The 288358-nt window shown below is 27.9% G+C and overlaps 12 protein-coding genes and 1 long non-coding RNA gene across 29 annotated transcripts in view; 5 read left to right on the plus strand and 8 right to left on the minus strand.

Annotated features, from left to right (window-relative positions):
* The window catches only part of LOC113559305, a 32496-nt gene extending 4505 nt beyond the window's left edge, over positions 1 to 27991 (minus strand). Inside the window, exons 1-6 of one of the 2 annotated variants that reach the window (XM_026964978.1) lie at positions 27569 to 27991; positions 24982 to 26288; positions 20227 to 20457; positions 12357 to 12445; positions 10203 to 10288; positions 6939 to 7213 (exon numbers count right to left, since the gene is read on the minus strand). In XM_026964978.1, coding sequence (XP_026820779.1) covers positions 6939 to 7213; positions 10203 to 10288; positions 12357 to 12445; positions 20227 to 20457; positions 24982 to 26288; positions 27569 to 27603 — 2023 coding nt within the window. In that variant the 5' untranslated portion in view covers positions 27604 to 27991. The remainder of the gene's footprint in view (positions 1 to 6938; positions 7214 to 10202; positions 10289 to 12356; positions 12446 to 20226; positions 20458 to 24981; positions 26289 to 27568) is intronic. The other variant, XM_026964979.1, reaches the window with a different exon arrangement.
* A 33060-nt stretch (positions 27992 to 61051) lies between these two features.
* LOC113555706 lies at positions 61052 to 66866 on the plus strand. Its single transcript, XM_026960219.1, has 7 exons — positions 61052 to 61135; positions 62066 to 62111; positions 62528 to 62601; positions 64094 to 64194; positions 64256 to 64345; positions 65481 to 66103; positions 66778 to 66866. Exons 1-7 carry the CDS (start codon positions 61052 to 61054, stop codon positions 66864 to 66866), a joined length of 1107 nt encoding a protein of 368 aa, XP_026816020.1.
* A 19122-nt stretch (positions 66867 to 85988) lies between these two features.
* LOC113557425 lies at positions 85989 to 94739 on the minus strand. 4 transcript variants are annotated; one of them, XM_026962935.1, is made up of 9 exons: positions 94109 to 94739; positions 93832 to 93913; positions 91488 to 91571; positions 89653 to 91399; positions 89419 to 89594; positions 88726 to 88936; positions 88345 to 88656; positions 86615 to 86677; positions 85989 to 86234 (listed from the first exon to the last, which is right to left on the minus strand). In XM_026962935.1, the coding sequence occupies exons 3-9, from the start codon at positions 91521 to 91523 to the stop codon at positions 86164 to 86166; spliced, it is 2616 nt and encodes an 871-aa protein (XP_026818736.1). In that variant the 5' UTR covers positions 91524 to 91571; positions 93832 to 93913; positions 94109 to 94739; the 3' UTR covers positions 85989 to 86163. The 4 variants fall into 4 exon arrangements, with proteins under 4 accessions (XP_026818736.1, XP_026818733.1, XP_026818734.1 ...); XM_026962932.1 differs by having other exon boundaries at positions 85990 to 86234; positions 93828 to 93913; positions 94109 to 94738; XM_026962936.1 differs by having other exon boundaries at positions 85992 to 86234; positions 89659 to 91399; positions 93828 to 93913; positions 94109 to 94728.
* A 6029-nt stretch (positions 94740 to 100768) lies between these two features.
* LOC113559264 (collagen alpha-1(IV) chain) lies at positions 100769 to 137699 on the minus strand. Of its 2 annotated transcripts, none has more exons than XM_026964927.1 (69): positions 137535 to 137699; positions 137059 to 137101; positions 132086 to 132253; positions 131888 to 131960; positions 131110 to 131171; positions 129385 to 129412; positions 129125 to 129204; positions 128306 to 128378; positions 127336 to 127413; positions 127086 to 127156; positions 126928 to 126964; positions 126322 to 126476; positions 126185 to 126248; positions 125905 to 125957; positions 125664 to 125709; positions 124547 to 124609; positions 124424 to 124479; positions 124190 to 124253; positions 123422 to 123493; positions 123153 to 123224; positions 122935 to 122961; positions 122308 to 122375; positions 122093 to 122183; positions 121895 to 121990; positions 121642 to 121748; positions 121440 to 121529; positions 120656 to 120777; positions 119171 to 119255; positions 118369 to 118405; positions 118213 to 118291; positions 118091 to 118143; positions 117604 to 117696; positions 117485 to 117519; positions 117333 to 117369; positions 116443 to 116505; positions 116268 to 116330; positions 114726 to 114803; positions 114568 to 114612; positions 114452 to 114487; positions 114282 to 114335; positions 114148 to 114210; positions 113529 to 113591; positions 113364 to 113426; positions 112742 to 112777; positions 112562 to 112651; positions 111674 to 111771; positions 111420 to 111519; positions 109611 to 109678; positions 109031 to 109129; positions 108764 to 108837; positions 108579 to 108676; positions 108259 to 108303; positions 108055 to 108156; positions 107867 to 107902; positions 107659 to 107727; positions 107446 to 107499; positions 106418 to 106473; positions 106194 to 106236; positions 105810 to 105881; positions 105643 to 105714; positions 105458 to 105511; positions 105166 to 105237; positions 104905 to 104994; positions 104692 to 104772; positions 104523 to 104611; positions 103738 to 103939; positions 103122 to 103293; positions 102921 to 103035; positions 100769 to 101595 (listed from the first exon to the last, which is right to left on the minus strand). In XM_026964927.1, exons 1-69 carry the CDS (start codon positions 137561 to 137563, stop codon positions 101338 to 101340), a joined length of 5280 nt encoding a protein of 1759 aa, XP_026820728.1. In that variant the 5' UTR covers positions 137564 to 137699; the 3' UTR covers positions 100769 to 101337. The 2 variants fall into 2 exon arrangements, with proteins under 2 accessions (XP_026820728.1, XP_026820727.1); XM_026964926.1 differs by having other exon boundaries at positions 107804 to 107902.
* Positions 137700 to 139982: 2283 nt separating this feature from the next.
* Positions 139983 to 182326, plus strand: LOC113555565 (collagen alpha-5(IV) chain-like). Its single transcript, XM_026959994.1, is given in 62 exon segments — positions 139983 to 140539; positions 156591 to 156705; positions 157766 to 157845; positions 158186 to 158230; positions 158368 to 158502; positions 160258 to 160344; positions 161007 to 161057; positions 161059 to 161070; positions 161837 to 161906; positions 162877 to 163061; positions 163435 to 163471; positions 163934 to 164005; positions 164071 to 164123; positions 164279 to 164405; positions 164763 to 164803; positions 164865 to 164913; positions 165027 to 165086; positions 165809 to 165931; positions 166069 to 166122; positions 166419 to 166526; positions 166644 to 166706; positions 166925 to 166987; positions 167169 to 167231; positions 167360 to 167395; positions 167480 to 167612; positions 168078 to 168129; positions 168231 to 168352; positions 168483 to 168613; positions 168700 to 168744; positions 168807 to 168875; positions 170101 to 170180; positions 170295 to 170404; positions 170776 to 170872; positions 171010 to 171115; positions 171190 to 171252; positions 171664 to 171735; positions 172632 to 172676; positions 172830 to 172886; positions 172994 to 173052; positions 173476 to 173566; positions 173665 to 173769; positions 173857 to 173909; positions 174356 to 174392; positions 174737 to 174799; positions 175417 to 175515; positions 175903 to 175965; positions 176346 to 176411; positions 176486 to 176556; positions 177702 to 177801; positions 177908 to 177974; positions 178044 to 178095; positions 178409 to 178475; positions 178730 to 178841; positions 178909 to 179006; positions 179890 to 179969; positions 180177 to 180267; positions 180409 to 180507; positions 180608 to 180679; positions 180811 to 180996; positions 181089 to 181266; positions 181367 to 181481; positions 181829 to 182326. Coding segments are annotated over 62 exon segments (5286 nt in total). The 5' UTR covers positions 139983 to 140446; the 3' UTR covers positions 182087 to 182326.
* A 670-nt stretch (positions 182327 to 182996) lies between these two features.
* LOC113555760 (proton channel OtopLc-like) lies at positions 182997 to 199984 on the minus strand. Its single transcript, XM_026960286.1, has 11 exons — positions 199822 to 199984; positions 199638 to 199724; positions 195955 to 196101; positions 194535 to 194651; positions 193530 to 193644; positions 193344 to 193449; positions 192919 to 193146; positions 191093 to 191253; positions 188633 to 188813; positions 186731 to 187254; positions 182997 to 185151 (listed from the first exon to the last, which is right to left on the minus strand). The coding sequence occupies exons 2-11, from the start codon at positions 199661 to 199663 to the stop codon at positions 184663 to 184665; spliced, it is 2094 nt and encodes a 697-aa protein (XP_026816087.1). The 5' UTR covers positions 199664 to 199724; positions 199822 to 199984; the 3' UTR covers positions 182997 to 184662.
* A 2706-nt stretch (positions 199985 to 202690) lies between these two features.
* Positions 202691 to 209792, minus strand: LOC113556029 (cytochrome P450 4g15). Of its 2 annotated transcripts, none has more exons than XM_026960729.1 (13): positions 209579 to 209792; positions 206763 to 206971; positions 206512 to 206645; positions 206313 to 206403; positions 205927 to 206109; positions 205729 to 205798; positions 205223 to 205349; positions 204952 to 205144; positions 204775 to 204884; positions 204364 to 204432; positions 204104 to 204272; positions 203640 to 203825; positions 202691 to 203137 (listed from the first exon to the last, which is right to left on the minus strand). In XM_026960729.1, exons 2-13 carry the CDS (start codon positions 206968 to 206970, stop codon positions 202956 to 202958), a joined length of 1722 nt encoding a protein of 573 aa, XP_026816530.1. In that variant the 5' UTR covers position 206971; positions 209579 to 209792; the 3' UTR covers positions 202691 to 202955. The 2 variants fall into 2 exon arrangements, with proteins under 2 accessions (XP_026816530.1, XP_026816531.1); XM_026960730.1 differs by having other exon boundaries at positions 202956 to 203137; positions 206512 to 206624; positions 209579 to 209791.
* A 6181-nt stretch (positions 209793 to 215973) lies between these two features.
* On the minus strand, positions 215974 to 233216 carry LOC113559442 (spondin-1-like). Its single transcript, XM_026965272.1, has 11 exons — positions 233039 to 233216; positions 227149 to 227413; positions 226771 to 226921; positions 226433 to 226639; positions 226216 to 226339; positions 226022 to 226152; positions 222036 to 222264; positions 221740 to 221911; positions 220877 to 221099; positions 220440 to 220650; positions 215974 to 217828 (listed from the first exon to the last, which is right to left on the minus strand). Exons 1-11 carry the CDS (start codon positions 233214 to 233216, stop codon positions 217656 to 217658), a joined length of 2064 nt encoding a protein of 687 aa, XP_026821073.1. The 3' UTR covers positions 215974 to 217655.
* Positions 227519 to 231298, plus strand: LOC113559443. The gene is made up of 7 exons (XM_026965273.1): positions 227519 to 227868; positions 227941 to 228153; positions 228238 to 228437; positions 229718 to 229988; positions 230069 to 230167; positions 230415 to 230834; positions 230915 to 231298. Exons 1-7 carry the CDS (start codon positions 227746 to 227748, stop codon positions 231296 to 231298), a joined length of 1710 nt encoding a protein of 569 aa, XP_026821074.1. The 5' UTR covers positions 227519 to 227745.
* A 9708-nt stretch (positions 233217 to 242924) lies between the features above and the next one.
* LOC113555709 (testis-specific serine/threonine-protein kinase 3-like) lies at positions 242925 to 244654 on the plus strand. The gene is made up of 5 exons (XM_026960224.1): positions 242925 to 243092; positions 243248 to 243417; positions 243535 to 243684; positions 243784 to 244057; positions 244460 to 244654. Exons 1-5 carry the CDS (start codon positions 242925 to 242927, stop codon positions 244652 to 244654), a joined length of 957 nt encoding a protein of 318 aa, XP_026816025.1.
* Positions 244655 to 248676: 4022 nt separating this feature from the next.
* Positions 248677 to 256018, minus strand: LOC113556716 (codanin-1). Of its 4 annotated transcripts, XM_026961832.1 has the most exons (16): positions 255834 to 256018; positions 255020 to 255178; positions 253750 to 253823; positions 253479 to 253666; positions 252786 to 253135; positions 252389 to 252697; positions 252056 to 252314; positions 251845 to 251993; positions 251489 to 251783; positions 251217 to 251410; positions 250966 to 251151; positions 250657 to 250891; positions 250430 to 250593; positions 249333 to 249498; positions 249005 to 249261; positions 248799 to 248942 (listed from the first exon to the last, which is right to left on the minus strand). In XM_026961832.1, exons 2-16 carry the CDS (start codon positions 255134 to 255136, stop codon positions 248799 to 248801), a joined length of 3087 nt encoding a protein of 1028 aa, XP_026817633.1. In that variant the 5' UTR covers positions 255137 to 255178; positions 255834 to 256018. The 4 variants fall into 4 exon arrangements, with proteins under 4 accessions (XP_026817634.1, XP_026817633.1, XP_026817635.1 ...); XM_026961833.1 differs by lacking the exon at positions 255834 to 256018 and having other exon boundaries at positions 248677 to 248942; positions 255020 to 255136; XM_026961834.1 differs by lacking the exon at positions 248799 to 248942 and having other exon boundaries at positions 249120 to 249261; positions 249333 to 249407.
* Positions 256019 to 256232: 214 nt separating this feature from the next.
* On the plus strand, positions 256233 to 260488 carry LOC113557447. 2 transcript variants are annotated; one of them, XM_026962973.1, is made up of 5 exons: positions 256233 to 256579; positions 256664 to 256836; positions 256933 to 257171; positions 259429 to 259615; positions 259720 to 260485. In XM_026962973.1, exons 2-5 carry the CDS (start codon positions 256758 to 256760, stop codon positions 259869 to 259871), a joined length of 657 nt encoding a protein of 218 aa, XP_026818774.1. In that variant the 5' UTR covers positions 256233 to 256579; positions 256664 to 256757; the 3' UTR covers positions 259872 to 260485. The 2 variants fall into 2 exon arrangements, with proteins under 2 accessions (XP_026818774.1, XP_026818775.1); XM_026962974.1 differs by lacking the exon at positions 256233 to 256579 and having other exon boundaries at positions 256741 to 256858; positions 259720 to 260488.
* Positions 260489 to 266052: 5564 nt separating this feature from the next.
* LOC113558896 overlaps positions 266053 to 288358 on the minus strand; it is a 26694-nt gene continuing 4388 nt past the window's right edge. For 2 of the 7 annotated variants that reach the window (XR_003405750.1, XR_003405751.1), the window contains 23 exons: positions 286544 to 286673; positions 285846 to 285971; positions 284994 to 285123; positions 284297 to 284422; positions 283445 to 283574; positions 282748 to 282873; positions 281895 to 282024; positions 281197 to 281322; positions 280348 to 280477; positions 279650 to 279775; positions 278801 to 278930; positions 278103 to 278228; positions 277254 to 277383; positions 276557 to 276682; positions 275706 to 275835; positions 275011 to 275133; positions 274159 to 274288; positions 273461 to 273586; positions 272612 to 272741; positions 271914 to 272039; positions 271065 to 271194; positions 270367 to 270492; positions 268920 to 269646 (listed from right to left, as the gene is read on the minus strand). This is a non-coding gene — a long non-coding RNA (uncharacterized LOC113558896). Of the gene's footprint in view, positions 266246 to 268918; positions 269647 to 270366; positions 270493 to 271064; positions 271195 to 271913; positions 272040 to 272611; positions 272742 to 273460; positions 273587 to 274158; positions 274289 to 275010; positions 275134 to 275705; positions 275836 to 276556; positions 276683 to 277253; positions 277384 to 278102; positions 278229 to 278800; positions 278931 to 279649; positions 279776 to 280347; positions 280478 to 281196; positions 281323 to 281894; positions 282025 to 282747; positions 282874 to 283444; positions 283575 to 284296; positions 284423 to 284993; positions 285124 to 285845; positions 285972 to 286543; positions 286674 to 286737; positions 286907 to 287394; positions 287521 to 288091; positions 288136 to 288358 lie in introns of those variants that run through there. The other 5 variants (XR_003405753.1, XR_003405749.1, XR_003405754.1 and 2 more) reach the window with 5 other exon arrangements.

The raw sequence follows: 288358 nt of genomic DNA on the forward strand, positions 1-288358 counted from the left end.
AGTCCTATGGTGTAGCGGAATAACTATTATATGACTAATAAGTAGTAATAAATAAGTTGCAATTTTTTTGTTTTGCATATCTAAAATTGTTCATGTGCATGATAATAAATGGTACACATGTTAGAGTGTACAAGTCGTTTCGTTCATTGAAACGCACTCGTGTGCTCCGTCATCCGAACAACGTACACCATTAATAACAATATATTATTGATATGTATTGTCGACTGCGCGCCGACTAAATATATAATATTATTATAAAGATTTCAATCCGTGATCCTCGAGCGACAACCACTATATTACGATGATAACGATAATAATAATATTGATATAACGACGTACGACTCTTGCGCGGACGATAAATATGTACTCACGGCTCTATAACGCGGAGTAAGCTGTCAACCGAAATGTTATCAATATGATTGTGAATTCGTATATCCGTCACTGTCTTCGGACGAGATTCGAAAGCGGGCGAGCGCGTGATTTTATTGTATTATTATTATTATTATAACTCCAGGTGGGTATCGATACGACTAAACCGTATTGTACCTATTTCTATAATACTGGCCGTCAATACGTTGTTGTCATTGCTCACTTTTTATCATTATTGAACGAGTTCCAGCATTGGCATGAAACGAGATAAAAACGGCCGAATGATGTTTTCGTTTTATTTCGCCGACAGACAGGTACATCGTTTATAGAGGTACCTACATCGTTATATTATTATACTTATAGTAAATCATATACAGTTTTGCAATATTTATTTCACTTGATGCATTATTTATTTAAGTTCTGTTATTTTTTTTTTAATTCAAATATATCAAATATAATACTTTAGGTCCATATTTTAAAATATCTAGATCTTTTTATACTATTTAAGAAATGATACAAATTTATTTTTTTCAAACGATTACCGACGTTTTTTACTGTAAATTGTTAAGCAAATGTTTTTTTTTAAAAATGATTATGATGCGTATCTAAATCAAAATCTAGCGAATAGTTATATTAATACCTATCTATTAGTCTTAGACTTTAGTCTTTACTTCTATCGTAATCCTTAAAAATTGTTTTGAAATAATATACAATTAATTTGATATTAATCTAGTTCATATTATGCTTAAGACAATTTTTTCCAATTATAAAATATCAATACATAAATATTAATTTCTAAAATTTTCATATTATCTTTGGTCTTCCAATATTTTCAAACTTATCATGGACCCATCATCTTTAAAGCCTTATTCTTAGTACATAAAATTAAGTAACTCAAAAACTACTAATAAATTTCTATTTAGATACATATAAATTTGTAAAAGTCTATTGTTTAACAGCTTTCTTGTGGTTGTCGTTTGAAAAAAAAGTTTGGATTACCATAAAATACTTTTTTGGTATAAAAATCTTAGAATTTTAAAATATGACTTTTAAGTATATGCAAAAATTCCATAAATCAGAATTCAATAAATTATTTATTTAAGAAAAAATGTTGTGGAGTATTCTTGGCAAATACAGCTTGAATATTGTATACATTCGATTTTAAGATTCTTCGTTAGAATTTATAATGGTCTCGGTCGTTCTCTCTCTCTATCTACCTATCTTCTTCTACCCCACAGTTTCATTACCTCCGTTTGTATTTTTTTTATTATTATATTATAATTGGTTGTCCGCACGATTACCATCGCTCGAGGTTCATAAATAAATCGCACGTTACTCTATTAATATTAAATCCAAGTCCTAGACATTTTGTGCACGTTCGACCGTATTTTAAACGATAATTAAGTATTGTACAGAACTTGATTTTCGAATCCCATACTAAATGCGCGTGTTGTTATTTATATATTATCACGGAATTTCTATTATATGTTGTTAAAAAAAACAAAAATGTAGGTAATTTTTTAAATAAAATGTATAACAATTTTAAATATTAGGTACTTTATAATATACTTTCTATACCAAATAGTTTAAGAATAAAATACCTTATTTAGATAATAACAAGAAAAATCCCTTATACGTAATACGTATATTGTGTATATTAATGTGATACGTATAGTTCCCAAAAATCAATAAATATTATTCAATTTCCACGTATCCAACATTGAAAAATATGTCTTTTAGTTCGATTGGATGAGTATCGGTCGTACACGAAGGATAAATAATTGGATATAATTCATATAATAGAAAATTATTTACAACGATTACCCGAATTTTTTATTTCTCACCGATTTTAATAGCTCTATTATAGTTCCGAAAATAGCTGCTATTGTAAAATTAGAAAGAAATATAATTTTCATTGGTTACTCCGGTGCTGGTTATTTTTTATTATAAGGTATTTATTATGCATTTTATTATCTAAATAATATTTTATATAATAATTGTTATATAAGTTTTCGAGGTATAATCAATTTTAATAATTTGATATTTTTGTACGTATATATTCTTCTGTAGATATTTATTATTTATTAATATTTTCGAATCACATCTACGGCTATCGTGTCATTATATATATAATATTTATAATTTTATTTTATTCAGCTGTCAGTTTTTGAAATTTGTAAAAGACAACGTTTAACAAATAATTTAATTTAATCTAATTTCCAAAAATTGCTCCGACTGAATGAAATGTCACAGTACGGTATTAGTACTTATTTGGTAGTTTTTTCCATCCCATTCTTCGTAATACGGGTGTTTTATATGCCTGTATCGTTTAGGTTGAATTCACAATTGTTTACTCTCTGTGTAATTTTAATTATTAGTGCGACATCCGTTATAGTACTTTCCGAACAGACGTCTGCTGAAGGTTCTCTTTTACTTTTTTGTGCACAATTTGTTTTTCAATTTTGACTGACCAATGATTCGTTTCGACATTATACCGTCGGTGACGAATGTGTTTTCCGGCGCCAATCGAACTGCGCACAAACAAACTTTTCTTGTACCTATACATTTTAATATACTCCACACAATATGGTCTCCACAATGGATTTATTATGATACAATCGATTATCGCGCACCTTTGGTCTATAAATATCTATTAAAACGGACATCGGTTGTTAACGGTATAACATTATAGTTAATATAATATTACTATTGTTGTGACGTTATGTTATGTAGCATATACCATATTGTGCTGTATAATTAGCTCAATGTTTTGTGATGGCATTGTACAAGTATCCCGGAACGTGCCCAATAATAATGCGAATATTATAGTAAACGCGTGTTGTCATCTCCTGTCCACCAATATAACATATACTGTAGAAACCCTAACAAAAGGACAACAAATTGTTGCATCGCTCGCAAAACCGTTATGGAGGTCGTCGCTTGAAATACATTTATACCTAGCAGTAGGTATATATGTTTTTTCCGCGACCGTCGAAACGCATAAACCTAATTATATGTGTAACACACAGCTAGGATTACCGTGGTTCCGCAATTTTATAGATCACTAGGCTCATAAAAAAGAACACGGTAATTCAAAAGCGGATGACACTACACTAACGGTATATCGGTGTGCGTAATATTTGCCGATTTCTCTCCCCTTTCGATCACACAAACATCATTCTTTCTCTCTCGTACTCTCATCTCTTTCTCTCTCTCTCTTATGTCTAATTCTCATAACGATACTTATATTCGTATCAAAAAGTCGGTAGATTTGAATCAGTTGTACTTTAATATTTAAATATGAACAAAAACTATTTATGGTCAACTATACACTCAACAGTTGTGAGAATAGAGTAGATTGAAATTTGGGCTTTAGAGCACAAATACAACCGATGTGAGTTTTATTGGTTTTTTTATATTAAACCTTTTAAAATTTTCTGATAGAGTTTTTCAAGAACTGGAGAGCGAAAATTTTTATTAGGAATTTTTTTTTTTTAACAAAATGCTCATCTAAAATATTTAATTTTGAAAAAAAAAAACATTAGAATTGATTAAGTGACAAGATATCACATTTCAAACCTGTGGGGCTCATGAAGGCAAATAACAGACTATGGTGCCTAAAATTATAAATTTATATTGACTAAATAGTAAAATAATTAAATTTAGTACACAAACTAGAAATTAAAACATAGATAATTATTTGTAAAAGTATTATAATAACAATAAGTATAGATTTGATTTAACCCTTTAAAGGGCATTTGTTGACATAAATAACAGTGAATTTTATCATAAAATAATAATAATAATATTGTATCATCACTGCGTTTAAGGATTATTTTTAAAAAAACGTAGGCGTAAAGATCATATTATGTACACTAAAAACTAGACTTAAAAAATAGAAATAAAAATCAATAAAAACATATAGTTTAAACATACCTAATATATTATATAATATAACTTTATACGTTCGTATATTCTAACATTTTTAAATTATAATCAATTATTTTTACCAAAATCGGAGCATAAATTTAAATTTATCCTTAAGCCTTGTTTAACGACTTGTATTTTTTATTTGTTAGATTTTTGATCTCAAATTGAAAAAAAAAAACAATTAGTAGGTACCAGTCAATAAAAACGGATCTTAGTTTGTCTCCGGGGTAAATGCGTATACGATGATGAATATACAAATATAATTCTTATGATAACCTCCTCTGAGGTGTAAACGATCGCATTATACAGACTCACATGACAGAGGTAATGAGGTACATATTATATATGAAATTTAATAATATATTAGGCGAAGATTCATTTTTACCACATGATAAACTGACTTGTTTCAATTACTAGTAATGTCGTCCTTGTCCGGAGATAACGAAGAAAATTAAGTGACGCGTTGGCAATGGACGGCGGACAATGGTGTATAATATTAATAATAATTATGGTAAAAAAAATGTAAAAAACCGGTCGTAAAGATCGGACTACGGTGGTCCGGGGGCTATTATATGTGTACACGTGTTATACGTACACGGATCAGTGGCAATATTTGTAGGCGAGCCTACGCCCCCAAGTGTTTTACACTAACTAATAAACATCGATCAACTAGGAAACGAAAAAATGATATTAAAACGAACAACTGAAATCGTCATCGAAACACCTCTGATTGTGAAATACAAAGCCAAAAGCTAATATCAATGCTCATACATTTTTGTTCTTGTGAAGTATTGCCTATTCAAGAGACTTCTAGTAAATTTGTATATTTGTAAATAAAAATGTTAAATTTTTATGAATATTTACATTTACATATTTTTTTTAATTAAAAATTTAAAAATTTATTTAAATATACATTTTTTTTGATTTGACTTAAAAAAAAAAAATTAATAAATGAAAAATAATCAAATTTTAAAAACAGTATTGCTGCAGTACATAGTCCTTAGTCAATATTTTTGTTCTTCGATGAAAATATTTAGCATAACATATTATCCAATACATACGAGTATTTAGGATGTTGTGAAAACGTTCAGGGGCTTAGTTCTCAAGCACCAATTTAGTTGAACTATGGTAAACTTGAGCTACACTATGTGTCTCATTTTACGCATATATAATTATCGGCAACTGCAGTATACGTGGGAGGCGTTACCCACGTTAAAATGGCAATATAAAAATCTCCGCTTTCCGTTCGACTTACGAGTTACGAATAATAATATCGCTACAGTCTCGCCGTATTCACTCTCTCTCCCATCGGAGCTAGTTTACCAGACGGCAGACCATCCGTCAGGCAAGCGGATGATAATATGGGCGATGTAATATTGTTATACGCGTAGGTATACTATATATTATATTGTACGTAGCAGGAATGTGATTTATTGGAAAAGTCGGTTCGGCGACTAAACGTTGTAATATTATTGAACCTCGATTTGAAACGCATATTTAAAATTTGTGTTTATATGCATATTGAAATACCGCGGTTCGTTGTAAATGATAAATCTACAGATGACGCAGCGTTATAAATAGGTATGTATAATGGAGTATAACTGACGAGTTGGAAAAAAATGATTTCTCGATTCCGACCTAATATAAAATACACATTTACTTGGTGGTGTACCATAGTATATAGTAAGTATATTAATATTGTCATTGTATGGTCTGCGGACAGACTCTTTAATGTGTTCGGGGCAAACGTCGTTAGTCTGTTTTCACGTCGAAGAACGCCAGCGATGTAGGTTTTGCAGGCGGTGATTGGTGGGTTATCACACTCAAAAATAAAGCTTATAGTTTTTGAACGATTTACTAATATTTTTAAATTATTAGTTTATATTTTATTGTCAATAGTTTTCATTTTTTGTCCGAACCGTCTATCCCGACAATAAACACATTGAAGGAATTTAATATATTTAATCAAGTTTTCAGTTTTTACCGTTATAGATATTATATAACGGATATTATTACTATTTAATGTCTTGAAAAGTAAATAATGTTCAATATTACGATAAAGTGAACGAAAAAATTTAAGAATTAAAAAGCTTTATTTTTAAAGGAAATATATTAAGCATCACTTTCAATAAAATGTATCTAAATCCCCCTCCCCCAATAAACTATGTCTACCGCGTGAACATACAAATATTGTCGGTTTAATATGCATAAACATAATACATAAAGTATTGTATGTAATACAATTCGAATTTGAACGTTTCGAAAAGTTAAAAATATACGAGTCCTGCCTATGACGGCAGATTCAATATTTTGTAAAGTGGTAACTCTGTTAAACTCTTTAAACTCAAAAGTTTGTTTTACTACTACTAAGCATATTTTAAAATCTGTTATGGTTAAATTCTTAAAAGTCATAGAAAGTCGGTAAAAGGTTCGAGCAGATATAAGTCGGAATTCGTGGAAACTCGAGTTCGGTTAATCACAATTCAATATGCAACTATTTATATAGGAATGTTTCCGCCGTTACCGGGGACTGCATTTCGCGCATACGGTGAGATGACAACGACTATGCAACTACAAAGTCACTGTCGATTTTCGCATTTCGTCGTTCAAACGTTATCATAATAATATTATTTATTTACCGGCTTGCAGAGCTCCCCATCCGGCGGCCCATCCGTAATGGCCCAAAAAGTCTTCGCCCTTGTCCGGTAAGCAGATGGGCGCTATATGCGGCATGTATTGCACCGGTCTGTCGAGCCTGAGCACGGCCACGTCGAACCGGTCGGCCTGCGGCGTGAACTTGAAGAACGGATGCACGCTAATCTTGCGGACGCCGAACGTGTACGCCGGCAACGGTTCCACCGCCGAGTTGATCACGTAATCGCCGAGTGTCACCTGCACCTGTCGCGCCGAAGCCCTGAGGACAGAGAAAACGCATGAGACGGCCGCACGTGTTTACTGCAGTTTAGTCGTTCTCAAACACTTCGATGCAAAATCATAAAAGTTTTGCTTTACTAGGCACGTACACGGTCGTCCGATAAAACGGTTTAAAATTTTTAAAATTATTTGTTAAACGTTAACAATAATCGGTTAACACCTATCAAATTTACCACCCCATAACTCGTTCGTCATATATAATATGTCTTATTTAAACGGGTAGGTATATACATAATATAGCATTATAAGATTAGTGCTAAGAATATCGATGCGATGTCATGATTTTTTTTTGGTGTTCTAAATTTATCTAGGATTCAGAAAATATTAGAATTGGTTCTCAGACGCTGTGAGACGTTTGGTCCCCGGTATATTTTAATTATAATAGAATATTTATTCTTCGGATTTTCAAATCGTTATTTTTATTAAATTATATTATTTATTTATATTACAAGAAAACAATATGAAGTTTAGAAATTAATCTTTCTATTATTTTTATTGTTTTTCGTCTCATTATTTCAATGATGAAAAAATAAATAAACGAAACATAAAATATGCAAATAGAAATTAATTTTTATGAAAATAAAATACATTCATTGGTATTGTATAGAATTTAATTATTATAATGATGGAGATATTTTAAATTATTTAAAAAAAAATAATACTATTGACCTATAATTTTAGTACAATTTGCGAGACAACTGAGACGAGAGTCATTAAAATTTTTTTTTATTTATTTAGGTCATATTTTCATAAAAAAATATAATGTATACATTCATTTTTAAAGTTTAAATTAATATTTTCAAGAAACTAATCCGGATATTAACTCCCGGGGACAAAATATCTATTATAATTTTATTTGGGGAATAAACTCAAATTTTTGACAGGCACGAAACAGCAGAGTCGAAACGTTCGTTTACTGTTTTTAAATGTAGTTCCGTTAGTGAAAATATGTTTAAGTGGATCCTCAACATCTTAACGAAATTTATGTTTTGAATTTTTTACTTATTATGTTTTTCAGAATTTTTTCTAAATTAGTTTTAAAGCAAACGTATATCGTAGTAAAAAATGTATTTTTTCATAATATTAGTAGAGACTACGTTATTGTGGTTCGATATAGTGTCTAACGTATTACATTTACAATATGTGCAGAGTGTAGAATATCGACCATTACTCGTTAGGCAGTTACATGTTTGCGTCAACTTTATTTATTTAAAATCATTATATTATAATTAAAATGTGATCATTACTTAGTCATTGCTGTACTTTAACCTGCCGTACCACGGCAAAAACGATTAGCAAATCAAAATTTAATTGTCTTACCTAAATCAGATATTTTACATTAAAACACCACAGTCATACATAATACAAGTATAATGGTCCACATAACGGCAACAGTCTGCGATTATTTCTGTTATAATAACCGATCGATTATAAATTACTAATATATCTATTCGTAAATTTGTGGGTTTTTTCGTCTCAAAATTATAATATTGAAGTTAATCACAGAGAAATTATCAGAAAAAAATTGTTTTTATTTATTATTAATGTTCATGGAATAAAACATGATGTTATGATATAAGAATTTAACAAAAAAATCGACATAAACACAAATATCTAAAAACTGATAGTTTCTTGGAGGACTTGTATTTATTTATAAATCAGATCTACACCACTGAACAATAGGTAACGTCATCAATGTCAATAATACCGTGACATTTTCGATCACTCATTTCTATTTCTATGATATTTCGAGTATACCTATCGAGAAGTTACTCCAAGCACGCGATGATATTGGCATGTATTCGTATATCAAAGCCCGTCGCCCCGTGAAAAGGTATTCAGTGCAAAAACTGCATTAGTATTTGAAATGTTCTACGAATTATCTTGTGATTTATTTTTGATATGTATAGATTTTTGATTTCAGTGGACGATTTCAAAACAAAATAACACTTTATTACGTATGGGCAGCAAAGGACTACTAAGGACACTAAGAACATAATATGAAGTCTAATATTGCCATATTGGTATAGTAAATATTAAACAACAATAGGAGCCTGTTAAACCCACATCGGGAATTATACTAAAAAAATCGATCCCGTTATATTGTTATCATTTGATGGTTTATTATTTTAAATTGTACTTATGTACATTCTGATTTTTCTTTGAAAATTAAAACTATACAATTTCCGTGTAAAAATGAAATTGAAACTACCTACCTATCATATTATGTGGCAGTTAAAATAGACCGTATCACGTTCGTAGACATTGTATTTTCATTTTAATCTACGAAATGTCTGTGATGTTGAATGACATATTTTGTACACGTATAAAAAGTTACTTAGATAAAATTCGTTCAAGTGAAATTAAATACGTACCGAATTAATCTTTCACGTAGTATTTGAAGTCCATAGCATGAGCATATTATGCTCATATACATAAACTTTTAGAACTATATTAGGTTCATGTACAACGATTAATTAATTTAAAACGTTTAGGTGTAAATATTGCCGAATTGATTTAAGAGATCAAACAAATTACAGAGTGAAGTTCCTACTCACGTTAATTTGCGATTATTTTCAGTAATAGAAAAAAAATTAATTTAGAATAAAAATCACTTTCATATTATATAAAATAAAAAATAAATATAATAATAATTTCACCTATAAATAAGTTTTAAATATAATATTATTAAATTGTGTCGAATATTTGAAAAACCACGAATATATGTATTATACCATCGCTGTATCTTTTTAAATGCGTGTGTAAGCAGGACTGCAAGTACAAGTGCACTAATATAATATTATAATTATTATATATTATAGTACAAGTCAATATAATATTATAATAATATACATAGCAAAACCACATATGTAAGTTTATATTATATTATTATAATATTATATCTGTTGATTTTTGATCAAAACCGAAATGACAATAGTCAATATCATTGGGACTAACAATCGACTTACCTGGCGACACAGTGACCGGCTGTTACTACGTGATACCTGTTCACCAACGAACCGCCGCACCGACTGGATCCAATGCGAATATAAGCCTAGAACGATAATAATAATACATTATACGTTAACTTTTGATTTATACGCACACTTGTATTAATTGTACACAAGCGTAATTGAGATAGGGGTAAAATTTCCACGAGGGGGGCAGTTATCCCAATGTATCCCAATACGCCACTGCAAGTGTAATTATCAAAAAAAAAAAAAAATTATTAAGTAACGAAAAAAAATAGTGTTAAAAGTAAATTAATATTTTTTGGTAATGTATAGTGTTTGCGTTACTAAAAATTGTTTACTAAAACTACAAAAATTTGCTTGGATAAAATAGGTGTGTTGCTTATAGTGAACATAGATCATTAATGGGTTCACGTCTGATGTATAATATATTATTATTTTAAAGCATCCAAAAGGTAGGTGTATACAAAATAAAAAACCACACATAATAAAACGTAAGTTATTATTTTGGCGCGTATATACATATGCACTATTTTTACAGCGACGTGTCCATTGGATTTGTACTCGATAATCGTTTTACAATTTTATTTATAGACATTAATTACACAGGTAACAATTATATTATTATGTATACAGATATATATGTGTATTGGGTGAAGTTTCGCGCGGTAGGTACGCATACTCGCCAGACACCGACGGACTCGCCCGTTACGAAACCTGGACCGGCGCCGCAGATTGCTCGGATCCGTTTCACCTTCCGTCGTCCGGATCGATGTTATTAATAATTTAATAATATAATACGACGCGACTGTATAATGAACGTCACAGTATTTCAAACGCGTAAAATGTTGTTGTATAAATTATATGGATAGATCGTCGTGTTTTAGAAATCAAACGGCGGCGGCGACAGTGGTCGCGTTCGAAAACGATTATTGCGGTAATGACACGCGTCGATGGTAATAATACATTTTACGATGTTTTCGTTGTGCAGACGAACGAAAATCATTCGACGACGCTACGCTATGTGCATTCGACGGTGTTCAGATCGAGAAAAGGTACGGGCCAGTCTAGATATATATACATATAAATTATATAGAGGACGAGGGACCTATAAATCGGTATCTTTGAAGTGAGCCTCCAAATCGTATGAAAAAAAAAAATAGTCTTGTTCAGCGTCAAGCTAGTATATGAAAAGGCTAAGATTTTTATGCATTGGTTTTGATATTTTTTCTTTTATTTTTTTTTTGCGAAGTTTTTTCACAAATTTGGTCAGAAATGTACACTAATGACTTCATATTCAAGCACATCTACTTTTTATTTTGCATAATATTTTAAATATAAACATGAAAATTTAAATTAAAGCATCTAGATAGTAAATGGCTAGAAGCCACGGCATATTACGCTCCTGTAATAGTAATTTTGTTTTAAAAAATTGGCGATTTCGTCTTTGTAGAAAAAATTGTAAACATGTATTAAAAATGTATTAGATTTATATAAAAGTAAGAGAAACGAAAATGACTTAGCTTACATAAAAAGTAAATTTATAAATTTGTTTTCAAATTAAAATTTTTTCACATAATCTGAATGGAAAATATTGGTAAATTCTTTGCATATCTAATTTATTATATCTATTTGCTTAGTGAATTCGAACAAAATGAAATGCCTGCTTAACTATTTTATATTGCATAATATAAATCCTAGCCCTAATTATAATTAATATCCGTTGTTTTCTGCGACGACGACGAGAGGTCGTAGATCAATACATATCATTACAATACAATATTGGCTGATGCATGTATTGTTATTATTCCGTTATTATATTACGCGACGGCGGTGACTTTTTTTATTCTATTCGGGAAAACTCACGGTGAATTATATCGTTAATTTAATTAAGGCCAACGACTAGACAGCGTTATATTATCATTATGGAATCGCGACTGCGGCAATATAATACTCGTGAAATAATTACCGTACACTTCGAGCGGTAGTACGGTGTTATTATTATTTATATTGTTGTTTTACAATGTGATAAATGCTATTTTATTATTAGGTTTTATATTTATACTAAACAGGTATTATTATCGTTGTTGTTATGATATTATATTAACATAATATATATTATGTTATATTGTCGTGATTGTTGTTTTTTACCTGCCATGGAAAGCTGCCGAACCCTGCTTCGTCGCCTCCAACAATTCTTCTTTGCGCTCCTTGTTGCTTGGCCACCGAAACACCACAACCTAGATAATATGCATACATTTTGATCAAATAAAATGCTCGTTTATTTTATATACCAGCCACCAAGTTTATATATAAATATATTTAAGTGTCTACATTCATTATTTCGAAAAGTTTTAACTTTTTTGAATTTTTTTTTTTTATTTGTACTTATGCAATTTGATGTTAAAACAACATAATTAAAAAAAAGGCAATTCATTTTTATATTTTTCTATAAGTTTTTCACTTTACTAAATGATAGCTTACATTTTTAATTTCGTATTCTTAAGTAGAATACTTTCAAAGTATTTAAATTCATATAAATAAAATTACGAATAGTAGTTAATAAGTTAATAATTATTTATTTAAAGCTCAAATGAACGATGTATAGTGGGCCAATATAGTATGGAATACCCTTGTGTCACTTTACTCTATTATCTGAACTTTAAATATCTAATTATTAATTAAATACTCGTACAAAATTCAGATTTTACGAATCGAAATACTCCAAAAATATTCCGCTTCAGAATATAAAATTAAAAATGTATGTTATAATTCAAAACAATAAATGAAGATAAAAAAATTTAAAAGTATATTTTTTTCGAAATAATGAGTCTAGAAGCTTAATTAAACACGTTTTATACACGATTAGTTTGATAAAGATGTGCTGTTTTTTCCATATTTTATAAATATGTATATATTATTTATTATATAAGCAAGACTGGGCAAGTAAAAATAAAATATGTCACTTTGAACTTTGCAATATAAATTACGAAATTCAATAAGAAATAAACTGATTAGCTTGATAGTTAAGTTGAACTGTTTTTCTCTGTTATTTCTTTGACTACAACGGAATGATTAATAGGGGTGATCTGTTAAAGTTACTGTAACGTATTAACTGGGATTCGTGAATAACCAATATGAAAAAAATATGAATAACTCCTTAAGTTAAAATTGATTCGACATTAACTTGTTAAATCGGAAATGCCCTTCCTTGAATAAATTGAGTAATATGAATAATAGATAAACATTATTATTATATATGAATATTATGTTTATACATTTTTGTATAATATAACGATAGAGTCAAACTGTAGTATTTACAATGATTTATTCGTCTACATAATATTATGACGATAGTGAAGTGCACCAAAACCACTTTCTAAATACTTATATTACCATACAAACATAAAATATTATATACTATGTATATTCAATATTGTATATACTATATAATATGCACAATATCGGTTTGGGGCTACAAAATTGACCCTGTATTTTGGTTTTTTATTTTATAGCCCAAAACATATATTTATTGTATAATATCATCGGACCCGGTCAAAAGGGAATGATTTTTATTATTTCATACAACATATTTATTACTTATTATGTTAACTAGGTATTTATATATATATATATATAAATATAATATTATTATCAAATAACAACTCGTTATTACAAGCACGATTAATATTCCGGTATTGTATGCAAGCACCAACAAATATTGTTAAAAGAATACATTATTCCAATATTCTGTGTGAGATACGCACAGTCGTTATCAATTATTGCAAACATTATAGTCAACCAATCAATACCCTTTATTATATTATACTTATTTTTTATATTAGACTCGTTGCAAATAATGTAATTTTTATTATTATTACAATATATACCTACCTACGCGTTTCAATAATCTACCGCGATGGAAACAAAATATTTTAATACGCCATGTTATAGTTATATTATTATAGCGGTGTTATTATCAGATGAATTGGAATAGACATTAGTTTTAATGGTAAGATGATGAAACTATAATATATTAATATGGTTAGACTAAAACTACAGTTTTTGTTTGGTAAAATTTTCATTTGATGTATAGTTGGTATGCTATATTTTATAAGTCATAACGTTATGTATGTAGTGTTTTAGTATTTTTACTTTCACTGTGGTGCGTATTTTCGAACAGGTAAAATGTTTATTATAAGTTCATGTTTAAATCATAGTATACGGTTACCTATCTAAATGATATTATAACATAATATATATTCGAATATATTATTAATGACATTATAGGCTCTAGTCGAAGATAACAATAATTTATACTGGCGTACTTCCAATCACTGATTGCACGATAAAAATATTAATGACTATTACGTGGATACATATTTAATTAAACATTCATGCGTAACACCAATAATAATCGCTCACAATATATTTGTCATTGTCGAAAGTTGTTTCGAGAAATTTTTACTTTTTTCTGAATCAAATAATATAAGACCCAGCGATTACAGCCAGAAAGGCGTTACGTATAACATCCACTGGTATATAATATATGACTGGAAATCAACAAACATCGTTTGCAGAAACATTATTTTTGATGTCTTCGATTTGAAAGTGTCGCGTGCGAGTATAGCAATACGTATAGGTAGCATCTATGACCGTGTCAGATTCTTACATATTACTATTATTATAATTATTATTCATTCCGTAAAATGAACAAGCCAAAATTAAAACGTGTAGTATTAACCAATATTTTAACGACGGAACGAATAACATTGATCGAACCTTTTTCTTATACGCATAATATTATACATATTATATACAATGTGATTCACCGAGATATTATCATTAATCACTTCATTTTTCCTTAAATAACGAAAATTTCATTTCATGACAAAGTATCCCCAATGGGAGGCATTCTTTTATTTTCATGTTATTTATTATTATTTTATTACATTAAGATTATATTGTTGTTCAGCTTTGTAATAAATTAACAAAAGATTTTGTTAAAATAATAATAATAATAAAATCAATTTATACTAATTATGGTCTTAGGAATTTAAGCATGCACGTAAAGATCATATTTTCTACACCTAAAAAATGTAAGAAATGTTCCGCGATACAAACATTTTTCAAAAAAGAACGACTATTTTCTATTGTTATTTGTCAAGCAGCACATTTTGATAAAAATTAAATAGGTATTATAAAGTATAAAAATCTAAAATAATTTAAAAGTAAATAACATTTTTAAAAATCAATTGATAAAATTTACTATTTATGTAAATATTTTGTTCTAAACATAAATCTGTTTCAGATAAAAAAAAATAATAATGATAATGTGTATACTGTATATAGAAATAGTAAAAATGAGATTTTTGTGTAAAGTTATAGTTAAAAAATAATGTAATTATTTCAAACTAAGTATAAATATTTTTATGAAAAATGCAAAAATGTACCAACATTATCATTTTAGGATATTGAGGTTTATTTGGGGATATTTAAGTATTTTAAAAAATAAAATTTTAATTAATTTATGATTGCCATGTTTTGAGATTTTATAACGATTAAATATTATTATGAAAAATTTGTCGTAAAATTAAATTTTTAATGCCGCGTATTTGTACCAAATACAATATAGTCGATTTGCGTGTCGGAGTAGAAATAATTTTAGTATAATAACTTGTGATAAAAACTCTCATGCCTCGTATCGACCATTTTATGGCGTATAATTTGTATCAGAGAGTAAGCCGTAGGGATTGAATATGTCATTATATCATGAAAAAGTGAACAACTCCAAAAATGCGAAAAAAATTATGTCACTTTCATGAGTGGTTTGGCCAGATAGGATATATTATAGTTGGAGATCGATTACGGTAATAATAATAACTATGAACTAATATGGATATTGTATATTATCACATTATTGCCATGATGCGAAAGGCCACGGCGCGGCGCCGCACGCGTCCTTCGTATAAAAACTATCGTTGCTCGAAACACGAACGAAAAAAATCGCTTTCTACACAATAATATTAATAATAATAGAGCGCAGAGTTCCGCTTAACGAGATCACGTTGTCGGTAGAGATAATTTTGATTATACTAACCGGTCGATTCCATAAAATATATATATTTTTTTAAATTATATTTTGTCAATATACTGACTTAAAATAAAAACAAAACACGGTTTATAAGAACGCATTCATCACCCATAATGGTTGGACTAAAATTTTCAACACCTAATGTAATATTTTAAAGCTAAATTTAAAGCTTTCTCTACTATAATAAGATAGAATTACAGTCAAGTAAATTTCTAGCTCGTTGAAAACATCATAAATTTGTAATAGTTATTTTTCTACATCAGTGTTTCGTCCATTCAGTTTCGGGAATAAATTAAGTTTTGTGTTCGATATTCATCAGTTTTTAGAAAATGTTTAAATTTTGTATAATATAATATAAAAGATAATAAAAAATAATATATAATACTTAGAGGCTTGGAATTTTTTTTAAATTAATCCTAAGCCTCATTTTCCCAACTTAACAAAACGAATAAGTAAATTTTTTTTTTCTATCGATAATGCTTTTGTTTTCTTGGCACATATAAAGAAAAATATTAGAACAATTATTATACTTCAGAACAAGACATACACCGATAAGTGTAAAAATATTATAATTTATACTGTTGAAAAAATAACATAATCAGATTTTGACTGTTGAGAGACTATAAAAGTTTTTACAAAAGTAATTCAATTATCTGATATTCAGTTATTCCAATAAATTATTTATTAGATTAAAAATATGAGATTTGATTAGATTTTTGAGTTTTTTTGTTTGATTTTAATAAATTGTTAATCAGTGACCACAACAAATAAACAACAATAAATTTAAAATCTCAAACAATTAGGTATTAAATTAAAATCTAAGAAAATGCTCAAAAAATTAAAATTGTACAAAGTATATTTATAAAAGTCTATCAATTTGAAAAGAAAAAAAACTGTGTTATCTATGATACCTATAAATTCGAAAAATGCAAAATAAAATTCTTTGGTACCTAATTAATATAATTGAAGCTTTGGGCAGCCTTAATAATATACGAATGGAGAAGAAGTCTTCGCGAGCACACGGTTCGCGATCAAGAAAACGTGCGCGCAGAGAATTTAATCGTGTACGCGAGCTATTCGTCGAGAATACAACTTATAGTCGCGCAGATTCTTAAAAGCGAAATATAGTCGATGACAACCATGCGACGGAATTATAATAGTTGTACGTATACCGCGGTACTAAACCGTCGTCGAGTCGATGATTACTGTTAATATCGTCTATAATACACGGCGCGAGTACGCGTATGATTTATAATAATTCCATACCCACAACTGGCCAACCACTGGGACGGTGCAACGAACAAATATTAATATTTATAGATTTATTATTGTCGTAATAATATAAATGCATTATGTTTTTATTTATTATTTTTATGATATTATATAGGCGCACCTACATTATAATAATATTATTACGCCGGTTGACATTGACGACACGGCGTGAATGCGATATTGTTGTTAAACGGCCGCACGCGTTTGTCGTAATAATTGATTATTATCATGTGTTATAATGAAAATGACTAAGACTTAGAAAGCCGTATTGTACGTTATAATATCATATTATTATGATATAATATGATCGATACGCGGAAAAAAAAATCACCCCCGTCACATACCCTTCTATAACGGCTTCCACCACCGCTGTCCGCCAGGTGCATAATGATATTATGTTACCAAGTTATTATCGCGTTGGCTAAAATTTTATTGTTAATATCGTGTTTTTTTTTTTTTAATTCGATCAAACCGTTTCGACTTGCCTGTCTTTCGTCAGTCGAGAAACTGCGTGTACGCGCGTCATAATAATAATATTAATAATATACATGTCGGTCGCGTCTATTTAATGTGATATTATGACAGAATACCCATACCGTCGTAATCCGGAAATTCTTCGTCCATTTAATAATAATATAATAGTATACTATACTACACTATAATAATATAACGTACAGGTTGTTGTGTATTTGATATCAATTACCCATGCGGTGACCGCGGTGACGATTTCCCCACAAAAATCGCAAGCCTCCGATATTGTACATTATTATTATTATATTACAGACGAAACATCGTGAAAACCGCATACGATTTCACCGGTTTTGCTTTTTGTTACAGTTTTAGACAGACTGTAGATGCAACGATGACGGTCAGCTGAACGGAAATTCGAACTATAATATAATAACAATAGATAATAATTTCGTAACGCTGCACAGATCGGGGATTTTAACGATTCCGCAAGACATTTAAACATTTTTTTTTTTTACTGCTGATCTTTTCGCTTCGACATCAAGGGTATTAGCGTTAAAATAGTGTGATGTGAGGAGTTTAAATTATTCTTTAAATGTATATTTTATTTAGAATTTTTATTTTTTGGACATATTTTTTTAAACAAATAAAGTACATTAATTCCGCTAATTTGAAATTGTAAGTTTAATAGAACCAGAAGAGCATGATCAAAATATAAGTTTCCGAATTAAAAATCGTAATTTCATCAGTTGCTTTAAAATTAATGAAGAAAGTAATATATATATATATATACGTAAATACAGCTGTATTAGATTAAATGTATTATTACTGATAATCATTCAAAATGATGAAAAACTAATTTATAAGGTGAACATATATTATTTTATTATTTGTTTTTATATTTTATAACATTATACTGATTATTACATTTTGATTTTAATATTTAGATGGCAAAAGCTTTACCTTTCAGGACTAATATTAAGTTGGTTTAAAATAAGCACCGTTAAGATATTTTGATTTCCATAAATATCATTATTATAGTAGTATAGTATTTGATATTATGTTTAAAAATTCTAATTTCTAATACAGACGACCCTTACCACGAATACTCGCCAAGATTGTATATCTTCGACTATAGGTATGTATATAATGTGTTATAATTATTGTCTAGTGTTACTGGTTTATCGATTATGGTATTACCAATACTTTATAGAGCAAGATGTAACGTATGTTTTGATAAAAGTACAAAGCGTATTTAAGGTACATATTTAACGTAGTGTATGGTAAAAGTTATGGATATTGTATGGTGTTAGTATAATATAAAATTAACAGGATGGTTTTTAGACATCAAGTCTAAATAAGACACCCATCATAATTTTAAAAAACTATTTAAATTTTTTAAAATATTTTCTTTTTAATAATTATGTAAAAGTTAAAAAATATGATTTGTCAAACATATTTTTTATATTTTACAGTTATTTGTCGTTATAATTTTTACTCTTTTGAATAACTATACATTTTTAATTTAAAATTTAAATTCAGAATATGTTTCTGAATATTTCGATGTATAAAACTAGAATTTTAAATGAGTAATTATATATATAATCTATTTGTATTTAAATGTTTAGATGAGCGAAGTAGAATTGCACAGGGGTGCCCTGAAAAATGATGGTCTACTGAGGTTAATTTTTGGTTTTCATCCAACTTTTAAATATACTTATGTATACAATAATAAAGTACTCGTTTGTAATTCGAATTTTATGCATCAAAATATATTCCGAAAAATATTCTACTTAGGTGTATGAAATAAAAATGTATTTTATCATTCATTAAAGTGAAAACTTAAGATTTTTTATTTGAAAAATGTTATTATGACTAGTAAAATCAAACACTTTTAAGCTGTTAATAGTTACAGTAACGTGTGTCATACGTTAAAAAAAAAACAAAAATCATTCTGTAGTATAATATTATGTCGTACGTGTTGTGTCTTCGAGCGACGGTTTGTGAAGTTTATACAGAAGCAGGTCGTAATCATATAATATAGTAATAATGTACGTATTATGGTTATTATACAGTTTGTAGCGTTATCGTTAGACAAGAAATGAAGAATGAAAAAATAAAACAGTATAAAGTAAAGTGATGTACAAGGTGTATAGGCAATAAAACCGCGGACCGGCGGTGACTTACTGGGGTCGTTAGTCACTGGGCCATAATCGACCGGCACCGACGCTCTGTTAGTATTGATAGCAATATTTTCGTTCGTTTTGGCGGAATTTCGGTCGCAACAGACGTACAGGAAGCCGCCACAGGTGCTCTCAATGTAACCGGATGCCATCCAGCAAGTTAACAAAAATTCGCAGCTTCCTGTATTGCATAAACTATTGCGCTTGCTGTCTACTTCCAAGTCGGTCCATTCATCTGTGAACATCATCCACCGTCTTCACCTGATCATTTTTTTACATTTGGAACGGGTCCCGAGGTCGAAAACGGGCTCGTGGCCAATACGGTCGGATGTAATCGTATAATATCGTAATATTATAGTCAAGTCGTTATTGTTTTACTTTTATATTTAAATTAATGTTACTAGTTTAATTTTAATATTTTATTGTGTTTATCGGGGTTGTCGTTTCGCGGGGTTGTCGGTGAATATAAGTCGTTTTATACTGAGTCCGTGTCCTACCAAACTATTATTATTATCAATTAGTCTTATTTCATTGCGTCCGTGTTAGAAATATAATTGTAAACATTATTGCGATGTCATCACGCTTTCGGTATAGGTAGGTACAATAATATGTTAATAATTTTATTTGTGTGTTTAGTATCAAGGAATCCTCCGTGTTTTAATATACCTACTCATACACATATTTGGAAGTTACAATTGTGTTAATCGTGCAATTATAATATATTATATTAAATATTATATCAATCATTAATAATGAATTAATAAAAATATTATTAATCTGCATATACCTATCTATAGACAAGAGAAAACTATAGAAAAGTGAGTTCTCGAAAAACGTTCATAATAATATTAGGTATAAGTAATAAAAGTTAAATATATTATATTTACAATTCATTATGGTCTAACATTTGAACAATTTAGACGGCCATTTGTGATCTTTGTCTTACAAACGTACAACATGAAAAATGCCTGTTCAACACAATATCAATTTTATGTTGTTTCATACTAGACTGAATTGTTGTAAAACTTAAATGGATGCTGCCCTACACGTGTCGTCTCCGTCTTACAAACATACAACATAACAAATATACGTTCAGTAAAACCAATTGTGTGTATCTTTAATATTAAAGTGAGTTGACCTATCATTAACGTTAAAGGTAAGGACATTACTTGTGCTTAAGCAATGGATTTTTTTTCGATATTTTTATTTTTAAGCGAGATATAAGTATAAATAAAAATACTCATATCTATTGCTTGAATATTAAAAAATTGAAAAAAAAACCAACGCTTTAGCATGGATAATATTTTTACCTTTGACTTTAATTGTAGGTCTATTAATTCTGATCATTCTAATATTAAAATGACAACACACAATTGGTGCTTTTAGAATGCAAATTTGCTATGGTGTATGTCTGTAAGACGGAGAGATTCACTCAAATATTAAAACCGACAACATAAAATTGGTTCTACCGAGCGCAGATTTACTATCTATGCCTGCGAGACGTAAATAATATGCGGGTTCGCTGTGCTCCTGACAAGAAACAAATACTCGTAATACAATATAATATTTTATAAACATTATAATGTCGGAGTCCCGGGAACGATCAGCTGCAGATGATCAACCTGACCCGATTCACTTTTTTCCCACAGCATGTTATTTGTCCCACGCGACACGATTTTATTAGTTGATTTCTAAATTAACCATGCACAAAAATACCGGATTTAAATGCTCCAAACTCATTACCTACAGCTGGTACTCACGCAGTTAATAATATTATGTTATGTGTAGGAAATTACAAGGAATAATACCGATTGCATGCCTAACCCACACGGGACGCACAAGTACAACTCTACACAGTTATTTGTATATTATTATGTAAGCCCCAAATGAGCAATATATTTTAATCTGACGGTTCTCGACGCTTTAGCATTGTATATTAATATTATTATGTTCCCATAACGTAAACATTCGAACGGCTTGTTATCGCTATCTGATTGTACACACACATACACCTGTAACACCTGTCCCGGCGGAGATTTGGACACGAGTGATGTGTGCCGTATCCCGTTATAATACACATGAAATAATATAATATTTGGAGAGGATGCACGCCACGATAACAATAATAATATTACGTAGTTTGTCCGGGGCTATAGTTTTTGTCGTCACGCCTTATTGTTATAGGTTATATTATGCCGTACATCAACATAACACGAACCCAGACGGTATAACAATAATCATATTGTCGTAACTAAAGTCCCACACACCCCATAATAATATTATACGTATACAGGATGATTCGCCGAACACACTCACCCCCGTTTTTAACTCAGATATTTAGATTTTTTAAGTGAGTATGCACATAAGGACCGTATTTTCAATCATTTAGATTTGAATACCATGGGGTGATATGATTTTTTTTTAAAATTATAATCGACCTTCTTCTCTGTAAATTGTTCAGCAGACGAATTTTTGAATATATTGATGTTTATCAATAGGAGTTATTGAAAAAACGTTAATGATAATAGTTCTACAATAGTTTTACAAAAATATAATAATGTAAATGTAAATTCAGGTCTAATATTTACTATTCAAACTTACACGCGTATTATAATGGATCAATTATTCTCGTGTATACAAAATTAAAGAACTCAAAAACTACTCGTTGAAATTCCGATTTAGATTGGTACATGAAAAAAGTCATCTGTACCTTTATAATTTACGAGATTATACCAACGGGCTATTTTCGCATTTGAAATAAAGAAATCAAAAGATATATCGCCACGGGATGACACGGATCCTTAAATAGCGTATAACAGACAGTGTGTAAAAGTATATCTACGTAAAAATACGGTCTTCGGTTGGATACACTTAAAAACAATTTTCCAAAAAAATCGGATTTTTAATAAATTAATTTTATTAAAGGGTGAAATAGCGGGTGCGAGCGTACTCGATGAATCGCTCTGTATATGCATACGCGCACCTGACTCTAACTGCACAACAATATGCATACGGCGTGGACTCGTCGTAATACAATCTGTACAAACCCTTATCCGTCTGCGTTCATCGGGTATCAGAAGCGACGGCGGTGAGGTCCCGAGAGGTTTTGAATATATTATATTATTATCGTATTGCCGTGTGGGGGTGAGATGGGATGACTATCGTTGACATCACAATAGATTAAGAGGATCGAGAATCTCGAGGTCAAGTCCCTACGCGCGGTCAAGGCACCGTGGCTGGTTTTGGGGTCGAAAATCTCGACCGTCGCAGCAGCAGCAGCAGCATCAGCTCTGTCTACAATCTCTGGTGTTCGTCTCGCAGACGACTTAACTACGTAGGTGGTGGGTAATACCTAATATTGTATGATGATTATTTTGTTTTATACTTAAATTTATGGCAAAAAAAAAAAAAAAAGTTAAATGGTATTAAAAGATGTGTTCTATTATATATACACGGACGACATCCCGGACCGCGGTCTAAGGGAGAACTGATTCAATATATCCGCGGTCGGGACGTCGACGATGGTCGCTAGTCGTCATGGACATCACAACGTCCAACGTAATAAAATATCGTAATATTATTATTATCGTGTACGTACGTACATCATCTGTCGTGTACAATAACTCACAATCCGCCGTCGGTGGAGCAGCACCGTAGGCGACGCGCGACGATCTCGGACGGAGGGAATCGTGTCCGGAAATCGATGATGATGGCACGTAAATAATAACGTGCGCGCGTGTGTCGGCGGGTCGGTTTACGGGCGAAAGCGAAAGCGTACACGATGACGGCTCGCCGGTGGGAAATCGAACGCCGCGTGTTTATTTGCCGTTAACTGTTTATTTATCGTTTTGCTATACACCACCGTCTACAGTATTGTTATACGCGTATTTTAACGGCCGTCACGACGTTAACTTTGACTTTAACAAGCCGTCATCGCGTCGTCGCACGTAAATCGGATACGCGCGTAACGCGTCCGGTAGGAAGGTTACGTGAACAACCCGGAGCACACACCGGCGGCACTATACCGCGGTATATAATGTATAAACCGCGTCCGCGACATGTACGCGTATATATATATATATATGTATTATATTATTATATAGACACTCAATGCTGCTGCTGTTGCTGCTGTGGCTCGGACATACACGCGACGGCCGCTGGTCATATCGGACGAGAGTATATTTATTATTATCATCATCGCCGAGCGAGTTGTGTAACGCAATCGGGACCGGAACGGGTGTGTGTGTGTGTGTGTGTGTGATACGCTGACGCAAAAAACCCGCCCGGTGCAGTGTAGTACGGGTACGCAGATACACTACAAGCGCGCGCCGCCGTTAACGGGACAAACCGGTAAGCAACGCGCGCGGAACAGCTCGCGACCGGCCGCGCTGCTTTCATATTATTATTGTTGCATTGTTGTATGACGCGTATATAACCTATACGGTTTCGTGCTTACCTACGTACAGGAATATTATTAATATAATCGTTTCTCTCCGTGTAATACTACTGCGTTACGATTTGCACGAGCAAACGCGTTCTTCCCCCTTTCGTAATAAAATATTATATGATATATTGTCATCACTTGTTGTAACACGTCATTACATTAATATTATTATTATACATACCCCGGTTGCACTTAACGGTGGGGTATAATTATTATAATAGCAGGACACGTATATCACCCACAACCACCCCTACCCACCCACCCACCCGTCAGGTGGTGACCCGCCCTTCGGATAAGCGCGCTGCTGACACTGACCTTTGACGTCATCGGGCTGCGAGACCAACAGGTCCTGGAGTCCGTTGGGACCACCGCCGAACGGCGCCTGCAACGTTCCCTGGTCCACGGGGTCCCGGAACACGAGCCTGGGACTCCTGGGCCCCATGGACGGCGGCGGCTGCTGCGGCTGGATCGGGTACTGCGGCAGATAGCTGAACGGCTGCTGTGGTTGCTGCGACAGGTGGCCGGGCAGCACGGCGGCCGGCGACCACGGGTTGCTGTTGACGATGTTGTTGTACGCGGGCGGCGGCGCGTCGTGCGTGGGCGGGAACCGGAGGTACCGGCGCCGGAACTCGGCGGAACGGTCCCAGGCGGTGGCCGCCGGGCCGTTCCGCTTGTGGTGGTACGGGTCGGCGGCGTACCGGTAACGACGGCGACGGTTTTGCTGCAGCTGCAGGTCGGCGGCCAGCGAGGGCGCGTGCTGCGGCTGCTGGTACCGGTGCAGGTGGTTGTTGTTGTTGTTGTTGTTGTTGTTGCTGTTATAGTGGTACGGCCGGATCATGCCGTTCGGGTACGCGGCGACCGCGGAACGCCGGAACCGCTTGCGCCGGTACAGCTGCTTGGACGCCGACAAGCGCGCCACCGAGAAGTCTGCTGCGGCCGCGTCCGCGCCGGTTTCTTCGGCGCCCGTGTTCGCGGCGTCCTCGGCGGGCGCGTCCACCGCCACCGCGGCGGCGTCGGCGACTGACCGTCTGTACCGCTTGTACCGGAACAATTGCTTGTACGTGGACGACTCGGACGACGACGGGGCCGGCGTGCGGCGGAACCGCTTGCGCCGGTACGACTGTTTGGCCGCCACGGAGGCCATCAGCTGGGCGTACAGGTCACGGTGTCGCGACGACTTGACGGCCATCTTGTACAACCGGACGTCGTGGTTGCGCTTGTTCCGCCGGGTCTTGGCCTTGTCCATCGAGCACATCTTGCACGCGGTCGAGTTGCCCGCGACCACCGCAGCTGGTACGACGACCGCGGCCGTCACGTTCTTCAGCGGGTCGTCCACGTACTGCCAGTCCTCCACGTTTTCGTCGAACTTGCTGGGCTTTCCGACCGCCGTCTGTCCGGCGGCCGTCTCGTTGCCGCCGTTCGTCATAGGCGATTGCGTCGAATAATCGGCAGCCACCGCGGCGGCCCACGACGACGACGACGACAGTTCGGAAGCAGCCACGGCGGTCGGCGTGGCCGTGCCGTTGACGTTGTTGTTGTTGTTGTTGTTGTTATCGGACCCGAGACATCGGTCGGCCAACAGCATCACCACTGCCATGGCGGGCAAAAACACTAATAGACACCTGTGAAAAATAACAGATTTAACGACCGGTCCATATCTGCACTATAGAAAAAAAGACGGAAATTCGGTAGAAATAATAATAATAATAATAATGATTATAACATAATCACATAATTTAAGTTTAAAAAAAAAATTTATTTTTTTGATATAAAATCCGTGTTATTTCTGATTTTTTAGAACTTGAATAAAAAACCAACTCAACACAGTCGTGTATACGTATAGTTTGGTTTTTCAACTACGATTACACAGCCAGGTTATTTTTTTTATTACGTGCGAAACGATTTACGTTCAGAAAAGGTGTACTCTTAATACTACTAATAAGACGGATAATAGTCTTTCTGTTCATCTCTATTTTTTGTTGCCGTTCTTCCGGCTTTGGCCATACGTATATTTATTATAAATGGGAGACTTCCGACCTAAACAGTATTTTTTTTTCATTGATAGATTTGTATGTAAATATTTTTTTTTTATGATCGAAAGAAGATAATTGTACAATCGTGTAATCCATAATATATTGTTTTTTGAAGTATCGCTCGGGAAAATGAATTGGCGTGTGGTTGTACAAGGTACAAAAAAAAGTTGCGTCGAAGACTCAAGACGGTACATATGCATTGTGCACATAATTTATACCAAGATTCAATAGATATTTATAGATGATAATGCTCGCGAAACGATGACAGCACGCACTGTTTCCGTAACGTATTATACGAGTAAAATATTACAAAAACTTACAAATACAGATGAGTAGGATTTGAATGTATATAATGTTATTACTATATTATAAAATTATCATAATTTTGATTTTTTTAATAAACCGCTGTACACTGTATAGGTGCACACGAGTTATTATATCGTCTATTTTATAGTCTATTCGGGCAACGGTGGGGGATTTCGTTTAATATTATTTTTTTCAATTTTTCTTATATATTATGAACTAAACGCTATAGTTTTAGAATTTCTTCTATTTATATAATATCGTATAGAATTCGACCAATTTTTTGCTCATTTACCCAGTCCTACCCGAATTTATGTCGTATATCATAATAGTACGATATACGTCGTAAATCGACGTTTTTGTTTAAATTTTAAATAGTGCATTTCAAAAATTTCCGTTGTCAGAATTTAATAATAATATTTTATACGGGCCGAGAGCTATCCTATAGTTCTTTGAGACCACTTATTTATTGTACAAGTTAGTGGTAAGGCCAGTCCTCGATGTGTCAGTACATATCAGACGTCGCACACGAGGTACAGGTCGTCCAATTAATTATAAATAGTTACCTCAGACGGTTGCATCTCGGTGACATGGCGAACATGGTGCGAATCTTACGAATGACCGGTGTCAACGTGAAAACTCTCCAGCCATTTATTTATGATGAGAAGATTAAATATAATACCTATACGATATTATTTTTTCGGGCGTGTAAAAATTAATTTAAAAAAAATTATAATTAATTTTTTTTTAAGTTCAATGGAGAGAAAAAAATGTAGCTTTTGTTTTGAATAGAAACACGTGATTCCTCGGACACTACTTATAATTATTATGATAATGATTTGGTCGGATAATGTGTGGGGTTCGAATAGAGCGTTATTCGCGAACTACTGCAGAAGACGGTTGCGGACCGGAAGACGACGTAGAACCAGTGCTGTGTTCTCGGGCCGGCATGACGGCGCGAGCGGACAGATCGGACTGATGCGTTCGGAATCGGACTTGGCGCTGCTGCTGTTGGCCGCGCGGACCGTCGTCGCGTCGTCGTCCGGACGGAACTCCCACCACCGCCGCCGCCGGAGCGCAGTGCCGGCGGCGGGGCGGCGACAAACGGAAAAAAAAATAAGAATAATAAAGGAAAAGGGGGATAAAAACCACCGCCGTGCCCACATCACACCTATGACAGTATATTATTTTATGGGACTGTCCGTGCGCCCAGAACACGAAAGGAACGACGACGAGGAGAGGACGAAGGAGAAGGAGAAAAACGACATGAGGAATATTATGAGAAAAGAAGAAGAAGAAGAAGAAGAAGAAGAGAACGCGCGCGCACTCGCACACACAAGTGAAAACCACTTTCATTTGTTATAAACTTTCTTTTGCAAGGTCAACCGAGGACCGGCATTGAAAAACCGAACCCCCTCCACCCCCACACTCGTCCGACAACCCTGCCCCCCCGACCGCACTTACCTATTACTTTACGCCGCTACGACTCTGCTCGCGTATATAATAATATTATTATTATTATTATTATACTCATCGCCGCCGTCTGTTACGACACACACCAGACCGGCTGTTATATTATTATTATTATTATTATAGCAGGAACGACGTGAGTGTAGTAGGTACCTATCTCTGCTGTCTAAGTCATGTGTGTGTGTATATGTGTGTGTGTGTGTGTGCGCACAACACGCGTATACGATTTTCGTAAACACTTTCACTGTATGAGTATTATAGTAGGTATATACAATATAATATTATAATATGTTATGATGTGATACGCGTGGTATATATTAATTATTATACATATTATAAGAGGTATACGTGTATTGTAACGATAATACTGTTATGCGCGCTGGCCACATGTTAGATAGACATATTATATAGTCAGGATTTAAAGGCTGCACATCGTTATCAGGATATTACATTTTTGTGAAACGCATATTATTATAATACAAAACACAAAAGTTGATTTTTTTTATTAAATTACAAGAGCTTGTGGTACTAATAGATTAAAATTGTATACCCCATACCTAAAATTGGAGTGTATAGTTACTAGCTGTCGTGTACTTATCGTTTATCTAAAATTGTCACTCATAATCATTTGGACTATGGAATGTACTAGCTGCAGTATCACGTGACTTTTTTCGGGCTAAAATTATTTTATCTCTATCATTTTCCGTTATTCTTCAATTAAAATATAATAGTATAATACAAACAGCACTGCAATTACAATGAATAATTTTATCATTTTTATCACTTGTTAATTTCTGGAATCTGGACGCTTGTATTTTATATTTTTATGAACCAATTCAAATCTTTTTAAATTTTTGCTTTGCGTTCATGGCACTGTTATGGCTTATACAATTTGAGTAAAAATTTAAATTTATACATTGAATTTCCTGCTTGGCTTTTGATCCATCTTATGGGTAGTCGCTTAGTAATGGTATAAAATGGTTCGAGTTTTCTTATGAACGAAGGAAAACATAAGACTATTAAAGAAATATCGTACACCCAGAACACATTTCTTAAATTGCTCTGGGAGGCTAGAATGAAAACTAACTAACTACGCATATTTATATGTACGATGTAAGTACTTATATGGTTTGTACATAGGAAGTACATGCAGATTCTAAATTTACTAGCGACAGATACAAAAGTTTTAAAAAACGGTGGAATGTTAGACAGCAAAGTCTTTTGTAACAATCGAGCTATATAATCGAATCGGATCAATAATAATGAATTTAATATGAGATTAAATTATATATTATTATTCGGTCTCAATAATTAGTGAAATAGAAATAGAAATAGCGCGAAACACACCCGCATAACGATGGATAGTGATGGATTTAAATTGATCGGGTTGAATATTGGGGGTTCCATCCATTTAAGTATATACGCAACACCAATGATGTTTATATCGTACATTATCATATTTTATATAAAAGTATCAAAAAAATCAATTACTTATTTACCTATCATTTGGGGAATGCAGTAAATTAATAAATACAAGTATCGCCATAATTCTAAATTGTTTTTATTCCAATATATTTTAGTTTATTCAATAAAAATACCAAGGATCCAAAATAAACAAATAATAAATATATAAATGCATAAATATAGATTTTATTATGTCGGCTTATATTTTTTCAAATTAATTTAATTACCTTAACTAAAAGTGAGATTTTGATGCAATGTAATTTTTGTTTCTGGTGTCTTAATACATATAGTCTTGTGGGTGAAAAATGTGTTTTAGCCACTTTTAGGTAATACTAATTATTTTTTAAGTACCTATATTTTTTGAGAAATGTTCACAGCATTTTAATTTTCTTCTACAAATATTGAAAATATTAATGAGCATATAGTTGTCGTCTTTTCGATGGCCGGACAGTGATGAACTGATGGACATGAATGATAATAAGTTATTAATTTTATAGGACAACACGTTTCATAAGATAAGCTGAACAGTCATCATACAAAGATTATGCCACTGAAAAATTAAACCAGATCAACAGAAACTACCAAATTCCTAACTAATTAAAATATTAATATTTAAAAAGCATTTTTTTAATTCACTTCTTAGCATAGAAAAATACATTTTTAGGGTAATTTTTTAAATTTTTAGGGCATTAAGTTCCCAGCCTTATATTATATAATTCAATTATCGGATTAAATATTTCTTTAAAAAAATTGTAATTATTTACGTGTATAATGTATACATTATATCTTTAGGTATTAGTTGTAGAGAAAACTAAGCACAAATAGTAAGTTAACAGTTTAAATTATCAAGAGACTTCGTCAGAATGAGCATAATTAATAAAAAAAACAGTAACTATCTCTTTCCCTCGTTTGGCATTCGGGCACGAGTATCTATCTAAATTTTGTTATTATATATTTTAGCCATGGACTATTTATTCTTTAATATCTACAGGAATACAATTATTTTATGACGGGTGTTTGCGCAATTTACAAGAAGGGACCTGCATCGATTGCAACATGAAGGGGGTTCAAGGACAGGTCCAAGAGTGAAGAGCCTGTTTGCCGATTTTTCGACATTATAATTATATATAATCAAAGTATAATATACATGGATATAGACTGTATTATCTATAATATATGCGATGGGGTGACTGGACGGGAAAAACGCGATCAACCGGGTCGACGCATCACGACTGTAAAATATTACAATGTTTTTATAATATTATATAACAATAAGACATTAACGTATATTAAAATGATGATAACCAGACGCTATACTATTAGCAAATAAAAAAAATCAATCGCATATTTTATAGTTACGATACAATATAATATGATATTATATATATAAGACTACTGTGGTGGTTGAAAAAAAATTTAAATCTATAGTCGCACATGTTTTTTTATTTTTACGTAAACCACACGTATGTTTATTATATGTATACAAAAAAAAAAAAAAACAAAAATTGGACTTGTACGTGGTTTTACGTTTTACGTCATTGAAAATAGCACGACGGTCGCTTTTCTGCAGACCACAAGTTACGCGTTATTGTTACATTATTGGTTTTTGCCGTCGTTCACCTGGCAGTACTACCTATGTTATTATAATATTAGGGTTAGGATATTTATCAGTTCTACATATTATATTTTCTTTTAGTCGTGCACACATGATAATTCTAAATTGATTTAGTATGACGTAGGTAGCAAGACTTCTGTTGCAACAAATGACCATTGTAATTTTTTTCATTTTTTAGTATTTTTATTAGTTGTAAATTAATTCTTTGTTTTTGTGCGAATAATAAAATTAGGTATAGGTAATTTGTAGTACATTTTAAACCCATATTGTAAGTTACATACTCACATATTTAAATTTTATTAAAAATTAAAATCATGAAAGTTTAATATTATTATAAAAAATTAATTGTGTTATTAAACGTTATTATCAGTTAACTAAAAGATTTTAATGAAATGTATATCTAATTTATCCGGAAAAAATAATGAATAGTGCAAGTACTTAAATGCATTTTATAATGTCTTATTATTTGATTGTCTTAAGGGCTTTTATGCTCATGTAATATCCTTACCCTAATTATCATACTAAATTTAATAAATAATAATAATAATAATATTACTGCCGATCATTATATCTAGTGGCAATATATATATATATAAGTGCATTTCTATTAGATTTATATTTGTCTCTTTCTTGTTCATATTACCGTTGTTTAAATTGTTTAAAATATTGCGTATCATCATATTTTTATAATTTGCTTGTTATCACCATCACACATGTAAATCTGCTGTTCATACATAATTAATATATTTGTCTTAAGAACATTGTATAGGTCTAGTATAATAGTATAAATGAATCCGTGTATTATTAAAACGGAAGGCGCTGCGGTTTAAGTATTGAAATTAACATTTTCTACGTGAGAACGAATAAACGAAGCGAAACTATGTATAAGTTGTAAGTATATTATGATAAATGATAATCGCAAGCAAGTAAAACCTACTCCTACTTTGTCGGTTTGTTTTTTTTCAATTATTTTGAAAAACTCTGGGAATGTTTATAATGTCAAACTTTCAAAATTACAAAACTCGACCGAATTAACCTTCCGAAACCAGTCCCCGGGTATCGGATCATTTTTTTGACTACTTATCGTATATATTGTGTTTGTATATTAAATAAAAAAAAAAAAACACTCATATCGTTGTAAAATCAATAATATATTCGTCGTTCGGTTCAGAATCTAATTATAAAATGGGACGTTCGTGTAGGCATGTGTTTTTTTAACACAAGCAATAAGAACGTACGCAGAATTAACCAGAAACACAGCCAAAACCACGTCACCGATTATAACACTAATGGCCACCTACCCAACATATTGTTAAACTCGTCACTCGTTCACACCACGTGAATTATACCTAAACAATGCCGACGTGTGTGTGTGTGTGTGTGTGTGTGTGTGTGTGCGCGCACATAAGTGTTTATCGCCACGAGGAACCACGGTTGACCGTCTCCCGTCGCCGGGGAATAATGAAAGTTTATAATAATATTATATATTATTATGGCGTGTGCCGCAGTGCAACAGACGTCGTTTTAGCGTTTTACGGCGGTAGAAAGTCACAATACGCTGCTCGTACCGTATGTATACATATACACTACTTCGGCAAATCGATGAGGCGCCCACGCGTGTTTCGCTAAAACATATTATTTCTGTATATTTATATTATTTTGTACACGACGCGCAGGACTTAAGAGGTAATAACATTCCGATCGTCCGTAAACTGCACGTAACACCACCACCATACTTATATTATACTATATAGTTATGATAAAAAAAAAAAACGATATCGTTCGGATAAAATAATATACGTTTATTATTAATAATTATTCAGGTATAGTACGTCTGTTGGACTGCTGCAGTGGTGGCGTCCGCAAACGGTTTTAGATGCGCGTGTTGCATTTTTACCGGTAAATAAAATGACTAGAAACAACGGTGAGGAACCGTGTAGCCTTTCAATAGCCGTTCAAACGTCATCCGATGCGTACACGATAACCGTAAAGGGTAGGGGTGGGTAAGCAAATGACTGTAAAATATATTGTTTTTCGTATACGAACAAGTGTCGGCCGATATAATATCATGTATCGTATCGTCAAAAATATATCAGTAGTCGGTATACGACGATGTTATATGTACACTTACAATATTATGGGGTGACGCGGCAGTGTGTTATTGACAACGGTAGAGGCGCGTACGTTCGATTTCGTCATTTATTTGCGATTTAGCAGTTTATTATTATAATATTGTACACGATATTATATAAGACTGTGCTAAAAAGTTGAAACGCGTGTGTGTATGGGAATTTTATATTGGCGACGACATAATAAAATATATTATTTTATAGGATCGCGATCGATAAATGCAAACGTATTACAATCGTTATTATTGTAGTCTTGCGAAATCTGGTGGTATAATAATATTATACATTATTATTGTTATCGCTTTCGTCGCAAAAATCAAAGTATTTAAAATACTGTCTAAATATCTGTATGTCTGCCCACGTGGTGTCGCATACTCGTATATCATAATACACCCGTGGGAAACTGTCGATGTGGTATTATTATTGCAAAAATAATGTTGTTGTTGTGTTTTTTTTTTTTTTTTAAATATTATACATATTATCGCAAATTACCCTGCGTCTGTTGTATTATACATAATGTGTTAGGTACCTCGTTATAAAGAGCACCGTTTGTCGTCTTACGGATGAATTGAATAATAATGAATTGCACTGAGTGCGCGCGATGAGAGCACAAAGGATCGTTTTTTTTTTATTATTATTATTATTATTTTCTTTAAATCTCGGCGCGCGCGCGTGAACTAAACTCTGTCCGTGTGAAAAAATGTGTGGACGGATTGAGAAAAAAAAATAAATAAGAAAGCGTGAACCGCTCGAAAATTAAGTAATGTGTCGACGATTGCAGAGAAGAACATTCGATCAAAATCGTCTGCATGCTTACTGAATTGAAAACAAAAACGGTTAAATTCGCCGAACGGCTATGCAAAATAGCGGTTTAAATTGTACGTACACGCGTAATATTATATTGTTGTATCCTATTCCCGTCGCGCATAATAAATTCGAAAAACCGAGACAATCATAAAAAAAAAAAATCTCATGCAGGTTTCGGCATATTTCATACACATGTACTCGACAACAGTATTTCGTTAACATATAGCAAATTTTGCGGGAAAGTCGCGGCGTATGTGTGAATCTCTCGAGACCACAATACCCGCGAGTTCCAAGCTCCGTGGTACCAAAATTTAAAATTATCCGATTCAAAACATGTGTTGATTATATTATCATATTCATGATATCGTCATCGATCAAATCTGTGCACTAGTAAATTTCCATTTTTATTTGCACATTAATAAGATCGAAAATAAACCACGAGTATATACAATTCGGTAGGTATTGTAAAAATTGTTATATTTTTTTTTTTGAGACACGCCAAATAATATTATACTTCCAATAAGGAGCGGAAATAATTTACACGCAAATTTATAAATTTATTATAAATCTCTGTACAGTTTATGGTAATTTAAAAATGTAATTTTCGAAATAATATTCCAATAATTGATAAAAATGGACTTTTGTCGTTCGATTTCTATTTATTTTTTCCCTATTTTACTTTTTAATCACACCATTATTATAAACTGGTTGTCGATGTAATAACAAACAAATAATTATTTATGTTTGACGCATGGGAACGAGGGCAAATTTGAATAAAAACTAATTTTTTATCCGGAAATAATATCATTTCCCTATAATGTCAATGATTAATTATAATTGTATAATACTATCACAATTTACTATTTTATTTTTTTGTTAACCATTTCGACTGTATTGGGTTTGTATCTAATTGTTTTTAATTGTTACACGAATATATTTCTATAATATCAACTTACAGTGTGTACTTAATTAATAACATTTATAATAATTGATAATTAAATTGAAATTCAAGCTTTAATATATTTCTATTTTTATGTATGTTGTTTACATTTAATTATTAATTTGTATTTATCACATCACATTTTGTTGGTGTGTGTATTTTTACAATATTATGAATTGCACATTATATTATGTTCACAATTTGTACGATTTAGCACTGATTGCTGTCGAATTAATGTAAACATAATACCAGGTTAAATGGTTAATCTTCGAACATGGTTACTACAGTTGAATTAATAATACGGTTTAGAAGAAAAGTAAAAAGTGAGTAGTGGACGTTCTAAACAGTTCTCTCCGATAACAATCAGACAAGAAAAAATCGTTTTCGTGTAGCATAATAATTTACTGTAACGTATATGTCTCATTATATATAATATGTACAGTTATTGACGTTAAACGGCTGTCTTCCTTTCTTCTTTCGTGATGAAATAATAACTACCTACTTAGGAACAACAAAAAAAAAAAAAATCATGTGTGCAATTATTTTATTTTGTAATTTAGGTACAACTTTGATAAATACCTACAGTGACGTACTAGCGTCAATAAAAAAAGTACATAACAACAATTATCATTAACACTCGATTAATTTGAATTTATATTATAGTAACAATATACCTATATTTTGTAAGACTTGTAATTATTATAATTGTACGTTTTGTTATTTAATAGCATAATTAAGTAATAATTATTTTCAATATTAAAACTAAGATTTTTTTCTAAAAATAAAATAATAAAATGTCATATATATATTAAAGACACTAAATTAAAATGTATTTATATGTATAAAAATATAACATAGTAATCCCAATAATAACATATTAATCCAATAATCTATAACACTTTACATCGGAGTTGATCATATTCCACACAATATTGTTAGCTGGTTTTAAATATTAAAATTCAAAATATTAACTATTATTAAGTGAACTTTAATAGGTAGGTGACATTAATAAGTGTTATTTATTTCTTTAATAAATTGATTAGTTATAAGCTATAATAACTTATATATCTATTTAATTTCAAAATATATCGCTTGGCTCTACTTCCAGATGTTTTCATATTATAATATTACTTTTAAAGGTATAGCTTATAAATTTATAATATATATATAAGTACAATTCCTATGGTCCTCGCTAGGATTTTGGAAAGAGCAAAATATTAACTTTGAAAATTTTAAATTACTTGTGGGCCAAATACATTTTTTCTAATCAAAACATTAATTGACATAAAGCTTAGAAACAATTATATACAATTTTACAAATTAAATACATTCAATTTATTAATAATATTAATACATTTAATATAAGAAAAATTATTTTTATTTATTATTTCATTTTTTTGATTTAATTTTATTTTGACTTCAAAGGATAGAACTTCTTTGTTTCTAAAGATATTTTATATTCATAGAATCAAAAAAAATTTAATTTTAGTCCAGGATTTATAAAATTTGTAAATGGGTGGCGAAGAATATAACTATAATAAATAATTTATATAATATCATTATATGTTTGATTAGTATTCCGAATATATTATCTTAACTGATATAATTTTTTTGTAAATTGTATTTATTATTTTTTAATATTTCTTCAAATTTATCCCTTTATAAAAAACAAATTCAACATGATTAAAAATAATAATATAGCCAAATCATATTTTTTTTTATATTTTCGAATGTTATCTTAATAATTTTTAAAAGTATTTTACCCAAGCTATTGTGCCTTATCAACGTTATAACCGCAACGCTAAAATGTAATGGATGGAAACGTGAAGTCCGCCATACAGGCATAAACCGGAGTATAAGGTACCACCATATCAGTATAATAAACATATTAGGCAACGGACGGATATATACCCATCCAATAGGATATACGCTTACATCCACATACGTACATATAATATTATTATTTATACAAAATATAATGTATATGTATCTTTTAAACAATTAATGTTTGTCTTGCGCGCACACTTTCTAGTCAACTTGACAGTGTAACTATCATACACACGCCCGATCCGTCCGGTTTCGTAAGCCGGCGTGGTGTGCACACATGTAGTACGCGTCATAATATTATTATCATTATTATAGTGGAACTGCCGTTGGTTTTCAAAATTCCACTTCAAAGCTTCGCTATATACCCGTCGTGTGTTACGTAATAAACGGTATCTATACCGATACGTCCCGCAACATATTATTATTGTGTGACTCGAGCGAGAAAATTCCCCCATCGGTGACGCGCTATCGACACCGACTGAGTCACTGCGGCAGCAGACCGCGGACTCCGCCGGCGCGCCGTTGCGCCAACATCGGTTCTCCGCAGCTTTCGTAATTTCAAAATAATCTTCTCTTACCTATATACGACAGGCACTCGTCTATTAAGCCGCACACGAAAATAGTCGACATCGAATTCATCCTATTGTAGTATTATATTGCACCTATGAACGCGTCGTAGGTAAAGTAGATTTACTGATAATAATAAATTAATATTATATTATATAACACGTGTTAAACTGCTGAAATTTGTAAAATTATTGTCTGAATATTATACACTGGTCTTATAATATAGGAATGTGGTTCCCGAGAGACACTCAAACGACGATACCCATTAGCATATTGTGGCGACCAGAACTGCTGTGAACACAAAGCACAAAAACACTGTTTAGCAATATGTGCACTTATGTGGACTAAAAATTTGGGAAATTTTGCTCGCCGTGTAATAAAAAATCAATATATATATTTTTATTGTTTTAATGTCGTTTTATGTCCGTGACCATACCCCCATATCCGTTCTCATATACATATGATGAACGGTAGTATTTATATTAAATCAAAGATCTTTTATATATATATTATATTGATTTTAAATACTGTAGTAAGGACAATGATAATACGTGTATTAGATGAGCAATTAATTTTTAAGTAATGTTATTTCTGTATAATACATTTTTTTGTCGTAATAATTAGTATAGTTCTTATTATAAGTACGAGTTACATCGTATATATTTAAGTGACATTCGAAAATTAGTGATTAATATTTGAGACTTTTGACATGCGTGGTGTTTTGACTTATTTTTGTACCTCGAATATTCACCGTGATTTTTTTCTAGAAAATACAGTTTTTGATATTTAAAAAACTATAATAATCACACCCAAATTTTGATCAATACGTCATGATAAATGTATTGTTCATGTCCACTATCACCTAAATCATAGTGGTATGGACTATATAATATATTGTCTTTGAAATTGTCACGCATGTGTAATATTATATTAATATCATAAGTGTTAAGTCCGAAAAAACAATAATAATATTATTATTTTCTATACTATATATTCTTATAATTTACAACACGTGAATATAAATAATTTATAATAACATTACAAATTCGGTTATATGACGAATAGTTTACGTGTTGTTTGTGCGGCCGATAACAAAATGAAAGTAATAATTGAAACTTCGATTATAGTTTTGCCATACGATTACGATAACAGCTTGTTTGATGAGCTATTATGTAAAACTATGATTGATGATAGGTACAGTTAATACTGTTTCATTTGTGAGTGTGTACAGTTTTGGGTTGATTTACTAAGGGTAAATTATGCTCATCGCTTTTTTTTCATCCATTAATAATATATTAAATTTAAATATTAATTCGTTTTTAAATTTTAGTTTTAGTTTTTAAGATTAAGTAAACGTTTTACGTTTATAAAAATATGTTAAGTTATTTGAATTGGGTATGTAGACCGCCAAACACAGGCACCGGAAGTCTTGCCGATAGAGTGGGTACATAGAAAACTATACATGCAGATAATATTATTGAACGGATGTGTGTTTGCGTGGTGTCTTTAATGGAACATTTTGGAAAGTGTAAAAAGTATGTATACTCAGAATATTATATGCATTCGAAAAAATACTAGATAATGTAAAATATTTAGAGTGTGTTTTTGACGGGACTAGAAACGTCTAAAATTAAAAAAAAAGTATTTAAATTTTGAACATAATAAAAAGACACCAAAACTTTATGTTTAGATACCACTATACAAATTAAAACTGTCGAGTGGAGCGGATTTAATTTTGAGAAAATGCTGCTAAAAAGGTTCTATATAATATAATATCGTTAAAAAGGCGAGTGACTTATAATTCATAACAGTAATCTGCCAAGTCATAATAAATAAGGTAACATTAATGGAAAAATGAAAAATTTCAAAAACGCAATTAATTGAGTATCTGCAATTGATCGAGTTGCATTAGAATAGTTATGTTTAAATATATTATAGCAAATTAAAGTTTCAAGAAACCCATTTTTTTTATAAATAAATAATATAAATACATATTAAATAAATAATTTATAAATTATAAGTATTTTTTTATTTTGAATTAAATGTTATACTTATTAAAATATTAATTATATAAAACATTAAAATATTATGAATCGTATAACATGCAATTTACGATAAACAAATAAAATAACAATTATTTAGATTTATTTACATGACTATCCAGTTGTCTTTATTGTTAAAAAAAAACATATTTCTCGTTACAGCAATCAGGTATCAGCAAATACAATTCATTACAAATTAATAAATTTCCGTCCGGTGACCTACCAAGTAGAAAAGAATTACGAAAAAATAATAAATTCAAACAAAACGCTTAGGTTACTCTTCAAATTGTTTACATGAAGTACTATAAAAAAATTAGACATTTTGTACTACGTAAAATATAAATAATATTATACTTTCTAGTACTTATAGTAGAAAGGCGGTAAAGTGGGGGTCGCAAATAAATTCACAATACTCGTCTGAATAATTATTTACACACGGTAAAATATATCGATCAACAAGCAGAGATAACCTTATGTTCTAAAATATATCCATTGTCTAAGCTGATAGAGGTTCTCCACAAATAGTGAAACTAAGCATAGTATTGTGTTTGGTATTTTTTTTCATAATATAGTAAGCGTAATTAATCTGTGAATGTAATTTTTATCAATGCAAATACGACTTATGTTCATTTGAATAATTTAATATGTCCATATGCGTATGCGATTCTAAGTTATATAGAAATCGCATATCGTAATTATTAATTAATATAAATAATATTTGTAAATGATATCCGTTAGTACTTAGCATAATATGTGGACGGTTGATGATAAAAAAATGTATTTACACAGTACACACATATTACCTAATACGAAAAAACCCGTATTGTAATACAATAATTTATATCACGGTAATAGGTTTTTGATGTCTCATTTTTTTTTTTGTTTTTAAATAAATCAACAAGACATTTATAAAACCCTGGAGTTCGTCGCTTGAGCATAAATTTTTTTTGTGTTGAATAACAGAGATGAAAAAAAAACGAAGAACGAAATTTTGGAAATAAACCGGTCTGTAGTCCACCACTGGGCCGTAACAGTAAAAACTACTCTACCTTATCAAATTACAGACATTGCTGTTGCTTGTTTTAATAGTCAAAGGGAGAAAATAAAAGTAAAACTATTTTGACAATTATTGTCGATAAATAATTACAAGTCATGTAAGAGAAGCTTAAGTAAGGCACGGGAAAAAGACGGGAAAATTAAGTAGGTATTACGTAATTATGCAGGGCCTAAAATCTAAATTACTATTTACAAAAAAATGTTTATGATTTAACTACTAAATAGGTATATAACTATATAAGAGTATCTACCATGTTATAATTACCTAGTAGTGGGGGTGGGCTATAGGGCCACACTACATTTACATAATTCAAGATAATTCGTTTTAACATTAACATAAATGTAAAAATTGTCTTCTCGTGCTAGCTCTACTATAAATAAACCACAACTTAAGTGATAAAAATATTTTTTTCGTTGGATATGACGTCTACAGATGTCGTTGTGTGCATTAATTTCATAACTTACCATAGCGGCGCACATAAATAAAATACAAATCATGTTTGGTCATTACACGAACACAAACTCACTTAAGTGCATAATACATTTCGTCTACACTCAACGCAACAATAGCATACGGTACACATATTATGATTGCTCTAAGTTATGATACAGAATGATATTAGCATGTTCAGAAATTGGTAAAAAAACATCAAGAAAAAAAGAAGATAAAAATCAAATGAAAAATATATTTAAAAAAGTCATTGATATTATGTACAACTATTAAAATAAGCAATATTTTTGATTTACATTTTTAGTAGGTAATACGCTTTTATTATGTCTTAATAAAATAAAATATCCATAGGTATAATATATCGTAATATAGTTAAATTTCTATTACTGGAAATTCCCTAGACCTTTTCGTACTTTCTTTCATTATGTAGGTATCTTCGTATATTTGTATATTGTGTTATTGTTTGAGTTAACAATGTACCTATAGTCTGTCACCAATGTGTATGTTTGTGTTAAAAATTATTTTTCTTAACCGGGTATTAATTTTTGCAGATATCTAAAAAAATGGCAACAAAAATATTAAATATAATTACACTTATATAAAAGTACAACTAGTACAAATATATTACAAAGTACGATAATAAAAATCATTTTACTAGAAAACGTTCCACAAAAAATATAACTTTTTGTCTAAACTTTAGTCTAAAGACTAATATTTTAAAAACTGCAGACTATTTTATGACGGTGTTTTAACATATTTTAATGATTTTTGAACTTTTTTTACGTTTTAATTTTTTCCAAAATTCAGCACGCCTATTTTTCCTTAAATAAACGTATCTATTTAAATTTTGATTTTTAGAATTTGTACATAAGTACAATATTATTTATTATTTGAATTCAAAATTTGGCAAATAGTGAATAATTAACTAAATATTATTGTTTGTCATGAACCATCTCACACAACCATCACATATATTACTATATTATACATGGTAACTAATAGACTTTTCGATCTCATCATAATTCATCGTGTGTGTTATAAATATAATACGTAAATTAAGTATAGCCGGTATTGGGATGTCCATATAAATATTACATAATAATACATGCTCGTTATAATATTACACCTTTATAATCAATTTATATTTTATAATATTATTTAGTATTTTTAAACACGGATTATTTCATTGTTTCGCCATTTAGGTATTTTAAAAAAGAGTCATCGAATTTAAAATGTTTTAGTGTCTAGAAGTACTTACAGATTAAATATACAGTTATACCTGTAATTATTGGATGTCGAATTCCTGTTAGATCGATTTGTATCTGAGCATTTCGTTTATAGTGCATCAGGTTTTTTTGGACGGTTTAAGTTGTGTCACTGTGTCAGTGAAGTATCCGATTACGCACCGATGACGCACAGTACGCAGCTAATGACTACATACGTATTAAACAGGTAAATACTAAGTACTTATTGAATCCCATAGGGTCGGTTGTCAGTTTCAACAAGAACATACTATTCCGTAATAACTGTAAACACCGATAATTTTGGGTGACGTGATTGATGTATACTTTATACATTACTGACTTACTACGTCATCGTAGTTGTTGCCTGTTGGTACCGTCTCGGTATACGGTTCTTGTACACCGCGTGGTAATACGAACAGCGCTGCAAGATTAGTGATTATTGTGTACATTAGAATATACTTTACGGTATTAAGTGTAGTTTTCATGTAATGTGTACCTGTTTAAAATGTTTTGTCGGCTACATATAGGTAAATACAACCAGGGACGGATTGGAATTTTAGACCGGCCTGGGAAAATAACTTTTTAGCGGCCCACTTGCAGTCATGTTTTTGTAGCGCGCAAGTGCACCTACTAAAGGTGGTAATTTTAGACTTTTAAAGGAGCAGCAAATATTTACTTACATTTTTTGGTGTATTCATTGTTTTTACAACAATTATTATATTATAAAGATATAGTGAGGTTTGAATAGACAGATATGTATGATAGATATCTAGTTGTTATTGGTTGTAATTTTTGGTTAAAACTTAAAAACTATTTGGCCTACTTTAAATATATATGTACTGTTTTAAAAATACTTTAATATTACTAATTACATTACTTACATACTAAAACACATATCTTACCAGTATAAATAAACAATATTAATTATACTTATACGTATTATTTAGAATTATTTAGTTGGTAAACTAATATATCAATTCGACAGTACTATTATTACAATATTATATAAATATATATTATAATATAGACAATTTAAAATAAAAATATTCCTATTATTCAAACTACAGAAAAATGCCGACTTGCGTTGTTAAAGTTCGTCGTCACCCACCGACTACTACCGAACGCCGATATGCGACAACCCAAATACGAAATACGAAATTATTTATAGGTTTTACTGTTTACGGGGGTTGATTTTTTGATTATAATTATTGTTATTACTTATAGTAATATTTATTATTCATGTTAATTATTGACCTATTGCTTCGTAGTTTGATATTTAAAAAATAGCAGTTCTTGCTATGAGAAAAAAATTATAAGTTAAAAAATAAGAAAAAAACAACAATATCTAATTGATGTTACTTATTAGTATGCGATAGGCTATCTGTAGAATTTGGCGTAGGTACGTAGCGGCCTCATCAACTAATTAGCAAGGCTGGGCATTAACGAATTAAAAGTTAAAATTAAGTTAAAACGTAAGTTATTTTTAGTTAAGTTAATTAACTCGTTACTTTTTTTTCAAATTAACTTTTAACTTAATAAGTTACTTTTTTTTAAGATTAATGTGTTAACTTCAAGTAAATTTTATTCAAAAGTATCATAATTCATAATTTGGACAAAAACAATTAAATTATTTTTTATTGTTCATATTATTTATTAAGGTATTTAGTATTTACAGAACATATTTTTTTAAAAAAAATTATGTATATTGACTTTTAACTTAGTTATTTAAAAAAAAAAATTGGTCATTTAGCTTTCTGAGTTAAGTGAATCTAACATATTGGTTACTTGTTTTATCTTATTATAGCACTGATATTTATCCATCATACGATAATCGTTCATAGACATAAAATAAATCTGCGAGGTTAGCCCCCTCTCTAATGCTATAGTGTCGATAAAATAACAAGCAATAATATAAACTTTGAAACAGGCACGTAAAACTAAAAATATTAACTGGACCAAATATATTGAATAGTTTACTATGCGTACCGTACCTACAAATGTATCAGTGTAATAAATTGTATAAAAACTTTTCCATCAAGTCACTCAAACTGTTTAAAATCGATGGGGGGTGGACCTAACCGTTGATATATTAAGGTATAATTGCCGCCAAAACTATAATGCTTTCTCGAGATTATATTGCGTCATATTACTCATTTGATTGTCCGATCGCAAATCGATAATATTGTGTTTTATTCCATTTCCGCTGAATTTATTGGTTTGGTCATAACTTATAAACTTTCAAGTAAATCTATATATATATATATATATATATAATATAGCCTAACGTAGTAAGTCGTTGGGCGACAGCGCACGCAGTTATCAATCATAGCCCATAGGTAATACTTAACGATTTCGAGAAACTGTTACGTTGTCGTATTACATACTTTTATATTTATATATACGCACGAGCTTGTGTGTAATTTATGCTGAAACGAAAACGCAACACGTTGCGTCTTCCGTAATAATTTCTCCTTTCCCCGCCGCACTCTCGAGACGCGCTCTGCGGCCGTGAATTCATATTGTTTTTATTTTTTTTCCTTTCCACACGCACTCACGAACACACTTACGCACGCACACTTACACACATACATAAATAACAACAATACCTAATTATCATTAATATTATTATTATTACTATTTACAGTAATTTAAACATTATTTTATCATCGTACTACGACGATTATAATATAGCCATAGCTTAATGAGTCTAAATAATAAATAATAATATAACGTTCAAACTCAAATCAGTTCCATCATATTTGCCTCCTTGACGCAAACAAAAAGAGAGCTCGAGGAAGTAATTTGGACTTCCTAAAATTGAACTGAGTCTTCATTAACGAAGTACTAAGTAAGTATACATTTTTCTAAAGTTTTGAAATTAAACGCAATTCACATTAGTTTTAAATATTAATCTCTAGTAGAACAGACGTAAAGATGTATCCATAATTAAAGGTCATATTCAAATACGGATAATGAAAATTGTTGTTATTTCAATAGAAAATATGGTATATGAGAATAAACTATTTATGATCCAACCATGTGATTTTTAACCTTTTACAACATGTACTTTTAAAAAATAACCTTTAAGTATTACATAATAATAATTCGTGGAAGTAGTTTGAGAATATTTTTTATTTTAAAGTTTACATTTTTTAGTTATCCATAATATTTCAAATTATCTTCAAGAGTCACTGTTTTGTCAAGACGCAATATTTTGTACGGTTTACGTTATAATTTATTACTTTTTTAAATTAACTGAAACCGTAAGACAAATTTATTATGAGTGGTGTTTTGGGATGAAATACACATACCTATATTTTAGTGGTGTGCCTGAAAAGAGATACGTTTATATTAACTGATTAAACAGTTATATTATAATATTTTGTTTCTAATCAACAAATGTTTTTATAAAAAAAAAACAAAATTCACATATTGTTAGCCGTTTTCAGGATTGATTGTTTATTATCACGGGTAGACTACAGTAGGTTCTCGTTGTGCGCCGTGTGTATAATGTACCTATATTAGGTTGTTGTAGTTTTTTTCAATTTAATTTATAGTTTTTAGTACACGAGCGACTTTTTTCAAATAAATAAAAAAGCAAACATGGAACCTATTAATTGTGTACATTTATGTTACCACGCCTCAAATAATAATCTGCAATATAAAATATATACACCACAACATAGTTTATTATTAGTAGTACCCTATGTAGTTACAATCAATTGCGGCGCCGTTTCGCGAAATTTTCACATGGGAACGGATAAATTAATAATATCATATATTTACCGGTGTCATTATTGTATTAAGTGGTTAACGCGGATAACAATAAATATCATATTATTATCGTCGCGATTGTAGCCCATAAGTTTCCCAGTAGTTGGTGACGAAACTGCACAACAATGGCTTTACCGTGTTTATTGTTTTCGAAATATTATTACCTACGACTGTCTCAAAAGCGACAATGGCACCAATAGGTATTTTCCGTTCGGCTGTTATATTGTGTCTTTTTGTCGTGATTTATTTTTTTTTTAATTGGCGAAAGCGAATTTTCGGAAGTGCGTTCCGGCGGTCACAAACCAAGGCCAAAGGTTTTTCAGCTGCCATTAGACTACCAAAGAAACAACCCCCGATAGAGTGATATTGGCGTTATTGCTTAAACTGCAGTTCAGCGGGTACGCGAAGAAATGCACGCGCACTCATTAAATAGAAAAAAAAAGTATCATACAATTCTGACTTATTATAATTGCGTTGATATATAGAAATGAAACGCGCGACGAAAGGTTTTATTGCTTGAAGTAATGTAATAATGTTTGCATATTAATTAACAACACGATGGTTTATATATTACCTACGTATTATGGTTTTGGCAATTCCAAGTATAATTATAGTGTTTGCCGGAGGACATGCCAATAATTACTGTTATGTATTATGTCATATGCGCAGCATGTGCGAACTGTTCGATTTTTAAGTCTTTCGATCTAAACAACAAAATACATTCGACAGTTTTGGTCAGTATTGCGGAAAAAAAGAATAAAATAATAGAAAAAAAATCTTTTGAATATACAAACCACATGCGAAAAAAAAATACGATTTAAACCGATGCCGACATTACTGCAGTAAAAAAGTTTAAAATCTACTCGTACACATAGCATGCAGTAAACCGCGACGAAATACTCATATGAACATCATATTATATACAATCAAAACTCATTTTCAGATGTTTTTAGGAGTTGAAATCCGAAAATCGCAAACTTGAACTCGGTTTGGGACGACATCAAAACAAGATCGAAGCCTATTACGGTACAGGACTTCCATCGAGTCTTCCGCGTGACCGGTTTTGACGTTGTTCATATACCTATTAAACGTAAAAAAAAAAAAGAAAAAAGTTCGCCTATACACATTGCCGCCGGGTCATTTGATTACACTTCGGTCGTTACCAAAATCATCGCGATCGAACGACTTTCAGATTTTCGAACGTCTGGAACCGGCCGTATGCGGTGGCAAATGGTCACTGTATATATTATGCAGTACATATACTGCAGTACATACACATAATCCCGCAGCGCGCGCCTATGGTACAGGCGCCGGCTACTGCAGCGTGCGCGTTATGGCTACAGTAGAAAACCGGTCGAATAGGAAGTCAACGGGCTAGCTGTTGTTGTCAGATTCAATAAAAAGGAAAATATTTATTTAATTCGGACGAGTATTATTATTATAGCCAATAGCCATAGGTGCGTACGCGCGTGGTGATAACACACCGCAAACGCCGTATTATTTGTATACGTATATACACCTATTTAGGGACGAGTGGAAAAAAAACTTTCGCATTTAACGCTTTTTATTATGCAGGTAGGAAACAACAGTGTAGGGACAATGCCATGCCTTGTCATATGATATACGGTATAATCTCGCGGAGAAGTTAATCGATCGAATTTTCAAATTATTCCTCTCGCCCCCCCTCCCCTCCCCAACAACGAATTCATCCGATACTTGAAAAATAACTAAATAATACAACACGGCAGAAACGAACGTGAGCGATCTCCGTCTTTACTATACATAGAAACATGCGACCACTATTATAATAATGAGTAATGACTAATGTAATACACTTAAGGTTAGTATAGTTGTCTAAATAATCGACAGTTTACTGGAATTACTTTCGTAAAATCCAATCACATTCACAAACTTTCAAATATTTCTCATTAAAGAACCAATCGCCTGTAATGAAATTAACTGTACCAAACTGTCATATCCTATAGATTATCTTTCGCAGCAAAAATTACGTGATTAAAGAAGAGAAAAAATATTATAATAACGATTTCATAAGTGTGAAAAATATCAAAACGTGTTCAAAGTCCTCCTATATATTATATCTGTGCGTTAGATCTCTTACACACACCAGCTGTGCCTTTAAACGAGAATTTCGTTTGAAGAAAATGCTTAACACTTGGTTTGTCCTTGTATACATCTACATTTTATTCGATCACATATAATTTTAATTACTGCAGGACACATATGCAGTAATCTCACTCACTGGATTTACAAAAATGCAACGATTGGTACATTTTAATAATAATAGGTAATAAAAAAAAATATCTGTTGTCAGTATGTATTATTATAAGTACCTATAAAACATAATACGTATAATAAAGGTTACACTTAAAATAGTTAATAATAATTATAATTTACGAGGATTTTTTTTTTTTTTTTTTGCAATAAACGAATTAGATAACCTAACCCGACCAGTGTAACCTATATGTCATTCGATAGCACATCAAAACCAATAAAACCACACGATATTTCTTCAGCCTTAGAACGGCTGCGGAATATGCTTGTAATTTATTTTTCTACGTCCACGCATGCCAATTATTTATCCGGAACTACTTTTCCCCACCGTAACAATAATATTATATTATGTCCAAACAAGATTCTTCGCGTGACGTGCATTTTCGTTATGTAAACGGCGTAAGCACGCGGAATACGGCTCGCGCGTGCAATATCTACACGGAATACTAGTTTGTCGGTTTATTTTATAGGCATATACCTACGACTTTCTTTCGAGCTATACATTTTTTTTTCTTCGACATATATTTGAACGGTTACACTTTGATTATGCAATACAAAACACCGGACCACGCGATAGTAATAGCTACGACGCATCAATTCAATCTCACCTATTAAAGCTGTTTACGAACGACGACGGGACAGTCATCGTTTTTATTTTATCATATTTTGATATTCACTAAATTACTATACAATATATGTATATGCTGTATATATTTCCACACAGAGTCTGTTCAATACAACATTACGGCGCCGGGAATTCAGACGAAAGTACAATATTTATATAACAACGCGAATAATAATTATTGGCGGGATTTCGGAGGACATTTTCATGAATCATGACGAGTACTTATCATATACGATTGAGATTGCGTGGATAAAAAAACATTCGAAATAGGTCACTAAACGTATTTATATTTTATAAATATACGAATACCGGGTATTATGGAGACTAGAAGACGTAATTTGGATGTACTTACGAGTATGTGTTAATGCGATAAAAAATCCACATGAGATACTCGAGGTGTCTAAATAAATAAATACCCACGCAAATTATATTTAACTTTATAATTTAATTAAAATCGTCTTTGAATACTATATCCATAAAATACGTATAAATAAGTATACGACGTATAGGTATTAGGACATTACTGAAGTGGGTATTTACTATTTTTAATGCTATTGAGAAATATTTTTTTTCGAGTCTCACATTATCGACAAAATTTAATATTGTTTCTAACCTACTTGGCAACTGTGCAAGTTTTGATGGTATGTAAAAACAAAAACAATTCTAAATGTTTATCAAACGTTGTACGACAAATTAAGATTATAAAATATATTATGATTCATCGCATCCATTCGGATTTTGAATTATAATGCATTTTTTAAATATTACCTAAATTATGTCATCCAGTAATAATGTGTGAATAAAAAAAAAATGGAACATATATTTGGTATGCATATTTCGTGTTCGGCACAGCTCGAATAATAAATAGAAAAATAACTTATTCTGTACGGCTGCAAGCAAATATAATATTATATGCTATTTGTATTATTGTTACTATAGCTTATTGGCTTATGATATGTATATTTTAGATTTTGAGCTGAGCGATGAATGTATAGTTTTAGAACGATGTGGGTTTTCCGTGTGTCTGGAGTCTTATTTTAGAGAAGTTAAAGAGTATGAGAATTATGACAGTGGTCGGCGGTTGCTGGTAAAAAATAGGATCAAGTAAGTTTTTTGGGGATAAATTAAAAAGTTCAGAGTAGCTATAAAAAAATAACTGAACGATGAGAATATTTATGTAACACTATTTTAAACTAAAATTTTATACAAAATCAATTTTGTATTGTTGATGTAATTTGATATCAAATAACCGTGGAGACATGAAATTGTCACCAAATATTAATGTTAGCGCTTTTAGTCATTACTTAGTTTTTATTTAATAAATATCAACCAAAATTTTCATGCTCCGTCAAAAAGCTTGAAATCTAAAATACTTAATACCCTTATAGTATACTGTATACTGGATTCCTCATAAGTTTCTCATTGTACTGCGCCCGGTTCTCCCGTGTCTTGGGTCGCCACTGCATAGGTATCTGATATTTAAGGGATGTAAAATTTTACGCGCTTATGAAAACATTAAAAACTTATTGAAATATATGTTTAGGCATAATGTATTCATAATAAATATATATTGTTACATTTTAGAAATTTGAAATTGAGTAAATATTTGTAATATTAATAAGGAAAAAAATATATATTGCCGTATAGGCGCAAAATAAAATCAAATCTAAGAAAGTCACTTTTATGTGTCAGCTACTCAGCACAGACTATTAACCTATATTATACCTATTAACTTGAAGTCTCATATAATTATATTAAAAGGTTCTAATATAAATAACTTAAAATTATTCTGAATATTTTTTAAATTAAATTGTGTATCTATATAAAACAGGAAAACACTAAATGCCGAAAATTTTCAAGTATTTAAATGTTTTTTTGCATTACACCAGAGTAAATAAAATTTTTAGAGAAAAAAAATATTTATAAATTGTGCCTATATTAGTTCTATATTTTTAAATTTCTTTAAGTATAACTTATCTGAGTAGTCTCTAGTTCCCTAATACCTATAACTAAGTCTTAAATTGTTGTAATAATAATGAAAAATATAAATACCCGCGAAGAAATGAGAAACTATTGAACATTACTATAAACACTTTTTACAATAAATTAGATTTTTCACAGTTTAAAATCTGTGTCAATATTATTTTTGAGCATTTAAATACGCATTTTAGTAGGTATCTGAAATTTCAACCGAAGACAATAATATTATTAACAAACACGATCGCTTACAAAGTCCGATGTTTAATACGGTGTCAATAACATAATATACACTATTTCGCTCAATAATTAATAATAGTTTAATGTTATAATATAATAACAAAATAGTCTGCGTGGCTATAATATTTCAAGTCATCATTGTTCATTATCGTAAAATAATTACTTAGGTTATGGGGCTTCATACTAGAGTGTATAGTCTGCGTTTTGATAAAGTAAAACATAAATATTTTTCGTTCAATAGAACTAATTTCGTATTGATAGATTTAATATTAGAGTAAATTAGCCTATAATTAAACTTATAGGTCAAAACATTATCTGTGTTAACATCCCGGGGTGTTTTACGATTATTTAATTTTTCAGCGAATTATATTCGTTTTTAAATTGCAATATTTTACATAGTTTTATATAGTTTTGATCGTAAGTAACTGACGTATTTAAAAAAAACCAAATAAAGTTTCTTTGTTTTTTTGTTATTATTATTATTATTATTATTATTATTTCAATATAATATTAACAACACAATATCACTTAAAATAATGTATTTTTATTAACAATTATACAACAAATTCTTTTGAAAAAATCACGCTCTAGCAAGGTATAGGTATAGGCATATTTTAATACTTATTCCTTATTCTATCTCTCTATAAAATTCGATCATTTTTCAATAATATATAATATATTTTATTATATTATAAATAATGTATGTCTTATATTAGCATACTTATCATTATGTAAGCACATCACATTTTTACTATTTGTCTCGAAAGTAGTTACTAGACATTACTACATCACTGCCAATGAGTACTTATATTAGGGTGGTCCTTATTTTAAAACTTTTAATTGACGTATTTATAATCATTCTAGTAGTTTATGGTTAAATTTGGACAAGATTATTAAATTCCTTTACGCGCCTTTAAGGGTTGAAAATGGTCAGAGAGGATAAAAACATTAAAACCTGTATAACTTAAAAAAATTCAAAATTCTTATGTAGAATTTAATTTATTTAAAAAAATGTATTTAAAATATTTCTTATACATTTCTGGTAAAAAAAAAAAAAAATATTTAAATTTTTTTACATCAAGTATTTTTACGGTAATTTAAATATTTTTGACTAATGGTTGAAGAAGATTTGTCTTGTACAGTAAAAATGTCATATTATATAATTTCCTAAAAATAATGGAATTACCTAGTATTAATTTCTGAACCTATAGCTTTATAATCTAGATGTTAAAACGTGTATCAAGAAATTCAGAGTTTGTTGGAAAGTGAAATTGTCAGTTAATAAATCCATATAGATTAGAGGGCATATTTTTTAATTCCTATTTATAATAGACTATAAAAAAAAAAAAAACAATAGCAATAACGTTATATTCAATTCGTCCAATTTTAACTTAGTGTAACACTGTTTTGGATAATATAGTTTAAACATTTTGTGATCATGCATTAAGTTGTTACGTAATTGCGGCATTGAAATACAGAATTAATAATTGATTCCGCGAAAATATTCAAATATTTAGAAAGGTTAATTCTACGAAAAATTTAATAAAATTCATATTTAATATTAAAAACACTCAAATAATAATCATGAAATGTTATGTATAATATATTTGTTTATGATTTTAAAATGTAATATACTATGCATTATTGAGAGTCATTTCGAAACTTATCAAGCTATTGAAAAATATATTATGTAAAAAAAATGTAAAAAAATGTTATTTATAGGTAATAATTTCATTATCCAGCTATAATTATTATTAATGCTATACCTAATTTAGAAACTAGAATTTATTTATCATTGAAATAGCATTTTGAAATGTGAATAATATATTTTTTAAATTAATGCAATTATTACGTATAATATGAATATTTTTATTCGAAATAAAATAATATAATAAAATTAAAATATTTTGTACATATATTATTATTCAACGATACGAATAAAATTTACTTAAATTTAGTAAGTAATAATATGACGTCTATTTACATTATAGAATAATATTGATAAAAACCATAAACTGTGTAACTTAATTATATTACTAACACAACCATTTTACCAATCGCACAATCCTATTTTACCTATAACTCAATATATTTAATATCTATACGTTAGAATTATAACGCGATAATTCGCAACCAGTGCTTTCGATGTTTCAATATTATTATATGCATTATTCTTCGGTAACGAGCGGGTCCTTGGAAGACCAGCAGTAACCAACACGACATACGTGTATCATGCTGTTCGGGACGTTCGGGTTTTCGCCAATTTATAGCAACAAGTATACCGTGTCCGAAATACATAGTTGTAAGTTGCTATTTATTTTGTCCTGCGCGTGAGATTATGCGTTTGAATAAATAAATAGCCATAAATGGAAGTGTAATGCATTTCTCATAACAGCACACGAAAACCACATTTAACAGTATTTTTTTTTTTGCTCAATACCGGATTAATACGGTATATCGGTCCTATATATTACTGCACCGCCTCGACGGAAAATGGTGATGCTAATTTCGCCAATTATTTACCGAATGCTTTGGATTTCTAACCACTGCGGTGACATGCCGTCTCTGGCCGTTGTCACTATATTTATTAGAATCTCTCTGGTGCTGCTGTGTCGTATAATACGCATCGCCTGCACCGCTGACGACGGAAATTCGTAATCAGAAAACGTTATGCAGCCGAAAGCAAACAATACGTTCTGCGCTCGCGAGCGAATATAATATATATAAGTGACCATCGCCAGCAAAAAAAAAAAAAAACCACGTTAAAACGTCCCGCGGCGTAGGCCAATCTAATGTCATTTGGTTGCAATGCGTTTGATTCGTCGTAGGTATATATACATACACTGAATAGTTATACTCGTCGCAAACGGACCGTAGGCACAGCATAATATAATAGAAACCGAAAAGAAAAACAATATTAACAAGACTGAGATCGATTAAACTCGGATAATCCGGTGCGCAGATGGACACGGACGGACCGTAATAATACGCATCGACCATGTCGCGACAAGACGTCGGACGGTGTGTATCGTAACATCGTCATATACCTATACGCGTATATAATATATATATATATTGTGTTGTTACATAGGTACGTGGTGCATGTATAGTCGATGTAGGTATAAACGCGCCGAGAAGAAAACGGAGAGGGATAGAAAAAAAAGTTTCACTTTCGCGATGTCATCGTGCGCGATTTAGTCGAAAAACATATACGACGCGCGCGTTAACTGTTATGATACGCACCTGTCTATAATACGTGTATTCTATATGGGATTATTAATTGTTTGACTAGCCGCGTTTATTTCCTGAGAAGATTTTTGAAGTTTTGAAAAAAAAAATATACGATTTATTCGTTTTATGGAGTAGGTAGGTACCTCCCATACTTATTTACGATTATGCGTCACAGTTTATGACACAATATCATTATTTGTACTTTAACGGCAATTAATAACATGCAAAATACTGTGTGTACTAGTAGTATAATAACGATTAGGTTCTCTCGATGATGACCTACAGCTTTAATACTTGATGATCGGAATGAGAACATTTTTAGAAAAAGTACACTCGAATCGAGTAGGTTTTTTTTTATTAACAACAATAACATTAACAGTAGGTATATAGGTAACGACTTAAACGAAGTGTCTCTTGTTGTTTTATTAAATATTTCAACAATACCTATAGTGTTGTAAGTGCTTCTACCGATTTGGGCCCACCTCGCCGAAGAATAAATAATAGAATTTTGTTTTGTTAAAATATTAATTTTATTTGTTTATTCAAATAAAGTCAAATAAAATCGTGAAATCATAAAAAATAAATGAAATAATTTCAGCATTTAACTATGTAGAAAACATAATGTTAGTAAAAAAAAATTAATAAACCATTTTATAATATATAATACTATACTATAATTATACTCGGGGCCGTATTTTTAATTTTAATTTTTTTAAAACACCGAGTTAAAGTTGTTCTTATCGTTGAAAAAAAAATCAAATATCGTAAGTCACAATTTTTGTTTATAAACATTTAAAGTTCAAATGTTTACAAAATATGTCAAAAAACGCGAAAATTTGCAAAGAATTTTGAAGTTAAAAACTCATAAAATTTTTGTGATTTATACCTAAGGTTTTAAAACCCAATACAAGATTCTCCATAACTTTTTCTTCAAATAACTGCAATAGATTTTTTTCTAATACATCGATTTTCTTCAAAAGCGTCAAAAAAACGTGAATTTTTGGATTTTAGTGTTAAAAATATTAAAAAGCGGTTCCAAGCAGGTCACTGGAATGGATGGTATTAAAGTTTGTAACTCATATTTTTAACTCAAAATAATTTTTACATATTTTATCAAAATACCATTGTCACAATATATTAGGAGCCTTGTATTAATTGTTCAGTCTTTTTGACCTAACGAATACAATTTTATTGTCAATCAGTCAATATCATCCGAAAACATTTTTGAATATAAATATAACAAAAAATAATTCAGGAATTAAGTGTGCCCCGTTAAACAGATCACCGTGTGTATCGACTTAATATTTGAAACATTGTCTTAAGCGTGTCCGTGTGATCCGCTTGAAATGCCATTGCGTAACAATAACATAATGTTTAAGTGTCCGGCGCACCGGCAAACATGTGCGTGTGATCGGTTGCCCGTCCACATATTCCATATTATTACGTTTGTTGTGGAAATAAATTCCTGACGATTTCTCGCAGGAGTATCTACAACAGCCGGTTAATCAAAATTTCGGAGAAATCTTAAAATTTTAACTGTTTTATTATTATATACCTATTACATTTCTTATGCTCGACTGTTAAAATGTACATAGTTATATGTAACGCGATGTAATACGCATATATCAATATTATTTTACCTAATATCTAGTTCAAAGGCGGTGAAACTAGTGCCGATTTTTTAGTTGGATGGAAGACATATAGGGGGAAGGGGGTTGTAGCGTTCATATTTTTCATTATTAATTCATACATCAATACATTATACCCATTACCAAGTTTTCATATTTAAAATAATAGGCTTATTACAATAAATACCTATAAATTTAGATTATATGTATATATTTATTATATATTATACATATGAATAGTATATCTTAATTGACGAATTGCAATTTTATTTTAATAGACAATTTTTATCTTTTAAATCATATTATATTTCTAGCATATGAGTGTATAAGCCAAATTTAGTCTTGGTGCATGTTCGTTCTTAAATAAATTTTTGCCCAATTGGAGAAAATATTTTTTACAATTACAATTATCCAATACATATTTGAGAGGAGGCTATGAAAATATTTGATCAGGATTATGTCCTATTCGTATATTACCTAGCTGCTCCTGTTTATTAACAAAGTTAATAGCTACCTAAACAGTCAAACACGCCGTTTACAGCAAACTTTGCAACTAATGTGAGTACATATTACTACAGTGTAACTTACAGTTATATAATATTCTTTTAATTCTTTTATTTAGGTATTTATTATTATTGTTGTTGTTGTTCATGTATCTGGTTTTAGGTTTAATTATTACGCAAACGGCCACTTTTATTTAGCATTTATTAACGAGTATATTTTGTTAGTTTCATTTTTATCGTCTAATCGTCATAACCGTTTGTGCATTTTATTAGTTAACAAATTTATAAGATTACATGTTTTTTTCATGGTCTACCCGTTCAGAAAGTGGACAAGTTGGTATAATTTCTCCGATGAGTTGGATAAGGAAATAGGAAGTGTACTGCTTCAGAGTTCAGATACTTAAAGTATACTGAAATAATTAATTACGAATTAAAAACTCATTAGATTACTTACTACAAAGAATGACTAGCAGAGTATACGACAGGCATAAAATAAATATTTAATTTTGGTGAAAGGTCGTTGAATTAAAATAGATAGGTAGTACGAATTTCACACAATTAAAACTACTCGAAATTTGTAGTAAACTATTTCGAGAAATAATCATTTTAATATCTATAGAACAGCTAGTTTACATATTAAATTGAGGATATTTATGTATGCATAATATTAAATAATGCAAAAATTAAATAAAATTTTTTCATAATTTTCTTTAGTTTATAAAAATTTAATTTTGGAGATACAATACAATATTTTTGATTATAATAAAAAGAATAATTAGAATCGCATACATAATAATTTATTAGACCATTTACAGCAAAATCAATATACAACAATTCATAAATATGGAAATCTCTAAAAAAAAAAAAATGCAGGCAAGACATAATCGCATATTTAAATCTATTTAGTTACGTGTTATACTACACATGCAGGATCGGTATTATTATTTAAGCCTTGAAAATTTTAAACAAGAAAATATATTTTTAAGAAATCAGAATTAATAGGTAAGCCTTACATATTATTGAAATAACACATAATGTTATTTATTTTTTTATCATTGTTGTTTGAATTTTTAGAATGCTATTAATTTTTATTTTTTCTAACAATGTTTTGTTGAGGTTAAAAATTACAATAGTCGGACAATTTGCTGTCTACTATAATTAAATCAATTTCTTGAAAAGACAATAGTGTTCGGCGAGCAGAAAATACAAGAGGGATACATAATGCAAAAAGAGAAATCTAGTGCAATCAAAACATTACGTTATTTAAAGTAATTTATATTTGTGTAAGAATTCGACATTTCATTGCGAATAAATAACAATCAATCTAATAGTACCTATAGTTGTAGAAAATAATATAAAATATCAATTCATAAAATTAGTGAAATTGGTCATTATTTAATGTATATAATAATATATAATATCCAATTGTTGATCGATCAACATTGTCCAAATTAAGTTAAAACTAATGTATTTGAAATTGTCTGAAAACTAAAAACAATAAATATATGTTGGCCAATAGCTTATTTTTTCTTTATAGATAGTTAACTTTTGTACAATTTAAATTGTTGTAATTTACGAATATACTAAACGACTAAAAATGCATTTAGTATTAATATAATATTAACTAATTGTAATAAGTTTAAGTATACCAATATATTTTATGAATGTACGAAGAAAAACAAATCCAACTCCTCATTACTTTCTTCCAAAAAGCTTAATTGAAGTGCAAACTACTCCGTCAGTTCAGCTTGCGTGTGGGTTAATACCACTTCTTGGATGAGAGACAACAGTAAGTGATTTCATATGATTAAAGACTGTATGGTTCCCCTACATAATTATACATTGAAATAAAATAGAACATTGAAAATAGTCATAATAATGAAAATATATACTATATTTTGTGCCTTATTGGTCTCTATTATGCTTGCATATTCGATACATAAATTGCCATTGAATAACACAAACATGATATTGTCTAGTATCTGCATCATGATTTTAGCCACTGTTGCCAAATGTCTTTTGTGAAATAGTAATCCTGTGCCGTGTGTGGTGCAAAGTGTAGACTGTAAATGCAAAATATGCTCTAATAGCTAAATATAATATCACTATGTTTATGTCTTAAAATCTTATTATTACAATTTCAATTAAATTTAAAAAATGTATTATTATAATTATTAATGATTAATTACCTGCAACCAACGTTGTGATCACGTTAATGCAATGATAATTTATTGTTTACTGATCCGGGGGAGACGGCTCGGACCCATATCAGCTGATCATACGCATAAGTGTATAATTGATTTTTACATAACATGTGCATATCATACCACATAAATACGATCATTATAGGGAGGCAAATGCAATTATTATTTTGTCTTCTAACTGTAACCTACTTACTTTTTATTGAAAATTTTATACTAAAAATTTAAACTTAAAATAATAGAATTCAATCAACCAGCAATAAAACAAAAACATATAATGCAATATTGCCGAGGGTATGGATTATAACAATGTTATTAAAACATTTGAAAATAGAAGAAAATATTTGTAGTCATATTTAATTAAAATATAATATGTAATATATCGTATAGAAAATAAAGTTGAATACATAGATATTGATCTAATTGTTAATTGTATAATATAAAAGTATTACCTGCAGCAGTTAATGTTTTCAAATTGTATTGAAATAATTGAAATAATAACAAGGTAAAATTATTTTTTATATAAATGCCCCTTGTTTTATAACACAAAAATCTATGGTCTTTGCTAATGTATCCGACCTGCTGCACCGTTATGAATTCCATGACACGCATGATGACAGATTATTGCTTGTGTTATTGCTTGAGAATCTATTAATATAATGAAATATGTAAGTATGTAACCATTATTAAAATAATTATTATTATCAGCTGTAGTCTGTAATATAAATATCTGTAAGTTACTATATCTTTAAGTATTTATTGGACGTAAATCTCTCTTTTTTATCATTGTTTTAAAATGCTAATGCATTAGAATTTACATAATTATGCACGTGTAATGTTTATGTAATTTGCGTTATTTTTTAAAATTAAGGCATTCTGAATATTATAAATCGTATAAAACGGGTACAATGGTGAAAAAAATATCCATAAAATACCATACTACAAATTTATGATGATTTGCTCAGATAACACTATATTTTTTCATTCTTATAAATATTCAAATTTATGAAAGATATTGTTATTGTCACATCATGGCATGTTCGGTTAGTGTAATAAATATTGAGATTAAACTAAAGTAAACGTTTTTTCTTTCTTCTTATATTATGTTCGAGAGGCCGAACGATAAAAAAAAGGACTTGCTCTCGGAGGAAAAAATCGGTCCTACAACCGAGGAGAACATACATTGTCGGGTAAAACCGTTCATTTCACTCTGGCTGTTCATGAACGGTGCTATCCTTTCGTCAGCTCGAGCGCACTTCACTCCAGCATTTTTTTTTATAAAATAATAGTTACTTATTAATAGTATATAAGGTATTATGGTAGGTCTTGTCATAGGTATAAACACACACACACACACACACACACACACACACATGGGCCGATCGGCATAAATTATGCCTATTTAATAGAAATTTAAAAATATATATTTATTATGATTTATAGACGAGTACGCATACGACAATTATTATTATAATATTATGTTATAATTCGACCGTGGTTCGTCGATTGAAGCAATGAAAACCTGTAACCATGATATAATTATTGTTACGGCCGTGTGTTGCGATGACTTTGACCATGCAAAAATCTTCGAATGTGCTGATTAAAATATACTGCGAATCGAAAATCAAATGGTTAATATTATAGCTCGGTATGGTAATGAGCTTATTATAAACGTATAATATCATGTGCGTAAAAACCACTTGATCACGTCCGGGGACCAGAAAATTGCTCGTCGTCGTCACAGCCATCAGGGACCCCTGCGAAACGACCTTAATTATATGATTCGTTAATAACATAACATGTAGGTGAATCGCCATCATCGGGTTATAATCGCGACATCATTCGTCATTTCTATGGACCAGTCACCTTAGTGACGATATATAGTAAAATTATAATAAACACTATAGGCAAACATCACAATGTATTATAAAAACAATTGTATTTCGTTATATTTAAAAAAAAAAAAATGAAATGTTTTAACTATAATTTTTTATGTGTTCCGTCTTTTACGTTAGAATTTGGAGTGGCAGTTCTAACAGCAGTGTTTACGGTAGGTAATGTTTAATTTTTCAATTTACAACAGTATATTTCATTTTTTTTTTAAATATAGTCCAGATATAGTCAAATAGATATTTGACAATTTCTATTCGAAAACTGTATATGTTAGTAGGTACAATTAATATCGTACAATAATTCCACTAACGCTTATTCTAGTATGTAGGTAATAAACGTATATTAATAGTATTTATCTCTCAACAAGTTAATAAATGATATAAATTATTATCAATATAATTTTGCTATAAATTTAAATAAAACTATTGTTGGACTTTTTACTTTTTTAGACCAACCACGAACTTTTAGCTGTAAAATTTGATTATATGTTGGTAAAATAAGTCTACATTCATTTTTCGCGATCTTCCAAAATATTCTTCATCGTATTATATATTATATAGGGTGAGTTTTTTTATCATAAAACGCTCATTATTTCAAAAAGTATTCGCGTTTTTGAAAAAAATTTTTTACATAGTTTCAAGTTGTTAAAAAACAACGTTGTGATTAGAAAAATTATATTTTTAAATATTTTTTATCCTTATATTTTTTTTATGTTTTTTACTTTTTTGAATGACAACATAGTTTTAATTTCATATTTCAAAGCAGGATAATTTTCTAACTATTTTGATACATAAAAATCGAATTTAGGACGAGTAGTTCATGAGGTATACGTATTTAAGTTTAGACAAGCGGAGTAGTGGACAAACATTTTGCGGGGTACCAATCCACTACGCGCATCAAAACTTTAAATACTTATAACTCATAAACCATATTATGTACGAGTGAAATTGTTTACAATGATTAATAACAATTCTATAAGAAATAAGTATTTATAAGTATCTATATAATATAAATAAATGATGAATTTGTTTTTTTTGCCAAGTTTACATCGTTTTATCACTTAAAATCAATAAATTATTTATTCTAGATTTTAACATTAGTCATAGTTGTGGTGAATGTATCCGAATTATCAAGTATGTAAGATTTATAATATTTTTCGCAAATTTACGTAATTATAATTTTTATAATATTATGCGGTACTATTTGCACAGATATAAGAATAAACTAGATTGCCAACTAAAAATGATAGTTAAAGTCAAAAATCCGTAATTTTTGTGGGAATTATGGGCTTTTATCACAGAACAATCTGACCTTACTGCGATATTACCTATTATCAAAAATAAAAAAAAATAAAAGGAGATATACCTATGTATATATAAATATTTATATACACATTTGGAATTGATAATACTCTAATCTCCACAAAGAACCTGGAAAATGACGGCTTTATATTTTATTAATTTCAAGAGTAAGCATAGGGCAGTAAGCAATCTAGTTTATTATCCATTATGTTTGTGAGTAATTGTAAATTTGTTTTTATCTCCTTTAGAAAATCTAATTGTTTTGGGATCTATATTTTTGTTACTACTTACTTGGGCAATATCGTTCACAGGAGCTTTATTAGTAAGTTAAAATAATTTTGTATTATTAATATGATGTTTATGAGGCTAATAACTAGACTTGCAAAATAAAAAACGATTAAATCATGGACAAAAAAAGTTAACAGAATATATAGATTTAATCAGTGTTTACAAGATTTCATTCAATGTATTTAATTATATTTATTAGCAGTGTATCTGTCAACAAAAATATAGGCATTCAAATTCTAAAACCTTGAAGAACTTTTCGTATAAGTACAGAGCCGGATTAATGAAATTAGTGGCTCTGGGTTAATTTATTTTTGGATTTATTTATTTTTTATTTTTACAAAAATAAAGTATTTTCATGATAATTGATATTTATTAGTTAAATAAGAAAAATATTTTTCTTCAGAGATCAATTTTACATTAAATAGTTAATTTATTTAAAAATACAATTTAATTAAATGTTAAAATATAAAATATACGGTAATAATATAAAACTACAAACAAATGATTATTTAAAAATATTTTTTTCTAGATTTACTTGATGCAAAAGTACTCAAAACATCATCAAATGAGATCTTTTTACATATAATATTTTAAATTGACATAATTGTTAATGCGTTCAACCTATCTTCAATCTGTGTAAATCTTATTCGATTTTTAATTGAAGCCAACTTTGATAATGAATGTTCTGCTTCACAATTAGTCAACGGTATTGTCAGGTATAATCACAATGTAATATATACATTCGGAAATCATTACAATATGATTTCGTTCATAAAGAAGTTTGGTTATGGCACTACAATTGTTAATATCTGAAGAAACGATTTTATTTAATGATAAAAATGAAATGTTTCTGTTTTCAAGTTTTTAAGATTTATTGTCAATTTTAAAGTTAACTAAACATTTTTAATTGAGAAAGAAAAATATTATAAGAATTTAGAATTAGTCTTCTATCAAGTTCATTAAATCAATTTATTTATACTAGCAAAGAAAGTATCAACTTCAAATTATTTTTCCCATTTAAAATAGTTTGATTTTCACTAAATTTTAAAAATTATCATTTTGAAAAATTAATCACAGATTTACAGCATTTGTATGTTCTATACTGTTTTCATGACTAATTACCAATTCATCAGCATAATATATCCAATCATGAATATCTAATTTCGAAAATGAAGACTTTAATTTTGGTACTATCAAATGGAAATAATTTGCATGAAAAATAGAAAACTGTTCCAATTGATTCCAAATATATACCTTTGTCTAATCATTATATTACCATAATATATTTTTCGGTTGAATAATATAATTGTAGAAAAGCTACAAGCCCATAATATTTTTTGGGGGCCTCTTCTTTTTTTGAGTGGAGGGGGCTGGGCTATAGCCTGCTTAGCCTTCTCTTAATCCAGCTCTGTATAAGTACTAATAAAATATTATTGAAAATTTATTATACTAGGTAAATACTGTAGTAACTACCTAGGCATTATTATATTTAGCTCATAACTAATTTGTACTCAATTTAATCATAGAGATCAAGAAAATTGATAGCTTTCACAATTGTTATTTGGACAATCTTCATTATTGAGTGGCTAGTTTTATCGTTATACTTTAGAATATACATGCAAAATGTGTAAGATATTATAAAAGACAATCATCGTCATGATTTTAATAACTGTTAAAATATTATATAGCAGCTACTGTGTGGCGCAGAAAACGAAATGTGCAACAACCATGTGGCTTATGAGCGGAGAAAAAAATTGTTCAGATAGCTCAGATGTAATGTACCAAGAAATTTACTTAATAATTTTATATTATTATAATTATGTTTTATAATTTTTAGAGCTTAAAAATTAACGGTCTCTATAGTTATCAACGTTTGAATGTTTCCATTTTAAATTGTATTTGTAACTTTAGGTTAGTATTACACCGTTGTTTAAGCTTTATAAAACCATTGAAAACAATTTAGTTTTGTAAAATTATTATAGAAATACTACGCCAATAAAATAGTATCCATGGTAGGAGCAACTAAATAAAGTAATAATAAGGCCATACATTCGGCTTCCATCAACGAAACAAATCTTTTATCGTATTTTTATCAATTTAATAATACCCGATTAATAGTAATAATTATAAATCTTACATATTATACTAATAAAGTATAATATGAGTTTAAAAAAAGTAGGTATATATTTTCTATGTACATGAACATAGGGGCGGGACCCGTTTCACCCAGACTAGTTTAGATTAATTTATTAATCAAGCTTATCATTAATTAAGTTGACAATGGTTTAGTCAAATAATGTCCTCCAAAATTTTTTTATTTCAATTCACAAAAATGGCACGTTTAATAAATTTAGTTCACATTATCTATAAAACGTATTATGAAAAAAATCAAATTTAGTCCACAATAAATAAAAATGATAATTAAAAAAACGAATGAAATGACGTAAACAGACTTAAACAGAATACTTACTGAATTATATGTTCATAGACTAGAGTAGATTTACTATCCTTAAAAATATAATTGTTTATTAAATAATCACAATATTTTGACACTCTATCGTCAGTAGCGCATTATTTCAGCATCAAATCGTCAACAAAATAATCCGACACTTCTTTACATAAATGATATCTATCTTAAATTACCTTTTCGGGATCAAAAACTTATCTAGTTGTCTGTAGAGCTCATCATACCTACCAAATCATGTTAAAATATTTTAAAAATAATGTACAGCAATATTTAACTGAATCATTGCTAACTTAATTTTTAATTGATCTAAATTAGTCTGGGCGAAACGGGAATCATATAATATTAAAATTTGAGCAAAACGGGAAGAGTAATTTTTGGACGAAATGGGCTACGCGCCCATACATAATACATATAAAATAATATTGTATATTGTTATATCACTTAAGAATGTTAACAAATTTTAAGGATTCAGACGATAGCAAAAACAACGAGACGGAAAGTGATACTGAAACTGAGACAGAGCCCAGTAGAAGACTATGGTCGATAAATGACTCTCCCGAAATAACTGTTAAGACTTTTCACCCGATGAGAACGAATGTGATACCGAGCACCGTCGCTGTTACTTCTGCTGCTGATACCGTTGTTTCAAATAAAACGCGCATGACGGTCGGTATCAACAACGGGTGTGGGTGTGAACATCATCCGCGGACTACGACCGAAAGCCCGCCGAGTGATTTGATAACACGCGTCATTGAATACCGGAAAAATATGACGATGTACCGTCAGACTTCGGAGGCAGTGATACAGCGAAAGAAGAAAGACGGGAAAAAAAATAAGGTATCAGATGAGGAATACGATGGAGATAATTACATAGGCAGAGGACACCATAAAAAAAAAGACCGTCGTCGTAAAACCGATGGCGAAGATGGTGACGAAGAAGCTGCTGATGATAGTGAAGGTGATGGCGACGATACAAGCAAGAACGATGACACAGAAGAAAAAAGTGACGAACCTGGCAACACCGCTAAATGTTCATTAATAGACTACGTGGTTATGGCAGTTTTTTTAAGTAAGATTTCATTGTTTTTTTTCTCAAAGTTTTCAATCATCATACAGCAGCAACGATAATAATGGTAAAATTCGCACATGATACGTCACTCACGTATAGTGTGTACCACTCGTACACACGAAGAGCGAACTTGTGTGATTTTCTGCTTTCATATAGTACTAAACCGATAAAACAGAAAACTATGGTGCCCCTCCCCCCGTATTGTATCGTTGTAAGTGATATAATCGCACAACTAGAAAATATTAATACTCGGGGGGTTTGTTTTTTAATTTACGACTCCCCCAATAAATACGCTACCTCACCAGGTTAACGCATTATGTCCCAAAGAAAAAAAAGCAATACTCGGAATTAGTTGTGTCTCGAAGAAAAAACAACAAAAATTTCGAAAAATCATGATAAAATATAAATTATATTATAATAATGATTACATTATAATAAATACTTTAAAGTTAACGATCAAAAAAGTTTCGAAAAGATTACTTAGCACCCATTTAATTCACGCCGCTTATGGTTTAGTTCATATTTCAAATTATGGTAATCGTGTAATCTATTGTCATGACTCATAAAGCGTAAGGTTAGCTATTTAAAACTAAAGGGGTTCGCGCTTCACTGACCGCAGTTTTTCATTGAAATTTGAAATTTTGGTCTTACTTATAATATTGTTTTTGTTGCAGTTTTGTACTCGTATGCGTTGTTTGTACTATTGTGCTACCACAATGAACTGAAATTAATGCAGAATTGTAAATGTACATATCTTACATAATACGAAATTTTACTACGTAAAGGCAGCCATTAAACAATAGTACAATACGACGTATCGCATGGTATGTTAACGTAGAAGGTGGCTTCGATAATAGAAGGCTAGAACGTTAAATTTGAAAACAATTTTATTTTAGTGACTTTATGTAGATTTTAAAAAATAAAAATAAATAATAATTGATTTGTGTTATATTGAAATGTAAAAATTACAATCTTTAAAAGGTAAATGAAATCAAAAAAGAGCAATGCATACGTGATATTAGCAACAACATAAAATAAATGAAATCTATAGGAAGTTGTATGTTATAAGTGTACTTCGAATCATTGAATATAATGATGTGCAAAATTTTAATTGAATCACTGGATATTTATGAAAAACAATTTTCAGAGGAGAGTGGTCTCTGTAGTCTTTGTGTGTTCCTTTATTTCTAAGGATATTTTCTAGTTTTATAGATACTTATTGGATATTTTATATTTTAATTGTTATTTTTTTTAAGATATTTTAAACTTGTTCTTGCCAATAACATCGCATATATTTTATTATAATACTTCTCTATTTATTATAAATTCCTTTATTATAACTAGTTTATAAATAAACAACAAACTCATATTCAATTTTCAAGTATTATTGATGTTTATAGTTTTTCTTCTTTATTTATAAAATAGATAATTTTCAAGGCATATTTTGCCCATTCTTTGTACTGAGCAATCCACTCATTAGTTACACGGAATTAGCAAAAAATTTCTCATTTATAATGAATTATATAAATTATTAAAATCAACTCTGCAGAGGTATCAGGTGTACCTAACATAATATACCTACAACAGTGCATCTACAGAGTATAGAGCTATAAACATACATTACTATATATACAGTTTTATTATATTATAGATTAATTAAAATGATTCATCTAAGTATCTATACTCATAATTTGAAAGTCTTAATTTTTTTGTAAATGTTTTTTTTTTTTTACATAATTTTATTGCAAAATAACATTTTTGGAAACAATTAAAATTTTTTAAATTTGATATTACTTTCTTTTTTAAGTTTTTTACTTTTCTTAATAACAGCATACGTTGTTAACTTCATATTCCAGATCAGAATATTTTTTAGAATACCGACGTCGATATAGATGTATAAATCGAATCCCGAACGAGTACATGCTTAAATTGGTTATAAGAATTATTGTTCTGGTGTGCGGAGAAGTATGGAACATATTATTATGTAGCAGTGTGCACATCAAAATATTAGTCCACTACTCTAGTCGTCTAAACTTTAAATACTTATAATTTATCAAATACTCATTCAAAATCAAACGTTTTATGAATCGATATAAGTAGTCAAAAAAATATTCTGCTTGAGAATATGAATCATACTTTATTTGATAAGGTATGGTGTCATTAAAAATATTTTTTTATTTCGTAAAATGTTGTCTTGCAATGAAATCGAACAGTGTAAAAATATTATTTTTCGAAATGATAAATGTAGACACTTAAATGGATCACTCTGTATGTATAGGTATACAGTGAATGCGAATTGTGTAGAAAAAGTGAAACGCGAGTGTGTATTTTTACACACATTTCGTGTGCACAAAAATGCTAATTCGGTAGGCAGCGTCTGATTATTATATATATAAATATAAAATATATGCATATATTTATTTGTATATGTTTTTTTCCCTAGTTTCGCGGAGAAACCGAAAGGGAACTTGATTTCCTGGTCGGTTTCTTGACGACCAGTTATTATATTTCATATGCAAATACATGTTTTACGGTAGATCAAACGGGATATTTTATATATACACATTATAATATTATATTACATATTATTATACATACATAAATACCTATTATACTTTTATGTACGTGTAAATTATAATATACGCATTACACGCTGACACTCATCCCTCTATATAACATTAATAATAATACTATCCATCGCACCGCACGCGCAAACTCGTGCAGGTTGCAAATATTATCGTGTTTTCGACTAAATACTTGTAAATACACTATATTATATTTATTAAATTACAGGTATAGGATTGGACGAGTTTGTATAATTATATGCGCGCGTCGGTATACTGTGATACCAGTGACATATAATTTTTTTGATATCAAAATAATAAATTTACAATTATAAATAATGCACAAAATACTTTTAAGTAATTTTTTTTTTTAATCTCTGAATCGTATATTTTTAAATTTCTATTTATAATAAGCGCAAGTGAATACGAAACAAGTCAGTAAAATAAAATATGATAAATTAAACTATCTAATGTTATAGAGAGGGTGGAGATTTGATTGAAGGAACCATCCAATGATGAAATTTCATGGCATATACGTTTTTGCGAGAGTTGCATGGACGGTGGTAAGGAGGGATATAAGAGGATTTTAAGTTAATTTAAATTCTTTAAGAAATTTAAATAGTGAGATTTTATTGTTAATTATTTGACTAGGATTAATTTTGAAAGAATGTTGAACCTCTGCTACATTCGCATACGAACGTGGTTTTTTCGGTCTTTCGATGACTATATGATGTCATTGATGGTGTTCAGAAGGATGGAAATGAATGACAGTAGTTGTTGACGTTTTTGGCTTGAGAATTTTTTTTTTTTTGTGGTTCTAATGTTTGTATATTTGTACATTCTTTGTAATTAGGAGGGTATGGTCTTTTACAAAGCAGACATTTAGCTACGGCGTGGGAGGTTTGGATGCAAGAGATAGACGAATGATTTTTATTTTTTGCCATATTTGGTACAAATAAAAATAACTTTTAATCGTGCATATTGTACGGAGTAGCTAAATCCTATTTTTTCTTTCAATAATACATATTTTGTTTAAATTATAATTTTTTGAACTTTTAAGTTTATCCATTTGTAACTACTCAAAAACGTGATTTATAAGATATACTGTTAAGTCTTTGTCTACTGATAAGGTGATATATAAAAACAACTAGCAAAATACAATGTGTAGGCGTGTAGCGCTTAAGAGCTGTCATTTAAGAATGGAAATAATATTATAATGAACCATAAATCTATTATGATAGATTTAGGTAACCTAATAAGTATAAAATAGTATTTATAAGATTAGATTTATATGTTGACATGTAATTTTTATTTAAAGATTGTGTGTAGGGATAATAACTTTTTTTTCAAACTCATTTTACTAATAGTTTTTAAGCATACATTTTTGCTTTGATTTTTACGTATCAACATAATTTGAAAGAAAAGTTTCTGAATTATTAAAATGTATTTAGATACATGTTGCGTCTGTGGAGAAAAACCGCTATGGCCGATCAAACATTTATAACAATAATCAACATTCAGTACTATTACCGCGTTATAGCTTATAATGGTAATTATGAGTATTATTGACTAATGTACTCGTAAATCTTACTTGACTTTGCACTATACGTTTTGAATATTTAAATTTTGAATCACACATATCCAACATAATATAATATCCTATTAACATATAAAATATTATCAATATTAAGTACTAATATATTATTTCTAACAAATATAATCGAAAAATAAATTTCGTGTGAAAGCTTCACTGAACAATAGGTATTATTGCCGTACTTTGGAAATAGTGACTACGACTTATCAAACCTTTCAAACGCGATTTTGACTATTTCCTAAATATTGGAAATGAAATTATTAAAGGGACCATGTTTGAATGACGCGCACAGAAACATTATACCCAAGTACCTAATTTATTATATTGCATACAGAATACAACCCCGTTGAGCTTTATCTTCAACTCTTAAATTCTTTAAACTGCAGCTTAAACTCCAAAAATCCACCGATTTAGAAATGCTTTAAAAAATAAGAGACTAGAAAATCAACATATAAGTATGTAGAGTTCCAAAAGAAGAGTACTTTGAAAAGATGAGATCTTTCAAGAATTTTCAGCTCTCAAACATGATATGTTTTTATATTTTTATAAATTTTTATAGTAAGTCGTAAACACAATTTTTGAATGCATCTCGTACAATAATTTCTATGACATATTAAGTATTTACAATACTATTAAACAACAAGCAATTTAATGAGTCTGAGGAATAAAATTAAAAATACAATTTAAGTAACGGTTATTTATTATTATTATTATTATTATTATTATTATAAAATCATTTAGCTCTTACCTCCTATAATAGTAAAACAACGATTTTCAAATAGTTCAAAACTTAATCGACTTTGAATTCTTAATGTTGAAAAAGACGATCAGTTCAAAAAATGATTGAAAAAAATCGTGACTAACATATCACAAAAATAACTATCAAATTATTATTTATATACGAAATTTGAAAACAATCTTTATTGGTATGTATACGTTTTGATATAATTAGTAAAAAAATCCTATTATTTCTAAATCACAACCAAATAGTACGAGCGACTTGGATATAGTCAATAGATGTAATACTTTTTGATCCGAAAAAAATATATTTCACAAATCACATTTCTTATAAATAATACATTAATACTGAACATTTATTTATAAATACCTACTCTTTGTTTTTATTTTATTTTCGGAGTAAACAGTGCAAAGCGATCACATTGATGTAATTAAATTTAATCTTATAACATGTAAATTTATATAATTATAAAAAATGTTATCACAAGACCAATAATTTGCGTTAGTTAAGCGTACGCAAGGAAAACCATCGTCTTAGTAAAAATAGTTGGTTATACTTATCATTTTTAATTAAATCCACTCTGCCTAGTGTTTATAACAGGTAAGTACATAAATATTAATTATGTCGGAATTCTATTGAAATATTGTTGATCGATTGACGGTTAACTGTAGACAATATCTTTGGTTTAAACTATAGTACATATTATTGCATACGGCAATACCCAAAGTCAAAGACAAATTGGGATGATAATATTAAAATACATTATTCTGTAAATTATGTTATGTTTAATTTATATATATTATATACCAATACTGTCATATTATTCACCATTTATCATTTTCATTTTTTTTTTTCTGTAATCTATACAAATAAATTTAATAGGTATGTATACTTACTATTACAGATTTAAGGCCATCTCGAAAAATATAATATTTAATAAATAGGTATGTTCAAAATACGCCACACCCGCATAGGTATTAGATCTTCTTCAACAGGTACCTGCGTAACATACCTAGTAAATTTCTGCTGTTCTCAGCAGTTGACTTCAGTTAGCTTCGTTATTTTTAATATTACAGAGGTTGGCTCATTATAAAGCAGTAATAAACCAAAATGTACTTGGTTGTAAGCAGGAGATGATGTTTTTTAAATACACCGAAATATCTAAAGACGATCATAAATTAACTAAAAAATCAGTTATTTTTCCGCATTTCCGATAGACACAATAGACACGACACAGAGTCATATACTTTTAATATATTTTGTGCATACGCGATAGCACAGTCGCTTCGTATCTATAAGTGTTAATATGAACAGTATAATATTATTTCATTTGGACATGTGTTACAAGAGGCACGACGGAATTTATTCGAAACCGAAAGTCATAAAAAACATTCCCTTCGTGGTTCATTAAAATATATTATGATCAAAAAAAATAATAAAATAATAAAAAAAAACATACAGATTTTTTCACGGCTCGCCCTCGCCGACTATATTATAATATAGTACGTGTGTGTATTTTGTTATAATATCTAATACCTATATTATATATTCCTGTTTCATCTATAAGGTATACAGCGTTACGGGCGTTACACATCACGCGGGGCTATAATGTGCCGGTTACTACATCGGTACAGATACCTAGGTAAAACGTTATTAGTTATTATTATTATACCGTCGCCGCAGCGTAATACGGTTCAACGATTACCTATATACTATAGTCGTCTATAATACTAATAATAACATAATACAACTACAAATCGTCCCACAATTCGTCGTATTGTTATTTGTTCGTCGTCGTTACGGTTGCTTTATTATACAATATTAGTCGGGATATATTATGTTTTATTATTTAAAATTACAATGGTCATTGGAATATATAAACCGTAGATTTACATAATATTGTGCTTGTTTATTAATAAGTATGGATTACATAAAAACTGATAAATCGTTGACAAGTACGAAAATATGATATAAGCTACGGACTTACAAGATCGTGATATTAAGACTTCAAAGAAATATTACACAGTTTGTTGATTGGATTGCAGGCGACAACGATGCATTTTACGGTAGTGGAGATATTATATCAGCGGACTCAAAGAAGTAATCATCAGTATTGTATCATTCCTAGGAAGATAAACTATATATATATATAGGCGGTTTTCGTGTCAAAGAATATAATTTATTTTTATATACAATTATTGTGTCCTAAAAGACAACATTTTTGAAAATACTATTATTTTTACATTATTCGATCTTTTAATTTTTTAATTTTTTAAGTCTTTACTTTTTTTAAGAGGACGTTGGGGGTATAACGTCCTGAGGTAATAATATTATCTAGGGCATCTCATAGGGTTTAATTGATATTTTAATTCTTAAGCGAATTACGAGCATTTTAAAGTTTTAATATTTTACATAACTATGTAACTCGCTTAAAAATTAAGATATCAATAAAAGCCTATGAGATGCCCTAGATAATATTATTACCTTTAAGTTTGATAATAGGTAAATTTACTCTAATGTTAAAGCTGACATCGCGAAACGTGTTCTGCTGAACACGAATTTGCTATGATTTACATTAGTAAGAGAGGCAACACATGTGGGTATAACGTCCTCTTAATTTCAATATTCTATATTTTTTAGAGCACTTTGATTCCAAAAATAATCACGAAAAGAAACCGATAATCGCAAATCTGTGTACATTATCATATATATATATATATATAATTTATACTCGATTATTCTAATTTCTATGTGTGCGTGGTGTTTTTAGATCTAAACTATTAAATAAACACACCGTTTCCAATCGTCTTAAATAAAAAATGTTGTGAAATTCAAACACAGAATAATAACGATCGACGTAATTATATTTATCTATATTCATCGTTCAGTTGATCATAACTCGTAAACACGACCAGGCGATAATAAATGTTTATTACCTATACTATGTATTATACTATACATCACTGATATATCGATTAGTAACGATAATATGCTAATTTATGCATATAATTACGAGTATATGCCATTGTCTAACTTCGCTGATCTCGTCGGAAGATCTCAAGTATTACGCCTGTACGTAGGTATATGTACAATTGTAATATTATTGTATTTGTATTATACACTTTTCCTTCCGCGACTTTAGCTCGCGCTGTACACGCTCTCGGCTGCTTGCCACGCGAGTGGCTTCGATAAATCAAAAAATGACATAATGAAGAATGAACGCTATCTATCAGCTCCATCGCAACCGTCGCTAGACGAAAATTAATAATAATAATGTACGTTTCGTTTGTCCTCCGTGAAATCTATTTACCGAATCTTCGATGTCATTGTGTTGCTCTTTCGCGGTGTTAATCGCCCGCGCTAGGTACGTGTAGTAGTACCTGCGTTTACTCTCGGAGTTTGACGCATTGTTCGGACACGAAGAAAGGAGAAAGGAGAGCGCGTAAAGCCGCGGTGAATAAGAGAGTATTATTATTATTATTATATGTATAATGAATATATATGGACGTGCATTTAGTGTAGTCTTACTTTGACCAGTCGAATGTTACACGATCTACGTGGTTTGCCTATATTAAAATAAAATTGTTCATTATGTATTATATTTTTGGAGTGTATATAGTACCTACCTACATAAGTATTATACCTAGCACACGTTATAAAAGATTGTGCAAGTCCTAATCTATAAGTATGGATATTCATTATTTTTATAAGTTCTTAAATTCGTCTGTTTACAAAGGTGGAAAACTAATGATTTTTTTAACTTAGTTAAGTTAATATGACATAACGATAAAAAGTTCAATTCATTTTTGGTATGCTTAGCTAAATTATTAAAAGTGAATACCTACACATTTTTTTTTATATTCTTATGAAATTAAAATAAAAAAACTAAAAATTAAAATATGTCCAAATATTGGTTATTGTTTGGTCCACCATTAAAATTAAATATTATTTTTTAAATTTCACACATGTTAAATGTATATACATGGATAACACATTCCACATATTATCTCAATTTTCAATATTTTGTGACTTACGTCGTTCTTCAAATTGGTGGTTCAACTGTTAGTCTTCCGTTTAATTATTTATTATTAAAGTAATTTTAGTATCTAAGAAAATAACAAAATTATATTCTAATAAACAACAGTTTCAGGATAACAATATATAATATTATTAAAAATATACTGATGATATAATTTTTTGATTTTGAATATTTGGAAATTTTCCAGTTTAAAAGAAACTATTTGGTTTCTCACTATTGATATGATATAGTTGATACACCCTAAAGAAATAAATCCTAGTTACGTTGCTGTTTATACTTATATGTGTTATCGCATAACTACATAAGCATATTATACGACGTTTATACGCTATTGGGTGGTGACTGGCGAGTAGGTACAATATAAAGTGTTTCTAACAAAGATAAACGCTCATTTTTTCAAAACGTTTAACGTCATTAGTAGTATGTTTTTCAGATTATTTCAAGTCATACCAAAACGACATTTTGAAAAAAAAATTTTAGCGAAGTTTAGATTCTAAGCGGAACGATTGGTGTATTGAATTTACAATGACGTGTGTTTTTAGGTATCTTAAGACATTTTTTTATAGTACTTAAACAAACTACTTTCATTTTCATTTTTTCTTAGTAATGCATGGGATCTAAATCCACTAAAATAGTACTTACTGGGTAGTCAAAAATACTAAACTCTCAATACTTTTCGAAATAATCAATACAAATCCAACAAATCCAACTAAATCGAATTCCATTTACTAAACGTGACATGATTTTTAAAATATTTCATATATATTTTTGTATTTATAGATATTCGATTTTGTTGATTTTTCTTTCGTTTTAAGTATAACGTTTTTACTTTTTAGTTAAAAAAAAAAACACCTTAAAATTGTAATATATTATTATCCATCATAACCATAAATTGTTCTTATTGCAGTTAAAAATAATCGCAAATTGTTTATAAGCTTTGAATTTTAAATGTATACTTAATTCGTCAAAATCACGCGCGGAGATTTACAAACTGTTTTTAATGACTTGAAATTCAAAATATCAAAAAAAAAAAATATAGGTATTTAAAAAAGCGTTAAAACTTTTTGTGAAAACTATTATTAACTTTTAAAAAGACCACTCTTTATAGTATATACATATATAAAAAGGCTGGGTAAGTTAACGACTTTTTTAACTCGTTAAGTTAAGTTATTTTAAAAATAATTAAGTTGAATTGAGTTAAAAGTTACTCGTATTCTTTTCGTTAACTCGTTAAGCTAAAATTTTCTAATTTGAAAAAATAAAAAATTCCAGACACATAATATTGTTTATTCGAGAGTTCTCTACGCTCAAGAAAATTACCAGGGAAATTTAGAATGATACATCAAAGTACCAACTAGCTATCAAAAAACCTGATTTTCTAAAACAAATCCTAAAATTTTGAATTATTCTTGTATCATTCTTTAGACAGACAAATATTAATATTATTTAGATACATTTGGATAAAATTTATTTGAAGTCAACACGTTAATCTTAAAAAAACGTAACTTATCAAGTTAAAAGTTAATTTGAAAAAAAAGTAACGAGTTAATTAACTTAATTTTAACTTTTAATTCGTTAATGCCCAGCCTCGACATATAATGGTCACGGTCTACACTGTACTTCTCACGAAAACGTTAACTATTGAATCCGCGTACAACGATTGCAGATCTATAAATTATGTACCTATTACACGCCTATGTAATGCGACTGATCGTACCAACAATAAACATTGTGAACTTACTGTTTCAAGACATAATATAACATTATAACGTTATTGTCGCTATTGTTGTTTTCGTGGCGGACAAAAAAAAAAAAAAAAAACTCGACACATGATACAGTCGCATTAAATAATAATGCATTATACTCGCACTATTACCTGTTGTAAACGTGGTCACGAAAACGCATAACCTACGCGCTTATCGTCTGCACGGGCACATCTATCACAGTGTTTGTACGCGTACAACGTGTATCACGTATTATAATAATGTTGTGCGCGTCATTGTGACGCGCCAAACGTCTGTCGCGTAGTACCTACCCACGAGGCATGCCCATCGGAATACGCGACGAACGCGTGATAACGTGACGCACTATTGTAAATAAATAGCAACGGTCTATATCGTATGATATTCGATCACGCCGATCGCTGTGAATTCTCGCTGCTCGGGCGCAGTGTACCCGTTATCGTACAACGGCTCCGTGTACGGACGGTCTTAAATAATCATTTATCGTTGAAGCACCTGTCATTGTACCCACCCCAATGGTCTCTTTGCCACTCGACAGTCGGCATGAACTGCCGCGCGTATATCCGCCCGATCTGTTACCTTGGTGTTAAACTAATCGAAAAAGTGTGTGCTGGCGTACCGCGAGTAACGATGAGCGTAATGTAAGCTCGGCCAATGAACCGCCGTCGCCACGGTATCATTATATAATACTAAACTTTTTCCATTTTTTTCTTCGTGAGAACATTTAAATTACACGCGCGCGGAGGTCTAATATTCCACATAATTATTGTAAATTTATCATCCTTTCGCATTTTTGGAATTTATCTATGCTTATTAACCACAAATATATTATTGTATTAATAAATTTATTTATTTATATATTTTTTATTGTATTTAATTAATGTTGTTACCTCCGTCGACCTGGCCGGTACACGTTATACTGGTATTTTAAGTACGATTGTATTCGTGAAATGGTTATAGTAATAGCGCTAGCTATTCGAAATTTTATGTTTACCATGCCTAATTGTTTTTCTTGTTTTATTAATCAAAATAAAAATTGATCATTATTATGCTGTTATTTTTTAAATATAGCTACTTCAAATATTATTCATATTCGTAATATTAAATATATTTACTTCTCATAATATTTTGTTATTACTAATTTAATAAGAAGACGTCTCACCCGCATTAATTGTCTCCGTCGTCTTGAAGTTCGTAATGTAGCAAATTACAATTTAACAGTTCGAATTGCGTATGCTGTTTTATTAATATTAGAACGAAACGCATTCGCTTAATTATATTTCGAATGCTCGATAATTAATAATTATGTACATTCTGCAATGTAAGTATACCTATAACCTACTACTACTACTACTACTACTTACTGTTATGTAATTATTAAAAAATGCTTCACGCTCACAGCAATAACGATAATTTAATTTATTCGTAATGGATTTAATTTTCCGAGTTATTTAATAATCATAACCGATTTTTATCGTCAATTAAACAAGACCAGTGCCAATCATTGAAACATCCAGTCTGTCTGCATCCTGTCTTTCTTCTTATTTTTTAATTTTTTTTTTGTACCAATTGATTTCTTTTCGACCATACAATATATACTTGCTACTACACAATATAATATATTATACGTCACACATAGACATATTATAATAGCATTGCATATTATAGGTATAAGTCGCATAATGTCGAATGTATAATATTATGTACAAACGGGTTTTCATTTAATTGATAGGTATACATTTTTCCGTACAGGCACATTATACTAATATACTGTATACACGTTTTGCACACATACGATAGGTATTTATATAATATAGGTAGTGGACGATTCTCGGATAAAAAGTTTAAAATTCGTGTAAACAAGTTTCTCTACCGAAACATTGAAAAAAGAAACAGGTCTTGTAGATTCAAAAGTAATATATTTATAATATACATATATATGTGTGTGTGATTATATTATATTATACGTCATATTATTATAAGTATTATGTGTAGGTATACGACATCTTTGATCGTTAAAATATGTATTCAGATATCTGCATCAATTCGAACACATCGAATAAAGTATACACTGCCACGACAGATGTTTTATTATTCAGTGGATCTACAACAATATTGGAAGCATAATAATATATTTCTGTATAGAATTGTTGAATAATGTTAATTGTGATTTTTTTTTTTTTTATATATATTAAGATTTAATACACTATATAGAATACATTTTATTTATGCTATTGCAGTTTTTATTCAAGCCACGTATGTCCCTACTTAAGTTTTGTGCATGTAAGCGTACGGCTTCTTTTTTTTTTTTTAATGCAAACCACCTATTGTCACCAACAATTATTTGTTTAGTGGTTAAACTAGTTTCCTAAGTTAAAAAATTATTGAGTAATAGCATTTTAAATATTAGATATAATTTACTTGCGAAAACGTGTGAAATTATTTTTATCAACCGGTCGTTTTCGAACTGATGGAGAATGGGTCTCTTACTAACATTTTTGTGATGTGAGTTTTTTAAATAATACCTAAAATACACTATTTTAAGGTTCAGACACAATTTGCCAACTATTCGTTTTACCAACGCGTAAACTGGTCTTCGGTAATAATGAAAAAAGTTTCAATTCGCTGGCAGATCGAAATTTCACAAGATACAAAAACAATTTTTCAGTGAAAATTTAGAATATTATAATCTACAGTCGAAATTTTAATACAACTGCTATATTATAATATTATTATTGAATCGTTATAGTTTGTTAAGTGCTTTATAATATGACATTTAATTGTTGTGATTTAAAATAAATAAATTATAAAATACGTAAAGATTAGGAGTTACTCTAATAGAAGAATAGAACTAATAGAACAAGAACCAAAACAACCTTATAGAGATTAAACATGTTTAAAAACTTTCAAATTCAAGCACTTTAAAAAAATGTAGGTACGTAAGTATGAAACTTTATACCAATTTTTATTTTTAATTCTATCAAAACAAACTTATGAGACATTTTTAATTACATTTGTAAATCTAGCTCTTAGGTTCAAATATTAAAATTTTTATAATTATAAATTTTCATATACTTACAAAATAATTTTCACGATTTTGAAAAATTATCAAAAAAGTAATGTCGGCAAAAGTTGGTAGTTGTTATTTAAAAAGAAATAATAAGTTGCACTGTGTGAGGGTGAAATTAAGCCTACACGATGGACAAAACTTAATAAATCTTCTATGAGATAACATTGAGCATTATTTCTAGTTTAATAGATAGTATGTTTTAGATAATTCCAAAAAAAAAAAACCATTAATTATAGACGTTTATTATTAAATAAATACCAGTTAAAATTAACAAGATACTCAACAATTTATATATATGCAATTATATGCATTATGTTCAAAATATGCAACAAAAATAAAAAAATTGTACTATTTAATCAAGAATAAACCAAATCGTGGACATATCTGACACAACCGATCAATTTGGACTTAAGTAAAAAACCATGCAAATACATAGAAATACTAGCCCAAATAATTATCTATTATACAAATAATTTATTAGTTTTTACTCATTACCAAGACTTGAATTCCATAGCTTTTGTTATTTATTATAAAATGTAAATAACAAATAGCCGAGTATAAAATATAACATAGTTTTTTATTTTTAATAACTATGATCGTATGTATTATATTATTATAAATCTAATATATATATATATAAAATAATGTTTTAAATATATTTTTATGTATTCTTACAGTATAACGTTGTAGCGCATATTCAGTAGATACTTTTTAATTTTTAGCACTGTATATTATTTTTACACGGGCATATCATAGGTGTATATAATTATATAAGTGTTTGACGTATACATGATTTATTTCGACGAACGCAATGTCGCGTCAGGTGCTAATGATTCGTATACGTTTTGGTCGAAAACAATTAATCAGGATACTTATCAAAGGATCTGCCCATGTATATAACTATGTAAGTGTTGTCAATATTGTGAGGCAGTTTAATAAATGGATCCTATGACTTGTCGTGTTTCCGCCTTGGGAACAAAATTCAATTATCACCGACTGTTTTTTCTGTTATATTGAAACGCGCCGAAGTCGTAAATAATTTACTTTATACTTTTATAGTGACGAATCAAAGAACAAAAGAATCAACATTTTTATTGATTTTATTGATCATTTCGTCGGAAATTTTAACGAAAATATCGTGCATTGATATATTGTGACCCGCAGACTGAAATGACAATTGGCCACATAAATTATCATAATTAAGTGTATCCTGTCTATTCGTCATATTTTTTAAGAAATTTTATTTCCTCAAGACAAATTGTGAAGTATAGTATTATATATTCGTATTACCCTTTAATTCGGGCTTTTTTTATATTCACCCATTTCAATCCAAATGGCCAAATCAAAGACAGTAGTTATCTATTATAGTGTACTTTATGTTTTCTATTGATTATGCAGGCTTACAAATAAAATGTTCAATTGTTCTTCGTGGTCGAACACACACTTGATCAGCAATGAGTTTCTAAACTATTCGAAAAAATAGCGACTGTCTCGAAGGTCTCGACGAGGGCAAGAGCTTTATAAATTATTCATAAATCATAATTATTACTATTTATAATTATTGTTATCTCTATAGTTGCCCGCAATAAGCTTACACAGTCATAACGGCTTATCGACGTACAGTGTTATTACAACGATATTATACGCATTATAATATTAATTAATTTATTTTATTTTAAATTAAATGCTAATTCGGCAATAATACAACATTCGTTGAGTTTGAAAATAATAGCTAGGTACAATGTAAATGAAAATTTACTAAAAAATATAACATTATAGTCTAAGATTGCACGTTATGACGAATAAAAATAGTCATCAAAGAACCAAGTCATCGGTGTTTGCAATTTGTGTTTTGGTGACAAAAATAAAAAGCGTCAATTTTAAACATTTAGTTTTATAAATTACATAAACCTTATTATGTGATGGTTGATCACAACCTTTGCGCGCCACAAATCGCGTTTACCACGCAGAGGAAATTATATAATTTGTATATTATACTAATTATAGTAGTGTGACGTAAAGCAATAATCCCAATATCTTTTTATTGAAATACCAATTGTCTCGTCACCAATGCCACTATGTCTAATTAGCAGACACGTACACAAAAAAAAATTTCGGAGGGGGTTTAAAAAATTTAGCAACTCAAATCGTGCCGCACCATAATAAAACAATTTTTTCCTCGTTAATCGAAAACATTTCCGGGGGAGGGGGGTTGAACCCTCAAAACCCCCCCGTATACGTGCCTGCTAATTAGGTAGATATAATATTATATATTATTAGGTATTATAATTCGACCAGTACAGTGCTACAGTCGTCATCGCCGATTAAGTGTTTGCGGCGAATGGGGGGGGGGGGAAGGACTTATGCCCCGTCGAATCGATGGCAACCCAGACGTCGTCCGGAACGCTGTTGTCCGCGTATAAAAACGTCAACATTTATTATTTGATTTCTGCCTGCCTTCACATACGTATTATATTATACGTGTAATGGGTATACTACTCGACTAATTATCTCGATACAATACGTATGTTATTATTACTATCGCCATTGTGCGAACAGTTGTTGTGGATCGGATCGATTGCCCCGTCCAAAACGCACACTGGAGCACACGAATCGCCTGCCACCTGCCTATCTACCGGTTTTCGTTGGAAATGTCGATTGCAATAACGTCATATTTGTACCTACGTATACATAGGTATCTACTCGATAATATAATTATTGTCGAGGTAGGTAGGTAGTTAGGTATATAATACAATAATTAATTGTGAACTGTTTGCCAATTTGTTCCGTAATGATAGACACGATGATAATAATGCCGCGGGCGATTTGCGGGCACAGCGAAACGGAACCTTCGAAATGTTTCCATTAGTTTTCCCGCGCGCTGCAGACCCGCTGCGACCGGTACATGACCCATTACAATCGTTACATCAATGCAATATAGTGTACATTATATGTATATACCTACGCAGTGTTTATGTACAATTTATATTATATTAGCGGTAGGTACCTAACCTGCCTATAAACCGTAGAACGAAATGTCGAAAAATAATGATAAAATCATTCGATCTCGTAGTCGTTTCGAAACTTTTTTGTTTTGTTTTGTGAACCGGAAAGCTTACGTTTTCCACAGGTACATAAAAATAATGTGATTTGAATTCTTGAAATGAATCTTAAATTTTCCGATTCGACCGATTGGGTACTCTACATTGATAATGATTGTGTCATTTAATCGATGACCTACCGAACCTATGCGGTAGTACGGTGGCGTATTTAGATTCTGTTTTCTGATGTTATTATTCATCCAGACCTCTGATAACTCGGTGACTCCAAGGCAGAGCGCCTCCCCCTCCGCTGTGCGATTGCAGAGTATTTTCAAAGTTCTGATAACTGAAAAACATTATAAACACAACGTGGCTGAACGTGCGTTACCGACATTTTACACATAACCCGTTTTAGGCTTTTTACGGTATTGCTCTTAGTCCTTATAGGGTACTTGTGGACCGAGATGTAAAATAAATTAAAAAGTCGACAATTTTAATAAACAAATATACGTGAACAACACTTTCCTATTTTTTTAATACAAAATGCAATACGAATAACAGTGATCGTTGCAAATTAAAAACAAAAGTTAATATCTATACTTACCTACTTAGCCACATATAGACACATAGTTCGTTTTAGATTCTGATCGGAGTGATTGGTCTTTTAATGATACCTGGCTGTATGCTTTATTTTGTATATTATCATCTTTTGGCACAGCGAAAAACTAAAAATAATACTTTTAATACTACGGGGGTGGTTTTTGGTAGAAAATTGCATCTAGTCGACAATTTGGGGGTCAAAAGTAAAATTTTCAGTACTTTCAGAAATAAAAATAATTAAGACAAATCGTGAATTTTCACGCTAAACCAGTTATTAACAAAATTGATTTCTTTATTTTGTTGTTAATTTGTTATTCAATAACGAATAACCACTGATACTTAAAAATTTCACCAAATTGTTATGCTTGTACTTTATTCACGTAGTATGATTTCCTAAGTATTTTGACTTTTTATGAACTATTATTAGTCATATGAAATTTACTTTTTTTTTATAATTAAAATAAATATTACTTGCCATGTCAAAATTCTTGAAAATTTAATACGAGATCCCATAAAAGTCATTACATTATTATTATATATCTGTTTAAAAATATTAAAAATATAGACACAATTTTGTTTTATATGCATTCTTAGTTCAAATGTTGATGAAATTCATTAGAATCACGAAAATATACAAATCACAATGGTATTTTGTAGTAAAAAACTTATAAAATCTTCAAATGCTATAAGGTTTGAAAATGTATAATTTCCTCACAAATATGAAATAGTACCTATATACTGTTTCTAAAAAATGTATTATATATAAATATAAGCTACAAACACATTTGTTGTTTACAGGCATTTGAAGATTTGAATTAAGACATTAATGAATAATTATAAAAAAACCGATGTTAATTATTTTATTATAATAGGTATTCAGAAACACCATGTTCAGAAGACCTAGGTTTTATGTTTTTAGAAAAAACTAAATCATACTAGGTACCGTAATATCATCAGTAAAATAAATCAATTTAATAGTTATATAAAACAAAAAAAATTATCATAAATATACTTAATGATATAGGTTGACAGATAGTCTTTCATGTAGCCTGTAGGTATTTAGTAATGTATAATGACGTAATGGTCAATGGAATTCAATTTTAACACATCTATTAAGTAGAGTGACCCACTCGACATCTGATATACAGCAAATCGGTATTAACTTCACTTTTTTTTTTTAATTTAAATTTGTTATTATACTTTATTAAAATTTCCTATAATATCTAAACCATAGACACATGATATGTCTATGATCTAAACCATGTTATCACTATCAAAACATTATAAATATTTTTTTATATGATTTATTCTGACACCATTTTATTGTCTATGGTCAGTGTTATAAACTGTCATTGATGTTTTTATTACTTTTTAATGCAATTTTCGGTAGAACCCACTGTTTTACATAATTAATTATCTGGAAGTATATGCCTCCTTGGCTGCTACTTACAAGCCTATTGACTACCATTTTTGAAGTGTTATTAATGTGGTAAATGCCTGATAATCACTGTTGTACTGTCCAAATAATATGTACAATACACAATAATAAAATTATTATTCTTTATATACTTTATTCCAATGACAATTTAGTGAACAAACACAAAACACGGCTAAGATTAAATTTAATTAGCCAGTAAGGTATAAGCTAAACTTTTAGTTAAGTTGAAATTTTTTTTTATGTTTTTATCAGAGTTGAATAAAGAACGATAATTTAATGTGTAAGCCGTATAAAGCACTTTCCACTTAGTCCACTTACAATCATAACTAGTTTGTAGGAATTTCAAATCAATTAAGAAGTGTGACAAGTTATATCATTAATGTTTTAAGTGCACGGACGGCAAATCTATTATAGATGAGTAGTGAGCAATAGGGCCCCATTAAACCATTAAATATTGTTTTAATACACATTGAGTAGGATATCAAGGTGATTTTCTATATTAAAATAACGCTGTTGCTAAGAGGATGCCCAGTCCAACATAATATCCATGGATACATTTTATCCATTTCTTTTTAAATCAAACATAATTAATATTTGTCTGTACTATAATATTATCTAAAAATAAAATTCTTCAGCTACACTTCTACATAATTTTTCGTTATTATATAGGTAATATATATATCATCAACTGCTATAATTCTTAAATATTTATTATCAAATAAATTCATTATTTTAATTGACAATTAAAAGAATTAAAATAGTAATTATTAATAATAAATAGTTATAGAAAATAATATCTAATAATACTGACTTTTAGAACACTAAACAAAATATGTTCTATTTATAATTAAATTAAAATCATAAAATACTTTCAGAAATGTTAAATAACTAATTATTAAAGTGATTGGTATAACACCACAATGTTATATATTTGTATAAATCATTTATTCCAATCTAAAAAAAAATCTACAATGATAATAATAATAAAAAAAACAATAATAAGAAATTAAATATTATGTTAAAATAAATTAAATATATATATAAATTGTCAAACATTCTATTGCTAAAGTCAAAATTCATTACACATAAAAAACATATAAAAAATTATATAGTAAAAGTTAGTAAAGTAAACACAAGGTTAAACATAGATTCAAAGACAGAGTAATGATAAATTAAATAATAAATAAATTAAGATATATGGCCACAAAATTTGATTGCACGTTATAAAAAGTCTTATTTTCTCCATAAGCTTTTGAAAAATCCACGTTTGGATTGACTGGTCACACATTCTTCACTTATATCTCCTAAAATCAATTAAAGTTGTGTATACTTTATCAAAAAATGCAAATATAAGATGTAATAATAGTTCAAATTTTATTTCCAATTAATAATATTAACTCAAGGTACATGGCATACCATAAATGCCATTTAAATTAATTAGTATTTTGATAATATATTAGTTAATAAAAATCACTTAAAACATCCTGATAAATGAAAGTTATAAGGTATTATATTAAAATCTTTTTATTAAGTTTTAATGATTAATTATTATAAAAAACTATAGACTGAAATGCAACTTGATAAACAATTTAACATTTATTATAAAATTTCTTAAAATTCATATTATTGGTTTATATACTCATAAAATAATATGTAAATATAAGAGTTAAAATAAATAAGTTACCGTGTGGTCCAATCACTGAAGAAGAGAATACAGTTTTAGATTTGTTACTTTTGTTAGTATTACCTGAAACAAAATAAAACGTTATTAAGTATCTTAAATCTCAATACATATAATTATATGAAGAATAAATTATACTATACATAGTATACATAGAGATGGTAGGTCATTTATTTAAAAAAAAAATATTTTTGAATGTTAAAAAGTTTTAGAATAATGGTCAATTCATAACATCTAAACAATATTTAATTATCTCAAAATTATGTGACATAAATAGAAAAATGTATTGAATTTAATATTTTTTAACATTTAACTAAACACCAACAAATATATAAAGAGGAGTTATATCCGCATGTGTTGTCTCCGTCTAACCAACTTACATCATAGGAAATTTGCGTTCAGCAGAACTCATTTTGTGATGTTGGCTTTAATATTAGAGTAAATTTACCTATCATAAAATTATTTATATTATAATTTTAAAGTTTTTAAATTTTACACAGCTATTACTCACATTAAAATATTAATATCAATAAAAGTATATGATATTTTCTAGATAATATTCTAATTTTTAAATTTTATAATAGGTAAATTTATTCTAATATTAAAGTAACATCACAAAATGTGTTCTGCTAAACGTAAATTTACTATGATGTACGTTAGTAAGACAGAGACAACACATGCAGGTATAACGTCCTCAAGTAGAGTTTGTAACCATAACCACCGTTTTCTAGATTAATACTTTAATAGACGATCATTTAATTTAAATGTATTATTTACTTCAAGAATAAATCTAAAACTATTTATAGTATGTATATATTTTAATAAACTTATATTGTAGCAAGAAAAAAATAATTTAAAAAGGCTAATTAAATATTTAGGTATACTATTTTAATCTTATATATCAAGTTTTCAATTATTTTTATAAATCAACTTTATTTTAAACACAATTAATGGATTATTTACAAATGATTATTACTTATAAGGTATACATTATGAGTCTATGTATTAAGAGGATATTACCCATCATTTTTATGCAAGCACTTTTTTATCAAATTAATAACTGACTATAGACATTGTAGGGAAGAAAATAAATTATCATTAGAAAGGTATTGTAGAGTAGATTTGTATAAACAAATTTCACATGTTAAAGCAGGTCAAATATGAAAAATTTAATACTAATATTAGGTCTATGGTTTTCGAGGGCTTTTGATCAATATTTTGTATGAACACCACATCATTCACCTGGTTCAACGAGTAAACACATCTTTTTTTATAAAAACTAGTTTTAACTCATGATAACACTTGAAAATGGTACTATAAAGGCCTTTAGCTTAAATGAGTGACAATTTAGAGACTTGGTTCAAAAAAGTAACTAGTACTTAAAAAAAGAATCAAATAGGAAGACTACAGTAGCCAATAGTTCAATAAAATAAAAATAAGTCAAATGCAATGTCCATAAGTTTGTAGCTCATAGACTCAAAAACAACACAATATACCCTTTTTTCTTATGATAAACATTCATATGAATAAAAGGAGAAGAAACACAAACATAAATATCAACTTGTATGAGCAATAAAAAATAATTATTTTAGAACCTTTAAATTAACACTTAAAACAGTCCTTATGATAAGATTTCAACCAAAGAACAATAAGTTTATATTAATTTTGTTAAATCAAAAAATATTATTCGATTCATCAACAGAATAAATTTTAGTAATACTTCATCAACAAACCCTTTCTAATAAGTAGACTTGTGACACGTCGGAGCGCTTCTCTAGGGGACCTGTGAAAGAACTTTGGTGTAAGATTAGGGGGTAATGTAACAGGTTTATGGCCTTCTCGAGAATCCCATTGTGAGTGGCCCACGGGGCTTTTGCTAGCCAATTTATCGAGCTGTTCAACTGACACAGGACGAAATTGTCGTTGCCGTGGATACCATCCCCTACCAGGCCCATTTAAGTGCAACAACTCTGCACCAGCCATTGCTTGACCCAAACCAATGCTAGAACCATGACCAGCACCTCTCATATTGATGCTCATACTATCTGTAATATATAAATAATAATAATTATCAATAAAATTATGTATGATAAACTTTTAAATTTTGAACTTACTTGACATCTGAGTCATTGTTTTAGTACCAGTAGCTGAATACTGACGTGGAAAATCACATCTTCCTAATAGAGGTGTGTCTGGCAATGAACTTGAAATGTCTGATAATTTTTCAATAGTACTAGGATGAATACTACTTTTAAGCATCAACGGTTTTGGGTATCCATCAGAAACTGGTACTTCAGATGGATAAGTTCTTCTCTCCGATTGCACCTGTAATTTGATAGAAACATTATTTATAAACATTTTACATTAAGCAATAGTACCTAAGATACTAATAGTATTAATTAGTTTGAATTATAACATATAATTTGTTGTTTTACTTCTGAGAAAATAATTTTTTTGTTTATGTTTTATTTTGTTAAATACTTGTACAATTTATAAAATAATATTTTCTTAGAATACTAGCATTAGGTAAATAAGTATTATTAGGTACTTATGAACTTGAAAGAAATTATGTTATTTAGCTAACACGTTTTTTACATATTTTAATTTTTGTATTATTATAATATACTTATAAAATGTACATAATAATTAATAATATTACAATAGAATCTAGTGCATATACTAACATTTTTAAGTCTGCCTAAATATTTTTTTCCAATATGTACAATGTACACAACAAAATTAAGGTAATATTTAAATAAAAATTTAAAAATAAATAAATACAACTAAATAAATTATTAACCACTTACGGATCGTGTTCCAATTTTATGATGTTGTTGAAAATTATGAGAAAATTCAGCGTCTATTGATCGAGATTTGATTATTGAAGTACTCGGTTCATTTTTATGAACATCAAATATGAAAGGTACGGGTGCAGAGTTTTCCCTTTTTGTTTCAACACCATTCAATATAGGTAATTCTGAAACTATAAACAATTTCATTAGAACAAATTAATTAAATCAAAAATAATAAGGACTTTTAACTGTTACCAATTTCTTCAATAGGTGATGGGGGTAGTGGTCCAAACAAAAATGAGTCAAAATCTCCATCAGTATTGTTAAGACTTATTTGTTCATTCACAAATTCTTCTAAAATGTTAGCATTTGCGTAATTTTCACAATCATCATTAGAATCAATGTCAAGTCCTTTGTCATACAAACTGAAATTTGTATAACCATTGTCAACACAGTCCTCTCCATTTACAACCTTAAGCACTTTATCAAACGTATTTATATTTGTGTAACCAATTTTCAAATTATCGTCTTGATTAACATTGACTTCATTTCCATTCTCAACTACATTCATATTTGTATAGTCAATATTAACACAATTTTCATTGGGTTTAGTTTCACATGCTTTGTTAAAAGTTGTGATTTTGGTATAATTAACATTAGTAAAACAATCCTCATTATTAGTTATTATATTATCTTTATTAAAAACATTAATATTGATATAACCAATACTGGTACACTCCTCTTCATTGACATTAACTTCATTTGCTGTGTTAAATGTGTTAACATCTGAATAACCAAAACTGGCACAGTCCTCTTCGTCTTTAGTTTTGATTTCATATTCAGAGTTAATAACATCTGAGTAATCAAGGTCTGTACAGTCTTTTTCTGTATTAGTTTGAAGTTCTTTATTAAATACATTAATATTTGTGTAACCAATGTCTGTTAAGTCCTTTTCTACAGTAGTGCCGTGGTTTTTATTAATATTTATATTTGTATAGCCAATATTGGTACAGTTTTCTTCAATGTTACTTTTAACTTTATCTTTATCGTTGATATTCATTTTGATCTCTTTCTTAAAAACATTACTGTTCTTATCATTTTGATAGATTTCTTGGGCCAAAACTTCATTATTTACTTGACAACTAACAAAAATATCTTCCGTTTGGCAGCTTGTGTCAACATAAGTTTTTTGATTTTGATGTTTAAATAATTCGGTTGATACTTGCACAGACATATCATGTTTGGCAACAATATTTTTGCAAAGTTTATTCATAAATAATTCGTGTTTGGTTGCACACATAGTTAAGTATGAACACGAATGATGGTTTTTTGTACTATCATGACTTAGAAGATTTGGTAACGAAGAAACTCTGTAAAGCAGAGGTGGTTGTGGAGGTTGAAAGTCTGGTGGCATTTCATCTAGACCATCTACTAGACCTTCTTTAAGTAAAGTTTTTATATCTTCAAATGTTGAACTAAATCGATTTAGTTCATTGTCTTCGGGTAAAGAATGATTTCTATTATTTACATATTTATTTACATAAACTGGCATATCTTCACATTGCTCTGGAGAATATTGAACATGATTATTGCTTGAAACAACAGAACTATCTTCTTGTAAGAATTGATTGTGTTCGATAGCTATTGGATGGCCATTTAATGGTACACTTTCGCTGACTAGAGGCAAGACAATTTTTAAGACATTACTTGGTTGATCATCTAAACAAGATTCGTGTTCATTCATTCGGGTACATTCAGACTGTAAATTATCTGTCTGAAAAACCGTCACACAACTATTGTGAGTAGAAGTAATTGGGTCTTTAACGCAAGTTTCCTTTCCAGATTCTAAAGATGGTATACATGACACCGTTTCAAGATCAACACATTCCATCACCTGTGCCAAAGGCCAACTTTTACGATCTTTTTGAAAATCTACTGGCTTTGAATATGAAATGTTTTCATCGTTTTCATTGAATGTTTTATTTTTCACTCTTGGCTAAAAAAAAAAATAATAATCATATAATTTGATTTATCTACTTTAAACATTAAGTTAAGTTAAATAAATTAAACTTAACAGAAATTACCAAAGTAGATGATACAGCAATTGTATTGGGCAACATAGTACAGTTTGATATTCTTTATTTTTGAGCTATTAACAATTTGATACCCTAGAAAACAAAACATCAATATGTAACTAAATATATCTAATAATAAAAACAATAAGACAAATGCAAAATAAGACTATCAATAGGCATTATTATACTACTATAGGCAAAAGGTAAGAATATTTAACTTTAAACATAAAATTACAACAGTAGGATAAATAATTTTATTAACAGAGGTAATAAATTAAATATTTAAAAAAACATATGAACATTAAGTGCATTACTAAATGGTTTTATTTGATGGTCTTAAAAATTATATTTAAATAATTAGTAATTATTGAATTTCTTATCAGTAACATTATATTTGATTAACTAATTAGATTAAATGCATTTAAAAACTATAAAAGATGTTTTTCCATATAATTTTTAGGTCTTGCAAATTTAATTGTAGAATCATAGATTAAGCATTACATATTAATGTCATTAATAATTATATTCGTGTTTATTTAATAATCCCCAGGCTACCATGCGATAATATTCAGTGAGGCTTAGTATTATTTTTTTGAGAAATAAATGAATAATAATAATAGTAATTGAACAACAGTGTTTTTACATGCTTTATGGTTATAAACAACAATTTGAAATATTTAATTATAATCAAGTATATTACATTTTCTTTACAAACTACACCAATATAACATTATATACCTATATATTATATATTTGTTTAAAATAATTAATTATATTTCTACTCGAATAACAAAATATATTAGAAATGTATCTACATTCATCCAAATTTAATAAACCTATTTATATTTGTAATAAAACATATATTAGATATTGTTTGAAATCATTTAATGACTTTTTAAGTAGTCATAAATGTTAATAATGGCTACATGCCCACATGCCTTCAATCTAGCACATAGTGTGCTAAATAACTAAATTTGTATTTATTCTAGACACATTGTTATATTTTTAGGTTTGACTCACACTAATTTTAATAGGTAACAATTGCCCTATTTTAATTTACAATTATGATAAAGAATGCCAATTTAAAGTCTTAATAGGTTATTCAATTTATTATTGAAGTTTAAAAACATCAATAAACCTATTATGTTATGGTCATTATTGGTCATTTATTATTTAATTTAAATTTAAAATGTTTATTCTGAAAAAAAATCAGGTAATTTTAATAGGTAAGTATTACTAATATTAAAATAAGTTCCTTATCAATTTATTATGAATGTAAAATATGGTTGTAGGAAAAAATAAAAATAAAAGACTAAACTAATTATTGTGCAGTATGGTGTGTAATTTGTGTTTATTCGATAATATTTATTTTCTCTACAAATGTAGGTATATAAAACCTATTTATAATATTTATTTTATTGTTTTAATTATACAAAAATATAAGTGTATTTATTACAATTTATTTTTCTTGACATTTTAATTAGAGGAATTTTTTTGTGATATTTTTTCCAGTAACCATAAATTGGTTATTACGTAAGTATATAGTAGGCAAATAGTCTAATATCTAAAGGTGTATAACACATACTTATTTAGGTATTTAAATGGAGAATTCTATGATATTAGTAATATTAACACATCTAAGTAAAGATAAAAAAAAGTATACTCATAAGAACAAAAACTTTACCTAAATGATGAAATAACATTTTAAATGTACTAAATTAAAGTACCTATAGTGAAACTACCACACAATAATTTTCCATTAACAAAATATATTTTAGAACAAAACAAAATATTATATTTAACAAATTTCTCTTTAATACAAATTTTCTTTGTTACATATAAAACTTTTTTACAGATTTAATATGTCTTACGATAGTAATTAGATAATTAAAAAAAAATTCCTAAAATATAATTATTTGGATTTTGGAAAAGTAAAAATAAAAATGATTTTAGTAAGTACCATCATATCTATTTATTTAAAATTAAACACTAATCAAATTCATAAATAAATATAAAAAAATTGTATTTACACAGGTAGTAGGCACCTCGTAGCACAGTATCGATTATTAATATTGAATGTGTATATTTGCACATTATAAGTATGCACCTACATCAGTATAGTATATACTGAATCTATTCGATTATTTATAATAGGGAACGTAAAAAAAAAAACAAGTTATTAGATGGTTATTATTTTTACGTGTGTGAGGTGTTTTCTACGCTAGTACCAAAATTAGAATACATAAAAACAGTATATTATGTTCCAAACACGGAGAAAACTTGTAATTTCTGGCTATACCAGTTCGCTTGCATACTACATAGTTATAACTTATGATTTAATTTACTTACGTACAACAGAGGAAATCTGATAGGGGGAAAAAATCCAACTCCAGAGATTGGATACGAATCACACTGCTCCGCTAGTCGTCTCCATTCTACGAAAAGACAATATCGACATTTAATACGGGCCCAGTCGAAAGGTTCGTACAGATTCTAGAACGGACGGCGAGACCGCGTTAAAGACCACGGCCGACAGGCCCAGTGTCCCGTCGAGGCGGGTCGGACGTCCCGTCCCGGAACCGTCGTGCCGTGGTGACTTAATGATAAAAAAATAACGACGACCAACTCACCGGACACGGCGGCGCTCCGGCTACTGTCTCGAACGCGTACGCTGGCGAGTGGCATCCACCGACACTGCGGGGCCGCGGAACGCCGTCTCGAAGTCGCGACGAACAATCGTTCTAGTCGCGTACCGCCGCCGCCGTCACGGCCGTCACCGCCGTCGTCGCCGCCGCCGCCGCCGCCGCCGTCGTCACAGCCGTAGTCGTAGTCGCCATTCCACCGACACCGCGCAAACGGAAAACGCAAACGGCCGGCCCCCCGCGAACGTCCGCACCGCACACTGGTTTCGGCGAGTCACCAAGCGAAACGTTTTTCGGTTGGGGGGGGGGTGGTAGGAGCGATGACGACGGGAAAAAAAAAACAAAACAACAACGGGGGAACGGAAACGAAAATAATAATATTAAAGAGCAGTTGTCACTGGCCGAAAATAATCAATAACTCCGCTTCTGTTTTGTTGTTGTGTACGTGTGTACGTGCGCGCGTGTGTGTGCGCGTGATAATGGCAGTCCTTGACATTGATAACACACACACACACACACGGTGTTTACCATTTACTGCCGCCGCCGGAGATCGTCGTGGGTCGGTTCGCGCGCGAGTGTGTGTGTGTGTGTTGTAGTACGGCGCGTTCGGTGGGGTGAACGTTTTTACGCTTTTACAATATGCTAATGCTCTAATGCTGTACGACGGCGCACTGCGCACGCACACCGTCCAATGTGCCGTACCTACTTAAAAAACACCATCTCTGTCGACGTTGTCCCCCGTCACTCGTGGACCGCTTAGTGTTCAACGCGCGCGTAGATGCTACTAATAATGCGCGTTAGAACTGTTGTCGACGTCGGTGCAGCATCGGTCATCTGTAAAACGCAAACCTCTGCCGCCGCCGATGATAGCTGGTCCGTGGTGGTGCTGCTTTTATTAGCGCTCTTCTCCCGGTAGAAAAACAAAATAAACCCGATAACCCGTGCGGCGTTAAATGTGTAGGAGTGGCCTTATCCGTTTTCTTACTTTTACCTCGACGCGATTACCGTCGTTGTAGTTGTCTGCACTCTTATTCTTACACTGTACCTACAACTGTTAGCCGCTGATACTGCCTATTATAGTTACCTACCTATCGCGCGATTCGTCAAGGTGGGAGGATGTGGAGGATAAAACAACACTCGTTAATACTTAATTACTTTTTTTTACGTGTCATTATATAGATAGGTAGTATAGCGCGTATACAAGTATAGTCATTAGTGTTATATTACTTGTGCTACTTAGCCGGTCCTCGTATTCTCCGTGTGTATGGTATTTCTGTGTTTTTGCTCTCCCGGCGTGTATTATAAAAAAATAATGTCTTATTCTTATTTATAAATGCTTCGTTTCGGAACATTCTGAATTCTGATTACAGTAAAGTCAACTTTATTTAGGTTTTTTTTTCTATCAAACGGGCTTTGGGAATTTGCGAATAGAAATAGTCATTCAAGCAAATTGTTCACCTATGATGTATGAAGGAGGGAGCGGGGTTAATATTGTTGTAAATCATAAATAAGGTACTCATTCGGATTCGGATAGTATTTACGATGTTGAAATTGAAGTCTATGAAAGATACTGCCGATACTAGACGCGTAAAATATATATCAACACTGTTAGTTCATGTATATTCTACTCGTATTATAAGTACATTTTGTAAAAATTGTATGAACTTTATTTTACATTGACTATTTTTCTATTATTTTTCTCCTTGACAAAATTCATCAAAATCATAAACATTTGCCGTTGAAATTAATTTAATTTCAACATTTTTAACACCTTACATAACTTATAGGATTATTTTACTGAAAATTAATAAAATCGTTTAACATAAACGTCAAATAATACATTTTTATAAGTGTTTAATAACATTTTCATGATATTTGATATTCAATTGTATGACTATTTCAACTACGTCACGTAAACAAAAAAAAATTTCGAGGGAGGGTTTACAAAATATAGCAATACAAATTGTGTCGCAACATAATGAGACGATCTTTTCCTCGTTACTCGAAATTATTGGGGGGGGGGGGGTTGAACCCCTGTATACGTGACTGGGCTATTTAGTATTTATCATCAAAACAATTTTATTTTCGTTATTTTTATCAGTACTATTAGTACTAAAATTCGGAAAGATGGCCTATATAAAATGTATATTTATTCAATAGTTCTTCCCTCGTGTCGACATTTATAAAATTATAATTGATAATTATTGCTATATTATTATGTTAATTAATTTAATAATGTTTATAAATCAATTATTATGTATATTTGCACGATTCACACTCACTATAATTGTATCTGTATTTTGTTTATTACCATATTTAAAAGATAAAATGGGATAATTAATGACATTTAAACATTATTATATATTTATATGGAGACTAGAGATATAATTTTTTTCATAATCATTTGCAATTTAAATGTTGACTACGTTTGTCAAAATCATGAAACTTTGCATAGTATTATGTATTCACTGTTAAATATTAAAAAGATATTAAAGTTTTACTGTTAAGGTTTAAAAAGTTAATACAATGAGGTTATTAATTTTATATTGAAACCAATAGGTAAACCTAAATTTTTTTAAGCACAGCGTTTTTTTTTTTTAGGCATTTTAAATTTAAATTTAGACAAGATTAGGTATTAAGCATAGACTAATAAGTTTGGCTATTTTATTGTAATTCAAAAATATTTTTCGTCAAAATTTGAATGTATTTTATTATGTTTTACATTTGTACATCTATATGTACCTACAGGCTACAATGATATTTTAAAATGCAAAGTTTTTGACAAACACTGATTCAGTTATACTAGATTATTAATAGTACTCGTAAAATAAATTAAGTATTTTAATAGCAGTTTATACCTATATCATAAAATATACCTTTTTAAAGTAATATAGGTAGACCATTATATTAGCTGATAGATAGCCTTTGCTTAAAATCGATTTTTGTATAGAAATATGCAATTACGTATACATTTTTGAATAATTATTAGTTTTTAAATAAATATTCATTATTTAAATTCAAATTTAACACATATATATTACAATACTAGTGAGAGTAGTGACTTATACAATGATACGATAAATTAAACAATTATATACTGTTTACCGAAGTGATTAACTATTTCATAATTGATAGTGTTGATACTATTAAATCAATTAATACTAATATAATTACTATTTAATACTTTTTCTTTTTTTATGATTTATTTTTAAATTATGTCTAAGTATCACATTTACATTGTACAGCGTCTATACTACGATAATAATAATTATGAATAAAATGTCAATGTTATCTTTGAAATGTAATTTATAAGCACAATAATTATATGGAGCCTGAATTGCGTGTATAAAATAATTATTTTGTGTAATTTACATGATTACCAATAAATTTAATATACCAATTATTAACAATTATTTATTTTATAAATGTTAAAATGTCAATATAAGGAAAATATTAATATATTAATAGGTACCAGGTTCCGGGACTTATAGCATTAAAAAAAACACTAAAATATGCGCTTAAATTATATGACCCAATAACCTTAAAAATATACATTAAACATGAAAAAAAGCACTTAAAAAATAATTAACAATAAGGATTTATTAGATATGAAAATATGTTTTATTATTATTATTGGGCATTTTAATATTATTATTATAAATTTAAAATTTATAAATCAGATTTCTTATTTTTTTATTTTTATTTTGAATATTCTAAAAAAAAAAAAAACGCTTGCCAAGTCAGAAATCGGCAATTACACTTTCTTAATTTTCAATTTTTAGAAACGTATTAATTTTATGCAATATGTATGTATAATGTATTTCATTTTCATTTAGTGAGATAGATTTCCGAAACCGAAGAGCGGATTTTGTTTTTTGGGGTCTTGTTAGATTCACATTGTCTAGGAGAAGTGCAGTGAAGATTTTTAGAACTTTATTTATAGTTAATTCACTACAGAGCTTAAAAAAAAATATTAAATAACATTTTATTAGGCGTTTTTTATGTTTTTCAGCTTTGTAGCTTTGTAGTAAGAGAAGATAAAGATATGAAAATCTCCACAGCACTTCTCCTAGCCAATATGAATCTAACAAGACCCCAAATAATAAAATCCATTCTCCAGTTTCGGTAATCTACCACGCTAAATGAAAATCTAGCAAAAAATAAATATTTTTTTAACTTTCTAGCTATAATAGTTTTGGAAAAAAATTAAAAAAAAAAAATAGAAATTTTGGGACTGTTTACGCCGACATTATTGTGGATTCAAATCGTTATACCGCTTGGGTCTGATATCGGACCTCTCTCATTAATATTTTATGTTAAAGCTAGCCTAATTATTCGCCTGCTCATTACAACTGAGTTACATTACTATCATTTTCTTTCTTTTGATTTTAATTTTATATAATGCATTTTTAAAAATACATAAAAATAATTGAGATACAAATAAATTTAATTTAGTATGTATACCTATCTGTTTAAAATGTTTAAATAACTTTAAATAAATAAATCAATATTTAAATTTTTTATTTCTCTAATATTATACTTCTCTCTCTACTGCCGTCAATTTGAGCTCAAAAGACGATAAGTTTTGACAAAATTAAAGTTAGTTTAAGATATCCTATTTTGATTCTGAGAAAAAACTAATCTCGGCAGAAAATTGTCTATAGATCGTACGGAATACTTTGTAAAAATTAAATCTTATATTCTAATGAAGTGGTAATAAAAACTTTAAAATATGCATTTTTTCAAATCAGAATATTAAATTTAAAATTAAAACCGGAAAGTTTCGTACGGTGTACAGAAATTTTTCTGCTGAATTTAAATATTTTTTCAGAATTAAAATCAGACAACGTTATAACTAACTTTAATGTTGTCAAATCAATATTGGAAGTTGTCGTACAATTCGTTTAGTGAATTTTTATTGTTATCGAGTTATTAACATGTACGAGAATGGCAACCATCGGTGACTCCAGCCGGCCCCACATTGAATTGCACTTATTACGCTAATACGTAATAATTTACAACTAACACATAGATCTAGGGCCGCTAAGACGAGATTATGAATTGCCTAAATCTCGTCACTTAAATAATAACTGTAGCGAGGCCCCTTAATACATTTTGAACAATTATATTATCTATAAATTGTTAAAAATCATTGAGTACAGTAGCGTAGCCATGTGGGGGGGGGGCAGTGGGCTATGTTCCCCATCGGCTGTTACACTTAATATAAAAATGAACTGTTATTGATAATTGTTGATTGTGTTTTTTTTGTATTTTGGGTTTTTTAAAAATTTTAAAATCCTAGCTACGACACTGGTTGAATATGCGTCAATATAGCAAAAAATACACATACAAAAACCTCTAAAATATGCAAAATAAAATTTTTTATTTGAATTCTCCGTAACACTATAAAACTTATTTGTACATAACTCCATGTTTTACTACATCTATGATGGGTATGCAAATGCTATAAATCTGGTTATTACTTATATGTATTTGTATACAGTATAAGTGGCTGTTTTCCAAGGTTTAGTAGATATTGTGGTGAAAAATAATAAAAATTGATTGAGAATAAATCGTTATACTATTTAATATTCAATTCATCTACATTTTAACTTTAGGTGTTCATAAAAATACATGTGACTTATTTAGTTTAAACGTTTTTATTAACTTTAGCTAAAAAATAATTAAAAATATTCGTGACTTAGACAATTTTTGTGAAAAATTTTAATTTAAACGCTTAAAAAAAATTTAATCTTGTATTTTCGATATTTTTAATTTCTGCAAGAGTATATAGCTTATTCATAAACGTTCCACCGAACGTTATACTAAAATTTTATAAGTTTTTTGATTTTAACTGGAAATAATTTTAAATTTCTATGAATAACATAAGTATTATAATAACCAACATATTTTTAAAATGATTCCATATCATGGAAGTGTGTAAACATGTGATTCTAAACATAATTTATTTGGTATTTGTGTGTGTGTATTATTATACTTCGATATTTCAATACGATAACGGATTACCAGGGATTACACGAATATCGTGTTGGATCTGGACGAGTATAATATTTTTAGATTATTATAGGTAATTACCTCACTAAGTAATGTTGATTTTCAACAAGTATTGGTGTTTATTTCTATTCATAATTGGGACGTCACCGGTTTTTTTAGCTGTAGGTTATCTACTTCTCTCCGATTACTGATAATTTTTCAGACAAAGTCATTATGTGTTCACAGATAGGAAGTCTTTGAATTTCTATTTTGGTATTGTACCACATCTACCAACAAATACATTTAAACTTCTAGATGTTCAAAGGCTCAGAATATTTCTAGACTTGATAATGATCAAATCCAAAGCAATTGAACTGCAAGTTTTTAACGAACTATACGTACACTCTTCAATTATTTTGAACGTTACTGGACGGATGTGATATGTCAAGAAAGATTTATTAATAAGCATGTATTATTTTTGAAATTCAACACATGCATTTCGAATTTGTAATGTCATCCAGACATTAAGTACATTATTTTAATTAAAATTAGTTGGGCGTAAGTAATAACGAGATTTGTTAATATATTAAAAAAAAAAAAAAAAATTATGAGTAAAACATGAATAAAAAGGCCGAGAGCTAATAACATATTATTATATATCGTATATATATTACATAATTTCATATAATATTATTTATAAATGTAAAATAACAATATTATTTTTTTGGTATATTTTAAACTTTTACTATTATATCTTAATTCTAATATATAGATGTATTTGAATTTTAATGAATTGCGTACTTGTATTGTTTTGTTTTACATTTCGATTAAGATATATACGTATTATTAAGATACATTTATTCACACAGGTGTGTTAAAAACTATTCAGAAACTCTGAGATTTAAAATGCTAATAGAACTATGTAATGCAAGTTATAAATACATTCATTTAATTTTTATATTTATATGTATTGTTTTGAAAATATAAAGAACACAATTCGATTAAAATGTATTATTAATGAACACAATAAATGTTTGGAAATCATACAAAATCGATTTAGGTGCCTAACCTACTGGTGAATATAGTAATAATAATTATAATAATAAAAATAATAATAATATAAATAATAATAATAAAAATTTATACATCGAAATTATCAAAAATTAAAAATATAATAATGTATGACTATGATCGGTTTCGTGTATCTTGAAGACATTGTTGCTCTAAGTCGATCGTATGCACACTTGGCATCTGCTGATGCGAGTGCGACTGTCGTCCTTCTTCAATGTTTGCCTCTTGGGGCTGGTGAACTGTTCATCAACTTCGATGGTCGCCATCCAGAAACTCATAGTGTTGGCGAAATAATGGCACGTTCCTCGCGCTCCGTTACATTCGATGAACGGTGTAGCCCTGAAATCTTCCAGGCACGAACCAGGACTGGCCAACGATTGACCACCGCCTTCCGCGCCCGCGGCCGTGTGCTGCACACATACAATATAAAACGATTACTACTGTAATAGGCTTACATGATATTGATGATAGAATTTAACCGTAAGCTAATCAATACCTAAGCTACCTAAGTACCCACCTAAGCTCACGAAAAATCAATTTAATGCCAGTCGATCAGGTTTATTTGACGATGTTTATAGGTGATTAAATGAGTGGTAAGACTGTGTGATAGTTCGGTAAAACTCAGTGAAGGGGGGATAAATTAATCACGCCAAGTCTATGTTCAGTAATTTGGAGAATAGTAAACTTTGAAAAAAGTAGTTAATTGCCTGTATAGGTATTGATAAAGCACTAAGCTTATAAAATGATGTTATCTCCTATAGGTACTAGATTATTTTTGCTAAATTAAAATAATTTTTAATGAAAATATTTAATCCTATAGTTCTATACAGACTTTTATTAAATGGAAGAAGGTTTAAAAAATAAACAATAAAAGAAAGTAATTTACTTTATTTTAAATATCAGACTTATTTAATGTTATGACGTATTACTATTTATTAATCAACAATAATCAATTCAGTAATATGAATTAACATTGAAGATAATAATAATATTAAAAGAATTTATTAAAAATATATTAGGACTTCATATTCTTGTTTTATTTTTTTATTGCTGTAAGAAAAACATATGAGAAATAAACAGCGTTAAAAAAACATTTTATTGGTACCCTATAAACAGAAAACTTTAAATATTTATGAATTACACAAAAATACCAAAATATTTTCAAATTTATAAAATGCCTAAAAAATAGTTATATAAATGTTAAAGTTTTTATGGTTATTAATTATTTTAATTATCCATAAAAACGACAACTCAAATTTTTATTATGTTTATAAACGTTGCTTAAAATTTGTCAAATATCTAGTTTTTTTAAAATCTTTTCAAAGGCAAGCACGTAATTTTTACACTTAAGACCAAACTATTTAAAATATTCAAAACTTTTATAGCAAACGTTTAACTATTTATATTATTGATTTATTACTATTTCAATATAGATCACAAACTGAACTTACAATTAAATACATTTTTAAAATAAATGAATTAATTATTAGAACACGCATTTTTATTAATTTTTCGTTTATAAGATGATATTATTACCTACCTATCACGCATTTAATTTTTCCAATAATATAATTTACTATTAGGTTATCTATACGTACTTAAGTATAATATAATATATTTTTCATATTTCGAAAAGGTAAAGAAATTTATTTATTTTTTCCAATTTTGTCTGCCTATTTTTCTAACTATGTTCTGTAATACACTTTAAAATCTACTCAATTCAGTGGAAACTTACCATTACAAAACTGTATCCAATCCACAAACCTTCCCAACCGTTGGGGCAGTCGGGAATATTTGACGCCTGACTGTGTACGGCAATAACGTTGGTAGGTGCTTCACATACAACACATCTATGAACACATTGCGATAGAAAAATAATAAATAAATTGTGATAATTACTGGTTTACTATTTTTTAATATCGATGATAATTTTTACCTAGAAATATATTTTTGAATATCGTTTTCTTCAACTGGCATCATTGGTAATGGTGCATTGGTGCTGAGCCAATACGATTTGTCGTTTCTACTTGCGTAATTGCATACGTTGTTAAAGTCGCAGAACAAGAATGGCATGGTGGAGAATTTTCGGATACAAGAACCGGCAAATCCTGAAAACGATTAAAATTTTAAATCTTAACATATCCAAATATTATTAATTATAATTACTATGTAGTACCTAATAACCTAAGTATGTATGTATAATTGATTGCATAAACATCTATTAATGAGTTGCTTTAATACCACAATTGTCGTATAATGCAATTAAAAACTTAATTTAAATTAAAAAAAAATAAAATAGTAATCTATTAACCGAATATTTTAACTAAAATTTAGTTTTAAAACTAGGTACCTATGAAGTTAAAAAATTCAAAAAAAAAAAAATTATAATAATAATATTTTATAAAATAATTGAAAATTACACAGGGTCTTAGAGTTTTTATCGATTGTTCTTATATATCCTGGGACAACAGAAAACATTCTGTATAATATCATACTATAAACGAATAATATAAAATGACAACAATTATTTTCAAATAAATATGTTAATTTACCTAAATCTTGATTGTGTGATTTTTCGTTGCCCTCTATGTATAACAAACTGAATCCGTCCCAGAGTTTTGCGTGATTTGGTTCACACTGAGGTATCGAAGAACTCTGACTATGTTTGACCAACAATATTCCCGTTGAATAATTTGGTTCCGATTCACAAGATTTACCAGCAGGTCCATCGTTTCCTCGTTGACCCGGGGGCCCCTTAATACACATTTATAAGTTGAGTAAATTTTATATCATATACAATTATACATATACATATACGTATACATGTATATTAAATTATTTAATTTGTAAGATTTTTATTTGTTGTTGAAATATTTCCATATAGCATTAAAAGTTTCAAACTATTAATGCACTTTTTAAATGTATTTTGAAAAAACAATTATTATGTTTTTATAATTATTGATTGTAATATAATTCTATAAATTTCTTCTTTAAAAATTTGAAATATTTGAGCAGAATTAAAAAAAAAAATGTTAATAAAATAAAATAAATAAAAGCTTACCTATTAATTTAATAATTTATTAAAATTTTACGGGTCACTTAATTATATTGTGAAGACTATAAGCTCACTCTCGATTCATTTAATGTTAGACAATTGTTTAGTATGCAGTGTAGCATTATTTTATTTTTTTTAATATTTTACATCATACGAATACATTGATGTAATTCATCAAACGTTTTCATTTTTTGTTAAATATCTATGTGTTTTTGTTTTTACATAGTATATAAACAATATATTGTATACCTATTAACTATCGTTAATTATTTAATAACCCACTTGTAAGCCTGGGAGACCTTCTATTCCTGGTTCACCCTTTTCGCCTTCTGGACCTGGAGGACCAACTGGACCATTCAAACCAGGAACACCTATGTTTTAAAATGAAATAAAAATATAATTTTAATGTGTTCAATAGCTTAATAAAAGTATTAATTCATTATGTTTTTACCCATTTCTCCTTTTAATCCTTCTAAACCAGGAAGGCCGTCAATTCCACGGTCTCCCTTTTCACCTGGCCAACCGACAGGTCCTAAAACAAAAAAATTGATCTAAATACCACCTTATTTAACAACCTAATATTAAGTTAAAATTGTATATATTACTGTTACTTAAAAATGTCAAAATATTTAATTATATATGAAATATTCAAAGTATTAAATACCAGGTAATCCTCGTTCTCCTTTAGATCCTGGCGGAGGCGCTAAACCAGGTTCACCTTTATCACCTTTGACTCCAGAGATTCCAGGCATACCTTAACATAAATGAAAATAATATATTTAAAAATCGTTATTATGTTAAAAATAATAATAATTATAATTGTTTAAGACATTTTTATTTAATTTTTTTTTTATAAAAATATTATTAATTGATGAGTAACGACTAACAAGTATTAATTATTTAGTGTTTAATTTGTGAAACGAACCTATCTTTCCTGGCAGTCCAGCTAATCCTTTGTCACCTGGTAAACCTTGTACACCTTGTAATCCTTCAAGTCCTAAAATTTACGAATACACCGGTTTAGTTATGTAAAAACTAAAAACACTTTAAAACAGTATATCAAATAACTGGGATAATGGTATCTGGTAGATCGTAGAGAATATTGAATAGTCTCGGAAACACATTTTAAGATAAGGTGAAAGATCCACCTGAATGCAATCCTTGTTCCTATTCATTAATTTTTGTCATTTAAAATAAGTTAAAATATATTTGCTTACCTTGATAACCTCTTTCTCCCTTATCTCCTTTAATTCCAGGATAACCTGGTTCTCCTAAAATAATAATAATAAAAAAAAAAATAATAAATTGTGTAATAAAATTAAATTAATCGTTTTAATTATTTTGAAATGAAGTATATGCTTATTAATATTAATTTTTAAATTAATATTTACAATAAAATTACCTGCAAAACCAACATCGCCCTTGTCTCCTTTTTCGCCGTACGGTGCAGGGTTTCCTGGTTCTCCTTTTAATCCTATAATACCGATAATATTTGTATTAATAATTATTATTGATTTTAAACCAATTTTAAGTAATTAATTTAGCAGAATTATTAATTATAGTAGTTACCCATTAATCCTGGTGGACCATCCTTGCCTGGTGCACCTGGATATCCATCTGATCCCGGAGGTCCAGGGAAACCTAAAACAATAATGCTAATTAGTTTTGATAAATAGATGTAAATCTTAATTTATATAAACTTTAAATTTTTTTATTTCATATATGGAATAAAATATAGTAGTATTTACTGGAATAATTGTTTAAAATTAATTAATTTAAAATAAAATAGTATAATTATTAATCATAATTAAAAATGAAAATATTATCTCAATGAAATTAGATAATACATTTAAAAATATTGTACATAGGTACTTTTTTTTTTAATAAGATAATATATATTTTATAAGATAATATTTGTTAATTTTATTTTAAATTAGAAATATTATTATATACCTGGTGGTCCAATTGCTCCAACATCACCTGGTGAACCTGGCAACTGAAAATATTTATCAAGTCTATTAAATTAAAAGTCATTGCTAAACTTAAAAGTTATAAGATAATATTTAATAGTAATTGCAAATTAATAAATATTAATCCTAGCTACAATTTGAAAATAATTTATAAATAAATATAATTAAATAGAAGGTAAATTAATAATATAAAATGAATATACATACCCCAATTGGTCCAATTGGACCAGGTAATCCTGGTAATCCTGGTAGTCCTTTATCACCTTAAATAATAATATAATGTTACATGTAATTAGTTACATATCTATAGATATATTATCTAAAATAATGTCATTATAAATAATTCGTTTATTTTTTGTGAGTGTCTGATAAATAATTGATAAAATGTTTTGATTTTCAAATTTGATGAATTTTTAGGAAAACAAATTGGATCTAGTTTGTACTTTGACGAGGTCAAAATTAAAATTGTCTACTATTTTTTTTATAATCAAAAAAATAAAATAAAAAACAGAAAATTCTACACAAATTTAATTTTAGACAAACTATATTTTTTTTTCGATGTTGATTATTTTGCTATAAGTTGATATATAAATACTAATAATATAATAAATTGAATATATATATGTACCAACCTACAATAACACTAAAAAAAATAAATTACTATAATAGCTATCAAAAAATGTATCTCGAAATAAAGCTAGTGATATAGGCCAATAGATCGTTTCATCTCAGAATCGAATTTGGTATACAAATATGATACATTATTGAATTAAAATTTTACATGTCCATAACAGTGACCCACTTGGCACCTAATTTAAAATAGAGCGTATTCCTACTTTTTAAAAATCATATTTGAAGTGTAAGATCACACTATGAAGTCATGTTAGTTCATACAACCAATTCATGTTTACAAATATTTTAAACAACCATATTTTACTTAAATATGTAATTTTGAAAACAATCTTGAAAAAATCCGAAACGGACTGTTATTATGCTTAAAAAACTTGTTTTTCATTCCAGCAATAATTGTTCAATATGTAGGTATATCTAATAACATGATATGTATTTTGAAAAAATGTAATAGCCTTAATCTAATTTTAATTGTCTTTTTTTTTATTTGTTAATAATTTTATGATTACTTAAATACAAATAATAATATTATAGTTTATAAAACATTTCCAATAATTTGGTTTGGTTAAAAAAATGAGATTATACTAAATTTTTAAATACTTTACCTTTTTCTCCACTTAAGCCAGGTAGTCCATCTCTGCCATGTTTACCCAATAATCCTAAATAATGTAATAAAAAATTATTATGACATTTTTAGAATAGATTAAAAGTATATCGTTTGCAAAACACAATAACTTTAAATTATAGTTTGGCCATTGACAAAACAATTTTTTCAAAATATTATTGATTAGAGTACTTAATACTTAGTATTAATTTACCTGGCAATCCCTTTTCTCCTTTGATTGTCGTTCCTGGGAAGCCTGGTAATCCTTGAGGTCCAACATTACCTAATATACAATTTAAGAATGGATTAATCGTTTTTTATTATTTATTGGTTAAATTATATTTATTATTATTATTTACCCTTTTCTCCTCTTGGACCTGAAGGACCTGGATAACCAGTTACACCTGGCAATCCCATGTCACCCTTTTCTCCTTCAATACCAGGTGGTCCACTAGGTCCTAAACAACAAAATAATTTATAATATTTTTGTAAAAGTGGAATTAATCTCAATACATTTAAAATAGTGACAAACAATACGAGTATTGACGTATAATGTATAGAAAATCTTTAATTAATTCTATAGTTATTGTAGGACAGAAAGTATTCTTACCGACGGGACCTATTGCACCGGGTATTCCTGGGAATCCTGGTGGCCCTGGTTCACCTTTATCTCCTTTAATATCAACTGCAGGACCTGGTAATCCTCGATCACCTATAATTGACCATACAAATTAAAATTAAAGATAAATAATATTGACCATATAATATATGATGACAATCCAAATTAAAATCGAAATATATAATGTTAAATTACCTTTATCTCCCATAGCTCCTTTTAGCCCAGTTAATCCAATTAATCCTACACAAATAAATCAAACAATTAATATTTGTACGTAGAAATTCTATAAATCGATATTTAATTACCACTAATTATTAAAATAAAATTATCAAATATATTTTTTGTGCATTGGTAAATAGTGATTAGTTAAATAACATATAATTATCATAATAAATATATTGTTTAAATACTTATTAAAAATAATAATAATAAAAACGTAATTTTTCAACTAGTAGTGTTAATTAAATGTTATAACTCAATTTGTTTAATTGAAATATTAATTAAAAATCTGATACCTGGTAAGCCTCTTTCTCCTTTTTCTCCATCTAATCCTGGTAATCCGGGGTACCCAACGTCACCCTTTTCACCTTCTTGTCCAGGAATTCCTGGATAACTACAAAATCATAAATATTTTTGTTTAGTTTACAATAAAGCTTTAAAGATCAAGTTAACTTATACATAATATATTGTTTTACTATACCCTGTATTGCCTTTCATTCCATCTATACCATCCATTCCCGGAGGTCCTGGTGTTCCTGGGACGCCTCGAGGTCCCTTTTTAAAAATAAATAATTTTAATGTCAATAATTTTTCTATTTGGTTTAAAAATATATTATATTTTTTCAAATGTAATTCTTGATAGTATAACTTTTTACAGTTTGCTTATCATTAGAATGATCTACGTGAATTACAAATAATTTAAATAAATTATTAATCTTATCTAATAATAACTGTTGTATGCACTTACCGTGTCACCTTTCATTCCTGGAACACCAGCAACTCCAGCAACTCCCTTTTCACCATCATTTCCAGGTCTACCGTCGTATGCAGGTATACCGGGTTCTCCCTGAATAATACAAAAAGTGTAACGTAATGAACATTATGAAGTTAGTAAATAATTTCCGTATTAAAGTTTTTAAGGAAACGTATTCTGTCGAATATAATGTCATGACTATTATAAAAATTATGAATGTATATTAATTTATTATTTATAATATCCTATAAATTTAAAATATACGTATTTTATTAACACCGACTAGGTGGAATATATGTGTTAACACACATATTGGTTATCGTAATACTTAATTTTTTCGGAGAAAGCTATGTATTATATATAATTAATTCTTTTAAATTTGAAAACGATAATTAATTGTCTTAAAAATATATGCTTTAGTTTCTTAAAAAATGGAAGTAATTTAACTGTTATTTGTTCGTAATTATAACATATTTTACCTAAGAATGTTATACTCAAAATCTCTTTAAATATTATGTAGTATAAATAATTGAATTTCAATAATTTATCATGTAAACCTATTATGTAAATTTACCTTTTGTCCAGCCCATCCTTGTAATCCAATACCAGGGAATCCCATGTCTCCTTTTATTCCAGGTAAACCTGTAAATTTAATTTATAATATAATTAGTATCGTAAAATGCATAAACCGGCGAACCATAAACTATGTTAATAATATAATAAATATTATATTACAATGTGGTGGTTCTACTACATTTTTTTTTTATTAAATTTAATATAGGTATCTAAATAAAAGTCCTACATATTGTATGTTATGGAGAATTAAATTATGATATATTTAAATTATAAAATAACTATGATAGATAACTTAGATGAATTTTATAATTATTAATTAAACAAGTGGTGCGGAAATATATGAGGAATTTTTAAAACTAAAATGGTATACTTTTTTTTTCATTTATAATTTATATTCAGATTAATTTTTATAAATTTTGATGAAATTTATAACACCAATATGGATCAATATTTGAAGGAGCTGAAGACATTTGAGTATTGTTGTCTATGCTTTTAAATATCGACATTGAATTTAAATATATAATATATATATATATATATGCGATACGTTGTAAATTTCGTCTGATAACAGTAATAGTTAATAATGATGAATGGTGAACTACCGTTAGACGCATACTTATTATTTAGCTGTGAAAGTATTCCTGATAGAAACATGCTTATTAACAAATTTAAACCCATGTATAAAAGAAATTATTGAAATGAATATATATGTAGGTTGGTAGTGAGTTCTAATATTAACATGGAATTACAAAATTTATTTTTAAAGTAATATCGTATTTTTCTTTTTTTAAATCAAGTATTTTAAAATTATCCATCAATATTTATATATTTTGTATGGTGTTAGTTTTTGTATTTAAATTTAACCATATATGTTTATTTATTATATTTTTATCATATTAATACATAATAGTTAACTGAATTCAAATAAACATGCATCACTGTAATAATAACACTTTCAATACCTGAACAGTTATTATTGTTAATAATACTAAATTTTTTTTTTTATTGTTTTTTTATATTATACTACTATACTAGTATGTACCTACCTATTTTGCTTTTAATTATTTTAAACAGGAATATTAAAATTTCATGTAATACAATTACGTGCATTTTCCTCGCTGGGTATATATTTGTGCGAGCTACTGGAGTAACAAAGAACGTGAGTTGTGAGCTACAATGAATATCATACTTTATTTTTCGGATTCACATCTAAGATGGAATACTCTAAAAATTAAAACGTTAAAATATTTCTAAATAAAGAATGTCAGTGTCGACGCGTTTTTGATGCAAGAACATGACTGGTATAGGAAAAAATCTTGCGATTCGAAATTAATCACGGATCGATAATTTTATTGATTTTACTAACTATAAGATTTTGCACAGATAGCATTAGATTCAAATTTAAAAAAAAAAAACACTAATTTTTATAGATTATAATGAATGTCTTACAAATACATAATACTGATATAGAGTGTGTCTACGATAACTAGATAGGTACACTCAATATATTTCCGTTGAGTTGTTATTTTTGATTTGAGTGCCTGAGTGAGAGATAGCATAAATATGAGCTTTCATTGGTGTATTGATGAGCAAAAATAAACAGTTCAAATTGAGCAAATGTTTGCTGAGATAGTGAGTTTTTCCAAATAATGTATATTTGATGGACACACTGTATAAGATAAGAGCTGTGAAATTAATTAAATATATAATCATAATATATTGTAAAAACAATATTTGGTTAAACATTGGACACTGAAAATATATCAATTAAGTATTTAGGTACTTTATGTTTTTGAAATTTATTTACCATCAATTCCTGGTAGTCCTTGTGGTCCTCTAAGACCGGATTCACCAGGCTCTCCTTTTTGTCCCTTTTCTGAAACTGGACCAGGTTCTCCTTTTAATCCCTGAGTATGTCAAAAACAAACATAAAAAATTTGAATAAATATATCATATTTCCATTTTAAATTACGTAAAAATCTAGAACTTTTTAAAAAATGTCTATTTAGTGAGTATATACAATAATTTTTTTCTATTTTAATAAAAAAAATCATAAATTACCGGTAATCCTACTGGACCTCGGTCGCCTGCAGGACCTGGAAGACCACGTAATCCCGTTTCACCTGGGGGTCCGGGGAATCCTATATCACCCTTTTCACCTAAAATCCACAATGTTAATAATAATTAAAACTTTAAATACTATAATGAAATTCAAATTGTATAAAAAAAAAAAATAAGTATTGTTTTAAATTAATATGTTCAACTTATAATAATTTTAAACATGTTTTTGTATTTAAACAATTTTATGAATGTTACATGAGGGTGTAATAAATAGGACTCAGTTTTCAATGCATTAGCATAATTTTTTTCAAATTATCTTACCCGATACTTTCCAAGCTACAAATGTGTTTCAAGTATTCCATGTTATAACCACAACATTGTTTGTGGCTTTTTTGCATTTACTGGATTTTTAGGACATTTTTTTTTAACTATTTTTCGTATCATGACAAAAAAAAATTAACTTTATTGAAATAAATTAAGTATTATATAATAGGCACTACGTAATATAAATTATTTTCATTTTGAACATAACTTAAGGTAATCCAGTTTTAAATTAAACAAGGCTGCAATTTTAAATTGCTCTTGTTGTATAGTTTGATGCAAATATAATTTAATTTTGTATTCATTTTTTTGAACTATACTTTTTTTACGTAATAATTTGAATTTATTTAATAAATAATGCATTTTTTTATATTTTTAGGACAATTTTCAGTATTTTTAAGGACATTTATATCTGTGCCATAGACTAATAAATATTGCTTTAAATGGAATCTTAACTAGCAACTCAGAAATATTTTCTGTCATATTTTTCTTTTGGAATATGTAACATATTTCAATTTTAATAACGAACTTAAATATGGAATTATTTATTGTAAAATGAAAACAAACCTCTATATCCTTGTGGTCCTGGCAAACCATCTTCTCCAGGTGGTCCACTGATTCCAGGTAATCCAATATCTCCTTTATCACCCTTTTCTCCTAGAAATTTAAGTTTATGAAATATAAATGATATAATCTAATATAATTTGATAATATGATACAACGTATAATCAGTTATAAGTATAATACCTGGCATTCCATCGATTCCAGGTTTTCCAACAGCTCCTATAATAATTATAAAAAAAAAGGTTTATACCAGCAAAACAACTTTTTAACACGATTTTAATAAATTATTAACTGTTATGAAAATAATTTAATAAGAACATATTCATAAAGTTAAAAATTATAACTTTTTTTTTTTAGTTGGTTAATTTTTTTTGCTACAGATATTTCCGTTAAAATATAAACTATAAAGACTAAAAAATGATTTCTTCCTATACCTATTCTTTTGGTTTCTAAGGACAGTATCAAAATTAATTCTCCGTAAATTTCACAGATTCACATATTTCTCCCAAAAAAGATTGTGAAATTTTAAAAACTACCAACGGTATTAATTTCATCTGATTTTAATTTAGACATAGTTATACAAATTCTATTTTAGTTTAACCAAAATATTCTATAATCTATGTCAGATTAATTTAATAAGTTTAAAAATGTGTAATTCACAATATTTGATAAACAATAATTGATAAACCTACATAAAATTAAAAATAACAGATAATAATATGTGTTATAGTATAGGACATAGGTTAGGTTAGAAAATTAATTCAAATTAAATGACTAATTGAGTGTAATATATCATTGTATTTACCTGGCATTCCTCTGTATCCTGAAAATCCTTTAGGACCTTCCGGGCCTGTCGGTCCAGTATCACCTATAATCAAATAAATATTGTTTTGAGTAAACAACTAAAAATCATTATCACTAAACATTATAATCATTATTATCAATTTTCATATTTCAGGAGTAAATTTACCTTTTGGCCCAGGGAATCCTTGCAGACCTGGTCTACCTGGTTCACCTGGTAATCCAGTTTCACCTATCAAAAGAAAATTATATTTATAATTAATTTTGTAGAATTTCAGTGTCATGCATTTATTATGATGTTTTGTATTTCTCAGTCAATCTCTTCACCTCCATTCCTATATACTTATTTAAAATATTAATTCATAATATAACAGTATTTCATATTTATATATAAAACTGTAATATATTATATTTTTAAGTTGTAACTATCTCTTTACAATACTACAAGTTAGTATTGTGTCGATTGGTTCACCAATTAATGTTTAAATTGCATCGATAAGTAATTAATAATATAAACAAAATATTATAATGTTAATGACCCCCAACAGTTGATTATATTTTTAAAATGACACATATACCTATAATATAACAATGTTTACATTTTTCTAGACATTGTATACGTTAATCAAATGCGCATGATAATCATACTCATTTATGTTGCACGCAAATATTCACTGTTTAACTATAAAAATTGCAATTGACTAAGCAAGGATTAATAATTGGCTCAGAAGTTATTCTAAACAATAATATTTTTTATTTGTTGTATATTGTATTTTTAAAGCAATTACCTTTTGGACCATCTGCGCCGGGTATGCCATCATTACCGGGTGGTCCACTTGGTCCTACGGGGCCTGTTGAATAGAAATTTAACACATTTTATTAAAAAGATTTTTATTTTATTTTACAATATAATATTACTCACCAGGTTCTCCCTTAGGTCCTGGCTGCCCAGCTAATCCTTCTAAACCAGCTTCACCTGAAGAGAAACACATCAAAACAATAAATTTAGAAATAATATAAACCTAAATAATATCCTACGATATAAATTACCAAACGATTAAAATAAAATTGAATTATGTAATATGATATTACCTTGAATTCCTTTTTCTCCAGGTAATCCAGGAGTTCCTAAAATAAAAAAAAAAAACCAATATTTATAAATTATGTTCTATCTAGAATAATGTATATTTAAATTATTTTCAACATACCCGGTTCACCAGAGACTCCTGGTCTTCCAAACGGCCCTTGAAGACCTAATCAAAGTTAAAATTATTATTATTATGGTTGATATAAATATCATAAATGTCAAAAAAAATGTCACCGATTCATCTTTATTTGTATTTAGAATATTAATTATTATAATTACCTTTCTCGCCCTTTTCACCAGGAAATCCTTCTGAACCCTTTGGTCCAACCATAGGTACACCGGGTTCACCTTTGGCACCTAAAAAATTAAAATTCGTTAATTTATCGTTTGTGTATCATAAATAACCAAGATAAAAAGTTGATTGGTCATTTGCGTATCACATGTTCAAAATTAAATAGTAGTATCGTTTTAAGTATTCACAAAAATGATACATTTATCTATTAGTTTATCTCAGGTTCAATAATATTTGGATTCAAAAATAATTATAATTTAAATAATTTAAAATTGAATATATAAATCATTGTATGTGTTTTTAATTGCGAATTTCCAATTACTGAATCTAGTTAATTTTAGATTATCACATTTTATTACAATTATTTTACAATTTTTGTTTATGAATTCATAATTATGCACACATCGTAGTCTATATATATAAAAAAGATAATTTGTAACAAGAACGATCAATCAATCAATTTGAATAATTTAAATTTGAATTATATATTTATTTTGTATCAATTCTTGATGTAAATTTTTAATAAAAAAAAGAAGATAAATAGTTGGATAAATAACTGAAAATTATACATATTTAAGTATAAATAAGTTAAAGTTATTTTAAACATGATTTATGTGAGTGTATTTTTTTTTTGTGTGTGTTAAGTATACGATAAGTTGTTGATAAATGTTTCGATTTTCAAAATAATATAAGGTTTAAAAATTTAATACAAGGATTAACAAATTCTTTATTAAATGTTCATCCTTAATGTGAAAATAAAATTTTTTCGGAAAGCTAAATCAATTTTTTATGAGCATTTCAAATTCAAATATTTACGATATTCAATACTAAAACATTATAATTTGAGTGAAATAACTTATTTTAACAATAAATAGCAGTATGTTAATTATTGTGTAATAATTTAAAAATTTTAAAAACATTATTTATTTATTTATAAAAATGTAATCGGGCTAAGCCCAATATATACAAGAACAAATAAAAACTGTGTTGGTTTACAAAGTATAGTTACATACGTTATTACTCTTATGGTAATACAATACAAACTCATAATAGATACAGAATTTAAGTTGTATACATACAAATAATGATCAAACGATATTTACATTATTGTGAAGATGTACATTAAAAGAGACAATATTATTATTATTATTATTATTATTGGGAACTTTAAGTTCTATGTATTTTACTATACGTAATAACATTTAAGATTTATTTAAAAATATTATTTATTGAAAGGTGTTATAAATCTAATTTCACTATTTTATGTTATTCACAGACAGATGAAGTTAATTGTGACACGGCACTTGAATAATTGGCCTTTGAAAAGGGCATAGAGCCGTTAAAACATAATTGTTGTAACTATGAAGTTCAATAAAACAAAATTATCATATAAAATGTACAATTTATTAAGTTGTCATTATTATAGTACTAATTTTATTCATCTTAATTTACTTTTAATTAAGTATTAAACAAACAAGGTGTTGACTGTAATACAGATCGTATTTATGTAATATATTTTTTAAACTAACCTTTAGGTGAAGGTAATCCTGGATATCCTCTTTCTCCATCACGCCCAGCTTCACCAAGGAAACCTGAACATAGTTAAACAAGGGATATAATTTATTACCATAACAAACAAAGTAGTTTTATTTCTATGTTTATTAAGTTATTTTCAGTTATTTTAATTAAATAATATATACTAACCCATTGGTCCAGTATTTCCCTTTTCTCCACGAATACCTGGTTGTCCTCTGGGGCCAACAAGACCTAAATCAAAATTATATCGATGAAAAACATTGTAATTCTTACAAATTTTATAAGAATTATGTAGTTATATTTATATATATTCAATTTACATAAATAATATTATATATATAACATAAATGTTTATTTTTATTGAAAATATAATCAAATAATTTGAATTAATTTTAAAATTAAGAAGTAATTAATTAATTTGTTTGAAAAAATAAACGTAAAGTACAGTGATGGTCAAACGGGGGAGGGAGTGAGGGAGATAGATCCACTCATTTCTTTTTTTTTTCATTAATATTTAAATATTCAGAACAATTCAATTGACGTATATTGTAATTTAATGTTAATATATTAAATTTTGTCTTAATTTTTACGCCACATCCTCCCCCATGACAAAATCATTTGACCGTCACTGTTAGAGTACTACTTGATATTTTCTCTGCAGCAATAAAAAAAACAATGATTCATATACATATATATATATTTGAAATTATAATTTAAAAACATTTATTGACGAGGTTGCTTATAAAAAGCTCTATAACGAAAAAAAAAAATGTTGTATATAGATTTTTTTTTCTTGGTATGATAACATAATCATTTTATTCATTGTTTTACAAAAGCAGCTTAAATGGTACTGTAATGCAAATTTATAACGTTTTAACATTAATTATATTCTTATTATTATTTAGTTACCATAATAAATGCAGCACGAAATAAACCATGCAAAATTAAAAATAATAAAAACTCGTATCTAGTCCAGTAAACGTATGCGTATATGTAAATATATAATATGTGTAATGAAATTAATTTAATGAATATTTATGTAATTTTAAGTTACTCACCTGGAATTCCTCTTGGTCCTATCGGTCCAATTGGACCCTATCAAACAAAATTTTTCAATTTGAAGATTAAAAACAATATAAATTGTAATAAAATAATTTTGACAAAAACCTTTATGATTAATTGCACTTTTTTAATATGATTAAATACTTACAATTGGTCCTATTGATCCTTTTTCTCCCGGAAAACCTGTTGTGAATAAATAATCAATAATAAGTTGAAGAAATATACTCAACACAAATTAAATTAAAATTCACTAAATCAGTTACTAACCATCAATACCAGGTGGACCAGGTTCACCCTTTTCTCCTCTACTTCCAGGTTCGCCTTTTTGGCGCCTCTCTTGTTCACTAAGTTCACATTTACCTATTATTTGCAAGAATTAATAAGATAAAATTAATAAAATTAATTAACAATTTAAATGAATAATGTATAGGTATTAAAGTAATAATATGAAAAAAAATATATTTCTTCTTAAAAATTGTTTTAATTAATTAAAAACATTGCTATATAAAAATTTAAACGTAATTTCTAATTAGTATAACTAATATTGTATAGGTATTTACAATAAAGTATTTGGAAATTTTACTATAATAATATTAAAAAAAAATTTATAAATATTTAAATACACAACGTATTTATGTGATGACGTTAATATTTATAAGATATACCAACAACGTTTATCATGAAGCTCTCATTTACTGTTAGTTAAATCTTAAATTTTTGATAATTTTATAAAATTATAACAAATTGTACTAACCTGGAGTTCCTTTAGGACCGGTTAATCCAGGCTCTCCTTTATCTCCTCTTATTCTATTAAAATTAAGATACAATTTTTTTTAAATTCAAATAAATCAAATTCATTATTAATATTCAACATACCCAGGTCTTCCTAGAATTCCTTGTTCCCCTTTAATGCTAATGCCTTTTTCTCCTTTGGCTCCGGGGTATCCTGTTTGTCCTGTAAATGATAAAATAATATTTTAGACATAGTTTATTTTTGAAAAATTATTTATGAATAAATATTATGTAATTTACCTGGTATACCATCAGAACCTGGGAATCCTCTATCACCCTAATTATTTAAAACAAATGCTTATATTAAAACAGTAGATTAATGTTGTATATTTAATATCACATTTTAAATTTATAATATTATGAGTTTATTCTCATAAATATTAAACAAATCTTTTTATGCTTCATTAGCGTTTACATTTTATTAAATGTTATATACTTTAAACATTTAATGGGTAATGATATATATTGATATTCTTGTTTATTAGTAATTTAGGTTTTGACAACCAGCAATCTTAAGGAATTACGTAGTAAAATAACTATTTTTCTAATTTTATACACATTATAATCAATTGCTAATATCTATTGATAAAATAATAAATTAAGAAACAAAATAAATTTATAATAATATATTATTATTACCCGAATATTTAACTTGAAACATTCTTCCTTTTGATTAACTATTGATCAAAATATTTTGTTTTATTAAAAACTGTATTTAATTTTGAAAATAAAATATGTATCATAGAATTCAATTTTCGTCAGTTATTATTTTATTACTAAAATTTCGAAAATACTCCTATATATTTTTTTAGCTTAAGAACTTAAATTTCTTTTATTTAAATCATTAAACTTATGTATAAAAATGACTTAGTGTATTGATTATTAATATTTAATTCGAATTGTTCTTAAATATAAAAGTTCTTATTACGAGTATTTAAAAATGTGTGCATAAAAAAATACACTAATCTAAATATACTAACTTTCATAAACTAGATTTAAAAAAAAAAATAATTTAATCATAAATTCATAAAGTGGTATTTACTTTTTCTCCAACTATTCCAGGGTTTCCATCACTACCTGGCATTCCCTTAGGTCCGGGTAGTCCATCCAATCCTCGTAATCCATCTCTAGTTTATAAATAATTTCAAAAATATTATTTTTAAATCTCAAAAAATTGTGTGTAATATAATATTTTATTGTACTTAAACATTCATAAACAAATATAGTTCCACATATTATCAAACCGTTATAATGATTATGTATACTAACAATTATTTTGTTGTTTGTTTAAATCAGCGTTTCCTAACCTTTTTTTATTCAACACCCTTTTTAGATTTTAAAAATCTCATACCACTTCCCCGTTTTATTTTTTAAAAAGCTATTTAATTAAAGAAAGAATATAATTTAACATTTTAATGTTACAATTTAGTTAATTTTATATTTGAATATCTACTAATGATATGAATTAATATTAAATATTATTATTATTGATTTCGAATTTGCTATTATAAAATAATAATACAAAAAAATATTTATGTGAATAATGACTGCCCTGAGATTGATGGTTTCCTGCTAACGAATTGATATCTGGCTCAATAGATGTAAATGGAAAAGCCATAATAAGTAATCCCACTTTTTTCCAAAATTGAGAGTACATAGTTTTTTTATTTGAGCTAAAACAACTCGTATCCATAAAATTCATTTTATCACCTTGCAAATTTTTATTGACTAGATTCTATAGTCATTAGTATATATATAGTATTCTAGTTTCTATTTTGATGTTATTTAAGTGTCTATAAAATATAGTATATCTACATAATTCTGTATATTAAATTTAGTATTTTAAATTAGTTTTTATTACACGCAGTTATACATTTCATTACAATCAATTGTTTTATTAACAATAAAAATGTAAATGACAAATGAGCGCCCCCTCAGAAAATGCCCCCTCAAATTAAAAAACGACCACAGGGGGGGTGGGTAGTAGCGCCCACGTTGGGAACCACTTATTTAAATATATTTATGAACTCTTATTGTGTCTTACACAAGCTTTGTTTTTGACAACTGGCTATTGAATTTTAAAGTATATTATGTAATGCAATTACAAAAAAATAAATAAATATAAAATCAATTTTATTAAATTTTTAATTTTAAATTGTATTGTGTGATTGTGTCAATAAGTAGTATCATATATTGTATACAATACATTACAACACGATACAATTAATTTAACAAAGATACTAAGAATTTTTAACCTAAGCACAGGTGTATCGAATTTGCCTACTTATGACGCCGTTTAACACTTCATAAAATATAATATATTTATTTTACATATTTACCAAGACAATAAAATAAAAAAAAATAAATATTGAAATTCGTGATGATTTTTAATGTTTACTGTCATCTTCAAAGATGGAAGTTCATTTTTCAGATAAGATTTGTTTACAAAAGTATATCATTAAATTGGTGTGTTCTAAATTATTACCATAATTATTTTGTATTAATAAAATCCAAAAAAATAAATTACCTTCCAGGATCTCCACGTGGACCAGTTTCTCCTTTTATATCTAGTATTTGTTCATATGTTAACATCGCAGATTCACCTTTTTCACCGGGTGGGCCAGGATCTCCTTGTAGGCCATCTAATCCCTGACAAACAATTATAAATATTGATCCAATGCAATTATTTTCATAAAAATTAATCGAATGCCAATTCAAAACATAATATAAAAACATTTTTAACAATAATACTTTACATTTTTTTTAAGGTTATAAAAAAAACTATACATTATAATAGCATGTTTAAGGCTGGGTTTTTGTATACGTGCATATTTCTGTAGTATATCAGGTACATGAAAATCATTACAAATTGTGTATATTATATTACATATAACAGTTATAAAAATGGAATAGTATTGATATATTGTGACTTAAAAATATATGGGTGAATAATAATTTCTTATTAACCATTAAAAATGTATTGCTGTTATGAATAATATTAATGTAAGGATTAATAATTTATTGTCGCATCTTGTGCAGTTTTATTTTGATACACGACGATTATTCATCATTAAACTTTATACAAAAATGTATAATATCACTACTTGTTTAGTTATTTTTATATTTTTACTTTAAGATATAAATATGTTTTAAAACTAAAATCTATTAAAAATGCAAAATGTGAGCTATTTATGCATGGTTATTTTCGATCATTGGCGTCCTATTTTTTCTAATAATGTAACATTAAAAGATACGGATTTTAAAATACTATTTTATAAGTTCTCAATTCGTAAAAACATTTTAATTCTTACAGGAGCACCAGCTTCGCCAGTTGGTCCAATCAGTCCATCAGCACCGGGTTCACCTGGATATCCTCTTTCTCCTGGTGGTCCTCGTGGTCCCTATGGAATAAATTATAAATTGTATTGTTTTGTATTTTTAAATTGTTTCTAAAATGTATACATGTTATAATATAGAATCAACGTTATGAATAACTATTTATTTAATTATTACCTTCAACCCTGGAGTTCCGTATAATCCAGGTTCTCCTTTACTACCTTTATCTCCCGGGCTACAGCCTTGGCAGCGTCCACCTATTTCACCTTTTGGTCCATCTCGACCTATAATTAGTGTAAGGAAAAATAGAAAAATAAAATAAATTAAAATTGAAATAAACTATATTTAACAAATTATATAGATAATTGTCAAATCACTAAAATCATAATAAAAATGAGTATTTTTAACTAGAAAAAATATTGTGATTAACCTGGAATTCCTGGAATTCCTGGTTTTCCTTCTTCTCCTTTTTCTCCAGTAGCACCCTTTACACCTGGAAGTCCAGCAATACCAGTTGGCGAATCACCTAAAAACAATTTAAATTTATAATAATATTATCAACAGGATATAAGCATTAATGATTAAATAATAAAAATATTTTTAATATATGTTATCCAATTATGCTTACCTGGAGATCCTCGTTCACCCTGGTAACCACGTTCACCTTTAAGTCCCTTTTCACCATCTCGTCCATCAATTCCATCGTATCCTTTAGGTCCCTATTAAAATATTATATTCTTATATATTGTATAATTATAATTAGCATTAGTATAAGTAAAAAAAAAGAACTGTATTAGAAAACTCCTTTCAATAGAGTTTAAATCTAAAAACTATTGTACTCACGACAATTGAAGCACCCTTTTCACCAACAAGTCCTCTAGGTCCAGGTGGGCCTTGTGCGCCAGGGAACCCTATACGTATGTAATGATATAATTAAAATACAATAGGTTTTCAGATTAAGGTATAATATGATAATCTTTGATAAATTTTATCCAATAAATTGACTTATTAATTTAAGTATACAAGTATACTATAAAATAGAGCCTCAATATAAAATATGTAAAAAGTTATAATTAATATTACATTATTCAATAAAAATACTTTTATATTTCTAATGAATGATAAATAAAATGTATGTAACTATAAAAAATATGACACTAAACGTTTCCAGAAATTATCAATAATTGATCTTTGACATTGGTTAATAATATTTTGTATTTATTTTTTTTAATAACAAAGAAATAAACAAAATAAATATTTATTTAAAATCCTTTGTTTGATTTAAGATTAAAACGTAGTAAAGTTTATTAAGTAAAAGCTTAAACTTATCTAACTGATCTCGTTTTTATAAGTTACAATATTTTATTTTATTATCTTTGTATGATCCAATAATATATTAACCTAAAATAAACTAGAAAAAGGTAAGATCCTATTTGGTCAGTATAATAATAATTATTATTAATTAATTACCTCTTTGACCAGATTCTCCGGGCAAACCTGCAAAATCAAAAATTAAAATTACTTAATTAATTTACTAAATGTTTTGTTAGGCATAATTTGAATATCAAACATAAAATTGACTGTGATGATTTTTTCTAAATTCATAAAATTTAATTTATATTTAGGTATTATGGTTCCGAAAAGAATTGAATATAATCAGAACTTAAATTAGAATCAAATTTACGTGCCTGTAAGTCCTGGCTCTCCTTTTGTTCCCTTTTCACCTTGTAACCCTTCTAGGCCCACAGATCCTGGTACTCCTAAATAATTATAAATTTGAAAATTAAAATCACAATTACAAAATTTTAATAAAACCAAATAATTCAATGATCCTAATAAGACTAATAAAATCAAAAAATAAACTAATAAATTGTTTATTGTATACTTAAATACATATTTTATTTGTTATCTTTAAATACGTCTTTTTAGTATAATTTTTATACTGTAAAAAACATACCTTGTCCTCCAATATTTCCTTTTGGACCAGGAGGTCCGGGTAGGCCGTCTATGCCATCTAAACCTTTTGGTCCTGAAAATCATTAATATAAACAAACATTATTGTTGAACTAGATTTATATTTTCAGATAAATAAAACATTGCATATTTAATGAAACTCTATTGTTTTGTATTATAATTTTGACTGTGCGATTAAGGCGTGTTTATAATCACGGAACTTTTAATTCTATAAATAATTTTATTCAATACGACCAACATAGTTCTATTGAATAAATTATAATGTCTACATTAAACGATTATGACGAATAGTTAAATATAAAAATTTAATAGAAAATTTATATAAATTTAGCGATAAGTATTTAGGAAATATAATTAGTTATTTTAAAAACGCATACAATTTTATTTTTAGTAACATACTAAACAACAATAATAAACAAAAAATTTGTTTTTAAATATTTACATACTAATAATTTTAATTTGTAATTATAAATCAATAAATCATTACCTATTTTATTTTTTTATATAATGATTTAAATTGTGTACATATTTTTACTGCTTTATTATTTTAGGTTCACTAACTTTTTTAAACAATATTAAATTATAGTTTAATTGGTATTTCTTTTTAAACTAAAAATTTATATATATGGGAAAGTGGCGTAGATTTTATTAATGGATATTAAAATATTTTGATTATACACGCTTTATTCATTCAGGTTGTTAAAAATATAAACTATTATTCGAGTATAAGATATATAAAACATAAATATACCTGTAGGTCCAGGATATCCTCGTGGTCCTTGAGGTCCAGGAAGACCGGGTCTGCCTTTTCCGCCCTAAATATAAATTAAATTGTTGTATTATCATAATGTACTCTTAATTCTATTAACCGATAACTTATGACTAAATAATAAATTATTCGTGGTAGGTCTAACTACATTTTCATAGTATTTTTTCAAAATCATAAAAAAATAATAATCTTGATTTAGTAGAAAATAAAATATACCCCTGGTTGTCCTGGAGGTCCTCGCAACCCAGCTGCACCTGGTGCTCCATCCAATCCTAAAAACAATGATAAATTTAAATTATAAAATAAAATATGTAGAATATATTATATTACACTACAAACCTGGTTCTCCTTTAAGCCCGGGTCGTCCTGGTAATCCATTCAAGCCATCAATTCCTCGATCACCTAAAAAAATAAATTATTATTATAATTGTTTTAATTTAAGTTCGAATTTATTGGTTTTGAAACTATATGAATTTATTGTGTTATCGCGTTTTGGAATAGAAATTAGATATTGTAGGTGATTTTTTGTAGAAAGCTGATTGATTTTATGAGGATTTTGTAAATATTTATGTCTTTTGTTTATTTTTTCCAATTATTTGAATAAGTACTAAATATTTCCAAATTGTACAACTTTGTTTTTAACAAAATTAACTTAGTTAATAGATAATACATTTTTTTTTAGTTTTTTTTTTTCAATTTATGTTGATAAAATTGTTTGTTTTTAATACAAATATTAATATGTTACAAGTTATCTACTTAATATATTTTTTTATTTTCATAAAATAGCTATTATAAAATATTGAAAATATATAGGGAAGTAGTTACAGTTTATTTTTTAAATTATTTAAGTTTCAAATTAGTCAAAATTATAGATATGCAAATTAAAATTAACGATTTTTCTTGAATCATTTTAGTTATATTATTGATATTCAAAAAATATATTAGCTTCTGTAAATAATGAAATTTTCAAAACTGTCAGATTTAACTACTGTAATCATGTCATAAATTCATAATATAAAATTTATAAAATCCAAATGATAATATACTATGACATAGACTATTTTTAGAAATAAATTATTGATCCACCTATCGCCTTCGTTCAGAATTGGTAAATCGAATATAATCATTTACTATTGAATTTAAGCATAATATATTAACATACTCAAAAACGAGCCACATACGAAATCGTCAAAATCTACAAAACCTACAGCAGACCTAACCAAAGTATCTTAGTTTGTTTATCTAGCTTATTAATATTAAAAATATTTCTTTAAAGTTTCTTATTAGTAGTGATTTACAAACTATTACTTAATATGTCTATTGAAAAAATAGTAAAAATTGCTAATGTGTGATATTCCAACGTATGTTTTTTACTTAAAAATTCAAAGCATATAATTGATTTTGCTTTTAATTTCATTTATATGTTTCATTATAGAATGATAATTTAATATATTACCTTTTTGTCCAATTGGTCCTGCAGGTCCATGATAACCATCACGACCCTAAAACATAAGATAAAATGTTAATACAAATGATTTTTGTTTTTAATTTATATTTTTTTACTTTTATAGTTTATATACTATCTTTTCAAATCAATAAAAATCCATATAAATTATAGTTAATTATATTTGAAATGCTTAAAAATTATACTTAAGAATATTGTTAAGTTTTTTTAGTTATAATAAATATTTAGTTACTCTTGGTCCTGGTGTTCCTATTAAGCCCTTTTCTCCTTTTTCACCAACATCGCCTAAAATATAAATTGATAAACTATAATTAATTTGATGTGTATATTATATCTTAATATAATAATACTAATTCAAATTATTCAATTTATTTTAAACAAATTTTAATTTTGCTTACTGATTTAAACCTTTCATAAGTATGCTACTAACCAAAAATAAATAAATAATATTAATTTTAATATACAATATCATGATTATACTTAGACACAAATTATTGTTATAATGTATGTACCTGGTGTTCCTGGATCACCCATAGGTCCTGGTTCTCCTTTCATTCCAGGCTCACCATTTTCACCCTGGTTAAGACAAATTCCAGATTAAGCTATTTCCTAATATATTTTATTACTCTAAATAAAATTAGATACTTACCGCATTTCCTTTTTTACCAGGTTCACCAGGAGGCCCAACTGTTCCATTGTTGGTTGCAATTAACGACGAGTTTGGTAAAGGTTGTCCTGGTGGTCCACGTTCTCCTTTAATACCTTTGTCTCCTTTAGTACCTTCATACCCAAGTCCCATATTTCCTATATTTTACAAAAACAAAGTTTATATACATATTGAAAGAAAATCTTTTATAATTTATTTTTAATAAATTATACCATTTTGAAATATTACGATATTGTAATAAATATAGGATGATGTGTAACCATATAATATTTTATCATCATTTTATGCACTTTCTCTCTACTATAATACTACATTTACTTCTCTAGACCACTTATCTTCAATTTTAACTTTAAAACGATAAACACACGTCCGTAGTCGTTATAAATTAATTTATTCGTCGAAAATAAGAAAATAAAAGCATTGATTATTAAATATCAAAAAAGTTATTGGTTGGATCCAACATAGACTTACGGTAAGACATTTTATATAATATTTTATTCTATTTACAACTCATTATGTTTAATTTGCAGTTATTTAATTAAACATATTCAAACTAATTATTCAAAAAAGTTGATTAATAATACATACCCTTTTCTCCTTTTAAGCCCGAAGGACCACGATTTCCCTACAAATATTATAATTTGAATCAAAAAATTGTTTTTATCACTAAGCATATTTCAGTTAATATATGATATAGCAGTGTTAATAATATTTAATTAATTATGTAAAGTAAATATTTTATTTACTTTTAATCCAGTTTCTCCTGGTGGTCCAACAGGCCCTTGTATTCCCTGAAACCCGGGATTTCCAGGTATTCCTAATAAAAAGTTAAATTATCACGGAATTATAATACTATAGTTATTTTTAGACATCATTATAGTTAATATGAATACATTTTTCATTAATGTTTTATCAGTTATAATGTTATAAATGGGTTTATGATAATTGATAATCTTATTAATTATTTGTATTAATAAATTAATATTTTACACATACCTCGATCTCCATCCAAACCAGGCTCTCCCTTTTGACCTTTGTTATTTATTGGTGTTAGAGCAGCATCTCCTTTTTGACCTTTAAAAATATAATATGTTTATATTGAGTTCGTTATTTAATCCAAAACTAATGTAAAGCTCACAATACTAATAAATAAATATATACATCTCATATCTATCAAATAAATTTATTTATACCTAAACAATTTTAAAATGTCAAAAATGTGAATAAAAATGTATATTGTATATAAATATATAATTAAAATATATGCATTTAAACTATTTTAACAAAGAAGTTACATACACTGAATCATAGATACCTACCAGCTAAATTTAGTAATAACTAATTATTTCAGCATTTCACTATTACAAAAATTTTTATAACGTTACAATGGAAAAATATTAAAACATTAAACAAAATCAATAAACTAAAAACGAAAAAATTTGAATACCATTAAAATATATCTATAATTTAAAATTAAACAATCGACGTATAGGTTATAAGAAAAATAGTTACCTAATTAATTACAATTAACGTTATTAAAAATAATGTTAGTGCTATTTTTACGCTATATATTTGACGTGATTCATCATTACAATACAATTTTAATTTGTAGGTATAAACAGTTCAGAGTTAACGAACACCTGTAACAGCAATAGTCAATAGTTTTCCGGAATATTATGGCAATATTTTTATTAGGTAAGTATTAATATACTTATTAATATATTCATGTAAATTAACTATTTATAGTGTTAAGGTTAAATTTTATTGGTGTTAACAATTTAATTTTAATTTTTAACGTTAAACTTAAAACAAAAAATTAAAAAAAACATTTTAAATATAAAAATAAAATAACGTTTAAAAGTATTTGTTTAGATTTTGTTAAAACACTTAAACTTCATATTACCTAATCTATTTTCTATTAATTATTAAAAGACAAAAGCTTATATATTTATTTAAAAACATCAACCTTTTTCGCCTGTTATTCCTTGGTACCCACGAGGTCCAATAGCTCCTGGTAATCCTGGAAGACCAGGATTTCCCTGCAAAATAGATATATTATAATATTATAAATTATAATGTATTATATTCCTATTTATTTTGATTTAGTAGTTTTGCAAATTTTATAATAATAATATTATGCCACATTGTCATGGATAATGAATTTGGCTTAAAAATGTATTTCGATATAGACAGTTTTATTTGTGCATATATAAGAATTTTAGTACAATAGTATATATAATACATTTTTTAATTATATTATAATATATTATCTAATAGCTATACTACTATAATTACTTGGTAAATTGATATAAATTTAATTGCATTACAATATTATTCATGTATGCGTAGACCTAACAACGAATCTTAAGATCTCAGTGTAGGAGGACTTCTAGTACACATAACTATAATCTATGAATTATAATCTAAAATTATATGGAAAATATCAATGAGTATAAAATACTTTATTATAAGAAAATATAAATATATTATTTAAATTTTAATCATTATACGTATTATGAGAAAGTCTTTATTTTTGAAAATAAGTTTCAATATATATTTATTTTTATTTTGTTTTTCTAAAATTTATAAATGTATCATAACAAATTATGAATCTAAGTTTAATAACTTGTTGTACCATTGAATGGTGTAATGTTTCATATTAAAACCATCATAAAAGAGGCTATAAAAACATTTCAAACGGGTGAGCTTTTTAAAAATATCGAATAATTTTTTCATTAATTCAATATTATCAAAGTAATAAGTATAAATTATACAATGTACATACATCTGTTCCATTACACCCGTCTAAACCAGGTATACCTGGCAATCCTTGAGGGCCCATTTGTCCTGGTACTCCACTTACACCTTAAACAAATATATTAATATAAGATAAGAATATCTTTGAAAAGAATTTTTATAAAACAACAAAAACTAAATGGGTACTATTTTTAAACTTTAATTCACATTTTACAATATAATTATACATAAAACCTATTAGGTACATATGTACTTAAATCTTATATTATAAAAATTATTTTTAAATACCTGGAAATCCTGGAATACCCGTTTTGCCCTGAAAACAAAATAAATGTATTAAAAAAAAGTAAATACATGTGTTATATATTAAATTTTACAACTCTATCATTTTCTTCAAATAATAAGATTTATGAATAAATAAGAAAAGCTGATTCACGTTAGAACGAAATATTAATATTACGAGAACTTGTGGTGTTGTACTTATTGAGTTGGAAACTATTATGCAACTATGTGTGATATACTTTTAAAATGATGCCTAAGAAGTTATTTTGGGAGAAAATGGCTAAATGTTTAAATTAAAATAAACTTAAACAAACCATATATCATATACAATCGTACTAAAGTTAAAATTACAATATACTCCATTATTTTAGATATATTTTCAAATTCAGGAAAACATTATCAATTATTTATCAAAAAGTAGTTACCGTTCTACTGAGTTAACATTGAACCGAGTCTAAGCAACTTTTAAGGTTTATTCATAAACGGCTAAATGGTGTATATTCGTTCAAAATTACCATAAATACACTAAATACTTCGGAAACAAACAATTTATAACAAATTAAAAATCATGGAATGAATATTGAAGGAAGTACAATTTTCATAATTTATTAGTAGGTTTTGATTTAAAAAAATTATGAACGATGAGGTTCAACTTGCTATGAGTTTTTTTATTTTAGTTCTCTTCAATGATGCAATCTTAGAAATTTCAATGAAATCAATCTTGAATGTATTTATTTTACAATAATGCGTTCGCTTTTCGTTTTCTGTATATCATCAGTAATCACCACTTAGAGCAGTTAGAATGCTTCGATTTACAACTTTAAATGTGGTTTCTGGTAACGAATTGAATCTTGGAAAATAGAAACGAAGGAAAATAGATATCGCTATGTTGTACAACAGGTATCGAATGGACTCATCTTTGAAGAGTAAGTCACTGTAATGTATGTTTTAAATTTGATTTCAATGATAAATCGAAATAAAAACGATTCTAAATAAAACGGTCTATCAGCCCATTAATAAATATATTTTATGATCTAATAATATTAACTATTTATTAAAATAAAAAGTGAAAAAAGTTTATAACTATTTAAAGTTTAAATTTAGATAAAATTTGATATTTAAACCGGAAAAAAACAATTTTAGTTATTTTTTTGTAATTTAAAAATTATTATTTTTAGTAATTGAAATATTAGGCACCTATATTATTATACTTTATATACACAATGATATTTTTAAATGCAATATTAAAAAAAAGAAAATAATTTTACCTACAATATTACCGATAGTAAATTAAATTACTTTAAAATCATTATAAATATATCATAAAATAAATCTAAAAATAAAGGCTAAGAGACGGTCTTCGCTCAAAATCATTTATTGTGAGTAATGATTTATCATAAATCTTCAAATTTAAATTCATATCTTAATTTTATATTGTAAAGAGTTTCTTTTATCATGGACGAGATTCACTCGACACCTACTGTACAGTAGAGTGGTTACATAATTCTCTACTTTTTCAAATAATTGAATTTCCTTTTAATATTATTAAATAAAAGTTTAAAATCCCAAATAATATAGTTGTATAAAATATTGACCGTTTATTAAGTTAATAAAATAATTTTATATAATTTTTTACGCAGTATCATATTTTCAAAATCTTATTTTTAATTCAACGACTTACAACAACACAAATTATTCTTTAAAGCTAATAAAATAAAACTAGTACATTACCCTATCTCCTTTTGGTCCTCGTATTCCTATTGGACCAATATCTCCTTTGTCACCCACCGGACCTGGACATTAAAAAATTATAATAATTGTATAAATAATCGTTATAATTCATAATTTTTGTAATACTATGGTATTATATGTTACGTAAGTATAGTATATAATTAATAATTATTATAGAGAAAGATATACAAAGTGGATAATATATATTATAAATATCCATAATTGTTAAGAATAAAGGTTATAAAAGATTATATAGAAGGCAAAACCCTGAAACCCTTTTCAATATTTGGATTGTTTACTGCAAAAAAATTGTTACCCTAGCACCCACTGAGATCTATTTCGATTTTATTTTTAATTTAAATTAGACAAACAATTAAATCTATTATTTATTAAAAACTAATATGGATATATCCGGTTGTATAGAAAGTTACTAAACATTTAATAAATTAGTAGTAAGCTAATAGTCTCTTAGTCCTGCAATTTGATTCTGCAATTTAGCGAAAGAATTTTAAAATATTGAATTATGATGTTATAAGCCTATTTTTGTTCAATATAACTGGTTGTGAATGTAGTAAACGTTCTAACGATATAGGGAAATATAAAAATTAATAAGGATACTTTTTTTTTTAATGTAACAGTCTCTTAACTTTTATTGTTCCATTTCAAGCATAGTTTTCTTTTTGTTATTATATACTTTGCGATTTATATACAATTTTAAGTTATAGCCATAAAATATGGATAAATTTATGTAGTATAATTTAAATGTGTTAATAGTTACCTGGAAGACCTTCAAGTCCTTGATATCCTTGTATTCCTTGAGGACCTGGAGCACCAGTTGATCCCGGTGGTCCCTTACATTAGGGTTAACAAAAAAATTAATTTTTATTTTTATTCCATAGGTACACATATATTATATAATAATATATAATATATGTACGATGTATTTTTATGACTATTTGCAATTATTTTAACTTACTCGGCTTCCTTTTTCCGCGAAACATTTTGGTGTACAATTTGTTGAGTTGCCTCTCTGGTTTGAAATGGCATATCTATTGTCACCAGTGTATCGTTTTACTTCTTGATCTCCATAATATGGTTCATTTAAATTTGTTTGATTTGAATCCTTCCAAGTGGGAGTCCATTGCTGAAAATAGTTGATCACAAATTATTTATCACTATAGAAAAATTATATTTGTTTAATAATATTTCAAAACAGGTTGACTGCCACGAGACTCGTATATTTGCCATAATGTTTATGAGAAAATTAATGTCTTTTTACTGTTTTTGTCATAACTTATAAAATTATTTTTCTATGATTTTTGGTAAAATATTACAAACATGACCTACCAGTGTGTCGTGATAAAATATAATGATATTATGTAACATACATTGGTGTCACGAAGACAAAATTTAAAATTAAATGTAATCCATATATTATGTTTCACATGAAACTTTTAGCATGTATGTAAGAATGGACGTGACAATCACTTGTTGATGTACCTTTTTATATTAGACATTTTAAAGTCATTGTGAAAGTTATGTACTTAGGATAAACTATGAGGGATTAGATATTATTCTTAGGGATGTCAGACCTGATGCGTTTTTATTACAACATATCTCACGCTTAGTGAAATAGTCATATTTTTATAGTTATTTTTAAAATACCTAATATATTATTAGGCTAGCTACAACATTTTTCTTTTTTAACCACTAAGTTATTAAAGCAACTAAACAATAGCTACAATAATAGTGATTAGTCGTTATTCGATTTTATCGATTATTTTTTTAATAATTTCTCGTAACATATTTCTTATTACAGTTGCAATTTCAATTACACATTTAAAAATAATTTAATCGTATTATTTAACTGACTTTGCGTTGAATTATAAACCATTTTTTTTAATGTAATAGAATTTTTGTATGTTATATTTCTTACACTTAGAACAGTGATCAGTAAAAACATAACATATATGATATAATCATTTTCCGTGCAGTGAAGAAAATATCAAGTTTTTATAGACATTATTCAAGCAACATTAAACTCCAATTTAAAAAAAAACAACTTTAATTTTCAAGAATTATAATGAACATCTATGTATCAAGAATATTTGAGTATCTTAAAATATATTATCATGACTTTATTTAAGTTTATTCATAAATCAGAGTATTTGCATAAATAAAATTTTCCTCTATCAAATAAAAAAAAAATACCAAAATTTGACCACCTATAAATAATTTCTTATTCCCATTTTATATACCTTAAAGAATAAGGTTGAAAATCAAAAGAAACTTGTAGATATTATAGAAAACTATTCATGGTTATATGATTTCAACAACTTTAGTGAGAAAAAAGGTATAATAAACATAATTTTATTTTTTTTTAACCAGCAAAGTATCTGTATTATCTAAAGAGAGAAAGCTGGATGTAGGAATTACAATTGTTTTCAATCCAACGTTTAAATAGAGATATATTAAGAGATCATTATTAAAAGATAGACTAAGTTTGGGAGTACACCAGAGAAAATAGTAATCTTTATTAATATTAAAGGAATATTATAAAGAAATTATGTGATCATGAAAATCAATCCTAGAAAAAAGTAAGAAAATAAACCATAGCAATTATAATATATAATATATAATATATTTAATATTACTAATATTATGGAATATTTTTTTAGGAGGATAGTGACACAACTCAAAATCATGCATTTTTCTGTAGAGTCGATTGAAAATTTTAAAAATCTTTGTTTTAATTTATTCGTCTTATTTTTAGAAAATAATGTATGGATTTTTAAAAAATTGTTTTAATTTTGTACATATAATTAAAATTTTGTTTTGTTTCTCTTTTACTCATAATTCTTATAATTATAAATAAACAAAATAAAAATATATTTTGACTTATGTCACTTTTCATGAAATTATACATAACATAGCATTGGCAATGGCATGTAGCAACTCAAAATAGTAACTTATCTTCATAAACGCTTTGTGATATCGATAACAACAGAATCATAACTTATAAGATGTCATTGTTCTACAAAACAGTAAACCAATTAATTAATAGTGGAAAAGTGACACTATTGAGTTCTGGCGAAACTATATAAATTATTTGACTTGCTTCTTTATTCTGTATAAAAGTATACATTCCATACAGTTGATTTTTTATGCTAACTAGAAGTACATAATTTTTGAGTTGTGTTACTATTCTTGTGCATAGCCGCATAGGATTACGTAAACCATAATAAATATGCGTTTGGTAGCATCAACTTAAGGTTTATATTATTGGAAAGAATTGGCCTTTTTCAACCTTAATAGTAAAATCAGTATTTGTTTCTGTACGTAAAATTAAAAATTTTTCAGTATGTTATTATAATTGTGAATTTTTAAACTCAAATATTTTACGTACTCATGATTTTTTGATTCAAATACTTTATTATAAAAAACTATCTAACAAACATACATTTTGTTCTCAACTTAAAGATTAAGAATAATTTACTCCAATTTTAAATTTAACAACATCGAATTGGCTTAGTTTAATGTAAGTTAGATATTTCATATTATCGTAAGACAGAAACAACACGCACGGTGAATTAGACGATCAAAACATGTCCATCATATTATTGCAGTTATTGCTTTTAAAATTAATTTCGTGCTTATATAACCAGCAACCACTTCATTTAAATTCATACAGTTAAGAAATCAAATTTATATAAGATAATATTTAACGTGTCATAGAGTTTATATTTATTTGGAAAATTTATAAATAATGGATCTTAAAATTAAAATAACGGTTTTTGTATTGATGACCTAAAACAAATTAAAATTCTACAACTTAGCAAATATTTTCTTCTAAATGTGGTTACTGAACTATTATACTGTTGTTTAAGTTTTTCTCCTATTTTTTATTTTTTTTTACCGTATTTTTGTATATTATCGTAATTGTTCAACAACCAACAAAGAATTTAACATAGGACCACTTGTAAGTTTTTTCGAATTAGTAATTTAAATTAATTTAAGATGTAAAATTTTAAATTTCTTCAAAATATAATTGAAATTGTCTATGTTAATCCACTTAAAAAGTGGATGTATGGTTTCTTTTTAATAATAATTTTTTATTTTTATTTTTAATATTAACTTTAAAATATTTTCAAAATATATTACAAAATTTCAATTTAATAAAAATATTTGCAAAACTAAATGGATTCTACGGTATGTACATTTACAATGATAATATGCGTTGGTAAGACGATGATAACAACTACCTAACTACGGATGTAATGTACTCGTATAGCTTACATAAAAATAAATTCATGATAAAAAGCCGGAAATAACATGCGACAAATGATCACGTCAATAATTGTAATGTTACACAATGTTTATGTTTTATTTGGCATTTATTTAATGCGATTTTTTATAAAAAATTATTAAATTGTTAGTTATGAATTCATGTAAATGAAAGTAGAGTGTAGATTATCAGGTCGGCATGGTCAACAAAAGATAAAATCTCTTAAAGGTATATATATATATATATGATTCATAATAAGAGTCCAGATATTTATTTTTTTGTATTTATTTTTCATACCTAAGTGTTGGTGACTAAAGTTATGAAAACATTTTATTTGTAAAGTTAACGTATACAAACATTACAAATTTAGTATATACTTTGCATAGTTAATAGGTATATATATATATATATATTTGTTCAACACTTTTTTGATAGATATCTGATATTTATCAGTTTTCTTGGGTCATTAAAGGTTTGAATCGATAAGAAAATACATAATAAAAAGATTGTACACCTGTATGATGCCAAATAATAAAACATAACAGATATAATTAAATAAGAACAATTTTAAATGTACGTACATATATATTTATATAAGTATCAGGTATCTACATTAATTATTACTTTTAAAAATAATTATTATCATAATTGTTTTTTGCGGATGTCTATAATAGTTTGCAATCTAAATTAAAAATCAAATATTTCTAATCTATGCACTTTCTGACTTTTATAATATTATATAATTTAAAATGTTTTCTATTACATGGGCACACAAAACATAATCATAATAATTTATTGATATAATATTTTTTTTATGAATTTTGTGAGTAAATAATTTCAACACATCAGAAAATGTTCGAAAAATAAAAATATAATTTGTATTGTTATATAATATTTAATTAACGAAATGGATCTTTTATTGAGGACAATTTATTTTTATTTTTACGAAAATTTCAAGTATTTTATTTTTGTTGCCATGATGTAAGCTATATTATTTTATTTCGTAATAACAATAGTGTTACTGAAAACTGTAGTTTACATTCGTTTTTAATTACCGTTTATTATATTTTGTACTATGAAACTTTCGAAACTTACAAGACGTTATACGTGTAACATCTATAATAATATTTCTTTATGGAATAATAATATATTTTATTAATTTGTTAGCGTTCGACAATGATCAATTATTATTACAATTCAATGGTGTTGAGCGCGTGTTCATTCATAAGGTTCGTCAAGTTTATCACACAGCGATACACCGATGTCCCCCTTTGCCTTTACAAAGTTTATAATAGACGTCCGTCCTAGGTCGTTCTAGGAAAACGCTGGAATCGCGAGTGCACTTTACACCGGCACCTGAAGCGGTACATCGTCGTAAAAGAGATAAGAACAAACAAAAACCGCTTCGGATCGGTTGTACGAGATGTACCGCGTATTAATAATAATTAATAGGTAATAATTATTGTAATATTACATCGAATAACATGTAAAAAATATTAATTCTGTAAATTATTAATGTTTACATTCTGGTATGTTGTACCGGATGGCTGTTGTAGGTGCGTTACAATATTATTATAAAAATACCCTGCTGACACCGTGTAGGCACTACTAATATTGTATAACATGGTTATTATTGGAAAAAAGCGAGAAAAATGTGTACTTACCGTCGATACTGTCGTAAACAAATAGACGAATAATGCGAAATGCCTGGAAAAAAAAATAATAATTTAAAAAATAATAATAAAAACAGATACATTTTTTTTCTTAAGTGTTTCGTCAGGTAGTTTGAATATTTTTTCGATTGTCTCTCTCTCGGGACGATCGAAGAAAATTAGCCAAAAAAAAAAAAAAAAATCACGATCCAAACACAGAAAGTCTGGCGAGAGAATAGAAAATTTACGCTATTTACGAGATAATGAATTTTTTTTTTTTACGGAAATAAAGTACGCGACGTACGAGATAATATTTCTTACGCTCCGGGCGAAACGCTCGGACAACGACGAGAAGGTTAAGGTATATGTGTTAAAAAAATAAAAAATAAAATTGGGTTAAAACAATATACAATAAAATATTATAGTAACGGTAATAATGATTTGTGTTGGTTTTTTTTTTTTTTTTTTTGGTCGCGATAGGTACTTACCGCCAACGGAGCAGACTGGGCCGCGGCATGGCAGCCACGGTGTGCAGAGTTCGGTAATACCCGCTCGGCACTATTTCGACACGAGATTCGTGCGGCGCACCGACATAGTACTCTCTACGGGCCGCGCGGTACACGCCGTTTTCGTGGTGCTTCTGGCGCTCTGCTGTAATGGGTTCGGCGGCGGCGGCGGCGGAGGCGTGTTGTCGGCGTTCGCTATCAGCGGTCGGAGAGCCGACAGCTCGTCGGACGGCCTCCCGGGCCCGACGCGCGCCGATCTCGCCACCTCGCGGCCGTTTCCCGAACTTTGCGGCCGATGGAACGGCCTTTTCGAAAGAACTCGGATGTCGCAGGCGATTATGCCGATTTAAAAGGCGCTCAAAAATGAAAAAAAAAATGTCTCGAATAATTGCTGCCGTGTCGAATGGTTTCGTACATCGTATATGTATACGATTTTTTTTTTAAATAACCAAAGTGCACATGTCATAACTCGCTGCAGTAAGATCTCTAGGTCTCCGAACGGTGAAATTTTGTCCGCTATTCGGAGGTGTACGTCCCGAGTGATTTCACTCTATCACGTGTAATATTTTTCGCGGTGTGGGAGTAGGGCGGATATGGCAACTGTATTGGAAAGCTTCGTCGTCCGTTTGTAAATTATTAAAAAGTGTGTACGTCGTGAACAAAAGATTTTGATGTACTGTTAAACTCAAAACGCGGATTACCCATTAGTTAACAGCATAGCTCACTCGAGGCTGATCATAATCCAGTTATTGATAAGTCTAGTCAATGGAGTCGCGAAACTATAAACTTAAAGATTTCATTCTCTTATTATTATATATTAGTATTAAGAGTATCTACACATATTGTCCACAGTGGACCTATCTTTCACAATGAAATCGTCCTCTGTCCGTCATCAAAATGTATTCCTCAACAACTATATAATAATTAACGAATTCAAAATTATAACAACCAAATGTATTAAATTGTAAAAAACTTTAATTACATAGGTATTTTTTTTTACGTCACAAATGCCATTTATTACGTATTTACGTTTTAAATAAGTTATAACAATTATAAATCAGTTATTCAAAGTCAAGTTTAAAAAAATGTTTATAATCATATATATATATATCTATTAAAATCTGTACCTACTAATATTTTTTCAGGTTCTTGACATTAAGATAATATGTTTCATATACTTGCAGTAGTATTCGAAAAAACTGTTGAGCACTTCTTGTTTTTTGTTAAATACCGTATTATTATAATAATACAAAAAAATTCAATATTTATAGTAAAATAACATCAATATCATTAAGAAAAATGAAAATCGTTAAATTTATAATATAATATGTATTATATTTGTGTAGGATCAAATAGTTATATTTGTTTTGTATTTTAAGACGATTCCATATGTCCATATCCTATGTGTTGTTTCTTGCAGCATGGAAAATTACACCATTCGAATTTTGTGAAGTAAGTTTTACTATTAGAGTGATTTGTCAATCAACCTATGTCCTATTATTAAAATTAAAAGTAAAAACATAATTTGTGTTCTATCGTGGGTCTTTTACGGTATTTTAACTTGACTAAAAATTAAAATATCGTAAAAACTACAATAAAAATACATATTATGTAGTTCTTACCGTCATTGATCTTGAGAATGAGTGAATTCACTCGATTACATAAAATGCACTAAACATAATTGGAAGGATTAATTTAAACATAAATTTGCTATTTCGTATAACTCATGCGGGAGTAGCACATCAGTAAATTATTCCGATCAAGTAACAAGCATCAATCACCAGGTAATAGTCAAGTAACTACATTTTCTCGAAGTAGTAGTCAAGTAGGGAGCTACATTTCCACCGTATAAATAGTTAACTGCAGAACCGTGCAATACAGTTTTTATTTTTTACGATATCACTCGTACGAAAATAATATACCTATTGGCTACTGTTTTTGAACTCCATGCATTTCTAGTTTTCCAAATTCGCAAATGATTTGAATAGTAAATAAATTGCACGAGCGTTATAAAAACAAAAAAAAAAAATCTAAACCGCGCAAGTCAGAGTAGTGCTCTCGTTTGTTTAGTGGACATTTCGTCAACGTTTCGTCGATTCGGACAAGTAATATTTATGTTTTGATTTTCACGAAACGCCTCTTTTCAATTGTTTTCGGTGGATTTTTCGTATTCAAATCGCTGTTCCTATAATATAATAGTAATAATATTATTATTATTAATTTTTTTTTTTTTAATATTATAGCGTTTCTCGTTTCCTGGCCGACCTGGTCCCGCAACCGGTGGCGGTGGCGGCGACGTCCGAGAGCGATAACGGTCGCCGATAACGTCCGCAGAGTTCGCGCGCGCGCGCTATTATAGTGGTCCACAGGGTCGGCGATCGAACACGATGGTGCCCACCACGTGGTGTGCCGCAGCAGCGTGAGCAGCAGCACTACCGTCACCACAACAATTACCGTGTTTGGTAACGAAACGATAACGCGGGCTCGTTCGGTTAGCAATAACAACAATATTATATAATATCGCATGGTATTTTATAATTTTCATGTATAATTTTTTAATAATTTTTCTCGTCTCGGCGCGCCCACGACAATCATTTTCGTGTATAACGTCACCGCAACTACAACAGGACGGTCTCGCAACGAGTCGTACCTGTCGTACCTGCTAACACCGTCGTCGCGAAAAACGCTTGTCACTAGCCGCCAAACGGTATAAATTTCGGTCTTTTTCATTCCATCGTCCACCGGCGGTCGCGGTCAAACGCGAGCTCGCGCGCGCCCGCACGAACGCACGCACGCACGTACGCACGCACGGCGGCGGCGGCGGCGTTCGGCTGCTCTACGGCGGCGGGCAACTACACCGGAGGCGACCTGCCCGCAAACCACACACAGTCCCAATGGCGCGCGGCGGCATTTGCCGGCGGCTCGGCGTCGTCGTTCTGGTGATCGTCCCATGTCTGCTGTTGCTGGTCCAAGAAACGCAACAGGCGGTAAGTAGTACGCCAAAAATAATATTGCAAAATCATAATATTACGATAATAATAATAATAATAATAATATATATGTATACTTGGCCGTCACGAGCCGATAAATGATTTAATCGTCGCGTAACGTGTGTACGAAGGCATTGTATAATATTATTGTGTTAAAATATCGCTGTACATAGTAGTTATGTATTAACAATACGACGGATGGACCGCTTAACGCGGCATAATCGCTCGTCACTTATATTATATCGTAGTGTATTGCGCCCCAGAGGCGAGCCAGGATACACGAGTCCTCCGTGTCGGTACAGTGGTGGGCTGATTTTCGATTTTGAGCCTCCCCGCGGGTGAAAAGAATAGATATCTTTCGCGCTGTTATTATTATTACTGTGTGCATGTGTGTATTGTAACTTTGGCGTAGGTGCGCACGTCATGACGTTCATGACTTGACCGGAAATATTTAAAAAAATGTTTGTGTAGGTAATATAGTATTAAGTATTTCATCGTTACCGTCGTTTTAGACCGTGAAAGGGCCCCACCCCCCACCACGGGTCACTCTTATTAATCAGGGCAGCTTGTGTATGTATACCGTCTAATTATGCATATACGTATATGTCAGGTGGGTCGGTCGGTGTGCGTTGTACGTGAGCGCAACTGCTCTAGAGCTTTATAGGCTTATAGCTATACGCAAGTAGCGACGTAATGTTTACCTGTTACATTCAAGCACAGATTAAAGAGTGGTGGGGGAAGGGGCAGTATCCTGAGACACATTGAGTTTAGGGGCCTATCTCTAAAAAATAAATTTTTAATGCTCACGTTCAAAAAAATTTTCAAGAAATAAAATTATTTTACTAGTAGATCTCGAAATAAATGTTGATAATTTTATTTGGAAAATGATATTTTTCAATTGATCTGTTTTAATAAAAATTTTCAAGAATTTCCAACAGAGAAACCAAAGTCTATATTATGAATCTTGAGTAACCAATGTACAGTATGATCTTATTATATTATACTACCTATATTATATTATATGTTATTATTGATTTATTAGATTTATAGTTTTTAATTTTTAATATTTTTTTTTCGTATAGTACAAAACTATTTATAATTATTTACTGCCGTTTAAAATGTAGTAACACAATTTTTTGAGTTCTAGTATTCCAAACCCCAATTAATCCATAATCCTGGTTTAATTACAGTTTTTTAAACCATTTGACTCATCGAATACATACAGTACCGTCATTTTTGTCGATATTTTGGAATGTATATTATCTTCCCAAGTCCTGTGCCACGTCGACAGTGGTAACATAAATTTTTGAGAATGCAGATGTTTTATCCGCCTCCATCCTTGGCCTCTGCTATATCAAATTCAATTTTTCTTCGTTTTGACATGGTAGACTCGTAGTATTTTGTACACGGTATGGTAGATAATATCATAATATATATTGCCAATGATTTGGATTTTTTTCTGGGCATGTATCGTACGATACCTTATATATTATAGCCTAAAACTTATCTATTCCAATTCAAGCACGTTTTCGTCACATTTCATTTATTTTTCTTCAACTAGAGGCGTTGTTGATAAAATATGTATTTATTATCATACGTATCATATTATTACTGTGTGCAGATTGAAATCGGGAAAATATGTAATCGCGATGTATAAACTGAAACTAGTCAATGTTTTTTTTTTTTACTATGTACGATTCTCAAATTGCCTGTCATGTATCATTTTGAGTGCACATCATTAGGACAGATATTTTCGATATTGAATCTTTTTATTGTTTAGTATAAAAAATGTAGTTAGATCATGATAGCGTGATAGTATGTTCACTATTACGTGTTTCATTACTTAATAATTCTGTGTATAACAAATACGGTCATTTTCAAAAAAAGTATAAACACGTTTATAAATTATAAATTTAAAAAAAATGTTTACTAAGATTATACCTATAGAAAACATCAAGAATTTAAGATAATTGTAAATAACTTACACGTATAACCAAATAAAGTGCGATTTAGTAAATGTATTTACATATAATATGTAACGTTTATAATTATAATTAATCGTTATCAATCAATGGTTAAAGAAATTAAGTTTATAATACGTTTGTCTGTTGTACAGGTTAAAATTATGTAATATTTATAAAATTAATTTTGTTATTAGCAAATTAACATTAAACATATTCTTTAATAAAATATATAGTGAAACCTTGCTGTCATAGTTTGTAGCTTATACAGTAATATTATATTTAAAATACGTATATTTTAAAATAATTAATCTGGTTTGATATCATGACACATCGACAAATCTACAAAATTATTGATTTTTAATAAATATTTTATTTTTATAATGTTCATGGAATTTTATTTTAATTGAAAATTGTCAATAAAATTAATAAAATGTAATACACTATAAATTTTATAATAAATTATAAAATAATAATACAATATTTATTATTTTATTATTCTTATTTTCTGCGATTTATTTACACTATATTTATTTACTATGTTATTCTAACTAAATTAAAGCTTTGGTAATATATTCTTATAATTTACGCAAGGTTTATAATTTTCTTTTGAAAATCATGAGCATTGTAAGTCGTACAATATAAGTCATAGTAGTTTTTTCTCAATTGAACATTTTTAAATTTTTTTTTTATTTGATAACATATTTGTAATAAATCGAATTGTCAAAATAGATTTCATTTGAAAATTTAGTGGCTTTCGTTATATTCTATAGGATAAACTGTCCGTCTTTCTATTGCTCAAGCTTGCTATTCGAGCAAATGTATTCTAACTTTTTTTTTAATTTTTCTAAATTAAATATAATGTGTATTTAATTGTTTAACTTATAATATGAAATGATTCGATAACTCCGTTTCCGAAAAACCAAAAATGTCCCAAGTGGTGCGTATTGTGTAATTGGTATGGTAATTTGTATTGTATGCGTATTAAGTGATTATTATTAAGTGTGAATATAGTGTAAAATAAATATCGGAGAGCTTTCGCCCAATTACCCATATGTCAATAAATAAATAAAGCAAAGTTAAGTTTAAAATAACTTCCTAAGACTTTCAAATTAATTGTTTTACTTAAATATGATTAACATTATACAATTCTTAATGTACAAAATGTCTAGTATTTACTGAGTTTAATTTCAAAAAAGTAGAAAAGTAATTTACAAGTAAACTTCTTAACAAATTCAAATTTTGTGAATATCAGAATAGTTAGGATTACACCTACTTCAAACAAAGTATATAATTTTTTTAAAATATCGAACATCCTATATTTATTTTAATTTGAAATGTTCGTGCCTTTACACAACTTGGTGAATATATTATATTCAGATGTATTATGTATTATAAACCTGTACAATTACTTATCACAACTATATTTTCAGTATTGAAAATAGCATAAAATTGTTTGATAATATAGGTATGATGTACTTTTTGTAACTCCCTCTTAAACAATTTTATCTTATATTGTATTCTCATTTCTAAGTAATTGTTGTTATCATTTGTACTCCAAAGTATAGCAATTTGTTTAAATTGAAATAATTATTTTTACATACAGTTATATAGGATGTTCTATACCATAATACTTTAATAAAAAGTAATAAAATCGAATTAAAATTTTTTAAATTTTATTTTTATTACTCAAATATTTTTTGAGATACATAAAATACTAAATGTTTCTTAATTAAATAATAATAACTGCAATCGAAAAAAAAATATTTATTTTATTGTAATGTGGCTTATATATTACAATATTGTATAATATGTTAAACATTTTATATTCTAAAATGCGTACAGCTTATTACCTATTAATTATTAATTTCCAAAAATAAGGTGGGATAAATAAAATATAAGAAAAGTTATAGAAGAAGACAAGCACTCTTGTATAACTTAGTTGGTCAAATTATAAAAATATAATTTACATATAAAATACCTAGATTATAATTACATGCGATTAAGTTTAAAATAAGTTTTTGATTTATCATATTTTTATTATTATTTTATACATTTTGTATTTTTAATATTTAAGGACTTTTAATTAACTAAATAAATAAGACGCAGGTACGTAGACTGTGAGTGCGCAATTAAAAATGACAAACTTCAATACATTTTTTAAAATATAAAAATAAACTTAAAATTATTGATATCAGCAATGTATTATGTTGTACGTATATGCTATACAAAATATGAACAATTACTTTTATATCATGTTTGATATAATTATTTTTCAATAATAAATAATATCAAACGTGGCATGGGCCATGAATGAAGTATAGGCACATTAGAAACTTTAACTTATGTAGTTGCATCAATCGAAATAAGATTGGATGTCATTGAACGGTCAGTTCAAATTACAATGTTTCAAACCCCTCTTATTTTCATCACTATTATGGCACTACTTATATTACTTAGTTAATCAGATAAAAATGAAAAATGATTAAGAATAAGCACTATTGATATAAGTGGTATGTGAATAAAAATTGTGCTGCATCATAAAAAAAAAAAGTTCACGGCTTTACTGAATAACAGTATATGACGTAAACGTACGCTAATATATTTCTACCTTAAAATCTTTATGGCACTATTTAAACAGATAAATGATATAAAGAATTTATTTAAATTATAATATTTTTATCAAGCTAATCAAAATTATTAATTTTTTTTTTTTTTTTTACTGCAATATTAATATGTTCATCAATATTAATTATTACGCAATCAAATAAATTAAGTCACATTTAATAATTATAAAACTCTTTGTTTAAATATTACATAAATCTTTTATGATAATACAACAATATAAGTATTGTTTAGGTTAATATAATTAAAATTAATTTAAAACTTTTAAAATTATATCTTATAAATGTGTACTATATTCTTATATTATGTAATATATTGAAATTATTAGATGAAAATAATTTATTTAAAATGAGTTATCTTTTATGTACCTATTGATTAACTAATATAATTAATTTTATAGTTATTTATATTCTCAGAAATAATTTTCAAAGCAATTTAATACTAAAAATATTTTTAGATCGAATCACTACCTCTTGTCTTATAAATTTAATATATTATACATTATATTGCAATTTAAAACTAAATTAAGTTTCTAGTCATTGTATTATGAGAATATTGTGGTAAAGACGACTAAAATAATTTTTATTAAAATGAGCTTCATTTTGAATAGGTTTACAGATGTATTAATATATTATTAACTAAGATTAAATATAAACTACTGGCCCATATATTGGTTTAATATATAAATAAAAAACTTACGTTTAATTAATAATTTAAAAATAAAATATGATTCCATTATTTTATTCATATTTATACTTGATAACAACTCAGATATTCCATAAGCAAATTTCGAAAAATATGATGAACATACATTTTTGCAATTTAAAACAATATAGTACATATATTTATTTGTATATGGAAATTAAAAACGGATTCATGGTTAACAAATATATATATATATATATATGACAAGATATACCTAAACGATTTGATTATCAGTTAAGTTATATTAATCTACTTGATTGTATTATGTTGATTGACAACAACCGTGAATTTTAAGGTGGTGGCGATAAAATCAGGATCCTGACTGAACAATTCGATAGATGGTTTCGGAATTTAAGAATTTTCTCTTAACAACATCGATGAAAACATGTTTTATGTTTGATGAACTTAACGAGAAGTGAATATTGGGGTGTCCTATTTGACAATTCAAAAACTGTTTGATGTTTTTTGTGACCTATTGTCTTGTAATTGTTACTTCAAACATTTGAACAATTCAAAAAAATAAGGGCAAAGTTGATAGTTCCATATGAGTTAGTATATATCAGAGTGTGACGATTTGAGAAAGGGATTATTGCCACTTGTAATGATATTATGGAATATTTATCAGCCTGATGATATGTTCGTTCATATAATGGCTGAGAAAATAGACTATTTTAATCTTTAATAGTTATTATTTTGTAGATTTAATACATACATTTAAATTTGTAAATATTTTTATAAAATTTGTTACTATATAATTAACTTATTAATTGTATAAATCTCAGTTATAATAGTACAGACTGTGAAATGGACATTTAAATAACTCTATTTATAAGAGTACATATAAGCTATATTATGCAAAATACATAAATTTGCTATCTTTAATACTTTACTAGTTTACCATATTTTGTGGAATATTGGAAAATTAATTACCGTGGTTGTCAGATCAAAAATGAAAAAATGAATAGTTTTTTTACTGTAATTTAATGCTTATCCAAAAACATCCAAACCACAAAAAGCTCAATTTTGAACATATAGCCACTCTTATTCAAAGTATTATTTGAATAACAATGAAATTGTGCTTAGAGATACTTAGAAGTCAAATTAAATATTGAATATTTTTGTTCTTTATACTAATAGTAAATAAATAATTTTGAAAGCTTTTAATAATATCTGCAATGAGCTTTAATAACAATTTAGAAATAATTGATAAAATAACTTAATAGTAAATATTTGTTTTCCTACTTATTTATCTAACACAATAAAGTTATATTTATGTACACGTATTACTATATAGGTAAGTCTTGTAGGTAAAATATGAATGATAGATATTTATTACCTACTGGTCAAATAGGACTTATTTTTAACTACCAGTTCAATTCAAGATGGAGTATATATTTTTTTAATGACCGTCATTGAATTTAAGTAAAAAATTGTACAGTCTATTATTTGTTATGTTTTCAACGAATATATTTTATCATACGTATTATAACGTTAAAATATTAAAAACCACCGTTTCAATATTATCATTATTTTATGTAATAGTATTGTCGAAATGAACTGGAAGTCCGTTATCCGGTCAATTGAATAATATGAATAATATTTGTCGGCCTAATTTAAATATAACGATAATTATTGTGTTATACATTTATCAATTTGCGGTAGTTGTGTTACTGCAGATAAGACGGCGATTTATATAACATGAATCAATAATGAACACTTGCCTAGTATATAATATAATAAATACACACACACACACACACACACACACACACACACACACACACATATATATATATATATATAAAGATAATAATATTATATTCGGGGAAACTATTCGTTTCCTGTGTACCACTATCATAAAAAAACATCATTAATGGCCATTTTACTATCAATTATTAATTATTATACCTATACGTGCATAATAATTTCATGTACATAACGGTAGTTGGCCTTATTTTTGATTTCTATTATATTATTATTACTATTATTATTTAGCATTTTAATTCATGATCTAATTATTCATTTTTTTATTTTTCTAATAGCATAATCATATTCATTACATTGCACTTTTTTCTACTAAGCATTCATAAAAAAGCAAATTAATTTTTTTGCGATTGATACAAATTTAATCAACGAAACATTTTAATAATGACCGGTAGGTATATGGTCTAAAGTATTTTTATTTGGCTTATTATAATATATATATATCTCATATTTGATATATATTATTACGACGTTTATTTTATTCGCAATTGGTTAATTTTTTTTATGTTCATATTTTGATAAATCGTGATATCGAAGGTTAAACACCGCATTTGGAATCATTGCCTACCAATACTTACAATTAATAATAATTATCAAACTACATGACTTGTTATAAATACAATACATGACCTGTTGCATTTTGAGTGTGTATAAGATGAACGATATGATTTTATTTAAATTGTAAATTTATTATTTCACATTTATTGACTTATATTGTATACCTTTATTTTTAATTAATTGTTGTATTTATAGATACATGATTTTCAAAATAGATAAAAATCATATATAGGTATAGTGGTATCTGTAAACTGTATGCCAATGAAATATTTTATTTCTTAAGTTACGACAACGAATAAACACTTCAAGTGTGAGATACACTCATACCAGTTGCAGACTGTGACTATAATAAATGAGCTTCGGGAAACTAGCATAAATGATCTAAGTATTCCAACAATTTTTATGATAAATATGACTGCATCCGAATTGATTTCCATACCTGAAAATTGACGTCCGAATTAGTTCCCAACATTAGAATGTTCAACACACATCCGATTTAGTTCTCGATAAACACTTTCGAAAAAGGCGAAATACAATCTAATAACACTTATAATAATACCAGCAAGTTCAACATTTGATTCTATTGCGCACATCCATACGTCTTTCAATTCATGGATGTATTAAAATAACTTCAAATTAAAGCATATGTAAAATTGCGAAGTACTACAAAATCTTAAATCTAAAAATAAGGAAATAATAATTCCAGTATATTAAAACAGAAATGGACAAATATAAAAATAATTAAATAAATAGATTAGAGTTTATACAAATGTTTGTTATACATCTTTACCTCAATAATACATTAATACACAATACTTATATAAAAAAAAAAAGAAATGGACGAATTAAAAAGATATTATATTTATTATTATATATTTTATATTTTTAATTAAAAAAAATACATTATCATTATTATATTGTTTATGATTACTACTTACTATCTACTATGACAAAAAATTATAAAAATTAAAGTGGTAAAATATCATAATTTTTAACCATAACTGCATAATACTATGTGAACAGTCCTAAGTGGCTAAGCCTGTATAAAATAGGAAAGAAAATTGAAAATGCTTTGACCCGGGAATGCGGGAACCATCTCGAATATACCCTTTATAACAAATCGGGAACCATTCGGATATAGGCATATATATATAATGTAAAGCTACATTAAAAATAAAGTGATATTTATTGGAGTGACTTTAATTTGAATTTTAAGATTTTAACTTAAATTTTTTGTACTAACAAAAGAGTAAAAAAAAGTACCAATGCATAGATTAATTTAAAGTTGGTCATACTAAATAGCTAAATAGCACACAAAATGTCGACCCCAATTTTCATCTATTTAGGCGGCAATTGGCACATATATTCTCTAGTCCTGTCCTGTAAATTATCTATAAGAACCATTTATGTGTATGTGAAATTTGAGAAACAGTGATATATAATATTATGTTCTCGCCATTTAGATGTTCTATAAAATACGTTTTGTCCGTATTGATATTTGTATAGCTCAAAAAAGAGATTTTCTAAAAATAGAACCATCCAAAGCCGAACAAAATACGCATTGAAATGAGTGTAATAATTTTATTTGCACACGTTTTCGCGAGGTTAACGTGTTCTATTTGGTACTATAAAAATACGAATAGAAACTCTAAATGGATAACAATTTACTGTACCGTTTATAAAATATTTCAGCATTTTTAAAAATAATTTATAACAAATAATAAATTAAAACAATTTTTAAGAAGTGCATGTGAAATACTTAATAAAATAGTGAACATTTTGAATTCTATAGTCAGTTTGTATTTTACATGTTTTTATAGAGATCAATAAGTGAACAAAAATAATATACTTATATATTTTACGTATATTATATTATAATTGTAAACAATTTTAATTTAATCGTATGTAGATAAAATACTTTTATTTTGAATAAAAAAAAATAACTATAAGCATAATTAACTGAACTAATAAGTAAAAAAAAATGTATATATATTTTCACAACTAAAATTAAACGAATACCAGTTGAATGTATTGCTAGTTGCTACGTCTTGTTAAAGGCGTGTTAGAGTAAATACATTTTTTTATGACAGTTATTACCGCTAAGACATTTCTTATTTTTGCAACCTTAAGAGTCACTTGTATAATAAATGATAATTTGGCTACACACTTTTGGCAATTCCGTAAATATAAAAAAAATACTGATCATTATCTATCCTAGAAAATTATTAAATTACACGCGTACATTATAATAAATAATTTAATAATATAGTATATATACCTGTTTAAATTTTAGCATGGTAAAAAATGATCGATATTTTTTTTAAATCATAAATTGCTTAAATATAAGATTCAAAACTATTATTTCATATTTATTGGTTAATATTTTTATTTATGATTCTTTATACTTGGTTTCCATTATTTTTTTTTTATAAAATCACAAATAACAATTTCGTTAAAATAAAACTGACTTAAATCTTTAAGTCTTCTTTTTCAAAATATAATGTGTCAGCTCTAATCAGACACTCAAGAAAACAAAAATCATAAAATTTGTTTTTTTAAGCACTAAATATATCAAATAAAAAAAATAAAACGACTGATATATACTCAAAAACATATGGCGGTCTTCACGTTCTAGAGAAATATTTTAACCGAAAAAAATAAAACACAATTTATAAATTATTTATAATTTTGTATTTTTTAAGTCATCAAAAATTGGATAAAATAACCATTTTTCTATATTCTAAATTTAGTGTTATACATTTTTAATATATTTAACAATATAGTAATATATTACTTAAAAATCATACTCAAATAAATATTTGAAATCAATTTTGTTTAAATTTTTCTGATGTAAATATAATAAAAATATATTTTGTTTAGTTATAATATGGTAATTAATTATCTGCTAAATAGAGTAAGAGTAATACCTACTGCTCCAAGTATTAATGCATAATTTTTTTTTTATGGTTTAAAAATGAACGGTCAATGGAAGATAGAGTTTGTTTAGTATAAATTGTTAGAATTTGACAAACATTTTTATTTTTAGTATGTCTAAATCTTGTTCAATAATCTACAAAACATTAAACGTGTCAAATTATATGCATTATAAGTTCAGTAATATAATCAAAATGATTAAGAATAATGCTTATTGTTAATTAATTTGTTTTTTTTTTAACGTAAACAAAAAATTGTAATTGGCACACACCTAATAGTTATTTACCGGAAACTTGAAATCATTTTATTATTAATTGGATTCTCTGTGGAGGCCATTTTTTATGTTGTGATCAGCGAACACGTGTTTAAAGGTCTAGTATATTTCTAGTAGTTTGACCTATGCTATTGTGCAAAAAAAAAATATGCACGTATTTCAATTTATATAAAACAATGTTTAAAACAAAACTATATTTATCTACAGGTCCATTGAGAATATTATTTTTAATTGAATATATTTTTTTTTTATATAATATATAATTAATGCATTTAAATTTTTATATAAAAGTGTTGATATTTTATTTATTTTAATAATATGTATATGTACCCTTATCCCTTATAGATTCTGTTCAAATACGCACATGTTCTAGCCCTATTTATCTGACCTATTTAAAATTATTGAATTTATTATATTATGTTACTTTATTAAGTTATTTAAACTATTAAGACATAAAGTTCACCGTTAGGCAAGAACTTGAAAACCGTGTAAAAGTTAGGTACATATAAACACTGTTCATTTTTATCACCAATATCAAATTAATGTAAAATATATCGTTGTTATTCTACGAAATGACTTTTGAACTACCGTTACTATAATAAAATTATATTGTACAACTAATATATCAATGCAAATAATATAATGAAATGTACTCCTTGTCTCCTTGCATAATGTTTAATAACCAATAATGCACATAATGTAATATAATATTAATAATAATGTATTTGTAAATTTAATTATATTAAAGAATATTTTAAAACATGATACCTAATAATAACAAACTAATAATTTTTAAAAGGTACCTCTACCCATTATTTTAACTATAATATATTGGCATTGCTAATTAGTATATCTATCAATTGTATACACCATCTCAAGTTTTAAACACATTAAAAAACGTTATGTTTTAAATAATTTGTAATATTTAAATTTAATCAAAATGATTATATTTACTAAAAGTTGTGGATAGCTTTATTCTTATATATGCGATTGAAAATCAAACAAAATTCAGTAAATAATTATTATAGTTAAAGTTGTATTTATAGAATTATTAGAAAAGCTAAAAAATATAAATATATGTTTGTATTGACCTCCTATATATTTAAATATATAATGAATTATCATATTTTATATTTGATATACAATTATATTATAATAACCATCGTAATATATTTGTTTAAAATTTTGTTCCGTTGTTGATTAAGCAATAGTTAAAATTTATCGATATTTATTTGGCAATCCGGTTATATTTAATACGTCTTATATACATAAGAATAAACACACCTTCATTGTTTTCGTAAATTTTTTTCTATCTATTAAAAGATAATAATATATTAGATTTAACACCACTAATTGGATATAATCATATTTGAATTAACAAAAATTACATCATAATATAAGTATGTGACCCAAATTCTCAAAAAACGAAACATTATCTAAGAAATAATTAATACTATAGAAATCTATAACATCAATATTATAAACTTGTAATAGGTATCAAACATCAATAATTAATCATTTTAAAATATTTTCAATAAGGTATAAAATATTTAAAAAAAAATTACCTTTATGATTAAAAACAACAAAATTATCAATTTTTTCAGTTATTAGTTATTACATTTAAAAAATAATTTCAAATGGAATAAAATAAACTATAAACTGTTTACTTAGATTTTTAAAACTGTGATAAATCTTTCGATATTATTTTTTTTTAATATTGGTAAAACACACATATTAAACATATTATTATACACATTAATTACATTTTAAATTTAAAATCACAGTATTTTTAAAGAAAAATCCGGTTATAATAAAACAACTATTGATATTTCTTTAAATAAGTATGTACTATAACAATTTTGGTTTTTTTTTCCATAAAACAAGTTAGTGAAAATAATTCATATTCCTATTTTGAAAATTAAGCTTAATTAAAGTTGTAAAAAACTGTTACACATTTCAACTAATTTTTAAATGCGATTTATAAATTTTCCTTTAGCTTCCGCCTTTTATTTCTAACCATACTCTTCATAACGATCTCCGTATGAGAACAATAGATGAGGAACCACTCATTTTCTACACACGTTTTCATAAACGATTTCGAAACCATCCTAACCCTCTTATAAAAGATCTGTCCATCCTTACTCTTCCAGGGAATCCTAACCGAAGATTGAAAATAAAATGGTGCCGTGACCTTTTACACAATTTCAATGTCTAAGGTCCCACAATGGGAAAAGTTATATTAAAATAATAAAATTATAATTATATACAAAAAAAAAAGAACTAATTAACCAATAGCCAAGAGTCACTAATGGGTGGCTGCTAAATCACACCATTCATGTTATTATTATTACACTCATCTAATGAACTTATTGTGAAATTGTGTATAGATTGTTTATGCCAAAAAAAAAAAAAAAATGAAAAAAAAAACCTATATAAAAATATATAGTTATTCATTTTATTATTTATCAATAATATAATTTTTTAAGTGAGTAAATGCAATTTATTTATTTTTAGAGTGTATGTACCTATTTCGAAGTTAGTACCTCTATTAGTATTTTAGATATATAGTGGGGCTAAAGAAGAATCCTTTTTTTTATTATATAAATATTAAGATTCACTTTCATTAGTAATAAAAAATTATTATAAACAATACAAAAAAGTTTATAATTCTCGTAAAGTACTATTACTTCGCTCGATATCGATTTATCATTAGTTTTTAATTGATTACAAAAATAAATAATTATATATCTAAAATTTATCTATGTATCTTAAACTTATAATGTGAAATTCGTGTAAGATTAATACTTACATTTTTTACACATAAATACATCATAGCCATAAAAATGTCATCATAGCTTAAATGTATAAATTAGTTGTATGTAATGTTTTAGTCGTATAGAAAAGTTTATAGGCATACAATATTATGTTTTAATCATCAAATTTTAAACAAATTCCTACTTGCAATTTATCGCAATTGATGGTTGGTACAAAATATACTTTATTTATTTATTTTTTGTAGCACAATAATCGTAAAAATAAAATTTTTATAAATTACACATACTCAATACTTTCAAATGAATTAAACATCCTTGGCACGTGGATATGAATCGGAAGTACTTACGTATGGTTATTTAAAAAGGACTATACAACAGTTGGATTATCATCCGGAAATCCTAGTAGCGTAGGCTGCGATTGCCTTTATTTCACAACGGGTGTTGTCAACTAATTTTATTGAATCGGTACGTTAAGAAATTTATAATCTTATCGTTTGAAACTAGTGACCGGATGTCCGCGAGATACTAGTCATTCATATATTATATATCCTATCCTGTTTTGAAAAAACGTTTAATGCTACATTTATTTTCAGTGTTGATTACAATTTTGATATGAACAATAATATCATAATGACGATTTTTGATCATAATGTATTAAAATATGATAAATTGTATTACCTAACTAAATTTAAACACTATTTAAAAATCCGTATTCAAATATTAAAAAAAAATATTTATGGTAAATAAAAAATCACAATAATAGCATAGGAAAATTTATTATTTGTATACCTTTATGATACTGATACAGTTCAATTACCTTTTTAGGTATAAATTTGTGTTTTCCACAATAACTTTCATTAATTTCGCATATATCGTAGTCTTAAAAAATAACTTTATTGTTCATACACTATAAATTAATTAATTTAAATTATAATAATATTATATACGAGCTAGGCCCTTTGAACACATATTTACATGTTATAAAACTATGACAGTTAATAAATAGTATTACACAGTATACAAGGTGATTATTGTTCACTGTACACTCATATCTCGAAAAGTATTGACTTTTTTTGACAAAATTTAGTTACATACTTTTCTATAATAGTATAAAACTTTTTTTTTCAACATTTATATTGCGGAGTAAGCTACAGTAGAACCTCGATTATCGGTCCCCCAATTAACCGTATTTCTCGGTTAACCGTCAGGCCACACTTGCAAGGACTACTTACGCGTTGCAGTAAATAATAATATATTATATATAATCCGAAACTTTCCGGCAATATCTGCTAAATACGCGATAGGTACATATATAAATATATATATTTTACGGGTGAGATAAAAACAGTTAATTGCGATAAAGATCACATTTTGTTTTTGAAAAGTCATTTAGTTATATATTACACGTGTGTTCGATTGCGTTTTTAGTCTCTTTGTGTACAAATATTTTAATTATATCATAATTACTAAAAATAAATAATAAATAATATGTATGTTTGTTTAAAAAAAATTGTGTTGCTCGCTTAACCGTCTTTTCGATTATCCGTCAAAGCTCTGGTCCCGAGACTGACGGTAAATCAAGGTTCTACGGTACTATCAACATTTGATTTTCAAATGACAACCTTTACTAATCATACGATATCATTATTCATAACTGCACTCGATTGGACCATAAGAACTTGTGTCGCTGAACCAATTTTGTGTTGTTGGGCTTAACTGATATTACAATGAATTTAATTTTTATCAAACTTAAAGATAATCTATGTTTGACGTTGGTCATTTACGATATTTATGTGTAGGTATGAAAATATTATAATATAAAAATATTGATAACATAGTATATAAGCAAAGAACATGTTTTAAACTTAAGTTTGATAATAGGAAAATGTACTCTAGTAACAGCTAAGAATACAAAATTGGTTTTGTTAAAAACAAAGTAGCATCTATATTGCCATATTATATCTAATATTGCATCTTTTTAAGAATAAGTCAGAGACAAAATTGTTATGTTATCCTGATTTGGCGTCCTCTTAAAAACATTTTAAAAAGTGAAATAAACAGTATAGTCAAACAATCTATTCTTAGTATAATACTAATATATTATATTATAAAACGCTAATATGTCATATTTTTATAAAAATGTTTATTTTATAAATTATGTTAGTATTATATTTTTTTCGTTAAAACGTATAATACGACGCTTTCGTATTATGATTTATAGTCATATCATAAATTATGATTATGTTTTAATTTTATCAATATTATTATTATTATTATTATTATTATATTATAATTAACTAATGTCAAATTGTTTAGGAATATTTCGTTTTATGTGTTATAAACAAATATAAATCCATTTTTGAATGACCTTAGTACTTTAAAAACTAAATTATAATAAACTAAAAGTTCTATTCAACGAACGTTAATTTGAAATGTATGATTATTTTGTATAGGCTTGTAGAGGATGCACCAATCCATTTAAATGCGACTGTAAAGGAATTGTCGGAGAACCTGGTGACAAAGGTATTTTTGGACTACAAGGTTCAGAAGGACCTCCAGGAGAAACAGGTTTGTTATTAAAATAATAGTTATAATTATAATTTAGTTTTTTATGTGTATTTAATTTAATAATATTTTCATTTTGTATTTACAAATACATTACTAAGCCAATAAGGAAGGAAAAAATATATTTATGATATCAGGTAGTACCATCACACAATTATAAATATGATATAAAAATTATGATTTTTGAAATTTTCTATTACACTTAAGGAAAATATTTTAAAATCTTGGATTTATTATTTTTTTTTGTTGCTTTCAAGAATATGCTGTGGTAATAAAACCGCTATATTTTTTTTTCAAATGGGAACCAACCCTTTATTATTGTTAACTATTCAACAGATGAAGTTATTTAAATTTTGATGTATGTAAATCGAAATTTGAGCAAGTGGTATGCGAGTTATTCAAATTTGTGTATTAAGTGTTATAAGTACGTTATATGATTAAAATATATTATAATCGGAATCTATTATATTAATATTATTTCAGTTATAATTCTCATTTTAAAATGTTTTTTTTATATCACAATTTATTAGTTTTAAGTAATTTTAACAACAAATTGACACGAATAACATGATTGTGTAATACTTTATTTTCATTAAAAAAATCATACTGTGTTGTCAAAATTAAGACTGATCGTGTTTGGAGCTCACTATTTTTACATAAAAACTGTTGATTGGGTTATGTAATTTGCTCGATTTTAGTAATCATAAATAATATACTATTCACTTCGAATACTCGAAAGTACCTCACACCGGTTCTACATGGAGAGACAAAACAATTAAATTAAACCAATAATTTAAAAATGAAAATAGTCTGTTATTATCTACTAGTTGAGTTTTTTTTTTTATTATTTTAATATAGTGACCCCGGCGTTGTGCTCAAAAAGTTTTTTTTCTTATACATATACTAGTCTTGATTATAAATGTTTATTTTGTTATTAATATTTAATACTGTTTTAATATTTTTTTAGTAAAGAAAAATATGTTTATGATTTTTAATTATCATTAATTTAATCATGTACCTATATCTGCAACAATTTTTAATCAACTTTTCGTTTATATTTCAGGTCAGGATGGTCCACCAGGGTCAAAAGGAGAAAAAGGATCGTTTGGTGAACGAGGAGATACCGGTTTAAAAGGATATCGAGTATGTACATATTATTCAAATAATATAACATACCTATGTAATTACACTTTAAAATACATTAAACATTTTTTTTTTTTCAAAATCACAAAAATTATAATAAGTCAGTTGCATGGTTCAACCACTTGAATCCGAATAAAAATTTTAAAAAATAAACTAAATGTTTTCAGCAGTTTTTGAAAGACATTATAATATGTTACATGTTTACGATCAAAATAGAAAATTTAAAAGATACAAAAAAATTTAAGTTGTATTTTAGTTTTTTAAAAACTTCATTTTTTTTTTAAATAAAATATTATTATGTTGATATTCAATTTAAAATTTATTTCTAACACTTTTTCAGGGTGAAAATGGTTTACCTGGTTCACAAGGAATTGACGGTGATAAAGTAAGGAACAATTAAGTATCTTAAAAATTCAATCTTATATTATCGCTGGGAAAATTAATGTTTTAATTTCTCCAGAATATTAATATCTTACAATAATAGTAAGAATATCATGTATTATTTTAACTTCACTGTTTTAGGGATATCCAGGTGTAATTGGACCACCAGGACTGAAAGGATTAGAAGGATGTAATGGAACGGATGGTAATGACGGACTTTCAGGCGAAGATGGAGTTCCCGGTGAAAGAGGTTTAACAGGACTCGATGGTCTACAGGTGCGTATTATAATTAGCTAATATTTAAAATCTGTAAAAAAAATCATTATAAAAGCTAATAATTAAAAACTGGGGAAGTCATTTTGACAAATAATTGTTGTCAAATGTATATTGCCATTGTAATGGATGTATTAAATTGTAATTCAATGTTATATATAAGAAATCTTGGGAGTCAGAATTCGAATTTCAAATAATAATGCAAATTATGCCCACGTATTTTCTAAATTTTTAAATAAGAAAAATTTATGTGAGATATTTTATCAAATATTTAAGCTTTGACATTTTTATTAATAGGTACAAAAATTTGAATGCTTATAAAAAGTTGAACATTTGTTCGAATATTATAGAAATTGTTTGATGTATAGACAGTTATAGTTAAAATTATATAGTGTAATATATCAAGATTCTACGTATATTAATTGTTTTTGATTAACAACAAAATAACAAAAATCATTTGACGAGAAATTATTAGATTATTTCATATAGTACTTTACAATTTATCAACTTCAATCGCTCATAAAAAAATCTAAAGATTTACGATGAATTACTTTTTTCCATTTTCATCAAGAAAAAAACATATAAGGAACGTGTATTTATATATATAATTTTTAGCTGTAATAATTAAAAATTAAATTTATCTTAAACCTCAAAATTATTTAGGTATTTTTGATGAATTTAAATGTATTCATATTGTTAAATGGTACTTTCAATAAGTAATAGTAATAGTAATATAAAAAACGCAATGTTTTCGGGAAAAATTTAACCAACTGTGATACTTGCTAAAAGTAAGATAAATTACTTTATTAGCTGTATATAAAATATAAGCTGAAAAACAAATTCAATTAATTCGTGAATAATTTCTTTAATAATAATTTAAAAAATAATTTCTTTAAACAAAAGAACGCTAACTCCACATAGGTTATTTTCGTCTTACAAAATATATACAACATAACACATTTTTGTTTAGTGTAATACTTATTGTATGTTGTTGGATTTAATATTAATGTGAATATTATAAATGTAAAAGGTGAGAACATTATCTGTGCTTACGAGTAAGTTATACCCGCTGTGGTGTCTGTCTCACTAACGTACATTATAGCAAATTTGCGTTCAGCAGAATAAATTTTGTGATGTTAGCTTTAATATTAGAGTATATTTACCCATTATCAAATTTAAAGGTAAGAACATCATCTGGAAAATGTGTAATGTTTTTGTTGATATTATGATTTTAAAGTGAGTTATAGCTATGTAAAATACTACAACTTTAAGATATTATAACTCACTTTAAAATCATAATATCAACAAAAGCATTACACATTTTCCAGATAATATTCTTATCTTTAAGTTTTATAATAAGTAATTTACTTTAATATTAAAGCCACCATCACAAAATATGTTCTGCTAAACGTAAATATGCTATGATGGATGTTTGTTAACCGATAGTAGTATCTTTATTTTTAAGATATTTTAATTCAGTTTTGGTATACTTACAACTTACAAAGATTAATTTCTAAACTAAATTTAAAATATTCATCAATTTAAGTACATAGGTATGAATTCAAATTGTTGTTACTTATGAAACCAACAAAATCAAATAATTTAGATTAGGTATCTTATTACATTATATACACTGTTAAATATTTGTTTAATAGCGTTCAGGCTGAAAAACGTATAAATATCACAATAGTTATATAAAATGCCCAATAGTGATGAATACTGGTTATTATTGAGTTTGTTTAAATCATTATTTTTTAGGGATTAAGAGGAGATCCCGGTGATGGAGGTGCAAATAGCAAAGGCCTTAAGGGTGACAGAGGTGAATCAAGTTCACCAGGTACACAAGTAAGTAGATAATAATTTTTTTTCATACCATATATATTTATAAATTATTTTTAGTAAAGTCCTTGCAGATAATTAGATATTAATGTGGAATACAATTCCTTAAGGAATGTGAAATAAAAAAAGTTTTTTGTTGTGCATATTCATATTATGATAATTTATTTTAAAGAAAATAAGACTAAGTATAAAAAGAATCATCAATATCATTATTTAACAATAATATATATATATATATTATGTCAAAAAAATAAAATCTCGTTATTTTAAATTTTTAAAAATTTAATATACGAAGAATATAATCCTAACCAGCCGACTAAATATCTATTACATTTGTATAAATATGAAATGGACCGGAGAAATTTATTTTGTACTTCTTCAATTTAATTACAATCAGTTAAAGTACATTTTCCCCACTTTTTTTTAATTCAAACGTGTCATGTAAGTTAAATAATAGTTTTGAATCAAAAATGACATCATATTCTTTGATTTTTAGATGTCCAGTTTAAGCAATTATTAGATAGCTTATAACTAAAATATATAAGAGATTTACGGTTTTTGGAAAGATATAATTTATTGTATATAAAATACAGTTGTTGTTAATTATTTTAAAAGGTGTAAAAATATTTTGCTCCAATTTAAATTATTTTAATTTTTTTTTATTATAGGGTGAACCAGGATATCCTGGAATCGATGGTATACAAGGAGAAATTGGTATACCCTGGAAAACAAGTTAGTAAAATATATTGTGTTGATATTTCGTATTAAACATCTATTTCTGTTTTTCACTGTACATATTATATCTATATTATAGGTTGTTATTACATTATAATTGGTATTAAATATTAATGAGCTAATAAGAAAACAAAAAATAATTTTAGCTATTTAAAACAATTAAAGCGTCATAACGTCAAATTTATTTATTTTTATTAGCTTAACCTAAATTTAATAGATTTTGCCAAACTTATACTTTTTACGAATAAAGGACTTATATTTTTCATCCATAGCCATTCAAAAGTCTTATTTACCTTTCAATGCAATCGATTTTTTTTTTTTTTAGAAAGTTTCTTATTACCTAAAATCAAAACAAATTGTTAAATGATAGTATTTAAAAATATTTATACTTCTTTACAATTTTACATATTGGTAATATATACATTATTATTTAAATTAATTAAACTACCTATTTGAATTTTTTTTTAACTTTAAGTACAATACATAAATAAACTAAAATTTAATTACAATATTTACAATATTATTTTATTATAATCTTATTATGTTAAAAATTATTAAATCTATCATATAATTATTATGAATAGAAGATTATAAAATAATATTTTTACATTTTTTTTGTTTAACTATGTTATTGTCCTTACTATTTTTATTTTATTTTATTTTAACTGAAAACAAACCGTCAAATTGTATTTAAAAATTAATATTAAGCATAGTATTAAATATCTTAATTAGGTTTAAAATGAAATTTATTATATTTTTATAGGGACTTACTGGAGATCCAGGATATGATGGACCAAAGGGTGATACTGGTGACTCTCAACCAGGTTCTAAAGGTAAACTGACGTTATATATTTAATTTATAAAAAATATGCCTATAATACAACTACAAAATAATTTAATATTATATAATAGATATAATAGACAATATTTTTTTTTTTTAATTGTTTTCGATATAGTACACAGTAAGCAATTATTTTATTATTTGAGTTATAAGATAGGCTCCTACCTATATTTTATTTAAATTTAATTATAAATTGATAGATAAATTGAAAATAAAAATTATTGCAAACGCTAGATGTCAGGTAATTGCAGAATAACAAAATTTTAATTAATATTATATAAACATTTAAAAAAGAAATGGTCCATTTTTATTTATTTATTTTTTTTTTTTTAATCAATTTTGAAAGAGAATAAGATATTGAAGTTAGTAAAAAATAAAACACATTTAATTTCTCAATCACGAATTATTTAAGAAAGCTAGTTAAATCCTATTTGTTCACTGCTTTGAAAAAATGTGTACCTAAATGGTGTGTAATTAGCGGTTAATTTTCTATTGATATTAAGCATATCTAGTTAAATTTATACTCATCATCATTAGTAAAATTTCAAATATTATCTGATTACTTGTTTTTTAAGTTATAGTTACTTACTATTTGTGTCGATTATTCCCTATATTGTTATTTGTGACATAAAATGATTTGCTAATTTGTCTTTCTTGTATCCTACATTCTGTATAATAGCCTACAGTATTTATTACATAATATTGTTTACCGTTTCAGCAACGGGAACTTAAATACATCACGTTCTATTAGAAAAAATAACATTTATACTAGACTTGGAAATTCAATATGGTTATCTTAAACTTAACATGAGAGTTACTATAACTGTATTTTTCTTTACTTGTTGAAATTAATTTTTAATAATAATAAAAATGGAATTATTGCACATTAGATACCAGGAAAATTATACAGATATTTTTTACATTATTCGATTAATATATTTTTATATATTTTTACTTTGTAGGTGCTATTGGAGACGAAGGAGATCGGGGAGAACCAGGACCCCCAGGTACACCCGTTGATAATGATCCTCGTTTGGATCCTCCTATTGATGATAATGTATACAAAGGACAACCGGGAGAACGTGGTCCTAAAGGAGATAGTGGAACACCTGGGTATAAAGGCGAAACAGGTGCTAAAGGTCTTATGGTAAGTATATCACTTTAATATGTAATAATTGATAGTATCATTGATATAGGATTTAAAATATAATGATATTTTAAAAGTCAAAATTATATATTAGGTAATAATGTATAAATGAATATTGAATAACTTAACATGCATTATATATTAGTGCACGTGTGCGTTCAACGTTGATATTATGTTTAAAAATAAGTAAAGTGTATTTTCTCAATACAATGTTAAATTGGAAAAGGTGATGAAAATATACTCATAATTTCTTAAATGAGTAAAATATATTACATGTGTTCTTTGACTATGCAATATTTATTTGAGTAGTAATGACTTAGTTTGTTTATACAAACAAGGCAAAGATCTAACACATTGTTATTTTTAATTTAAGGGTCGTCCCGGATACAATGGATTTAAAGGAATAAAAGGTAATTTATATTAATGTTTCATATGATTATAATATAATAGTATATTATTTAATAATAATGTTATTTGTATTTTAAAATATATTGGATGAAATAAATCTTCACGTCTAATAAAGGGCAACACAATAATAAAATATTAGATATTATGAAAACAATCACACAAGTACACAACGCTTTAATTGAAAAGTGTTGAGCAATAACGTAGTTGACCTACAGCCTAAATTGATGTTTATCATATTTAATATATATATATATATTTGTTGTGTTGTGATTAATAATTGTTTAATGTAACGATGATAAACTGTTATGTTGGATATCTGAATTATTATAATTACATTTATAAAAATAATTTCAAAAATGGTTCAATATAATTAAACGTATTCAATACGTTGTTAGAGTTATGTTAAATCAATACAATAAAAGTCTACCACATTCTATGATATTAAAAATCTGTGTATATTTTAGGTTCGCAAGGTAATGTTGGTCAAAGAGGAAAAGATGGCAATGTTGGTCAAGTTGGTCCTAGTGGCATGAAAGGTAATATTTAAAAAAAAAAGTCAATTTTTTTGTTACTAGTTTACGTTATGTTTAATTATGTGCAGGCGATAAAGGAGCTCCGGGATACTCGGGATTAGCAGGTGAAGATGGAGAAAAAGTGAGTACAAAAAATATATTTTATAAGATAATGTATATACCAAGTGTTTGATAATATCAAAATAAATAATTATTATAAATGTGTTATCATTATATCAATATAAAACTAAATTAAACTAATATTCAATTCTACTAATATATCCATTTGTAATAAAGGGTGGAATTGGTGATCCTGGGCGTGTAGGAATTCCAGGAGTACAAGGTATTGAAGGGGAACCAGGCATATATGATCCAAATTTGGATGAAATTAGAAATGGTTCTGAAGGACCTCAAGGACCTATTGGTATGTTGTACTATTTATATTACATAATAATTCATGTAATATATAATATATTCATAATCGAGTTCCACTTTTATATAATTTATAATTATAACTTTTAAAAACAATATGTGAACTGCATAGGACAGATACACAATTAATAACAATATATTATAGTCAATAGATAATTATTAATTTCTTATAATAACTAGATAATAAAAATTAATTTGTTATTTTCTAAGACATACCAATATTATATAAGAAATTATAATGTTACCAAAAATAATCCTTCCTTAAGTTATTTAATTTTTATTTAGCATAATTCTATTATATTTATCTATAAGTTATAAAATAATTTAACAAACCAACGTAATTGTTTAGGTCCTGAGGGTTTCAGAGGAGAAGATGGATTACCAGGAAGGGTTAGTTATACTTTTAATAAATTTAGTATAATTAATAATTCGTAATATTATATAATTTCAGATTGGTCAACCAGGAATTATGGGACCACCTGGTGAACCAGGACCTCCAGGTAATTCTCATAAAAATGTAATTCATATTAATAATATAACTTAATGTTTTTGATATAATTATACATTTTTAAAAACATAACACTTATGCATTGTATATTATAATGTATTTTAGGTATTCCTGGGTCAAGAGGTCCAAAAGGATTATCTGTAAAAGGAGAACAAGGAATTGAAGGTTAATTAATTTTTTAAATACTATAAAATATTTATGTATTAACTGTCTTAGTTTTATAATAATCCTTTGAATAATTATTAAGTCTAATGAAAATAAAAATAAAACAATAAAAATCAATTAAATTTGTTTACTTTGAACAAATATTATTCAGATACCTAATGAAAATTGTTTATCATAAAAACACATAATAATACTCATACAATACTTTGTAAAAATAAGGATAGAACAAAATAAAAAAAATACTTATGAAAATATTCCATGTGCAGACACTGATAATACCAAGTGGTTTTAAGACATCTATACTTATGAATAATCAAATTTTAAAAATTTTTTAAAACAATTATCTATTTCAAAATCATCACCTGCTATTTGATAATTTATTTCTGTATTAAAAACTTTTAAAATTTAGTCATCTGCGTATGTTTAGATAACATTATTGATGATTTTTTAATTAGTTTAAAAAACAATAAGCCCCTACTAGTTAATAAGTCATATTTAACATAATAAGCTACAACAATTTATAATATTGACGTAAGATCGTTTATAAAATTATATTCAAAATTTTAATTATTTTTCATAATTGTCTAATTTAAAAAATTTAAAAAATTAAAAAAATAAATGTTAGGCTTCTACTCAATATAAAAAATTTACGTATTTTTATATAATTTTTTATATCAATGTGTATAGATTAGGTTGATTTACATTTTAATTTGTTATTAAAGGGTTGGCTGGGCCTAGGGGAGAACAAGGACCTCTAGGATTTCCAGGACCTATTGGTCCAATCGGCGAAAAAGGATTTCAAGGCGTAACTGTGTTTGGACCTCCTGGTGAAGATGGTCGCATTGGTGAATATTATAATTTGTTTTAATAAAATAATAAAATATTGTTTTTTATTGATACATCGGTAGTTTTCAAAAAATGTAACTTGCATCAATAATAAACTATTTTATCTGATACTAATATGTCCGTTACTCTTGTTTAGGTCGTGATGGTTCTCAAGGGCCTAAAGGAGACCAGGGTGATCAAGGATTCAAAGGTTTGAAAAATTGTGTTTATGCATATACTTATATTTTGTATTAACTATAAAACTCATTGATACAACCCACAATTACACTTATTAAGCATCATACTTGTTTAATAATAATTCATCATTTTTTAAGAAATAATATAGTTAACTATTATTATGTACAAAGTTATTTTAAAATGTTTCTTAAAAAATAATTAAATTTAGTATTATTTGAATTAAGCTCATAATTTTTAGTTAGTAGTGAGAATCAAAGAGAGAGTGTTGAAAATTTAATTCATTTTTAAGATTAAATATTTTATTTTTAGGACCAAAAGGTTTCCCCGCAACACGTCCAGGAGAACGAATTGTTGGACCACGCGGAGCTCCTGGTATCCCAGGATTTTCTGGTATGCCCGGAGATCCCGGACTTCCCGGTAAGAATTCAATAAAATAAAATCATATTATTTAGTTTTTACTATTTTCATGTTATATTATAAATGTATAAGTAATTAAAATAAATACTATACCTACTGTCTTACATTTGTTTATAGGATTTCCTGGCAGAGATGGTTTAAAAGGACTTCCGGGTGATGATTGCGGTTATTGCAATCCAGGTGAATAAAACTATGATCTTATTGATAATTAGTAAAATCTTGTATAATTTAATTTCTATTTCTTAAAGTACTTTAATTATAATTAAATATAATTTATATATTATGAAAAATATATTTTGAATTTAAAATAATTAAATAGTACAGATATATTGACATGTTATTTCAAGAACTTATTGTGGTTTTATTAGTAAAGCTCATTAATATATTTTTATTTATAGGCATTAATGGAGCGAAAGGTGATTCTGGAGATGATGGACAAAATGGTGCTCCAGGAGCTCCAGGTATATTTATATAAATATATTTTTTCATATCACTTCAGAATAAAATAAAAATAATAAAAAATATGTATCATCTACGTTATTATTTAACAATAACTCAATTATATATGTATCGCCAAGTTGGGTTATATTTAACTTTAAATATTTACTGATAACTAATGTTTGATTTTTATAACATTTTTAGGACTTGCTGGTTTAACTGGAATACGAGGACCAAAAGGAACGATGGGCGCACCTGGATTACCAGGTAAAGTAAATGTTGACAGTTTTTAAATCTAAATAACTCGTTTCTAATACTTCATTCAAATAATTTTCATACCTTTAATTCAAGATGATAGATAATAAATGATAATTTTGAATTGTTTATACTTTTAGGTTATAAAGGATCTACTGGAAGACCTGGATCAAGAGGTTTGTATCATATCATAAATCATTATACAGAAAATAGTATTTTTGTTTCTTCAAGCATTTCATTGAATTTAAATTTTTGATTAGGATTGGCTGGGAACCCTGGAATGCCAGGAGAAAGAGGATCAGTCAATACAGGTGGATATTCTAAAAACTTCAACATAGGTGAAAAGGGTCCAAAAGGAATTGCAGGCAGAGAAGGCAATATGGGTTCAAATGGGTATATAAATGCATTTTTATACAACTATTAATTTTATCAAAAATATCTTAAAATAAATATTATATTATAACATTAATATACATTAGACAATTTATATTTATTTAGTTATGAACTAGGTTCAAAGGCACCCGCAAGGGGAAGCTAATTGAGTTTTTGCTCTGTGTAGGATTTCATATTAACATTTGTTATACATAATTTTTATTTAATGGTTAATAATATTTTAATATACAAAGCTGTATGGAAGATTAGAATATTGAATAAATCTAATAAATAAAGATGCTACAATAATATTATATTAGTATTAATAATCTAATTTTAATTATTTTAACTAGTGTATACAATTTTAAGTACATTTTACCTTGCTTCTGGTAAGATTTTATACTGCGGGCACGCTTGACTAGGTTTATTTTATAATGTTTACAATGTTTCAATATAATTTTCTCATAAGATCTTAATATTTTACAGCTTACCTGGAGCACCTGGATTACCAGGCCGTACGGGTAAAAAGGGAATGAAGGTAAGTTAATATTTAACGGTTAACATAATACATCAATTAAAAAAAAAATTGTATTTATCTAAAAATATTTATATGCTTCGAAATTAAACACACATAAATAGGGTCATTATGGAGATTCAGGAATACCCGGTACCGATGGCCGTCCTGGAGAACATGGTAAAGTTGGAGTTAAAGGAGATCCTGCTGATGAATTAAATCCTGAATACTTAGTAGGAGACCCAGGGTACGTTATGTTATTGATAAAATCAATCATATTACAAATCAATAATAATAAAAATGTATTGAATATTAAGTATTACGATACCTTCAGATACCTACATATGAATGTACAATAATGATAAATATATTAATAGGTATTCTGGTATTCCTGGAGCTAAAGGTGAAAAAGGTAGTACAGGTTCTGTAGGAGAACCCGGTGATACCAGTGAATTTATAAGCGATAATAAAGGAGAAAAAGGCCTTAAAGGCATAATTGGTGATGAAGGTATGATATATTTAAATATATTTAAATAAATAATATCATAAATAATGAGAAATTTTCATAACTTTGATTCAAATTAATTTTTTTAGGTCTACATGGACTTCAAGGACCGAAAGGAGTAGAAGGAGACCAAGGTATTAAACTCATATAACACTATTATAATAAATGATAAATGCTAATATTTTTATTTTTAAAGGTTTTGTTGGATTTCCCGGTCCAGCCGGTCCTCCTGGTATAGTTACTGAAGGTCCTCCAGGGTTAAAAGGTAATAAAATAACAATTATTCAATTTATTATTAGTTGTACCTTTGTTACATAAACCTATTTGCTCTATTTTGGTTTATTTATTGTTTTATTTAATTGTCAATTACTCTAACAAATTACAGTAAAATTGTTTATATTATAACATATTATTATATACCTGTAAAGTGTAAATACTTAAATTAGTCCATAAAAAAATCAAAGGTCCCATAAAGACTACGCCATGTTTAATCGTATCGAAGTAAAACAATTAGTTAACTATAAGTTTATTATGAATACAATATAATTATGTATAAATCTTAACCTTCATAGCTATATAGTTGTCAAAAACAATTTAAGTCAAAATAAATATGTAAAAAATAATAATAATAATAATAATTGCTAATAAAATAAGTTTAAATCTTTCGATCATCGGTTTTATCTGGTCCTTGGATTTTGCCATTTGAATACTGAATTTAAACCTTAATCATAATATATGGCTATATTGTAGTTAACATGTATTATTTTAATATTTAACTGTACTTTTATTATACTTTATTTTTACCTAACAATTGTATTGCATGGTAATCCCGCAAAAATATATCCACTCTTATGATATTGCGTTCAATTTCGATAACACTATAGTTAAAAATTGTATTTTTGTACCATATTAGTTGTATCACTGATTCCTATTTGATTATTAAATTTTTTATTTATCTATGAATTTACAAATAATTTGTTGGATGTATCATTATCTAGAGGTAATTCAAACTTCAATATTAACAATCACTAACCATTAACCAATAACTCAATCTTACATAAATAATATGTTATATTATTTAGGATAGTTTTTTCCATTCCAGCAATAGTCTATCAGTAAATATCTTAACAACAGTGATATCGGATACTGCGCATTAAAGAATACCCTTCCAGCATGACATTATTTTGTTAATTGATCAGAAATATTTGTATTATGAAAAAAAAATTACAAAATCTAACTAATGTAATTTATACCAAAAAAATTTAAATACACTTCTATAAAAAATATTTTTACAATAATAAATAATACGATTTAAAATTATCTTCTTTGTATTCAATTAATAAACATATTTATTTCCCTTAAATCATTAAGCGTATTATACATTATTTATTTATAGGTACCTGTCTGGTATAAATATTACTATATTAGCTAACTATTCATACTTAAAGAAATATTTTTTCATTTTTATTTAAAAAATATGAAATTTATAGGATATCCTGGAGCTATGGGTGATCAAGGTTTAAAAGGAGAAGACGGTATTCCAGGAAAACCAGGTCCACCAGGATTACCAGTATGATTAATACTCATATATTATATTTTATTATTTAATTCATTAAATCGAATTAATGGCTGGATTGAAAAAAAAAATAATTATAAAAAATATTTGCTATTACTAAACTTATAGGGTCCACCTAGTCAAAAAGGGGACCGTGGAGATCCAGGTCAGAGCATATTGGTTGGAGATATTGGTGACGATGGTCTTAAAGGAGAAAAAGGTGAACCTGGAGAAGAAGGGTATGAAATATAAACAATAAAATATGTAAAGTATTTGTAAATAAATAGAAATACTGTAAAACTCAATAATATCCTTCGACACTTTCAAAAATATGTTGACCAGAACCCTTAAAACCCTATAATATTCTCGGTATACAATTTTATGAAATTATATAATTTTAGAAAAATTCAAAGATGAATTAACATTAAAATTAACATTTTTAAATGTTAAATCGTAGTTCAGAAAATCCAATTTTAAAATATATACTATTTTATTTTATTTGTATTTTAACAGATACTTTGAGAACATTAAAAAACTTCTAAATATTTTTAAACTAGAAATTGAGAATTTTTTTTATTAATTTGAACATTTATTTTCAAATTATTTTCAGAATTACTGGCAATAAAGGTTATCCTGGTTTAGATGGAGATTATGGTCTAAAAGGTCAAAAAGGCAGTCCTGGTATTATAGGTCCAACCGGAATTCCGGTAATACATCTGTTCATACTTATATTATTTTAAATAATACTATGTACATTGTTAATGATGAGTTTTTAAGAATAAATCCATGTATAAGAGTTTTAAAAATGTATCATATCAATTAATTATTGCTGAAATAAATCTAGGGTACAAAAGGCGAACGAGGAATATCAATCAGAGGACCTGCTGGATTACCTGGAGCACCCGGATTAGCTGGATTATCGATTAGTTTTGGATCAGTTGGTCCAAAAGGTACACATCATATAAAATCAGTATATTGTTTTAATTCTTGAATGACAATACAAATGGATATTTTGGATGTTTAGGAATTGACGGCGAACCTGGCTTAAATGGAACTAAAGGATTAAAAGGAGAATGGGGATTAGTAGGTAAGTAAACGATTAAGATATTCAACATTTTAATATAATATTCTTTTATGTAAAACATATGATAAATATTGAAGTAAAATAATAGAGCTAAATAATCATAAAGGCATAGAATTTGTTTTTAAATAGTAAAATATATCATGGAATTTAGCAGAACAAATTTAATAACTTCAAAAAAAAAAGTAACATAGCGTGATAGTAATTTAGTGGAACTTGTGTTTATTTACGATAATAACGAGTACCTATATTACTTTCGTCTATTTTAATAAATATATTATAATAAACATACAATGAAATGTATTTCTCATTGGAGTAACATTAAAATATTAATTATTAATGTATAAAAATTATTTCAATACATAACGAAAAATTAAGTAAATTCTCTATTTTATACTATTTTATTTGAATTTACAGGACTCAGAGGAATAGATGGTGACCCAGGTCCAGAAGGTAGACCAGGAAGAAGTGGTCAAATGGGAAAATTAGGTACATACCATATTTAAAAACATTATGATAAAAAATGTATTGTTATTATTTTATGTTATGGTCTCATAACATACATGATTATAATTTATAAGTTAAAATATAATTCTATTTTAAAATTGAAATCTTAACGTTTCAAAAATTAATCTGCTATTAATAAATTCCTAGGAATATTGAAAAACTTAAGACTCGTATAAAATAATAATAAGTATATCTCATTGTACTTCAATGGAAATTTTCTATTAACAGTCGATTTAAATTAAATTTTAAGCATTCGTTGAGGCGTAAACTTTAGCCTACGGTACCACATTATCCGGTTAGGTGGGAGGTTCATTTCAATCGGATTCTGACAAAACACAGTTTAGTAGGCACCTAAAAATATGATCAATATCATTATTTTATTAAATTATAAAACATAAACTTTTTATTATATTTCCCAAAAAACATGATCAAATATCTGAAATTCCTTATTGAGTAGTTAATTGTATTAAGTGATAACATCATTCAATTAAATGGCAAATTGATATATAATGTAAGTATTTAGTTTATTTTAAATGGAGTTTTGATTAAAATTATAATAGTTACTTTCTTATCATATAATATTATAAATTTTTACAAATGTAAATTTCAAGTGTTATAAATTATTACAAAATTACTCAATTTCTGTAACACTATTAATTCGAAAAGAATTATATGTATATCTCTTGTTTTGTTGTAATAATTAATAAATATTGATAACTGGTACACTTTATGTAAATTATACCAATTTTCTAAGTTTTTTTTTTATCGTGTCATAATAATGAAAACAGTAATATTTATTATATAATAATGAGTAATAACATATAGTTAACACAAGAAAATGCACGTTCTATTAAAAACTTCATTTTAACTGTTTTCAGGTGACACTGGTTTCACTGGTGATATTGGTGACAATGGAGTTCCAGGTACATAATCCATAACCTATAAAAATATAACTAAAAAAGTATTAGCCAATTTATATACATGGGAAAAAATTAATATTTTTATCCAAATTTAAAATTTAATTTATTTATTTTAGTCAAAACAAAAACGCTAAATTGATTATTTTTTTATTTTAGGATTAAAAGGTTATGAAGGAAGACAGGGTATTTTTGGTCAAATTGGCGAAAAAGGAAGTATGTAAAAGTTTACATTTTGCAAATAAGCATTGTTTACATAAACCTTTTTATATTAACAACAGTACAATACTTAAAATATTTAATGTGATTTAAAAAATTTATAGGCCGTGGAGATTTCGGTTTGCAAGGTGTGCCAGGATTAAGAGGACAAACAGGTGATAAGGTAAGTAGTATCATAATATTATCAGTTAAACAATTCAGTTATTAATGAAATTTAATACTGTAAAATGTCTAAATTCATAAAATACATTCCTACAATCTATATAATATATACCGGCAGCCGACAAAATATAACAGATTTATTGAAAAATTATGAAATTATGAAATAACTATTATTCTTTTTAATATTAAAAATGTTTAATTATTAATTAACTATAATCATCATTGAATAAAAAAAAATAATTAAAAGGTTAATTTGTCTAGGTAATTATAATTACGTAATATATTGATTCCTTTTATTAAACTATGTAAAATATAATATTATATTGTACATTGTATAATAAAAAGAAACATAATTTTATTAGATATTTTTTTAACAAACTGAAGACTTAGATAATATTGCTTATATACGTAATGTGTCTTATAGGGACCTACAGGCAACCAAGGGCTTCCTGGAATTCCTGGTATAAGGGGAGATTATTCATTTAGTGGTCCGAAAGGTGAAAATGGTGCCACAGGTAAAGTTGAATGTTTATTTGATATATTTTATTGTTTTATTCTTGTGTCTATACAATTTTTTTTAATTTTTTTTAATTTTTTTTAATTTGGTTTATAGGAAGAGATGGTGAAATCGGTTCTACTGGTTATCGGGGATTGGACGGCCAAAAAGGTATGCGTGGTGACAACGGAACAACAGAAATTGGATTGCCCGGTGAAAAAGGTATATTTATAATAACAATTCATAAATTAATAACATTATAGTAATATATTTGTTTATATATTTCTAATTTATTGCTTAAACGTGTAGGTTTTAAAGGAGAACCTGGCATTGATGGCAAACCTGGACAACCAGGACGAAAGGTAATATAAATAATTTAAAGCCTACAAAACAATTTTAGTTTGATTAAATAGTGAAAAAAAAGTTTATATTCAATGTATTAAAAAATTAAAAAGTTACGTTATAGTAAAATACCACATTATTTATTTAGTTAGTTATTTATGTTTATTTGAAAATTGTTTTTATAAACTAATGTAGTTATAATTTTAAATTTTACTATTTCAATTTTCTGTACAAAAAGTGGTTTCTTAAATTTTTTACAGAATTTGAGTACATATTATTATTTCTTATAATATCATATAAGTCAGTTAAAATAATAAATAATTTAAGTAATGACCTTACTAATAATAAGACTACCTAGTCAATAATAATGAAGTATTCAATAAAATAATACAAACTAGTTACATTTTATACGATGTTTTATGTGTTCTACCGTTAATAATAAAAATTATGTGCTATTATTTTTCAGGGTTTAATGGGAGACTTGGGTATGGTAGGAGATAAAGGTAAGATATTATTTTTTTTCATTAATATATAAATCATCATGAATCATATTTATTTAATTTAAATGTAACTTGTCTTTAAATAAGTAAAGTGAATCGTAAATGCATTATTATATGAAATCTTAGTCAATGGGAGTCGAATAGATGTATAACTTAATATATCTATTTTTAAATATTATATTTAAAATTATATCTGATTGATGATTAGACCAATAAATGAATATGATTTTTTTTTTTTTATATATGTATGTGTGTGATGCTTAGCGTTAAAACACGTTAAGTTTAACTCCAAGTATACCAAAATAAATCACAGTAGAATAATTAAAACAAATAATTTAAATTTTCAGGCATCATTGGAGACGAAGGTCCAAAAGGTTACCCAGGATTAAAAGGACGATCTGCCATGCCAGGTACATATATGTATATTGAAGCAGACAGAAAATAAAATAATTTAAAATGCCCATATTAAATACAAATAAATTTATAACAGAATTTTTTTTTATTATTATTAAAATATAATTGCAATCTATGCGTAAAGTATTTTTTTTTTAAAGTCATGGAGGAACACTCAATAGCCACCTGCAATAATAGAATAATAAAAAATACTAGATAAACTATTTTTTTTTTTTTTTATTGTTTTGTATTATTTTCAAACTGTATTAAAGAAATTCATATTATGTGATCTACCAGTATTATATAACTAACTATGAATTTATTTTAGTTACTTTCTTAATAAATTAAGAATAATTAATTATAAATAGACAAATTTTCTATATTTCATATAGGTAAATTAAATCGGTACATTAAAAAAAAATAAATTAAGGTAATATAGTTACAAATTGAACAATTAAAATTATGCCTTTTCTAAGTATTTGATAGACAATTGTTTAACACATGTGGCATTCTTTAATTCTTATGCTATTACCACGCTTTGTTTTATTTCCTTGATGTTTTACCTATATATTTAATATATAATAATAATTTAATATACTAATATATTTATTTCATTGTTTTTGTAATCATTTAGGAATAAAGGGACTTCCTGGAGCACCTGGTACGCCCGGTATTCCAGGGAATAAAGGCCAACGTGGATTAGAAGGCATGCCTGGTGAAATTGCAAAACCAGGTACTAATAATTAATGTTTTATATACGTTAAACATTATAGTGACATGTGATACTATAATAATAACAATGGTCAATGTTATATTATCACAATAACTTCTAGAAACAAGTTTTTCGTCTTTCATAAGACTCAAAAAAATATCGATAGACAAAAATTAGATTTTTAATTCAATCATTTCTTAAAATACTTACAACACTTTATTACTAATAATATAATATTGTAACCAGAATTAAATGTTGTGAGAAGTATAACATTTTAAAACACTCCAGTACTTTTAATACAAAATCAGTACTTATATTATTTTATTACTCAATCCTTGTTAGTTTAAATATTATTTAAATAATAATAAATGCCAATAATCACTAATTTACTAAATTTTTTTTAACTAGGTTTACCTGGAGATATAGGATACAGAGGTGCAATTGGTTTAGAAGGTTTAAAAGGATTCAAAGGTGAGTTTGTTTTTAAATTTATTTGTACAATTATATTTTTTGAAATGTTAAGTACATTTAAAATATAAAATCATTAATTATTAATTATTTGTTAAAACATACATAAAATATGTTATTTTACTTTGTACAATTTTGATAAGTTAGGTATGTACTTTTATTTCCAAATTGATTAATTAATTTATTGCAATCATTATTTTTAATATTTTGTAAGTATATAGGTACATATAAAAAATATGTATATTATATACTTTAAAAAATACTTAATATCTTAATACATAATTCGTGTTAAGTAATTATCATATCGTGTGTAAAATACATATTTTCTTTACCATATGAAATTGAAAAATATATAATGATTCTTTACATTTCACATTTTAAAGGACCTTCTGGAGATCCCGGTTATGAAGGTTTCCTTATTGGAACAAAAGGAGAAGCTGGAGATCGAGGTAATATATTTGATAATTATATTATATTTCAACGTTATTAACTACATGCATTCTATGTCAATGTATTTATGCAGGTCACGTGCATTTAAGAGGTTCACCAGGTCCACCTGGTTTAATGGGACTACAAGGAATTAAAGGACCTAAAGTATGAGTAAAATAATTAATTTAGATAATAATTAATAACTATTAGAGTAACTACAAAAACGAAAGATCGTACATTTTTTGACTAATAAGTAACTATTTACAGATACCTATAGTAAGACAATTTTAAAAATAAATTATTATTAATAAATATATGTGTATACTTAAAAAATAAAGCTACTATACTTACTAAAATAGTATAATATGATTTATTATTAGAAATAAATTTAGATGTTTAATTAAAATAATTGTAAAAAAATAAATCATTATATTATTATCTATAAAAATATCAAAATTTGTCTTTAGATTAAAAATCTAGATATAAATAAAATTAAAAAAATATAAAATATATTTCAAAATACATTATTTTTTTAAATTCAAACAATAATGTTTTGGTCACTAACAGAATTTAATTATTTTCTATTACTTACTCATTTATTTTTCATACATCGTTTTTAAAAGTTACTTTTATAATTTTTGACAAGGAATTCATGTTTCACAAGAATAAGTTTAAAAAATGTATGAATAAAATATATACGAAACTAATTGATTAGTTATACGCTCAAACGGTAAAATGCATGAATAAATAAAGGATAAAATGAGAAATTTAGTAAAACTCAATTAAATGAAAAATAATCATTCTTATTTTAATGGTATAACACCGAAGAATTCTATTGCAGCACTTATTCTTTTAATCGAATAACCCTACTGGATTTTCTTGGATGACTTATAACTCACGTGTGAGAATGTCAAAACTGTGCATGATCTATTATAAGAACAATTTTAAATATTAGTTTTTTGTTATGAATTAGAAAGTGTAACCTGAATCCAAATTTAAGGTCTATAAACTTAGAACACTCTTTATTTGTATACATACAACATCAACATATATTTTATGTGTTACATTATTATAGCATTCCTAATACAATAGTTATATTAGTACTTATTGTTTTGATTTTGAGATACCCTACGGATTATTGCTATATTTCTTCTTAGTTTGATTAAACTACTTACGTAAATATTATATTATTATTGACTACATAATACCTGGTTAGAACACAGTTATTTTCAGCTATCATAATATTTATAACATCATACATTTTTAAGACATTCATATTTTTCTAAATATCATTTAATACACTTGTTTAGGGTGTAAGAGGTGACGATGGAACTCCTGGACTCGTTGGACTTACAGGAATATATGGAATTAAAGGAGAAGAAGGTGACACTGGTCCTGAAGGTCTGCCAGGTATGTGAAACGGTTAAGATTTAAAATCGATATTTAGCCACTAGTGTCATGTGAAGTATTTTAATAATAATATACATTACCTATTTAATATTTTATTTCCACATAGGTGTTCCTGGCTTCAACCCAGAACATGGTGAAAAAGGAAGAAGTGGCATAGACGGAGTTCCTGGAAGGCAAGTTGCATGAACTACAACATATTTTACTTTATTGTGAAATTTAACTTAATATGTATTTTATTTTAGGCCTGGTATAGATGGACCAAAAGGAGCACCTGGAGAATATGGAGATGATGGGGTTTGTTTTGATCAATATTATAAGAAAAGAAAAATTATAATTATGAATATATATCTGAAAACTAGCTACTTTTGTTCCTTATTATAAAATAATAAAACATATTATTTTTGAATAATGAGCTGATTTACTTGAAAAAAATATTATTTTTTCTCAACTGAAATAACTTCGAAAAGAAATAAAAACAAGTTCAATTTTAATCGAAAATTGTTTAATTTTATTTAAAAGATATGAGATATATTCTATAAAAATTAATATTTAATTACTTTACTTATAATTGTTGTACTTTTGTACATTTTTTTTTTTTTTTTGACAGGAAAATGGATATGCTGGGCCACGTGGATTAAGTCCGAAAGGAGAAAAGGGAAAATCTGGTCTTAGAGGTTTGCATATTTTTTCAATTAAATTAATAGTGTTCACAATATTTAACCTAAACTATGCTTATAATTTGATATACTTTTATCATCAAATTACTGTTTGTAGGGTTTATTTTGGCTATTAATATTATTGTGTGACACGAATTTAAAATTATTTTGTTTTTTTTTTTTTTTGAGGGGAGGGATTTTTCTCTTTATGAATAGAGTAATTATTCTAAAATTAAAATTAAAATATGAATACAATGTCTATTCGTATACAGGTGAATCTGTCCAAGGCGAACCAGGAGCTAATGGTGCTCCAGGAATTGATGGACAACCCGGTAGACCTGGATTAAAAGGTCTGAAAGGTGAACCCGGTATTGCAAAATATAGGTAAGTACCTAAAATTAAGAAACTTGAATTATTTTAAGTGAAAATAATATTTTACTTTTTGATACAGCCAAAAAGGAGAACAGGGCGAGTTTGGTCCAGCTGGATTACTTGGGTTACAGGGTGAAAAAGGTGAAATTGGAGAAGCTGGATTTGAAGGAATGCCAGGTAATTATTTTTAATATTTTTTTATTTATTTACATTATAATTGGAAATATTTATCACAAGCGTTTTCACATATTAGACTATGGGTAATTATCCTACACCACCCTAAGCCAAAATACACTTTAATTTTTTAAATAAATTAAATCCACTTAAAATGAAACGATAATCGTAATAATTGTGAATGATTTAGAGCGAAATTACAGTTATTGTATTGAATTTTGTAGCCACTATATTATAATGTGTAAACGTACAAATCCTGTTATTACACTCAGTACTCAGGGTTGTATAGGTAAATAATGTTTCGAGTATATGTCATATTTTTCTCAAATGCATCTCAAAAAATATTTCTTACTGTGCTAGAAAATTAGTAAACCTTAGTTCTCAAATAATAAGCTATTAAAAAAATATATTATTTTGATATAAATTGTGCATATAAATGAGTATTGAATATTAACCTACGCTTATGATATATGATAGATTTATATATACATTGTCAACCACATATCAAATGTTTATAAAATTAATATATTTTCAAGTACTCGTATTTTCCAATACAACCCCTTGTCAGTATTTATATTCAACAATATAATAAGAAACATTGAAATTTAAAAAAACAAAAAAAAAGTAAAAAGTAAAACAAGTGACTACCTTTAAATATATTTGTATACGCTATCAGTTCGTACAAAATATATACTTAAGTGTGGAATTTCAAAATAATAATATGCTAGTCCATTATATCTTATAGTTGTAAAATACAATTGCTGATTGATCACTTGTTAAATTAATACAATAGTATGTCAATAGACAATCGAATCGTAAGATAAATTGCTAAAATATAAAATCCAAATACATTAATGTATTATACATTTATATACATATATTTTAGGTCTTCCTGGTTTAAAGGGAATACAAGGTATGCAAGGACAACCTGGAAATACAGGATTTATGGGAATACCTGGAATTAAAGTAAGTGTGCTCATATAAGTATTTATATACCTATAGATAGGTAGGTACCTAAATGGTATGCTCATTTTTAATTATGAGTAATTAATACAAGTAATACAACTGGTATATATTGTCATAGTTTTACGTGTACTTATGTAATAATTTTAAAAAATGTATACATATACTTAAATAATATTTTGTCTAAATATTATTCCACTTTATCCGTAGGGCAGAAAAGGAGAATACGGCGAATCGTTGTATTATAACGAGACTCAACTTAGAGGACAACCCGGTGATGATGGACCTCCGGGATTACAAGGCAAGTTCAAGCGAATAATAACACTCGACACCTTAAAATTTTTCAAAGCATAACATTTGATTATTTATAAATATTAATGTTTAAAAACTGTATATTATTATATATCTACGGAGGATATCTAATTCAATATTTATAAAATAGGGTTACGAGGACTACCTGGTGATGCTGGATTCTATGGACGTAATGGCTTACAAGGAGAACGTGGTGAAGCTGGTTTCCCTGGCTTAGCTGGAAATAAAGGTATAGTATTTTTATCGTAATTGTATTGTAGTTCACATGTCTTTTATACAACTATCAACCAAATATATGATTATTAATACATCCATTATTGTCTATACAGGTCTAAAAGGTCCCAAAGGACAAATGGGAAGACAAGGACTTCAAGGAAAATATGGTCCGAGAGGATATTCTGGTAACGCACGACATCAATTAATAATTTTTTAATTATTATTATTATTTTATAAATTATTCTTACAACAAAACAATGTTATGATTTAATTTAATTTATAACTCATTAGTAATTTACTATGGTTTTAATTACAGGTCGTCCTGGATTGCCTGGTATTGATGCTCTGCCAACGAAACGACCGCCACACCAAGGAAACTTCTTCACATATCATTCCCAAACGGACATTATTCCAGAGTGTCCAAAGAACACAGTTCAACTTTGGTCGGGTTATTCGCTTTTACATTTTATGGGAAACGCCAAAGCACATGGGCAAGACTTAGGTAAGCAAAACAAGTGTCAATAGTTTTAAAGGTTTGTAATTTGATTATTTTCACGCGCATAATATTTCGATGTATCTATTTTGAAATTTAAGGTGCACCGGGTAGTTGTTTGAGAAAATTCAATACTATGCCATTCTTATTCTGTGATGTAAACGAAGTATGTAATTACGGTAGTAGGAACGATTACAGTTATTGGCTAAGCACTCCTGAACCAATGCCTTTGATGATGACACCAATTCTAGGTTCCGATATTTCTAAATTCATATCAAGGTAGAAAACAAATTTAAAAAAATATGTTTATATTTCCATATTTTATTAAATATAAATTTTAGTATTAAAAAAAAAAATGTGTTTTATGTTATTCTTGAAGATGTTCTGTGTGTGAAGCTCCAACAAAAGTAATTGCAGTGCACAGTCAATCGATGTCCATACCTGAATGTCCAAATGGTTGGAGTGAGTTGTGGATTGGATACAGTTTTATCATGGTTAGTAAAACAACAATTACATATTTTTTCAGCTAAATAAATTAAATTATAGAATTATAGTGAAATAAAAAAGTTTTACTTGCAAACGAATTTTAGTTTATAAAGACATTGTGGTCAATGGTCATATATCTACATGATATTCATTCTAAATAATATTTTATACCATATTGGTTAAACCGGAGTTTATTAATTCATGCCCTATGTTATATTATCTATGTTTTATAACCTAGAAGACGGCCATTTATTGAAAAATTGAGTTTGCCACCGACATGTCAGCATGATATCGTTTTATACGCATAATAACAAACATACAAATAGGAAGTAACTGTTGGTTTTCGTTTTTTCAGCACACCGATTCCGGTGCTGATGGTGGTGGCCAATCGTTGGTCAGCCCGGGGTCTTGCTTGGAAGAGTTTAGACCAAGACCGTTTATTGAGTGCCACGGAATAGGACGTTGTAACTTCTACACCACTGCTTATTCGTATTGGTTGTCTACAATCGAAGATCGTGATATGTTCAGGAAGCCCCGGCCCCAGACACTCAAACAAAATACGTTGCAAACGCGTATCAGCAGGTGTTCGGTGTGTCTGAGAAACCGATACTGAACTATCAGTCAGTTTTTAAGAAGCAATATTCACTTTTTTCTTTTTTTCATTATTAATTATTTCTTTATACGAATATTCTAATACTTATAATATTATATTAAACATAAAATCGATGTGTTCTGTTAGGCAACAAGTCATTAGTATTTATATTTTTTGAATTATATATTATATATATATATTTTTAATATTATTCGTATTTATACCATTGTGATTTACAAAATGTATTTCGAAACAATTTACGTAATTTAAATGATAATTATTAATAATATATATAATAATTATTGTTGTCATTAATTGTATGAAAGAATCATTTGTGGTAAGCTTTAGCGATGCTAATAAATGATTCGGTAATTTTTAATTGTACTTATATCTTATATTAACCAGTAAAATATAGTTATAATATAGTAAAATCATATTAAATTATTTTTATTCACTGAATTATTTTTTATGTAATTACCGATTTTTAAATTTAAAAATATAATGAAATACCTACCATAAAAGAAAATTATTAAAACACTACAATACCCAATGTTTGATCTTCTTCACCTGCATTATTTTATTAGTTTATGCTTATGTATTTGTAACCTTGGATGGGTGGACAAATTACATTTAAAGACCATTTATTTTAAATTTTAGAAAAAAAAATATATACATATATATATATTATAAAAAATTATATAGTGACAAAATGGTAGGAAACAAATTATTTAGGTAAAGGCATAATCAATAATCATACTAAATTCAGTAAATTTTGATGTTAAATTATGTTTTTCATCACTTCGGGGGTGAAACTCAATTATAAACCAATTTTTTTCCAAAACGGTTTCACTGTAATTATACTGCCGTGGAACTTAAATACTTACTCGACAAGTTCCGAGGGTTCTGCCATAAAGCAATATTAAATATTTTATCGTATATATATGTGCAGGTATATAATCGGAGTATACGATGAAACCAATGTTAAAAATTCACTTTTCAAATGTATATTTAATATACTATACTACAAAATGTGCACATCACCTATTAAAAACATTCAAATTGACCCATATTCGCCACATTAACGATATATTACAATATACATAATATTCATGATTTTGATTTATATTGATGGTGACCACTGACCAGGTTTTATAATTATGTGGAAACAAATTAACAATAATTAGGTAGGTAAACGTACTGAAACCTATTTAACTTTCAGTATATTTCCTATTTCTCATTTTATAATAAGTAAAAGTACATATTTGGTTAGGTTCATATATAATTATTCGAACCATCCATTACAATATAATATATTAACGCGTAAGTCATTCAATCATTTTAGTAAAACAAATATATAATATTAATAATAAAAATACAATAATAATATATTAATATCTATATGGCGGTGGTAGTGTGGACGCGTAAAAACACGATGATGAAAGAGCTAGAACCGTACGAAAAAAAAATCAGAACTTTAGAATTGAATCCTCGCCATAACCTTTATTTAAATATTTTTTAAACAAGAACTGTTATTTTGAGCCAATATTTTATTCCAAATATGTAAATATTTTCAAAATTTACTAATTTTTAATAAATAACTATAATAGTTTTGATGAGTTGAAAAGTTAAAAAACCGTTTTGTCAGTCGTCCATAAATAGGCGATTGTAAATTCCACCCAAAACGAACAGGTAAAAAAAATATTAATGATAATAATTTTAAATGTATAAATGTTTGAACTATAAATACAAGTTTACAATATTCCAACAATAATAATTTTTTCGCACATTGATTGAAGATTCATTCAGCCATAATTTTATCTTATACCTATGTGTATCAACGTGCTACCGTAGTACAGGTGTGGAATATTGAAAACATAACGGTTATTATTCCTGATAAATTTTTCAGTAGTAAGGTATTACTACTTATTCAGTGAATAAGGCAAGTTTTGATGCGCGTAAAAATCTTCAACGCATATAACGCATGTAATCGAATTATATTATGACTTATGAGTATTATAGAAGTACAATAAATCAAAATTATCCTCGTTAATTTCTGGTGCGTTGAAATCATGAGATTTTAGATTCTATTTGTGTCGGTCACGATATAGAAAATTCCAACAGATTGGTCTCTCTGTAAAATTAAAAGAAAACGATTCCTTTTTCCGACAACTTCTGAAACTATTTTTTTCGGATGACAACATAGAACTACATTTAAATTTTAAGCGGGAACCAATTCAGCTTATTACCGTATAAAATGTCGAATTCCAAACTTCCTAATTCACACACACTTAAGTTATATCTACAAACGTTTGAGGGTGGAATTTACAGTGGATCTTCCTCTTACCTACTCATTTTGGGCGGAATTAACATACATCCGATCCGTGAATAAATTATATCGAAAGTGGTTAATATACTTTACAATAGAAACTGAATTTTTGAAGAGCCGGAGAATCGAACCGGTGACTATAAACAGGCCCAGTCCTCGACGCGACCCCGCCAAACATGCAATAATAATAAACGTTATCGACATTATACTATACATTAAACGATTTTGTGGTACGGTTTCGGAAGAGGCCGTGGAGCGGACCACGCCGCCCTCACATGTATGACGGTTTGATCTTGTACGACCGTTTCCAGATTTCGCACAGACACACGGTCGAGTGAAACCTGTAGAATATGGCCAGCGGCATGGACACGTGCGTGATGATGGTCCACGCCCACAGGCCGTAGAAGTGAAGCTGTATGGGATGCGAGTCGGCCCGGGACTTTTCCAGCGTGTTGATGGCCCACATGGCCAAGTTGCTGACCAACAGGAACGTGACGATCTCCCTGCCAGGCTTCTTGCGTATCTGGTCGGGCGTAACGCACGAACGCCGAGACGCGTCCAGTATGAACACCGTCTGACAGAACGTCTGCACCAGTGACGCGGACGCGGTGATCAGCACCAGTATCGTGTTGTTCTCCTCGGTGAAGTGACCGCTGATTATCGTGAACGTACTGTATATGAACGTGCCCGTCTGGGCGCCCACCAGCAGTATGTTGTCCAGCTCGAGGTTCCGCAGCCCGTCAAACTTCAGCTGCCTGACCTGCGATGGTGTTGGGCACATTTACGTTATACGATAACAATATGATATAATTACAGCGTACACAACTTATGTTATTTTCACAATCGTAATCGCAGAGGTGGATTTTATGGATGGAATTAAGGTCATCTACCCCCTAGTCATGTTAAGTTTTTATTTGGGAACCCCTTGGGGCAAATTATGAGCTACTGTATTTGGACCCTTGATCTTATTCGAGAGGATAACTATTGGTGTTCTAAATAAGAACCTTAGGATATTGAAAAGCACACAATTACGGGATTGTTACTGTGTAATTTCGCAAGTCGTGTGTATTACATTCATATACGAAAACGATAACAAAATATAGCGATTTAAATATGCTGAACACTCATATATAAATAATACATTTTATTTTTAAAAATATTTTTGATATGATGTTTGACAACGCTAATGTATTAGTAAATCACAAATATCGGTAGATAGCTACTCATATAAGGTTTTTTTCTAAGATCTTTTAGTATATTGTTTATCAGCTCTTTGTGAATTCTCCTCTTTAATGTAAATAAATCGATTATCGTATATGGTTATATTTTCTAAGCGGCTGTCAGTATTTTGTATTGTTACACATCTGTGGTGATGATGATAATAAAAAAACTCGAGTACTGTTGTCACTATGATAGTAAACGATAATAAATATTTAATACTAAATTAATTACGCATTTTATTAGCTACCACCACCAATTTAACACACTTGAGCATTTTTAATATTTTTTTCTGTGTTATTTCTATACTTAATTTAATATGTTGCGCAATTATTAAAATATCATTGTTAGTACAGTTTAAAAATCCGTGTCCAATCATTTTTATTATTTTTCGAGAATCTATTATCCAATCACGTTATTATATAGTTTAAGTATAATATACTTGCTAAAAAATCGGTATTATTTAATTGTTAGTCAGATCAAATAGCTGAAATTTAAAGTATGACATAAGGTATCGATACAAATTGCTATATTCATGAACTTATATATATTACGTATAACATAATGATATACTATTCGCTCGTATCGAACAACCATTGATTATTATTATTAACATATTTTGATTTATTATCATTATTAACATAAAAATTAGTATAATTATTAAATTGTATTATTATAAAATGTTACGAGTTTGTTATTTTCCAAAAGTATCGATAAGTACACACCAACGTCGTCAACAGAAATCTTTTATAGTAACATCCGAAGTTTCCCATTACTGGTCGGTAGATATTATCGGAAAGATTCCCTCACATTCACTAGACCATGGTTTATTTTTAACAAATTTTCAAAAAACTTCTCGTCAATTCAGCGGAATTATTTTTCCAAAAACGTCAAAAACTATCGTTACGGCTTTTTGTAGACACTTTAGGACATCTAAATAACACAGTCGTGAAACACATCATAGTCACACGCAATCGTTTCTTTCCACTGGCCCCGTGCGTATCAAAATCTAAGACCGAAAAACTCTCACCGATTTTTGGAAACCCAATAATACCTACAGTAATCGTAGGCGGACGCGAAACACACCCGAAAACGCAATGAATTTATTGTCATATACGGACCTGCATCATGCCGACAATGGTGGCGAGCGTAGTCATGCCGTACAGCGATAGTTCGCAGACGTTCACCTCCATTACAGCGAACGTAATGAGCTCCGGGCGGGAAATGAGCACGAAGAACAGTATCAGCGAGATGATGGTGAGCACCAGGAACAAGATGCCGACGAACAGGCCCTTGTGCGCCTGCGCGCAATCCACCGAGTAATAGTGCGGCGACTTCCGGTAGTGCGTGATCTGCGCCAAGTTCTCGCACCGTTCCGCCTTCCGTTGCCGGTACACGTCCGCGTGCACCCGGCTGATGTTCTTCCACATCACGTACAGTATGGCTGCACATATCAGACTGTACTCGATCGTGCACGGGAACAGGAACGGGCTGGCGTTTTGCACCAGCGACCCGATGATGTTCGTCCGGCGGCACTCGTAGATGTGGTGCGGGCCCCCGTTGATGCTGCGCCGCAACCGTTCGGCTACCGACGACATGACCGACGCCGGCGACTGCGTCGTGGTGGTCGTCCACTTTTTGAACACTGCACAAACGCATAGGGTTAGCACGCCCAAGGCGGATTTGTAAATAAAATATTATCGTGATTTTTATAAAAAATCCCCTCCTCGGTCAGGTCGCTCGGTCGTTCGAATGTCAACAAAAGCATCTGTGCATATGGTCGTTTAGTATAAGCAGAAAATTTATGCTATTTAATAACAAACATTTTTTTTTTTTTTTCGTAAATGGGTGTAGATTCGATAACCACCATAATATCGATTAAAAGAACTATGGACATAAGGGTATTCCCTTTCGACTATAGTCATAAGATTAATATTATTATTCATGAAAAATATATCATTTTAATTTTAGGTTAAATATTACTTGGTTAGGTCACATATTTTTTTCGAATGAAAACAACCTAATTCTAAATTTTATTTTAACAACGAGTGGGCATTGGTAGGGCACAGTAGACTGTGGAATGAAGGGGGCATAGAACAAGACTAGGTATGCAGTTAAGTTTGGCTTAAACTTTTAATTGGATTTAAACAAGTAATTCAGGAAAACCCATAAGTTAAACGATTAAAATTTAAATGCCTATTGCTACGCGACGTTGAGATAAAAGTAAAAATATCAAACATATTAAGGAGTAGGAAATAATCACAGTAAAACACGTCATCGGGTTTATTTACACTGAACCGCCGAAATAAAGTACGAAAAATCGAATGTCCTGGAGGAAATAAATACAACATGTATTTTAAAAATAGTAAAGTTGAATAGCATTAAATAATAGATGTCATACCGGAAATTAGGAAACCTAATTATATCTGTAAATTATAATTGGCATGTCCAGTCTTAATTACCACCACCAAAAATGTAATAAATACAATACGACTATTATCATACACTTCTCGGTCCAGCCGTTCTCAAGTGATGATCTTACCTACGAAAACCATTCCATTTTTATTGGATTTTGATTAAAAAATATTAGAAAAACATTGTAATATTTATGTATACTTATTTGATCAGAACTTGATTTGGAGAGGGGCTTAGCATAGTTTTGTGCGGTATAACTGGTGTAAGTCTACCACTGGTCTGACCAACGGCAGTTATATAAATGATTTAGGTATGTATAAATATAATTTTGGAATAAAATAAAAGACAGTTTGAGTACCAAATAATTTATTGTAGTATACAATAGTAATATAAAACTTAAGATATTAAAAGAGGACGCAAACGCTCGCTTATTAAGGGGTTTTATATAGGCAATTTTATTCAAATATATAACTTAAATACATCTAAGTATAATGCGATACTTAAATATTAATTCAGAGTAAATTTCGTGATAGTAAAACACCCATTGGTAAAATGTTAGTTCTGCAGTGTTATAAGTGTAAATGGGTATGTCATTTTTGTAGACTTACGTGAAAAATGATTTGGTTGTTTATCGACACCGATAGAATTGTCCGCCGGATTGTAAAAAGTTAGTATTTCGTGTTTAGTTTCTTGTACGAGTACATTAAGCCATACTGAAAGATTAGTGCCGATCATATGCATAAGTCCAAACTTTGCCAATACTCGGTGACGCGTCACTCTCATTTGTTGCTGAAAACAGACAAAAACGTTGAAAATAAAATACAGTTGTTGTTGAAGTACATTGGAGTATTTATAAATACTTTTTTTAAATTATTTACCAACACATTATCAATTTTTTTGAATATATATTGTGTTTGGTTTTTAATATCTTTTATTTTAGATTCTAAACGAAGCAATGAATATATTGATTTTACAATAATGTGTTAGTTTTTAGTTCTTCACGATAATTATTGACATAAATATTTTTTTAAATATTATATTATATTTTAATATATTTAATAAATTTTATGTTTCAAATACACATGAAATAATTTTTCGTGACTTACCAATTAATTACACATGGATTAAATCTTTAAATTTAAATACACTTGAACAAAAAATACATGATCATGTGAATTTTAAATCTGAAAGCTCTAAAATAACTACTTCTGATAAATCTCTTGTGTTAAATTTTCTTGACTTAGATATAATAAAACAAAAAGTTTTTATAAATTGTTTTCTTTAGTTTTTTTTTTTTATAAATATTATATATAATTATACGCTGAGTTAAGTTTCTTAAAAATGTAATACAATATCCCACATTAGGTGTTCTTATAGCTAAATAAATATACACAGGTTAGATTATATACATTGTAAGTTAGTATTTTGATAAATTGTATAGTTAGAAATTCATAAAAACTATTCGTTAAATATCTAAGCCTTGAAAGTTTATTATAAGATTCTTCAGAATTAGTTCATAATTAAATCATAAATCTATAAAAAAAAATATTAAGACAATTTTTTGTAGACAAATTTGCACGAAGTTACTTATTAAACGATAAATAATGATGTTAATGATTATTATTTAATTTATACAATTTGGTTGAATTAATTTTTGACATAAACAGACGTAAGTAGTTCTATATTCACGTGAATAATGTTTTTGAATTTTAATACATTAACGAATATCGTTTGATTTGTATACATTTATAAGAATAAATTATGTAGGATATTTTTTTTATGTTATGAATTTATAACTAGAAAAAAAATTGGAAATTGTTGATATTTTATAATTTGCAAATAATAGACTTATGAGAAGCCCTCGACAATAATAATAATAATAATAATAATAAGCGAATAATGTTTTTTCAACAAACTATAAAGATGTAAAATTTCAAATATTTTCTAAAATAGCTCAAAAATAGTCAAAATATTTTATTGTTATTAAAATCATATTATGTATAAACTATGATCATATAAACGTTTTGGGAAAATTCCACTTGTATAAGTTATTCGTTTTCAAATTAAATAATTTTTAAAATCGATTTAGTAAAAAACTGAATTTGTGTAATAAATCCTGTTCTTCTTGATTAGTTTTTATCGTTTATTTTGAAAAACATTTGGAATTTTTAATTTTTACCTCCTAATGTGTAAACTGAATCCAATATTCTATCTTAAACCACCCTCTAAGTTGAAAATCGAAGCATTATATCTACTACTTATTACCATGTATACAGTAAACAATAAAAAAAAAAAAAAAAACATCATTGGAAAATCACCACATTCTTGCTCTGCTGAGAATCTTATTTTAATGTATTGAATCAACCTACCATAGTAAGTACTAATCGTAAAATAAATTACTTTAATAGCAATATTTAAAAATATTATCATGGAATACAGGCCGTCTTTTTGTAAGAATCATTTTTCGTATGCAATGAATTCAAATTTAACACGTCCAACACTGTTAGTTCCTCGACAACAATAGTTATTCATCTTAGTGTAATTTTAAACTTTTTATTGAAAAAAAAAATAATAAATAATAATACAAATTTGCGTATTAAAGCATATTATTAAAAGTGCATCTATTATTTTTTTTATTTTCTCTCTTTAAAAGAATGCAAAAAAATAATATTTGTTATTTTTTTTAGTTAATATTAGCTGCATACTTTGATTAATTTGTTTTTTTCCAGATAATATCTTGTTACTTTTTAAAACTTCATTATAACAGAATTACTTAGATTTGTTTTAAAATATTTCCTTACAGTTTATATAATTACTTACGTATTTATATTGGACTATTGCAATGTGTTTTAGTTATAAATACTTATATACCTATTCGACTATCATAACTTTTTAACAAAATACACTTTAATAAAGACATAAACTTCACTTAATTGTTAGCATAATTTCAAATGCATGATGAATATGTATTTGATAAAATTTCTATACTGAAGTACATGTATTTTTTTTAAGTAAGTAATTCATAAGAAATAAGACTCCATGTATCTATTACAAAACATAAATCTTACCTCGTCATTCAAAAAAATAAAATACATCTGTATAAATATGAATGCCATTCTTGTGGCCGGCGTGAGTACTAGGAGCACATTATGGCACTTCGTCGCCGGTTCAAGTTCGAAGTATTGGCCGAATTCCAGACCAGAATAAATCATACTACCTATGCCGAAAGCTGGAAACCAAAAAGTTGAAAAACATAATTATTTTGTTGAACTCATATTGTATTATGAATTACGAGTAATTTAGTTTGGGATTTCCACAAAATCTAGTAGTTAATCTTCTATATTACAATATCGAAGTTATATTAATATAAATTTGAATATTATTAACTTGGAATTTTGGTTATTTCTAATCGAAAATATTACATTTTCATTTATATGTTATAGGCTGCCACAAAGATAATTATAATAATAGCTTATATTTGAGTATGTAATTTAATAGTTGTTTATGTAATTATTTTTTTACTAAAAATTGTCTATCGTTATTATTATAATCATTGATAGAATATTTAGTTACATCGATTTAAAGAAAACAATGTCTTTTGGCTTTATTGATACATTTTTAATAAAGAATTGATATGTAATACATTATAATACATCTAAAAATTAATTTTTGAAGCATTCATTAAATATTTAATAAATATGTACGCAATGTTTAAGTTTATATAATGTATTGTGTATAAAATATTTTTATTATAATTTTCGTTTAATTAAGCAACGTAAGTAGTTTGCTTTCATAACTACAGTACTTTTAAGTTCAAAAATTAAAAATTAAATAATCATTATAAATATATAAATATATATATATAAAGAAATATGAAAAAAAAAAATTTAATACAATTTTAGAACCCTAACTATTGCCACTATAAATGAATATGCGGATACTGAAATTTGATGTATGTAACTATGCACAGTTGACATCGAATAGATTGGCACAGTAGCGGAGGCGTTGTTGTAAGTGTACTCCAAACTAGTCGCGGTGTGTGTTGTTTCGGTCGCGCCGCATAGTATTATTTATGACTTTTTTTTTTTTTTGTATACTAACTACTAATGTATACTTGTTGTTATTAAAAAAAAAAGTCTTAAGAAGAATATTTTGCTTTTAAATTAATAACATAAAACCAGTTTTAAAATTTGTTGGTACAATAGTTTGTTTGGACATTAAAATACGTAGAACCCCTCGTTCACCGTCGCCACCGTACCAATTTATCAGACTCGTCCTGTACAAACTTATATATTTATTTAAACTTGTAATTGTTTTCAACAATTCTTTTTTCGTGAACTAAATGTCTATGTCCATTGCACTGTGAGGAAAAAGGGGAACGATTAATCAACGTGACATTGTGACTAATAAATAATAATTTTTGCAGGAATAATATGATAATAATATAGTAATACATTTGTAACGTGGTCGGAGGGACCTTGTTATGATATTATAGTTATCCGGGGAAGGTTTTCTATGCCTCGTGGATAAGTTTTCCGTAGCTAGGGGGGTTAGAGCACTGTGTACGAGGTGTCTATAAATAATAAGACACGTTTGGTTTATATACCTTAATAAATGATATATTTAAAATATATACTTTACGGTTTGGTAGATGGCTGTTAATAACTGTATTGCTTAGTTGGCTCGCGTAGAGATGGTCAGTGTCGAACTGGTTAGGTTAGGCGTGTCATTTTAACACACGAGTAATATTAAGTAATAATTCGGACGTGCAAAAAGTGTTGAGTGTGTATATTTTATGTTAGTTAATTATATATAGCGTGTTTAATGTATAATAAGTATTTAATATTTATATAGTGTGTAACGAATGTTAAACATTATAATACAATCGACCCACCAACAGCACCCATTCTCAGGTAGAAACTCCCGTAATGCTGAAAAGTAGACGGCAACACGAGGTGAGACGATTGTCTCCGAGTTCTCGGGTTGTACGACGTCCAATGGTCCATTTCGACGCCAGCGGCATTCGTGAAGTCGTCGTCGTCGTCGTTGTCTTCGTAATACTCCGAGTCGCCATCGCTGTTTTCCGAACCCCTTCCGGACAAGGAATCACTGACCGAATTATCTATACACACGCGGGTAGCCGCGTCACGATGACAGTAAATCAATCGAATAAAATAATATAATACGTATTTCAACGCGATCGAATTATCTGCGTGTATATAGGAAATACGAGGTTGAAGAAAAATTTTATTATAACTGCGAAATATAATACCGTGTTTGGTTCGGTTTATTTTACCGCTAAACGTTCGTGATACTTACTAAAGTTATTGTTGACCGGTGTCATGGTGGGCTTGCCCTTGAGCAGCATTGCGTACATGTAAAAAAGAAACGCCATACTTCCGAAATAAAGGTACAAGTAATAACCCTGAAGACCAAACAAAAAAAGTGTTTAAAATACGCATAAAAATCAATTATAATAAAATGTTAGACAAACGTAAACGTCACCTCATAAAACGAATGAGGAATGTGTGTAGATATCACTTCAGACATCGGAAAAGCTATGCCCATGACGACCAACAGTTTACCGTAAAGAGCAGACAGAGTCGTAGCAAGAGCTTGCCTGTACGTTTTAACAAAAAAATTATAATATTACTTGAACTGCATTGAAAATATAAAAATAGATCGAATTATTCGTATTCACTTTGTAATCGATCTCAACTTTAACTTAAATCCGAGCACAGAAAATAAAAATTGGCAATATTTTTTCTAGCTAAATATACCTATTATTGTACAAGTTCTACTGAATATAATACCTATGTCAATTCATTTCGATCTTCTAAATAAAACACTTTATCAAATTTTTATCTAAAAGATATAACTATTAATGGCATGCAATTTATTTGTTTTCATTATTTCTTTGCAATTAATAAATTCGATTACATATGAATATATAATATATAGTATATACGATTAGTTACAAAAGTCTATACATTTTGCGTTATAAACTTTGGCAATTAGCTAAGCATAAAATATTTCTTATCGATTTTAATTTTAATGATTTCTGAAACATTATATTTTCATAAATTTTTAAAATTTACTTTAATAGTTGAAATTATGGATAAATTTACGATTAAATATTTATAATTATTTGTATATCTATTTCAAACTGTGTTTATTTTAATAGAAAAAATGCTTCGACCATTAACAAAGAAGAATTCTGGTAAACACTTGGATCCAGTTTATATGTTGGTGGATTATAAGTAAAAATGTGTTAGTGCTTTTTAAAATAATCGGAAATGACAAAAAATTTAAAAAAACACACCAACATTTATTGAAATAATCGTTTATGTATTTGAGTTTGACTAATGTCAATTTTATTAATATAAAATAATAAGCCTGATCATTGCAATGGTGTGATTTTTCAATTATCAAATATATTATTTGTTTTTCCTAAGTACAAGAAGGTAGAAAGTAGCAGAAGGTTAATGAACTGTCTAATATTATACGTACGCTCCCATTTTTCTCCAGGTATTATGTAACTCTTCAATTGTCGATTCCCTTTTCATTTGATGAGGTAATTTTTTTACGGAAGTGTTCAGTGCGGACAAATGCTTTACTGTTGGCATCCTAATCAAAATAAAACAATGTGTTAATAAATGTTCTATTGACGGCTATTGTATTATACTAGCTAGTGTAGCTAAGTTTAATTCAGTTTACAGAATCAAAATGAATTAACTATATTGTATACGTCAATTAAGGGAAAAATGTACCTACTTATTTAAAATATATTACACATCGGAAGAGTGGAAAATGTACTTTAATAGGGCTTAACTGTTGGTACGATTAATGCTTAAATTGAAAATCGTCCATCGTGCATTCATAAATTATTACGTTTATAATAAATCATTATGAATAATATCTATTTTTTTTATTTATTCATTTTTTTGTTTCAACAAATGTTTTGTTTTTACAAGGTTTTTAACAAATAAAGTTAAAGTTTTAAGTTGTGGTTTACATTAAATGCTATTTAATAATATCTATAATATCTATTGTAGTGAATACCTATCACTAAATTAAACTTTGTCTATCTAATTATTACTTTACAGCAGGTATGACAAACACGCGGCCCGCGGCTACCAATATTAATGAACAAAAAAAAATAATAGTAAAATATTAATGTCGTATTACGACACTATCTCAGATTCTTAGAAAATTGTTAAATATTAATGTTAAATTTTTTAAACTTTTTTTTTTTAATTTTAACTGCACCTGCTGTGTTTGTAAACGTAAAGAATAAAATTTAGAAATCTGTATAAGATATATTTTTTTTTTTTTGTTGAATTTTTATGAGCGGTCCGCGTAGTAAACTATTCAATATTTTTGGCCCACTTGATATTTCGACATGCCTGCTTTACAGTATCTTCCATCGTACAATATTAATCGTCATAATGATATTATAAACCGTTGATTAAACATTACACGGACCACGGACTGTAATATACTTATTTAAGTACCTGATACTTGGAGACTAAAAAAATGGCAAAATACTTAGGTATAGTTATAATGTATTCATTAAATAATGTTTTATAACAAAACGCTGTTAACTAAATTATTATATACCTATAGGTATTAACACTTTTATGATAGCATTATTGTCAGATTGTGCATTGTCTTCGATCAATTCAGTTTACAAATAAATTTTTACTTGACTTCACAGCAATTATAATGGCAAAAATTAATATTTTCACATAATGATCTGAGTTCATGAAAGTTGATTAAATAACGATGGATTGACTTCAACCTTACATAAATATTAAACATTTTATATGCTTTCTTTGTAACTAACTCGTAAACCATAGATTTAATATTTAGCGATTGGTTGAACGGAACTCGACAGTTAAACTATAACATTATAGCGTTATATACTTACTCGAACAGTACAGAATTTGGCCTTGGTAAAATTTCATCCTTGTTTGGTGTGAATTCATTTGGGGGAGTAGAACTCACGACCTTTGCAGTAATTAACGATGGTGAAAATTCTGTCCCAATCGGTGGATTAGACATTTCACTGGTCCAACTGTCCATCAATGTACAACAAATTGTTAATAATTCGAAGTATACATACATCAATCCATGTAAGACGATTTATTATGATGGTAAATTATTACATTTTCCGTTTATTTCATTGAAACTTTAAAAATTGTTTATGAATAATTGTTTATAAATTGCGCAGTTAATGTATACTCAATAATTAGATATTTTTAAGTGGTATAAAATTATGTTTTATCTTTTAAGTTATTTCAAAAATAATTAACCGACATAACAGCCAATATACAGAAAAATTCATTGAATTTATGATTTTTTCCATTTATTTGATAACTGTAATATACTAATATTTCCACGATGAATAATTGATATTTGTAATACTAAAAATATAACTACAGCCTACATCTAAACTTTTTTTAAATGTTTATTAGTAGGAATATTATCACAAAATGTGTTTTTCATAAAAAATTTAAAAAACTTAAAAATAAAACAAATTAATAAAAACAATAGTTATTCTGTTTTTTGGAAAATAGCATTATATAAACTTATTTGTTTAATAATTTGTTCAAACAATTTACCAAGTAAAAATAGACCAACGCTTGCAACCAGTGTGTCGCAAAAATTAATAAGTATTTGGTATAATTTCTAATTTCTATGATGATTAAATATAAGTCATCGATTATTGATAACTATATATATATATATGATATAGACGATAATATAATATATGTACATACTCGTTTATATTTTTATTATCTATAGGCCATTTGTTATACATAAATAAATATTAAACTTAATTGATAACATAACCAATAATTTATAACATAAAAATATTGAAGGAAAAAGCATCCTAATACAGTCACTTCTCAGAGATCGCCAATCAACATTTTCAGAGGCCCTAATTCAAAAAGTTCCTTCATAATTTAATGTACATATTTATCCAAAGAAAGTAAAGGCAAAATCAAAAAAGAAAATGAATAAAAACCTCATTTAATACATTTTTTTAAATAATAATTTAAAAAATAAATTTCTTGTCTGCGGATCAGATAAAATTAATCCATGGGCCGCCACTTGGTGATCCGTGGTATATCTCATAGTGATTTATAGCTAATCTACATTTTTTTTTTTTATAATTCCCTGAGACAGTCGGTGACACGAGTGTCGGGATGACGAGTAAGTCGTTTTAGTAGAACGCCTTAAATAAAGCTTTGCTGAAGACAATATAATCTGGTAAAAGAAAATGTAGTATAAAAATAAAATAAATTAAATTAAACTAAGTAGATGTAAAAAAAAAATTAATATTGCATTTTTTAGACCTGCTGTATTAACAGACGACAGATAATCGTTAAGAAAAAAAATACAATTTTGTTGAACTCGTATACCTAACTTGTACAAGTCTTATTAAAATTGAAATGTCACAGTAATGTTCCAAGTGCATTTAATGACGTCCGTGGAAAAAATAAACTCAATACGCGTACACCGGATGTATTTAACACAACTACTAACCGGTTTTTATTCACTTATTATTCGTTAACGGTTTGTGTCAAAAATGCACTCGTCAAACAAAACACACACTATCACGACCATTGATGATTTCGTAATAAAAACTGTATACCTATTAAGTACACATTACGTATTATATTGTAAAAATCATTTTTCTACACATGTTATCCGCATAGTTTTCCGAGTTTTCGTACTATTAAAATATATATCATTAATAACTAAATATACTAGTTAACATCTTTACATATAATCGGTGTTTCGGTATTTTAAGTTATAGATGTATTTATCACCTACTTAAATAAATGCCATGTATTGTACTGATTATGATAATTTACGCTTAATATTAATAAGTAAACTTAGATTTATATGTTATAGAATCATGTCGACTAACGATAGTATTAGATTATTTTATTAAGTAGTTACCTAAACGTTTTAAAAATCAAGTTTACAATTAATAAGTATAATTCTCTACTTTGAAAGTCTAAACAATTTTAAAAATGTGCGTCTCCCGAAAAACCATGTAGATACATATAATGCAAACTGTATATATTTATTAACCGATATACCTACCTAACTAAAATCTTGTACATGGAACATTTTTTTTTTCCAAAAAATGATAAACCATTACAGCCCAACAAATCTTATATCAATTTGTCGAGTTCGTTAATCGTTGTACAAAATATAACAAGGTAATAGCCATAAACAATATATTATTGACATTTAAAACAATTTCTATTATTACCGCGGTCACTCCGTTTTACGATTTTTATGTCAACGCGTACTATTATTATCGAAGACATGATAACTATATAGGTACCGTATTCATTCACCTTACGCAGTGATTAAAACGTCGTTATTCACACACGATAGGGTTCATTATAGCAAATGCCGGAAGTCCATACATTTACATATTATTTTGGTACCATATCAACATCGTATAGTCTGACAAATGACAATCAATCGATTGCAAATTTGGCCATAACTCATACCGCTAAACAAAATACCCGGTGGCTATTACATTTTACATAAACATTACGTAATTTGTTAATGTGTGCATAATTAACGTATAACATTATTCGCGTATATTCCGAGCAAATAATATGAGCACCTACCAATAAAAATATTTTGTACCATTGTATAGTAGCTAATAGCTATAACGCCTGTATGCGAACAAATCTGGCAATTATTTAAAACATTTAATATAAAGCATTGTTTTATAACACTGTCACCGAATAATATGGACTAATACGTGTGTGGACTTAAAGGTGTGTTTTAACTTTTAACAAGTGCTGTTTATCTACTAATAACTGTTACGTAATGTTATTGCTTATAGTAATTATTATTTCTTTTGTACACGGTTTTCAGTCGCAAACACATCACACATGTATACATCGTTCACTTTGTAATTAATTATTCATAGAATACATTGATTTGCTCGTGTAAATTATCATTATAAAATCGTCGTTGTCGGGATTTATCTGATTTGTAGAGGTGTTTTCGTCATCTCTATATGAGAGAATTATCCAGTAGGACATTTAGTATTTAAATATTACAAAATAATACAAATAAGTTTTAATAAAGAATTTTTATTTAAGAAAAAAAACCTAAACATTCGTAATTCATAGAAACGCTTTGATAGTTTTATCCCAAAACAAAATCACGCGCTTAAACACAGTTAAAGATAGCAAACCGTTGCTTAAGTTACACGGGTGATGCCTACTGTAGTGATGTTTATAATAACATAGTTACAATATGCAAACCGTAATATTGCTATATAATGTAAAACAACATTATAAGTATAATAATTTATATTTATTTGAATATTATGCATAATAATTTCGAGCCGTTTAAATCGTAACAGCGACAATATTTTCGAAGCTATTTGTGAAACATTTTTCGTCGAAAACTCGTCGGGCACATACATTTTCGGTCGATATACAAAATTGAATATCATTCGATTACGATAAGACAGTCAAGACGACGTGTCGACACATCGTAGTGTTCACATATCGTAGCTGGTTTAAGACATGCGTACAAGCTTACGAATTATGACGTATATCTTACCTAACGTTTTCTTCGTCGGTCTTCATGGCTCGCGAGCACCGCAAAAACAAAACCGAAAACGATAAATGATTTTCACTTCGTACCTACCTATTATATTATATTGTATACAATATTATTAATATTATTATTATTATTATTATTGTACAGAAGCTAATGAGAAAATGTATAGACTCCGTCAACTTACTGTGTTCGCGATAATTTAATAACGATATTATTGCGATAACCGCCGGCACATCGATGTACTGATATCGTTTACTCTTATGATTTTACTTATCATAATATTGCCTACGCCGTACCGCGGGAACCGCATTCGCCCGTGCGTGCGTACAAGACCGTGATGTGCCGACGATTCGCCGACGGGATGAAAGGACGGCTAGTCCGCTGACACACACGCACGCGACCTACACACGTAATAATAATAATAATAATAATAATAATACATTATTAGTAAAAGCAGTGTTTAAACGAAAGGGGGGAGCCTCCCCACCCCTCGGACTGTGATCCCTGCGGCGAAAAAAATAATAATATTCCGCTCCGACCGGCGTAAATAAATTGACGATTGCGCAAACAAACGCGGCTACGGTGCCCTACCACGCCAAAGACAACGGTATTATTATATTATATTAAATACTGTAACACAATTAATGAGTTAACCGCGGAAGCCGACCGGAAGCGTCCGAAACCCCCTTCACGATGGTGACGACGGGTACGGCGTAATCGCAAAGGCGCTAGAAGGGAGATTGGCCCCAAAATTTACTCGTAGCCGCCTCGAGATAAATTAACCTTCGAACTCGTAGAAATAAATATCGATACGAAAACCAATAAAATATATATAATCAAACGGTGCGCTTTGCACAGTAAAATGCTGCACGCTACAGGCGCGTTTTCAAATAACACCTGCAATGTCAACAACGCTACCGGTATTCAGTTAAAATTCAAAGTTTATGATATACTGCTGCAGTGTGTATAATGTCATGTTTGTTTGTGGAATTGCAAAATCCAAAAATGCCCTATCGAAATCAAGCGAATTCTTAGCAAATTTTTGATATCTTTTTCATAGCCCTAGCATAATGTGCCGGTGCCAACTTGATGGACATGTGTGTATAGTCCAATAGTGTATATTATAATGACTACCTTTTTAACAACTTCATTAACGATATTGTAATAATACGCCTATCGTTTTATTGACGAAAACTTAAAAAAAAGTCTTGATCACTCTCGGTAACAAATAATAATAACATCACAATTAAATTCGAGTAAAAATAATTATTTACGTTATTCATTATTTTTTATACAAAACACCGGGAAAGTGTGCCCCCACTTTGCCCCAATCTCTCACGGCTCCAAGACTTTCTTCTAGTGTGAAAACCTCGTTGCTCCCGATTTATTGCAATTTTCCACGACCTCAAAACAAAATATTATGATCTTCGTAAGTATAATAGCTCAAACACACTGACGTGAATACGTACCTGACTACTGAGCGTAGGCGCTTAGCATACATCGCGACGGTTTATCAATTCAAAACGTTTTTCGATTAGAACCCGCCCGAGTCGCGGGCGTTATATTTTAATATAGTGCGTGCGCGACATTGTAGTCCGGGCGATGACTACAGATGAACCAAACGACATCGCTCTTATGTTTTGTCTGTCTTCTGTACGTATTTTAGGTTTAGATTACCTACTATACCTATCAAGTTTATGACTATCGTCATTGAGTAGGCAATAATAATGTTGCTGATGTGTTATAAATTTAAAATCATTGTTTGCAAAATAAAACGATTTTAAGCGATCGGAATTTATTTCTAAGATAGTTTTTGTTATATAATTATTTACATCGTTATTTTTAAATTAGTAATTTCTTAATTGAGTAAATAATTAAACAAATATTTACCAAAAACATCACACATATACCTATAGGTATCTAACTTATAAGTCAATACCGACGTGGTGCCATAGAACGGTGTGAGTAAAGGTTGGTAGTACAAAAATCTTAAAACTAGTTTAAATGTATTTTTAAAATTGTATTATGTGTAAAAAATAATAATATAAATATTTAGTTTAAAATTTCGTCGACGATTATTAATTTTATTGTCAACTGATGTTGAGTAAATATTCTCATTTTGGTTTTCCCAATTATTAATAAAAGTACTAGGAATTTCCTCCTTTTGACCACCATCAAGGTACCTACCAGATCCAATTTTCTATCAGAAGCCACCCACCAAATTTAATATTCAATCAAATTTTCTATTCCAAAACGTACGTGTTAACAGAAAACAATAAATAAAACACACATAATTACAAGACTTAGAACATAACATCATTAATCACATATTAATGTGCATATTATATAATGCCTTGAAAATACCTACACTCAAATGTATATTTAGATAAACATAAATTGATCGTTTTGTATGAAATTCGTTTACGTTAGTCATTTCAAAACAGTCATAATCTTAATTATAAAGTATACAATGTGTGTGTGCTGAATATTGTTGTCAGTCCCACTGCATACAACCATTGATATAATAATGATTATGGCTTATGCACATACTGGCTCATTCCCTTCCTACGTACTTTTAATTTACAAATACCCAAACTTGAACATGAGTACATGACTAATCCAACCATACAATTTAAAATAAAAAATACACACACATACATCATACACACGCACACTTAGTTTTACATTTATATTACCTGTGATAGTTAATCGACAGGTTTTTACTGTGTAATTTAGAAAAATAATAACATTGAGCTTAATATCGAATAAACTGAGAAACAGTACTTTTTATACTATTCAAGTCGATTTTCAACGATTATATACTCTTTAGTAAGTTGTATTAGCGTTTTAATAACGAAAATATTACTATTTGAAAATAATATTACTCTATTTCATTGTATAGACTGTCCAGGTTTTTTTTTAATGGATCCGTTAATAAGTTGAACTATACAAGTCAACCAGCTATTGAAATTATCAACTTTATTTTACTGTTTAACCAGATAAAATATTATCAAGAGTTCGCATAATATTTTTCATAAAATAATTAAACTGTGTTTATAATTAAAATAAAATGCATTTATTTCGTCTAACTACGATTTCCAAAGTCCTTAGATACAAATTATACAATAAAATGGTACAGAATAAAAAGTTAACTATGTAAAAAATAAACATTAAAATCGGCCTTGGTAGCCATGTATAGTCAATAGACAGTAAACAGTCCAAATAACAAAAGTCATTAACTTGTTAAAGTATATATATATAAATCATTTAAAAAAAAATTATCCACTCCATAGAATAATAATAATAATAATTCGCTACTTAAGCAGCGGTCTTAGCTAGTGACTTTCTTGGTTCCAAACTTAATTTGAATCCATCAGTCCTCTTTAAGATAATATCAGCTTGGAGTTTCCAATCTTTTTCAGATAGATTACTATTTACTTTGAAGTTTCGTAGGATGGTCGACAAAATAATTTTCAGTTTTAACATGGCGTATTTACGACCTGAAAAAAAAATGAATTACTTATTGACAATTAATACAATTATTAAACATCACGTCACGCATCGCTGTCAAAACGAAACGTTTTGCATAAAATACAATTAAAAATACGATGATTAATTTATAAATTTAATTCACGAAAGGTTCTTCATAGGTTAATAAAGAAAATAAATGTATACTTTTTTTATAGCTTAAGCTTCAAGAAAAATCTGAATAAACAATTAATCGACCTTAACCTTATTCTAATACAATTGTGTTTCATATGGTAAACAAGTCGATTTTTATATGTTTCAGTTTGATTCCTAATTAAAATTGTATTTATAAACGCATTATTCTTTAAACAGAAATAATAATAATTAAATAACATGTGATTCGAGTCCGTATAAACACGAACAGCGATTTATTCAAAATATATTCATCATACCAGTAACACGAAATGAATAATTGTTGTCGTATTTCGTATTTACTATCCCAATAATAATATAATGTAGTATTGAGTAACATACCGACGCAACTTCTGGGCCCGGCACTGAACGGCACGTACGCGTAATAATGACGACTGGCCGATTTCTCCGGCAAAAAGTTGTCGGGGTTGAACACTTCGGGGTTGGGGAAAACTTCTTCGTTACGGTGGATTTTGAATGTGGCGATGATGATGGTGGCACCTACTGGTAAAACTAAGTCTCTAGACGCTGGAAAAAAATATATCGATTATTACAATGATTTATCGTACGGACTCCGGCCACGCCAAGGAGCGTTTGGGGACAGTACGCGAAAACAGTTCCCAAAAAGCCTCTATTGGGGGAGGGTGGGGGGGGGGTAGCTTGAGAATTAAATTATAAAAACCAAACGTTAGTTTTTAATGAGGCGCCCGTATAGCTATTCGAGAATGGTCGGATTCAAATCGTCGTGGAAAACGTCGAAATTATGGCTGCCCCCGGGCTTTCATAAGCACGCGTGTCAAACTCACCTAGTTTCACGTTTTCTTTTATTTGTCTGGAGATAATTGGAACTGGAGGGTACATGCGCAGCGTCTCCATGATGCATCTTTCCAGGTATTTCATTTGCAATGTATCTTGGAACGTCACTGGTCTGTCGGAATCACCGAATATCGAGTATAGTTCATCGACGACTTTTTGCTACGACAAAAACGCACATAAAATCAACACGATAAATTTAAATAATATTTCATAGATTGAACAATAACTATTAATGTCGGGAAAACCTTACCTGTATGTCTTGGTGAGCACCCATCAAACACAAGAAGAAACTGCTACCGGCTGCTGTTGTGTCGTGACCCTAATTAAAAAAAAAAAAAAAAGTATAGTAAAAGATTTTCCGAAACAACGGCACTATGACAATAATATGAGCAAATGTTTATGAAATTTTATAGAATCGAAAAGTCGAAAACGTTTTATGTGAGAGTAGAAATTAATCGGAAAAATTAATAAGTCAATAAAAACGTTAACGATATAATAACACGGATACGTAAAGGTTTATGGTGTACTCGTATTTAACATAAAATATTTAGTTAATCAATTAATAAATAATTGTTACACTGTATTTGCCCTGGTCGAAAATTTTTTTTCATCGTCCCTCATAAGCTATTTATTTTAATTTCATTATAATCTCGGAACAAACCTCAAACATGATTGTGTCGACTTGTTCACGGACTTCTTCGTCGGACAATACAACTCCATTTTCTGAGCACTCGATTAACAAGTCCAAAAATGCCACCCTTTTCTTCTCGCCTATGGATTAAAAACACGACAGTTTCTTTAGAACCAGAGATATTATGTGGCATATGATATGCATTACCAATTCCATCATCTTCTACGTCCAAGTCGTCTTTCAAGCCAGCAGACTGACCGAATGAGTTTCCGTACGGTACTTCTTCTACCTCAGTCGTTGAAGTTGTTTCGACAATTTCTTCAGAAACTGCTGGAATGTCGGAGACATCTTTCAGCTGACTCTTTTTCTTTAAATAGTCTTCCTTCTTCTTAGCCAATACCTAGTACAGTTACATATTTTTATTAGAAGTTTATTTATAAATAAAAAAAAATATATTATTATATATTATTATACTTACGTTGTTTGTCAAACCGTGAATCAGATCAAGGAGCCCAACTTGTTCCTTTGCGTATTTCGTAAAATTGAAAATAAAATCAGGTTTTAGCCACAAATTTGTATGACGCATATGTAGAATATCACACATTCTTAAAAAAAAAAAAAAAATTAATTATTCACAAATAAATCTAATCACAATAACAGTAATAACAGTATAATTATTCACACGAATCGAATGCGTTTTAAAAAAAATGCCTGGCCTAATAAGTCAACAACTACAATAATAGACATCGATTTATACCAAACAGTTAATTGACATTCATTAATTATTATGCGGTAAAATATATTTATAAATTTAAATAAGGCGTTGTAGACGTGGAAACTTAAATAACCAATCAACTGCTGTAATCGAATCTAATATTATTAAATCGGCTTATAATGGCAAAACGCTTTAATACGAGTGTATTAAATTTAGATTGAGGTATAATGAGATTTATTTTTAATCAATTTTGTCTTTAGCTCGCTTACTTCATAACAGCGGCTGCGTATTCGAAACCACTCTTCTTTTGAGTTTTCTTGCTCACACCCATGGCGGTTTCTATGACGATAAAAAAAAAATGGTATAGGGTTAGTAAAATAAGTCACGCTTAAGTAGCCAATGCCGATAGTCCAATATCACAGTAAGTTATAATGTATTGCACATGGTTTCCATAATGTCCGACTTACCCAATAAAATTTCAACGGTGCACTCGCTCATGAAATCGTGAATGTCAAATGTGGAGCTTCCCATTTTCCTGAGCTTACTAACAGTGTCACGGCTGTTGACATTGAAGAGTGTCACGAACGACTTGAGCACGTTCAAGTGGAACGTCGGTGCGATCAATTTTCTGTGAGCCCTCCATTTGTCACCTGTCCAAAGCGCAAATCGTGTGGATAATTAACAATAATATCAATATCTACATTCTTATATTATATCGACACCGTTAAAGGTTCTACAATTAAGCTAATTTAGTATTGAAATCAAATAAAATATTATCCCAATATATATTTATTTTTTTAATCCTAAACACATCACTAGTATTAAAGTATGTTAGTATGAACGTAATGCTTACCGGTGCTTATCAACAGACCATTTCCTAACCATGGTTCGAAAAGACGGTATTCGGGTGATTTGTCAATATACACGTTACTGCTTAGAATTACCTGCATATTCAAACACATTACAATTTACAATTTAGTTTCACGTTTACATTTATGCCGACGAAATGTGGCGAAAAAATCACGCCTAATATACAAAAATATATATGTTACCTCGACATCCCTGGGATCGGTCAAGAACACCAACAACCTGGGCCCGATCCACATCTTGATGGGCGAATTCCTTTCGAATTCAAAACTCCGTTCGTAAATCTTGTAAAAAATGGCTGTAATAAAATTAAAAATTACTGTAAACAGATTAAAAATTGCTGTAAAAGAATCAAAAATATTTAAAAAAAAAAAAAAAAAGCAAACACACGATTTATAATCAATTTCGACGTTACCATATCAGTTATTATACTCACTATGTGGGTCTTGCATAAAGTCCAAAGCATTTCCTAGCAGAGGTAACCCTTCGGATCCTGGTATTTTACTGGCGAGGTCGTAGAGCTGCTTGCGGGACATGCGGAAATATACGTACCATAATACGATAGCCGGCGTGAGTAGGTAGAAAAATAGATTGAATGCTGAGAGCGCGAAGAGTGGGTTAACACCCTGGACGTTGGTCGTCATTCTGCACAAACACACGGTTAATTCTTCGTAAATAAATCTCAATTATATTATGACGATGTTTTTAAATTTAAAAAAATAATCGATCGATCCTTTTGCGTTATGAATAATAACAAAAATATATTATACGTTAAAATTATAACTAATTACATAGTTTAAATATTTGTAAATATTTAAAATATTTGTATGAAAATATAGGACTATTAAAATTATTTATCCCATAAACATTATACTTTATTTTTCTTTATTTTAACGGAATAAAATTAATCAATTTAAATTAATGTATACAGTGCAGTACATGCAGACATACAGTGTAAATATACATAATTATAATATTTAATGCAGAGATATACAATAACTAGTTTAAATTAAAATATAAAATACTAATACGTAAAGATAACTTATTTAGAGCCAAGTGTAAGAATATGGAACTCTAGGTATAATTAAATAAAAGTATAATGCACTATATTACAACAATAGTTTATATTTAACCGTGCAGTAATATTCCAATTAAAACAATAAATCCGAAGAAGCATTAATATGCGAATAACCGATTGATATGCAAACACAATATAAATAACCTTATTTTTTTAATTTGACCTGTCATACGACAGACTGGGTTAATTAATATGATAATGGGTTAATAGGTAAAATGTCTATCAAAATCTTTATAATAAATTAAATATTTTAACGAATTATTAAATTTTATAATCATTTTACATATTTTATGATGTTAAGGTCGTATTTCAACTAATTAATTAATATTTCAGTGTTTCGTCACATTATAATATGTAGGTATTTTACAAAATGTTTAACAATCGATGAAAAGTGGTTGTTAAAAATAAGTACAAAAAAGTTTATAATTTTTGTATTTTAGCCTAAGTATAAGACCTTAATTATATATATATATAATTGGAAAGGTACTCTATTTTTAACTAACTACATTTTTATTGTGCTCTATTTTATAATACTTAATTTAAGAAATACATTTATAATTTTTAAATATCGAATGTCATGTAGAAATACTTTTTTTCATAATACATTATCATTTTTTTTTTACAATTTTGATTAAAATTTAAACTTTTAGATTAGAATTATAAATATGAAATATTTAATTATCTTTCAAATATTTTATCATCAAAATCTATCATTCTATAATTCCAATATTTGAATTTTAATGTTATTCTGCGTGATCATTGAAATACATAAATATAAAAAGCATTTATTTCGTGTATATAATTTAACTTTATTTAACTTAGAATTTCTTTGAAGTTTCTGCTTTTAATTTTGTTGACTAACGTCAACACAATAATTAATATCGATAAAAAAATCATATTTGTATACAAATGATATCATTAATGAACGCGAACTATGCAAACATAGGTATAATTATGATTAGGTATTTAACTAAAACTGGTTTAGAATTTATTACAAAATGTGAAGTGAATATTAAAAATGATGTATCTAGTTTTTGTTATTAATAACTAGTCAATGTCTTAAGATAATAATATGTAACATGTATTAGGTATATAATTGTATTATGAATTTGTTTTAACTGCATTTTCTATACTAATGATTTTTATTATCATAATATTTTAATAATATCATAAAAATTAAGTTGGTCCACAATACTTTTTTTCAATTACATCGTTAATCGGTAATTAATCATTTTAGTTTATTATAGTATTTAGAAAATCGAACAAATACTTCCAAACAACAGCTTAAATACATTAAAAACAACTTAAGGCAATAGGCAATACAGTCCTTGAAATATTTGTATATTTTAGTGAAAAGATTTAATTGTTTTTGCATTTAAGGTACCATTATTTATAAGAAACATTATTATATTATATATATTTTAAAAACATACCACAACTTTTAAATCGTGTTACCTAATCGGTGTGTCATAGACAGTAAAATGTAAACTTGTAATTAATTTTACTTAGATCGTACACTTTTAAATTAATCAACTAAATCTACGATGTACTCATATTAAACCTATTTGGTATACAAATAATATAGTATATTCTTTTACTCTATTGTCGATGAAAAAAACGCCCAACACTAATGCTAAACTCATAAAATAATAATTAATTGATGAATGAAGATTATGACTTTTGGTTTCATATTGAATTATTTACTACATTGTTTAGCAATCCATTCAAGAATATAGTTAAACATGTATCATCATTGGTCCGTTATTTATGATAGACGACAAAAATTATAAGACGTTTAAAAACATTACGAGACGTTTAATTTACACTAAGCATATTATAATATAAAAATTGAAGGAAAAAAATCATTTTCTATCGCAGACACCCGAGTATTTATAATTATTTTCTATTTTTACCGAAAACCGAGACATATTCTACAATGTTCTAGTCGAAAGTCGTCAATCAAAATAATGATGAGGTCTAGTGATACATGCATCCACATCATTATACATGTTCAGTCAACAAAAAAATAATAATTGATAAAGTATAATAAAAAAAAAAAAGAAACTAATACAAAATAGGTAAGACATAAAAGTAAAATAAAGTACCTAACCATAATCGAGAATGGATGTGCCTGTCTATAATACACGTGATATGTAAAAATGAAAAACTATTACCTGTATCATATAATGCCAACGAAGTCTTGAAAATTCGAAGTCAATGAAATGAAATTAAAAATAAACTCTGCACAAAAATGCGCGTGAAGTTCGGAGGACTTCGGGCAGCTCCGCTCCAAGTTGGTGCACACGGTGTTGTTCCTTAATGCCGATGATTTCTCGGTGGCATGTAAATGGTTGTTGAAGGAACACTGAACGCTGAACACATAACACGGCTTTGGAGACGACCAGCTTTTATATACCCACTCATTGTACGAGTTGTATGCCGCTGAATACGTAATTAAGTAGAGGATCAAGGATCACCTTCATTTCCATCGTCATTAATACATTATTACTATTATTGTTTCTACTTTTTTTTTTTTTTGTTTTACCACTGGTTTTAGACGCGCAATCGTCGAGTGGTGAGAGAAATGTTCAATCGGATAGGTTGGTTTAGTTACAGAAAAAAAAAAACACTATTATATCATGTATAACATAATGTGCATTTAAAATATTATAGTAAGCTCACCAATGTTCTATTATTGTAATATTTTCATGATGTTTTCGTTTTTATATTTTCATATTTACGAGTGATAATCACGAACACGGTGAAAATAAAACATAATATTATAATACTCGATGTTATATAATTAAATATAGGTACCTACATGGGCAAACAGAGTTCTCATTGTGTGTCTAAAAACCATTTTCAAACGGCCACCAAAAATATAAGCTTCTCGTCGGATTTTTCAAAAATCAATTTATATCATCAATTACATAGTTATCATTTCCATTCTCGATGGATTTTATTATATTACATTTACTAAGAATTGTTTTCCAATTTCAATACAACAATGTCTGTGTTTTTGTAAATCAATGAACTGTTACATACATTACACATTACATTCTTATTTCGTAATATTAAATATTATAATGTCTTTATTTGGTTTTTATTGTTTACTATTTTAACTTAAATGTTTTCAAAGGTTCGACTGTTTATTATAATTCAAAATTAATTTTAAATTCTATTTAATATACAAAGGACGTAAACAATCGTCTAACATACCCAATACTTAAATATAATCTAATTATTTATATTTCTATTATTAAAATAAATTAATTTGAATTTAAATAAATCATTTTTATCAATAAGTAATTAAGTTGAATTGACTTTCAAATAAGTATATTGATTTTTGATAAATTATACCCAAGTAAGTTAAACTTGATATACTAAGAAATTAATACTAAAATACAAAGATGAATGTTATAAACACATTTTCGATCATTATATTCTATTGATGCGTATAAAATGAAAAACATGTTATCATATTATACTGAAATCAGATAAATGTAAATTAAATTAAACTGACAATCCGATTGAATTTTATATATGTTTGCATAATTTTGTGTTATTTTTTATAGATTTATATTTTTCATTAGTTCTAGAATAATTTTATAACTATATTGATAATAATTGATTTAAAATTTTTATCTATACAATTTGTATTTATACTACTTATTTTATCTCAAATTATAAAAGGCTCTATTGACGTTTTTATCATCATATTATTATAAAATTATTATTTATCATGGAAAACATCAAAATAAACTTTAAAAGTTTTATTTAGTGGCAACAATTACAATTTTCATTCATCAAAAACAATTTTTAATCTGACGATGAATTTAGTTTATCACTTATAGGTATCACTTTTACTTAAATTATAATTTTTTTATATTCAATAAAATCTTTAAAATATTAACTAATTTGATATTTTTTAATTGCTGTTTGGGTAAAAAGCTTTAAATTGAATACAACATCTCTCTTAAGTTGTTTTTACGTCAAATTAAAATATTTAAAATACACAAAGTTTGAGTTTAATATAAATTTATTTTATTTTAAATTTTCTGTCATATTTTATAACAATTATCGATATTTTTTATAATTTCCGTCGTTTAAATCTTTTTTACACAGTGTATGAATTATTTATAATGTTCATATTATAATCATAATACTGATAATATCGTTTACGTTATGTTTATACGTAGTATTTAATTAATAACATTTCATTGATTTTAAAATTGTTTTGGTACACTTGATAGATTTTTATCCATTTTAAACTTTAATTATTTAGTAAAATGTTTGTAATTTATAGTGCATTGTTTACAGCATTTTTTAAATTTTACAGTTTATAGTGCATTAGTTTACACTTCTGGACTATAGATTCTAGTTAAAAATTAATAACGTTGTATGATATTATCATACTTTACATTATTTTACACCTAATTATATTTTTTTCTACCAAGATTTTCTTGTAGTTAAAAAATAAATAACGATATCCATTATACCATTCATCAGTCTTTACTTGAATGTAATTTTTTCGACAAAAATTAGTCAACCTACCGTATTACTAATAAAAAATATCCTTAGAAATATATATCGACAAACCTCTTACGCTCAGAATAATTTTCAATATACATTGATTTATCATCGAATTAAAATTTGTCCACATCCATTACTCAATAACAAGGTACCTACCACTCGAAGCCTTATGTATATAAAAAATCAAATACCTAACAGTTTTTTTTTTTCATATCTTAAACACTTATAATTTATAAGTTTATAGTATAACCAGGAACAACAAAACAGATTTCTGTTTTAAAAATTTCTATAGAGATAAATTTGTTATTTACAAAATAAAACTGTTCTAACTCATTTATCTTATATCAACCACATTTTACCTAATCTGTTTTTAAAGTTATATTTTACAATTTCCTTTTCATTAATATGACTATAGTATCTGAACTATTACTAACCATAAAATTGTTTAAAAATTACATTTTTTTTAAATATACCTTTGTGTCCTGAAATATAGTTGTATAATTCTACTTTTTATTTTTAGAAGAATTTGGTTTATAAATTGGTGTTATCAAAGCTTATATAATACGAAAACTACCTATAAAAAAAAATGTGTATTTAGTGAAAATTTTTTTTAAAAAATGTTGCTTTTTAATACTATAAAATTCTTTGAAATTCTGATTTCAAAAATAATAATTTCACAACCTACCTATAGAAAATTACGATAAAAGATTATAAAATACATACACCTTAAAAAAACGGCATGTGCTTCAAACTCATTAGGTATTTAAATATATATTCAATTATGATTTTTACTAAAATAATAAAAAATTAAATTATGTATGGTATACTTACATATATATATATATATTATATTTATTCAATATTTATCTTATAACGAAACATTTGGGGTACTAATACAAAGTGTACAGGGTACAACTATGGTAATAATTTGAAAATTCTATTATTTAGTGAACGAAATTAATGTATTCTATAAATTATAATTTGACAAACAATATTTAATAAGTACGACCATTATTTTATTTTAATTATTTTAATACTATAATACACGATATATGTTTATATTTATACGAAAATTACGTAAGAAAAAATTAAGGAATGGGCATTTTGCCCATAAAACCATAATCCCCCCTGCCCAAATAGAGTCATACTATATTATATTATATAATTTATTTTTGTTTTGTTTCCGAAAATAAGTGCATTACATTTTACTTGCTAATAAAATCAGCTCAAATACTCAAATAATATAAGCATGTTGACAAGAAAAATAAAATTCTATAAATAAAAAAATGTATAATATAATGGAAAAGGATCTAGAAACTAATCCGATTTCTATACAGTTCCATATCTCTCCCAATCCACCCCTGAGTTGAGTTTTTAATTGTTATTATATATATCAGGGGCGTATTTAGAAATGTCTTATGGGGAAGGGGGGGGGGCACAAACAAAAAAGTTAAAATTTGTGTTGTAAAATATCTCATAAAATAAAAAAATACGCCGCTGTATGTATATATTTATGACAATATATTATATAATATTAATAAAGTTCGCCATGCTCAGCTCATGGATCGACTCGCTGTATACACATATACGCACCTACGATAAAGGTGAAATGTAATAATACGTATACAACAATAATTGTGATTCAACCTGGAAATTTCACGAGACGCTATCACATTATTATTTATTAGATTTTGTTACATTGTACCTATACGGCCATACGGACTATAAGCTGTGACTGTACCTATATTTCGTGTCTGTTTTCCAATTTTCGGAAAAACGGACGATACATTTGGATATTTTAACCGATTACCGCGATGATCGTATTTTAGTATGACGTACGGATGACGCTCTGCCAACGTTCGGGTGATGTGTCAACCGCAATCGCCGCGTTCCAGTTTCCCAGAGACTCTACTCTAATCCCATCGTCATAATATAGTTTATAGGCCTACAATACATCGCGGTTACAATAATGTACTATATTATTAGTATAAGTCCCTTATACTATAAGCGTAGGCGTGCGCACGGGGCGACCGGAATCTTTTTAAGGGCATAGTGAAATTTCAAGTTTGTGTATACTATATTAACTCTATCATTATATTCGTGGAGATCATGAAAATTGTATTTGTCGTAATAGTCAAATAAAATTAAAAATATTTATGTACTACTACATAATTTTTATTGATTTATCTATCTGACTAAAACATTGTGCACAAAATATTGAAATATGTACCAATAGAAGTACTAAAGAGTCTATACTCGATACCTAGTATAGAGGATCCTATTGGAAATAGGAAAATTAATTTATCAATTATTACATAATCACACATTTATATATTACCTACCATGTTCATATGTATAGTTACATATAAAAATATGCATTAGGTAGGTATGTATTAATATAATTTGTAATTTATTTTTAACTTTAAAAATATATAAGTACCTACCTATGTCTAGTACATTAATGATGTGTGCACATACAACTTTATTCTATTTGTATATAAGTATATAAATAGTATACAGTTTTAAATTTACAATTAGAATATATGTAGTATGTTCATGTTTCAAAAACAAATTAAGGGCACTGTCCAAGTGTTGGGCAACTAGTTTTTCCAAGCTCAACCGGAAATTAAAGTCTGCGCACGCCTATGCCTATAAGATATCAGAGCTCGTGGCACAAGTATATGAAAACGCCATTTGATGTAAAACGGCCGTGTATTATTGACTACTGTATAACTATATTAAATATAACAATATTTGCGACAAGGTATTAAATGCAATAAATATTGCGTGTTGTTCTACATCGATGATGTACTAACTTTTTTTTTTCAGACCTGCGTTTAAAATACTAGTTATCTGAGGGCGTAATGTTTGCTGTTTGTATTCGCTACTCTTTCTACTTTTTCGAAATAGCTGTTTCACAGTGCGTATTCTACCACCAGATAGTTATTAATTATTGATATTATATTACTTACCAATCTACGTTTCAAAAGTGGCATTTAATTTAATAATTATTATTTATCAAGGCTGTAAATCGACAAGATAATTACTTAGAGACCAAATTAAGTTATCTGTTAATTTTTAACTTATTAGATTTTTCTTTTTAAATATCCTATCTTAAAATATGTATACACATTTTAATATTTTCATAATTTATTTAATTAGTTTCAATATATTTTGTTCGAGACATACTAGTCACTTAAAGTAGTGTCAATTTAAAAAAATGCTATTAAAAGCATTCGTATACATGCAAACCCGTAGATATCTACAAATTTAAATTTTAAAACTACCAATAATATAAATATAATATATGAATAGTGTTTTATTTTTCAAGTGAATTCATTTTTATCGCATTTGACTTTTTTCTAAATAGTAGTGAAATGGCTTCAAATAGCTACGTATAAGCTTTTAATGCATTGAATTGCTAGATTTATTGATAAGTATATTAGTTGACATGAGTAATTTTAATCAGGATTTCAAAAGAAAAGAAGATAATAATATAAATAAGATAATGCCTTTATAGATTTTTTAATTTTTAAATGGCTTGATGAAATGGTAAAAATGGCCTGCCTCAAATCTTGCACCCTAAGAAAAAACTGATTTTATGTATTTTTGTAATATGTATTAATTTGTCTAAAAAAGAAAATGAATATTATAAATATTTTATAATTGCCACTCGCTTCGCTTAAATAACTAATATAACAAAAACACAAAAGAAACATAAGTAACAGATTTGAAATAAAATTTAAAAAAGGATTTATTTATAGTCTATTTATTATATATGCATATATAATCATATTATATTTATTACATAACTTAATTGATTTAATATATTTCTGATTTTATTTTATTCTATTAGTAGGTATTAATCGAAAAAATGTAAATCATGTTTCCTTTCTATATTTCAAATAATAGTAGTTATAATACAGTTGCATTATAAAACAAATACATGGTCTAAGATATAGTATAAGATCTTAATCCGTGGATAAACCTAGTAATATTTATAATCAAAATAAATTAGAAATTAAATTACAATGTGTTTTAATGAAAATACAAGTATATAATATATCAATTTGTTTACGCTATACATAGACATAGTAAAATGTAATAGCCACTACTCACTAGTATTGTACATACCATAATACACTGTTTTGGTACAATATTTTATCGTGACAAAATAGATAACAGATAATCAGGTCACAATCTTATCAAATAAATATATCACTGATAAAATTTTAATTTGCTTCCCTACAAAGTATTATCATTTATCAAAACCAAACCATACTTAACAATTAGGTTGTAGGTGTTTATCTATTTTTAATCAATAACACTAGATTTATCTATTCGATAAATGAAACATTTGCTTAAGCTGATTACCGTGAGGATATTACGTCATTTCCGAGGTCAACAAATGAAATTGAAGCATAATAACGAATTAAAAATTTGATTCACTAAATTAAATTGTTCGTATTCATTTATTGTGCTTACACGAGAAATGTTACGTGTTAAATTAAAATAGGTAGATACTTAACGATATAGCACTCGATAATTTTTTTTATAAATCTAGGAGATATACTCTTGAACCAATGTGAAAAATGACATTTAAATTCATAGCCTTAATTTGATGGCTGCAAAATGTTATCAATATCATTATAATATGTTAGCCTGTGTTTAATTAGCGTTTAGCTATTACAACATAAACCAGTTTAAACCGTGAAACGTTAACGATATACGAACTAATATGCATAATACATATACATGATACACGTATACCTTATTAAAAAAAAAAAAAAAACGCATCCATAAATTATTAACTAGGACAAAAATAATTAAAACAATATCGGAGTATAATTTATTGCTTTTAGACAAACCGTAATCGTCTAATATAATTTAGAGTTTAGATTATATAGATATATGTACCATCTCAGATATCCACTTAAAATTCAGACCATATGGTATGTGAATCTGGCTGTATGTAAACTGCGACAAAACCGATTAAATACATTATACAAACTGCGACAATTTAGAAAGGCTAATTTGGTCTTAAACAACGAAAATATTACTCTACAAGAAAAATCATTTTTGATACATCACCTGTAGCTATACCAATACCATAACATGTGTATTTAATTAAATGACCAACGTATAATATGTGTTATCGTATCGGCTGTGTACATATAGTACTTATATGTATATTATATATTATATAAAATAAATTGTCACAGTTTGTATAGTGTTAATTTTTTTTTTTTTGTCGCAGTTTACCATTTCCCGTAATATATACCTACCCTTTTAACCGAAGATCATAAGACCCTATGTAGTCCCTCATCGTAACCGGTAAAAAAACGTGATGGTGACATATGATTTGAATACAAAAAAATTGTTTATTTTTCAATCGTGATAATTTTATAAACGATAATATGAAAACGATACAAAATTAATGCGGTTCTGATGTAGAAAAACAATTTTTAAATAAATTATACATAATGATGTATAGTTGTAGAGAAATAATATGACGTAATAATTGCGATTCCACAATGAAAATATATTGACTAATTTCGTCCGGCCCGTTGAGTGTACGACGTACTGTTGTTGTACGTATATATAGTAAAAAATTGTACCGCTTATAAACGTCCCATTATATACATTATTATTATATTATATATCTTATAACTATATGCTACCTAAAGACACTTATTCTTGAAATACGTAGTAATGTCTTCAAACCACACCGCGACACACTTTGTAGCATTCTTTGGCACTTTTAAAATTATTTTCATTGCCCCGGCATCCGCCGTACTTGAACTGTTTACAAATCTTAAATTCTTTATCGTAATAATAACGCACAGTGTTCACGTTACAAGCTCCTTCGTTTTTGTCCATGCTACATATCTCTGAAAAAAAAAGAACGGATTATGATTTATTTTTGTGCGAATTCACACGAAATACTATTATGGCTATGTCACATTCTCATCACTATGAGTAGTACGATGTTTGCGTATAATATTTTTGAATTCCATAATAATAACTTTTTTTCTAATTTCATACATAGCCCCATAGTTATTACTAAAACGTCCAAATTTGAATACCTATACTTAAGTGTAATATTAAAGAGTCTTTTTTTATTATTATCAATAGATATCTAAAATACTATAGTTACATTTTTTTTTTGTATGTCTTACGCGGTGCATTTGTAGTTACAGATGAGTTTTAAATACCCCATGTTGTAACTACAAAATTAGAGCATTCTTGACGTTTTCAATGCATTTTAACCAAACCTATTTCTCGTATTATGACTAAACAAATCACCTTCATTGAAATATAAACATAGCACATAGTGAAATAAAAATGTAATTTGTCAAATTTAAGATTATACTCATTTTTTTATATTTACCTTTAAACGTAGGCACTTACACAATTTTTTTTTGCTGAATTTTAATATTTATTTATTTCATTAATTCACAATTTTTATTCTTTGATAAAAATAAAATGATATAATGTAAATGTATGTTTACATTCCAGCCCTTATGATTAGACATAAGACGTATTAAACGCCAAATCTCTATAGTATTATAATGACAAGAAGATTTTTTTCATAAAAGAAAAAATACACTCATCTATATTAAACATATTTCCATCTAAATTCTACTTATTCTTTAGATAAGTACACTTTTTAACATCTAAATATTCTGCGTAGAATCGCACCAAGCGGACGAGCTGTTAATTTTACAATTTTACATTTTTACATTATTACTACTTGCACGAACCATAGGAAATATGAATTATTATAGTTAAAAATAGTAATGAAATATTCAATTATTAACACAAAACACAATGGAATAAATTATATTTATGATATCACGTACGTACGTATTAACTTAAAATACACACACACACACACGTATAATATATATAGTCGAACATATATGCAATCAGGTCAGGTTACTCGGTTATGACTTCAATGCCCGTATTTGCACACTATGAGTCTATATATTATACATAGGTATAAGTATGTTAAGAGGAACATATTAATGAATATGATAAACACACAATCTTTCTTTACGATTTACATGCTTAATTTAAAACAATGCTGTTGTATTCCAATGTAATATATTTTGTAAATTTGTTCGTATAGATGATGGGTAATGCTATAACGCAGAAAATACACGCGCTCATATTAGTTGGCGTTTGAATATAAAATAGCTGTAATAATTATTGCTCAAATGTCTAATATTGATTCTTTGAAAATAAACATTCGAATAATATTCTAAATATATTACAATATTGTTATCTACAACTATTATAGGTATAGGTACCAGTGGCGCCAAACTCAAATGTCATGTGAAGCGATCGCTTAATTTCTTAAATTGGTGGATGGGTCGTGGGTGAGTGGGTATAAATGAGTTCTAAGAGTTAATAAATTTAAATAAGGTGTTATATTTTATATTAAAATTTATGCCTGATAGAGTGTAACATTTTAGATTTCGCTTCACAAAAAAAATCTGAGTTCCGCGTCATTGATATTAGGTACTAAATCATGCGTGATTTGCCTAGGATGCTATCGATTTTTAAATACTACAGTACCGCTTACCTAAAATATATTTTTCACAATGTAACTTTAATTAATCTACTCAAAATGTGAATACATTTTTAATTAGAAAGTCATAATTAAAATAGTTCTATCATTTAAAATATTAATATCTATTATTTATAAACTATCCATAATAATTGTATACAATGCATTTATAGTTGCCAGTATATAAGTAACCAAGTTTGACCGCTTATATTATATATTTATTTTTTTGTTATGTATTGACATGATATTGTTATTTATCCTAAAATTATACAACATTCAGAACCGTGCCGTCCTAAAATGGCACCCGAAACAAAATTAAAAATATTTACCCCCTCTCCATTAACTAACCTAACTTTTTGACACCTCCTTAAAATTTTCTTCCGGGGCATAGGCCCCCTTGCTTCCCCTACGTCACGGTTCTGCATCTAATGCAATTTTTTACCAGTGCATGCCTGACTATAAAAGACAATAGTATACATAATACATATATTTCGACTGGCTGTACGATTTCGCATGAATAAGAATAATACACTAAACATGGGTTAGCATAATACTGGTATGTCGACGGAAAGTCGAAAACTAAGCCAGATTAAGTCATTGATGAGTGAAGTCTAAAAAATATAAAGTTTTTTTTGTGCCATAGATATTAACAGCTTTGACTATATTTTATAATATAATATAATTAAGTAATAATTAATCATGTTTAAATGCCAGTTATATTTGTAATAGCTTTGAGTAAAAACTAAAACAATTATAATAAATTACAAAAATTAATTCAATCTCGATGATTTAGCAAAATATATTGGGTAGCGAATCATATTATATTATATTATTTTGTGTTTAAGTGTTATTATATGTTATCACAATTTTATTTTAAGGTAATTTGGAGGTATTTGAATGAATAATTTGATTTTAATTTTAACATTTACCTTTAGCAAGAGACGAGTTGATTTCGCAGGTAGGACGCGTTCCATTGCATATTCGAGTTTCCTCCAACACGACTTTATCGATACATTTCGTGTAATTTTCACCAGAAACGAGTAACAACCGAGACTTAATCGACAACCCTTGGCCACAAGTTACGTTGCACGGACTCCACATACTCCATTCGGTTACTGGACATATGCTAGTAAAAGACGACTAAAACAAAAATTATATTAAACGATTAACATGGCTCAATTTTAGCCACATCCAAAAGAACGTCAAATATTTTCAAAGTTCTTTAAATTAAGCTAAATTTCTTTGATAAATAAAATTTGTAAGCCTATAATATATAGCTACCTAATTTCCAAAAATACACCGTTTAGTATTGTTCTTTTAAAAAATTTGAGTGTTTGGTATATATTTCTATAATATTTAAAATTACCTGTTCAGCAACTTTAGTGCAAGCTGGTTGCATACATTTCTTCTTCATGACAAGTCCGATGTGGCGACACTTTTTGTAACTCGTGTGATCTAAAAATTGTCTAGTTCGGAACATAAACCCAATACCACATGATACTGAACATTCGGACATCGGTGTCCATTCCGTGGTGTTGCATTTTGCGTCATCTATTAGCAGGCTGTCATCTTCTTGTTCTGTTTCACCACTAAATTTGAACAAAAAACATACACACTTAAAACTAGTAAGCACCTAATTTAAAACTAATGTAAACACAACTCAAGATGAATTTAAATAACCCAACTTTTAAGGCATAATGTTGAAATCTTAGAAAAGTAGTACTTAATAAAAACTTAGTATAAGCTTTTTTCATGTCTATAGTTTTAAGTGTTATACTAATCAACAAATCTAAAAAAAAAAAATAATATTTTTGTATATTTATATTTAATTTTTTATTTAGAGTGATGTTAGTTTTGATGAAATGTAAAAAAACAAATCAACAATTACCTGCATCACATCATATTGATGAATTAAAAATGTTAATAATTCAACTTTGAAATGAATTTACTGTTTAAGGTAACAGTATTCAAATAAATACCATTATTATTATTACGATTTATGTTATTGTTATTATTGAAAGTTAAAACTGACGATGAGCATTACGACATGACATTTTTTTTCTTCAAAAGTCACCGAAATAATCATTTTAAGTGTATATCAAACAAGAATATAAAATTAATTAATAATTCATAACAACAATACTGTTTTCAAAGCATTTTCATCCACTCTCGTATTTATATCAAAGTCAACAAAAGTATTAGGTATACTATTAAGTAAAAAATAATTACGGGCAAATAGGCACCGCGGACAGGCACATTTCTTTCGATACCAATTGTCTGTCACAACCATATTGCTGGGCAGCGGTCTCATTTAAATAATTTCTACTTCTCGATCTAAGGCCTTTGCCACAAGCCACGTTGCACTTGGTCCATTCAGAATATTTCGATACAGCACATTCAGCTAGACAGAGATTTAAATAAAACAATTTAAAGCAATATGATATGAATTTTTTTTAAATTATCCGAATAAAAAATATCGGTATGCATTCCAATAGACCAAAACCAATAAAACAAAAGATGCTTACGCTTTAATACATCTTGTGAATTTTCCGACACTGTGAGTTCGTCTATCAAGTCTGTTATGACCTTATCGGAACAAGACTTCGGTATAACGTTGATTCTGTTCAAATGTAAACGCGCCAAAGGAGCCATCTCATTACCATTTTCGTTGAAAAAAGGCGATCTGGGATCATCCGGATACAACGGGGTGATTCGAAAAATGCGTTCATGTGGTGAAGTTTCTTGATTATGTGACTGAAATTAATTTAAGTTATATTTTGTATATAAACGATACCTTATCATACCTTTTATTTATTTTACTCTGGGTATACATATTTAATTAATACGAATAATTTCACTGATTTTTTGATAAATTTTAGTATGAATGTGCATTAACATTATACAATATACACAGATTAGTGCACATGTTTTTTTTTTTTTATAATGTATACATTATTATTAAAAGTATTTATAATTAATAACTTATAATATTATGATTGAAAGATGTTGATTTCATTTATGCATAATAATAAGAAGCTAGTCACAGTTGAATAATGTATTTGTGCAGCATAATAATATAATACATACCTACTTCAATATAATAATTTATAAATTAACTAATTTGTTTGATTAATTAACCATTATTATCAGTGTTTAAGAACAAAATTTATTGTAAAAACAAAATAATTTCATAAGTAGAATATACTACTTTTGACTTAAAATTGTTAATAATGTTACTTAGTATACAAGTTTCAACAAGCACGTAAATTAATTCAATTCAATACTTAAATTTATTATTGAAATCATGTAATAAGTAATAGTAGAAAGATATCTCCCATCATTTGATTAAGTACATTATTTTCTCACTCTGTGTCATTGTTTTTATTTAGTACTTATTCATTATTAAATTGAATAATGTTATTTACATATTTTTTCATTAAAAACGTCACAAAAAATTCCCAAAGTTCTGTTAAAGTTATTTATATGACAGGTTGCCAAACTCTTTAAATACACTTAAAAAGTACAGAACAGCATGCCTGTCGGCTGTCATAATAATTGATTTAACATTTACTGACTAAAATGTAGACGAAATCAAATAGCTCAACGAGTGAAATATTAAGATTCCAATTATAATTTTAAACAGGTCAATATGGCCTTTATTTAGAAAATCGTCAAGTAAATTAAAAATGTATCATAATATGCTCGTATGACATAAGTAAGTACATTACTACTGTTATTGACCGAATAAATTAATATGCAAATATATGAACCTTCGAGCTCTAACCAGACTGACGAATTAACGTTGTGTTATACATTTGAATTTATTTAGTAAAAAAAAAATGTTCTTAATACTCATAGTTAATTAATAAAAAAAATAAATATATATGTATACAATCAAGGCCATTTTGAACGTCATTATACATTGAAAAACTAATACTATTTGAATAATAGATATCAGTATTTACCATTTGTAAATTATTGAATAAAACATGCAGAAGAACGTCTAAAAACAAAATTGTTCAAAAATCATAGACATACTCTAATTATTAAAAAAAAAATTAATATTTTTTATCATTTCACTGTTAGAACACTAAGTAAAACTCGTGGAGCATAATTAAATTATTTCGTTAATAATAACGAAATATCATTATGTTACTGACTCATGAAAGTTAAAGATATTATACACACATTAACTAACATGCATTCCAATATAATACTTATATGATTTAGTGTGTACCGTACCGTAAATAATATGATTAAATACCATTTGGAAAACAATTTCGACCGTATAGAATCAAATGTGTGTATACAAACCACTCATCGAATAAATAATTTCTCAGCGGTTCTAAACGATATTTTACAATAATTTTTATACTTATTATGAACTCTATGATATATTACGTAACCTATACATGGGATATTTCTTGTCTATAATACGAAATTGTCATAAATTGAATTTACAACGTATCATTATAATTCACATATATTGGTGAAATTAATATCTCATTAAACTCGACTTAATGATTTAGTTGTAAAAATAATTAATGCGATTGTAAACGTCGGTTACGGAACCTTAATAATAAATTCAATAATTACTACATCAAAATGTTTGTTTTACGATTAATGCGATTGATTATATTATTAAATAGCTTTGTAATATTTCGGAAAGCAATTGTTAGACTTTTTTATTCTCTATTAGAAATAATTCGAAATGAATTGATATTTGATTATGATAAAATATTCCTTCTACTTATAAATCATGCAAATTTGAAATTATGCAGACTATACGGCAGTCTACAGTGCCACCTGTGTTCAGAGCTTCAAATCGATAATGTATTTTAAATAAATAAACTTTGAAATAAATAAAATGTAAATTTCATTTCCTTCATACTTACTACCGTATCATTTTACTTCTACACAAATAACAATTACATATATTTTATATTATTGTAAATCTTTTTAGCTGTTGTTCAAAATTCAAATATTTTTGATTTAATTAAACATATTAAAGAACATCACAACACTAAATTTTTTTATTTTAATTTTAAGTTGTTTTATATATTATTGTAGTCAACACAATTAAAAACGTTTTGGTAAAAATCCGAAGTTAAAAAAATGATTATTCAACGAGATAATGAGAGTTGATGAACTAGCCGCGTGACATCATAGAGCCGACGACTGAGCAGCCGCCTATGTTCTACGTGTAAAAGTAAGTAGTTTGATTTACACTATGATTTTATAACTTAAAATAATATTTCAAATTTTTTTTTTTTATTTCCTAAGTATATTTATGTGCGTAAGACGATGGTGTGATTTAAAATCGAATGTATCTTGTTGTTGCGTTTAACATTATAAATTATTATTTAGTAAAATTATTGAGTTCGCAACTCGCGTTGTATTGCCGCGCAAACCAAATTTTACGATATTGACTATAATAGTTTTATCTACTATAAAAAAAACTAGAAAGTATATCAAAATTATAATCATACCAGTGTCATAAACACAAAAAAACACTTAAGGTTACATAAAAAAAAAATAGTTAAAAATATTATATTTAACGATTGAAATCGTTGTGTTAATCTAGACACTTTTGCACGCTGTACCGACTTCGGCTCTATGACGTCGCACGCATATTTTCAAACGCCTGTATCTCATCGAATAATTAATGTTTAAGTGTGCATGTGACCCACACATATTTCTTAGCTAATGGTATACTTTAAATCTAAGCAAACTTGTTTTTAGTGTTATGATGTCATTTAAAATTCAATAAATTAATAATAAATCACCGAATTAAGTTATTTGTTCATCATTATTTTCGGCGTTCTTCAAAGTACAGTTTAATATTTAGATACTCTCCTGACCAGCTCATGCACCCACAATTAAATGTAATTGATTACACTTATGACAAAATAATTTGCTACGCATAAGTTGATCTTGATGTAGCCACAACCAGTTTTCAAAACTATATTAATACCCTCCTACTTATCTTTCTGGTATCCCCGCATGGTGTATCAAAATTAGTGAAAATGTATGTTGTCAATATAACTTTGCTCTCCATAATGGTCAATCCTCACAAGTACCTATACTTAAATAATTTTCCCATACTTAAAGCCAACATAATAATTCATAATATTTTTAAAATTCAGAAACCCCCTTAAAAACCACAGCAATAGGTGCAAACATTACCATGTAACTACTAATGCGTAAGCGCCGTAAGCATTAGATATATTTTATTTTTTAATTCATTGAATTGGAATAATATTAATCACTTTAGAATTGAGCGAAAACAGCTTATTTTATAAAAATATATTAAGCCGGTAATAAAAAACCAACTATTATAGCTAATTAATTAGTATAATATTGTAATGGGTACTTATATTGTTATTTTACCCTTCTAAAACAGTACAGGTTTTAAGTTCTATAAGACACACGTCTAAATGTATTAATGCTTCGTTTAAATATCTGCCTAAATCAATAAATTAATTTTTAGTTTAAACTAATATTAGTTTACCATGTATGTTCGTCCGCTGTCTGTTCCAACGTCGTAGACGTACAAGTCTATAGTTCTGTTTTGAACCCACTGGCAATTCTTTTCGCATAAATTATGACCGTTTACCCCTACGATCCAATCAGGGGACGGGCCTAAAAACAATTTTCATACGTGAGTAATAATCGTGCGCGGGATTCGCATTGTTATTATTTTACCGAGCATAGAAGCCAAGGAGATGTAATGATGTTTCTTGTCCACTCGGAATTTAGACGTGGCGTTAGCATTTACTCGTGGATGCCAAAGCCCTGCGGCTTTGATCAAAGTTCTCAAATGTTTTTTCTAACAATTAAAAACAAAACCTCAAATATCGTGAATGAGTATACAAATAGATATTATTATTTCGTTTGATGAGCATAAGAAACGCTTAGATACCTGCTGCCTTAGTTCAGATTCCAAAATGGCCGTTGAACCCCATTCGGCCAACTGTCTAACGCCGTCGGTAGCCCACTGGCCCTCAGCCCAAAAGGAATAGTTTTTGTCGTGTGTTGCTCCGATTATGTCACTGAAGTGTGTAAGCCACAAAGCACTTGGGAAGTCCTTTGGATGAGTTTCTGGCGACCAAAGTCCTTCAAATTTCATCTATTATTTGAGTTTGACAAAAAATACTTTAAAAACACGAGTACATAATAAACAAAAACCTTTGTACTGACCACAATTGTACAGGTACGCAGGTTACAGATATTTTTATATTTTAATCAATTCTAACCTACCTCATAAACGGCTTCGTCACAAGCGCAACAACTTTCGGTTTCAGTCAGAGTGTTTGGTTTTGTTACTGTATCAAAAGACATTTCGCATAGTTCCTTCAACAATTCAATATTCTGGTATTTATTGTAACTGTTTTCATAATTTATCAATGCTCTAAAATACGTCAATATCTTATTATTTAACTCGAAAGTTAATATCTGTGTCCACATTAAGTACCAGTATAGGCATTAAATAGTGCGAATAGTGCGATCAATATTAAAATTAGTTAATCTTAATTTTTTTATTAAATTAAATCGAATTAAATAATTAATATTATAATAGTTGGTGTGTGCAATTATTATAATATACTATAATATACCAAGTGAATTTCGTTTAAATACCTTATGTATACGCAATCGCTTCCAGTTTTTGGGGCTGACCACACGAACCGCAACTTTTGTAACTTGACTTCCGGATCAGACTGGACAATAGTGTTAATGCACTCCGGGTGGAATGTAGCACCATCGTCAGACGGTAATAGTTGAAGCGAACCTGAGCGGTCCGGTGATGCGGGATCGCCACAATCTTCGTTAATCATACCATGGCAATCGCGTTCCGCAGTTACCAGAAACGAATTAAAATCGAAGTTTTCACTTTCGATCGTTACTATAAATGCAAAAATATTTTATTATTATTATATTATACTGTTATAGTACCATAACTGATAACATGATTACTGCCGTCCTATTAGATAAGCGAAATAAGCTATAAAGAGATGGGTTATTTTTTGTATTGATAATAAAAGTATTAATTGTTGTATCTATAGATACATTTTAGTCTTTCATAAAATAACAAATCAATGTTAAACAATAAACATGCCATTTTTCTAGTAACTGTGCCACACCATGTTAAGTTGTAGTCAATGAAAGCGAATCAATTCTGTTTAAAAAATATATATTGACCACATTTTACTAAGAAAGGACGTCTATAATAACATAATGATTGGAAAAGTGCAACAAAATAGTGAAGAAAAAACTATAGAGGATTTTTTATTCTTTTTAGTGCATTTTAAAGAAGCATTTGATTCGTTAAAATCCGAAAGTGACAAAGAAATATGCAAGGTAACAAACTAAACTGTCACCTGTATCTTTACGACCGTTTTTTATTTATTTGTATTTTGTATATAATCTTAGAAATGGCTAGATAAGCTTGCAATTGAAACGTATAAGAGTACAAATGAAAAACAAGTACGTAATATATATTTGTCGCAACTTATTCTAAGTATGAACGACCGTAAATTGACCGCTCCTTTCAACGAAAGTCCAAAACCCGGTCCACTGTCATTGGATGGCGTATTTACGAAAATTACTGCCAAACCCAGTTTAGAGATCGAACAAGAAAAAGAAGTGAGTGATTTAAACCTCATAAATGCCTACAATATACTTACGGACAATCGAAAAAAAAAATTAAAAATCGACAATATTGTTTAGATCAATGAAAACAAAGAGAAATGGACGCAATTCGTTCGAAATCGAGAATTAGAAATGGTCGACTTGAATCATTTGTCTAACGATGGACGTACATACATAGCGTGCAAGACTTTGCCTGAAAATGGCGGATTATTCGCATACGTTGCCGTGACGGTGGGTGGCAATACGGGCTGTTGGGTTAATATGTGCGGTCGGCCAATGTAAGATCGTATTAGCGTTAAACCGTAAATATAATCGATCAATGACAATTTAGGATTCAAATATTGAGTAAGATTTAAAATTTAAAGCCCAACGACCGTAGTTCACAGGACTCGAACTTTGTTGTATTTGCATGTTTTCTAACCAATTAGTATTATGGTTTTATGAATGAAATATAAAAATATTAAATGAAAATATCTTTGCGTATTCCCTGATGCTACATTGTTTTTTTTATAGTGCCTATTTCTTTTGCGATGTATACAATTTTCCATAATTACTATGTAATTATCAGGATAAAAACAACGTTAATCGAAAATAATTAAACATAATATTCATAATCAAATGTTTATTTAATAAATTCAATGTACTTATAGTTAATAATTTAATGATTTAAAGAGTATTATAAATATTTTATACAATTTAAAATTTACCTAAATTCTATAGATGAGTGTTAATTATAAAAAAAACTTAAATGTCTAATCTTTGTTTTTGGTGTTTAGTTTTAATTACATATTTAGCTAATTTTTTAGGGTATTCAACTTCAAAGACTGATTATCACGTGATTACCTATAGTTCAGACGCGTAATTTAAAAATTAACACTAATTATTATTTACCAAGGAACCATAATAATATATTCATCATTATATATAGATTACTACGTTAAATAATTCATGTAACCAAACATGTACAATCATTGCAAAACCAATACAATTTTCGCTTCGCTCAAAATCTAAAATTATAAATATCTAAAAAATCTTTTTATTGTATTATAATGATGGTACTTAAATAAGAATGTTCGAGGAAATGTCAATATTTTATCTTTATTTTATAGAACCACCAATGCTCAAAATTAAATGGAATTGTAGATAAATAATTATAACATAAAAATTATTCGATAAAAACAAAATAATATTTTAAAAAAACAGTATGATATTAATTTATCAAATTATTTAAACTCTATTCATGAGAGTTTTTTTTAAGTAGGTATACCTAAATAATTGTAAATGTTTAAAAATCACGAAAATTTAACGAACTTCAAATAGATAATTATTCATTCATTTATTGTAAAAAATACGGTCTATAAATATATTATATAGTTATATAATTATATATAGATTTTGTTATAACACAATGTGAAAAATATATGAAAATCATTATATTTAAGTGCAATATTACAATAGAAAACCCGTTTCTCTTCAAAATTGTAACGATGATAATCTTAATAATTACTAAGCATATTTTTTTTCGATTAAAATACTAATTTATGTACAATATATTTAGTCCAACACCTGTAGTAAAACCGATAGACTTAAAAGTGGAAATGTCCAGCGCACCGAAAAAAATTTGCGAACAAGAGGACAAAGTGTATCAACTAACGGCCGAAGTTAGAGCAATTTTATCAAATCGAAAGTCACAAGAATCCCGGATGCTGACTTATGAATTTTTCAAAAGATTACATAATAATATTGAACAGGAGATGTTGTCTGAAGTGGATCCTAACAGTACTGCTTGCCACGATCCGCACGTCGAGGCGCTACTTGAAAAACTAATAGTAAGCAATATTGCTACGGGGAAGTAACGGATAGTATTTAAATCATGTACCAAACTATAATCACTTTTATTACGTTTAAGACTGAAAGCAAAGGATGTGAGAACTTCAACCCTCACTTATTCAAACGTATAAAAATGCTTTCGTTGTTGAAAAAGAGACTGAAAAATATGCTACAAGAAGTAATGATAAAAATAATAAATAAAACTAATATTATAAAAATTCTAATTCAATATTCATTGTTACATCCGACACTTTATATTACAGTATATAACATATATTATTCGACAATTATTTTTCATTTTCCCTTTACTGATGTGGCGGCTACATATCCGTTACCGTTTATGTGTATTGGCCGTGTTATGATGAGCTTTAAAAAAGCGTCGTGGTCAATCGTCTTCACAATTGTATTCGTTTTAAACATTCTAGATCGAAGAGCGCAATCAAAAACTTTCGAACCACGTAATCGCATCGACTTCTCCGACATTATCTCTACTCAGCCCGGCGTCTACCTGTTCAAATTCTATGACCGAAATGATGTGGCAGGGAGCATTAATGGAAAAACCCACTAGCAAGATGGCGGACACGCTGGCCAAGACATATCCCGCCTGTGTGGTTAAAATGTATAAAACGATCTATGTCGATTTACCGACACGCAGTTGCTTTACCATACTCACATCATTATACTGTTATGTACATATTATTACTTTAAACCGCAGGTTGTTGGCTCTATTGGCGCGGGAACGCCGGAAAATCATAAACCAGCAGCAAGCAAAGCAAGAAAAACTAGTAACGTCCGTGAAGAGAGATTTATTCAATGAAATCAAAAAAGGCATAATGGCTTACAAGGTAAATTCCGACCGATTTGGATGCGAAAATGGTGTCCTCGTAATTGTCGTATATAATATTGTGCACATTATTGCATGCAGGTAGCCAGGCAAGAATGGGTGGATGTGATGCGCATCGTGATGCATTACAACAAGATAAAAGAAAGTTTGACCGAAAAAGACCTCGGCGGCAGTTCCAACAGCACAAAAAGCGATTATCTACAGGAAACGATTCTCAAGGAAATCGAAGACACCAAGAAGCGGCTGGACAAAGGCAATGGGAAAAACGAGAAGCTGACGGACGACATTTGCGAGTTAAACAAGAGCATACACGTGATAACCGAAAAAATAGAACTCGAACAAGTGCAAGCCGAAGACCAATTGCGTGCTTTCCAAAACGAAATATGCACTGAAAAAAGTTTGATTATGAACAGAACCCAGACTATTTCAAAATTAGAAAAAATGATAAAAGCGACGCAAAAATAATTTATTTTTTAATTGACATTTGAATATTTATCTACGTCAATAATATAATAAGTGATTTTGACATACATAATAATCGTTTGTTAGACACTTGTTTTAAATTACACCTAAATAAATCAAATGCTTTATTTATTTCAACCGGTATCACGTACCTACATTATTTCTCGATTTACGTATAATAAGCATTTTAATTGCTGGTGAGTGCACACTTGATAATATTCTTTTAACACTAAAAATAAACGGCTAAATACTAGTTATAGACAATTTGGTTAGGCTTAGATTATAACGTACCTAACATTATTGTAGACACGGGTTTCGTTATCAAAACACTAATAATTACGGATATCAAATGAATAAAAACCATGCGAGTTGTGGACACGGAGCTTTAGCGCTTTTCCAAAACTTACGACAAATTAACAACAACAAAAAAATCAGTTGGTGGGATTAAGAATATTTGTGTTTTTCAAAAGAACAATCGTAGTTATTTCTTAAAATATTTTTTTATAAAATAATTATCATAGATTTTGTGACAATTTTTTTTTTAAAACACCCTGTATAAATGTTAATCTATTAATTTCACCACTTGAATATTGCAACATTTTGTTGTTGATGAATACCTCCTTTTGGAAAGTTTTTTACTCGCTTTAAATATCGAAAATAGTTATTAGAAATTTGTCAACAATTATTATGTTATACATATTTGTGTAATTAAATTCTATTTTATATTGTTTTTGAGTATCACAGAAGGAACCAGTTTAGAAAAGTATAAGGTTTAATATATATTTATAAGTTATTAATAATTTATTTAGAAACCTAAATAATTTATTATATTCACCTGAACTATATTATAATAAATGCACCTAACTTTTAAGTTTAAATGTTAATTCCTATGTGATTTTTTTAACGCAAAACCCTAACTTTCTCAGTTTTTATTTGTATGTTTTTTTCGTATCTCCTGGTCATTTATTTTTTACAAAGCAATTCTCGTTTTCCTATATGTGTAGGTACATTTTTTTAAGACTGGTAAAATACTAAAATGAGTCACGAGTTACAACTGTTTCGCTGCAAACTTTCGGACAAGACAATATTATTATATTATACCCATAAACATAGATTGTTACGTCTGTTGTGAACAGTGATTTTTTTATATTTCATAGGCAGTCAATTATATAGAAAAATACTCATCATTTGTACAAAAGGTAGGTACTAAATAATAGAGGTTTTAAATGCTAAGTTTCACAAAAGGAACTATAGGTGTAAGCCTTAACTATCAAGTTATTTTAATATTTTACTACCATTATGTCTATGAACTATACATAGTTACAAATATACGTTGATATAAGTTATTTCGGTTTTCGAAACATTATAACACAGATTAACATATTTGTAGAGTTGAAAAAGCTATAGTGCAGGGCATAGGCTTAAGTTCGTAAGTATAGTTTTAAGTCTGGGGAACAATAAATATCAAACATTATACGTATTAACATAGTTTAGTTTACTGATAAAGTAAAATTAAGACGCATTTAGGTGGCTTCGAGAGTTTCGGGAGCCAAGCCCCCCTTCCCCTAAGCCCCGACCGATTTACGCCTATGGACTACGAGGTCACGATTTTCGGTATACGATCGTCGGATCGTGCGATTCTTTGATACGCGATCCATAACGGTTACTACTTATAATATAATATTATGTATGCCGCGACGACCTGCAGATGAAAATCACGTGCTCTATATACGCGGTACTTACCGATGTACATCGAATGCGGTATGTATTTGTCCGGGTTGCCAAATATGGACATTTTGAAACCGTGGCTCGTCCATTTTGCCGACGCCTTTGCCGTCTCCAGAGGCTGCAAGTTATTTTCTTCGCAGGCGCGGCCCGCGGACAAGAAAGCCAAACACACGATCACCAATTTGGCCAGCATCTCGACGAAGAAGCCGATCGAATAGAACCGTCCGATCGCGCTAACTGCGACGGTGTCCCGTTACTCGTCGGTCGGTGTATTTTTATTAGTAGTAGTAGTGGTATTACCGTACGACGTCAATACCATTGTAGTGAAATCAACATCTCACAGGACCATTAACACGTCGGCGCGCGGTTGCACAACCGTATTGATGTACCTCCCAATCGTGTGCGTAGCGGCGAACACCCAGCCAGCAATATTATTTCATATTGCGTACAAAGTCGGTAGTCCACGTTTGTTATCGATAAAACAGTATACCCGTCTGTGTACTGCGAGGAACCTACTGCACGAGCGAGTTTATCGCGTATTACAGCAGGTCAATTCGGCAGCACAGATTAGCCAAACGTTGTTGTGTGCCGAGAACACAATATACACATTGCCTACGCCAGGTTTCCGTATAAATGTATAATAGGTACGTCATGACAATATTATATGGTCTTTTGTAATATTCATCAGTTATCGTAGTGTTGCCCGCGCACCTATACAATACAATATTATGTAATAATCCATATAGTGTAATGTGTGAACGCCGTTCGGCCAAAAACACGCGCATGCCGTCGATATGATAACGATGAATTCGGGCGATTATAAATTTATTAGATCAAACGTGTTCTCACTAAATGCGCAATATACGACGAGAGTGCAGACTATTTCAACTATCTAATCATCTAGCCGAGTTAATATTCAACCCTGAACCCAACAAGTAACAACGTTTTCAAGCTCCTATCTGCAGAAACTCTCCTCGATTAAATCGGGGGCGAATCCAGACCAAGATAACAGGAGGGGGCGATTTTTAAAAGGCACACTTTAATTTCGATAAAATATTTATTTTGGTACATATATATGTTACTTTCCACAGTCTCGTACAAAAAAAAAATTATTTTTTATAATAGTAATAGTAATAAAAAAATATATCACTATAATATTGTTACCCTCGAAGTATAATTACGTCAGAAACTAAAACCAGGGACTTCAAACTATTTTTTTTTTTCGAGATAACGGTGGGGGGGGATCGGGGCGATCGCCACCCCCCTTCCTGGATCTGTAATTGCCATTAATACACTCTAAATTTCACCTAATGCTTAGTTATATACATTATGTACTTACTTTAAGAATGTATTTTTATTTTATCTCCAATATTTTATTATCTAAACTCTATTATTAGTTGGACTTTAAATTAACATATAATATATGTTGCAAAATGTAATGTCACGCTCAATGGACACAGACGCCGTGGATAGTTTGTTTAATAAAAAAATAAAAATATATTATAACATAATTGTAATAATATATGGTAATATAAAAATATTTAACGCACACCTGGCATTGCATACGTAATATTATATCCTTAATTCTCTCTTTATATATATATATATATATATATATAGTCAAAAATATTGCTTTGATCGCAGTACTCCTTTATATACCTATATTTTATATAATGAAACTATTCATACTGTTTTACGGTAAGGTGAAGTAATTATCTCAAAAGTTAATACAAATAATACAATTTATATTATTATAATTAGGTATAAAGATAGAATATCAACAATATATACTTTGTAAATTCAATGGTCTCGACAAAAATAAAATCAATCTACCGTAATACGAATAGTCGAATAAGTTACTTTAATAAAAATATTAAAAACATATATCATAAAATGTACTTATAGATATAGATTGAAAGAACATCATCTGCGCTCAGAATTGTTCGTATAAAATGATTTATCATCAAATTAAAATTTAACACAACCACTAACAGAGACCCTCTCGACACATACTGTATCCACTTGCCAGCCTATTTTACTAATGCATCTGTTATGTCTTCAATAATAATAACCAATAGGATCTTGTAAACCGAGCTTAAGGGTGCCAGTAGCATACATTTTTTTTTGAAATTAACTACGTTAAACTTGTGTTTAAATTAACTTAAAATAGCGTCAAAAAATTGTATTTTGAAATAGCAGGTACTCGAAAATGTCCGAGACAACTTCTGAAAATAATCTGTTTTAAATTGGAATCCAATGATGTGATCTGCAAAAACTCTTTTTAAAAAGTATTATACATCATTATAAGTATTTTATAAAAAAAAAACATATCATAAAATGTCCTTAAAAAATGGCCATGGAGAATCCGAGCCCCCTCATCAACACTTAACATGTACATAACTATACACTGCAAATTTACGCTTTAAACATATTTAATAAAGCACACTATTATAAACAGTCTTCCAGTATAAAATATTATAGACGTCTTCTATTACTATCGCTCTCAGTATTTTAAGTTAAAACCGAAAACCGAATGAGTACGAGATGGCTAGTAAATATTATATTATTAATTCATCAATCCAAGTATAGGTACGCGCACGAAACATCACGAACCTTGGGTTTGTGGAAAATATTATACAATATTACTTAAATCCTAATATCAGATATCTGGTATGTTAAAAAAGCTTCCGCAATTTTTCTATTATGTATAATTAATTTTTGCAAGTATTACGCAATACTACACAGTATGAACAACACTATGTTTTCGGTCATATGGACATGATAACAAAATTAACATAGTCACGATTTTGATGAATAATAGAAATGTATTAATATTGATATTATACGTTTTATTGTTACAGATGGAATAAAATAATTATAGTTAATGAGAAACAAAAATAAGCGTAATAAGTAGGTAATCCGGGTATAAAGCTAATGTATATTTAAATTTATAATACAAAGAATAAAAATATTTTTCCCACAGAAAATCCATACAATATAATAATATCAATGAACAGTATACGTAATATATCGTATTGCACACATAAATATTTTATTTTAAATTTGTTGTTACATAACTACTGTTTCCCAGAATAGGTACATATTTAATTAATACTAATTTATTACACTCAACAAAATGTCGATGAATTAAACGATTTGCTTAATTATTTAGTTTTTCTTTAAAATATTTACCAATATAACCGTTTAATTACAAAATAAACACATAATATTAGGCGTTTAACTATTTAGAGTGTACGTTTCATTTAGTTTTTCTTTGGACTTTGGAGACGTAATTTCGTGAACATCCTCTGTACGGATGTTTTTTTTTATCTTGCCACGAAATATGTATAACTTCATTCGTAATTATGAAAGTGGATTTGTTTTTAAAATTATCCCTCACCAGTGGATTACAGTTGGAATATGTCAAGGTACATCCAGCCCCAACCACCACTACCAAAAATATACTGAACACGACTATTATAATACATTTTTCTAAAAAAAAATTGTCAACAATTTTTAATCTGTTGTTAGGGCGTGAAAATATTTGAAACTTAACTGATAACGTTAATATTTTCTATTACTTGTATGGTGTTCCAAAATCGTTACGGATTTATGCTTGATGAACCACTCTGTATGTAATATAGATATTTGATCGACATTTCAAATTAGTGTGTAGTCGTAACAAGTACAAACTAAGAATTACCTATGCATACTTATTAGTTTATTACCTAAAATTATTGCTTTCTAATAATTGAAGCATTTAAACAATATTTCAATAGAAAATATATTCAAACTTCTTCGTCAATCGTCGCTATCATATTAATATAGTGATATAGTGATAAATAACTTAATTCGTTTTCACGAAGGAAACACTAATTATCCTATTAAAAATAATGACGTAAAAAAACAACAATTTTGAAATATTTTGGGCACTAAAAATAATACAAAACGCTAGTTCTGAATTATAAATTCACTTTTGTACAAATAGCTTTTTATTACTTTCGTTCTTTGCTTACAAAAAGCTAAATAATTTCAGTCAATCTATTTCAATGTGATTAATGTACGTACACAGATAGGTAGGTAACGTAATCACTGTTAAACGATATTTTGATATCCTTAGAAACCAGATGAAAAATTATAAAAATAGACAATTATAAGTTAAAAATAAAAATAAAATAATTAATTAATAAATAACACAATTAAAATACGTAATGTTAAATTTCATATTACGTAACTTAGTTTCTTTTAAATTTAAATAAAAAATAATGTTATTATTATTTATATAATTTATATTGAATTATAATTATTTTGTTTATGCTATTATAGATATTTATTATTATGAAAGTACAAGTTTTCTTTTTTGGAATGGTAGGAACGTATAAGATAATTATCATAAAGGTAGGTAATTTTTCAAGATATAGACATAGATTTTGTAGATTTTCAGACATAAAAACCCAGCTGGCGGCTAATGACAGCTAAATAAACAAAACAAAACCCACTAAATAATAATCCGATGATTTTTCTTATATCAATTTTGATGTACTATTTAAATACGTGCAGATGTTACCGAGTTGAAAAAAATAATGTAAATATATAATTTAGTATAAAACGTTTTAAAACTAAATTATAACTAATTACAAATTTACGAAATTAAAATGCATATAGTAGCAAACTATGAATTTTATTATAAACAGAAATCAAAGTAGACGGATAATGACAAAAGAATAATTAAAAATATAATAGTAATTTTCCTACGTTTCGTTTAATTTTTTAATCATTTTCACAAACACGAAGTAGACACATAATAGCTACATTTACTTTTTACCACTGTTACTCATCGTAGACCATTAAGCAATAGGTGTACCCTACGTCTTGGAAATACCCACGAATAATCGTTTTTATTATTACCTCGAGGTACGCATAGTGTTTACACACTATCTATCCGTGATCGAACAGAAGCCTGCGGGGAATAAGAACACGCAACAAATGCAAAGCGGTTAACAACAACAAAATCATTTTACAGTTTTATTGTACACAAAACCATAGGTACATATAATATAATCGTTCGTGATATGGCAAAATCGCATTTCAAACACTTGTTGCGTTGTTTACCTAATACAAAATAATTTGGTCACTACATTTTAGTCGAGTGTAACAACCCGTATAAAGATTAATTGGTATATAAAACTTATTTTCTACCTGCATACTAATTATTACGTCACAACAAACTATTTTAACAATTAATTACTCATGACGATCATACGGTAATATTGTTGCCGTAGTTTTTTTTACGCTTCATGTGCGCGTGTTTCATAGGTACCTATAACATGATAATGATCAGGCTTTGGGAGTTGATGCGTTTTGCATTTATTTTGGAAATTTTGTTGTTTATCACTTTTCAAGTCATTTTTAGATAATTTTCCCAAACTTTTAGTCGTTTTTACTGATTTCGCATTAGCTCACTTCTTATTGTTTCTTATCGATTGCCATTATGCAGGTAACTTAAAACTTTGAAATTACCACGGACTAATCCGATTTTACCTCACCGATTACAGTCGTCGTTGTCATGTTATAGTGAATATTATTGTACCTAAATTTTATTATTTTTTCGTTATATTTTCGAAATGCCGAAAATTAAAACATCGGTTAAGTCTACTATATTTGTAATTTTTTAGGTCATTTTTTTACGTTTTTAGGGTCATCAAATTCCTAGTCCTAATAATGATATTATATGTTTTGTGGAATAATGTATAATGAGTAAAACTGTTTTCGTTCAAAAGTGATGTTATGTTTTTCGCACACAATTTGTTTTTACTCAAACTCTGCAAAAAATGAGAATTTATTATTCACCCTTAAAAAAATGAAAATATTGACGTTACGGTTAATAACAAAATTCATGGAATTTGGGAAATTCCTAATTGGAGATAATATTACAGATATTATAAATTATAATAACACACCTATTAATATTTAAAGCATTGTTTTAAAAAAAAAATCTAAATACTTCATTTGAGAAATAACTACCTAAGTGTCCAATTAATATAATTTTCTATAAGCTATACCTACCCATAGTTGAGTTTTTCGTGTTTTTAAAAAATATTTATTAATTTGACAATGTGTATCAGTACAACTGAAAACTTATGTAAATATACATACCTACAAATGTATTCGTTAAAAGCCTACCGATTGAAAGTACCGACTATCGGTACCTATTATATACTGATGATACTAAAGTATAGTGTAGTCTAAAGAGATATACTCAATATACGCAGATCGCACTCGATTTATAGATATCTTATCTTAATAGTTGTGTTTGTCCATTTAAAATTATCTCGTATATGAATACATAATCGTAATTATTATTAGGACTTGTAAGTCATTGAATTAGGATACTTTTCTACAATTTAGGTACGGCTCTCGATACTTAAAACATACCGAGCTAGTAGCTACAACCCGGAAATCCACTGTCTGCAATGACGACCTTAAAAACGAATATTTAAATTGCCAATATTTTTTTTTTTTTTTTGTTTTTGCACAATTGTATGCACATATAAATATTATTGATGACTACGTTATTTTTATTATTTACTAGTATTTTATAGTGTAATTTATGTAGTCTTATATAATGGACGTTCATCACCCTATTACAACTGCAGAAACTGAAGTCGGACGTGTTTTAACTTACAAGAATACAAATATAAGCGAATTGATAATACGATATTTTAATTAATTTTTCAGAATCTGACAAAAAATTAACATTAGTAACCTGGATAATTATCGCTCGACGACTGGCCATTTTTTATTTTTACAGTTAATTAATAAATTTGGGCGTGCGTCGATGACACAATACGTATAGAAATACGTGTTTGCAACAATTTATTAGCATTTTATATGAATATTATAATAATTTCAATCGTTACATTTTTGTTGATCAACAACAACATTTCAATTGCATTCAATTATCACTCCGTATCAATTTATTGTGTATCTACAAATCTACAATAAACTCGAATAGTATAAAGACACTTACTTCGTACGTATAATTATGTTGATTAATAATTATAGTATATAAGTAATCATTATCAATTGTTTTCAAATAGGTAGTAAAATTTAATTGTATTGAATGTAATTACTATAATACGTAGTGGTTGGTACATGATCTTGTTTTACTAGTTTTTCGCGTGTATTTTAGATTTTCCGCGGAAAACGTTACGCCTAATAGGGATAATTAGTTGCACAACTGCAGCGTGCGTGTCTAGGTTTTTTTTTACACTAGTGTGGAGAATTCAAATGTTTTCTCAGTCTTTAATAATACCTAATTGGACCTAATTGAAACCGGATTATCGTTAGTATTATTATTAATTAATATTTTAATATTAAAAAATACAGAAGCGGCGGCGCGTCGTGCGTGCATAGTGCGACATATGCGGTAGTAAGTTTACGGTATACATACCTAACAAAACATATTATGTATTTATATCATAGATTAAGTGCATGGGTAGATAATAATATACATGTTATAATTCCATAGTGGCATGTTTAGACTGTTTAGTGCGCACCATTCATGTGTTTATTTAACGACGTAGCACGTAATACGCTGCGTAGGACAGGTGTATGGTTAGGTTATTATAATGAAAATCAATGACACATTATTAGTTATTATTAAACATAATTAACATAGATTCATTTTTTTTACAATTTTAAGTTAAAACATTTCTTTTGACAATATCTTAAAAGACAGTTTAATTAAATTAATCTACTCTACAAGTCAAGACTCTATACATGTATAGTTGCGGAGTACTGGTAATAATAGACTGACACGCAAATAATGACGTTACCTAGTAAAAAAAAAAAAGTCATTTCAAATTGAAATGTTAAACAAGGTCTAATACTATGAAGTATGGGCTTACAGCTAGGTTATGATGATATTATGTAGCTGGCTAGTGGCGTAAACATAGATAAGCTTTGATTATTTGATCATTGATTAAACAAATCTAAAAATGCTGATGCGAGATTAAAACAATTTGTCTAATATTATGTGTGTTTTATTCATATATACCATTAAAGTTGTCTATTCATTACGCACACATTATTTGGAAAATTTCTAACTTATTGAAAATATCGTTTTAAATAATTTATTAGTATCATCTCTTAGCAACATTAATTTTTGAAAAAATAAATTTTCTTACAATATTTTATAATTTTTCAGGTTTTTACTTTTTTGAATGACAGCATACATTTTTAATTTCATATTCTTAAAGCTGAATATTTTTCAATACATTAAACTTTAATTCCAAATAAGTAATCAAATATAAATATTTGTTTAAATAAGCAAAGTATGTTACAGGGGCATCCCACTAAATTATAATCCTACTACTCCGATCATCAAAACTTTAAAAAAGTAAAACTAAATAACTACACATTTAAAGTTAATTGTTATATTTCGAATTACTATGAAAAATATTCTATTTCAAAGTATAAAATTCAAAATGTATGGTCTCATCCAAAGTAAAATAGTTAAAAAAAAATTGTAAAAAATATAATTTATTTTCAGAAATGTTGTTTGAAATTACATCAAATTATGTAAAACAAACATTTTAAAAAATAGTTATCAAAATATTGAGTGTACAGAAACTTGAATACACCTTGTATATCAAAACAAATTATAAGTTCATGTTGTCTGTGAATGGCTCATATATTATAAAAGTATGATTAATATTTAAAATTTATCTAAAATTATCATAATGCATTAATGCGTTACCTACATCAACAATTCAAAAAAAAATAAATATATTTTTTGAGTTATATCTCAATATTTATTTTATTAATATTAATTTGATTTCTACTTAATGCAATTTCTTTAGATATCTAGCCTAGCGACTGATCCTGAGTTTTATCTTTTTAATGAATTCAAAATGTAATTTTTTTGAACTATTGTCATAAGTTATAGCCTATAGGTACCTAATAATTATCCAGCAACTACCTTACACATTTTATAATTGTTTTCTCTCGTTTGACCCATAGTACTACTACTAGCTTATTTCGATGCAATAATTTCTTGCATTCTGCAGAACCAACATTTTGTTATCAGTTTTAATCCTTTAGAATTGGAATGGATTAACCGTGGAAAATCAACCTTTAAGTTAAGAAAATTATCTATATTTTATATATGTCGCGGCTCTTTAACGATATTTCAATTTTTATACAAGTCAATTGATACAACACCATTGACAAATGTATGTATTTTATTTTTTTGAAAAAAAAATCAAAATATCGTGCAACTAAACAAAACAAATAAAATCATTATAGCAAGGCGATTATAAGAAGAATACACGGCACGCTGCTGCAGTTGCACCATATATTGTAATTTAATTGTAAATTATAATATATGTCGACTCAACCCGGCATACCGATACAATAGTATGATATTAAATTATAATGAGATGATGTCGTCGACAATTTATGCTCCGCGTCGCGCCGGACGTCAGACTTAGAAACGTGAAATAGGTAGGTAGCTAATAATTATTATTAATTTGTGTATGCGGGTGACCTATATTGTAATATTATTATTGTCGGCGTCGACGGCGGTGCGTCTTAAACCACTATCGGACGATGGCTGACCGCTACGGGATAAATAAATTCGAATAATTAAACATATTATAGGTAAAAGCAAGTACCTATATATGTATGCGTATATTATTAAATACAACAGTAGCCTTGGTAATGGTCGTTTTGCAGATATTAAACAATAATCGCATACGGAAATGTTAAATTAAACGAACTATGGATACGCAATCGAAATTTGTTTACATAAATAATAAATTCATTGATAAATATAATATATTATAGGAATTCTTTTAAAAAAAAAAACAATTTTTTATTACAAAGCAAAATTATTTGAATGGCCGATGGAGCGGAAAACACAAACACTAACGTGAAACCAGAAAAAGTCGAAAAAAACAAATCAAAAGAAAAGAAAAAGTCAAAAGATCAAAAACCTTCGGTGTTAGAATCGCACGGATACTTTGTGGGCCGGAGCGTGGGTAGTGGATCGTACGCTACCGTTAAGGTTATAGCATAATATAGTATTTAATTCTCAGCCAACACGATTCGCGATCGAATAATATTTTGTTCTCTTAAAATGTTTGATAAAAAAAAAAAAAAAAAACACCGCATAAAATATAATATAAAATAATACGTCATAAAACAATATGCTGTGTATAGATCGCACATTCCGAACGCCATAAGTGCAATGTGGCAATCAAAATCGTCTCGAAACTTCAAGAGGCTGCCGATTATCTAGAAAAATTCCTCCCCAGAGAAATTGAAGTGGTCAAAGGCCTCAAACACGATAATTTGATCAGATATTATCAAGCGATCGAAACGACGCACCGGTAACGAATATTATCGATGCCTTTTATTGTACATTATTATCGGGTGCATAAAATGCACGTCATGCGCCTACCTCGCGCATCGGTATAGAAAAATATAATATACACCTCGAATTTTAGGGTTTACATCATTATGGAATACGCGGAAAACGGTTGTCTGTTGGACATCATCAAGAGGGACGGCAAAATAGACGACGACAGAGCTCGAAAATGGTTCATGGAGCTCGTCAACGCCATAGAATATTGTCACAAAAAGGGAGTCGTTCACAGGTACCGCCACCGCGCGTCGACCGGTGCCAAGCGTCATCGTGCGATATAAATTATGGACTGCCGTCGTTTATTTGGGAATCGTTTTTTGGTTATTTTCAGAGACATAAAATGTGAAAACCTGTTGATGGACACCAATTACAATATCAAATTATCAGATTTCGGGTTCGCGCGGAATAACATGATAAAGAAAAACGGTCAGATGAAAACGAGCAGCACGTTCTGCGGCAGTTACGCTTACGCGTCGCCGGAAATACTGAAAGGCATACCTTACCAGCCCAACGCCTCTGACATTTGGTCCATAGGGGTAGTGCTTTACGCCATGCTATTCGGAACACTCCCCTTTGACGATACGACCTATCAAAAGTTACTGAAAGTAGGTATCAATTTTAAATTTTTTTTTTTTTGCAACATTATACAATATAATATATCGACTCGTCTTCAGTGCCGTGGTGAACTCCTATGTGTTGCCGGTGAGAAAAACCGGTAAAAAAACCCGAATAGACTACGAAACATTTTTCTAGAAATGTCGTTAAAGCTACCCGGAGGGTGGAGAGTTGGGTGGATTGAAGGATTCTCGTTCGGGTTAATATTAAATACGCAATAACCACTCTACCCCGAGGGGGTTCTAATAATAATCGTTATTACTCTCACCACGCCACTGAACGCGAGTACCTATCTATGTTAGATGATTTGTGTATTTGTATTATACTATTATCAAAAATGGTTTGGCGACGAATATTTTGTTGTTTTTTTTTTCTTTTCTATATTTCACTAGCAAGTTGCAAAGCCAGTGACATTTCCCCGAGACATAATTATTTCCGATAACTGTAGACAGATGATAATAAAACTATTGTCACCGTTAAAAGTCCGTTTGAACATATCAGACATAAAAGTTCAACCGTGGATTCTTCAGACAGATACGACCACAAGACCTACCGATAAAACCGAATCCGAAAAACCAGTAACTTGACGAGTAATTAACGATAAGATATAAATAAATATGTAAAGATAGTAGTCAAGAGTGTTGTCGTCGGACCTGTTTACGAGGAGTTAAATATAGGCAATTTACGAGCGCACGTGTGCCATAATAATAACAATATTGTAAATTACAACGATATGACGTGTGTCAACGTATGATTTCGTAAATAATTTATTACCCCGTTAGTGTGAGTATCGTGTCTAATGTCTATATCGCTGTAATGTTGATCTACTCGGCAGTGAACGCAACGTCGCCGGCAGTGAGCTCGATAATAGATTTGTGACGATTTAGACACAAAACATGAAGTAAATTTCATATTTTTGTCATAATTTGACGCAGTAGTCCTACATAGTACATCCCTCATATATAGATTGTTCTCGTGCTATATTGTATTACGTTTTTATCAAATGGTCCGTTTTAAGGAGTTCAATAAGGACAAAATTGAGAAGAGAAAACGCGTACGAGCCATCAAATACATATATACATATAATATCCTATGTACAATATAAAAACTCAAATGTATGATCATTATATGAATCCTTTCTCTAGTATCCTATATTAGACTGTTCCCGAACTATATTAATAATTAATTTCACTCTGTTTTCTCATTTTAAGTTCATAAACCGCAGTCATCAGAATTAATTTTCTATATTTAAAATTAGTATTATGATAATGTTGATATTATGGGTCTATACTGGGTTGTTATAAAATATAAAATAAATACAATATCATGTGTATCAGTGCCCAGTGGCGCCTCCAGAGGAAGGGCTAAGAGTCGCCCCCCACCTAAGTCCGTAAAAATTGTTAAATTTAATTTAATTAATCTAATTGTTAAAAAAAATTATAAACAAAAAAACATATTATACTATCGATTATCATAGACACGTACGAGCATATAGATAGAAGTATGACGGTATGTAAGTACCTACCTAATATCTATATTATGAAGAACCTATAATAATTAATTAATAAAAAATATACTATGATATTATTGATATTATTTTATTCTCTAAACGATTAATTGCGTAGCACACATTTTTATATGGATTACGGAAATACCAAGAATAATAAGAAAAATTAAAACTAAGCCTCCCTCCCATAACCGAGTCTCTGGAGCTGCCCCTGATGTGCTTAGAAAGTAACAATATTGACTTTAAAATCGATATTGTTTTTTCATATCAAATGTAGATTAACCATTTTTTGATGAACTATTTTTGATTTTTTTATTATTATTAACTAATTTAAAATTATATTTATTAATATAGACCGGTCGAAAAATGAAGACAGGAGAAGAAATTAAGTATTAAATATTGGTAAAATAACGCACATATTTATATTTTACCTGAAAAACATCAATACATCGATATAATTACGAATAATTTAATTTGTTGTTATAAAAGATTTTAAACAGAAAAAAATGTTTGTATTGTTGTATTTGTTCTCTTTTCACATTTTACTATTTTAGTCTATAAACGTTTTTCTGTTTTTGCAACAGATTATTTTTGGTAAAGAAAATGTCTAGTAGATTAATAGTTAAGTTCTTGGTCTATAAACTGTGAGTAATTAAAAAAATCTCCAGATAGGTGGACAATTTGATAATGTACAAATTTATAAAAGAGTAAACGTTACCTACGGTCAGGGACGTACACAGGGGGGTGTTTTGGGTGTTCAAACACCCCCCCGAAATATTTGGTTTTTTGCATGGTTATTTACTTATTAAATTTTGATGTTAATTTTGTTATATCAATGTTTGTATTTTAAAATAGTATTTTAAGTATACCTAGTTTTTATAAATTCTTTTTGTATATTTATTTTAAAAAGTTCTACTTTTTAATGACTGATTTTTAAAAACACCCCCAAAACTTTTTTTGCATACGTCCCTGCCTACGATATTTGTATGCATAAACAATTTTTTTAAATCAAGACTATAAGATAAGGATAAGTTATAGATGCAGAATAAATCAGTCCAAGAAAGTATGAAACAGTTCTAGTTCTAAGCCACAAAAACTTTTAAACTTTTATTAAATTTTATTTAAATTTTTAAACTTGAAAATTTATTACAGAATCAAGACATATTTCAACAGCAATCTTATTTTAACCAATTAAAATTTTACCAAGGGGATTTGATACTGACCATTTTTAAGTAGTCTAATATAAGCAATCTTCTAAGTATGTTCATGTGGGTCTTGTAAATGTTTAGGTGAAACGCTTTTGCCTAATATGTACACACGTCAATAATGCTCTTCAAAATATTAATTTTTTTTTTCTTATCTTTGCTAATTGTATCAACTAATATATTTATTATACAACATTTATAAAATTTAAAATAAATAAATCGTTTTAAAATAAAAAATATTTAACTAAAAAGTAAAATTAATTATGTGCCAATAATGTTTCAAGTAAACTTAATGACAAATTCAAATATACAAAAAAAATTTTTATATGATTTTTAATTTTTTTAAATATTTTCGAATAAATATATTAGTTGATACAATTGGTAAAAATAAGAAAAAAATATTTATGAAGGACATTAATATTGTTAATTGTGATAACATATTATGCATATACAATATACATACTATAAACTATAAAATGTATCTTTTAATATACTTGAATTTTTCATTAAATTTACTTGAAAAAACTCATACATTTTTAAATTTACATTGTTAGTTAAATATTTTTATTTTAAAATGATTAATATTCAAAATTTAAAAATTAAATGTTGAAGGGATTAAAAATATAAAAAGAAAAAAGTAAAAAAGTAATTTTCAAGTAGTTTACTTGTCAAATTCAAATATATTTTTGGACAATTTATCTTAATACTAGTATTGTCAGTCAGTGACGTAGACATGATTTCTGAAGGGGGGATCAAAAAAAAAAAAAGAAGTTAAATGGGAGAGGAAAATTGAAAAATCCCTCGTCCTCGCAAAACTTTTTATTTTGGTAGTAAAATATAGGAACAAATGAGGAACAATAAATATAATTTCAATAGATTCAAAATTCATATTAAACACAATATGAAAGATTATTCACTCCAGAACTCGATAAAGTCAAAATTTGCTACATCATTAAATGTTTAAATTAAATAAATAATAATTAAATTAACAAATCTAGTTTTCTATTTTTTTTTCTAGTTAGTCTAAAACTTGTGTTGTAATTAAATATTTCTATAAACTGGCAGAAGTGTTAGGTCATTTAGCCGTTCCTGTAACAAATACATTTTCACACATTTTCAACAATCCCATGAGTGTCTTTTTTTTAGATTTCAGATAAATAAATAGTAAGTATATACTATGTACTAGTGTACTATGTATATGCGGTGAACTAAATCCGTTGCGATAATGATCTCTTTAGTCATTTCTCATACTTTAATTTAACAATAATAATATCTGATAACATTTTAAACACATAGTTGTAAATGTAGTCAAGCCTACATACATATTGATATATATATATATATATATATATAAAGTATTTTCTCTATAAATAATAAGAATATAAGATAAGCTATAATAAAGTTTAAACATAGTCGTCATTGACCATTTCGACAAAATAAACATTACTTTGCTACAAATAAAATAAAATAAAATTATAATGGTATTTAGTCTGGACAAAATTGTCAAAATTCAATAGCTTGATAGATAATAATATTACAAAATATTACATTATAGTGCATACTGCTTAATGTAAGCAAAAACAAAAAAATAATAAAAAGCTAATTGGGGAGGAGATCTGACCCCCCGAATCCCCCCTTGTATACACCACTGTTATCGTACAATTAATATAAGATTAGGTTTAATTTTTTAAAAAACCTAACTAGTATAGAATGTCTTTAAATAGGGATTATTCACTAAAACATTAACTAATCACATAGATATGCATTTATAAGATTTGATTATATTTATTTATAATATAAATACATTAATTTAATTTAAAAAAATAATTCAATAATATTATTAAGGTACAAAAGTTAACATTTTAGAACAATTTTAAAAAGAGATCATATTGTCAATTCTAATTATAAAATCTGATCTTGTTAAAATTCAGTCTTGTTATAAAAAATTTAAGAATTCAATTTTTATAATAAATGTAAAAAATAATGGAAACAAAAAATTAAATATTGTTTATATTGTTCTCAATAATCGATATCATAGTCCTCAATCATATCCATAAAATTTGTTAACCACATGAATAACTCTTGAACCTTAGTATCATCAAATTTCTTTAAACATACACTATTTAGATCTTTAAAGCAAATCGATAAACATTTTAATGTATCCTAAAAAAAAATAAAAATTATTAAATTTATATTATGCATTATTTTTATATTAGAAAAATTACTTCTGGCCAAGATAATTGTAAAATTGACATAATTTGATTTGTAAGTTCATCAATAGTAAGAAAATTGTTTTCTATAAAATATTGCATCCAAGCTGTTATTTTTTCACTTATAATAGCCTTATGAGAATTTGACTTCTCTGACAGAATATATATGTTACGTTCACATATTATCATTGAAACAGTATAAAGATTTTCAGCCAAATATGGATGATAAGCTTTCATCACATCTTTATTGAATAACTTTGGCATTTGATACGCTGAAACAAAAGTACTTAAGTAAATTGTTTTAAGATTTTGAGAAATTCCAATTTATTGACTATTGACATACTTGCTAATAATAAATTATCAATTAGTCTTGCAATTATAAATCGGTATAAATTAGATTCCATCTTATTTTTATTTTCTAAAACAATTTTAAATTTTTCAGAATATTCTAAGATATCATCCAATGATAGTTTATAATTATCAACTTCGATAATTTTTAAACTAAATATCTGAAAGGAATAATATAAATAATTTATTAATACTGTTCACATAATATTCCTTCATAACGTCGATTATCATGGTAAATTTAAGTTGTAGCTTAAAACCGCGTATAATACTTAAATATTAGATAATATATTGTCTGTAAAAATATCAAGCTAGCAAATGTCTGTAACTGTAATGATACTAATACTTTGTGTATACAATCTAAGACTGGGTAAGTTAAATATTACTTTTAATTTGTTAAGTAAAATTGCATAATATAGAAAAATATGAATTAAGTAAAGGGGCCTAGCTACGATTATTATTTAAGGGACAATATTTAGGCGATTCATAATCATGTCTTAGCCACCCGAGATCTATATGTTAGTGTAAGTAAAATTCAATGTGGGTACCGGCTGCCGACTGGAGTCATCGATGGTAGCCACTCTCGTACGCACATGCACATGTCAATAACTCGATAACAATACAAATTCAATATACAAATTTTACGACAACTTACTTATTGATTTGACAAAATTAAAGTCAATGTTGTCTGATCTTAATTCTGAAAAAATATTTAAATTCAGCAGAAAAATGTCTGTAGATCGTACGAAACTTTCCAGTTTTAATTTTAATTTTAAATTTAATATTATGATTTGAAAAAATTCTCAAGTTTTTATAACCACTTTATTAGAGTATAAGATTTAATTTTTACAAAGTATTCCATACGATCTTTTGAAATAAGTAACTCTTTATGTGTTCATGACTTAGAAATAACTTAAATTTAACTTTCAAACATATTTTTAATTTATATTTCCTTAAATGAGTGTATTAAATAGTCTATATTGCAAAAGCCACAATGATAGAGTAACATAACATTTACACATAAACTAAATATTTCATTACTTTTTAGTTATAAAATAGTTAATGAAGTGACTTTTTTTAATAAAATATACTTACATTCAAATCTATCAAAAGTTCATTTTCTGGAATAAACAAATCTTCATCTGGCTCATCACAATGAGTTGGCATCAATAATTCACGAAGATTATTTCCATCTTCATCTATACTGCCACTTTTTAAATTTGTTTTCAATTCAGTTTTAATGTAAGTAATAAACATATCTGTTAACAAAATTATTAATCAGTGCAATGCACAAAGATATAAACAAGATGCAACATTATTACTTTTGATATTTATATGATTCTTGACCCAATCTGTTACTAGTGCTTTAAATTTACGAACTGTAACAGCAATGCAAAATGGCAAGGAACCAGGATTCACAGATTCAGAATCTAATAATTCATTAATGGAGTTGGGAATATTGTTTCTAGAAAAATGATCTACGTACTGTTGAATAGAAGAGCTCAAAAATAAACTACACTTGGTTACATCATTTTCGTCAAGTTTAAACTCTACATCCTGTAAATATTTGTTTTAATTATTAAATAATGTCCAATACATATTATGATTAGCAAAATAATATTTTTAATTACTGTATTTTTGCTGATATGTTCTTTGAATTTTTCACACACAATATCAACAAATTGATTCTTTACAGCAGCTATACCTTGATTTTGAATCTTTTTGGTACATGAAGAAGCAATTCGTTTAGAAATGAAATCAACCGTAGCCAATACAGACGGAGAATGATTTTCAAAGAAATGTGATTCTAATTCTAACTAAAATTAAAATATCATTATTTTAAAATGATAATTTTTTTATTTTTTGTAAACTGTAGACTTACTTCTATCTGCCGATTTTGATTTATTTTTTGGCTAGGTAGACTTACTGTAGGCGATAAAAATTTTATCTTTTTATTATTAACTTTACTTTCTAATACAGTTCGATAATTATTTAGCTGTGGGCAATAGTGATAAATTTGCTTTGTATTTACTACAAGATCATTTTTTAATTCCTTCGCAACATTTTCTATAAAATCTGAAACATCATAAAACATAAAATACATTACGTATTAATCACAATATCAATAATATGTCTTATAATATAATAAATTACTTTTATCAAAACATCTTTTTGAGTCATCAAATAGTGTATGAGGTTCTATATTTATGTGTTCAATTAAACAATTAAACTGTAACCTCAGCATTAGTTTGGAAGCAGTTAAATCAGAATTTACCATACACAGAGAATATATCAATGTCAGTATATCTTTATAAAAAGGAGTTGTAATTGAAATTGGATCTACTTGGTACAAGTATTCAATTATCCACGAAGTAGTTAATACAATTTCACTATGTCCATGTTTAAGAGCACACCGTAATTTGGCAAGCAAATTTATTGGAGGTAAAACCTAAACATTAAACAAAACATTAAAATTAAAACATAAATATATTATTCTAATATACAAATACCTTTGATCGTACTTCCCATATATATTCTTTTAAAGTTGGATTTAAAACATTATAATCTTTATATGGATTATATAATGTAAAGGCTAAAAATTTACTCAACAATCTTAAAGTATCAACATAAAAAAAGAAGGTTTGTTGATAAATTGCACCTTAAAAATATAATTTTTTCTTTTTAACAATTTGTATTTTTAATAAATTAAACAGTACACACCTTCTTGTAGTTCAGAAGCCCATTCCATTGTATTTAATACATCAATTCTATGTACTAAGGTATCTATTAAATGTTTACAAAAAACTCCATCATCTAACAACATATTAATAAATTCTTTAAAAAACATTTGCATGCCAGGAAATTCATTAGCTGGATTAACACTATATCCACTTGTATAGTCTCGTTTAGTAATTCGCTGATGTAGTAATTCTAACTTTGAGGCAGATAACTCCTTAATAGTTTTGTTTTTATAGACATTCTAAAAAATATATATAAATCAAAATATTAAATAAATTATATAAATGTAGTGTTTATGGTAATATTAAAAATTACCTTTGATTCTTCAAATGTAGAATTTATCAATTGAGCAACAAATAATTTAGCAAATTTACTCATATTAACAGAGTTCTTATTATCATTAAGCATTTTCTTGATATTTTCAAATTTCTTAGGATCTAATTCATACTGATTTTCGTTTTGTTTCCAATTTTCTAGTAAATCATAAAATGCATCTCTTTGAGTTTTGAAAGCATAAAACATTTTTATTGATGGAAAACAATCTTTGGCATCATGTTCACCATCAAATTTTACCATATCTTTTGATATACTTGAACTTGAAGATTTTGTATCATCATTTATGTTCTGAAAACCAAATAAATCTCATTACTTGTATACATCTTATAACTAAATATATTTTATTATCATAATACTATTGTGTATATTTACTAACTAATGAGTTAAATTTATTTTCAAATGTTTTAGCCAATTCTGGTGCATATGTGTTGATAACTTTCTGTTTTAAAATTAGATTAATAATTGGTTTTTCTAAATAAGTTAAAACTGGAACTAATTGTTCTATAGTTCTTGAAGCAAAATAATGACAATCATCAGATGATTTGAAGTACGTATTATTTGAACTAAAACTATCATTATTAGATTTTATTTCATGATTTTTTACAGTAAGAAGTGTAAATACATAACCTAATTCATGAAACAAATTACATAATATATTAGAATTTATCATCGCCGCATACAGACTTCCTAATATATCCAAGCTCCTTCGTTCTTTCTTAGTGGTATCTGAAAAATTGAATATAAAATAATTTCTAATTATTTAAATATTTTGAAATCAAATCTATCTCTTTTATAATAAATACTATATTTCTATTATAATGAAAATAGTAATTAAATTATTTAAATAACTGCTTTTTGTCATTAAACTGGGCCCTCAACAAATACCTTCATTAAAAAAAAACTGAAAAAAAATATGTCACTGATTTATTTTAATAAGCAATAATGTTTAATTGCAGTGTATAAGGTTTTTTATTAACAATTCAAAAATGAATTAATAACATTTTAAACGGGTCTACAATCTATATCCTACACAATTTTCTAAAATAATTTTAAAAAATTTACAACTAACCAGTTATTTTTGTTTTATTCAATTTTGAAGTCACGGTATGTATTTGAACTGTCTTTTTACCCTGACTGTTGGAACCTTTTGTTGTTGATATTTTAGGTATTATTCGTTTCACCATCGGTGATTCAACTTCTGGCACATTAAATGCGTTGTTTATAACATGCTCATTCTCATCTGGCTGATTTACATATCTGATAAAATTAATATATTTTAATTTAATGTTTATAATTATAGTTTAGATTTATAATAAAATGCAATTAAATCATTTACTTACTGCACAGTCTTATTATGAACAAAATCAATCACGTAAAATGTGAATTCTATTTTACCTACACCATGCCGAACATTCTATAATACATAAATTATAAATTAATATCCTTTTAATAAATGTTTTAATTAAATATAATATACACAGCAAATGGTTCTAAGTGGCACTCATGATTCAAATCATTAATTTTAATTTAAAAGTGTAAACGACAATCTATATTTTACTAGCTGTCCCCGTGCACTTCGTAATCCATACAAAATGTACACCGTGTTAATTTTGATTGCCTATAATGCTAACAATACTAACACATTTAGCATAAAGATAAAAATATATTTTTGGTTTTCTGATTTAGTGTCTAGATGATATCTCTGACATATCAATTTTACATAACTGTCCCGCCTAAAGTTGCATTTTTTCAATTGATTAATCAACTATGTATCATTCATAAAAATAATCTATTATTCAAATAATCACACAGCCCTAAACATAATAAAGAGGTCAATAAAAACTATCCTATCTTATGACAGAGATAAAATTACACATATTGATCATAATTTCATCAAAATCAATATCCAGTTTCGGAATGCATCGAGAACATCATACTCGTCAACACCAAATTTTTAAATTTATTAGTTGGGTATTTTTGTATTATTAGTTATCTATTTTTATTGAATATTACTTAGATTAAATGTGACAAACGATGCAATTGTGGTTATAAATAATAATATAAATATATCATTTTAATTTAGGAATTATCAATATACCACTTATAGGTATACAATTTCACGTTAAATATTAAAAATTATCTGTGGAGAGCCACCCTTTACACCTAAGGGTATGAAAAATAATTTATATCACTTTCTCAGACCTACTGAATATACACACAAAATTTCATGAAAATCGATCAAACCGTTTCAAAGGAGTTTGACGACATACATTTTTCATTCTGACACAACATTTTTATATATTAGATTTGCTTTAAATGGGTTTAAACAACAATAAAAAAGAATAAAAAGACAAAAGTACAATTTTTCAAGGCATAAGTTACGTTTATAAAAATTACCTAAATTGCATGGTGCTTGTACATGAATTGTTTAAACATCTAATACTTCTTAACACATGATAAGGTTTAAGTGTAACCAATATCAATATAACAATAAATTATTATTACATAAAAAAAAGGAATGTATCGTATAGTCCCTATTGCCGTATAATCATCAAAACATTAAATGCATCAATCACGTAAAATTTCTAAAAATATTAACTATAAACTTACACATGGTTCAAATGATTTAATTTTTTCCAAAATTTCATTTATATTAATATTTTCTTCCAATACATTGTTCATTAAACTTGCACATCGAACTTCAGATTTAGACATATACTTTTGCATGATTGGTCTTATTTTACCTAGGATTATATAATCTTAGAAAATCTAAAAAAAATAATAATTAATAAATATGTCATAGTTATTAAACAAAAGCATAATTTAATACACTCATAAAATGAAAAAAGATAAATAATGTTTTTTAATTATGCATATACATTCTACATGGAGTGTACTAATTAAAAATTCCACAGACACCAATGATCAATATAGGGAAAGTGGCGCTTTATTGCTCAGTATACTACAAAGTCTATTGTTAACAGCCACCCACAGACTTAAAGTTATGTCCTCCAGAATGGGAGTTAAATGTAAGATGACGGTAACAAACGTACCTTTTAAAAATATTATTCAAGAATCAATTAATATGTACAAGAACATCAAGACAACAGAGAAAAGTAAATGAAGACATAACACTGGTTTTAATTTTAGGAACGGAATGTAATAAAATAACATAAGAAATATTTAAATAAACTATGAAATTATAAAGAAAACACAAAACTTGTGAAACTAGTAAAAAAAGTAAACATCTAAATTAACGTAGAATACATATAAGAGAGAGGACGGATGACAAGAAAGAGATATTTTTTTAAAGCGAAAAACCTCTGTTAAAAGTCAGACGGAAGGACGGAGAAAAATATCTAAGGATATTAATATTGATGTAAATGGCTGTAAGTAATTAACAAATTTATCATCAAGAACTTACGAAAACGAATAAATTTCAACGACTGCTAGTAGACAGTCGACACACCAGATCAAAAAATCAAAATTAATATGTTGTAAAAACTATGTTGTTTGAGATTCATAGTAGTTAGTACTAAAATATCAATAAATCTTCGTCGACGGAAATGAATAGCGATGGAAAATTATGCTAAAAACCAATGTCGGTTAATAACAATACCGATTACTAAAAAATATTGTATTGACATGCTAATGATAATAATTTATTGTAGAGGCGATAATAACGAAGGCTCGTGATTGATAAAACGGTGATAACGAAATGAATTTACCGCCAAAACGACGTAGGTCACTGCGGTTCATTGTTTCCATACAGAACTGTTATCAGTAAAGTTAGTGACATCAGCCATGACGAAGCAATATTGTTATTCGTTTGGTTTTTCGTTTATCCGTGCTATCAACAACGACAACAACTTCATACATTTTGAGTGTTTTGACTGCGCACGAAATAAAGAACTCTACAGTACCTTAACTACGCCACGACCGTTTACCGGTAGATTCGAGTCATATTTTCATTGTCCTTTCGGTAAAATTTGTTTTTTGTACACAACAACCCGGTTGAACCCATAGATAATAAAAAGAGTACTTTATATCTCTAGAGGTACTCTCTTTATTAACTTTGGTTGAACTAGAGCACTAGATGTACCTTTATAGTGCCTTAGTTGAACCCGACAACCCGTACCAGTAGTTCACAATACTCACCAACAAATACTGGTAAGTTACAGTCACGGGTCGCCTCAAAACATGATGCAAGACCGTCGCGATCTCGGCATTTTACTAATTATGTTATCTTCACAGGACCAAATCGTTTTGCTTACGGAGTACAAAAAATATTCCTCCATTTTAACGGGATTTTTCGTGTGTATAATACATACCTTTTCTAGCCGCCAACATGTCTTCTAGCGATTGTTCAAGCGATTCGTGGGAGGGAGAGGATTCCAATATGTCACCCGAAGTAAAAAATGAAATAGGTAGACGAGGAAATAGACATGAGTACCTGAATGACTACTTTAAATGCATATTATATCAAATTTATAATTCTTGTATTTTTTTATATTACTTTTCAGAAAACTATAAATTCATAAATAGATATATAAACAAAGTTTGGAATGATATGAAAAAAATTGATTACCAATTGGACTGCGAATTGGGCGTAACACCAATTGACGATCTACCTCCTGCAGATCGACGGAAATGTATGGAAAATGAAGATTTTTTATTGTCATTTCCATTGACAGATCCGGACGATGTTGTTGAACTTGAATCAAGGCTATCAAATGATTCTTCAGATTTTAAAAATGATTTTGTAAGTTATTTTATATTTTATTTATTATTTTGCTATTCTTATAATTATCACCACAATTAAAGATAAAATGGTTGCCCAACAAGCTATAACAAGGTGTTGCCCATAGTTTCTTTTAACCACAGAATTGAAGTATATCGATCAAAGTGGTGAATTTAAGTTAATAATCATATCTCTATGATAATACTGCAGGCAATAATAATTAACAATATTCTTATAAATTATACTACCTTAAACCTTTACAATTTAATAATAATGATTTGCAAGTATTTTAATTTATTTCCTCTATTTTTTATTTATACAATGGTCGCCGCTTATTGTAATCATGGTTAATGTTATCAATCGTTAATTGTTATCTAAAACTATAAGGACAGGCTGGATGTATACTTAGATATGTAAATTTTGTCGGTTACTATAATCAATACGCCGCATAATGTTATCAGTTTAAAGTAATAAAATTAACATTATGTATGAAAAATTGTGTAAGACATGGAGGTTTTGCACAACGTATCGAGCACAAAGAAGAAAAATATGAAGAAATAGACTTAGATTTTGAAAATTAATGAAAATATACCGACTATATCAAATTTTACCGAAAAAGATATTTTACATGCTTTATCACAAACAAATAAACCTGAAAAAAATTAAAAATTAAGAGATTGAGTTTAAGCCACAAATTAATACTGAAAAATCTCCAAGTTCTTTTGAAATGAGAGAGGCCCTACGGGTATTACAAAGGGGAGTGCAACATCACTCGTCAAATTTTGAACTACATTATAAATATGAACAATTTATCAATGATCTTTTAACGGTACAAAAAAGAAAGACACCAATAAAAATATATTGTTCAAATTAATAATAATTAATAGTTAATATAATATGTATTTACATTTTATTTAATTGTTTAAACAATATTAAATTTGGTATATCTACCCACATACTTTAAAATTTAAATAGTAATAAATTATTATTAATAATATTTTTTAATAACTGTGTGTTAAATTTGATGCAACAGTACAGTATTATGTTTTTTTTTTTTTTTTTTACTTTCGTTTAGTGTTATCAATCAGATTATATTATCGATTATGTCCCATACCAAAATTATTACATTAAGCGGCAACCACTGTATTTCATATTAAAAAGTTGAATATGTACAAGATTAAAGCACACAATACTTATAAATTTTATAATATCTTACCTATTTAACCTGCAGTTATATACTCATACAGTATGTTCAATTTTAAAGGTAATTGGAAATATTTTGAAATTTTGATTTGGAGTATTTTTACTGAGTTCAGGACATATAAATATATCTGTTTTTGATAAATTCTAATTTTTAACTATTTTTATCTGCGTATGTGCAATAAAATAAAAATTTCTTTAATAAGAACCCCTATTTTTGATACTGGATTTGAATTGCCTTTTTTTTTTAACCTCGTTGAGTAACCATCTTATTTTTAATTCTTATTGTTGGATGCCTAGCACACTCCTCATAATATTGACTAAAGATGACTCAAAGCATCATAACCAGGTCTTGGGACTTATAGCACTTAAAAACATCATTATAAGCTCTCAAAAGCTCTTTTTTTTTACATCATAAAGTATGTACTAGACATAATTTATAATTGTGCTATAAATAATATAAAAAAATATTGAAACAAAATGATTAGGAAAAGTTTCTAACTAAAAAATAAAAATAAATCTTTATATTTTAAAAAAATAACTTCACTAAAGAGACATTTTGCCTTATTGTTTATAGATTTTCTGAAAAAAAGTAAAAAAAACTGGTCAAAAAAGCAAAAATAATCAGAAAAACTGGAAATAAGCATATTTTTAAAAATTATTGAAAAAAGCAAAAAAAAAGAAGTTTCATAATTGAACGTGTTTTTACATGACACACAATTCCATAGTACTGCTACATTTTAAGCAAATTCTTTAAATCTCGAGCCCTGATTATAACTGTTTGAGATACTTAATTATTTTTTTTTCACCTGATACTATCAATAAAAATTTCTATTTTTTTTTATACTTAAATTTTCCTTTTCCTATTTTTGTTTGAAATTTGTAGTGGTAATTTTTCTTAATAAACTAGCCATGCTCATTTATTATAATTGTTTATTTAAAATAAAATTGTTTCCTAATCGAATGTTTGAAAAAAAAAAAATAATAACAATCTAACTAAGCTAATGTGATTTTCAATATTTTATTATTGTATAACGTATGGACATTTATTTTATTAAAAAATGTTTGTTGTTCACAGATTGAATTTATTACCCCTGTATGTCCCGATTGTCCAATTGATTGTGATTGTTTGCCGGATATAAGACTCTTTGTAGGAATAATTTTACGTTTATTGTTTACAAATAAATTTGCAAGCATCTATTCTTGTTGTGAATTTCAAGAAACTTTTAAAATTAAAAATTCAAAAGTTGTCAAGAGTATTTTTGGTAAGTACTATTGTACTCTATGATAAGAAGTCTTAATCTAATCACATATTAAAAATAATACTCTTTATAAGTATATTTATTGTTATATTAAAATATATCCTTAGATTTAACAAGAAGCAAGTACAAAAATGTTACCAGACGGCAAGTTAATTTATTAATCAAGAAATGGATCAAATATGCTGCACGACGCTATAAATTGAAACAAAAGAACAAAAAACAAAAAAAAAATGTTCCGTTTAAACTCTTACTATTATAATACGACTTCATTATTTTTAAGATATTATATTTTAATGAATAATTGGTTCATAAATTAATTTATAAATGATAATAAGTTGGAAATTAAACTGGTGGATTCATTTACTGATGCTATTATAGTGGAGGTAAATTAGAACAATCATAAAATGTCTACCATGAGCATTATTTGCTTTTCAGCTTGTGTCTGTATATTATGTAATCTCATTTTTTATCAGTGATTTACAAATGTAATTTTTATTTTAAATTAACATTTAATATGAAGATAATTTTATAATAAATATAAATTGTCCTATAGTAAACCCATTACTAAGTTTAAATTTGATTATTGTCTCTTATTTAATTAACAAATAATTTGTTATACTAATGCCTGATTGCATAAAAGTCATTTGTGACTGGTTTTATGCAACTGGGCATAGATACTTTAATTTGTTTATAAATTATTGAAAAATTTTACATATGATTGCTATTATTATTGATTATTATACAATATACTATAATTACTCATAATTGTACTACCTTTAAGATTTTAAGTTATAATTTATAATTGATGTGTATTTAATACTATGTAAGTACTTTTTTTAAATTTTGGTACCTATTTGATTGGACAATAAATTTTATTTATTAACAAATTAAATCAAACAGTAAACTTACAAAAATTTATATTTGAAGCATTATCTTCAAAAAAAAAAAAAATTAATATGATATAGTAATTTACTCATATTATACATATTTAAATAAACTTTTCAATTGATAAAGTCAAATAGGTACTAAAATTTTAAAAAAGTATTTTTTTTTTTTTTTTAATTTTTAGGTTGATAAGGAATATGTTTTATTACATACAATAGTGATAAGACGCGTAGAAACTTATTTACAAAATAAATATATTTAATTGAAGTTGATTAAACTTATAAAAAAATTTAACCAATATCTTCACTTTATTTTAATTACAGTGAAACCTCGATCATCCCGGGTAATGGCGAGGAAGGGGTCACACAGATAAATGAAAACCACGTTTAATCGAGACTTTTTATAACAATGTAATTTTTTATTTAATTATAATTAGAAATATATACAATAATTTTATACATCTACAGTCTATACTTGTTTTTAAATTTTCGGAAGAGTGAGCATGGTTAATCAAGGTTCTACTGTATTTCAAAATACTTTTGGACTAGCCTATAGAATGATGGGTCCTAAGTTGCATTACTTTTATTAAATATGAAAATATGTCAGTTTACTAATAAGCTCAAAACTTTTTATGTCAATTTTGTTTTAAAACAACAAATTAATATATAAATCATAGTATACTATCAAGTGTAGTAATTGACAATATTTTAATTCCATAAAAATATGACCTACCTATAAAGTTTCTGGAGTTCTAATATTTTTTTCAAAATAATAAAAACTATTAAATTTTCATAAAATAATTAAGTTTTTATATATAAGAGGATGCCATATCCGCATATGTTGTCTCTGTCTTAATAACGTACATCATAACAAATTTGTGTTCAATAGAACACATTCTGTGTTGTTAACTTCAATATTAGAGTAAATTTACCTATCATCAAATTTAAAGATAAGAATAATATCTAGCTAATTACATTTACATATGCTTTTATTGATATTATTATTTTAAATTTAAAGTGAGTTATGAAGATTTTAAAATTGTAATGTTTTACATAGTTATAACCCACTGTAAAATGATAATATCAATAAAAGCATATGTCATTTTCTAAAAAATATTCTTACTTTTAAATTTGATAATAGGTAAAATTACTCTATTACTCTAATATTAAAGCTAACATCACAAAATGTATTCTACTGAAAGAAAATTTGTTATGATGCACATTGTACGTCAGAGACAACATATGCGGATATAACATCCTTTTAAACATAGAATATATTATTCATAATCTCAAAAAAGGGCTCATCTCAAAGCGTAATCTAATCTAAAATCTAACGGTAACATTGCTTAAATCCACAAACATATAATATGTCTATGTATAAATCTTGGTATTAGTTATGGACATAAAAGTCTATCTCGTATCTTTTCTGATAATTCATTATTTAATGATATTGTAAGAATCAAATTTTTTAATGTATTTAATTAAGAATTTAAAATTAAAAATACAAGTTTATTATGATTTGTTGTTACTTTAAGCCAAAATCTTCTGCAGTTTTATTCCCTGCTGTAACCATAAGCTGTTTATATATTTTATTTTGTTAGGGTAACTCAGAGTTACATCCAGCCGACCCAAACACAAAACACTTAAGAGGCATCAGACATACTAGATAAGTAAAAACAATAAATTTCAAACCACGTTTATACAAAAAGAGTATATTGTAACTGTTATGTACTTGTGTAGGTATTAAAACTTAAATAAATAACATTATTGCAAAAGAGTACACTAGGATAATATGAAGTAAATAGGTACTGTTATTGAATATTGTATACATAAATTTGATAGATATTTCCATCAAGTAAATAGTAAGCAAACCAAGGAAATAATAAATTTATTATTACTTTAATTTATATTTAATATAACTATGGTAGTATGGTAACAATTTTTAATTATAACACAATTAGGCAGCACGTCTGTATCTCCTCCACAAATCAATATTCCCCATAAAATGTGGGTAATTATCAACAATTGTATTATTGAAGATAGATTTAAATTAATCAAAATCCATCTAAGTTATTCGTAATTTAATTTTAATTGATTTGTAGATATGTTATATTTTTGTGGCTTTGCAATTATTCGTGTATAATACTTCGTTATTATCGCGTTTATAATAAATTTCAATTATTATCATTACCTACTACGTCAATAAAATATGTTTTAGTAATTAGTATTGTTACTAACCGACAATCGTTTTAACATAATTTTCCATCGCTATTCAATATTCATTTCCGTCGACGAAGGTTTATTGATATTTTAAAACTACCTACTATCACGAATCTCAAACAACATAGTTTTTTAATTATGATTTTTTGATCTGGTGTGTCGACTGTCTACTAGCATTCGTTAAAATTTATTCGTTTTCGTAAATTTTTGATGTCAAATTTGTTAATTACTTACAGCCATTTACATCAATATCAATATACTTAGATATTTTTCTCCCTCCTTCCGTCTGACTCTTAACAGAGGTTTTTCGATTCAAAATACTGCACTTGATAGTATACTACGATTTATATGTTCATTAATTGTTTTAAAACAAAATTGACATAAACAAGTTTTGAGCTTAGTATTTTAATACAAAATAAGTACAAACAATTAACAATAAAAAAATGCATATACATTGCGCGCAGATCGCGTATAGTACACGATGAAACTATTAAAACATTTTATAAATTATAAAATAATTAACTGAAAACGATAAATTATTGAATACAAATAAAAACGTATAACCGCATATAAGGTATACATAACAATTTAACGTCATATAGTGAGTTTCAAACCATACAACACCGTCGATTATAAATTACCACTAGTACTCATTGCGGTGACTAAATAAAAAATGACACGAAAAGAACAAAAAATTTTTGTAAGGCCGGAATAGTTGTGGTTAGTCGAAGACGTCCGAACTACTCCTGTGTCACCGGACACTAGCCGACGCACAATGGAGCAATGATGTTTAAATGTTAATTATCTATAGTAAAGTCCAATCGCAATTTCAACTCATTTTTTTGTCCGACCGGTTTTTCGACCGATTGTACACCCACTGTTGTTGAAACAGGTCTGCCGTACGGCTGGGCTGACGTCGACTACCACGGGCGTCCTCACAATTGATGGCTGTCGTTTCGGTTTTATATATATTAAAACATCGGTCCCAGTGATGACAGGGTAGAGCAAGTGTTGATTTTGAATTCGAACATCGCGACCGCGATCTGTCGGTAATGGATAGTCGTCAATGAACGTCTGGTGACTGTTCACTCTCCGCGTAGAGTTCATTGTCAATATAAAATACCTGAACTACTTAGTGGTGGTTCACGACCGCAATGCACCACCAACGACAGCAACACCAGTGTTATTATTTTAATAATTCGTCGGCATTGCAATAAACCTAAATAAATTTAATCAACGCCTCAACGGTATCACCATGTCTAGTCGTCAAATCTTAGATCATATTATACTAAGCGTGGAGCCATAGCCCATCTCGCCTTTGTAAACGATTTGAAGCACATAATATTGCGATGAGTCTCTCGTTCAGGTACGTTAATTCAGTGGCGTATTTGAGATAATTTTTCAGGGGGGTTGGGAGAGGGAGGCAAAATACGAAAAATCTCTCAGTTAAAATATAAGGAAATTTAAATTAGCAGTGGCGTATCTAAGAGGGGCACTGAGTCCGTGGTCCCCCATTGGACGTATTTGCTATTTTTTTTTCCTTTTGGTAATATTGTAATTGGTAAAATTTTAGACGGCCTCCCCTAAAAAAATGCTGGATACGCCACCTATGTGGGTATAAGATCTAAGAAGTAAGCATCAAACTAGTTTCGTGTAGGAAACGATAACAATCGGTTTGCTGACTGATATGGCAAGCGAAGTTTATACATCTTAAAAAACTCATAACCCGCATGTGTTGTCTTTGGTCTTATAAGTATGTAACATAGCCATAGGCGGGCGCAAGGGGGGTTCCGGGTGTGCCTGGGCAGTAGGCACCCCCCGACATGTAATTGGGACACTAAAATTTAAGTCCTATAGCATATATATGGGTCCGTATTTTAACTAATGTTACTAGAATAAAAATTTTATTTTTTCTAAAATATGTTGTAAAAAGTTATGTTTTGGGATAAAAAAAAACAATACAACTTAAAATAAAACTCGATAAAACTTATTATGATTATAACAGCTAGATTTTATTGACTGCAAAAGCAAAAATAATAAATAAAATATATTGCAATTATCTTGAAAATAGATTTTAGAACCAACTATCTAATGAAATATTATATAACTTGGTACTAGTAATAGTAGTAATATTACTGATTATTATGTGATATAATGTAAGTAATGTTTATTCATGCATTATAATTTATTAAAATATGTACATATCTTGTTAAGAAATTTGTAAATTTGCTATGTTACGTATACTTGTAAGACAGAGACAACACATGCGGATGTGACGCCCTCTTAAATCATACTACTGACACAGAACAATGACAATTCATGCGTTGAAAATAAACATTTTTTATGTTCACGTTGTTTTTATTTATTTACCTCTGTTATTAGTAATTTTGATGTGTGATATGAATACATACCATTTACCAATTATCATAACCTATCAAACGACAAACATATACTATAATACAGACTATAGACATACAGTTAATTATAAATTAAATTTACAACTCACCATGATAATAGGCGAAATCAGTGGCGCCGAAGTTCGACAACCTATATTATTCTTGACAATTTTCAAAAATTTACCATACCTACTGCATTGTAAGCCGTTTTCCAAAGTCTAAATTATCATTATAAAATTTCAATTGTTTTTCGTAAAAAATTTTAAATCTCATGCTTTTCTAATACAATTTTGAAAGGCTATATCAAGCTACCTATCAAATTAATGAACAATAAGAATTTGAACCTAAAATTTATAAAAAAAAAATAGCCCTATTAATTTAGAAAAATTTTTATTTAGGTATTAGTTATCATTTGAAAATCAAAAGTTGATAGTGATTTCACTATTAAATAGTAGGATGAAAAAAATTTAAATTTTATATAGTTTAAGAAAATCATGAAATAAAAAATGTTAAAAAAAAATTAAAAAGTCAATACTTGAAATAATAAGTGTTCAATGATAAAAGAATCACCCTGTATAATAAATACATTCTATCATACAACATCTATTGTAACTAAATAACATTACTTTGAATTATGCTTAAATTGAAACCTAATAAGAAATAAAAGTAGTAAAAATTAAGAGATGTTTATAGCTAAGGCATATTTTAAGAATAAAAATTAGAAGCTAAATGACACGATTATCATTTATAAATATTCGTTTATTGTTTATTATAATATGGATAATAATATATGATTAAATTATTAGTATTTTTAAAAAAATAAAAATGTTTAAAAATAATAATCGACAATAACAATAGCGATTAGGAACCGACAACGACGAGCGTACTATACATAGTTAATCTTAAAAATAAATTACTTATTTTAATAATATACTAATATTTTACTGTATGAACTACGCTGCCGGTCGTCCAGACCCTACAATAAGATCGCAGTTTAAACGTACCCGCACGCACACGATTGCAGTGCCATCGGATCCATGTACGTGTTCAGAATTACTTTTGGACGAATCTGCCGGTCGTCCAGACCATAGACACTGCTCGTGTGTGCATGCGTACCAATATGCTCCTAGCATCTGTGGGAAACAAATTTAATGTTCGCATACGACAAAATATAGGTATTAGAAATTTAAAAATTGCAGTTTTAATAAAAATTATTTTTTTAAAAATATAAAACTAAAAATATAAATTAATTTTCTTCTTTTAATTAATTTTAGTGGGGGAGGGGTGCTATTGTCCCGTCGTCCAAGCCACGAGCCGCTAATGTCTTCAACTGTCAATTTCTTTAGAAATAATTAACTTAAAAATATGATGATTATTGCAATATAATTATATGGGAGTGTTACATCTAAATCCACCGTCAAAATTGTGAAAAATATTCTTAAACAATTTTAACTATTAAAAATGTAAAAATATAAAATAAAGTCGCACTTGTACCTTGATACAGGGTAAGTGCAAAAACATCTGTTTATAAATACTAATACCACTGTCCACTGTTATTTAAACGTGTGACTAAAACTTAATAATTGTAGCTATAATACTACGTTTTCAAAGCTGTATTTGTCTAAATAGTTTTTAAGTTACAGCTATTTTAAATTTAAATTGTTTTGTTAAATATATTTGGAGCATACTACAAATCATATTATCCTAAAAATTATTTAAAACATCTCCTTACTTATATTTATTCATTTTACTTCACTCTCTTATTGAGTTAACAAAAATATTTCAAAATACTTTATTGAAGTCAAGTTTAAATATGATATATATAACAGTACATGGGCCATAAAAAATCAACTATAAATTTAATTTAATGGTCGGTTTTGCTGGTTTTAGTTTTTGTTATTTTTAGATACGGATAATCGTTGGTTTTTTTTTAATTTAGGTACTATATATTTTTTGTAATACTTCATTAGGTACACTTGTTGAGAAAACATTTCTTTTTAATCGACTACTAACCAAAAGTAAATTATAAATATAAATAAATAAGATTCTTTGTATGGCATACTACCTAATGATTAGTGTGAGGGAAAAGCCCCCTACAAGTATTTCATTGGGAAAAATAATGGAAAATGATAAAAGGGCTAAAAACTATTGGCCCCCCCTAGTAGAAATATTCTAGCTACGTGCTTGCTCAGTAGGTAGGTACACGGTACACAACCGTCTCATATGGACACAAATTAAATTGTTTTATTGCAAAATGACATAATTATGTCAAAAATTTAAAATAGCATAAAATTTGTTTACACAAATACCCTGAGACATTATATTATATTACACAATCGATTACAGGAGCTAAAAAATAATTATTGTGATCACTGGATATTATAAAAACTCCGGTCATCATGTTGAATTGGAAAGTTCAGCTTTTCACGGAATATAATATGTAATAATATGATTTATTTTTTTCGGATTATAATAAATTGTTTTAATGTGATCAAGAAAAAGTTTTAAGGTTTATTATTTTCTATGATGCGGGTTTCTAATTTGGGAGGTATCAATACACTGTTAATATATAACATTTAAAGTATAATTGTAAAAAGGCTATACTGTAACTGCGTGATCATTCACACCCCCTTCTTGGCGAATTGTACCGAAGAACCACTAGATAATAATAATTTAAGCTTTAATAATAGTCATACTTCGGAATATTGTACTTCCTTACTATTCCCATGCCGTGGACTTGAAAATTAAGGCAGACCGAGAACCGCGGTTCCAGCGGACTATGTCCAAGACTGCGACAATATCATTATAATGCAGGTATTATAGGCAAATGCATTGGCCAGGGTCAAGTTTACGAGTAAGTATACCAAAGAACATAAAATATATATATATAAAAATCATAGATGTTCGTAAAACATAATAATTACGATTTCAATACAAAATAAGCAGGTGCAAATAGTTAACAACAATAAAATTCATGTACGAATAATAGTGAGTACATCGCGCGTAGACCGGGTACCTATATAGTTATTTCGTAAAAACACGCACCGGGGTGCTAGCTAGTACACGATGAAAATAAAAAAATATTTTATAAACAACTAGCTAAAAACGATCAACTATTGAATACCTACCAATACAATCGTATTATTGCATCATATAAGGTACCAGTCACTAAACATATATATTAATAGCCAATAAGTATGTATATGTATATTTCTAGGTCTTAAATGGTCAGTGTTTCTTTTTTTTAATTAATAATCTATCCACGTGTTACGGTAAATTTTGTTACATTGGTAATTAACGTTATTTTCCTACAAATGAGGGAATTATCGTTATTTTCTTGTGAATGCTAGAATGATAGTATAAACTTATATCCAAATCCCATCCCAGAACCAATTCCACATTACGCCACTGGGAACATGGTTTTATTAAATACAATTACACACACGCCAAGAAATAGCTGCTTGCGAAGAAAATCTATTAGACATGAAAATATAAAATACGGGACAAGGATAAGAATTTTTTTATTATGAATAAACATCTATTTTTGATGAAATGCTTAAATATTTAAAGTCTTAAATCTTAATAATAATTGATAACTAACAAATGTAACTTCCTAAAATAATATTTTTTGGATATTTAATCACAATTTTAAAAATATAAATATTTTTTTGTACTTATAACTTTATAAGTATAAACTATTACTAATTGCTAATCATAATAATTTAGCAAAAACATCATTATTCTACAAATGCATAATTATATACGACATACATTTACTCCGTAGACCGTAATTGATATTTAGTACGGATAGATGAAGATATTATCTTTAATTTTATTTACATATTTTCTATTTTATGAAAATAGTCATATTTTTAAAAAACAGGACAATATAGCAACCCAGAAGCATATGTCGGGACAACGGGACAAACTTTTGAAATACGGTACTTTCCCATATAAAACGGGACGTCTGGACACCCTAATCTATACATACCCTAGTCCCTAATAATATCCTGAATAGTTTATGAATACTATATTTATGATTGCTTTATACTTATATTATTATGTTGATTGCTTATGAATTATAACTATAAATAACTTAAAAAACGCGAAATGTTGTTCAGCATACGTCAGTTTGACAAAGTGAAAGAATATAGTAATGCTACAGTTCAATTGGCTATACAAACTTATGAATTGAATTAGAATTTGTTACATTTGTCTAAATTATCATATAAAAACATGTTTAATAGTGTTTATCAAGTAGAAGCATAAATGAAATATATGAAAGTTAATAATAGATAATTTGAATCATTTGCTTAATCTAATGGTCAGCATTTCATGGCACTAACATTTTGGTTCACTCATATTAATTTACTATCATTAACATTCAATAACCAATACACGTACAAAGCATAACACCATTATAACTATCAGTGTCTTCTTGTTGGATTTCAAAACAGGATGTCGATACTTTCCCAAGTGGTATGAATGATAATTCATGTCTGATCATGCTTTGAGTGATCTGCTGAACTTGCATCTGAAAAAATGTATTCAGTTAAATATGTAAAATGGTTGGATGATAAATTGTCACTACCACACACCACAAGGTGTACGAAAACCTTTCTTTGACAACTAGCACGTGGAAAACACAGTATAACTAAGAATAGTGAGAAATCAAACAAAAACTAACAGACAAACTACATTCATATTGGAAAATTTTTTAAAGAATCTTACGGTTGAAAATTAACTACAAATACAAACGTATTAATGCAAAAAGATATGAAATATAAACTTATAACAGATGATAAGAAATAATAATCATGATAAGCAATAATAGATAGTAAAAGTCTACCAGATGTTTTGTTGAATTTCAATGTAAAATTATTGTAAAATAAATACTCTCGTACGAAAATATCAAATTCATTTTTTTCATTATACTAACACATTACCATTGTTTAAAAATTGTTCTGATTCGAACATAACAATATCAAATATTAATCGAATAAAACTACCATAAAACATCATTTGAAACTAGTCACTTTAAATAACATTACAATGGATTTTGGTTAAATTGAAACCTATTAATGAAATAAAAGTAATAAAAACTAAAAGATGTTTTATAGCTGAGGCATTTTTTAGGAATGAAAATTACAAGCTACAGTTGTTTACCAATCCTTTATTCAGATTTCAAACATATTGTAATCACTACACTACTATTAATTTACTATCAATTACATTCAACAACCATTACACGTACATTGCATAAAACCATAATAATTATCAGTATCTTCTAGTTAATTTTCAACATAAGATGTTGTTATATTCCCTGGTGGTATGAGAATTCACGTCTGAGCAGCCCTTGAGTGACCTTGTGTACTGCCATCTAAAAACATGTAGTCAATTAAATACGTATAAAGTTATGAGAAATAATTACAAAATATTAAAAGATAGTACAAATCTAGCAGAGTGATTAGTTGAATTTTAATGTAAAAGAAGTGTAAATTAAAAATACACTTGTACAAAAACCTAAAATTGCTGCTTTTAAATATTAAAAAGAATATATATATATATTTGTAATATTTGTCTAGAGTTTTAATGAAAGACATGTTTTATAGTGTTTATGAAGTATCAGCCTAAATTAAATGTATGAAAGCTAATAATAGGAAATTAGAATTACTCTCTTAATCTGACAATCTGGATTTGATGGGATTAACATGAGAATTGAGTGTTTTACGAGGAATTAAAAATATGAATTTGTTACATTTGTAAAAATTGTCATATAAAAACATGTTTAATAGTGTTTATCAAGTAGAAGCATAAATGAAATATATGAAAGTTAATAATAGATAATTTGAATCATTTGCTTAATCTAATGGTCAGCATTTCATGGCACTAACATTTTGGTTCACTCATATTAATTTACTATCATTAACATTCAATAACCAATACACGTACAAAGCATAACACCATTATAACTATCAGTGTCTTCTTGTTGGATTTCAAAACAGGATGTCGATACTTTCCCAAGTGGTATGAATGATAATTCATGTCTGATCATGCTTTGAGTGATCTGCTGAACTTGCATCTGAAAAAATGTATTCAGATAAATATGTAAAATGGTTGGATGATAAATTGTCACTACCACACACCACAAGGTGTACGAAAACCTTTCTTTGACAACTAGCACGTGGAAAACACAGTACAACTAAGAATAGTTAGAAATCAAACAAAAACTAACCGACAAACTACATTCAAATTGGAAAATTTTTTAAAGAATCTTACGGTTGAAAATTAACTACAAATACAAACGTATTAATGCAAAAAGATATGAAATATAAACTTATAACAGATGATAAGAAATAATAATCATGATAAGCAATAATAGATAGTAAAAGTCTACCAGATGTTTTGTTGAATTTCAATGTAAAATTATTGTAAATAAATACTCTCGTACGAAAATATCAAATTCATTTTTTTCATTATACTAACACATTACCATTGTTTAAAAATTGTTCTGATTCGAACATAACAATATCAAATATTAATCGAATAAAACTACCATAAAACATCATTTGAAACTAGTCACTTTAAATAACATTACAATGGATTTTGGTTAAATTGAAACCTATTAATGAAATAAAAGTAATAAAAACTAAAAGATGTTTTATAGCTGAGGCATTTTTTAGGAATGAAAATTACAAGCTACAGTTTTTTACCAATCCTTTATTCAGATTTCAAACATATTGCAATCACTACACTACTATTAATTTACTATCAATTACATTTAACAACCATTACACGTACATTGCATAAAACCATAATAATTATCAGTATCTTCTAGTTAATTTTCAACATAAGATGTTGTTATATTCCCTGGTGGTATGAGAATTCACGTCTGAGCAGCCCTTGAGTGACCTTGTGTACTGCCATCTAAAAACATGTAGTCAATTAAATACGTATAAAGTTATGAGAAATAATTACAAAATATTAAAAGATAGTACAAATCTAGCAGAGTGATTAGTTGAATTTTAATGTAAAAGAAGTGTAAATTAAAAATACACTTGTACAAAAACCTAAAATTGCTGCTTTTAAATATTAAAAAGAATATATATATATATTTGTAATATTTGTCTAGAGTTTTAATGAAAGACATGTTTTATAGTGTTTATGAAGTATCAGCCTAAATTAAATGTATGAAAGCTAATAATAGGAAATTAGAATTACTCTCTTAATCTGACAATCTGGATTTGATGGGATTAACATGAGAATTGAGTGTTTTACGAGGAATTAAAAATATGAATTTGTTACATTTGTAAAAATTGTCATATAAAAACATGTTTAATAGTGTTTATCAAGTAGAAGCATAAATGAAATATATGAAAGTTAATAATAGATAATTTGAATCATTTGCTTAATCTAATGGTCAGCATTTCATGGCACTAACATTTTGGTTCACTCATATTAATTTACTATCATTAACATTCAATAACCAATACACGTACAAAGCATAACACCATTATAACTATCAGTGTCTTCTTGTTGGATTTCAAAACAGGATGTCGATACTTTCCCAAGTGGTATGAATGATAATTCATGTCTGATCATGCTTTGAGTGATCTGCTGAACTTGCATCTGAAAAAATGTATTCAGTTAAATATGTAAAATGGTTGGATGATAAATTGTCACTACCACACACCACAAGGTGTACGAAAACCTTTCTTTGACAACTAGCACGTGGAAAACACAGTACAACTAAGAATAGTTAGAAATCAAACAAAAACTAACCGACAAACTACATTCAAATTGGAAAATTTTTTAAAGAATCTTACGGTTGAAAATTAACTACAAATACAAACGTATTAATGCAAAAAGATATGAAATATAAACTTATAACAGATGATAAGAAATAATAATCATGATAAGCAATAATAGATAGTAAAAGTCTACCAGATGTTTTGTTGAATTTCAATGTAAAATTATTGTAAATAAATACTCTCGTACGAAAATATCAAATTCATTTTTTTCATTATACTAACACATTACCATTGTTTAAAAATTGTTCTGATTCGAACATAACAATATCAAATATTAATCGAATAAAACTACCATAAAACATCATTTGAAACTAGTCACTTTAAATAACATTACAATGGATTTTGGTTAAATTGAAACCTATTAATGAAATAAAAGTAATAAAAACTAAAAGATGTTTTATAGCTGAGGCATTTTTTAGGAATGAAAATTACAAGCTACAGTTGTTTACCAATCCTTTATTCAGATTTCAAACATATTGCAATCACTACACTACTATTAATTTACTATCAATTACATTTAACAACCATTACACGTACATTGCATAAAACCATAATAATTATCAGTATCTTCTAGTTAATTTTCAACATAAGATGTTGTTATATTCCCTGGTGGTATGAGAATTCACGTCTGAGCAGCCGTTGAGTGACCTTGTGTACTGCCATCTAAAAACATGTAGTCAATTAAATACGTATAAAGTTATGAGAAATAATTACAAAATAATAAAAGATAGTACAAATCTAGCAGAGTGATTAGTTGAATTTTAATGTAAAAGAAGTGTAAATTAAAAATACACTTGTACAAAAACCTAAAATTGCTGCTTTTCAATATTAAAAAGAATATATATATATATTTGTAATATTTGTCTAGAGTTTTAATGAAAGACATGTTTTATAGTGTTTATGAAGTATCAGCCTAAATTAAATGTATGAAAGCTAATAATAGGAAATTAGAATTACTCTCTTAATCTGACAATCTGGATTTGATGGGATTAACATGAGAATTGAGTGTTTTACGAGGAATTAAAAATATGAATTTGTTACATTTGTCAAAATTATCATATAAAAACGTGTTTAATAGTGTTTATCAAGTAGAAGCATAAATGAAATATATGAATGTTAATAATAGAAAATTTGAATCATTTGCTTAATCTAATGGTCAGCATTTCATGGCACTAACATTTTGGTTCACTCATATTAATTTACTATCATTAACATTCAATAACCAATACACGTACAAAGCATAACACCATTATAACTATCAGTGTCTTCTTGTTGGATTTCAAAACAGGATGTCGATACTTTCCCAAGTGGTATGAATGATCATTCATGTCTGATCATGCTTTGAGTGATCTGCTGAACTTGCATCTGAAAAAATGTATTCAGTTAAATATGTAAAATGGTTGGATGATAAATTGTCACTACCACACACCACAAGGTGTACGAAAACCTTTCTTTGACAACTAGCACGTGGAAAACACAGTATAACTAAGAATAGTGAGAAATCAAACAAAAACTAACAGACAAACTACATTCATATTGGAAAATTTTTTAAAGAATCTTACGGTTGAAAATTAACTACAAATACAAACGTATTAATGCAAAAAGATATGAAATATAAACTTATAACAGATGATAAGAAATAATAATCATGATAAGCAATAATAGATAGTAAAAGTCTACCAGATGTTTTGTTGAATTTCAATGTAAAATTATTGTAACAAATAAATACTCTCGTACGAAAATATAAAATTCATATTTTTCATTATACTAAGACATTACCATTGTTTAAAAATTGTTCTGATTCTAACATAACAATATCAAATATTAATCGAATAAAACTACCATAGAACATCATTTGAAACTAGACACTTTAAATAACATTACAATGGATTTTGGTTAAATTGAAACCTATTAATGAAATAAAAGTAATAAAAACTAAAAGATGTTTTATAGCTGAGGCATTTTTTAGGAATGAAAATTACAAGCTACAGTTGTTTACCAATCCTTTATTCAGATTTCAAACATATTGCAATCACTACACTACTATTAATTTACTATCAATTACATTCAACAACCATTACACATACATTGCATAAAACCATAATAATTATCAGTATCTTCTAGTTAATTTTCAACATAAGATGTTATATTCCCTGGTGGTATGAGAATTCACGTCTGAGCAGCCCTTGAGTGACCTTGTGTACTGCCATCTAAAAACATGTAGTCAATTAAATACGTATAAAGTTATGAGAAATAATTACAAAATAATAAAAGATAGTACAAATCTAGCAGAGTGATTAGTTGAATTTTAATGTAAAAGAAGTGTAAATTAAAAATACACTTGTACAAAAACCTAAAATTGCTGCTTTTCAATATTAAAACGAATATATATATATATTTGTAATATTTGTCTTAAATTTTAATGAAAGACATGTTTTATAGTGTTTATGAAGTATCAGCCTAAATTAAATGTATGAAAGCTAATAATAGGAAATTAGAATTACTCTCTTAATCTGACAATCTGGATTTGATGGGATTAACATGAGAATTGAGTGTTTTACGAGGAATTAAAAATATGAATTTGTTACATTTGTCAAAATAATCATATAAAAACGTGTTTAATAGTGTTTATCAAGTAGAAGCATAAATGAAATATATGAATGTTAATAATAGAAAATTTGAATCATTTGCTTAATCTAATGGTCAGCATTTCATGGCACTAACATTTTGGTTCACTCATATTAATTTACTATCATTAACATTCAATAACCAATACACGTACAAAGCATAACACCATTATAACTATCAGTGTCTTCTTGTTGGATTTCAAAACAGGATGTCGATACTTTCCCAAGTGGTATGAATGATAATTCATGTCTGATCATGCTTTGAGTGATCTGCTGAACTTGCATCTGAAAAAATGTATTCAGTTAAATATGTAAAATGGTTGGATGATAAATTGTCACTACCACACACCACAAGGTGTACGAAAACCTTTCTTTGACAACTAGCACGTGGAAAACACAGTATAACTAAGAATAGTGAGAAATCAAACAAAAACTAACAGACAAACTACATTCATATTGGAAAATTTTTTAAAGAATCTTACGGTTGAAAATTAACTACAAATACAAACGTATTAATGCAAAAAGATATGAAATATAAACTTATAACAGATGATAAGAAATAATAATCATGATAAGCAATAATAGATAGTAAAAGTCTACCAGATGTTTTGTTGAATTTCAATGTAAAATTATTGTAACAAATAAATACTCTCGTACGAAAATATAAAATTCATATTTTTCATTATACTAACACATTACCATGTTTAAAAATTGTTCTGATTCGAACATAACAATATCAAATATTAATCGAATAAAACTACCATAGAACATCATTTGAAACTAGACACTTTAAATAACATTACAATGGATTTTGGTTAAATTGAAACCTATTAATGAAATAAAAGTAATAAAAACTAAAAGATGTTTTATAGCTGAGGCATTTTTTAGGAATGAAAATTACAAGCTACAGTTGTTTACCAATCCTTTATTCAGATTTCAAACATATTGTAATCACTACACTACTATTAATTTACTATCAATTACATTCAACAACCATTACACGTACATTGCATAAAACCATAATAATTATCAGTATCTTCTAGTTAATTTTCAACATAAGATGTTGTTATATTCCCTGGTGGTATGAGAATTCACGTCTGAGCAGCCCTTGAGTGACCTTGTGTACTGCCATCTAAAAACATGTAGTCAATTAAATACGTATAAAGTTATGAGAAATAATTACAAAATATAAAAGATAGTACAAATCTAGCAGAGTGATTAGTTGAATTTTAATGTAAAAGAAGTGTAAATTAAAAATACACTTGTACAAAAACCTAAAATTGCTGCTTTTAAATATTAAAAAGAATATATATATATATTTGTAATATTTGTCTAGAGTTTTAATGAAAGACATGTTTTATAGTGTTTATGAAGTATCAGCCTAAATTAAATGTATGAAAGCTAATAATAGGAAATTAGAATTACTCTCTTAATCTGACAATCTGGATTTGATGGGATTAACATGAGAATTGAGTGTTTTACGAGGAATTAAAAATATGAATTTGTTACATTTGTAAAAATTGTCATATAAAAACATGTTTAATAGTGTTTATCAAGTAGAAGCATAAATGAAATATATGAAAGTTAATAATAGATAATTTGAATCATTTGCTTAATCTAATGGTCAGCATTTCATGGCACTAACATTTTGGTTCACTCATATTAATTTACTATCATTAACATTCAATAACCAATACACGTACAAAGCATAACACCATTATAACTATCAGTGTCTTCTTGTTGGATTTCAAAACAGGATGTCGATACTTTCCCAAGTGGTATGAATGATAATTCATGTCTGATCATGCTTTGAGTGATCTGCTGAACTTGCATCTGAAAAAATGTATTCAGTTAAATATGTAAAATGGTTGGATGATAAATTGTCACTACCACACACCACAAGGTGTACGAAAACCTTTCTTTGACAACTAGCACGTGGAAAACACAGTATAACTAAGAATAGTGAGAAATCAAACAAAAACTAACAGACAAACTACATTCATATTGGAAAATTTTTTAAAGAATCTTACGGTTGAAAATTAACTACAAATACAAACGTATTAATGCAAAAAGATATGAAATATAAACTTATAACAGATGATAAGAAATAATAATCATGATAAGCAATAATAGATAGTAAAAGTCTACCAGATGTTTTGTTGAATTTCAATGTAAAATTATTGTAAATAAATACTCTCGTACGAAAATATCAAATTCATTTTTTTCATTATACTAACACATTACCATTGTTTAAAAATTGTTCTGATTCGAACATAACAATATCAAATATTAATCGAATAAAACTACCATAAAACATCATTTGAAACTAGTCACTTTAAATAACATTACAATGGATTTTGGTTAAATTGAAACCTATTAATGAAATAAAAGTAATAAAAACTAAAAGATGTTTTATAGCTGAGGCATTTTTTAGGAATGAAAATTACAAGCTACAGTTGTTTACCAATCCTTTATTCAGATTTCAAACATATTGTAATCACTACACTACTATTAATTTACTATCAATTACATTCAACAACCATTACACGTACATTGCATAAAACCATAATAATTATCAGTATCTTCTAGTTAATTTTCAACATAAGATGTTGTTATATTCCCTGGTGGTATGAGAATTCACGTCTGAGCAGCCCTTGAGTGACCTTGTGTACTGCCATCTAAAAACATGTAGTCAATTAAATACGTATAAAGTTATGAGAAATAATTACAAAATATTAAAAGATAGTACAAATCTAGCAGAGTGATTAGTTGAATTTTAATGTAAAAGAAGTGTAAATTAAAAATACACTTGTACAAAAACCTAAAATTGCTGCTTTTAAATATTAAAAAGAATATATATATATATTTGTAATATTTGTCTAGAGTTTTAATGAAAGACATGTTTTATAGTGTTTATGAAGTATCAGCCTAAATTAAATGTATGAAAGCTAATAATAGGAAATTAGAATTACTCTCTTAATCTGACAATCTGGATTTGATGGGATTAACATGAGAATTGAGTGTTTTACGAGGAATTAAAAATATGAATTTGTTACATTTGTAAAAATTGTCATATAAAAACATGTTTAATAGTGTTTATCAAGTAGAAGCATAAATGAAATATATGAAAGTTAATAATAGATAATTTGAATCATTTGCTTAATCTAATGGTCAGCATTTCATGGCACTAACATTTTGGTTCACTCATATTAATTTACTATCATTAACATTCAATAACCAATACACGTACAAAGCATAACACCATTATAACTATCAGTGTCTTCTTGTTGGATTTCAAAACAGGATGTCGATACTTTCCCAAGTGGTATGAATGATAATTCATGTCTGATCATGCTTTGAGTGATCTGCTGAACTTGCATCTGAAAAAATGTATTCAGTTAAATATGTAAAATGGTTGGATGATAAATTGTCACTACCACACACCACAAGGTGTACGAAAACCTTTCTTTGACAACTAGCACGTGGAAAACACAGTATAACTAAGAATAGTGAGAAATCAAACAAAAACTAACAGACAAACTACATTCATATTGGAAAATTTTTTAAAGAATCTTACGGTTGAAAATTAACTACAAATACAAACGTATTAATGCAAAAAGATATGAAATATAAACTTATAACAGATGATAAGAAATAATAATCATGATAAGCAATAATAGATAGTAAAAGTCTACCAGATGTTTTGTTGAATTTCAATGTAAAATTATTGTAAATAAATACTCTCGTACGAAAATATCAAATTCATTTTTTTCATTATACTAACACATTACCATTGTTTAAAAATTGTTCTGATTCGAACATAACAATATCAAATATTAATCGAATAAAACTACCATAAAACATCATTTGAAACTAGTCACTTTAAATAACATTACAATGGATTTTGGTTAAATTGAAACCTATTAATGAAATAAAAGTAATAAAAACTAAAAGATGTTTTATAGCTGAGGCATTTTTTAGGAATGAAAATTACAAGCTACAGTTGTTTACCAATCCTTTATTCAGATTTCAAACATATTGTAATCACTACACTACTATTAATTTACTATCAATTACATTCAACAACCATTACACGTACATTGCATAAAACCATAATAATTATCAGTATCTTCTAGTTAATTTTCAACATAAGATGTTGTTATATTCCCTGGTGGTATGAGAATTCACGTCTGAGCAGCCCTTGAGTGACCTTGTGTACTGCCATCTAAAAACATGTAGTCAATTAAATACGTATAAAGTTATGAGAAATAATTACAAAATATTAAAAGATAGTACAAATCTAGCAGAGTGATTAGTTGAATTTTAATGTAAAAGAAGTGTAAATTAAAAATACACTTGTACAAAAACCTAAAATTGCTGCTTTTAAATATTAAAAAGAATATATATATATATTTGTAATATTTGTCTAGAGTTTTAATGAAAGACATGTTTTATAGTGTTTATGAAGTATCAGCCTAAATTAAATGTATGAAAGCTAATAATAGGAAATTAGAATTACTCTCTTAATCTGACAATCTGGATTTGATGGGATTAACATGAGAATTGAGTGTTTTACGAGGAATTAAAAATATGAATTTGTTACATTTGTAAAAATTGTCATATAAAAACATGTTTAATAGTGTTTATCAAGTAGAAGCATAAATGAAATATATGAAAGTTAATAATAGATAATTTGAATCATTTGCTTAATCTAATGGTCAGCATTTCATGGCACTAACATTTTGGTTCACTCATATTAATTTACTATCATTAACATTCAATAACCAATACACGTACAAAGCATAACACCATTATAACTATCAGTGTCTTCTTGTTGGATTTCAAAACAGGATGTCGATACTTTCCCAAGTGGTATGAATGATAATTCATGTCTGATCATGCTTTGAGTGATCTGCTGAACTTGCATCTGAAAAAATGTATTCAGTTAAATATGTAAAATGGTTGGATGATAAATTGTCACTACCACACACCACAAGGTGTACGAAAACCTTTCTTTGACAACTAGCACGTGGAAAACACAGTACAACTAAGAATAGTTAGAAATCAAACAAAAACTAACCGACAAACTACATTCAAATTGGAAAATTTTTTAAAGAATCTTACGGTTGAAAATTAACTACAAATACAAACGTATTAATGCAAAAAGATATGAAATATAAACTTATAACAGATGATAAGAAATAATAATCATGATAAGCAATAATAGATAGTAAAAGTCTACCAGATGTTTTGTTGAATTTCAATGTAAAATTATTGTAAATAAATACTCTCGTACGAAAATATCAAATTCATTTTTTTCATTATACTAACACATTACCATTGTTTAAAAATTGTTCTGATTCGAACATAACAATATCAAATATTAATCGAATAAAACTACCATAAAACATCATTTGAAACTAGTCACTTTAAATAACATTACAATGGATTTTGGTTAAATTGAAACCTATTAATGAAATAAAAGTAATAAAAACTAAAAGATGTTTTATAGCTGAGGCATTTTTTAGGAATGAAAATTACAAGCTACAGTTTTTTACCAATCCTTTATTCAGATTTCAAACATATTGCAATCACTACACTACTATTAATTTACTATCAATTACATTTAACAACCATTACACGTACATTGCATAAAACCATAATAATTATCAGTATCTTCTAGTTAATTTTCAACATAAGATGTTGTTATATTCCCTGGTGGTATGAGAATTCACGTCTGAGCAGCCGTTGAGTGACCTTGTGTACTGCCATCTAAAAACATGTAGTCAATTAAATACGTATAAAGTTATGAGAAATAATTACAAAATAATAAAAGATAGTACAAATCTAGCAGAGTGATTAGTTGAATTTTAATGTAAAAGAAGTGTAAATTAAAAATACACTTGTACAAAAACCTAAAATTGCTGCTTTTCAATATTAAAAAGAATATATATATATATTTGTAATATTTGTCTAGAGTTTTAATGAAAGACATGTTTTATAGTGTTTATGAAGTATCAGCCTAAATTAAATGTATGAAAGCTAATAATAGGAAATTAGAATTACTCTCTTAATCTGACAATCTGGATTTGATGGGATTAACATGAGAATTGAGTGTTTTACGAGGAATTAAAAATATGAATTTGTTACATTTGTCAAAATAATCATATAAAAACGTGTTTAATAGTGTTTATCAAGTAGAAGCATAAATGAAATATATGAATGTTAATAATAGAAAATTTGAATCATTTGCTTAATCTAATGGTCAGCATTTCATGGCACTAACATTTTGGTTCACTCATATTAATTTACTATCATTAACATTCAATAACCAATACACGTACAAAGCATAACACCATTATAACTATCAGTGTCTTCTTGTTGGATTTCAAAACAGGATGTCGATACTTTCCCAAGTGGTATGAATGATCATTCATGTCTGATCATGCTTTGAGTGATCTGCTGAACTTGCATCTGAAAAAATGTATTCAGTTAAATATGTAAAATGGTTGGATGATAAATTGTCACTACCACACACCACAAGGTGTACGAAAACCTTTCTTTGACAACTAGCACGTGGAAAACACAGTATAACTAAGAATAGTGAGAAATCAAACAAAAACTAACAGACAAACTACATTCATATTGGAAAATTTTTTAAAGAATCTTACGGTTGAAAATTAACTACAAATACAAACGTATTAATGCAAAAAGATATGAAATATAAACTTATAACAGATGATAGGAAATAATAATCAGTGATAAGCAATAATAGATAGTAAAAGTCTACCAGATGTTTTGTTGAATTTCAATGTAAAATTATTGTAACAAATAAATACTCTCGTACGAAAATATAAAATTCATATTTTTCATTATACAAAGACATTACCATTGTTTAAAAATTGTTCTGATTCGAACATAACAATATCAAATATTAATCGAATAAAACTACCATAGAACATCATTTGAAACTAGACACTTTAAATAACATTACAATGGATTTTGGTTAAATTGAAACCTATTAATGAAATAAAAGTAATAAAAACTAAAAGATGTTTTATAGCTGAGGCATTTTTTAGGAATGAAAATTACAAGCTACAGTTGTTTACCAATCCTTTATTCAGATTTCAAACATATTGCAATCACTACACTACTATTAATTTACTATCAATTACATTCAACAACCATTACACGTACGTTGCATAAAACCATAATAATTATCAGTATCTTCTAGTTAATTTTCAACATAAGATGTTGTTATATTCCCTGGTGGTATGAGAATTCACGTCTGAGCAGCCCTTGAGTGACCTTGTGTACTGCCATCTAAAAACATGTAGTCATTAAATACGTATAAAGTTATGAGAAATAATTACAAAATAATAAAAGATAGTACAAATCTAGCAGAGTGATTAGTTGAATTTTAATGTAAAAGAAGTGTAAATTAAAAATACACTTGTACAAAAACCTAAAATTGCTGCTTTTCAATATTAAAAAGAATATATATATATATTTGTAATATTTGTCTAGAGTTTTAATGAAAGACATGTTTTATAGTGTTTATGAAGTATCAGCCTAAATTAAATGTATGAAAGCTAATAATAGGAAATTAGAATTACTCTCTTAATCTGACAATCTGGATTTGATGGGATTAACATGAGAATTGAGTGTTTTACGAGGAATTAAAAATATGAATTTGTTACATTTGTCAAAATAATCATATAAAAACGTGTTTAATAGTGTTTATCAAGTAGAAGCATAAATGAAATATATGAATGTTAATAATAGAAAATTTGAATCATTTGCTTAATCTAATGGTCAGCATTTCATGGCACTAACATTTTGGTTCACTCATATTAATTTACTATCATTAACATTCAATAACCAATACACGTACAAAGCATAACACCATTATAACTATCAGTGTCTTCTTGTTGGATTTCAAAACAGGATGTCGATACTTTCCCAAGTGGTATGAATGATCATTCATGTCTGATCATGCTTTGAGTGATCTGCTGAACTTGCATCTGAAAAAATGTATTCAGTTAAATATGTAAAATGGTTGGATGATAAATTGTCACTACCACACACCACAAGGTGTACGAAAACCTTTCTTTGACAACTAGCACGTGGAAAACACAGTATAACTAAGAATAGTGAGAAATCAAACAAAAACTAACAGACAAACTACATTCATATTGGAAAATTTTTTAAAGAATCTTACGGTTGAAAATTAACTACAAATACAAACGTATTAATGCAAAAAGATATGAAATATAAACTTATAACAGATGATAGGAAATAATAATCATGATAAGCAATAATAGATAGTAAAAGTCTACCAGATGTTTTGTTGAATTTCAATGTAAAATTATTGTAACAAATAAATACTCTCGTACGAAAATATAAAATTCATATTTTTCATTATACAAAGACATTACCATTGTTTAAAAATTGTTCTGATTCGAACATAACAATATCAAATATTAATCGAATAAAACTACCATAGAACATCATTTGAAACTAGACACTTTAAATAACATTACAATGGATTTTGGTTAAATTGAAACCTATTAATGAAATAAAAGTAATAAAAACTAAAAGATGTTTTATAGCTGAGGCATTTTTTAGGAATGAAAATTACAAGCTACAGTTGTTTACCAATCCTTTATTCAGATTTCAAACATATTGCAATCACTACACTACTATTAATTTACTATCAATTACATTCAACAACCATTACACGTACGTTGCATAAAACCATAATAATTATCAGTATCTTCTAGTTAATTTTCAACATAAGATGTTGTTATATTCCCTGGTGGTATGAGAATTCACGTCTGAGCAGCCCTTGAGTGACCTTGTGTACTGCCATCTAAAAACATGTAGTCATTAAATACGTATAAAGTTATGAGAAATAATTACAAAATAATAAAAGATAGTACAAATCTAGCAGAGTGATTAGTTGAATTTTAATGTAAAAGAAGTGTAAATTAAAAATACACTTGTACAAAAACCTAAAATTGCTGCTTTTCAATATTAAAAAGAATATATATATATATTTGTAATATTTGTCTAGAGTTTTAATGAAAGACATGTTTTATAGTGTTTATGAAGTATCAGCCTAAATTAAATGTATGAAAGCTAATAATAGGAAATTAGAATTACTCTCTTAATCTGACAATCTGGATTTGATGGGATTAACATGAGAATTGAGTGTTTTACGAGGAATTAAAAATATGAATTTGTTACATTTGTCAAAATTATCATATAAAAACATGTTTAATAGTGTTTTTCAAGAAGAAGCATAAATGAAATATATGAAAGTTAATAATAGAAAATTTGAATCATTTGCTTAATCTAATGGTCAGCATTTCATGGCACTAACATTTTGGTTCACTCATATTAATTTACTATCATTAACATTCAATAACCAATACACGTACAAAGCATAACACCATTATAACTATCAGTGTCTTCTTGTTGGATTTCAAAACAGGATGTCGATACTTTCCCAAGTGGTATGAATGATCATTCATGTCTGATCATGCTTTGAGTGATCTGCTGAACTTGCATCTGAAAAAATGTATTCAGTTAAATATGTAAAATGGTTGGATGATAAATTGTCACTACCACACACCACAAGGAGTACGAAAACCTTTCTTTGACAACTAGCACGTGGAAAACACAGTATAACTAAGAATAGTGAGAAATCAAACAAAAACTAACAGACAAACTACATTCATATTGGAAAATTTTTTAAAGAATCTTACGGTTGAAAATTAACTACAAATACAAACGTATTAATGCAAAAAGATATGAAATATAAACTTATAACAGATGATAAGAAATAATAATCATGATAAGCAATAATAGATAGTAAAAGTCTACCAGATGTTTTGTTGAATTTCAATGTAAAATTATTGTAACAAATAAATACTCTCGTACGAAAATATAAAATTCATATTTTTCATTATACAAAGACATTACCATTGTTTAAAAATTGTTCTGATTCGAACATAACAATATCAAATATTAATCTAATAAAACTACCATAGAACATCATTTGAAACTAGACACTTTAAATAACATTACAATGGATTTTGGTTAAATTGAAACCTATTAATGAAATAAAAGTAATAAAAACTAAAAGATGTTTTATAGCTGAGGCATTTTTTAGGAATGAAAATTACAAGCTACAGTTGTTTACCAATCCTTTATTCAGATTTCAAACATATTGTAATCACTACACTACTATTAATTTACTATCAATTACATTCAACAACCATTACACGTACATTGCATAAAACCATAATAATTATCAGTATCTTCTAGTTAATTTTCAACATAAGATGTTGTTATATTCCCTGGTGGTATGAGAATTCACGTCTGAGCAGCCCTTGAGTGACCTTGTGTACTGCCATCTAAAAACATGTAGTCAATTAAATACGTATAAAGTTATGAGAAATAATTACAAAATAATAAAAGATAGTACAAATCTAGCAGAGTGATTAGTTGAATTTTAATGTAAAAGAAGTGTAAATTAAAAATACACTTGTACAAAAACCTAAAATTGCTGCTTTTCAATATTAAAACGAATATATATATATATTTGTAATATTTGTCTTAAATTTTAATGAAAGACATGTTTTATAGTGTTTATGAAGTATCAGCCTAAATTAAATGTATGAAAGCTAATAATAGGAAATTAGAATTACTCTCTTAATCTGACAATCTGGATTTGATGGGATTAACATGAGAATTGAGTGTTTTACGAGGAATTAAAAATATGAATTTGTTACATTTGTCAAAATAATCATATAAAAACGTGTTTAATAGTGTTTATCAAGTAGAAGCATAAATGAAATATATGAATGTTAATAATAGAAAATTTGAATCATTTGCTTAATCTAATGGTCAGCATTTCATGGCACTAACATTTTGGTTCACTCATATTAATTTACTATCATTAACATTCAATAACCAATACACGTACAAAGCATAACACCATTATAACTATCAGTGTCTTCTTGTTGGATTTCAAAACAGGATGTCGATACTTTCCCAAGTGGTATGAATGATCATTCATGTCTGATCATGCTTTGAGTGATCTGCTGAACTTGCATCTGAAAAAATGTATTCAGTTAAATATGTAAAATGGTTGGATGATAAATTGTCACTACCACACACCACAAGGTGTACGAAAACCTTTCTTTGACAACTAGCACGTGGAAAACACAGTATAACTAAGAATAGTGAGAAATCAAACAAAAACTAACAGACAAACTACATTCATATTGGAAAATTTTTTAAAGAATCTTACGGTTGAAAATTAACTACAAATACAAACGTATTAATGCAAAAAGATATGAAATATAAACTTATAACAGATGATAAGAAATAATAATCATGATAAGCAATAATAGATAGTAAAAGTCTACCAGATGTTTTGTTGAATTTCAATGTAAAATTATTGTAAAATAAATACTCTCGTACGAAAATATAAAATTCATATTTTTTCATTATACTAACACATTACCATTGTTTAAAAATTGTTCTGATTCGAACATAACAATATCAAATATTAATCGAATAAAACTACCATAAAACATCATTTGAAACTAGTCACTTTAAATAACATTACAATGGATTTTGGTTAAATTGAAACCTATTAATGAAATAAAAGTAATAAAAACTAAAAGATGTTTTATAGCTGAGGCATTTTTTAGGAATGAAAATTACAAGCTACAGTTGTTTACCAATCCTTTATTCAGATTTCAAACATATTGCAATCACTACACTACTATTAATTTACTATCAATTACATTCAACAACCATTACACGTACATTGCATAAAACCATAATAATTATCAGTATCTTCTAGTTAATTTTCAACATAAGATGTTGTTATATTCCCTGGTGGTATGAGAATTCACGTCTGAGCAGCCCTTGAGTGACCTTGTGTACTGCCATCTAAAAACATGTAGTCAATTAAATACGTATAAAGTTATGAGAAATAATTACAAAATATAAAAGATAGTACAAATCTAGCAGAGTGATTAGTTGAATTTTAATGTAAAAGAAGTGTAAATTAAAAATACACTTGTACAAAAACCTAAAATTGCTGCTTTTAAATATTAAAAAGAATATATATATATATTTGTAATATTTGTCTAGAGTTTTAATGAAAGACATGTTTTATAGTGTTTATGAAGTATCAGCCTAAATTAAATGTATGAAAGCTAATAATAGGAAATTAGAATTACTCTCTTAATCTGACAATCTGGATTTGATGGGATTAACATGAGAATTGAGTGTTTTACGAGGAATTAAAATATGATTTGTTACATTTGTAAAAATTGTCATATAAAAACAGTGTTTAATAGTGTTTATCAAGTAGAAGCATAAATGAAATATATGAAAGTTAATAATAGATAATTTGAATCATTTGCTTAATCTAATGGTCAGCATTTCATGGCACTAACATTTTGGTTCACCTCATATTAATTTACTATCATTAACATTCAATAACCAATACACGTACAAAGCATAACACCATTATAACTATCAGTGTCTTCTTGTTGGATTCAAAACAGGATGGCGACTACTTTCCCAAGTGGTATGAATGATAATCATGTCTGATCATGCTTTGCGTGATCTGCCTGAACTTGCATCTGAAAAAATGTATTCAGTTAAATATGTAAAATGGTTGTATGATAAATTGTCACTACCACACACCCAAGGTGTACGAAAACCTTTCTTTGACAACTAGCAAGTGAAAACACAGTATAACTAAGAATAGTGAGAAATC

Source organism: Rhopalosiphum maidis, chromosome 3, assembly GCF_003676215.2.
Source record: "Rhopalosiphum maidis isolate BTI-1 chromosome 3, ASM367621v3, whole genome shotgun sequence".
NCBI lineage: Eukaryota > Metazoa > Arthropoda > Insecta > Hemiptera > Aphididae > Rhopalosiphum > Rhopalosiphum maidis.

What these genes read in the sequence shown, in the direction of transcription:
- LOC113555760 (XM_026960286.1), bottom strand. Translation starts at nt 199,663, where the DNA reads ATGAAGACCGACGAAGAAAACGTTAG. An exon ending in CCAAATTCTGTACTGTTCGA is followed by an intron (nt 194,652 to 195,954) that starts GTAAGTATATAA and finishes TATTTTGATTAG; the next exon opens with GATGCCAACAGTAAAGCATT. An exon ending in TTCCTCATTCGTTTTATGAG is followed by an intron (nt 193,450 to 193,529) that starts GTGACGTTTACG and finishes TTTGGTCTTCAG; the next exon opens with GGTTATTACTTGTACCTTTA.
- LOC113556716 (XM_026961833.1), bottom strand. Translation starts at nt 255,136, where the DNA reads ATGCAAAAGTATATGTCTAAATCTGAAGTTCGATGTGCAAGTTTAATG. An exon ending in AAAAAGATGTTTTGATAAAA is followed by an intron (nt 251,411 to 251,488) that starts GTAATTTATTAT and finishes ATGATGTTTCAG; the next exon opens with ATTTTATAGAAAATGTTGCG. An exon ending in TGATAATTTATTATTAGCAA is followed by an intron (nt 249,262 to 249,332) that starts GTATGTCAATAG and finishes CTTTTGTTTCAG; the next exon opens with CGTATCAAATGCCAAAGTTA.
- LOC113555706 (XM_026960219.1), top strand. Translation starts at nt 61,052, where the DNA reads ATGAAATGTTTTAACTATAATTTTTTATGTGTTCCGTCTTTTACGTTA. An exon ending in GAATGTATCCGAATTATCAA is followed by an intron (nt 62,112 to 62,527) that starts GTATGTAAGATT and finishes TATCTCCTTTAG; the next exon opens with AAAATCTAATTGTTTTGGGA. An exon ending in GGTTATGGCAGTTTTTTTAA is followed by an intron (nt 66,104 to 66,777) that starts GTAAGATTTCAT and finishes TTTTTGTTGCAG; the next exon opens with TTTTGTACTCGTATGCGTTG.
- LOC113559443 (XM_026965273.1), top strand. Translation starts at nt 227,746, where the DNA reads ATGATTGGAAAAGTGCAACAAAATAGTGAAGAAAAAACTATAGAGGAT. An exon ending in GTGACAAAGAAATATGCAAG is followed by an intron (nt 227,869 to 227,940) that starts GTAACAAACTAA and finishes ATATAATCTTAG; the next exon opens with AAATGGCTAGATAAGCTTGC. An exon ending in AGATCGAACAAGAAAAAGAA is followed by an intron (nt 228,154 to 228,237) that starts GTGAGTGATTTA and finishes AATATTGTTTAG; the next exon opens with ATCAATGAAAACAAAGAGAA.
- LOC113557447 (XM_026962973.1), top strand. Translation starts at nt 256,758, where the DNA reads ATGTCTTCTAGCGATTGTTCAAGCGATTCGTGGGAGGGAGAGGATTCC. An exon ending in CGAAGTAAAAAATGAAATAG is followed by an intron (nt 256,837 to 256,932) that starts GTAGACGAGGAA and finishes ATTACTTTTCAG; the next exon opens with AAAACTATAAATTCATAAAT. An exon ending in CAGATTTTAAAAATGATTTT is followed by an intron (nt 257,172 to 259,428) that starts GTAAGTTATTTT and finishes TGTTGTTCACAG; the next exon opens with ATTGAATTTATTACCCCTGT.
- LOC113557425 (XM_026962935.1), bottom strand. Translation starts at nt 91,523, where the DNA reads ATGTTGCCCAATACAATTGCTGTATCATCTACTTTG. An exon ending in TATTGAAGAAATTGGTAACA is followed by an intron (nt 89,595 to 89,652) that starts GTTAAAAGTCCT and finishes AATTGTTTATAG; the next exon opens with TTTCAGAATTACCTATATTG. An exon ending in AACAATGACTCAGATGTCAA is followed by an intron (nt 88,657 to 88,725) that starts GTAAGTTCAAAA and finishes TATATATTACAG; the next exon opens with ATAGTATGAGCATCAATATG.
- LOC113556029 (XM_026960729.1), bottom strand. Translation starts at nt 206,970, where the DNA reads ATGACGACCAACGTCCAGGGTGTTAACCCACTCTTCGCGCTCTCAGCA. An exon ending in GTGCTCACCAAGACATACAG is followed by an intron (nt 204,273 to 204,363) that starts GTAAGGTTTTCC and finishes TTTTTGTCGTAG; the next exon opens with CAAAAAGTCGTCGATGAACT. An exon ending in CGGGCCCAGAAGTTGCGTCG is followed by an intron (nt 203,138 to 203,639) that starts GTATGTTACTCA and finishes TTTTTTTTTCAG; the next exon opens with GTCGTAAATACGCCATGTTA.
- LOC113559442 (XM_026965272.1), bottom strand. Translation starts at nt 233,216, where the DNA reads ATGCTGGCCAAATTGGTGATCGTGTGTTTGGCTTTCTTGTCCGCGGGC. An exon ending in GTGACGAAGCCGTTTATGAG is followed by an intron (nt 226,640 to 226,770) that starts GTAGGTTAGAAT and finishes CTCAAATAATAG; the next exon opens with ATGAAATTTGAAGGACTTTG. An exon ending in ACAGCGGACGAACATACATG is followed by an intron (nt 222,265 to 226,021) that starts GTAAACTAATAT and finishes AATTAATTTCAG; the next exon opens with TCACATAATCAAGAAACTTC.
- LOC113559264 (XM_026964926.1), bottom strand. Translation starts at nt 137,563, where the DNA reads ATGCCGCGGCCCAGTCTGCTCCGTTGGCG. An exon ending in TAGGAACACCAGGACCAAGA is followed by an intron (nt 125,710 to 125,904) that starts GTAACTAAATAT and finishes CTTATGTTTTAG; the next exon opens with GGTCGTGATGGTTATCATGG. An exon ending in AAGGTCTCCCAGGCTTACAA is followed by an intron (nt 103,940 to 104,522) that starts GTGGGTTATTAA and finishes ATGTGTATTAAG; the next exon opens with GGGCCCCCGGGTCAACGAGG.
- LOC113555709 (XM_026960224.1), top strand. Translation starts at nt 242,925, where the DNA reads ATGGCCGATGGAGCGGAAAACACAAACACTAACGTGAAACCAGAAAAA. An exon ending in GATCGTACGCTACCGTTAAG is followed by an intron (nt 243,093 to 243,247) that starts GTTATAGCATAA and finishes TGCTGTGTATAG; the next exon opens with ATCGCACATTCCGAACGCCA. An exon ending in AAAAAGGGAGTCGTTCACAG is followed by an intron (nt 243,685 to 243,783) that starts GTACCGCCACCG and finishes GGTTATTTTCAG; the next exon opens with AGACATAAAATGTGAAAACC.